Genomic DNA, 250,000 nt, shown 5'->3' with positions numbered 1-250,000 from the left:
ACAGTGAGTGAGGGCAGTTACCAGGCTGTACAAAAACACTTCCACCTTTACCACCACCCCTCACCCCCGCCCATAGGCTGGTATCCCCTTCAATGTTAGTGTTTTATATTAAAATCAATGCATGCTTAGCAGTAGCTATTGCTCACAATACTGCTATTAAAAACATGGTGTTTGAGTGATCAAGTCAGAAGATTAGGTCAATGTTTTCACATTATTTTGGACTCCAAAGTTCAGTGCGTTTTTGCCTGCTGAGGGCATTGATGTCTCAGAAATGAAAAAATATGCAAAGAAAAATTCACCTGTAATTTCCATTGTACGTAAAAACGTGTTACCAAAATCTACCATATACTTTTTTCTCCATTGTCATTTTACCCGTCCTCAACATCAGTGTCAGAGTTGTATTATTGTGGATATGCAGTGAATGAGAACATGCAGATCACTGTCTGCATCCACAATACTAATGAATGTCCACCACAGTCAGTAACATGTCAGTAGGCTATTAAGGCTCCCTCATATAAATTATAATACTGACATGTTAATATGGCTGTGAATGATATTCATAGAATTGTACATTGCTGTAACATGAAAAGATGGAAATATCAAGGAAAAGACTAAAACGATTTTACTAAGTGTCTGGTCCACAGGCTTTAGACCTTAAATCTGGGCTGTGTGAATGTTGATAGCTGATAGTTGAGGAGGGGCTAATGCAGGAGGGGCTGATGCAAAAGGCCTCATGTCTACAGTATATGTCCCCCTCATCACACACCTCAGTACTTCACTTCTCCCACAGCAACATGATGTTCACTACAGCACTCATAGTTACAGCTTTGTGCTGCTCTGGTAAGCCACTCAGAGCCTTGATGAGCAGATGAATCTTCAAAGATGACGGTGCTTACTTTTATGTGTCATCATTCTTCTGTATTTTCACAGGCGTTCTGGGTGAAAGTGTGACCCTGACTGAGTCTGGGTCAGTGGTCATCAGTCCTGGAGGATCTCACAAGCTGACCTGCACAGCTTCTGGATTCACATTCAGTGGCTACTGGATGGGCTGGATGAGACAGACTCCAGGGAAAGGGCTGGAATGGCTGGCATACATGCATAGCAGTAACATATACTACTCCCAAAATATCCAGGGCAGGTTCACCATCTCCAGAGACGACAGCAAGAGTCAGGTGTATCTGCAGATGAACAGTCTGAAGGCTGAAGACACGGCTGTCTATTACTGTGCCCGAGCGACACAGTGACACAAAATGCTGTAGAGTTGAACAAAAACACAACTTCCCTCACAAACAGGCATTCACAAGTCACTTCGTCCTTGGAGAGAAAAGCCGATAATGTGGTAATTCATATGCCACACAACAAGCCATTCTTTAACCAAGAAGGTGTTCACACTGCATACCACACAACAACACAGGCATTGGGATGGCATTGTTTTTTTCTTTCTTTGTTTGTTTGTTTGGGGGGGGGGGTTGAGGGGCATTTTCGCCTTTATTTCAGACAGGTCAGTGGAAGACTGGTCAGTAGATGGGGTAAAGTGCAATGTGAATGATGAATTGTAACACAAACACAATGATTCCTTCTGGTTTGTCTTGGAATGGAGTTGTTTTCCTCTTCCACCATATCTTGATACTGGGCCTTTTCGCAAATTCACCCCATGAAGGTCTCCGGATCTACCAAAAATGAACTCAACCCAAACCAGCCAAGCCTATTGGATTGGTAGTAAGGTTATTACGTCTGCCGGGCTATTACGTCTGAAATGCATACTTTTTATTACATTGGTTATTACATTGGTTTGAAGTTATTACGTTGGTGGGTGTTACAGATCTCATATCTCCATAACCACCTCTTTCAGTTATGTCAGTAAGGAGGAGGGGCTAATGCAAAAGACCTCATGTCCACAATATATGTCCCTCTACAAACCTACACATACACAGACACACCTTAGTACTTCACTTCTTACAGGGCAACATGATAGTAACTGTAGCACTTATACTGACAGCTCTGAGCTGTATTGGTAAGCCACATGTGATTTTTTTTTTTCAACAGAGGCAAGATTGAATTCATGTGAGTTTACCTTTCATGTCTCAGCACGGTTTGTGTGCGTTTCCACAGGTGTTCTGGGTGAAAGTGTGACCCTGACTGAGTCTGAGCCAGTGGTCATCAGACCTGGAGGATCTCACAAACTGACCTGCACAGCTTCTGGATTCACATTCAGTGATTATAACATGGGCTGGATCAGACAGGCTCATGGGAAAGGCCTTGAATGGGTGGCATACATTAGATATGACAATGCTTATATCTACTACTCTCAGTCAGTCCAGTCCAGGTTCACCATCTCCAGAGACAACAGCAAGAGTCAGGTGTATCTGCAAATGAACAGTCTGAAGACTGAAGACACGGCTGTGTACTACTGCACCCAACAGCCACAGTGACACAAGATATGGCAGAGCTGCACAACAACTCTGATGCAGTGAGGCATGACAGAACTACTCAATAATAGAAACACACAGACACAAGCTGTGTGTGAGAGAGAGAGAGAGAGAGAGAGAGAGAGAGAGAGAGAGAGAGAGAGAGAGAGAGAGAGAGAGAGAGAGAGAGAGAAGAGAGAGAGAGAGAGAGAGAGAGAGAGAGAGAGAGACATCGCTTTTGTGAGCCCTGCTAAAGAAAATTAAGGTGTCTAACAACCTAATCATAAAACCATAAAACACTAAACATTAACATGCTCAGTCTGCATTCAATTAAGAAAGAATGAAGAAATATGGATATCATCTAAAGAGAATGTAAATAAATAGGATTATAGTTCAACCATACAGGTTAGTCAAAGGCAGATGACAATAAAGTTGTTGGGGACATAGTAATTTAAATATATTTCTAGTATTTCCATCATTTGGAAGCATAATGACTAAATGCCACTTCACTCGCTTCCTTATTTTTTTTCCCTTCTACATAGGAAGTCAGTAGGCACTTTCAGATGGAGCACATGACTCCCCATCAGTTCTGTCTTCTATCAGCAGCATGACTCATCTACTGTGTTTCTCAGGAGCTAGACTCCTCTGTCTCTCCACCAGGAACACAACTCTTCTCCTGTTCACCTAACAGCAGCATCATCTACGTCTACTGTGTTTAGGCCTACTTTCCTATCAGCAGCATGACTCCAAACAGGAACATGACTCTTCTCTTCTCCTGTGTTCTCCTCAACTGCTGTCTCTTCATTAGAATCACTCCACACATGTATACTGAAAATAAGAAACATGGCCTATTTTCACATGTCAAAGACATTGCAAAATAGGGGACAGTTATTGTTCTATCTGCTGATCACCATCATCATCATCATCTCCATATTCTTCTTCTTCTCATAAAGAACATTAAACGTGTTAAGACATTGATCATTACATTACTGCTAAGGCCAAGCTGCTCATGCCCCATAAAGCTCAGAGGTAATACTTATAAAACACAACTCATAAAACATGCAGACCAAAGAGGCTCAATGGTGTGTGGAATGTAGGCTACTGTAGAGGAGGAGGTGCCTATGCAAATGATGGCCTTGTATAAATGATCCTTTCTGCTCTAGATTGCATAGCAGATAGAGTCAAACAGGACAACATGAAAGTCGTATCCACGTTTCTCTTGGCAGTCATCTACTGCTTTCAGGGTAACCAAACTAGTATAGCACTATGTTTTCTATTTCATTTGATTTAGGCCTATTTGAACATTTGATTAATGAAGTCCTCCACTGTATTGTATGCTATTCTAAATTTGTAATCTCTCTGTCTCTGTTTTGGTCGTCCTCAGGTGGACACAGTCAAACCTTGGCACAGTCTGAACCAGTGGTCATTACACCTGGCCAGGCCCATAAACTGACCTGCACTATCTCTGGCTTTACATTTAAAAACTTGTACCTGGCTTGGATCCGACAGGCTCCAGGGAAAGGACTGGAGTGGATTGCCTATATAAGCACAGCCAGTATCCCGATCTACTACTCCCAGTCAGTCCAGAGCAGGTTCACCATCTCCAGAGATGATTCCAGCAGCAAGCTGTATCTTCAGATGAACAGTCTGAGGACTGAGGACACGGCTGTCTATTACTGTCTCACCATGACTCAGTACAATGGCAAAGCTGTACAAAAAACACTTCCCCCTTTATTCCCCCTCGTCCACAGTCTAGTTTCCCCTTCAATAATAATGTTTTTATTAAAAACAAAGTGCATGTTTAACAGCAGCAACTGCTCACAATAGCTATGAAGCAACAAGGTGTTTGTGTGATCAAGTCAGGAGAAAGTCACTTCCGAGGAAATCCGTAATAGATTCAGTGTTGTTTTTTAGCCTGCAGAGGGCACTGATGTCTCAAAAAAAATATGCAAAGCAAAATTCACCAGTAATTTCCATTGTAGCTAAAAAAGTGTTACCAAAATCTACTGTATACATTTTTCTCTTTTGCCATTTTATCCATCTACACCATTAGTTGCAGAGTTTTATTATTATATATTTTCAGTAAATGACAACATGCAGGCCACTCTGTGCATCCACAATACTAATGAATGTCCACCACAGTCATATTACTGTAACATGCCAGTAATGGCTCCCCCGACTATAATACCGACATGATAGACTGTGGTGGACATTCATTATTGTGCTGTACTATAACATAAAAAAATGTGAATATCAAGGAAAAGACTAAAATATTTTTGTCTTTTTTACGTTTCAACCTTAAATCTGGGCTATGTGGATGTTGATAGTTGACACTAGCAGGGCCGTAACCAGACATTTTCAAATACCGGGGTCAAATACTGCGTGCTGTACTGCTTACTGTACATTTAGAATGCTTCAAACACTTCAGTCAAACTCTTAAGTTTGTTTTCATTAATCACTGCCTTGAGAATAAATGGGAGTGGCGTATACAGATTGAATTTATCATTGTTGATCATACATCGAATTTCATCATAGATGAATTTTGCACAAAAAAAATACAGAGGACATGACCTCTGTGTCCTCAATGGTAGTTACGGCCATGGATACTAGTGATGTTTGTTTTCCCTATCCTTTGAGAGAATATTGTTGTACGCATTGTAAGGAGGAGGGGCTAATGCAAAAGGCCTCATGTCCACAGTATACATATGTGCCCCTCATGCCAGTCACACACCTCAGTACTTCACTTCTTAGAGGGCAACATGATGTTCACTACAGCACTCATAGTCACAGCTCTGTGCTGCTCTGGTAAGCCACTCAGCGCCTTGATGAGCAGATGAATCTTCAAAGATGAGAGGGTTTACTATTATGTGTCATCTTTCTTCTGTGTTTCCACAGGCGTTCTGGGTGAAAGTGTGACTCTGACTGAGTCTGAGTCAGTGGTCATCAGTCCTGGAGGATCTCACAAACTGACCTGCACAGCTGCTGGATTCACATTCAGTAGCTACTGGATGGGCTGGGTCAGACAGGCTCCTGAGAAAGGACTGGAATGGCTTGCACTTAGGATTGGTAGTAGTACTACTATTTATTATTCACAAGCAGTTCAAGGAAGGTTCACCATCTCCAGAGATGAGAGCAAGAGTCAGGTGTATCTGCAGATGAACAGTCTGAAGGCTGAAGACACGGCTGTGTATTACTGTGCCCGAGAGACACAGTGACACAAGATGCTGCAGAGCTGAACAAAAACATAGTGCACTGAGGCATGAAGCATGAAACACACCTAGTATGCCAGTGTTGTACAAGAAACACTTTCACATTTACACTATGGCCCAGGTTTCATCTACTTGGTCAAAACACTAGATCCACAATATTTATTCACAAGCCTATCAATCAAGTCACAGCCCAGCAATAGATTTAAGGAAACACATTGCTCATTTGATCATATAAAAGACTTAAAGTAGGCCAATTTTAGAGGTTTGTATCTATATGATGTGTACATGCTACTGATATCCACGTGTAGCTATCTTAAATTATTTCCATTGCAGGTAGAACAGTGCTTGTTTTGCGAAATTGTCCAAAATGTTGCTGACTAATAGCATCTTGTTTCCCCTGATGTTCAGTTGAGATGCAGGGCACATGTACGGCGCAGCTATAGGCTCCCCAGCAGCTACAAGCTCCCTTTCCTGTATAATGCCAGTTTAAAGGTTTATAAGTCTAGAAGTATCACTGCTGCTAACAGCTGCATCCTGTGAGGGTCTCTACAGGGACTAGTCTTGTTACTGGAAATATGTACGACACATGGCATAGCTATTTCCCAAAGATAGGCTACATTAGTTACTACTCGTGTAATAAAGCATTAGAGTGCAGTGCTACATGTAACAAAATTAGGGCTGCACAATTAATCGAAAATAATCGAAAATCGTGATAAAATCGTGAAATCGAGGTCGTGATTTCGATCGTGATTTAATCGTGGCATTAGTGACCTGCCTTTGAGAGCGTCCTTGAAGCCAGAACATACTGACAGGCTGGTGTTTCTGTCCAGAAATCTGTCCACCAAAGTTTCATGCTATTGCCTTTACATAGTTATTACAATTCATTTTATTTCACTCATCCCGTACATAATTCATTCTTGGTTATATTTCATCTTGTTATAATTTTCAAAAAAAATCTGCAAAAAATCAATAATCGTGATTAATATTCGTGATTAGGCCTACGATTTTGACCAAAATAATCGATGATTTTTCCCATAATCGTGCAGCCCTAGGTTAAATTAGGAATTGCTATATGAGGAGGCTCTGGTCTGGGTTCAGGGGGAAAAAGTTTTTATTAAAAAGTGTGAAAAAAGGTTTGCTGTATGCTGTCAATGTTGGCTATCATCATTATGCAGCATGAGCTTTTGGGCCAGGTTTCAGCATCTTACAGCCTGGGTCCAATTTAACCCTGAGTGTTATGATCCCTGTGTTTTATAATGATCCCTTTTCTTTTAAAAATGAAAGCAAATCAATGACAGACAATAAGCAACCAAGCATATCATGTCCCAGTTCAATTTACAAGTTTTGTTTATATCAATTATGTGTTATATTGATTAGGCTATTATATTATAATTCATAGACTACAAACATTTATATTGTTTGGGGGAAATCAGTGCTAAAATAATAATTTACTAACTGAACATGAAATTGTTTTCTCCAAATGATCAATTGAAATGTTAATTCATCAATGAAAAGCAAAAGAAAAGAGAGTGGACCAGGTCTGCGTCCATAAGGTTAGGGCATTGTATTGCAAGGTCTCATTTTGTGGGTCAAGCAAATACAAACAACCCAACAACATTGGCCCATATGGGCTGTTGGATACCCTGTGATGCCATATTATCAATCCAAGGCTGGTGTGGTGGTCTGATTTAGCAAGGCCGTGCCTTCCTAGTGACGCAACACCTTCGGCGTTGCTACTAGTCAGGTCAAGAGCAATGCAAGTACTTTCTGAACTCCGGAAAAAATGGGAACTCCTCCCACTTTGTTGGGAAGCAAACAATCATTAGCAAACTAAGGGAGGCTTGTCAACCATGCAGTTTGGGAAATGTTAATTGTTATGCTCTTGGTCAGACCAAGTTTCGAAGAGATTTTAAACAGATGATAATCAGGCTAGGTCTGTCTGCTTCTGTTCCTTAAATGCCTCAGGAGGGCAGTACATGCAAACTCCACCTCCATCTGATTTCTTTAAAACGCCTTTTTTGTTCTCTTGTCATTTTACATTAAGGGGCATATTGGAAGAGCATCTCAACATCAGACAACATCAGACAAAATGGGCAGAAATCCATTTTATTGTTGCTTGCTCATGCTGCTGTTTGGACAAGGTAATGTGTAAGACAAAATGATCAAATTGTAGTATGACTTCTCATCATTTTTTCTGTTGGCTCTGACCAGATGTAGACATTACAAAACATATTGTTTTTTCAGGCGTTATCTGCAGCGAGAGACTGGATCAGTCACCATCTGAGGTGAAGAGACCAGGAGAGTCAGTCAAGATATCATGTCAAATATCAGGCTATGACATGACAAGCTACAACATGGCCTGGATCAGACAGAAACCAGGACAGGGACTGGAGTGGATTGGATGGATGAGCACTGGAAACAACAGAGCTATTTATGCCAGTTCTCTGGAAGACCACTTCACTCTGACTGAGGACGTTCCCAGCAGCACTCAGTTCTTGGAGGCCCAGAGTCTGAGAGCAGAGGACTCTGCTGTTTACTACTGTGCTCGCAGCCACAGTGACTGAGGCAGCTGAAGCAGCTGAACAAAAACTGTCAGCTTCAACTCCAGTCATTTGGAAATCATCCAGAATAAGAGCTACATCTCACAACTGTGTTATCTTGTTAAACGATAACTATATTGTATTGTCCCTTTTAATTGGTTGACATGTGGACATTACAGTAACTTAATCTTGTGAAACGATAGCTACCCATATATTGAATTCTCCTTTCTAATCAGTTGATATGGTGGACAGTAACTGAACTGACTCAACTAGTCCATATATCCACCAGTAAATCAATCAAGCAACCAATCAACTCCACTTGGCAGCCATCTCGGCGACTCCTCGGAGCCGCACGGTAGACCAGAGCATCTCAGAATGAGTTATAGACTGAGCTATAGAACTGAGCGGCATACAAATCTGGTATCGCAATATGGTTGGAATCGTCATATAATGGCCATCTAAGATTGACCGTTTGAAAATAACGCTGTAAAACAGCACTTCATAACAAGACGTTCTGGTTCATGCTGTGACCTGTAGGATCAAGTGGCACAGACTCCGACCGGACTGGCAATAAGATTGGATCAATGACAGCAGGCAATTCTCTCTTATTGCAAGGAAGGTGGGGAAGGTGCAGGCACACACCATGGTGTTAAAAATTGCCCCTGTTCATTTATATGGATGCTTTCTTAATTGTTTCCACTTTCCACCCATATGTACACCCATATGTACACCCACACTATTTTGCGAGTTTTTGCGCATGTGTGCATGTTTGTGTGCATGTTCAACTGCTACTGTAGATTCACCAAGTATCTATGTAATTCATTAGTGAGTGATACTCTCTGCTTTATCACTGACACCTTGAGTGCTTTCCGATCCTCGGCCTGTGCTTGCGGCCTCATGTTTTGCTGATGCCCCGCCTCCATGGAGAAAACAATAAAGTCCCCGCTGTCAGCCTAGCCACAACAACCTTTGGGGGACTGTTCTTCATTTACCATCCCAATTGCAAATGAGAAAATGACATTAAAATCGAGGTTTTGTGAGATTTTGAAATACAATTCTGTTGTCAGTGTCACCACACGGAGGCAAGTGAGCAAGGAAGGAAGGGAGTCCGCATATTAGAAACAACCCCTTGTAACATTCAGCCATGACATCTGGCATGACTACCCAGCCCCTTGCTCCTCCTTCTACCCGAGACTGAGAAAGCTCCATGCAAAATAGAGAAAACAGTCTTGTATACGTAGGCATACATACAGTAGCCTATATACACATGCCTGCTGCAAAAGGGAAGACAACAAACTGACACTTCTTTAAGTCAAGAACATGTGCATCCCAATACACATCCTGTTGCTCCTGCAGATGCTGCCTGGTAGGTAGCAGTAGTTCTTCTCAGACATATGAAGCATGTGATACGTAAGCAATAATCATAATTGTATTATTTTTATTTTCATTTATTTCACAGGATTGCAGGGTCAGGTCTTGACAGAGTCTGAACCAGCGTTGTTAAGACCGGGCCAGTCACATAAACTGACCTGCACTGCATCTGGAGGGCTGGACTTTGATGGCTACTGGATGGCCTGGGTCAGACAGGCCCCTGGGAAAGGCCTGGAATTTGTTTCAATTATTGAGTATGACAGTGATAATAAATTTTACTCCAGCGCTGTTCAGGGACGGTTCACCACCACCAGAGACAACCGTGTGGACCAGGTGTATCTGCAGATGAACAGTCTGAAGGCTGAAGACACGGCTGTGTATTACTGTGCTCGAAAGCCACAGTGAGGCAAGACTCTAGAGATCTGTACAAAAACACATGCTATACAGCTAAGAAAACAGTGACACAGACACAATGACACAAGATCCTCCATTACTCTACAACACGCCCTCCCAATTCAGAAAACACAGTGGCACACAAGTTGTTGCTGTACAATATGTACTCTCCAGGTGCTATTCACACACTCCCACCCTGAGTGGACATAAAATGCTGTTACTAAAGCATACCACCACTAGAGGGCAGAACTAAGCCTGTGTCTCCGTGCCTGCCCCCTTTGTCCCCTTACCACCATCACATTTTACATGTGACATTTTATATTGACATGTAAAAACAACAAAACTATCAGACCTTAAATCTCATGAACAATGAAGAATAAAATGACACACAGATTCTGCGCTTTTGTGTGTCGTAATTATACACTTCAGCTTCATGAAGCACTCAAGTAGGCTAATTGGTTTTATCTGAATCATTGCCAACATCAGCTCATCAATTGTGTTGCCTTCAAGACACATTGCTTTTGAATAATTAAAAAAAAAATCAGTATAAAGAAAACAACATTGAATTCACAGTGAAAATAAAACATTAGTCTTTCAGTAAAATATAACTATGTAGGCTAAATCATATCTTGAAGTGGGTATTATTACATTAGGAATATTACAAATATGAATTAAAAGAGCTGAATCATCATACATGCAACAGCTGGATAGACCAGTAAAGGGACATTTGAGCTCAAATATCTGGACAAGCCGCATTAAAGAGAGCAAAATATTCAAAAAGTAAAACAAAAATGTGACTGTCATTACATGGTTTTAAATATTATCTAGTATCAAAAACAAGTCAATGGAAGGGCCTTTGCTTAAGATTAAACCACTTCATGACGCCAGCTGCATCTGAGTGCAGACTGCTTCTCTCCACTGAACCCAGGCATCATGAGGGCAGAACAGTGTATGCAAACTCACCCTCCATTTCAGTACTTAAATGGTAGTTACGGCCATGGATAGTAGTGATGTTTGCTTTCACTATCCTTTGAGAGAATATTTTTATACACATTGTAAGGAGGAGGGGCTAATGCAAAAGGCCTCATGTCCACAGTATGTATATGTCCCCCTCATGCCAGTCACACACCTCAGTACTTCACTTCTCCCACAGCAACATGATGTTCACTACAGCACTCATAGTTACAGCTCTGTGCTGCTCTGGTAAGCCACTCAGAGCATTGAAAAGCAGGTGAATCTTCAAAGATGACAGGGTTTACTTTTATGTGTCATCATTCTTCTGTGTTTCCACAGGCGTTCTGGGTGACAGTGTGACCCTGATTGAGTCTGAGTCAGTGGTCATCAGTCCTGGAGGATCTCACAAACTGACCTGCACAGCATCTGGGTTCACATTCAGTAGCTACTGGATGGGTTGGGTCAGACAGGCTCATGGGAAAGGACTGGAATGGCTTGCACTTAGGTCTGGTGGTACTACTTATTATTCACAATCCGTTCAAGGAAGGTTCACCATCTCCAGAGACGACAGCAAGAGTCAGGTGTATCTGCAGATGAACAGTCTGAAGGCTGAGGACACGGCTGTGTACTACTGTGCCCGGAGACACAGTGACACAAGATGCTGTAGAGCGGCACAAAAACATAGTGCACTGAAGCATGAAGCATGAAACACACCTAGTATGCCAGTGTTGTACAAGAAACACTTTCACATTTACACTATGGCCCAGGTTTCATCTACTTGGTCAAAACACTAGATCCACAATATTTATTCACAAGCCTATCAATCAAGTCACAGCCCAGCAATAGATTTAAGGAAACACATTGCTCATTTGATCATACCATGTAACAAAGACTTTTTTTTCAAGTCTTTCTTGCCTCTGACAGTATAATAAGCATGCCATGACACAGTCATGAAATTGTCATAAACATTGTCTATGTCAGTGTTTCTCAACCTTTTTTTAGGCGAGGCACCCTTTCAATTCATGAAAATGTCAAGGCACCCCTAAAAAAACAAGCTTAGAAAAGTAACACATTTGACGTAGTTCAAAGTCGCAGCTTTATCTCACACAGGCTATGTGTAGGCCATACTGGGGTGACCTACACACTGGTCTATGTCATAAGTGTGTGTGTGTGTGTGTGTGTGTGTGTGTGTGTGTGTGTGTGTGTGTGTGTGTGTGTGTGTGTGTGTGTGTGTGTGTGTGTGTGTGTGTGTGTGTGTGTGTGTGTGCGTGTGTGTGTGCGTGCATGTGTGCGTGCGGAGCCTTCAAAGGAGCCTGTTCAGCCCAAACAATGGAAAAAAACAAGATCTCCTTTGTAAGAAGGAGGTCCTAATGCAAAAGACCTCATAGCAACACTCTTCACCCCCAACAGGGCTGCACACATACGCACACACACCTCTGGACTTCACCTCTCACAGAACAACATGGCACTCATACCAACACTCATAGTCACAGCTTTGTGCTGCAATGCTAAGATATACTGCTTTCTTTTTTAAAACATGGCAGGTTTTTGTCTCATTTTAAAATGTTTTTAAGAGGTGTTCTGAGTTTGACCCTGACTGAGTTTGAGCCAGTGGACATCAGTCCTGGAGGATCTCACAAAATTACCCGTACTCACTGAATTTAAACCCATCATCATTTTTCTGTGTTTCCACAGGTGTTCTGGGTGAAAGTGTGACCCTGACTGAGTCTGAGCCAGTGGTCATCAGTCCTGGAGGATCTCACAAACTGACCTGCACAACATCTGGATTCACATTTAGTGACTACGAGATGGCCTGGATCAGACAGGCTCCTGGAAAAGGCCTGGAATGGGTGGCACACCTCAGTCAACCCTCTGGGTCTAATCAGTTTTACTCTCAGTCAGTTCAAGGAAGGTTCACCATCTCCAGAGACAACAGCAAGAGTCAGGTGTATATGCAGATGAACAGTCTGAAGACTGAAGACACGGCTGTGTATTACTGTGCTCGCAGACACACATTAACACATTACACGGCAAAGCTGCACAAAAAGTCCCTGAGGCGCTGATGCATGACAGTTACCCACCCATGGAGACACATGTAGAGCACTTACACACAAACGCTCACACACATGCTCATGCATGCACGCACACACACACACACACACACTTTTTAAGGTTTAAGGTTTCACAAGAAATGAGAATGGGCCCTTCAGTGCCGCAATAATATTGCCTTAAAACATATGAGAAATAACAATATCTGTAATAATAATAATAATAATAATAATAATAATAATAATAATAATAATAAAAGTCTATTGACATACCTGGCATGAAATGAATGATGTTCAGTAAAGCCTGAGAGAAGACGTAAGATTTGTTGTCCAGTCGTTTCATTTATTATATTAGTGTTTAAGTTTTAATTCAGTTGAAACTAATAGCCACCCTCCACTCGGGTCGTAATTAGTAACTATAATTATCAGCAGGACAACATGACAGTGAAGTCATGCAAGTACATTCAACCTGGCCTTGGTCGTGCAGTCCTCTCCTTGTGGCAGAATGAATTAGGTTGTACACATTGTAAGAAGGGCCAACTGCAAAAAGTAGAGGTGTGTCGTTCATGAACGAGCCGGTTCTTTTGAACGGCTCCCTGAAGTGAACGATGGGAACCGGATCACAGCTGGGGGAGCCACTCGACCGTTATTTCGTTCATTTTTCATTCATTTTAAGCACGTGACCTCGACCAGAGTAATTAAATTTGGGAAAAAAACACAATTGTTTGCCTCAAAGAGAGGCAAAAACGGTCTTTAGAAGCAGGAGAATAATCAGTTGTTGTTTGGACAACATTACCTTGAGGAGGAGTCAAAATATTACATTCTTAACACTGAATAAATAATTTTTAAAAAGAGCCAAAAGAGCCAGTTTTTTGAACGGCTCTTTGAAAGGAACGAGCCACTAAGATCCGGATCCCGAAAAAGAGCCATAAATCCCATCTCTAGCAAAAAGGCCTCATGTCCACACACACACACTGACCTTGAGCAACCTCAACATGAGACTCACGGCAGTGCTCATACTGCTGACCTCAAACTCATCCACCACCAGATGATTCTCACTCCGCTGTGCAGGCGTAATCCATCTTTTTTATGTGTACATTTTTACCTACATGAATGTAGGATTCCTTATTGTTTACAAAAAATATAATATTTACTGAGTGATCAGACAATATTTTCTAACGTTAAAAAAAGCTTTAAAATATCCATTGTTATAAAGCCTTGCCTTGTCTTTTGAAGGGAAAGGGTCTGTTGGCTAGTGGAGCGCTCAGGTTCAACTGCTGTGTACATTTTCATATTCATTGTCGTCTTCAACCTGCAGAGGGAGCTGATGTCTCCCAAATGAAAAAAGGGGTGTTCTGTTACTGCATTTGTTCTCGGCGAATCAGACATTGCAGGTCATGGGGTCTTTCAATTTCTAGTAATGACATGAAGACATTTTTACAGTAGGCTACAGTCCATGAAAATAACACGGGCTGAGCATTCCACTCTCTCTGTTATCTGTTATTTATCTGTTGACAAGGAGAATAGAGTATATTATGTAGATATTTTTGTCTCTTTGGACGGGGACTATATGCTTTACAGTACATACATATATGTAGACTATGGGTGTCCTGCTGTACTAGTAGTCTGTTGCCCCATAATGCACGCCGTACCTCCAGTGGCACACTGCAATAATCATTGAAAACTACAACATAGCACAGAGCCTTTTGTGATGCACTAGAACTTGGTCATTGTCATTCTGGTAAGAGCAAATTTATAACGCTGTGTCTTAACGAGCTTTTAGAAAACGGTGGCCGATAAAAACAAAGATGTTAAAAATCTATGTTTTACTTTTGCAGATGATGATGTCATGTTTGTCATCACAGCTTGTACAAATGACAAGGAGGAGGGGCTGATGCAAAAGCCCTCATGTCCACAGTATAAGTCAGCCCACAGAGCCTCACACACTCTTTACACACCTGCTCTGTCACTGAGACACTTGTCAAGATGATGCTCATTACAGCACTCATTACAGCTCTCTGTTGCACAGGTAAGACACACACACACACACACACGCGCACACACACACACACACACACACACACACACACACACACACACACACACACACACACACACACACACACACACACACACACGCACGCACGCACGCACACGCACACGCGCACACACACACACACATTATGAGGAGCAGTAGTAATTATCCCTTATTTATTCATGAGAGAATGTTGGGTAATGCTTTACTTTACGGTACAGTATTTACTGTGTACTTTCTGCATAACAACAGGGTAACAGACGTTACATGGTATGTAACGGGTAAAAAGGGGGTAATTACAAAGTAAATACTATGTAATACCAATATCTCAACAATTACTATGAAAACTACAGCCTATTTTCTAACCATCTAATCATCAAACTTCTCTCTGTTACCCTTTTGTTACCCAATTAATGGTATTTACTTCGTAATTACCCCCTTTTCACCCATTAGATACCATGTAACTTCTCTCTGATACCCTGTTGTTACCCAGAAAGTACACAGTAGTTACATATGGTAACTGTACCGTAAAGTAAAGCATTACCGAATGTTGAATTGAAAAGTGCGTGTGTGCGTGTGTATGCGTGTGTGTTGTCCACAGGTGTTGTGGTTGAAAGTGTGACCCTGACTGAGTCTGAGCCAGTGGTCATCAGTCCTGGAGGATCTCACAAACTGACCTGCACAGCATCTGGAGTCACGTTCAGTGACTATAGCATGCACTGGATCAGACAGGCTCCTGGAAAAGGACTGGAATGGCTGGCATACATTAGATATGACAGTGGCAAAATCTACTACTCCCAGTCTGTTCAAGGGAGGTTCACCATCTCCAGAGACAACAGCAAGAGTCAGGTGTATCTGCAGATGAACAGTCTGAAGGCTGAGGACACAGCTGTGTATTACTGTGCCCGACACACACAGTCACACACGATGCTGCAGAGCAGAACAAAAACTGACACATGATGAAGCATGAAGAACACACTCAGTATGCCGGTGTTGTACAACAAACACTTTTCCATTTTTACTATGGCCCAGGTTTCACCTTCTAGGTCAGAACACTATACATTAAAATAGGCGGTAACACTTTATTTTAGGGATACATCTATTAGCACTAATACATACGATGTGCCTGTGTAAGTAACTTGAAAGGCATGTACAAAGCAAAATCAAACATTTGTTAGGCATGTATTCACAAATGTCTCGTTCACGGGCAGTCATGGGTGAGCGGTTAGGGCGTCAGACTTGCATCCCAGAGGTTGCCGGTTCGACTCCCGACCCGCCAGGTTGGTGGGGGGAGTAATCAACCAGTGCTCCCCCCCATCCTCCTCCATGACTGAGGTACCCTGAGCATGGTACCGTCCCACCGCACTGCTCCCCATGGGGCGCCACTGAGGGCTGCCCCCTTGCACGGGTGAGGCATAAATGCAATTTCGTTGTGTGCAGTGTGCAGTGTTCACTTGTGTGCTGTGGAGTGCTGTGTCACAATGACAATGGGAGTTGGAGTTTCCCAATGGGCTTTCACTTTTTCACTTTCACTTCACTTTCAATAAGGGATTTATTACCAATTTAACCTTAGTAAGGACCTAGTAGGCCTTTGTGTTTGCTTAGTACATGCCTTTCAAGTTACTTATTCAGGCATTAACATTGTATGTGTTAGTGCTTATAGTAGATGTGTCCCTAAAATAAAGCGTTACCAAATAGGCCCACAATTTGTGGGCCTATTTGGTAACACTTTATTTTAGGGACAACAATATTTAGTCTTAGAAGCCTATTCAATCAAGCCACAGTCCAGCAATAGGCGTAGCCCCATAATGCACACCGTACCACCAGTGGCACATTGTAATAATAGTCATTGTAAAGTTAACTACCATAGTACTACAATACTATGGCACAACACAGGCCCTTTAGTAATGCATAACAACTTGGTCATTGCCATTCTGGTAACAGCAAATTTATAATGCTGTGTCTTAATAAGTTAAGAAAGCAAGATGCTCATTTGAACAGATCAAGTGAGAAAAATGTGATCTAATTTATGGGTTCGTATGTACGTACATGCTTTATACCCTGACCTCATAGACCTCCCTTTGACTGCTGGCAGCTGCATCCTGTGAGGGTCTCTACACTGTGGACTACAGCCAGTGGCGGCGCCAGAAATAATTTGTTGCAGTTGCTTAACAGTTGCTGTATGAATGCAAGAGACTGCTGGTCAAAAAAAAAAACCTTGATCAAAACACCAGAATTTGCCGGGAAGACATTTTCGGCATGGGTTGGGGTGGTTGCGGTCCTGTACGAGGCAAGTTTACAGTACAGTAACAACAACAGACTAATCGCACCACTGTGATTCAGTGTGATCGTATGATTTAACAGTTCAACGTGCGCTGTCCTATCTCTCCCTCTCCCTCACACACGTACACACGGCATCGTGTGTTGTAACGACATAGAAAAAGACAATATAGAGGAAGATCTTTAAGAAGGCCAACATGAAAATTGCCCAGCATGTACACTTTCACTGCTAGTCCAGGTGGCACTGCGGCCACACGACATGGAACAAACGACATAGTAGTTCTCTCAATCAACAGACTGTCAGCAGTCCCCCAACTACTAGGTTAGCTGCCCTGTCAATAGTGGTGAATTGGACCTACCGCCGCCACAGTACATTCCAAAGAATTCACATTAGTTGCGAGTCACGTCTGAAATGTAGGCCTATGTGGAATATTAATACAAAAGTTGATATTATTGTTGAACTTACTGTTGTACTTCATAATACTTTATTAAGGGCGGGTCATATCAGGCTACGATAAACCCATCCTTTGACGTGAGCCAAACCTAGAATATAGTTCTACTTCAAAACAAAATAAAATGGGCCCCAAGTCAATATGCTGCGACGGGCAAACTTAATAACCATAAATAACGTCTTGATCACAGGACGTCTTACTTAACAGTGTAATAAGCATGATATGACACAGTCATGAAATTGTCATGAACATTGTCAATGTCGTGTGTGTCTGTGTGTGTGCGTGTGTGTGTGTGTGTGTGTGTGTGTGTGTGTGTGTTTGTGTGCACTGTACAGAGCCTTTAAAGGACCCTGTCCATCCCAAATAGTGAAAAAAACAAGATCTGGTCCAAAGCCTTTGTAAGGAGGAGGGGCTAATGCAAAAGACCTCATAGCCGCACTATATACCCCCAACAGGGCTGCACACAAACACACACACACACACCTCAGTACCTCACCTCTCACACCTCTCTCAATATGACATTCACACCAGCACTCATAGTCGCAGCTCTGTGCTGCACTGGTAAGCTATTCTGGTGTATTTTTTTTAAGGCGATTTGTGCCAGGTTTTTGTCTAATAATTTATTTCAATGTTTTAACAGGTTTCCTGAGTCTGACCCTGATTGAATCTGAGCCAGTGGTCATCAGCAGTGGAGGATCTCACAAACTGACCTGCACTCACTGAATTTAAACCCAGACATTATCATTATTCTGTGTTTCCACAGGTGTTCTGGGTGAAAGTGTGACCCTGACTGAGTCTGAGCCAGTGGTCATCAGACCTGGAGGATCTCACAAACTGACCTGCACAGCTTCTGGATTCACATTCAGTAGCTACTATATGGCCTGGGTCAGACAGGCTCCTGGAAAAGGACTGGAATGGGTGGCACACCCCAGTCAACCCTCTGGGTCTGACAAGCGTTACTCTCAATCAGTCCAGGGGAGGTTCACCATCTCCAGAGACAACAGCAAGAGTCAGGTGTATCTGCAGATGAACAGTCTGAAGGCTGAAGACACAGCAGTGTATTACTGTGCCCGCTAGGGTGCATCAAAAAAACGCTTTTTCAGCCTATTGATCTGTCTGGGTGATAAAAGTGTTCCACTGCATGTACAAATAACACATGCAAAATATTTTTGCAATCCATGGTGGTTTACAGGTCCAACGGAATATGAGCTGATATGAAGGAATTGTGGATTAACTGCGTCAGTCCTTGCCAATTCAATGAAACCCTCCCACCTAATAACTTGGACTGTTTTTGTGATTTTGTTGAAATATTTTAACCTAAATATTTAAATGAAATAAAACCACTTTGACATATGTAAAATAACAGATTCCTAATTAACTATAATCATCAGTACCCCCCAAAATAATAGATATAAGTACTTCCGAGAAACTGGGAAATTCACACACTGACACACAGGCTAAGCAAAAGGAAAAAAATCTTCAGTTTTGGATAGAATGATGTTGTAATAAATAAAGGCCTCATGAAAATCAGAGTGTTTGACTCTGAGTTTGTTAGGCATGGTGAATAACTGTTGAGCTGATCTTCAGCCATGGAGGGACTTTGAATTCTTACTTGCAACTCTCACAAGTAATTTCTGAAAGGACTTTACTCTGGTGTCTACAGGACACAAAGCAGGTCTGGCACCACAGTCTTGATTCCACCAGACATCCTCAGCCGGCCAAATCTTGCCACGCCGTAAAGTGCTGAAAACCATCAGTGAGGAATGCCATGAGCAGTGGATACCACCTGCCTTGTGCACCCTGCACTGGGACAGCAAGTTGACGCAGACACTTGACAATGTGCGCCAGAAGGAAGAGCGCCTGACAGTTGTTGTTGGAGATAATACACAGCTGAAGTTGCTTGGTGTGCCTGCATATACAAAGGGGGCTGATGAAGCTTGTGGAACTATCATTGGCAACCTAACATGCAAATTGCTCAAATTGTCATCATGTGGCAATAAGTGGCAATTATCCCTCAGACGAGAGAACAGAGCAACCTCTGGTGAGCTTGACACCTCCAGTCTGAGGTCATTAAATATTTGACTGAGTAGCACCTCGCCAATGTGATGGCGGCACCCAGACCACAGCAGTGGTCGTCCCAGTGAAAGCTGTATGGCTATGCAGGCTGCGCTCAGATGGCCAGTATTTGAAGCCGTGGTATCAAATGCCATATTGACTACTTGATTGGTGCATTGCCATTCTTGGAGCAATTTGCATGTTTTTTTTCCTTTTGCTTAGCCTGTGTGTCAGTGTGTGAATTTCCCAGTTTCTCGGAAATACCTATATCTATTATTTTGGGGGGTACTGATGATTATAGTTAATTAGGAATCTGTTATTTTACATATGTCAAAGTGGTTTTATTTCATTTAAATATTTAGGTTAAAATATTTCAACAAAATCACAAAAACAGTCCAAGTTATTAGGTGGGAGGGTTTCGTTGAATTGGCAAAGACTGACGCAGTTAATCCACAATTCCTTCATATCAGCTCATATTCCGTTGGACCTGTAAACCACCATGGATTGCAAAAATATTTTGCATGTGTTATTTGTACATGCAGTGGAACACTTTTATCACCCAGACAGATCAATAGGCTGAAAAAGCGTTTTTTTGATGCACCCTAGTGCCCGCAGACACACAGTGATACAAGACTCCAGAGAGCTGTACAAAAACATATGCTGCAGATAAAAAAAACAGTGACACAGACACAATGGGTCCTTATCTATATCTAACCTCCCGTCCTCTACTTGGGCTTTTGGTGTCGTGATGCAAGGCAAAGCGTCATTGACGATTGAAGTTTGATTTAATATCTTGCATAAGCACAATTGAAAGGCCTTTTTCACATTTACAATCAGGATGCTGAATGGGTAAAAGTCCCCCTAAAAGGTTGTGCTGGTGTCGGGGAAAATTCGTTGTTTTTCTCCACGAAGGCAGAACGTCAGAAAAGCATGAGGCCACAAACAACATGGAGAGGACAGGAGGTTAGATATTGAAAGGGATCCAGTTACACAAGAGCCTCCATTGCTCTACAACATGCCCTCCCCATGTGACATTACATTTCAGAAGAACATTTCACATTTCAACTGTATTTGTATTACAGCAAATACTATACGCAATTCAGAAGAAAACACCGTCATACCAGAACCTCTGTTGTTGCTCTACAGTAGTACTATGTACTCCTCAGGTGCTACTCCCAACCTGAGTGGACATAAAATGCTGCTACTAAAACATACCACTAGATGGCAGAATTGATCCTGTCCCCCCCCCTGCCAGCCTCCTTTGTCCTGCACTGTCAGTGTCCCTGGTTACCACCAGCCACCACCTCAGTTTCACATTGACAGGATGAAAAAACAGCAAAACAATGAAGAATAAAATGACGCCCAGATTCTGTGCTTTTGTGTGTCGTAATAATAAGCACAGCTTCATGAAGCTCTTATGTAATTGCTTTTACCGGAGCTGCCAACATTAGCACTCTTGAATTGTGTTGCCTTCAAAACACATTGCTTTTAATGAAGCAAACATCAGAAAAAAACATTGAATTGGCTGTGAAAACAATACAATAATTTAGCAAATATAAATCATATCACAAGTGATGCTTGTGTATTACAAACACTAATTCGAAGAGCTAAATCTTCATTCATGCAATAGCTGGATAGACCAATAAAGGGACATTTGACATCAAATATGTGTACAAGCCTCAACAAAGAGAAAAATACATATAAAACAAAAATGTACAGACCGTCATTAATTGGTTTTAAATGTTATCTAAGTTAGTATCTATTATGAGTCAATGGTGCCTTTGCTTGAGATTAAGCCACTTCATGACGCCAGCTGCATCTGAGTGCAGACTGCTTCTCTCCATCATAGCCAGACCTTGTGAGGGCAGAACAGTATATGCAAACTCACCCTCCACTTCAGTACTTAAAAACACCTCCCTGCCCTCTCCATTTGATAGTACATTTGAACAACGTGAAGGTACAACTCATACATCAGATGAGATGGACAGAAATCTGTTTTGTTGCTTCCTTTTCATGCTGCTGTTTAAAGGTAATGTCAATGTAAGATTATGTACAACATACATTCATTTACAATATTCTGGTATACTGTCTCTGCTAAAAAAGACCCCAGTAATGTATGAAATGTTATTATGCAGGTGTTGTCTGCAGCGAAATCAGACTGGATCAGTTTCCTTCTGAGGTGAAGAGACCAGGAGAGTCAGTCAAGATCTCTTGTCAAATATCAGGCTTTACCATGACAGATAGGTATATGCACTGGATCAGACAGAAACCAGGACAGGCTCTGGAGTGGATTGGAAGGATAGATAGTGGAAGCAGTAAAGTTCCTATTTATGCCAGTTCTATGGAAGGCCACTTCACTCTGACTGAGGACGTTCCCAGCAGCACTCAGTTCTTGGAGGCCCAGAGTCTGAGAGCAGAGGACTCTGCTGTTTACTACTGTGCTCGCAGCCACAGTGACTGAGGCAGCTGAAGCAGCTGAACAAAAACTGTCAGCTTCAATTCCAGTCATTTGGAACCAGAATGAGAGCTACATCTGATCTCACTACCGTGTTATCTTGTTAAATGATAGCTACCCATATGTTGGATTCTCCTTTGGAAGAGGACATTAATTTAACTGGCTTTTAGGTAAATGAATGATCAATCAACCAATCCACAAGTCAACCAGTCCATCAATTCATGAATTCACCAGTCAATCAATCAATCAATCAATCAATCAATCAATCAATCAATCAATCAATCAATCAATCAATCAATCAATCAATCAATCACAACCAGAGGAAATGACTTTTTTTTTTCATTTTAATAATTTTTCAGTTCATCGCCACTAAACCATTTCCCCTTACCCTTTCTTACAGGCACTTAAAGGCATGATGTTGTGCCATTTTGTGCCAAGTGTTAACTGACTATTAGAAACCCGTACCTTCTTCTGTCTGATACAGTGATCGAGCCAAAACTCAACAATGAGATGAGCCATTATTTGCAACATTATATAATAGACTGATGTTACCATATGTTACCATAATGTGTAGGGAAATGACTAGTGTGCAAACTTAAAGATGACTAAGAGCAAGCTAGGTCTGTCCTAACCCTGGGCACCACCCTCTTGGACTGATGTATTGATATTTTTCATAGATGTTATCGTTATCTACATAATGCACATATTGTACACCCATAACCTACGTATAGGCTGTTGTACCTTTGAGCTAGACTTCTTTCAATCATTCTGCACACACGATGAGACTATGGTGAAGATTTCTGTTTTAAAAACATAGAATATGAGCAGTGTGTGTGAGTGTGTGTGTGTGTGTGTGTGTGTGTGTGTGTGTGTGTGTGTGTGTGTGTGTGTGTGTGTGTGTGTGTGTGTGTGTGTGTGTGTGTGTGTGTGTGTGTGTGTGTGTGTGTGTGTGTGTGTGTGCGTGCGCGCGCTTCTGAGCATGTGTCCGTGTTTGTGTGCATGTTCAACTGCTACTCCAGATCCACCACAACCATTGAGAGTAAATTTACTGTCAATGACCACAACAGATAGCCCATCTACATGTGATTCATTAATTAACTCTGCACACCACAAATTTTATCACTGACACATTGTCACCTTCAGCCATGACATCTGGCATGACTACCCAACCCCTTGCTCCTCCCTCTCCCCGAGACTGAGAAAGCTCCATGCAAAGTACAGAACACACTCTTATATACAAACAGTGGTGTATACATACTCTAGTGCCTGAAGGAAGATAGCAATCCAACACTTCTACAAGTCAAGAACATGCACGTCCCAATACACATTCTCCTATTACTGCAGATGCTGCCTGGTAAGTAGCAGTAGTCCTCAGGCATATAGAGCATGTAGAGGTATGTTTAAAACAATAATCATCGTCGATTGTTATTTATTTTCGTTTATCTCACAGGATTGCAGGGTCAGGTCTTGACAGAGTCTGAACCAGCGTTGTTAAGACCGGGCCAGTCACATAAACTGACCTGCACTGCATCTGGAGGGTTGGACTTTGATGGCAACTGGATGGCCTGGGTCAGACAGGCCCCTGAGAGAGGCCTGGAATTTGTTGCAACTATTGAGTACGACAGTGCTAGAAAATTTTACTCCAGCACTGTTCAGGGACGATTCACCATCTCCAGAGACAACAGTGTGGACCAGGTGTATCTGCAGATGAACAGTCTGAAGGCTGAAGACACGGCTGTGTATTACTGTGCCCGCAGACGCACAGTGATGCAAGACTCTAGAGAGCTGTACAAAAACCCATGCAAAAGCTAACAACAAGGACACAGACACAATGGGTCCCTATCTATATCTAACCTCCCGTCCTTGCCTTGGGCTTGTGGTGTTATGATGCAAGGCAAGACGTCATTGACGATTGAAGTTTCATTCAATATCTCGCATAAGCACAATTCAAAGGGCATTTTCTCATTTACAATCAGGATGTTGAAAGGGGTGAAAGTCCCCCCAAAAAGTTGTGCCTTGGCTGATATCGGAGAAACTCAATTGCTTTCTCCACCAAGGCGGGCGTCAGTGAAGCATGAGGCTGCAAGCAAAAGGAGAAGATGGGAGGCCAGATATTGAAAGGGACACAACAATGCTCTACAACAGGGGTATTCAATTAATTGTCAACGAGGGCCAGTTTTTCAAATTCCTCATAGTAAAGGGGTCAACTATGCGTATGTATTATGGTTGTGGACTGTCAATGAGAAAAAATATGGGACACTTCATTGAGGTGGGAGCTCTGGGGGTCCTCCCCCATAAAGTTTTGCATTTCTTAGAGGTAATTTCCTGCATTTTAACGTCCTGTGTCAGCTCGATACGGAACCTGTACTCCTATCTCTAAATTCAGAAAAACAATTCCATATTTCAAATGGCTTGTGGGGGGCCAGAACCTTGCTGTCCAAGGGCCGCATCTGGCCCGAGGGCCGCCATTTGAATAGCCCTGCTCTACAACATCCCCTCCTCATGTGACACCCACACATTACATTTCAGAAGAACATTTTGCATTTTAACACTATTTGTATAAGAAGAAAATACTATAGGCTACTCAATTCAGAAGAAAGACAGTGACACAAGAGCCTCGGTGGCTGTACAATAGCATGTACTCCTTAGGTGCTATTCACACACTCCCACCCTGAGTGGACATAAAATGCTATTCCAGAATGAAGCCTGTGTCCCTCTGCCTGCCCCCTTTGTCCCCTCTGCCACCTTCCCTGGTTACCTTCACCTCAGTTTCACATTGACATGACGTAAAAACAACAAAGCTTAAATCTCATGAACAATGAAGAATAAAACACTCAGATTCTGCACTTGTGTGTGTCGTAATAATAAGCACAGCTTCATGAAGCTCTTATGTAATTGCTTTTGAAGCACTGCCAACATTAGCACTCATGAATTGTGTTGCCTTCAAAACACATTGCTATTAATGAAGCAAACATCAGAAGAACACATTGAATTGGCTGTGAAAACAATACAATAATTTAGTAAAAATATAAATCATATCATAAGTGATGCTTGTATTTTACAAACACTTATTAGAAGAGCTAAATCTTCATTCATGCTATAGCTGGATAGACCAATAAAAGGACTTCAAATATGTGGACAAGCCTCAAAAAAGAGAAAAATAAATATAAAACAAAAATGTACAGACTGTCATTAATTGTTTTTAAATGTTATCCAAGTTAGTATCTATACCGAGTCAATTGTGCCTTTGCCTGAGATTAAACCACTTCATGACGCCAGCTGCATCTGAGTGCAGACTGCTTCTGTCCATCATAGCCAGGCCTCATGAGGGCAGAACAGTGTATGCAAACTCACCCTCCACGTCAGTACTTAAAAACACCTCCCTGCCCTCTCCATTTGATAGTACACTGATGATTTTGAACAACTTGAAGGTACAACTCATACATCAGATGACATGGACAGAAATCTGTTTTGTTGCTTCCTTTTCATGCTGCTGTTTCAAGGTAATGTCAATGTAAGATTATGTACAACATACATTCATTTACAATATTCTGGTATACTGTCTCTGCTAAAAAGACCCCAGTAATGTATGAAATGTTATTATGCAGGTGATGTCTGCAGCGAAATCAGACTGGATCAGTCTCACTCTGAGGTGAAGAGACCAGGAGAGCCAGTCAAGATCTCCTGTCAAATATCAGGCTTTAGCATGACAGATAGTTATATGCACTGGATCAGACAGAAACCAGGACAGGCTCTGGAGTGGATTGGAAGGATAGATAGTGGAAGCAGTAAAGTTCCTATTTATGCCAGTTCTATGGAAGGCCACTTCACTCTGACTGAGGACGTTCCCAGCAGCACTCAGTTCTTGGAGGCCCAGAGTCTGAGAGCAGAGGACTCTGCTGTTTACTACTGTGCTCGACAGCCACAGTGACTGAGGCAGCTGAAGCAGCTGAACAAAAACCAACAGCCTAAACTCCAGTCATTTGGAAATCGTGCAGAATAAGAGCTACATCTGATCTCACTACTGTGTTATCTTGTTAAATGATAGCTACCCATATGTTGGATTCTCCTTTGGAAGATGACATTAATTTAACTGGCTTTGAGGTAAATGAATGATCAATCAACCAATCTATAAGTCAACCAGTCCATCAATTCATGAATTCACCAGTCAATCAATCAATCAATCAATCAATCAATCAATCAATCAATCAATCAATCAATCAATCAATCAATCAATCAATCAATCAATCACAACCAGAGGGAAAAAAAAATCAATTTTAATAATTTTTCAGTTCATCGCCACTAAACCATTTCCCCTCACCCTTTCTTACAGGCAGCTAAAGGCATGATGTTGTGCCATTTTGTGCCAAGTGTTAACTGACTATTAGCAACCTGTACGTACCTTCTTCTGTCTGATACAGTGATCGAGCCAAAACTCGACAAGCTGAGTCATTATTTATAACATTATATAATAGACTGATGTTACCATTATGTTACCATAATGTGTAGGGAAATGACTAGTGTGCAAACTTAAAGATGACTAAGAACAAGCTAGGTCTGGCCTAACCCTGGGCACCACCCTCTTGGACTGATGTATTGATATTTTCTATAGATGTTATTGTTGTCTACATAATGCACATATTTTACACCCATAACCTATGTATAGGCTATTGTACCTTTGAACTAGACTTCTTTCAATCATTCTGCACACAAGATGAGACTATGGTGAAGATTTCTGTTTTGTGTGTGTGTGTGTGTGTGTGTGTGTGTGTGTGTGTGTGTGTGTGTGTGTGTGTGTGTGTGTGTGTGTGTGTGTGTGTGTGTGTGTGTGTGTGTATGTGTGTGTGTGTGTGTGTGTGTGTGTGTGTGTGTGTGTGTGTGTGTGTGTGTGTGTGTGTGTGTGTGTGTGTGTGTGTGTGTGTGTGTGTGAGAGAGAGAGAGAGTGTGTGCGCTTCTGAGCATGTGTCCGTGTTTGTGTGCATGTTCAACTGCTACTCCAGATCCACCACAACAGATAGCCCATCTACATGTGATTCATTAATTAACTCTGCACACCACAACTTTTATCACTGACACATTGTCACCTTCAGCCATGACATCTGGCATGACTACCCAACCCCTTGCTCCTCCCTCTTCCCGAGACTGAGAAAGCTCCATGCAAAGTACAGAACACACTCTTATATACAAACAGTGGTGTATACATACTCTAGTGCCTGAGGGAAGATAGCAATCCAACACTTCTACAAGTCAAGAACATGCACATCCCAATACCCATCCTCCTATTACTGCAGATGCTGCCTGGTAAGTAGCTGTAGTCCTCAGGCATATAGAGCATATGGTATGTTTAAAACAATAACCATCATCGATTGTTATTTATTTTCATTTATTTCACAGGATTGCAGGGTCAGGTCTTGACAGAGTCTGAACCAGCGTTGTTAAGACCGGGCCAGTCACATAAACTGACCTGCACTGCATCTGGAGGGCTGGATTTTGATAGCTACTGGATGGCCTGGGTCAGACAGGCCCCTGGGAAAGGTCTGGAATTTGTTTCAATTATTGAGTACGACAGTGATAGAAAATATTACTCCAGCGCTGTTCAGGGACGGTTCACAACCACCAGAGACAACCGTGTGGACCAGGTGTATCTGCAGATGAACAATCTGAAGGCTGAAGACACGGCTGTGTATTACTGTGCCCGAGAGACACAGTGATGCAAGACTCTAGAGAGCTGTACAAAAACCCATGCTAAAGCTAACAACAAGGACACAGACATAATGGGTCCCGATCTATATCTAACCTCCCGTCCTCTCCTTGGGCTTGTGGCGTTGTGATGCGAGGCAAAACTCATTTCATTCAATATCTCGCATAAGCACAATTCAAAGGGCATTTTCTCATTTACAATCAGGATGTTGAATGGGTAAAAGTCCCCCCATAAAAGTTGTGCCTTGGCTGATATCGGGGAAACTTAATTGTTTTTCTCCACCAAGGCAGAACGGCAGTGAAGCATGAGGACACAAACAAAAGGAGAGGACAGGAGGTTAGATATTACAGTAAAAGGGACCCAATGACACAAGAGACATCATTGCTCTACAACATGCCCTACCCATATGACATCCACACAGAATATTTCAGAAGAACATTTCACATTTCTACACTATTTGTTTAAGAAGAAAATACTATAGGCTACTCAATTCAGAAGAAAGAGAGTGACACAAGAGCCTCTGTTGCTGTACAATTCATTACTTCTCAATATCCATCCCAATTCTTGTACTAGTGAATTACTCTGGCACACACCTGGAGCATTAGCTACATGCCTGCCACAACACTTGGGTAGCAGCACAGTCAAGTAGGCCTACATTGTACAATGGAATAAGCAAGATTCCATTTCAAGAATGTATAGGCAGGGGGTGATGTGGTGCAACACTCTAAGCCCCCCACATTTGGGCTTGCATGCCCATGGAAATCCCGGTTTGAGTCCGGCCAGGGTCATTTCCCAATCCTCCCCCATCTCTCTCTCCCACTCACTTCCTGTCAGCATCTCTACGGTCCTGTCAATAAATGCATAAGAAGCCCCTAAATATATATATATAAGAAAGAAAAATAATGAATAGGCCGCCACACCAGTAGGCCACAGCATCACAGCACCAGTTCAGTTATCAGGTGAGTGAAGGAATGGGTCTCATTCATTGTACATTCAACCTGTAGCATACAGAGGCATGTCATGAACGTGAGCCAGCCATGCCCCTTGCATCTCCACTGGGGAAATGACTTGACAACATGGGTAGACCAGACCAAATGAGCGTTGAAGTCACGATAGCCAGGTTGTCATTACCCACCCCTTTCCCAAGAGGCATCACACACTGTGTACACCCAATGAAAGAACACCAAATGTATCCTTGAGATGGACCCCGATCGGGATAAGAAAGAGGGGAGGACCAAAGAAAACCTGACAAAGGATCGTGATGACAAAGCTGAAGAGGATGGAGCTGTCCTGGGAAGAAGTGCAGGCCAAAGCACGAGACAGGGTTCAGTGGCAGTGTATGATTGTGGCCTTATGTCCCAGCCGGGACGAAGAGGATGAGTAAAATAAGCAATCACACACAACCCAGAATGTATCTTGCCCATTTACAAATGTCATGTTTTTCATGAATATTTACAGCCACCATCAATTTCTAAGTATAGTTTATAGTTTGGAAATGTACACACTTGAATGAATAGGTAGACATACATGGCTGCAAAACCCATTCTTGTCAGGCCAGTAAATTAAAGAATTTATTCAGGAAAAGATCACATTAGTGAATGGGCAGCATTAGAGATGAGCAACTAAATTTACACACTCAACGATTAATCTGCCGCTGTGTAGGAGCAGTGCATGAGCTTCAACATGCAGTCATCACTTCTCCACTGTGGGAACAGACTGCCCCCATGTGGTTACAAATAGTTATGAGCAGGAACTTCTGAAAAAGACAAACAGTGAAAAAAACATAATTTCCCTCACTAATGTGCTGCAGAGGATTACAAAAGGTTGGTCGACCATTTCGCAATATTTTTCTTTAAAGCGTGTACTCAGAATTATTTCAGAAGATTGCAAATATCACTGCCATCATCACGTCTTGCTCATTCTTCAGATTAAAATTTGAGCAATGGGTGCTGTACTTCAAAAGCACCAGTGAGGGGCAGTGATGAGCTAGAATGAGCCAGGTCTTGAGACGTGTCATGGAAATATAGCTTTTGGCAACGCACGACTTTCGCCAAGGCTAACAGAAATAGCCTATATGTATGTTGTTGAGAACCTGAAGTAAGTTCTAACAGCGAGGGGACGATGCTTCTAATGTAGTGGTTCTTAACTTTTTTTTTCTTAAAGCATCCCCTTACCTCTGGCCAAGGCAAGCCGCACACCCCGACCCTAACTTTTACATGTGTATATGCACTTAAATAATTTAAGCGATTAATTACAATGATACTACTTTCTTGACAGTATCAATACCTTAATGACATTATATGGGGACAAAGACATATTTTGATTTGGTTCTGATTTGGTCGCAACCAAAGAAAGAGAGAATTTTGTTGTCTTCCATATCTTAAATCTATAGGCCTACTGTTTGTCAGTCTGCCATTGTATCTTTAACTATCAGTATCCCTTTAATGACAACAATAACAACAACAACAACAGCAACAACAACAACAACAACATGTTACGTATGGAATAGCGGACGACGAGGTGTCCCGATATCAAGGGAAATAATGGACGAGGCGGAGCGTTCTAAACAGCCCGACGGCGCAGCCGAAGGGCTGTTCGCTTCGCCAAGTCCATTTTCCCTTGATATCGGGACACCTCGAAGGCCGCTATTCCGCTTATCACCCGGTTACCAGCATTTAAGTATTAATTTATTAATATGTTGATGTAAGGCTTCGTGAGAAAGTAGATTCACCACTGCGCTTTGTACGTTGCCATGGGCACCACTTCCTAATCTACTGAGACGCGCCTCTATCGGAGGCATGTAAGGACGCCCGCAGAATGTTGGTGACTTGACAACCAAATGCGATAGAATTGACGACTGGGTTTTTGACTTGACAACCAGATGCTATAGAATTAGTAAAGCGGTCTTGACTAGACAACCAGATGCGATAGAACTAACGACGCGGTCTTGACTAGACAACCAGATGCGATAGAACTAGTAACGGCACTTCGCCAGAAAGTTAGAGAAGAAGCAACTTGGACGCCCGCACGCCCGCATGACATCATAGGTGTCCTGCTACCGGGGAATAAAGGACACCTGCTCAGCCAATCAGAAGACGTTGCGTCTGCTCACTGGGTGATAATATGGTAATAATATTAACAATGAGACTAAATAAATACAGCCTCCAGAGTTGTTCTGTGAATATGGGAATGTATATGTACTATGTGTGTATTAGAAAGGATTTTGATATAGTTGTGATATCGTGCTATATACATTGTACTGTGTTGTATAATTGATTAATTAGAATTATAGTAAATTGTCCCTTCTACTATAATAGGCTACCTGCTGAACTTGCAATATATCTTCAGCGTGGAGCTCAGTGTGAAGGGGGGTGCTGAGGAAACTGAGAGTGAGTGAGTGTACCCTAATAAGCAGTCAGTAGGTGGCCCTGCTGGCTTTCGGTTTTTGGTTTTTGCAGCGGCTTGTATCACTGTGGAAACTACGACCACAGTGCTAAACACCACAACAAAAACCTGGCTATAATGAATCATGCATAACATTATAGCATATTGCCTAACTTACTCTATAGGCTTGTAATATTTACCCATATACATTACATACACATATGGACTGTAGCCTACGTATTGGCATACAACATTTATATACTTATTAATCATGCTTTAGAATATAGCCTACCTTCAACTGCTAAACTGCAGCGTAGCCTATATAAGCTATCTTTGTTAGCGCAGCACCTATGTTATAGCCTTAGTGTCACCAAAAGTGTATAATGTCTATGTCTTAATCTGTTACTTAAGGCTCTCGGCACTGTCATAGCAATGTTGTTATGATGTAGTTGAGTATTTTCAGCAAATAGTGAATAGGCCCGCCGGCGACCTCATCTGAAATTGTTTTCAAAAGGTATTGTCAGATTTTTTCAATCATCGCTCTTGTAAAATTGTGAAACAGAAAAAAAAATCTCCCACACACTGACCACTTCTTTATAAATCTTCCACACACTGACCAACTTCATTTACAATATTAATAATTAAGTATTTTAAATGATGAAGGCATAAGACTGAAACATAGTGAATGAAGCTACAGCAAAATGGTCAGTGTGTGGGAGTTGTACAGTTTTTTGCCCTTTCTGATAGCCCCATGGGCCATATCAAAACTCACCTGCCAGGTGAGATGTGCAAAGAAAATCACAAGTTTTATTTAAAACTGTGAGCCAAGCTTTGTTTTACTATGGTTCCCATTCCCATGTAAGAAGCCATCAGCAAAAAGTTTTGAATTGTGACATGAAGAGATTTGGCATGCAGATAAATTGATGCATCCTTACTCAACAATGTCACCAGAGGGGTGCCTTTGAGGGCTGAGAGGTTTTTGTAACGGCATGTGATAGTGTGTATACGGGGGGGCACAATGATTCACATCATGACAAAAACCTACAGTACTTACCTGTATGCATATCTTATCATACCCCTATCTTAACCATCCCTCTATCTTAACAATCTCCTCTCCCCATGAATCCCTACTCTCCATTGAAATGTATTATTATTATTATTATTATTATTATTATTATTATTATTATTATTATACTATTACACTATTTTCTGTATTAAGGTACTTTACTGTTCAATTACCACAGGGATATGTTGCAACAACTTTAATTGGATCTCTATCTAGTGATCACTCTTATATTGATCCAGAGCAATCTGCAACAATAATTTCCCCTTGGGGATAAATACAGTCTCTATCTATCTATCTATCTATCTATCTATCTATCTATCTATCTATCTATCTATCTATCTATCTATCTATCTATCTATCTATCTATCTATCTATCTATCTATCTATCATCTATCTGTCTGTCTGTCTGTCTGTCTGTCTGTCTGCCTGTCTGTCTGTCTGTCTGTCTGTCGGCAATGTCAAGAGATTGACAGAAGAGTTATGATGACAGGCCTGAGCGTCATCCCCTTCCACAAATGAAGGTCTGCAAGGAAGTTGTTTTTGTATGAGTGTATATCAGCGTGTATCATGGGGGCTACCACAGTCTTTCACACAATTACAAAAACCTAGCATGATGCATTGGCCACTGCAATTGCTTTGTATTTTTATGTAGACTAACTAAAGAATTATAAACACCATCTGAGCTCATACAGGAGTATATATGCTTGCCTGTGAAATCATGAATAATAATATAAAAAAAGTGATTATCTATTTACGCCTATATCTAACTCATAATAATTAGTTGTAGTATAGGCTTACTGTAATAGTGGTAGTAGTAGCAAAGATTCTCTATTCTGCATTAGTATTCTCTGGTAGTAGTAGGTCATTGCTGTCATACTACTACTACCACCACTACTACTACTACAACTAATAATAATAATAATACTGTAATAATAATAATGATAATAATAATAATAATAATAATAATAATAATAATAATAATAATAACAATAATAATAATAACTAGAAATGCACTCAGAGAGTGCAAACCTCCGCCAAGGAAGCTGTTTACCTAATAGAACATTTGACTACGTTACACCATATTTTTTTTCAAGTCTTTGTGAAAACATAACCTCCTTGGCGGAGGTATACAAATAATAATAATACTAAGAAGAAGAAGAAGAATTTTCATTATTTTATTTAATTATTATTATTATTATTATTATTATTATTATTATTATTATTATTATTATTAATATTATTATTATTATTATTATTATTATTATTATTATTATTATTATTATTATTGTAGTTGTTGTTGTTGTTGTGGTTGTTGTTATATTCTCAATCATTTTATTATTATTATTAATATTAATAATAATAATAACAGCAATAATTTTACAAACAAATAATGTTGTTGTTTTGTTGTTGTTGTTGTTGTTGTTTTTGCTGCTGTTTTTGTCCCAAAGGGAAATGTGGGAAACCAGGCCCTTGGGCTAGGGTTATAAGTGGAGTGGAGTTTTTGTACTGAGATGCACCAGTGTGTGGGGGCAGCCACATTGATATATGCCATAACAAAAACCACACATACATCCATCCAGGCTGCTTATGAAGACCATGCAACCTTACATGTAAACCATAAATAGCGCAGGTTTTGACAGCTCTCAGATTTGAATAGGCCCAAAATAGAATGCCTTTCATTGTCACTATAGCCTACATCAGTGCGATGATATTGAAGCATCTCACTCAGCAGCATAGATAAAGAGAAAGTCATGTTCAGCCTTACAGCATGGCTAGACTCGGGCACTGCCATTTTTGGAGCAGAGGTCCTATGTTTTTCACACTTTCTGGTAAGATATTGTTTGACCTTCACCAATGATTTACATACTGATTTGATGTCCACGCAAGCAGCGTTCCATGCTGCGTACAAAGATGGTGGCTATCAAATGAAGCCGTTGGTTCCAGGGATAGTCAACACCATAGACATAATATAGAATACTATATAATGTCTATGGTCAACACCATCTAGTGTTCTACACACAGTGAAAATAGGGTGTCAATATTTCAGAGTAAGTTATGTAAATCCAAATATATTTACAACACTGAAGCGAGATAAACTGTGGAATCAAAATTCAGTGTAACATTTCACAGGTCAGCAGTGTCATTTATTCACATTCCAGTGATCTTTAGCCTACACAATATTGAGTAGAATCAACAGTATGTTTGAGTGAGACAAAATACTGAAACAAAGTATTCAACTCTTGAAGAGTTATTTTATCACTGGTAGTTTTATTGTGTACTGCATATCTATGACTCAGCTGTGCAACATGTAGGTAATGCAATAACGGAGTGAGCAGTGTATCAAACACACTACACGCCAACACAAATTAATTGTAGTAGGATTAGTTAGAGCTGTATCTCCTTTCTCCACCTCTGTGAACATCATTCACAATATACAGGTACCTATGGGCAAACATTTCATTATATTTGTTAAATTATTAGTAGCCTAATCCAGGCCGATTGGTAAAATATTCAAATTAAATTGATTTCATATTTTTGTTCAGATATTGTTATGAGTAACCATTTCAATATGAGGACATATTATGTAGCAGAATGGAATCATTGAATGCAATTCCATTATACTGACTGGATCTCAACTGAATTTCAAGAGTGATTTTTTTAAAGCATAATAAACTAGAGTGAAAAAAAATACAATAAAAGCCTACAATTACAAATACAAAATACAAAACCATTAAAAAATTAATTAACAAAATATTGACTCGATGTTAACCAGCTTAATTTAAACAACAGCTTTTTTATGTTGGTCGACGTTGCTCAAGTGGCTTCTGTTTTTGTGCAGGCGTGAACCACTGTGTATTATAACGCCCACAGTGATACACACCATGACAAAAACATGTGGAGCACCCAGACCTTAGCAAACTTATGTTTTCTCAAAAGTAGGAGGTATCCCTCAGTGGTTCCCAAGCATTTTCTTAAAGGAACAGTCCACCCTTTTTGATTTTCATTAGTGGTGGGCCGTTATCGGCGTTAACGTGCTGCGATAATGTGAGAGTCTTGTCGCGCGATAAAGAAAATATCGCACGTTAATCTATTCTCAAAATATAGGTTTGGAGTTTGGGTATGCACGTCACCATAGCGTTTAATTGACAGACGCGTCCAGACTGCGCCCCAGTCGTTTCTCCTCTCCACCTGTTGCTTCAGCAGACCTACTAAATATGAAATGTTTGCATGCTGGAAACATTAATCACTCTGCCGTGGTAGGTGTTGTTTGAGTGCTTTTTCATAAGTGGTAGACTAAAGAGACATTGTTTGAGGTGAAGCACAACGAGACATTAGGCTATTGTGTGTGAGTAGGCTACCAGCCCGACATAGCCTTCATTTCCTCACGCATTGCATGGAACAACTTCCAGAAATCTTGCCTGTGCCATTGTAAAACATTCCGTGTGATATGCATTTTGAAGATTGTCAAACTGAAACTGTCAATATCTACTCTCGCTGAATGTTTGTGTTGTAATCGCGCACATTTGCGACTCAGTGAGATATTCTCATGTCAAACGGTAGGTAACAATCCTCGCGGTTGTCGCGCTTGATTTTTTTTTTTGCAAACTGAATTCTTTTCGAGCTGTAACTCCTCTGGCATTCTAACTCTGAGGACACCTGGCTGGTTTTGCCCAAATCGCCGTGTGCCAGTGCTGTAAGTTCTAGATAGCCAGTTGCCTGGCTCTGCTGAGGGCTGCTGCGCCTACTGCGCGCAGAGCTCCTCCTTCTCTTAAAGGAGCCGCTGCTCTTTTTTTTACAGTCAGTGGCAGATTCTCTCTCTCTCTCTCTCTCTCTCTCTCTCTCTCTCTCTCTCTCTCTCTCTCTCTCTCTCTCCATTAGAAATGCTGAATCGTTGAGGTAATTTTGTTTAAATAGTAATGATAAATATAAGTATTTTAAATAATAAATAATTTTGTATAAATGTAATGTTTGATAGATTTATCTGTATTTGCCTCTACAACTTACAGCGCTGTTCATTTTCAAATTTCAGTAGGCCTATCTTATGCTTCATGCTTGTGCTTGTGCTTGTGCATATGCTTTATAACCAAGTATCAACATGTCCATTTTTTGAAGATGAGATGCATTTTGGAAAAAAAAGATGAGCTTTGGTCTAATGCGCGATCTGTCTTAAGAAACCCCAAGGTTTTTTTCGGCATTATTTCGCTAGCGTGCCTATTCTGAATGAGCCATTTTGATATAGATTAATCTAGATTAATCTAGATTAATTTCCTAATTACAGTGAGATTAATCTAGATTTAAAAAATTAATCTATGCCCACCCCTAATTTTCGTACATTTGCATATTTCCAACATGAATGTATGTAGGCTATATTTGTCTTCTCAGTGTGTTCAGTACTTAGATTTATAAGTATTAGAATTATTAGCACAGTTTAGACTTAACACTGGAAGTGGATAGAACCATTAGCATCAAGCCACGAGTGAAGTGAACTACAGTACATGTAAATGGCTGTTTTGCACTCTGGTGAATTTTACAGTAAAGAGGTTTATAAGTACATTTGATGATGTTTCATTTGGTTCTATAGACTTCCATACACTTAGAGTAATACTGTTAAACTAAGCAATGCAAACACATAGAGAAAATCATATTCCTATATTTCACCAGGTCTTAACTATGAGCAATTTTCTGAAATGAGGAGGACTGTTCCTTTACACGTAAACTAAAGGACCCATGTGTTCACCATTGTAAACTTTGATGACCCCCTACGGTGTGCTGCATGAAAGGTGTCCATGCCACAAATGCTGTTCTGCATCACACATAATAATTAAATGCTTTCTCCTTCATTTAACATATTAATTACATTACAATTACTGAACCACTTAAAATGAAGTGGGCTGGGGGGCGCTGTGGCGCAGCACGCTAAGCCCCCCACATTTGGGCTTGCATGCCCACGGGGACCCCGGTTTGAGTCCGGCCGGGGTCATTTCCCGATCCCACCCCGTCTCTCTGTCCCACTCACACCATCTCAGACTGTCCTATCAAATAAAGGCATGAAAGCCCCTAAAAATATATATTGTTTAAATGAAGTGGGCTTTGCGAACCCACATTGATGTTTGGGAATTTATATTTTTGAATATTTTTACAGCAAATGACCAAAGTCATGTCACAGTTTTTTTATTATTATTATTTATTTCTGAAATTAAATTGAAATTATTTCACAGCTCTTTACAGTGAAATTGCAGGCAATAGCTGGCTATTGGATTCATTTAACAGTAAATTGCTGTGTCTTGGTACACTCAAAAAATAATTGACCCCAAATTCCAGCTATTTAGTCTTTCGAAAAAAGAAAAGTTCTCATGGATTTTTTTTCTCTTCTCTTCTTGGACAATTTGTGAAATAATTACTTTGAATTTGACCTATTTCCCATTGTCCATTAGGTGTCCCCTATGATGACATGAGTGAGAGGCTATTTCTCTGTCACACATTCACAGCCTGCTGTTATTGTAATGGCATCTCACACTGTGGATGGAGTGGCAACCACAGTGATATTCACTTTGACAAAAACATTCAGTGCTCCTCCTTACACCCGTGTGTGTGTGTGTGTGTGTGTGTGTGTGTGTGTGTGTGTGTGTGTGTGTGTGTGTGTGTGTGTGTGTGTGTGTGTGTGTGTGTGTGTGTGTGTGTGTGTGTGTGTGTGTGTGTGTGTGTGTGTAGTTCAGTTAGTTTATTACATTAATTTGACTTAAGTGCTTGAATTACCATTTCATTATTGACCAAGAAGCAGAAACCGATGGTTTACTTGTCATTTTGTCATTTCGAGAAATGTTTGTTTGTTTTGCTAATGTACTGTAATTTGCATTTTAATGTCAAATTTCACATTTCAATTTTGCAAATAATTTGTCTTACAGTTGTCACTGGACTTTCTGTGTCATGGCACTTGAGCCAGGTTGTGACACTGTGCATTTAGTTTTGTTAGCTAATTTCATTAGGTGGATTTTATATAGCCTAGCATTGTCTATGAAGTCTTGATCAAGACTATCTCAATTGCACCTTCCCAAAGATAATAATCAAATGAAAATAAACAATAAAGTTGATCAATTAATTGTAATTTACATTATGTTTTATAATGATATTAAATATCTTTCACTGAGAGGACATGATAAGTATTGCTATTATATATTGCTGAGTGAATTTATAAACACAGCAAGGTTAAATATGATTAAATAAAGCAGGATATTCCCACCCATTTGAGCCCTTTTCCAATACATTTCATTATCTTTACAGCTACAGCTATACCATATGTGTGAGCTCAAGACCTGCTGCTTGTTTTTGTCATAGCATCCACCACTGTGCAGTATAGCGGCCACAGTGTTACACCCCATGACAAAAACCAACCCATATCTGTCAGTAATGTAATGCCATTGAAATCAGTGTCCCCTTTCAGATATTGAACCTATTACAGTCCTAACTGGTCTAACAAAATGTAACAGAATTGTCAACGGTGTTAAAGATAAATATTCAAACATGTCGGTTTTAAAGGTTGTGTTGCAACAGTTGTGCTTTGGTCTTAATGGGCTAATAAAGCGATCACCCTACCCATGTCTTTTGAAAAATATGTATTCATTATTTACCTCTCCAACAAAAAGGAGACTTTTTATTCCAAAATTGAAAAATATTATGTTACACAATTCACAAATGACTTTCTTGTTCCAGAAACAAAATATAACGATATCCGCAGAAAAACATTAAGCATATCTCAACTCAACGCAAGAGAAAAAGCTAGGTTCACAAATTCATTTTGAAAGCTATAAATGGCCAAGTTGTTAGTGAAGAAAACTGTGCTCGCCCTGGCCATGGCTCAAATGGTTAGAGCACTGACTGTTACTCCAGGGACCCGGGTTGGATTCTGTCCCAAGGTCTTTTCCCCATCCTCTCCTAACTCTCTCCCTTTAGCTTCCTGTCACCATCTCACACTGTACTGTCAAATAAAGAATAAAAAGAATGTTTGTGCCACCAAAAATAATGTTTTATTTTTTTTTTCAATGAAGGGGGAAGTCAGGAAAGTGTACACCATTATAACATTTCTGTGTGTGTGTGTGCGTGCATGCGTGTGTGCATGTGTGTGTGAGGTGTCTAGACTGTGCATATCAGTGTGGTTTAAAGCAGTGGTTCCCAACCAGGGGTACGTGTACCACTAGGGGTACGCGAGCACACTGAAGGGGGTACTTGGAAAAATGTAATTTTAACAAATGCATGGAGCATAGTCACACTGGAATAGGAAAAAACGATGTAAAACACAAATTAGGGGGTACTCGTCGCACAACAAAAAGGCTTGGGGGGTACATGAGACAAAAAAGGTTGGGAAACACTGGTTTAAAGGACGGAGTGGGAGGACTGAGCAGAAATTGTTTTTGTCAAATGGTATATCACTGTGACAGCGGGGGCCACGATGATACATGCTGTTGCAAAAACCTCTTGACTGTACAGCTCAGCAGTGCTGCATGCTTCCCCCTCTGCTTCTCAGTCTCACATAATTAAACCCTTAACACAAAGCCTATGTTATAATCTCACTGTTACTTAAGGCTCTCGATACTGTCATAGCAATGTTGCAATGATGTAGTTGAGTATTTTCAGCAAATAGAGAATAGGCCCGCCGGCGACCCTATCTGCAGTAAGAGGCTACGGTAGACTGAGGATTTGTGCTGGTCCGGTCTTGGGTATTTCTTCAGAACAATTTTAGTTGCTTTTTTATCCATAATTAACTAGCTGGTCAGATGGTCATCTTTAAAAAATGTGAATATTTATATTTTAAAATAAAATAAAACATATCATGAACTGTGACAACATGAATAGTCTCCTATAACACCAGTTTCTTCATTTCATTACATTACACGTCACAGACACTTTTTCAAAAGAAAAGTGCCCTTGTTGGTACAGGGTATTAGTTAGAGTCCCTGGAGAAAGTGTGGAGTGAGGTGCCTTGCTCAAGGGCTTCTCAGCCATGAATGATGGTGTAGGGAGACCACATATTAATACTGTTACGGGAGTCGAAACATATGGTCTCTGTCTAAAGCGGTGTCCAGACTGATCTTCTGCTCTCTCCAACGACAGGTCCCATTGACGTGCCTGAGGAAAATGCATTGTGTGGACCGTTAGCCTAATTATCATCGACGTTCAAATCTCTTTGAGACTTGGTCTGACCAAGAGCATAACAATTAACATTTCCCAAACAGCATGGTTGACCCACCTCCCTTGGTTTGCTTTTGGTTGTTTGCTTCCTGACAAAGTGGGAGGAGTTCCCGTACTTTCAGGAACTCAGAAAGTACTTGCATTTGCTCTTGACCTGACTGGTAGCAACCCTGAAAGTGGTGCATCACTAGGAGGGCACGCCTGGCTAGTGGACCGTTGCCTCCACTGCCTCCGCCACAAGTTCTGAATTTTCAACTTTGACACTTGCAGCAGATTTGCCAGTAGGCCGGCTATTAGGCTAGTGACAATGGGCCCAAAAAGGCCTTCGTTTTCGAGATACCCCAACCGAAGGTAGACCAAAACCCAATGATGTTTTTCCTCATCTCTAATGTGTATAAATGTATCACACGAAACAACAGCCCCATTCTGTTAGACATGTATTCCCCCAAACGTCATCGCATAATGGTGATGTGAGCGCCAGGTTGCTGTTACCAGTCTCAAAACTGAATATCCAATATCTAGATATTAATATCTAATATCTTACCTAATCATTTGACCACGGCTGTCACAATCCTCAGCTATAGGGCAAAACCCCACAATGGTCATGATGTATGCGGAATCCAAGCAGTATGATTTCACAACACTATGCCGAGAACAATCACTGAAGAAGGTCCCTTAAGTGTCCAGCTATTACTGTAAAAAAAAAACTAGAGCCAAAGAAAAGCAATCTGACAAAAATCTCTTCTTGTTCACCTTAATTCCAAACACAACTAGAAGCACTCAGAGAGCGCATACCTCAGCCAAAGAAGCTGCTTGATACATTTGACTATGTTACACCCTAATTCTTTCTGCCTTGTTTTTGTGGAGTCTGAGCAATTCAATTTCTGGTCACTAGGGGGCGTCTAGATAGTGAAGACTCTTTTGGAAAGTCTTGGTTCCGGTTCGTGATCCGGATCACCACCAGAATTGAATCACTTGTTCCTTGGGTCATTATCAACAAACCCAAAAAGTTTCATCCAAATCCGATGATTGGTTTTTGAGTTATGCTGCTGACATGGATGTTTGAATGAGCGCAGATCAAGTGTCGTATTTAATCACTCTCACCTCGTCAGGAAATCAGCAGTGGCCATGTGTGTGTTTAGGGCCAATTTCATGTTGCAAACAAATTACATTATAATATTAGAACATTAGAACATTATAATCAAGGGCATGGCATGATGGTGACATCTATTCGTAGATCAATTACATAGAGCATGTTCAACTCAGCAATGTCAAACCAGGGATCCTGCGGTGGCAACCTATAACATTTGCAAAAGACGGTGAATATTTTAAACACAAGACCCTCCTATCAGGTGCTGGTGGGTTGCAGAAAAGAATTGCTCTCTGCACATCAATGCAAACGGTGTCTGGATGTGCTATAATTAGGTTACCATAAGCAGGGTCGCTGACAATTTTGGCTGAGCCCGGAACAGTCATCTCAAACACACCGAACCAAAAAAAAACAAAAAAAAACTATGCCGTATAATGAGGACCCGATTGTGGGATCCACCTTTCCCTGGGCCCAGGACAACTGGCTCCTTTGTCCACCACTGTCGCCCTCCCTTACCATCAGTTTTGTTTGAACATACAGTGGAGAGGAAAGCGGAAAGTGGCGACTCACACCATGCAACACAGTGCACGCAGGTGTTTCCTGACTAAGCTACGCAAGTGCACAGCTAGATGTCCTCTGAAGCAGAGTATCACCCATGGTGGATATGGCCAACAGTAACACCAGTGCTTGCATTTCTTAGACCTTACAATCAAATTGCATGTGTTACAAAAGGCTCATTCCATGGGTGTTTCATTCTATTGGTCACAAGAACCAAAACAAGTTTTATGAGATCATTTGCATATTTAATAGCCTGTGATTGGCGGTTCAAGTCAAGTGAAGTCGGTTTAATTGTCAATTTCTTTACATGCACGGGTCATAGTTGAAGTCCCTGTAGTTTTAGGGTCTTTCACACTTCGCACTTTCACACTTTTTTGCACCTATGTGAACGTGCACATACAGAGGGCTGAGTTTGGTTGTCAACAATGAAGTCTGATGGGGGCAAAAGCCAGTAAGGCCTACAAGAGTAAATACGTTTAATGAGGAGAATTTAAAGCTAACTTTTCTGTTTGGCATCTTCAGGCTCCAAAAGAAGGCCAGTTGCATTGCCCTTTCCTTGCTAAAGGCCTTACTACCTTAACCTGAAAATCATCTAATCAGATTATTTTGGCATGCAGTAAATAATGTATTATAGAATCAAGTGTGCACATATGAAGTAGCATTGCACATACACGTACATCTGTGATGATGGCAAAGAATGGAGGGCATTAGTCTGCCTCTAAATGGATGATCCACTCTGCTCATACAGTATATTGCCATAAAGGAACTGTTCTTCTTTGCAGCCATACAGGAAACGCTGATTCTGTGGTTAGCTTGTTTTGTAATGAGGATATGGCTAGAGAAGATGTGAGCACCAGACAAGCCTTCCCTGCTATAACGGTCTTCAGGTGTTTCCTGACTGAGAAAATGAGAGCTCAATGAGCATGAATGAGTTAGATGAGAGAATGTGCATTACGAATTTGCGGACTACAAATCAACTGTAATAAGAAATTGTGATGAGAATCAAACTAATTAGAATAGTTGTCCATGTCTCGTTGTTCACAACTATGAGTATTCTCAACCAGATGAATGGAGAAGTTCACATTTTAGAGGGAAAATTATGAAGTCAAGGGATGTTTACTTATTTATTCATATATATATATATATATTTCACATGGGGAATGCCTCAGTCTTGAGACATTACAAGACAAAACATTACATCACAACACTCATTCACACACTCATTTAATCGACAGCCTCTTTGCTCCACCACCTCTACATCCCCCTATTATATGATTATTATTATATTATTATTACTATTATTCACTTTAATTTATTATACGTCATGATATACTTCATGAATTTAGACTTTATTTGACTTCTTTTCGGTTACTTCTATAGGCCTACTTCAAAGTACGCAGTGTTGTTGCTCCACCCACAATTTCGTTGACTTCATTGACAATGACAATACACTCCTTGAAATCCTTGAAATCCTCTACATCCCCCATTGTTTATGTTGTTGTAGTTGCCAATGTGGGCCTGGGTTTTCATTATACAGCACAAGTGCGAAAGAAAGCCCATTGGGAAACTCCAACTCCTATTGTCATTGGGACACAGCACTCCACAGCACACAGGTGAACACTGCACACTGCACACAACAAAATTGCATTTATGCCTCACCCATGCAAGGGCGCCACAAGGGAATAGTGCGGTGGGACGGTACCATGCTCAGAGTACCTCAGTCATGGAGGAGGATGGGGGAGAGCACTGGTTAATTACTCCCCCCACCAACCTGGCAGGTCGGGAGTCAAACCGGCAACCTTTGGCCTACAAGTCTGACACCCTAACCGCTTACCCATGACTGCCCGTAAAGGCATTCAGTAGTAGTAGTTTTTTCCTGCCATCAGGAATGAAATACTGGATGCCCTCCACTACAGACACCCTTTGCACACATCCACAAACAAAATTAGACACAAAGTGTAAAATAGTCAGTAATTAGTGACAATTAGTGAAACATTTGAATGTTTCAGCACCACGGACAGCGTCCATGAAGCAGGCACTTGTAGCACTGGTATGACTGCTCTCTCTCTCTCTCTCTCTCTCTCTCTCTCTCTCTCTCTCTCTCTCTCTCTCTCTCTCTCTCTCTCTCTCTCTCTCTCTCTCTCTCCCCGTGTGTGCGTGTGTGTGTGCGTGCGTGCGTGTGTGTGTGTGTGCGAACCAAAGATTGCACGGAACAAGACAAATCAATATGCCATAAATGTGTAGAACGGCCATGGACTCTGTCTCATAGTCACCTTCTTCTACTGTCAGAACTGGCTGCATGGGAAAGTGTAATGAAGTGCAACCTCCATGAATATGAATGCTACCATGAATACTAATATGAACACTATGAATGTACTGTATGTAGCACATGACATGCGATGTGTAGGGGCAGGGGCGCTGCCAGAAATGATGGGCCCCATGAAAGATTCAAATTTTGGGCCCCCTTAAGGGCCCCTCTCAGTGCTTGGGTCCCCTTAAGAGCCCTTCTCAGATCTTGGGCCCTTAGAATCTGTACCACTTACCCACCCCCATGTGTAGGGGGCAGGTTGGTGGAGGAGGATGTGGGACGACGCATCTACACAGATGTCACAGATCATTTTTTGGCCATCCAGTTCAAAAGTGCATCACCATGGAGGCGGTATGCAGCCCCTTGCAACAAGCATCAACTGAGATAAGCAACTGCAGGGATTTTTTTTGTGTCATCTTATAGGGTTTTCACACCTGCTCCCTTTCAGCCATTTAAGTGAGCTCGGACCTGTGACTCAGCATTTTCTGTGCATAAGTGAATCCTCCAAAGTGTACCCAGACCCCATGGAAGTGAACCGTATTTAAACCTTTAGGGTATTTTCACACCTTTAAGGAAGCCAAACTCAGTCCTCTTTAACGTGATATTGTGTCGTTTTTGAAAATGAGTTCATTTTACACTTCCCCTTGAGTTAAATGATTCTCCTGTAATTTCATGTCATTCGCTGAGTATGGTAGTGCTGTAATTTCAGTCATTTGTTGAGCATGAGTTGCTCGGCATTTTCTGCGCATATGAACTCTCCAAAGTGTACCCAGACCTCTTGGAAGTGAACCGTACTGATACCTTTATTGATGTGGTCTCATTACGGTTCGCTTGTGAGTTCTGACAAGTTGTGACTAGGTGTAGGTAATCCCTTAAGGAAAGCTCTGTAGGCCCAGATCTGAGTTTGCTTCAATGGCTGAAAGAGACCAGGTGTGAAAAGGCTCTTAAGGAGAGCTCTAGAGGACCAGATGTAGCCTAATAAAAAGAGGACTGACACACCATAAAAGCCAAATGGAACCAGAGAACGCAGACGGTTCTTTTTTGTAATACATTCACAATACCAACAAAAAAACACAACGGAGTCCATTTGAGTCCTTTTGCTTAGATGTGGGAATAGGCCCACCCTCACTCAATGTGCATGATATTTTCTTTCCAAGCATAATGTTTAATGTTTACAAAATAGAGGTTGTCTTGCCCAAATTGTTACAAGGGAAGAAAGATTTGTTGACAAAAATAAAGCTTGCGCACAGTTCTTCACACGTATACATTCTTTCCCAACTCTTTCTACAGATTGAAGCAAGTTAAAAAAGGCATATGTAGGCACAAATGTGATCAAATGAGAATTGTTTTTGTGAGCTAACTCAACCGTTTGTCAGTAATGCCAGGTATTGTTTTGTTGTTTGGACAAATGAGGACTATGACTGTTCAATGTTGGCTTCCAGTAGGCTAGCTCTCTTCCATGCCGCCGCTGCGTGAATTCAATTGGCAAGTGACGACTGGCCAGGCAGACAAAAAAAGAAAGCGATATTATTGTCACAAGGGATAGTCAGATGTAACGCTGTGACGGCTATTTCGACTACTGGGGAAAAGGAACACAAGTGACCGTTTCTTCTGGTAAGTCTTTCCGATTCCAATCCAAACGCGTCCTGTGTGGTGGTTTATTTGTGGTAGACTGAATTTCCGACATGAAATGCAGTCAGATGTGTCACTGTGACAACTACTTCGATTACTGGGGGAAAGGAACCCAAGTGACCGTCTCATCAGGTAGGATAAGCATCCACAATGCCCGTTTCAAATGGTAAAATGTAGTCTATTAGGCTACCCTAATTGTCTCTGACAAAGTCTTAAAGAGGCCATGCCAATTTTTTTAAACTTTCTTGAATGATTATATGTTATAACAGTTCATAATATGTTTTCCTGGTCGTGTTAATGTGAAAGATTTTTTTTATTTCGTTTGATTGTTGTAGTTTATGAAAATAACAAAACGGCTAAGCCTGGCCAATTGAAAAAACAGGGCAGGCTTACGTCACCCTGACTACCCGCCGTTTGGCCACGCCCACTTTTGACGAGTCAAAATTCATAAACATTATGAATGGAGCATCTTGGCAACTCGTAACCAAACCTTACTCATATCACTGATAACTAAACAGCATAAACACCCATTGTGCTGAGGATTGCACATGTAGATATGGTAACAAACCATCCATGACTTTTCACTGGATGCCTAAAAATAAAAGAAGAAAGCTGAGGTGGATCCATCCGGAAAAAAACGTCCAACTACTCACCGAGTAGCTAGCACCTGGTAAGTGTCTTTCAACATTTGTTTTACACTGTAACCTCTTAATACGTAAAATATAGGCAATTAAAGTAAGGTGTCATGTAGATGACATTTCAATTCAAGATGCTTTCCATAAGAAAGCATCAATGATGCAGAGCTATGTTCTACCTAGCTAACCTTATGCCATAGCAGCAACTGGCGCTATGCTAAGATATTGTTATGCTGAGATATTGAGGGCTGTGTAATGCGTGTACATAAACACGGTATTTTTTTTAGTGCTCTTAGTAAAAAAGAAAGGCTATGAAGTTCAGTGTTATGGTTTAAATGTAAAAGTAAACCATGTGTACACATCTCTAGCGCCGAATTTGTCATGAAATGCCAGTCACATTATCCATAACCTGCACAGGCCTACCCAGCCTTCGAGTGCGTTTAAATATGCGTTTTAATAGCTATGCGACCTTGCCTCCTCCACTTGCTTCTCGTCATGATGACATCACTGACAACAGCATTATATTTCAATATCTTGCAAAAGCTCAATTGTAAAGTGTTTTCCTCATTTGCAAGTGGGATGGTGAATGAAAAACAGTCCCTCAAAAGTTGTTGTGGCGAGGCTGACAGCTGGGAAACTTTATCGTTTTCTCCACGGAGGAGGGACGAGGAGACAAGCACAAGTGGAGGAGGCAAGGACACATATTGGGATGCACACTTCATGTTGTCCTTGTAATTAATGTTAAGTGTAACACTTAATGTTTTCCCAAAATTGTCTGCCTTCCAAAATGAGACATCAGTGGCCTAATGGTTAGGGAGGTGGTCTTGATATTGGGGCAGGTGCGAAACCCATCCTTACCTCTCTCCTCATCTCCATCATGGCTGAAGTGCCCTTGAGCAAGGCACTTAGCCCCACAATGCTGCAGGGACAGTAACCAATTCACTGTGATAAACTTGATTGTTTGGGATAAAAATTGTCATTTAAGTATATCTTTCTATTTCTCCAGGTGAGAAGAGCAATGACCTGATGGCTGAGATTGGATGTATGGAAGAGACCGAGGTCCAGCACACCAAGCCAAGTTTAACCAATTAACTTCCCCATTTCAGCGTCTGCACCACACCATTTCAATGTATTAATCAGATCATTCAGTTGTTCATAGACTTTATTTTTAGACACAAAGTACACATGCATTTTAGGGTTACGAAGGTGATACGAGGGGGCGTCTATCCTGGGATGGACATATGGCAAATGTGCATTTTATATTAATGAATGGTTCTCTGAACTACTGTGGTATCCTGACCTGAGTTCATATTATTACTTACATGCAGTATAATATACTGGATAATAAAATACCAAAGGAAATGCCTGGACGGACATCATTTCAGTTATTTCATATACATGTATGTTATTATCACAACTACTGTGTGTCATCACTGACTACTACCACAACAGGTACAGGTCAGGAGATGAATGCATCAAGGGAGGAACGTGGGGGTAGGCACGGTGGATAAGGAGACCAGCATCACTGATAGTGAGGCGCTGGCAAAGCCCAAGTGAAGCCCCACAGGCAACTTCTTCATGATGGCGTCCTGTTCTGATAAAAAAGGAAAACATGTTATTTAAATTAATATGGTAATGCATTGTAATATACAGGTGTTAGACAATGAAAACACCTGACATTTTGGTGTGGGAAGTTTCATGGATAAATTGGACCACCTTGGTGGCCAGTCTACATTAATTGCACATTGCACTAAAGAGCAGTGTGTGAAGGCTCAATTAACAGGGAAAGAGCAAAGCACATAACAGCATGGGTGACATACCACCATTAAAAAAAAAAAGACATGCTTCCTCTTGTGTCCACAGTTAATCCTGTTGGATGTGGTTCATCTTGGTGGTATGCAGACATTACCTGGGATAGCCCACCAAAAATGTCTAATTTTTTAACCTGTTATGGTGTGTGAATTGCAATATTTTGAAGAGAACTGTGCTCTTATTACCCTGCTAATTGAACCTTCACACTCGGCGTCAGCTTCTGACACCAAGATGTTTCGTTGTCTAAACCCCTGTACTGTTACAGTACTGATTGGAATTGAAATAAATACCTGATGTAGCACTAGGTTGTCTGAATTTAAAAATGTGATGCCAGCCAGTAGGCTAAATAATATTAATCACAACTCACTATTCATTTCTTTACCTGTGCTGCTAGGATGTAATTCTTGGACACCATCCTGACGAATCCTGGGCACATAGAACAGTCTCTCATACTTCTTCACCATGACCCATGGTTTTAGTTTGGGTGCTGACCACCTGACTCTGATGAACCTGCAATGACAAAATTATATACATCCATGTATAAATATATACATCCTATTACATTATAGGCCGACACTGGAGGTATAGCATAAATGGAAAGATAAAAAAATATGCATGTACCCCTAGATATGCATAAAGTGTAAATGTGTGCAGTTCAGTAATAGATGCTTCAGAATGAGGATACAGCATAATGATGATGAGATACTCTGATAACAGGTATGCGGTGCTCAAGACTTCAAATGAACCTTTTTTCATCACCAGCCAAAATGGCTAATAGATGTTTCATCTCACTAGCCTAACCAGGCATACTCACCAATGGGTCAAAGTGGCTACTAAGTTTTATTTTGTACCAGCCAACCTGAGTTTTCACCAGCATTTGGCTGATTGCAATGTTTATTCAGAGTTCTGGCTGTGCTTTTCTTTCTTTTGAGGGGGGATATATTCTCAGGTTTTAAATGTATGCATAAACTTATCAAAGTGTAGGCCTATAACCGGTGTAACAGGTATCAACTGGCGACTCCAGGTGATAAACACAGTGATAGATCAAAACGAAAGTCTCAGTCCTGGTCTAAATGAATATACCCCAGATTAAGAGTGACAATTACGTCCTATCTCATCTGCTTTTCTAACATCTGCAGTCGCCAGTTGTTACGGCCCAAGATAGTCTTTCACTGCGGTAGTCTGTCCTAAATGTGTTTCTACACGTCTAACAATTCAACACCTTTTGAACACAATACAACAACATTGAAATAAGCTTACTTCTTGACGCATTGTGCAAACGTTGTGTCTGAAACAACAATAAAATCCACTTGGATCAAACGTAACGAGTGAAACCAAGTTAACCTACACAATAAGTCCGAGAAGAAAAATAAAAATATGAAGGCCTGTCTGAAGCAAAAAAAAATACAACATTGAGTGGTGTTGTAGGTTAGCATCTTACCTGTCCCATGACGAGGATGCCGCCGCGTTGATGAGCCATCAGTGACGAACTGGTGCATAAAGTTGCTTTGTAGTAGGCAATGAAGAGGCTCGGTGTAAAGTTAATACATTTACTGAAGTAGTTTTAAATTGACACGGAATAAAACAATCCACCGAAGGCAGAGTGAGTACGTGGCTAGCAGCAACAACATACACTTCTTCTTCTCCTCCTCCCAGGATCTGTATGCCCCAAATATGCCATCTAGTGGCGCAGAATGCAATAAGGTTTTGTACATTATTAAATCTGCGCCAGTGTGGAGTACTCAGCACAATCATTTTAACATTTAGCCTATTCGGCAACGCTTATTTTTCTTTTCTTTTATCTCAAAGGCTGAGAGCAGCCTGCGAGTCCTCAGTAGAACATGTTCTCTACAATGACGTGGTTCTCTAGCAACAGCTGAGCCAATCAGTGCAAAGCTCATAAACATTATGGACAAACCGCTTAGTTCTCCTGAGAGGTGTTTTTGGGCGCAATAAAATGCTTTGAAATACACCATCAAATAACTTTCCAGCTAAAATAATGTTGCATACCAGGTCAGAGAACACCAAGGATTATGAAAAAAAGGTGGACATGGCTATGTAATTAGAGTGGCATGGCCACTTTAAACAGCGAATAAAACAAATAACCACGAGGCAATTTTAAATCGAATTCTTAGGCTATGTATAGTCACTGAGAAGATCAAGTGCAGGGGGTAGCCTAAAAGTCGAGATCAGAGGTTGTTGCAAGGTAAAGAAAGAGGAGAACATGTGGGCTACTTTGAAAATCGTATAGGGAGACTGTCACAGTAGGGAGATTTAGAGTTTAAGTTTTTGTATAGATACCCGTAGGCTATATCATTAGTCAATGTGACGGTGCATTTGACTACTGGGGAAAGGGGACATCGGTCACCGTTTCGGCAGGTAAGACTGGCTGTAAATTATTAATAAATTTACATTTTGCGCAGAAACCTTTTCTGTCTAGCTATTGGGTTGATATTTATCGAAGAAAGATAGTTTTATTCTGGTATGAACCACCCTGTTAAATAAATCGAATGTGTTCCACTAGGAACTTAGATTTTTGTAGGCTAAATTTATGGCAGACACGTTAGTGCAAAAAGGGCTAACAGAAGGCATAGACTTGCCATTTTTGGTGCGCAAGTTTTTGTCAAGCGCATCTGTTAGAGATATTCAGTGTGACTACGCTTTTGACTACTGGGGAAAAGGCACCCAAGTCACCGTTTCAGCAGGTAAGGCTATCATTTTTTAAACATGGGACCAGCATGGACCTCGTAAATAAAATGTAGGCCTACTGTGACCTATGGATATTTTAGACTAGAAGGTATTTATTGGGGAAAAAGTGTATCCAAGCGCCATCATTCCACATTTTTGTACGGCAGCTGCGTAAGTAATGCAAACTGTGACAATGCTTTTGACTATTGGGGGAAAGGAACAATGGTCACGGTTTCATCCGGTAAGTTGATGTTGTATCTGAAAAGTACAGTCTTTTTTATATATAGCCTATGTATAAGAAACTTGATTTAGGAAGATATGTCTGGTGTAAACCTTTTTGGTGATTTTGGTGCTCCGAAAAAAGACCCTGTACTGTTAGGAAACGGATTGTTGTGAAGGAAGTGTAATTTACTAGGACCATATAGCCATAATGAGTGCGGTTGAATTGGTTTGATAACCCAAAAACATTTATTTATTACCTCCGCCCAGGAGGTTTTGTTTTTGGTCGCGTTGGTTTGTCTTTGTGTGTTTGTATGTCTGTTAGCAGCAGGATAACTCAAAAAGTTGTCAACGGAATTCGAGTTAGGGGAGTTGTTGCAAATGACAAAAGGTACAAGCGATTCGAATTTGGTGGTGATCCGGATTACGATCCGGATTTAGGATTTTTAAAAAAAGAAAGAACAAGAAATTAAAGATAGGCCAACTTCACCATTGCACGATAAGATACATTTTGACATTCCAGTTTCTAACTCCACAAAAACAAGGCATTGCATAGTTCGACTTGTGATGAAGGCTATATGGTAGACTCTTTTCAATCAACTTAAGTCTTAATGATCATCCAGGCTATAAAGTTCAAGTTCTTTATTTGTCACATAGGCTACATTTTACATATGGTGATATGAAAATTGTTTTAAAAAACATCATTGTGGAGATAGGCCTGTCTAACCTGGATGGTGATGAGCATGTCACAAATTTGAAAAGATTAGTTGATACACATCATATGAATATCTTTGAAAGCCTTCAACTGCACAAGTAATCCAAAATTGGATAAAATCTGCTGACAGTTTGATCTTTATATAAATATTGACTGTCTTGTGATATAGTCTGTATGATCTTACAGACATCACAAGCTATTTAAAAAGGTCATACACCACAAGTTATTATATGAGTGTCTTTGCCAAATATAAAATATTCAACCAATTTAACAACGGTGCCATATTATTACAGATGATGGGTCTTTCAATGCCAAAGATTGAATGTGATTTAAAATGTAACTAAGGCAGAGTGCTAGAGACAAAATTGGTCCAGGTATTTGACTCAATGCATAGTTCTAATAAGTGCTGTGCAACTGGGCATTTGATTACTGGGGCAAAGGCACTTCGGTCACCGTCACCAGTGGTAAGTTGAGCCTCAGTTACGAAGAAACTCTTATTCATGATGTTATGCATTTCATGTTAACTGGAATCTGCCTGTTTTTTGTTTTCCCAACATTAAAGCTCAAGCTTCGGTCCCGACGTCCCTATTCCCACTGTCACAGTGTGGTTCTGACTCTGGATATGTCACTCTCGGATGTGTCACCGCGGAATTCTTGCCAGCCAACTCTGTGACGTTCAAGTGGAAGGATGCCTCTGGGAGTGAGCTGAGTGACTTCATCCAGTATCCCGACTTCCAAGTCAATGGGAAATACTCCAAGGTTAGCCAGATCAAGATCAAGGACTCTGACTGGGAAGCCAAAAAATCTTACACCTGTGAAGTGGAGTATCCCAACGGCAACAAAAAGGCAACCTTAATTAAGCCAGGTAAGACACCTTCTTTGATTATTTTTTAATCACCACTTAGGTAACCTAATAAGATATGCTACAGCTTTGTGATGGTTTATATGACAAGCTTTTTTCATATTATATGGCCTACTGCAACCACCATTTAAGTACCGATTTTGTTTTTAAGGTGACATTGAGCCAAATTGATTTGATTTACTGTTACCTAATTACTGATACTGTTACTTAATCTTACAAGACACATGTATTTTGCTGACAGCGTTTTGGGAAAGAGCTCTTCAAAAATGTAGCTCAATTAATTTAAGCTTACAATTAAAAAGAAATTTGGTGCTATTTGGGACCCATAGAGAACATACATTGATGCTCATCTCTTACGTTTGTGTTTTGTCACAATACCTGAATCATATTCTGCTTAATGCTTTTAAATTAATATTTAAACATTTTGATTGGTATGTACCAGTTGTAGCCTAACATTCAATGCATGCATGATCCTGATGTGCTTCGGATATTAAACAACAAGAGCTGAATTATTATGCATTCATATTGTAGTAACCTATGCTGTGTCTTATACCGTAATGGTATAATCTGCACAAGTTTTTCTATTGACCGCATTTTTTTAATTTCACAAGACTAATGTGCCCTGAGAAGCTTAATACAGTAACAGTTGTCTTACACGTGTTAATTATTTCAGCGGTTTAATCAACCTGTTGGTTCCTTTAACTTTTGTTTTACCTTTTCATGGCATTACTTTCTTGCTTTGATGTAAATACACACTGCCATTGCATGAATCCAAATGTACACTTCTTTATGAGAGGGATATCTGTTGGTAAAATTAGTCTTCTTTTTTAAGTTTTAAAAAATGTTATCAAGTCATTACACAAGTCATTAGTTATTACTTTGTTTATAAAAATGAACTTCATCACAATCAGCCAATAAATATATTTTTTTAAATCCTTTAACTCACTATAGCTATTGTAAAACAGAAAGTCAGGATCTTAATAACTTTTCTACTAATCACACGTAATGGATTGCATACGTACGTCGGCTGTTGAGAAATTTTCAGATTCTTATTACTAAACGGACATTATCAAACGGATGTTCTTGAACGTACACAAAGTTTAAGGTACATCTTAAGATTTCTAAACCCTTGGTCTTTTTCACGTCTGCTTAGAAGAGGGCGATGGTCTTAGCCCTGCTTCATGAATCCTCTATGCCCTGGTTTTTGTTCTTTATTTTTGTCATGCATCTGGCTTGCTAGGGCCTTTGCCATCCTCATGGGCCCTGGACAGTGAGTTTCCATTGACCGTATATGGGACTCGTACACCAGTGCCCCCCATACCGGCACCTCTAACTTGACGTAGGGGTAGATTCAGATAAATTGGGCCACTTTTTTCCATTAACAGTATATGCAAAGAAGTGGCCCACTATACCTGAAGTCACCCCTACATAACTTCTATTGTCAACACCTACAACCAATGACTGCCTGCAAAAAAAAAGGTCTTTTTCCATGCAGTCATCTCTCTATATTTCCGTCTCTATCTCCCTCCATCTCTCACTGCCTCTTGATTTCTTTCATTACTTCTTCTCATTATATCAAGACAAATGAAACAGAGGCCTCTCAAAAGAGCTAACCCTGTCTGCCGTGACAAGACTCTTATAAGCTGAGTAGCTTCCAGTGCTCAAAACGTAATTTCAAATTCTTTTTTATGACCAGTGCATGTAAAGAAATTGACAATAAAGCCGACTTGACTTGACTCTTTTGGGAGTCCTCTGTTTGACTGCTGCTGTGGACGTGACCCATGGCGCTGATGAGCCTGTGAGTCTGTCTGTGACATGCTTGTGACAGTGGTACAGACAGGAGAGCACCACGGAAGTCACTTGTGTAGTTACAGTATTACACTTGTGCAAAGAAATCTGATGTTGACAAAAAAAAGAACCCACTCTAAATACCAATTTTGTAAAATTGGATATGCACACAAACTAAACCATCCCAAATCAGTGAATTCAAGCTCATTGTCATTGCTAACCACTTGGTGTGACAGAGCGAAATTGGCTTCCTTCCTTGTACCACCTGTGCTACTTTGAGCATTGACACAAACCTCTATCTTTGTGTCTGTGTTTGTTTTGCAGAGGAAATCCTGCATTCGCCATTAATGTATCTAATGAAACCCACAACCGAGGAAATGACAAATAATCTGACAGCTACCTTTGCCTGCTTAGCTGCTGAATTTTCTCCTCCTGATCACAAATTCATGTGGATGAAAGAAGTTGGCGAAATCGAAACTGAGCTTAATGGTTCGTACAGCTTTACCTCCTCAGGGGGTGATAATCACTCCGCTACCAGCTACCTACAAGTCCCAGAGTTCACGTGGAGGAATCCAGGCACAAAAATTACATGCATGTTCAAGCATAAGACTGGAAACCACACTTTAAGTGTGATGGAAAGCGGGGATTTGGGTAAGATTTCAATCTCTTTCTCATTTGACATTGAAATGTGTAAACTTGCATGTTAGTCTCAAGAATAGTCGATAGTTGTTTTTTTGAAACAAAGCAAAACTCACATAGTAAGTGCGTAATTGAAGAAGTGTGTAAGTAAAGAAATGGTAATAAAGTTACGTATTGCTCTATTCCTATGCTATTATCAAGTGTAATTATCTGAGTTTGCAATAGTAGTATAATTTAAATGACTTTGTCCAAAATATGCATTAGAATAAGCTGACTATACTTTGAACGTAAAAGGTTTTTTTATGGACAGCATGTTAAATCCCATGAACTTTCTCCACACAGATGATTGTGATGCTGGGAGTGAGTCAAAGCCGAAACCCATTGTTGAAATCCTGCCTCCCTCCACTGAGGACATGCTTGTTCGTAAGGAGGGATGGATAAAGTGTGTGATCACCAACGAGATCGCTCGTGTTAACACTGACGGCATTGAATGGAGGAGAAATGGCAAGAGAACTGTGTGGAAGAGGGACCAAAATGGAAATCTCAAGACGGAGAAAGGCAGCATCACCATCCAGCTTAGTGTCAAATATGAAGAATGGCAGAACGGAACCGAGTTCAGCTGTTTTGTCCCCCATCAAAATGTTCCTGCTGGAGTTTCAAAATCTTACAGGCGGGAAAATGGTGAGTTGTGTGTGTTTGTGTGTGCATGTGTGTGTGTGTGTGTGTGTGTGTTTGTGTGTTTATTTATGTGTATTTCAAATGTGGGTGTGTTAGTGTCGTTCCTGTTTTGTACATTTGTATTGTATTATTCTTTGGTTGTTGAAATAGGCTCGGTAGATATTAGTTTCAGTTAATACAACATCCCACTTGTTCAGCTAAAACAATTAACTGGTGGAGCCTGATTGCCTTCTTTGGGGGAACCTTTGCCTGTAGACAGGCTGACTACAGAATAGGTTTCTGTCGTGGTTTTTCTCACGAGCTCTTTGAGCAACAAAGCATGCTGTGTCCTTCACTGTGTGTTGGTTTGCTCTTCAAAATTCTAATGTGGTTCTCCCCTTTTCAGGAGGAGAATATATTAAGCCCTCCGTCTTCCTAATGCCTCCCCCTGAGCACGAGCAGAGCGGCACAGTCACTCTTACTTGCTTTGCCAAAGAATTCTTCCCCAAAGAGGTGTTTGTGTCTTGGCTTGCTAATGATGACCCAGTGGATGATGAGTACAGCCAAAAGATGACCAGTGTGATTGAGAGCTCTAATGGCGACAAAGGGACCTACTCGGTGTACAGCCAGCTCACCTTTGATAAAGATAAATGGGAGGATGATGGCACGGTGTTTAGCTGCGTAGTCTACCACGAGTCCGCCAAAGCCACTGTGCGCATGATTTCCAGGTCCATTGACCGAGTATCTCAGAAGCCCACCACAGTCAGTGTGAGCATGGGCGCCGTGGGCACCTGCAAATGATGTTGTCATTGTTTGTGTGCGTGTCTGTGTTTGTGAATGTGTGTATAGCACTGTGTTGATCTTGCACGCTTAGTCGTCATGTGAAAGGATATTTGTAATACCTTGATCCTTTGTGCTTCCCTGTCTTGTGCTTGTATGTGCCTTGCCTGAGGATCCCTTTGTTTGGCAAATCAAATTCAAAGCAATAAAAAAGCATGTCATCCACGTCTTTGCCTTCTGTAATCGTCTGTCCTTGCATGTCTCCAAACTTCAAGAAATTGTCCCCTTTGTGTTGAGCAAGCGAATGGGTATCAGGGTTGCATTTAAAGGTTAGCTGCAGGGGTTAACCAGTGATGGATTCAGAAATCTCACTCCAGTGCCATATATTTAATCCAGCCATTCAACAAATCACCTGGTTCTATACTGAGAACATCACTGAAGTACTCAGCTAGAACCAACTGATTTGAAATATGTGGGATTGAATTATTGCTTCTTAATCTAAGTCACTGTTCTTACTTCCCTGAAATATAGAATAATACAGTAAATCGGATGAAACCCTCCATTCATGACTCAAGTCATAGTGTAAAATTGACACATAGGCTATAGCAAAGACTTCAGAAAAAAATGTGGCGTTAAGGTTACATAATGTTTGCTTTTTGTTGGACATACTTAACTGTGCCAATGTTTGTCCAAGTTGTTTTCGCGTTGCTCTGTGTCCTGTGTGTGTCACCACCACCCCCCCTGTCTTGACGCTTGTGTGGCCGTACTCGGACGTTGATGGGGAGTACACCGTACAGGGTTGGCCCCAACTCTGGATCAACAGCAGCAAGCCAAGACACAAATCATGGGACTGTACTTTTGTGTGCAGCCTTGTACCTGAAAACACACTCAATTTCTTGCAACACTAGTCAGGTATGAACTCCAGGCCAAGTCTACACGAGATCAAACCTTTTCAATGCAGTGTCCTAGTCCTGCGTCTCTGATAGTATGGTGTGGTGGGTTTGGAATACAGCCGTGCTGCCTGGTTAAGTTGTTTAACTGCATCCTCTGCTCTCTGCAGACATCTGCCTTGTGTGGACAGACTATCAGAGCGATGGTATGGCAAATACTGCCTTCACCTTCATCTTCCTCTTCCTCATCATGCTCTTTTACAGTGTTGGAGTCACTATTGTGAAGGTAACGTCTATATCTGTTGAGTTAACAACTAACAGACCAAGGGTGCATTTCTCGAAAGTGTAGTTGTTAGCCAGTTTGCAACTTGGGCAGTTGGCAATGGGAAATTGTATTGCAAGCAACAAATTAGCTAACATAGTTAGCAACTATGCTTTCGAGAAATGCACCCCAATACTGCAAATGTTAAGTAGTAAGTGGTTTGTTAGCTTAGTTACAGGACCTATACTAGTTGATTAGATAACATTTCAAGAACCTCATCCACACAGTAAGAAGGCAGTAATAATTCAACACTCAGAGTGCTCTGGGACCAAATACAATCTGATCTATTGAATCGACTCTTGGAGTGTGACATTAACACTGCCTTTTTTTTAACTGTGCAGTGACCCTCGGATCAAATTCCACCCAAAAGGTTCTCAAAAATCGCCAAAATGTGCTGAATTCCGTCCAATTTCAACAAATTGCATTGATTTCTATGGGCACAAAACTACAGAAAAAAACGCCAAATGGCCAATTTTTCCCGTTTTTACCCGCAGACGGCCATCCCAAGTAGCCCAATTGGGAGGTTTGGCAACACTGCTTTTAGGCCATATGTCCATATACAGCACAGACTCCTCTGGGGCAGTCGGACTAAAAGGATCCATCTTTAGCCTATGTCAAGTACACACTTAGGCTGCATTCCCTAGACAGAAGCAACCGAGTGGCAATATTTCAGAGTGAATACACCCAGATAGAGTATTTACAACACAGTGGAGGGTAAAATGAATCTACTGTAGATCCAAAAGTCAGCGTACAGTTCCGCAGGTGGCCAGAGTAATTTATGTATTAATTTGAATTATGTATTCATTCTGAAAAAATTGCACTGACCAAAGAGTTAAGTTAACACTTTTTGAGTAGAACCAAATGTTTTCTGTGTGGAGTTTGAAATATATTATCCGTGGTATTTTTTACTGTGTACTAAAGTCACCTGACAGAGAGAGAGACAGAGAGAGAGACAGAGAGAGAGAGAGAGAGAGAGAGAGAGAGAGAGAGAGAGAGAGAGAGAGAGATGTTAGGAGGGGCAAAACAAAATTTGTGACTTGAGCTTGATTATAAAATTACACTTAAGTCGAATTTTTAATCAAAGATTAACACATTTAAATGTCTTATTTCAGGTGAAATGAAGAGAAGAGGATCCATCACCAAAACCCTTTCCATTTTGAGAATTTTTCATTAATTATCTGCTTTTTAACTGTGTGTGTGTGTGTGTGTGTGTGTGTGTGTGTGTGTGTGTGTGTGTGTGTGTGTGTGTGTGTGTGTGTGTGTGTTTAATTAGCAGTACTGTATTTAGTAGCGCTTACAAGCCTTTGTACATATTCAATGTGATGTAACATTTTGGATTTGATACTATTACCAATAAAACTTTGAAAAGGGACGCTATTGTTTTTAGCATGTATTTGAGATATTTTGTTTTCTGACTTGGAAATACAAAGCAGAGGAGGGATTCTGATGCTTAAATCACTGACAAGGTAAGCTGATGCAAAACAGACTGAAAACAGAAACCATCTACAAATGCTTGAACATACACTTACCAACAACCACAGCATCAGGGTAAAATACATACTGCAGGAACCAACTTGTTGATGAAGATTATGCCAAAATAAGATACTATTTCATTCAACATGCCTCAAACAACATCTATCTCCCTGAACTGGTTGCGAGAATCAATCATTCAAGTGTCTTTGTTTTGTTTATTTTTTCCACAGTTGAGCAACTGCGCCTTCCCAGCCTCTACCTGATGCTCCCGTCGGAGGAAGAGGGCCTGCAGAACCAGACGTCTACCTTTGTCTGCCTTGCGAGGGACTTTGCCCCTCAGTCACACAAGTTTCACTGGGTGTACAACGGCAACTACTTACCGGGGGAGAGCAGTGGCGAACAGAAAGGCTCAGATGGCAACTACACGGCCAGTAGCTACCTGGTGGTCAGCCATGCCTCCTGGGCCTCCGCAGGCGCGGTCAGGTGTGAGTTTGAGCACAAGTCTGGAAACTTGACCAAAGAGGCGTGGCAAGGTGAGGAAAACAACCGTTGCATCATGGACTATTCATTGTATGTAGTTCTATGCGGTTTTATTTTCAATCAGTTGGACAGTGCAGATCAGAACATTCGGGAGAGAGACTGACATGGAAAGTTAATGCACAAATTTTAGGTATATGGCTAAAACATGCCATTACTGTGGGCACCATATCCAAGTGGTTGTTTATATGTTTTTTTTCTGTGCGTTTTTATTGCTAACATCATTTTTCAGCCCATTGATTGCAATGACTTAGCATAGCACAGTATAACCATGCTCTCTTCCGTCCCAGTGTGTAGCAGTTATAGGGAAGGAAGAAACATGTAGAGTGTGTTGTTGCATAACGGCCTGGCCAGCGTGTCAGATGAAGACTGTGGTATGTAAAAAAAAAAGGGTGACCCAGGCTGTGGTCAGTGTTGCCAGATGTGTCTGACCAAATCCCGCCCAATCTGGCAACACTGGCTGAGGTTCAAGGGGAGGACGCACGAACCTTCTGAAGCCAGATGGTGATCTCGGAGAGGGTTTCACTTCTGCTTTTGCTGCCTCTCAGGAGTGAAACCGTTCTCGCAGCTTTGGTAGCCTATTTCGAAAGCTATTGGCCAGTAACGGCTTTTAAATGGGCATGATGTTTTCACATGCTCTCACACATGCTCTCAACTGCTGATATTTGTACAGTAAGAATACAAAAAAGGCCCATTTGGTTCATAGCATGTCATGTGAATTTTTAAAAATGATGAAGAATGCTGTTTGTGTGCATGACCCACCACCAGTTGACCAGTAGGAGAGCAAATGAAGGAAATGAAATCAGCGGAAGACAAGTGAGCTGATGATGCTAGACACTTTTGAATGGACTTGAATCAAACTGACACAGAGTTGGATAGATTAAAGGGGTTTAACCCCTTTGCGCCAAGCCTGTGCTATACACTTACTGTCTCCAAAATTGTAATGATCAAGTGTTAATCTGTTACTTAAGGCTCTCGGTAATTTCGTTGTTATGATGTAGTTGAGTCTTTTCAGCAATGAGTGTATGGGCCTCCCGGCTGGCCCATCTGCACAAAGAGGCTACGTTGTCATAAATTAACCACCCTCTGTCTGGCATATATCCACATCTCTCAATCTTTTTTCCCATTGTGTTTTTCTTTTTTTCATTCACCTGCCATGCAGCTCCACTGTCAGCAGAACTGACGCCCCCGTCCCAGAGAGAGCTGTTCCTCAACAACAAAATAGTGTTAAAGTGCATCATTACCGGGGCCGACTCAGCAGCTGTTAAGGGGGCTCAGGTAACATGGAAGGTGGCAGGGAAAGAGCCGAACAGCCAAACCACACTGAGCGCTGCCGAATCCTTGAAGAACGGGAAGTCCAGGAGGGTCAGCAGCCTTGAGGTGGAAATGGCCGACTGGTTCTCTGGAAGTGTCGTCGAGTGCCAGGTGTCTGACCCACGCTACGGCATGCTCAAGGCCAGCCCACTGACAACCAGCATCAAAAAAAGTGGTGAGACTTGTGTTCTTTTTAGCGAATTTCTTTCAAGATAATGGAGTTGGAAAGAAGCAATGATGAGGTTCCAACTTCCATGCGATGTTGAAATCCACATAGCTGTAAGATGAATTGCTACCTGCTCGTGACAGTGCTGTACAAAACGTATGGTGTTATAACAGTGAATACCACATTTGAATTGGCTTAGGTCTAATCTAATCAGACAAAAAAACACAGCTGTCATTACAGTACCACTATTTATTGCATTCATAATATACATTATTCTGTCTTCTCCATTTAGTGTCAGTAAATCTCTTTGACTTTTGAGCTCCACTCTCATATTTCTTTGTTTTGGCATCTCCATCCATTAGACGGAGGAGACCCCGAGGTGATCATCTACACCCTCCCGGACAGCAAAGTCGCCAGCCAGGAGGAGTCTGTGGTGTGTGAGGTCCGGGGGCCTTCTCTGGGTGACGTTTACATCATGTGGCGGGTGGATGGAGGAAACTACATGGAAGGGAACTCTGGCAACCTGAAACGTGACAATGGCAATGAGTCAGTGGTCAGCATCCTGACGGTCCCATCGGAGAGCGTGACTGAGGCCACCTTGTTCACCTGCGCCGTGAAATACAGCGGCATGGAAAACTACACAGCCCCACGCGTGGAGCAGCACTCCAAAAGTAAATACCAAGAGTGCCCTGTTTGCGACTGCGATGATGAGTAATCTCTCAGTTGTACTCAGGGATACGTCATTACACATACAGCAAAAAATTACACCGCATTGGCTTTTCAGTGTGTTTCTGTAGACAAATGTCCTGTGTTATATTGCGTTGTCTTGTGTTTCATGTTTTATATATATTTAAAAAACCTGAACCTGAAGGGTTTATTTGCAAAACGGTGTATCTCCATTTTTTGACTTTTGCATTTTGTTATTGAAAATGACTGTTCAGAGGTCATATCACCTATGTGTGAATTCTTACCATTCAAATATTTTGAGAACATACTTTTTTAACCTATATAAAAGCATTTTGCAATGGAGATGCACCATTTTGCAAATAAACCCTTCAAATGCTTTTTCAATAATCCGTGTTATATTAATCTATTTGTTGTTGCATGTACCCTGTGCTATGTGTTGTTGAGTTTTACAAAAAAAAGACCAGTTTTGGGTCTTCGATAAGTTGCTTGAGTAACACTTCATAATACCGACTCCTTGTTAAGCATTACTAATGAATTTGTTTAGCATTATTACTTCCCATTACTAAATCATTAACATACACTGTTAATGGTTTTTGATACTCACACATGTGTGTGAGAAAGTCGGGGAAGGATTGGTAAATGATGAATGGTTTCTGATTCATTTGCCAATCCTTCCCCAACTCTCTCATACACATGTATCAGTATCAAAAACCATTAACAGTGTATGTTAATGATTAAGTAATGGGAAGTAATAAAGAGATAATGGTTAACAAATGTTTTACAAAGGTTTAGAATAATGCTTAACAAAGGCATAACTAATGCTTAACAAGGAGTCGGTATTATAAAGTGTTACCGTTGATATGACATGTCCTGCCCTGCCTTTGATGTCCTATGTTGCGCTGATCCCATGTCTAATGCCTTGTCATCCTGGCGGCATCTGTCTAAGGCACTCCACCTGCACCATGCTTGTTTGTAACATGTTTGTATCGAGGTAAAGGAAAGATGAATCACCGCACACTGGTATTCCTGATGAAGCAACAGCGAAACGCGTTGTTCACCAAGTTAACTACCAGCAAAGAATACCAGTGTGCGGTGATTCATCCTTCCTTTACTTGGATTACTTTTACTGCACATCACCATCACCTGGACAGTGGTTGTGCACAGGGATGATACTTTGAGTACTACGTTTGTATCTTGAGTGTGCATCTGTACCCTGCTTTTTCTGCTTTCACTGTTGGTCTGAAACTACTTCTGCCTTTGTTTTCTGTGCTTTGCCTTGCAATGACAAAAAAGAATCCAATAAAATCTTACTCCAGCAATTTATCACCGCTGTAGTTATAAAATTGAATTGAATTGTGCTGTAGAAATGTGTGTGCATAGTGAAATATCCTTTGCAATGTAATTTACAGTGTCTCTAAAGTGCATACAGAAGTTTATCAACCCCAGTTGTAGTGATCTACAATAATGTGTGCATATACAACAATGACTGTGCCATTTTTGGCACTAACCACACGTTTGTAAAACCATTAGACATGGTCACTTGTGCTGCAAGTAGTGCACGTACAAATTATACATACAGTTGTCTAAATTCACATAACTGCACATATGGGTCCAAGAACACAGCATAGTTGAACAGACTAAACGAAACACTGGTTATTTCCTTCCATACACTTTAAAAATATTCAAAGGGTCTGTACTCCCTTTTGCCCTTAGTCATTGGTCATATATCATGCAAGACAGAGGAGTAAAAATGTGCATAGATTGACAAAATGATTGATTGATATATTGAACTCTGTAAGCAAAATAATTGTGTTGTATTTCACGCTATTAACCACACAGCATAGTATAAATTGTACATTTTCAAGCAAGGGCACATTTGGATGTACAGTGCATCCGGAAAGTATTCACAGCGCTTCACTTTTTCCAAATTTTATTACGTTACAGCCTTATTCCAAATTATATTATATTAATCTCTGTCAACAAAAAAACAAACTACTATTGAGAAAACAAAGCTAAAAGAAATGTTGGAAAAAATCCATCCACCCAGTCAGAGGTTATGGGCCAAACAATTGGCTGAATCCAAGATTAAAAAATCTTGGATTCAGCCATCTTGAAAGTGTTGTAGCTCCGCGTTTTGGGGATATACTAAATGACATACATGGTATTTTAAGTTGGCTAAGGAACACTGCATATGACATAATTTTGAAAATCAAAAAGGGGACCGTGTGGGATTCGAACTCACAATCTCCATATCTCTAATCCAGCACCTTTGCCATTGATACTAAATGACATACATGGTATTTTAAATTGGCTTAGGAAGACTGCATATGATATAATTTTGAAAATCAACATGGGTCCGAGTGGGTTTCGAACTCACAACCTCCACATCTCTAATCCAGCACCTTTGCCATTGATACTAAATGACATACATGGTATTTTAAGTTGGCTAAGGAACACTGCATGTGATATAATTTTGAAAAATCAACATGGGTCCCAGTGGGATTCGAACTCCCAACCTCCATATCTCTAATCCAGCACCTTTATCATTGAGCCAAGCAGCTGGCTGTCAAAAATATTTCAGCAAGACAATATCGGATTGAATTGAAGAGCTGAACAATAGACTTCTAGAATGGTAGTTGCAGGTGTTCGTTAAGAATAGAATGTTGAGAGAAAGTGACAGTTGAGATGGAACCTTTTATTGGCAGCACCTGTTCTGATTGACTGTATGGCAGCAGAAATCCTTACTTCTCCTTGTAAGACCGTCTCTGATGGCAGTTAGTATGGTGCTCTAAGGCAGAGGGCAGAATCAAAAACAGCTTCTAGGTCTTTAGCTTGCTGTTGTTAAAAAACTAAAAAGAATTAGCACATGTCCTGTTCACAGATTGGAGTCATACGTGTGATCTTTCGAACAGTCTTTGAATGAAGTTTATAGGTTAAACGGTTCAGTGACAAATGGACCTCTTGTGGAAGATGTGCTAACCTCTTCAGAAAGGCACTTCAAGAGTCAATGGGAAAAGCCATTGGGCCACCCCTGCTGTTTTTACACACATGATACTTTCACAGTTTGGAGACATCTCATAGAGCTCCAGTGGCGGTTTTGGGGGGTGTGATGTTGGTAAGCACAAATTCTGTAACCAAGCCAAACTAGTGGGGTCTCCCCCAGATGAGATTTTTTAAAATTAAAACGCTCTTAAATTGTGAATTTTGACCTCTTCAGACAGCGCCCTAGTCAAGTCATTCTACCACGTTGCATTTCGCATCCTCATTCCACGACTTGAAAATACAATCCAAATGCTCGCGTTGCATCTTACAGCAACAATTCATATCAATGCATTGAACAGAAAAACATATCACCACAGTCATCATTCCAGAAAGGGGGTGTTCTTATTCTGCTAGGTAGAACTAATAGAAATGAAGCCAAGAGTGGCCATAAGCATGCCGTTGCGACCAAGGTACACTGTACACGAGCACTGCCAAAAACTTGCGTAGGCCTGCCGTTAACTTGAAAACAGGCTACGGGAAAGACAGACACCAGCCCTTCTGAACAATTGTGAACCCATCCATGGGTGAGCGAGTCAACCCGTTCCTAAGCCGCAAGCTTCATCAACAACCAAACATGTTACAGCGGACATATAACCTTACCTTAAAATGCTGTCTTGACCGCAGAAATCCCAACCTTTCACTTAATCCACGCGTTTTCCATATCATTGTCCACGTTCCTGTTTGTAATCCATATGATATCTAATCAAGAAAGGCATATTGTGCTGCCGTTTAGCTATTCTGTTCAACTAACTGACGGTGTGTGGTTCGTGTTATCTGCATATTATTCATTCGTTTCTTCGTATGTCCCAAAGTTCTACTCCATGATTTGTCCACAACCAAAACACAGACGTTTCTTGAAAACTTTGATTGTAGTTCAAATGTGTTGTCTTCAAGATTATCATAAAAGCAACTGGCTTCAGTCAAAAATGTAAACATTGCGTCTGTCTGAGCTCTACTTCCTGAAACCAATGTTAACGTAAGGTGTCAGATCGAGTTATGATTCATAAACTCATCTGTGAATCATATTTCCCGGCGCGCTATTGGTATAAGCATTATCATAATGTGCTTCAAAAACTGGCAGGGCATCAGCGGAAAGCCAATTAAAAAACAGATTCTGTGCCATTGACTCATTCATGCCATTGAAGTCATTTAGAAATTGTGCTTCATTTTCTGCGGTACTGTGTTTCACCATCGCTGTTAAACAGTGTTTCTCCATAGCCACTGTGGTGTTGCTGTTTAACCAGTTTTATCAGAACCACAGGTAAGCAGACAACACAGACAGCTGAATCACGATAACAGGAAAAAGGGTTTAAATTCGGATGTCGCGTTTAACGCTTTTATATTGGTAAGCCGTGCTTCAAGTACTTACATTAAGAACCGCCTCGTTAGAGCTCGCTAACAACGCGTCAACTACACTTCTAGGTGAAAGTGTTGATGTTTTATGACCGAAAAAGCCTCCTTACAGTCTGATCTGTAGAGTGACGGAACACTGTCTCCTTAAGGTTCTACCATTGTTTTCTATGGGCACCCAAATTTGCACAAAATCGCCAACGGAAAAACGACAAGAGACACGGACATGCTTTATCAGTACAAATGATCTCCAAGCCGAGCCGGTCGTTTTAGTGTTTGAACAGTGTCTCTATCTCGAAAGGCCTAGGGGGAGATCCATTTTCTATTTTTACTGCCCTGCACAAGAAAGCAACAAAGCAAGCAAGCAAGCATAAACTGTACTTAGAGATTACTAGAATCGGGCCTTGCTCTGCAAGCCCGCTTAATTAAAAAACAAAGAAATCATATTTACATAAGTATTCACAGCCTTTGCTTAATACTTTGTAGAACCACCTTTGGCAGCAACTACATTCATTTTTTCATTTCGAAATGAAAAGGGATTAAAAGGGAGGTCATCGGTGTGTGTTTCAACCTTTCTTTACATTGAAATTTTACATTTTGAGTCTGCACCTGGCTAAAATAGATGGGTGTGAATTTTGAATGAAGTCCTATGGAGAGTACCATGATCTGCTTCTGTAGTCACAGTGCATGTTGACATGCATGCTTCTTTAGGTGTAATTCAGATTTCCAATGTTGACGGCATTCATACATCCCCAAACCATGTCAGTCCCACTACCATGCTTGACTAGCCAGATGATGCACTTTTTTTTTGTAAAACACATGCTTAACACCACCTAAAGCAAATTTGTTTTTCTTGGTCTCATCAGACCACACGACATGGTTCCAGTGATCCATATCCTTGGTCTGTTCATCTCTCTTCAGACCAAGATTAAAAAAAATCTTTAAATGGCGTCAAGGATGTGTGGTGGTAAGTGAGTTTCATCTACATTCCATCTACATCTCGTATCTTTTCTTATTGTGCTTTTCTCTTTTTCATTCACCTGCCATGCAGCTCAACTGTCAGTAGAACTGACGCCCCCATCCCAGAGAGAGCTCTTCCTCAACAACAAAATAGTGTTAAAGTGCATCATTACCGGGGCAGACTCAGCAGCTGTCAAGGGGGCTCAGGTAACATGGAAGGTGGCAGGGAAAGAGCCGAGCAGCCAAGCCACACTGGAGAACGGGGAGTCTAGGAAGGTCAGCAGTCTTGAGGTGGAAATGGCCAACTGGTTCTCTGGAAGTGTCGTCGAGTGCCAGGTGTCTGATCCGCGCAAAGGTGTGGTCAAGGACAGCTCACTGATGAAGAGCATCAAAAAAATTGGTGAGGGTGGTTGGCTTTTTATAGTGAATTTCTTTCAAGCTAACAGAGTTGGAAAGGAGCTATGATGAGGTGCCATGCCATGTTGAAGTCCACATAGCAATAGATGACCACCCATTAGTTGCTACCTGCTTGTGACGATGGGTTATACAGCATATGGTGTTATATATGTTTCATGTATAACGGACAATAAAGTTTTGTCTAATCTAATCTAGTCTAATCTAATAAATAACTGCCATGTGAATAGGACATTTGGGTTGTCTTAGACCTAATCTGATCTGAAAAACCTGTTTGTATCAACAGTTTCATTACACTACCACTATTCATTGCATTCATAATATACAGGTACATGATTCTGTCTTCTCCTTTTAGTGTCAGCAAATCTCTTTGACTTTGCAGCTCCACTCTCATGTTTCTTTGTTTTGTCATCTCCATCCATTAGACGGAGGAGACCCTGAGGTGATCATCTACACCCTCCCGGACAGCAAAGTCGCCAGCCAGGAGGAGTCTGTGGTGTGTGAGGTCCGGGGGCCTTCTCTGGGTGACGTTTACATCATGTGGCGGGTGGATGGAGGAAACTACATGGAAGGGAACTCTGGCCACCTGAAACGTGACAATGGCAATGAGTCAGTGGTCAGCATCCTGACGGTCCCATCGGAGAGCGTGAGAGAGGCCACCTTGTTCAACTGCGCTGTGAAATATGGCGGCATGAAAGACCACACCACCCCATACCTGAAGAAGTACTCCAAAAGTAAATACCAAGAGTGCCATATTTGCAATGATTATTCTTCTCTCAGTTGTACTCAGGGATACTTTATTATTATACAGTATTTTGACATTCAAAGAGACTAAACAATCTTTATTTACAGGTTAGGGTTAGGGTTTGTTCGGTCTGGGCACAGCATATTCTTTAGTAAAGGAATTTGGTATCGACCAACTGGAACTGGTTGGCTATTTCACCAAAGTTTATGTTTTTCCTAATGATATACTTAGCGTAGGGTCTGGGAACATAGCACATCCATGAGTCCATTAGGGAGAACACATGCATGACCCCAACATGGATTTTTTTGTGTGCAAAATCTCTTAAACTGCCACAGCTTTAGTGTCCCAAGGGTCCATATTCATTTCACAGAATTCTGTGAGATCAGGCTGTAGCAGAGGTTTTCACCTTCTGGTCGTATAGTTAAGTTATTCTGTATATTTGCAAATGTACATGTGTTCTGGTAGTATCTACAATAGTATCTCTCTCTCTCTGTCTCTCAGCCACGGAGACCCCCTCAGCGCCTACAGTCACGGTGCTGCAGAGGCCCGGACAGCTGGTGTGCCTGGTGTCCGACTTCAGCCCCTCAGCTATCAAAATCACATGGCTGAAGAACGGCATGAGGATAGATGAGGAGGGGCCTGATCATGGGCCTGGGCAGTCCATCAGCACGGCTCAGGTCTCCAAGGGGCACGACAGGAAGTTCAGCACCCACAGTCACCTCAACCTGACCTCTGGAGACTGGGACAGCGGCATGAGGTTCACCTGCCTGGTCACGCACGTCACAGGGGAGCTGTCCAGGAATATTTCTAAACCAGGTGCGTTGCCATCCATGCCCCATCAGGGCTACTGATATCTATTTTCGGTCCTGAAAGCACCCAAACATCAGCCACCTTCCCTCTGGCATACATCTACAATAGGTACAATAGATGCAATATAGCATTCCTCTGTATCTTTTCTCATTGTGCTTTTCCCTTTTAGCTAGGGGTTTAAGGAATAAATCAACCATCCTCTCTCTGACATATATCTACATCTCGTATCTTTTCTCATTGTGCTTTTCTCTTTTTCATTCACCTGCCATGCAGCTCCACTGTCAGTAGAACTGACGCCCCCATCCCAGAGAGATATCTTCCTCAACAACAAAATAGTGTTAAAGTGCATCATTACCGGGGCAGACTCAGCTGCTGTCAAGGGGGCTCAGGTAACATGGAAGGTGGCAGGGAAAGACCCGAGCAGCCAAGCCACACTGGAGAACGGGGAGTCCAGGAAGGTAAGCAGTCTTGAGGTGGAAATGGCCGACTGGTTCTCTGGAAGTGTCGTCGAGTGTCAGGTGTCTGATCCGCGTGAAGGTGTGGTCAAGGACGGCCCACTGACAACGAGCATCAAAAAAAGTGGTGAGTGGTGAATTTCTTTCAAGCTAATGGAGTAGGAAAGAATCTACATGTATGATGAGGTTCCAACTTCCATGCCACGTTGAAGTCCACATACTATAGCTGTTAGATGGCCACCCATGAATTGCTACCTGCTCGTGACAGTTGGTTATACACAAGTTATGGTGTTCTATAGTATGAAACAGCCAGGTGAAAACCACATTTGGATTGGCTTAGGTCTAATCTAATCTGACAAAAAACCTGTCTGTGTGAACACAGCTGTCATTACACTACCACTAAAAGAAGAAAAATCCGCACTCACAAGTGTCACTGACTTCATCAGTGCCTTGATAGCCGAAACGCGTTTGCTTTTGGACATGGTGGTAATCTATAAATAAATAATGAGACTTAGTTTGTGAGTGCGGATTTTTCTTCTTTCAGTTGATACCTTTTATCGTGCACCCAAAGACTTGAAAATTCATTTTTTTCAAGAAGTTGAGCGCGTCCTCTGACAAAACTTGATTACACCACCACTATTCATTGCATTCATAAGTACATAAAACGGTCTTCTTTTAGTGTCAGTAGATCTCGTTGGCTTTGCAGCTCCACTCTCATGTTTCTTTGTTTTGGCATCTTCATCCATTAGACGGAGGAGACCCTGAGGTGATCATCTACACCCTCCCGGACAGCAAAGTCGCCAGCCAGGAGGAGTCTGTGGTGTGTGAGGTCCGGGGGCCCTCTCTGGGTGACGTTTACATCATGTGGCAGGTAGATGGAGGAAACTACATGGAAGGGAACTCTGGCCACCTGAAACATGTCAATGGCAATGAGTCAGTGGTCAGCATCCTGAGCGTCAAATCGGAGAACGTGACTGAGGCCACCTTGTTCACCTGCGCCGTGAAATACGCCGGGATGGAAAACTACACAGCCCCACGCGTGGAGCAGCACTCCAAAAGTAAATACCAAGAGTGCCCTGTTTGCGATGATGATTATTAATCTCTCGCGTACAGTATTTACAGTATACAGTATACAGCATACTGTATTTTGAGGTTCAAACAGTCAAAAATTACACCGCATTGGCTTTTCACTGTGTTTCTGTGAACATATTGTGTGTTGTGCTGTGTTGTGTTGAGTTGTCTTGTGTCGCATAGGTTTTATATATATAAAACCTGACCAAAAAAAAAAAAACGCTTTTTCAACCATTTGCTTAATACGTGTATGTACTGTCTGTTGTTGCATGTATCATGTGCTATGTGTTGTATCCTGTCTTTTGTGTTGTTTATTTTTACCAAGAAAAAACATATTTAGAGTTTTGGCTCTGCGATAAGTTGCTTGATATGTCCTGTCTTGTCCTGCCCTGCCCTTGATATGTGGTATGTGTGCCCTGTTTTGTGTTGTGTTGTGTTGCAGTAGATGTCATATGTTGTGCTGATCCCATGTCTAATGCCTTGTCATCCTGGCAGCATCTGTCAAAACACTCCACCACTACATGTTTGTATCTTAAATTGTGCATCTGTACCCTGCTTTTTCTGTCAGTCACTGTCACTGTTGGTCTGAAAGTACTTCTGGCTTTGTTGTCTGTGCTTTGCCTTGCAATGACAAAAAACATCCAATAAAATATTACCCCAGCAATTTATCACTGCTGGAGTTATAAAATGGATCCTTAAAAATGGAATTTAATTGTGTTGTAGAAATGTGTGTCCATATCCTTTGCAATGTAATCTACAGTGTATCTAAAGTGCATAGAGAAGTTGATCAACCAAAGTTGTAGTAAATCTACAATAATTTGTGCATAATAACTGTGCCATTTTTGGGACTAACCTCACATTTGTAAAATCATTAGACAAGATCACTTGTGCTGTATAAGTAGTGCAAGTACAAATTATACAGATACAGTTGTCCAAATTCACATAACAGCACATATGGGTCCAGGAACACCGCATAGGCCTAGGTTGAACAGACTAAACGAAACACTGGTTATTTCCTTCCACACACTTTAAAATATTCAAGGGGTCTGTACTGCCTTTTGCCCTTAGTCATTGGTCATATATCATGCAAGACAGAGGAGTAAAAATGTGCATAGATTGACAAAATGATTGATTGATTTATTGATCGACACAACTCTGACAGCAAAATAATTGTCTTGTATATCATGTTATTAACCACACAGCATAGTATAAATTGTACGTTTTCAAGCAAGGACACATTTGGATGTAGATGAACGCGGAGAGTGAGCTCCACACATAGTTCACGTTCGTGACGGCGCATGCAGAAGCAGCCCGCACAGCGTGCATGCATACTTTGACATTTCAATGCGTTCTGGTCAGAGGTTTCATTAAAGATTCACATTGGGCATGCACGCTGCACAGCCTGCTTCTACATGTGCCGTCATGAACGTGGCCACACTGTATTGGCATGTGTCAGGGGTGGAGCTATAGGAGCTTTAGAAAGACATTTGCCACTGGGCCCAGGGCCCAGTGTTGCCAATTTAGCGACTTTGTCACCAAATTTAGCAACTTTTCATCTCTGGTGAATAAAAACCTCATCTAGCAACTAGTTTTTGGTGAATCTGGCGACTTTGAAAACCAGTGACAAATCGCAACTCTGCACCGCCATCAGAAGCGTTTCCCACTGTTAAGCAGGGCTGCAGATTAGCTCTGATCTCCAAAAAGTAGCTAGCACTGCCGTTTCGTATTGTGAAAAGTTGCCATGCAGGCATGTTTTCTAGAGATCAGTGTGTCGTGTGTGACGCTGTGACGTCATACGCAGCATCATGACGTCCCCTAGCGACTTTCGGTTTATTTTTGTGGCAACACTGCCAGGACCCTCCCATTTTGGTGGTGGGGGGGGTTATTATTAGCCAGGCTGTGCCCTCCTAGTGACGCAACACCTTCAGTGTTGCCTCTAGTCAGGCCAAGAACAACACAGACACGATTCTGAGCTCCCGAAAAACGGGAACTCCTCCCACTTTGTCAGGAAGCAAAAAAACATTAGCAAACTAAGGGAGGTGGGTCAACCATACCGTTTGGGAAATGTTAATTGTTATGCTCTTGGTTAGAGCAAGTCTTAAAGAGATTTGAATGTCGATGATAATCAGGCTAGCTTACTAGGACCTTGGATGGCTGTATGGGGGACCTTCTCAGTGTTTTTCCCTGGGGCCCTGTGAGCAATGTGTTCCGCCACTAGTATGTCTGAAACTCACTGGGCTGCATGTGAGAACTCTGCGGAAATACATGCATCTGGCCAGTCAGGTTAAGACATCTTACATGTATGGGAATGCATCAAAACCATCCATTAAAATGAACTTTTCATTGGCCCATAAAATAGTGTGCAGTTATGCTGCAACATGTTCTCACAGAATTCTGTGAAATGAACACGAACCATTGTGACACAAAATCTGTCAGCATCAGGGATTTTACCAAACTTCTGTGATGGGGTCACGGAAGGGCCTTCTCTATATTTCCCAGCCCTATGTTCCCAAAATCGTAGGTTTCAACATGTGTTCTCTCAGGATTTTTCTCATTGCAAAGTTTTTTTTCTCAAAAACATTTCTTACGGACAGGTTAATGTTAGGGATTGTTTTGGTCTGGGTACAACTAAAATTGATCCAGCATTTTATTTAGTAAAGTAATTTGTTATTGACTGATTGGCTATTTCACCCACTGGTTCATTAGATTTGTAATGATAGACGTAGGCTAAATCCCATTACACCTTAGCCCTATGCCTTTCCCCTTTCCCTCCGTTTTGCGCGTCCATGTGTAGGGGTAGTGGGGTCTCACTCTCAATTCACATTAAGACAGAGGGGTAGGGGTACGGCGAAGGGCTTTGCATTCCTCCAAACGGAGATTTTCCGACTCCACACTCCAGACGGAGGGCTACGACAGATTTCCCTGAATGCATTGCGAATGCATTTAAAAATTGGTGGCAAGCCGCGGCATCCACAGCAGCACACAAGTTTAAGTATTTTCACCGAAATTGACGGATTTAAAGTGGTAATAATTATTCTATTGTACTAACATTGTCCTCATGTGTAATGCCCATTTTCTCCATGAAACGCACGTGAAAAAAATCCTATTAACATCAACTTAATTCATGGAATTAGTGACAGCTGTGAGTGTCATTCCGTGATAGTTGAAGGGGTGTCTCAATTTGTAGGGGTTGCGTTTCAAGCCCTACACCTTGCGGCTCCATTTGAAAGCACGAGGGGCAAGGGGAAGGCGTAGGGGTAGGGGTAGAAATTAGAACTGGGAAAGGCCCTTAGCATAGTGCTGTGGGAACAGAGAAATTCTGTGAGTCCATCACGGAAAAAACTTCTGTGACCCTAACATGGAAATTTGGCAAAATCTATGACACTGCTTCTGATTTCCTGCTCCAAAGTTCCATATTCATCTCACAGAATTCTGTGAGATCAGGCTGTAGCAGAGGTTTTCACCTTCATATAGTTTACTGGTCATATAGTTAAGTTATTCTCTATATTTTCTAAGGAATGTGTTCTGTCTGTAGTATCTACAATCGTATCTCTCTCTCTCTCTCTCTATATATATATATATATATATATATATATATATATCTCTCTCTCTCTCTCTCTCTCTCTCTCTCTCTCTCTCTCTCTCTCTCTCTCAGCCACGGAGACCCCCTCAGCGCCTACAGTCACGGTGCTGCAGAGGCCCGGACAGCTGGTGTGCCTGGTGTCAGACTTCAGCCCCTCCGCTATCAAAATCACATGGCTGAAGAACGGCATGAGGATAGATGAGGAGGGGCCTGATCATGGGCCTGGGCAGTCCATCAGCACGGCTCAGGTCTCCAAGGGGCACGACAGGAAGTTCAGCACCCACAGTCACCTCAACCTGACCTCTGGAGACTGGGACAGCGGCATGAGGTTCACCTGCCTGGTCAAGCACGTCACAGGGGAGGTGTCCAGGAATATCTCTAAACCAGGTGCCACCCTCCCCATACAGAACACTAACAATGTAAAGTGAACCCAATTTTGTGCCCCCACCCCATCTCCCTAGGCCGGGACAAAGGACCCCTTTTATCCCCCGCCCCCGACTTCCCTATGGGCCATCCTGACCTTTCCATCACCTCAGTACTGCTCACAGACACGTGGCACTTTCTCTCTCTCTCTCTCTCTCTCTCTCTCTCTCTCTCTCTCTCTCTCTCTCTCGCTCTCTCTCACACACACACACACGCACACGCACACACACTTACATTTCCAATTACTTTTAACACAAAATGCGATGTCGTAGACTGCTATATTAGACAAAGCCAAGATTATAATTTGCTATCTTCACTTTTTTCCCCGATGACTTGTTTCCTGTCGTCACAAAAATCAATATCTAGAGCCCCAGAATGAGGTGCTGTTCCACGATGACAACATGGCCGACGCTGTGACCGAGGACACCATAGCCGAGACCCTGAACATGGCCTGGGCCTTCCTCTTCCTCTTCCTCTTCAGCCTCCTCTACGGCTGCACCGTCACCCTCATTAAGGTGACACACACACAGCACACACACACACACACACACACACACACCTGCTCACACACACCTGCTCACACATACTATGTGAATATATATTCATTATATATATCTAATATATATTCACGCAGGCTGCACCGTCACCCTCATTAAGGTGACACACACACAGCACACGCACACACACACACACACACACACACACACCTGCTCACACACACCTACTATCACACACATGCATCACACATGCTATCTAACATATATTCATTATATGTATATAATATACTGTATATTCACACAGGCTGCACCGTCACCCTCATTAAGGTCACACACACAGACACACAGACACACACACACACACACACACACACACACACACACACACACACACACACACACACACACACACACACACACACACATACAAGCAAACACATACAAGCAAACACACACACACATGCATTGCTCACACACGCTCATATACTGTACGTATTCATTCATGTATGCTCACACAGTCCAGTCTTGCCACACCTAAAGTACACAAAGGCCAAATGCAGTAGCCAGACATTTTCACAAAATGAGGTTTATGCTGAAAATGGTCTCATTACACTGCCTTTATCTCATGCCAAAGCCTAAGCCTTATGGTCCAAATGTCTTCCATTTTAGAGATTCAAATTGGCAGTAACTACAATATCCAGCCTAATACCAAGGCTTTGAAGACATTTTTTCTCAGTTTCATTTCTGCTGTAGTTACTGCACTTTGCCTTTGTAGGGCAGAGCAGTATACTGTACTCTCTATACAGATCAATGGATGAAATGTGCAGGCAGGTGGATGCAAAGCTTGTTATTAGGGCAAGTGGATTTTAACCACGCTGTCTATTCTCCCCACAGGTGAAATGAAGCGCCGGGTACAGAAAGTCTCCACTGTATTGATTACTGTAGTGATGAATCATGGAAGCCCTGTGTGTGTGTGTGTGTGTGTGTGTGTGTGTGTGTGTGTGTGTGTGTGTGTGTGTGTGTGTGTGTGTGTGTGTGTGTGTGTGTGTGTGTGTGTGTGTGTGTGTGTGTGTGTGTGCGTGCATGCGTGCGTGCGTGCCTGTGAGCACTATGTCACCATTGTTTTTTGTTTTTTTTACTTAACTAAGCAAAGTTATCAATATAGTGTGTGAAAGTCAAATTTCGATTTCTGATTGTCAATGAATGTGTGTATATATTTTTTGGGTTTCTTTTCCCACCAAAACATATGTCCATCTCCTTGACAGAAATATGGGCCTGGTCTCAGCTGACAAATGACAAAACTGTATAACACATTATTTTAGGGTTCAGAGGTTAACCACTAATACTTGACTAATTCTCTGTGGAAATGACTTATAAGACCTTGATACGCATTACTGATATAATCATAGTTAGGACCAAGAGTAGACTAGAGTAGAGTAGAGTGCTTTTATTAATCCGGAGGGAAATTAAGGTGTGTGACAGCTTACATAGATAGACCTACATAGATATAAGACATACACAAAGACCTTATACGCATTATTGCACATTGCAGTAAATATATAGCAAAAATCTGAGTATAGCTAAAAGTATGCCCTTAACAGGTCTTACAGTCTGTACAGCATATACAATACAGAAAGCCACGCATACAGACAGTGGATAGGCGTGCACAGTATACGTGGCTAACTTGTGAAACCTATTCTGAAGTCTTGTCCAAAACTGAAACAGCCTCTTCTAGAAATGCAAATCACAAAACTGAAACTTCTTCTTGTAGAAATGCAAACGTGGGATTATTTTTCCCTCTCAGAAATTTGACTAGCATGCGATCAGCCATGTCCTGCCTTCTTACTTCTGCCATATCGGGATATCAGCAATACAATCACAGACTGAGATAAATAATGCAAAGAAAGACATAAGAAACAAAATAAATAATGAATAATATGTATATGTACGTTATTGGGGGGTTTATTTTGGTATTTTATGTCTGTAAGTTTTCCATGGAGGCTTAGTGCCACTCAATGTTTCCTCATCAACTTTTTTTCAAATACAGTATTATGCTGTATGCTATTTTCTAATTTATTATGATTGTGTTATTTTTATGTGAAAGAGCTTCTATAAAATTTCTATTTAAATAAATATTGTATAATGATTATGATTGCTAGCGTGATTTTTTCCCCCTATATGTTACTGTGACGTGATTTGAAGTCAGTATTTATTGCAGTCCATCTTCTCACACGTTATCTCCCTTGAATATTTGAATATACTGTGAAAAATATTGTCATTTTAAGACAAAAACACTTTCTCAATAAACCTAATCATGCATGTAGCACACGACCTGTGTCAATTACTCCATGTTTCTCTACAATAAATATCCATGTTTCAACTTTGAAGACAACCATTATTAAAATTAACCAGTTTGACGGCATAACTAGTAGTCCACAATTATTTCTACTTTTCTTTATTTTCTTTATCTTCCAATAATTCCTTGTTAGTAGGACAAAAAAGTAGAAAACAAGAGAAACGAGAGGAGTGAAACAGAAACACCCCACTCCCCACACTTGCATAACGGCCCAGCCAGCTTGTCTGATGCAAACTGTGGTATACAAATGCACAAATATGTAAAGAAAGGGATGCATGCATGCACCCCATGGGTGGTTAAGGTGTCCAGGTGTCCAGGTGTGGGGCGCTTCAGGGGCGTCTCCTGGGTCCGCTGAGGGTTTCACTTCTGCTTCTCTCGGCTCTCAGGAGCTATTTTCTACACTGGTTACTGGCAGACATCTCCCATCTGTTCAGAGAGCAGTGAAGCCAGACAGGTTTCACTATTAGTGGCATCACTGATCCCTTGCTTATAGAAGGGTGAGAAAGGCTTCAGATACCATAAACTAACTGGCCATGCAGTCATTTCCATACGTGTGACACGAGTGAATAAGTTGGCTTATGGTTCACTGCTTTTTTTTTTTTTTTTTAAACTCCATTTTTTTTCAACCAGGAAAATAGTGTTGAGATTAAAAATCTCTTGTACAAGGGCGTCCTGGCCAAGTTGTTGCACAAGTTACAAAATTAGAATTTCAGTTGCATTAACCCATTGATGCCTGATGTTGCGTTGCGCAACATTGGCCCTGGCGCCTGGAGCTGCATTACGCAACATTCAGGCTCATGAGATTTGAGACAACTTTATTAAAAATCTCTGTTTGTTTGAGATGAATGAACACATTCTAATGAAAGATGAGGGTCTTAGCGTTTAAATGCAATTTGGTGCATGTTCTTATTGTACTTCAGAAGCTGAGATATTTAGGTTTTTATAGGCCAAGGGCAGCTTTTCTTGAAAATGGCTTAGGCATTCAGCACCTTTTTTTGCAGGTGCCTTAGGCGTCAATAGGTTAAAATAACAAATCAATCAACAAATCAATTAAAACAATTACAGACAAGGGACTCACTTTCAAGTGTTCTCATCCATAAAATCGCTCAATGGAATCATCTCAGTTCATTTCAAATCTGTAACCTGAAAAAAATTTACCTTGAGCTAGGAGCAGCAAAAGCAAAGGCCCTTTTCCCCAGTTCATACGAAAACAGGGGGCAGAGACAATTGTCATTGGAACCCAGACCATAAGAGTCAACGTTCCTTACTGTGATTAGGCTGCAGATGTAGGGTGGCAGTAGTTCAAATATTGCTTTGTATGTAAAAGTGTACCAGTGAGTGAGAATCCTGGTAGCCAGTGCAAGCCATTGTACTCTGGGATAGAGTTCACAGTGATGGGCCCTACAGTTAGTGATGAACCGCAGGGCAGCATGATAGACAGAAACAATCTTACTCCTTCATCCCCATGGCAATTACCGAATTGAACAAGATGTGGGAGATACATTCATGACATTATGGACTTTCATATTGGGTTAATGGATGCATTTGACCAGTGGTCTGTATTTATTACGGATTTATTTATTTACATAGTAACTATATGTTTAGCTATTTATTGAGTGTATTTGTTGTACTGTATGTGTTTTTTTATTGTAGGCCTATATATTTTTATGCCATTCATTCTGCTGTGCTGTAAATCAAATTGCCTTTTAAAGGACATTAAAGCTTTCAAGTCAAGTCAAGTACTCAGGCATTGAGCTGAACGCATTCATATACAGGAAGTCTGCATAGTATAAAATGGATACAAACGTTGCAGAGACAATGGGTTTCTTAACATCAAAGGAAAAAAATAATGTATTTCTAAATTTAAAAAAGAACTAGTTTTAGTTTAAGTTTCATTACAAGATCTTCAATGTGGGCATTGAATGTCAGTGTGTCCTCAAACAAGATATCAAGATAAATATACAAATGTATACCACCTCGATTACATTTCCCTCAAGGGTTATTAGTGTGTGGGAATGTTGAACAGTATTTTCCTTGGCTTTGAAACAGCCTTTGCTTAGTCTTATCAGCATTGAGTTGTCGGTTTAGCTGTAGAAATGTATGCTTGATGACATTGAAGGTCATATGCAGTGATTCAACCACATTGGCAGGACAAAGCAGTAAATGATTGTGTCATCGGCATAAAAATGCGTATTAGCATCAGACACATTTCGTCCCACTTCATGTACATATTGAATAAAAGGGGGCCTAAAACGGAGCCTTGTGCCACCCCCTTGTGGACTCGCACAAATTCTGAGTACAAGTCTTCATGTTTAATGCACTGACTGGGTCCTACCACTTATATAATTTGTCCAATTTGCTTCAATTTGTACAATAACATTTACGCACTTTTCACTTATCACTTAGTCTTTTTAAAATGATCTTCTAAATGCATGCCTTATGGTTTATGTTAGAAGTCGTGTGACATTGTCTTAAGTGCCCAAAGTATTATTGGGATCCAACAGTATATCCCCACTGGCCTGCAATCACACTAGAATAAGCTGACAACACTTGGCCATCACATTTCCATTTAAAGTAAATATGTCACTGCACATCCCCAGTCTCATTGCACCACATGGCTAAGGTAATCTGTCATGGGTCTGTTTGATGTGCTATATTTCAAGCACCATGAACCCAGATATGATCACATTATACACATTACCACTATTGTCCTGATGCTGTTGTGCAGGTTTTACTCCACTGCCGTACAGTTTTCAAATGTGATTCTGAAGTTTGGTGCTTGAAGGTTAGGAAGAAAGCAAGCAAGCAAGAAAGTAATAACAAGCCAGCAAGCAAGAAAGAAAGAAAGAAAGAAAGAAAGAAAGAAAGAAAGAAAGAAAGAAAGAAAGAAAGAAAGAAAGAAAGAAAGAAAGAAAAAGCAAGCCAGCAAGCAAGCAAGAAAGAAAGATGCATGCAAACAAGCAAACCAGCAAAAAAGGCAAAAAGAAATAATGTGATACATTTGATTATGCTTGCGTACATCGTGGTTTGTGTCAAATAGATAACAATTTAAAGCATGCAAACTATAAAAAACCTTGATAGATTGTTTCTGTAATGTCAGGGCTGCAGTAAAAATGAGCACTTGTTGGGGCCACTTTTAAAAAATCATCTCTTTCAATCATCTCTTTCAATAACAGGAACTACTTAGGCCTACCAATCAACCAACAACTTTAGGGCTACAGTGGCCTATTTGCAGTATCTCGAAGCAATATCTCAACACTATGGCCAATGCAAATTTCCAATGGTTGAGGGAACATGCATGCATAATATGTAAAAATAATGTAAAATGACTTTTGTTTTGGACATTACAACGCTTAGAAAGCCTCCTGCTGGCAGTGAGGGGGAAAAGGCAGATGAGTACTTTGGGAACAAGTCCAAGAATGAAGTTTAATAATATCTTGAAGTAAAATACAAATATAAATATTAACAGGCAGTGTTAGGCTACTCCTGATCTGCTGTAGAAATGCAGCACCTCCACCAGTGCCTTGTCTGCCTTAGCAGCAGGCAGTGGCGGAACAATTGCACATAGGGCCCCAGGGAAACCACCTATAGGGCCCCTCCATACAGCCTGCAATAGTCATTAAGGCACACATGCCCCGGGCCCCAGGGTAAATGCCCTGCTTGCCCCCCTATAGTTCCGTCCCTGGATGCAGGGTCATCAGCTGGGGACAACTGTTTCTAGATACTATGCCCCCAGAACATCTCATGGGCAGTGAACAGGGATGTCTGATACACGCTTTTACACAATAGCTTTCTCAGGTAGTGCCTACCTACACCTCCCACCACCTTGACAAGAGCTCTCTGTTTGCCAGCTCTCTGTTTGCTGTTTGCAATAGCACCGTATAGCCAGAGATCCCTCAGGCTGAACTCCAAAGAAAAAAAAAACCCTCCAACTCCCATTGTCATTGTGACACAGCACTCAACAGCACACAAGTGAACACACACAACGAAATTGCATTTATGCCTCACCCGTGCAAGGGGGCAGCCCTCAGTGGCGCCCCATGGGGAGCAGTGCGGTGGGACGGTACCATGCTCAGGGTACCTCAATCATGGAGGAGGATGGGGGAGAGCACTGGTTGATTACTCCCCTCACCAACCTGGTGGGTCGGGAGTCGAACCGGCAACCTCTGGGATGCAAGTCTGCCGCCCTAACCGCTCACCCATGACTGCCCACAGGTGCTACCCCACAGGTGGAGAAGGTTTGGTTGTGGGCCAAACTCAATATTTATTTGTAAAAAAAAAAAAAAAAAGGGGGCTAAAATGTGTGTGTGCATGCACCTAATAATAGTTAAATTCCACACTCTTTCCCAAATTATATAGTAGGCTATATGGTAGTTGAAATGTGCCTGGAAGTATTGTGTTGCACATGAGTGTTGGCTGTTTCATTTGCCTGGGCCCGCACATATTCCTGTGAGTGACACACTCTTGTTCAAGTGTTGTTACGGTATACATAAATGGTGTATGTGGGCCAACTGTAATACACATTTGAAGCGATTTCGAGGGCGGATAAAATGGGCTGTTTCATTTGCCTGGGCCCGCACATATTCCTGTGAGTGACACACTCTTGTTCAAGTGTTGTTACGGTATACATAAATGGTGTATGTGGGCCAACTGTAATACACATTTGAAGCGATTTCGAGGGCGGATAAAATGGCTCAGCGGACCAGATGTGCTCCCCGGGCCTGAGTTTGACATCCCTGGTTCAAGCAGTTCCACCAACTGCCCTCTGCTGGTGACATCTTGAAGTTCTCATAAGACACTGACTTTTTTCTCTCCCAAATTCTGTTTTCGTTTTCAAGTTGTATATACATTATCAGAGGTTAAAAATGAAAAAGTTCAACATGAAATACCCCCCACCCCCAACGGCAAAAAGCAGATTTCCATAAAATCCAAATTAGCCAAACAGCAGGGGCAGCAGCAAACATTCAGTGAGAACCACTTCATTTCACTGCAGATAGCCTAATTAGAAAAGGAAATAAAGGTCTTAAGAGTCAATAGTACTCTATTGTCAAAAATCTATGTAACAGGGTTAGCACAGAAGTTTGAAATTGCGTTTGACCAATTGGTAGACATTAAATGATAGACATATCCTTTAATCTATTGTCAAATTAGATGTATTTACTTATTTATTGACTTGTTTGTTTATGTAGGTTTACCAAAGAAATCAACAGACTGCGAATTGAGGGAGAGTGAAAGGTCTGAGGGAGAGTGAAACGCCTGCACCAGTGCAAAATGACTAATGAAGGGCAACAGTTCCCCCTTGTGGATGAAAAAGGCAAGTACATCATGCCTTATTCAGCAGGACCAGCGTATGACACTGAGCTGTTTCAATTGCCACTCATAATCCTGTGACACACTCATGTTCACGTGTTGTTACGGTTTACATAAATGGTGTATGTGGACCACCTGTAATACACATTTGAAGCGATCGCTGGGGCGTATAAATGACTCAGCAGACCAGATGTGGCCCCCTGGCCTGAGTTTGACATCCCTGGTTCAAACAGTTCCACCAACCGCCCCCTGCTGATGACATCTTGAAGTTCTCAAAAGACACCGGCTTTTTTTCATCAAATTCTGTTATTACCGGTATTTTAAAGTTGTATATACAATATCAGAGGATGAAAATGAAAAAGTTCAACATGAAATACCCCCCACACCCAACAGCAAAAAGCAGGTTGATGCAAAATCCAGAAGTCAAATAGCAGGGACAGCAGCAAACATTCAGTGAGAACCACTCCATTTCACTGCAGATAATTCAGAAAAGGAACTAAAAGTCCTAAATGGTGGACCTATCCTTTAATAACATGTCAATTTAGGTGTATTGACTTATTTATTGGTTTGTTTATTTGTATAGGTTTAACAATTTAATCAATAGCCTGCAATCTGGTCCTTGAATATGAGGGAGGGTGAAACACCTGCCCTAGTGCACAAGGACTAATAAAGGGCAACAGTTCTCCCTTGTGGATGTAAAAGGCAAGTACAACATACCTTACTCAGCATGTAGGACCAGCGTATGACACTGTTTATGACAAAGTGTGCAACTGCAGTTGGCTGTGGATAGTAATAATTTCAGTGTCACTAGCCAATTTGGCAGGTAGCTTATTCTAGGGTATGACATATCAGAATAACGTATATTCTTGTGTATTAATTGTTTGCATTTAAGTTCAAGAAAAAGCTCAGTTACACTGTTTCTATTCGTTTGATTTATTTCCATGTAGAAAGCTGTGCACTTATGTTCTTGCTTTAGCACCTCATCTTCTGAGGTTGGATGTACAGCATCATGATTAGGGAAAAAAGAAACAATATAAAATTTGTGGCTAGTAGAATAATTGAATGGCTAGTGGCTCAGGGAAATCACAAGCCACAATGGCCAGCAAGAGAAAAAGTTAATGTCAAGCCCTGCTCAGCATGTAGGACCAGCGTATGACACTGTTTATGACAAAGTGTGCAACTGCAGTTGGCTGCATGCTGTGTCTGATTGATCTCCTTTCTGGTCAATATATCATATGAAGAAGATAAGGCAACAACGCAGACACAGACTGGAGTTTACTGGCAAAGAGAGCCAGTGAGGTCATTGAGAATTCCCTGCGTGGAAGAGGGAAGCCCTCTCTCCTAAAGAGACAGCAGAGCATACAGGCCACAGAGCTTGCATCATCATGGCTTTCCAAACCTCCTTTCAAAGTCATAGGGCCTATACTACAAAGCTGGTTCAGGATAAGTTTAGGTTAAGTTAAGAGGTAAATCTAATAGAAGGGTCTGGAGTCCTCATTTTCTTAAGAAAAGCTCTTGTATCAGATGATTTACCTCTTAACTTAACCGTAACTTATCCAGAACCAGCTTTGTAGTATAGGCCTATAGTGCTGAAATCATGGCTTTGCTGTTACTATACTATATACGTAAATGGTGCTTTTACTTAGCCTAGTGAACTAGCGCCACCCGCTGGCGGCCATTTTTTTTTTTAATTACACATCCAATCTCACATTTAGGTGCTGTTTCCACGTAGCAGGATATTTTTTTAGCAGGGTATTTTTTTCTCCTGCTAGGTGTAAACGCAACATGTGGATAAAAAAAATTCTCCATTGTAACAAATGCGTTTCAGCCCCCTAAACAGGATATTTTTTCTCCTGCTTTTTATACCTGGATTTTAAATATCTGCTACGTGGAAACGGAAGGCCAAAACCAATGCAAAACCAATACAAGCAGGAGAAAAAAATATCCACATATAAAAATATCCAGCTACGTGGAAACGGCACCTTAGTCTGGTTTATCAGGCTAGCTTTTACTGATAAGTTTGTGGAGCAAGCCTGCTCTAGTGGGAGGAAATGGTAGGTCTGCTCTGCTCCTCATGTGGCCCGCCCCATCTGTCATCTGTCATTGGTCGAGGGTAAAATGGGCGTGTTTGAAGTTACTAACCAATTTTTGGAATTATCCTAACTGTCAATGTCCCAAGTTTATGAACCACATCCCGCGGCCCTTCTGCAAAGCCTTTGCGACCCACAAAGGGGTCCCGGCCCCTATTTTGGGAACCACTGGACTACAGTGTAGTATGTGTTCGTCTTGTCATTTTCCTTCATATTTTTATTTTTGGGTTGACATTTAGTACAGGAATGAATTCTTTACTAATGTGTGTAGCCGAATAACTTAAAGGTACACGGTGCAGGAAATGGTCAAAAAAGGTACTGCAACTATGCTGCTCATTGAAACTGGGCTGCCTATTGCCAAATTTGATCTTTACATGAAAGTTTACTAAGTAATAAACAAATATTTCCTAGAATGGTCCAAGTAGAGTGATTTTTGCAGCTAAAAACGGCTATTTTTGGAAATTCAAAATGGCGAACCATGGAGAAGATCCCCCATTTTCATTCATGTATGAAAAGTGCAATTTTTCCTGTCATAATGAATACTTAACATTTGATGGTGGTGGTAAGTATTCATGAAAAAGGTAACATTAGTGAATGGGCAGCAAGAATTCTGGAAATAAACAGCTAAAAATCTCACACAGTGTCCCTTTAAAAGTCAAACTATGTATATATCTTCGTATAATGTGTGATGTATGAATGGATGAGGGTTCTATCTCCTACAGTCTCTATTAGATCTACACGTTACAGACACCTGATGAAGTGTTTTCATCCAATAAAACAAGGAAGCTTTTTACGGTGTGCATATTTCTTTTTTCGTTCACAATACACACTCTGTGAAATTACTGTTGGACACATTGTTCTTCAACAACTCCACGAAATATAGGACAACATATGGTAACTTCACAGGACAGAAACACATGCACACACAGACACACATGCACAAGAAACCCCCTCCATACAATGCTGCAGTGGCTACAACTGCAACACCTGTTCTCTGTAGTCACAGTACTGTATGTAGACTACATAAGTAGGCCTATGTGATAGAGGTAATTTGTGACACTTACACAATACTGCCCTACAAAGCAAAAAGGCAGCAACTGCGTTGTTGTCGAAAATGAGTTACTTTTACTTTAATAACATATATATCATAGTTTAAATTCAAATAAAATGATTCACCTGCATAAAGGGTGGCAATATAAAGCAACAACACTACTGCATGTCAATAATCTCCCCAAAACTACATAGACTGGATTGAAGTATCATTTTAAAGTCATTTTACTCAGTTTGGAGCTCTGCACAGTTACTGCCTTTTTGCTTTGTAGGGCAGAATAGCAAGCACCATAAGTTACCAGGATGACTGAATACATACAATAGTATATAGTATATACTAGTATATAGTATAGTATGTCTGCTAATTCTCAATCATGTAGGTCAGTGTTTCCCAACCAGGGGTACGTGTACCACTAGGGCAGGGGTCGGGAACCTATGGCTCGCGAGCCACATGTGGCTCTTTTGGGAACTGCATGTGGCTCTCGGACAAACCTGTCATTTGTTTACTCAATAAGCCATGAATAATTTTGTTACGGCACTAAATTAAAAATGGACCTACTGAAATCGAAAAGTTAAGATAATATTCAAAATATAAAGTATGATCGCGCATTTAATCCATCCCAGGTCCGATCAGCTGAGCCAAGCACAGGCCTTCGACGAAGGCTACTGTACAGATATGAAAAACGCGTTTTTTTATTGGACAATGCCGTGCCAGCGCTGGGTCGTGTCGTGTGAGATAACATTCCATCCGTAATGCTTTACCTAAAGTTCAGCTGGCTAACGGTTGTATCCAAAACAAAGAAACTGTTCACGACCGTGCCATTATGATGGCAAATCAAGTGGAGGAAACGCAAGTGAGGGATATAAATGCAGCGCTGTACTTCTCCCTCGATTACAGGAAGAACTTTTGCTGAATCAACTGACGTAAGTCTTTCCCAGTTTAGTGTGATTGCGAGATAACTGGTGCCACAATGCGAAGGCAAACGTAGGGTTGCCATTCGTCCCTTGAAATACGGAATCGCCCTGTAGCCTATTTGGCGGTTAAATCATGCGTTCTGTATTGGGGACGCATGTCGGTAAGGGACGCGCTTGTAGCGCATTTTCGCGAATTACTAAAAATAGACATGTCAGCCACATATCAACTGTAAAATGTTAACTATTGTCAGCGTGACCAAGATGAGCATCCTGTCTTGAAGTTCTCTCTCCCTCCCTCCTCATGCACCTTCCCTGTGTCTGTCTGATGGCTAGAATAGAAGCACCTCCGTCATTCTCATTGCTCATTGGCAACTCCGATGCATAAAAGATAGAAACTTAAGGTAATGCATGCGCGTGGCTTCTTAAATGCACATCTACAAGTAGTTTTAGTTCTTCTTTCGTTAGCTCTCCCTTCTTGTCCCCAATGCAAGCGTTACTTTTATTCCCTTCTGTGCATGACAATTAGCATTAGAAATAATGGCGAAAATGGTATGGCTCTCACAAAAAAATATTTTAAAAAAAATGGGCGTTTATGGCTCTCTCCACCAAAAAGGTTCCCGACCCCTGCACTAGGGGTACGCGAGCACACTGCAGGGGGTACTCGGAAAAATGTTATTATTATAACAAATGTATGGAGCAGTGACATCAGGAGAGAGAAGCGATATAGAACATGAATTAGGGGGTACTCATGGCACAACTAAGAGGCTTAGGGGGTACGTGAGACAAAAAAGGTTGGGAAACACTGATGTAGGTGACAAGTCAACAGAGTTATGGGTAGCTTATAGAAAATGTATAACATATCATATAGTGACAGTTTATAACATATCATATAATAGTAATATGAACATAGAAAGTTTATAATATAATAATGATATGAGCACGTTGAGGTATGAATATGGAAAGTTAATGATATATCATATAGTAGTGATATTAAAGTTTTACAGAAACACTTTTTTTGAGGAGATGTGCAGTATGTGCATGCATAGCTAGGGGATGCTAGTGTCAGGAGATACGGTCAGTGTTCCCAGATTATGCGGATACCCTCCAATTGGGCTGCTTGGGATGGCCGTCTGCAGGTAAAATGGTCAAAAACTGGCATTGGGCAGGTTTTTCTGTATATGTATGGCCAAAGAAATCAATACAGTTTGGTTCAAAGTGGGCAGCATTTAGTGCCTCTTGGCGGTTTTTGAGCATCGTTTGGGTTGGAAATGGCCACACACATCTGGCAACACGGCATACAGTATGCAGTATACGTATGCATAGGCCTATGGAATTTTACCCTGACATGCAATCACTATTATTTTTTATTTTCATGAGGCTGGTGAGCCAACAGTCTTCATCCAAATTTCAAAATATTTTGCACTGCATGTTTTTTACTGGACATTGACTATACAGCTTAGGCAATGTTTTGTCATAGGGGGGTTTGATGCACCCTACTGGCCATAGCCCTCTGTGAGCTTCTAATCACCATTTATTTCCCAGGTCTGATGATGTCACAGGACTCGAATTTAAGGATACGCAAAATAATGAGAGCAGCATCTATCTAGGTAATAATTCAAGAAACGTCTGTCTGTATTTCCGCGATTGTATCTCTTTGACAAACATAACTCCCACAGCACAGCACCAAAAGATCTCAAAGTTGGAAGGTGACTTGGCGGTGGTACGGCGGGTTGCAGCGCAAAGTTTCACGCCGTTTGGACATAAAAAAGTGAATATATTACTTAAACTAATTTTCACTCACTCACATTCTATAGGCCTATTTAATTGTAATAATATTTAATTGGACATCGCAACCAGCTGATTTTGCGACCAACATTCAATTTCCAAGCACTAAGCGCAACAGATACCTAAGCATTCACAGAAGATGTAACATTTGTGAATGGGCAGCATGAACTCTGGAAGTAAACTACAACTTACACACTGCACCTTTAATCTCCCCTGCCTGTTTAAGCCATCCAGGTGAGGAAGAGGGTGGGGAGGAAGATGGAGATGGAGAGCAGGTAGAGTATGAAGAAAGTGGTGTTGATGTAGCGCACCACAGAGTTCCGGTTCTGGATGGGGGGTTGGTTCTGCTGTGCATCCCTCTGGAGCTCCTGGAGGATGAGGCGCAGGAGGAGAGGTACAGGGTCGCCCCCCTCATCCCGCTGGAGAGGTACATAGTCGCCCCCCTCATCCCTCTGGAGGGGTACAGGGTCGCCCCTCTCATACTTCTCGGTGTTCTCTGTCATGGGTGTGGCCTCCTGCTGACATTCTCCATTGGCCACACAAATGACCTCGTCCACAGACTTCCTGTTTCCTGCCCCGACAAACATATCACAAACCATAGAGGTAGAACATTAGATTAGAGGTGAGCAAGGCAATTCCCTACAGCACTGGAAAACGGCAAGTGCAGCATCCATCTTGTGTAGGTAGTGTAGGTGCCTTCAGTCAATGGAGAACTCGCCCAGCTCTGCCAAAAATGGACTAAAACTGTGAGAATATGAAGTGACACATCAATCAAGGACCAGATTTGAAATGTCAGGATGAAATCATATTTCACACAAATTATACAAATCATACTACTAAAATCAGTTGATAAAATTGACAAAAAAAGAGGGGAGCCCCCTTCTCCATTCATTCACATTTCGCAGGTAAGTCTTATTTATAAAGCCCATATAAAAACAGTTCAAAACTCACCAAAGTGCATAAAGTAGGCTATAATACAGTACTTCAACATGTAGTACCCATTCCTACCCAATGTTGATGTGTTGTCACAGAGTTATGCCATTATCAATGTATAATTGTGCTGTCATATTGTGATATTGTCATCACGTGCTATCAAAGATATCATGGCGTTGCATGACGTTGTTAAGGTGTTATGCCATTGCCAGAGAGATGTTTTGTTTGTCATGTTGTGGTGATCTTGAGTTGAAAAGATAGCATGTCATTGTCAGGGTCAGGTCATTGCAGTATTGTGTTGTCAGGTTGTGATGCTTTTGTCTGGATTGTGTTGTGTTGTGTTGTGTTGTGTTGTGTTGTGTTGTGCTGTGCTGTGCTGTGCTGTGCTGTGCTGTGTTGTGTTGTGTTGTGTTGTGTTGTGTTGTGTTGTGTTGTGTTGTGTTGTGAAGGTGTAAGGCTGTTGTCAGGGTGATGTGTCATGTTATAATGCTGCAGAGTGATGTTGTGTTGTGTTGTCAAGATGTTATGCAGAGGCATAAGCAGAGTTGTCAGAGATATGTTGTTTTCATGTTGTGAAAGCCCATTGGGAAACTCCAACTCCCATTGTCATTGTGACACAGCACTCCACAGCACACAAGTGAACACTGCACACAACAAAATTGCATTTATGCCTCACCCGTGCAAGGGGGCAGCCCTCAGTGGCGCCCCATGGGGAGCAGTGCGGTGGGACGGTACCATGCTCAGGGTACCTCAGTCATGGAGGAGGATGGGGGAGAGCACTGGTTGATTACTCCCCCCACCAACCTGGCGGGTCGGGAGTCGAACCGGCAACCTCTGGGATGCAAGTCTGACACCCTAACCGCTCACCCATGACTGCCCTAATGTTGTGATGCCACTGCCATTGTGATAATGTCTTGTCAAGGTCTTATGTTGTTGTCAGAGTGATAATGTGCTATGTTGTCATGACATGTTGTGACGGCATTCTCTTGGGGACATTGCGTTGTGCCCACGTCATGCCGTTCTTAGGGTGATATTGGCTAAGTTTACCTGACATTTTTAATTCAGAATGAATAATTCAGAATTAAATAGTTTCGTCGAGTTTACTTTGATCTTTCATTTAATTCCAAATTGTGATGTGTTCACTCGACTTTTTCAAAGCTGAATTAAGCTTTATTCAGAATAAAAGTGAGTTAATTCTGAATTAAATGGCTCATCTAAACGTAGCCAATGTATTTGCTTTGTCATGTTGCAAAGCTAGTGTCAGTGTGTGTGGCGGTGTGTGTATGAAGTGTGGTCTTGCACTGTGCTGCATACCATCTCCTGTGTCACCCTGCTGTGGGTCGACACCCTTCTCCATATTGCACCACCGGGAGGTATCACAGCCTTGGGTCTCTCCGCTGTCTATCAGGTAGCCCACCAGGATACTCTCCAGCAGACTCAGCAGCATGAAGCCAAACGATATGATGACATACACAGCTGGACAGAGCAGAGCACAGGTCAGGACACATGTTAAGGTATTATATATAGAGTAGAGTAGTATCTAGTAGCCTTTTACTTCAGATGGGGTTGCTGACGGGCCTATTCACTATTTTCTACTCAACTACATCATAATAACATTGCTATGACATTGCTGAGAGCCTTAAAGGGGTATGCCACTATTTTGGGGTAGCAATGCTACACGGATCCATTGACATAGCGACATACTACCTCTTTTAACTTGTCTTAAAACAAGACAACGCTTAACATGAAAAATAAGACACTTTACCACCTTTATAAACCCCAGCCAACGATTTTAACTGTATTAAGCCCCAAAATAGTGGCATCACCCTTTAAGTAACAGATTTAGACATAGCCATTATAATTTTGGTGACAGTAAGGTTATAACAAAGGCTGTGCGCTAAGGGGTTTAGATACGTATATATTACATAGTTTATCTCCTGCATATACGTACACATACTGATTGCCTACTGCATATTAATGACCCTGTAGGGGTGTGTGGGGTGGGGTGTTTTATGCCACTTTCTTATTGGTTGCTAGGCAGGCATGCTAGGCTGGTCACTCATTTCTTTTGCTAAAATGTTTAGTGTGTGTGTGTGTGTGTGTGTGTGTGTGTGTGTGTGTGTGTGTGTGTGTGTGTGTGTGTGTGTGTGTGTGTGTGTGTGTGTGTGTGTGTGTGTGTGTGTGTGGGTGTGTGTGTGTGTGTGTGTGTGTGTGTGTGTGTGTGTGTGTGTGTGTGTGTGTGTGTGTGTGTGTGTGTGTGTGTGTGTGTGACCTATGAGGGGTGTCCTCCTGGGTTTGCTGGGTAGTGTGTCGTTGAGGATGAGCAGCAGGACTGACATGGCCAGCAGCACCGTGACCTTGAAAAGAAAAAGTAATTCAAAATGCAGCCACAAGGTTACCAACAATTTTATATTCTTCTAGCATTAGCTAACAACTATAGTGGTATCTGCCTGACCTGAAAAAAATCCCTTTTTGAAAGTAAAGGAGGGAGACAATGGGCTACCCCTGGACAGCACCTAGGGACAGGAACCACACTAGGCCACTGTCTTGGAACGCCCAGCTGCTAATTAGTGTTAATGCTAAGCTAATGCTGGCTAATACTTAGTTTATGTTCATTCATTCATTCATTTGTTTATTTGGATAGGACAATGCAAATTAATCAATACATCAGCTTGAGAGCTTCAATATTAAAATGCCAGACTTAGATGCTAAATTTCATCTGTTGTCCTAGGTAGCCTACTCACACTAAAACACATAACAAGAAAATAAACTAGCCTAGCCTACTGCATGACAGAGGACATTTAGGCCTACACACGAAACTAACATTGGGTACATGACAAATTTAAAAAGTAAAAGTAAAGTAAATATACAAGTAAAAAAATCAAAAATAAATGTGAAAGCAAAACAAATGTTAACTCTAATAATTAATGGGTGCATATCTGATTTTCAGCCACTGTTTAAGATTGGCTTTGAAGGTGTTAAAGTTGACAATGAACTCTTGTAATGGTGGAGGAGCTAGCCCATTCAAAACCTTAAAAATGAGACAGACATCAAGAAACAGCTGGTAGCTATCAAAGTGCAGTAGTTGATATTTCTTGACAATGTTGCAGTAGTGGTGACATATGGGCTTTTTATCAAGAACTCTTGAAGAGAGTGATCTCTTAAAGAGAGACTTAATTGGTTTTAGAGTGCTCTCTGATGTGTGTGACCATGTTGAGTAGCAGTAAGAAATATGACTAAATATCATTGCATGCATAAAAAGCTTTGCAGCCTCCATTGGTAGAAAAGGTCTGATGTGTTTAAAATGAGACAAACTCACTTTCACTTTGTGTGTTACTTTTTTAACATGTTGTTTAAAATTGAGACAAGAGTCAAAGGTTACCCCAAGATATTTAAAATGATCAACCACATCAAGTTTTTCTCCATCTACCACAACTGATGGTTGCTGCTGATAGACTGCTGATCATCGTGAGAAATACATACAGTACATACAGTCTTTTTTTGTATTCAGATGTAGGCACTGTCCCCATATTTTTGGAACTGTGCTCTTTGCTGTTTATAAGAGAGATTGCATTTTTTTGGCAAATGGCCGCGGGCCACCATAACTAGTCGGGTCTCTTCAATGACATAATTAATGGTGTTCATGTTGGTTGGCGACAGTACTGGCATGAACTATACCAGTAGCTTTACAGGACACCAGCAACATTACAATATAATTATCACTCCCACAGCTAATGTCCATACATTTGTTTGCTGTTATTTGTATGGAATATAGAATACAAATATGAGACCTTGAATCCCATCTTCTCCCCGCGTGTGTCCGACATGAAGAAGGAGGCGACGTCCAGAATTAGGAGGAAGAGGATGGGCAAGATGAAGGTCAGCACATGCAGCAGGGACACCCTGCGGATGCTGATCTATAACACACAGAGACATGCGTGCACACACACACACACACACACACACACACACACACACACACACACACACACACACACACACACACACACACACACACACACACACACACACACACACACTCATGAACGCATTTACAGGCAACAACTTTACATGTATGCCACACTGGCAGTGGCAGGGCTGTACTTTCTTATTTACCGAATAAGCTTACACTATTCACTCCACATGCTGAGTTATATCTAGGCATGTTATTAAGCGGGCTTGCAGAGCAAGTCCCACTTATAATCCCTAAGTACAGTTTCTTGCTTGCTTGCTTCTCTTCTGCAGGGCTGTAAGAAAATGGATCTCCTCCTAGGCCTTTCGAGATAGAGACACCGTTCAAACACTAAAACGACCGGCTCGGCTTGAAGATCATTTGTTCTGATATAGCGTGTCCGTGTCCGTGTCTCTTGTCGTTTTTCCGTTTTTGGCGATTTTGTGTTTGGGTCCCCATAGAAAACAATGGTAGAACCTTCAGGGAGAGAGCTCCGTCCACTCTACAGATCAGAGTGTAGGAGCAGGGGCGCGCGCAACTACAGTATATGCGACATATGCGTTGCAGGGGGGCGCCAGAGAGAGGGGGCGCCAAAGAGAGGGCGTTGGAGGGCGCCAAATAATTATTTAGCGTTTTTTTTGGGGAGGGGGCACACCAAAATTGTTCTTGCATACCCCCCCAGAAAAGAGTAGTTGCGCCTCTGTGTAGGAGGCCTTTTCGTTAATAAAACATCAACACTTTCACCTAGAAGTTTAGTTGAAGCATTTTTAGCGAGCTCTAGAAGATGACTCCAAACGGTGAAAAGATCACGTCCCAATTTCCATTACTTTTTAAATGGCAGTTGTATAAAAATTGCTGGGCTGGCCCAATGGCTTTTCCTATTCGTTTTTGAAGTGCCTTTCTTAAGAGGTCAGCGCATCTTCCACAAGAGGTCAATTTGTTACTGAACCGTTTAACCTATAGTATAAGCTTCATTCAACGACTGTTAGAAAGATCACGGATATGACTCCAATCTATGAGCAGGACATGTGCCAATTCTTTTTAAAAAAAATTAACAACAGCAAGGTAAAAACTAGAAACTGTTGTGATTCTGCCCTCTGCCTTAGAGTACAATACTAACTGCCATACAGTCCATCAGAACAGGTGCTGCCAATAAAAGGTTCCATCTCAACTGTCACTTTCTCTCAACATTCTATTCTTAACGAGCACGTACCATTCTAGAAGTCTATTGTTCAGCTCTTCAATGCAATGTGATATTGTCTTGCTGGAATGTTTATGACAGCCAGCTGCTTGGCTCAATGATAAAGGTGCTGGATTAGAGATATGGAGGTTGTGAGTTTGAATCCCACTCAGACCCAAAACGCGGAGCTACAACACTTTCAAGATGGCTGTATTGTTTGGCCCATAACTTCTGACTGGGTGGATGGCTTTGTTTTTACAATAGTAGTTTGTTTTTGATTTAGGTATAGAGATATCAAAAATAAAACTGCTCAGCTCTGCCCCAAAAGGCAAGCCCGCTTCCAGCATTTTCTGCGAGAATGCAATCTAGTTTTTAGTATGCTTGTCTAATGCCTATCATGCTTGGCTATTGTTATCCGACCGTTTTTTTATCGTTATTATTCTTCTATGATGCATTCGTTCAGCAGACCCACTCAAAACAGTCCATTCAAATGCCTGAACGTGCAGCTCGGTCTGCCGAGTGCAGCTTGTACTTTTCACAGGGGTAGCCTACCTCAAACGATGTAGGGGCCATCAAGAGGTCAAAGTTGGAAGTGCAACACATGCGTGAAGGGCAACGCATGCATGATGGGCAAGCATACTAACTTTTCTGCGAGAAAATGCAGTCTAGTTATTATTATTATTATTATTATTATTATTATTATTATTATTATTATTATTATTATTATTATTTACCGTATACACAATTGCACTCCACATCCCTTCCTGGTAGCTGAGGGTCTTGGCTTCCACAGTAGCATTGATGAACTCCCATTCGTCTGTGCTGGACATGTTGCGGCTCTTCAAGGTCACCATAGACGAGTTGGACGAGGGAACCAGGCACAGCTCCTTGTCTTCACAGATATGATTCACGTTGAAATTGTAACACTTTAAAGATGGAGGAGGTAAGTTCAATATGACCTCTGATGACCTTGAGATTTGAAAGGTCACCAGTGCCTAGAAACATGGAAATGTTCAGCACGCAGGAATCACATATAAATTCTCAAATACACTCATTTTGGCTGACAATAATAGTCATATTGATGACCGTAGCCTCTCATTGCAGATGGGGTTGCTGGCGGGACTATTCACTATTTGCTGAAAATACTCAACTACATCATAACGACATTGCTATGACAGTATCGACAGCCTTAAAGGGACACTGTGCAGGAAATGGTCAAAAAAGGTACTGCAACTATGCTGCTCATTGAAACTGGGCTGCCTATCGCCAAATTTGATATTTACATGAAAGATTACCAAGTAATAAACAAATATTTTCTAGTATGGTCCAAGTCAAGTCATTTTTGCAGCTTAAAATGGCTATTTTTGGAAATTTAAAATGGCGGACCATGGAGAAGATCCCCCTTTTCATGTATGAAAAGTGCAATTTTTCCAGTCATAATGAATACTTAGAATTTGATCGTGGAGGTAAGTATTCACGAAAAAAGGTAACATTAGTGAATGGGCAGCATGAATTCTGGAAATAAACAACAAAAATCTCACACAGTGTCCCTTTAAATAACAGATTAAGACATCATCATTACAATTTTAGTGACAGTAAGGTTATTACATACATGTAGGCTCTGCGCTAAGGGGTTAACATTCTCCAAGGTCAAATTGAGGATATCACCGCATTTTAAATGATTGCTGTAAGGAGCAAACAAAGGGGGCTTCATGCATTCATATGAGGGGGCTCAACTGCTGTACTATCTGGATGTCAGGAAGGAGAGAGGGAATGAGGGATAGAGAGAGGGAGAGAGAGACCGAGTGATAGAGAGAGAGAGGAGAGAAAGACCAGTGTAGTGCTCAGGGACTGATGTTATGTTCTACCTGAGTTATTTATTAAGTGGGCCCCAGCAAGTCCCACTTACTGGAATCCTTAAGTCCTATTTATTGCTTGCTTGCTTATCTTCCGTAATTTCAAAACAAAACAAAGTCTTCAAGGGCTTTCGAGATAGAGACACTGTTAAAACTCTAGAATGACTGGAACGGTTTTGAAATGTTAAAACATGAATTGCATGACCGTTCCTTTTATCATTTATCAGTTACTGACGATTTTGTTTTGGTTGGACTGTAGTGGACACTAATGTGAGTGATTTGTTTATTGTATATGTGTATGAGTGATTTATTTATTGTATTCATGTGTATATTCATGTTTTTGATGTTTAATGTCCTGAAAGGGACTGCAGATGTAAGCTTAAGTCTAACTTTGGTACAATGCATGAAATGGCAACCTATATGTTTGAATTACATGGGCCCTAATGAATTGAAATCGAATTGAATTGAATTCTTGTGGTCTACCTGAGTGAATGGCCGAGATGAATGTGAAGGTGCAGTTCTGGCTGTCGAAGGGGAACTTATATGCGTCCATAGCACAGGTGGAGACGACCTTCCGAGTGCCGTCAAGGACAACCGTGCCGTCGTGCTTCAGCATGATGTAGGGACTTCCTGTGATGTCCTGGGAACGCTCCGTCCTGTGGACAAACATTACATCACTTCCTGTCAAAAGGGTAGGAATGTATGCTGCTTAGGTAATAAATGCACCAGCATAGAATATGGAATAGGAATGGAATGGAATATGGCACAGAATGGCAACGTTATTGCCAAACACTTAGCCATGGGAAATTTCAACCAGCTAAGTTACTGCCGAGAACTACGTACATAACACAGTAGATCACAGACACACCAGAGAAAAAGTAAACCTCCAAACTGGAGTCCAAAACACAATCACACATTCCAAATCTTAAAATATCGTAAGTACAATATCAAAGTACAATATCAGCTTAATATCAGTATAGGTTAAAAAATAAGATCGCAAGACAGAATTTAGCAGAATTAATTAAATAAACACACACCACGATGGTTTTGAGAAACAGTTGTTCCTTCTCAGCAAATTAGATATAGGCTGTAGCTATGGAGCAGAGTATGGAGAACATTGGAAATGTACCAGTACGTTAAGTGCCCTATAATGGTTAAGTGCCATTTGAGCATTTTCCTCTATAATGTTGTTTGCGCCTAATGTGGCTGTTGTGTGTTTGACAAGACACACCCAGGCCTTTAGTGGCAGTGCCTCTTTTCAACATCCTGTTTCAACATTGCTCACACTATCCCTTGACTCCATGTCTGATGTGACATGCTTTTTTCCAGCAATTTCTGAGATCATGATCCTTTTTTACACATTGGCTTATATAGCCGCTTCAATGTATTGTTCACTCAAATTAAAATTAATGTCTGAAAGTGCACATCACAAAAGTGAGTAGACACTAAGTTCAAATCCATGGCTGGATTGCCATATGGTACACAGTGAATTCTGTTCATGACAGTCTCCAAGACAGTGGCTGTGTCTCAAATGCTGCACTTGTGCACTTCAGGCACTGTTTTTCAGTGCCTAGGGCGCTCACGATGAAAATTTCAGTTGAGCCAGTGCACTGAAAGTGCCAGGATGATCCCCTAACAATGGCGGAAAAATGCAGTGCTTGAATGATGGACACTGCACGCACTAAACAGCGGCCATGTTGACAATTACACGGAGGAAATGTGGCATTCATTTCAGTAGAAGAGTTTGGTCAACAGTCTCCTAATTCTGTTAGTTATGTTGATGGGACACCAACCTTTTCATGCCAACCAAAGTATTGCATTTGTGATTGTTGTCCTTTGGGGTGAAGGACATGCAAATACAAGCACCAGACGCTGTGCATTGTAAACAGTAACCATCTCATATTTTGGCGAGCTAATGCCATGCTCAGCCGTCACTTCCAGCGAGGGCACAGTGCATAGTGCTCAAATTTTTCCACAACACTATATGTACTAAAGACCTCAGTGCACTGTGTGCACTTTGCACTGAATGTCAGTGTACTGACAAAAGTGCGTCATTTGAGACACAGCCAATGAGATATAAATGTAGCGTTTTGGCTGTCAACATAGCTCATATTAGATTACTTAAATGTCATCATATGCTTCATTGTCTCTCTGATGCCTGGTGGACTAGTCTCCACTGAAAATGCCTGACCCTGTCTTATATCCCTGTCCAGCCCTAAACTCCCATAGAGTGGATCATGATCTCTTTCAGTAGTCAAAGTGCATGTTGACATGCATGTTTCTTTTGGTGAAATTCAACTTCCAAATGCTGACGGCATTCATGCTGCACCAAACCATGTCAGTCCCATTACCATGCTTGATTTGACAGAACAGAGACCGGCTCTGGCAACCTGCTGCGGCCCTCTAGGCCCCCCTAGGGTCCACGGGCCCTACTTTGAAAACCACTGCTCTACGAACACAGTTTTTTCCAAGAAATATTTTGTCTCATATAGGTTCCTCTGAGAACTTTTAAGGGTTCTCCAGCAGGGGCAGGCCGACAGGGTAGACAGACAGACTGGCAGACAGACAGACAGGCTGACAGGTAGACAGGCAGCCACATGGCACTTACGTCTCGTAAAGAAACAGATCCGGTTTCCATAGCAACTCCCGAGGAACAGACACCTCCTCGATCCCACAGAACTGGTCTGGCTGCCAGGAGAGCAGCTTATTGGCCCATGTCTGCAGTCAAGTGACAGGAAACATCAGGAACTATAAATGCCCTCAGAGAGTGCAGACCTCTGCCAAAGAGGTCACTTTGTTGTAATGTGTCATGATGTGGTGTAATCCATTCAGATGTATACATACCATAGGTGAGAATTGAACCGGCAATGTGTCTGTTTTATAAGTAGGCTATGTCACCTAATTAACCTACACCTGCCATTGTGGGATTGGACAATGTGATTCATGCCGCAGGCCCTACTGTAATGTGCAAATTCACTTATTGGCGCCCACTGGTTGCTATACATACTGGTCACATTGTTAATTGTATTGTTATACACATTTTGTTGATTGGCAGCATGTCTTTCATCACATAATTGTTTTAAAGGGACACTGTGCAGGAAATGGTTAAAAAAGGTACTGCAACTATGCTGCTCATTGAAACTGGGCTGCCTATTGCCAAATTTGATCTTTGCATGAAAGTTTACGAAGTAATAAACAAATATTTTCTAGTATGGTCCAATTACAGTAATTTTTGCAGCTAAAAATGGCTATTTTTGGAAATTCAAATTCAAAATGGCGGACCATGGAGAAGATCTCCCTTTTCATGTATGAAAAGTGCATTTTTTACAGTCATAATGAATACTTAGAATTTGATGGTGTTGGTAAGTATTCATGAAAAAGGTAACATTAGTGAATGGGCAGCATGGATTCTGGAAATAAACAACAAAAAATCTCACACAGTGTCCCTTTAACCACTGGACAATTTTAAGTGGCACTGCTATCCAATCTAGCACTTTTAAAATACAGTTAAATGGAATTAGAGCATTGCATTGCCGTTGGTAGACTACAAGTGTCCAAGTTGTGTACTGTACATACAATTGTCCAAAAATGTCCAGACAGCATTTTTTAAATCAATATATGGGAAACACAGCGAAGAAGAGAAGAAGAGAGCATTAAGAAATACAGGAAGCAGGAAAAGAGAGAAAAGAGAGAGGGAGAGGAAATAGAGGAAAAGAGATACTCACAGCCTCAATCCATATGTACGGTGTGAAGGTTTGGGTGTCATCTTCCTGCAGATGTGCACATTACACGCGCACGCAAACATACACACGCGCGCACGCAAACATACACACGCGCGCACGCACGTGCACACACGCACGCACGCACGCACACACAGACACACGAATACACACACGCACATGCACACACACACACACACCTCAGAGCTGATCTAGTCTTGATGTGTGGAGCTAAGCCCTCCTGGTGGAGGTTTGCAGAACCATGTATGCAACTCTAATGTAGTGTAATGCTATGTATGAATGGGTAAAAACATCTGCTTTGTTTAATATGATTTAGTACCACAGCCTGGAAAGTTTAGAAGTAGACGTGCTGTAACCGATACCCTGCATATGTGTGACTGAAAGCGTTAGCAAATGTACTGCAATGTAATTTATGGACCACAATAGCGTGAATAGCGTAGAAATAAACATGCACCTAAATACCTACCGTAAATAACTTTAAGTGTTAGTTACGTAATGTAATATGATGTCATACAAGTATATGGAGTGGACCATAGCTTGAATATCAGAGATGGGACCAAGTCACTAATTTGCACGTCACAATACCGTACCAGTCAAGTCAAGTCACAAATCATTCCTAATATGGCCAAGTAAATTCTCAAGTCAAGTCATTTGTGACTCAAGTCTGACTCAAGGCCAAGTCACTAGTCACAAGTCCACATCTCTGCTGAATAGTGTAGAAATAGGCATGGGCAGTAGCCAATAGCCTGTACCTAAATACGCTAACTGCAATGCAATTTAATGTAATATGCAGCCTACAGCCGTAATAGCGAAGAAATAGACGTCCAGATAGACGGTGATGGGAATCCTCCAGTCTTCGCCGGGTCGCGTCAAGATCAGCTTATCCTTATTGGACGTCAAGTTCAAATGGTCAAGCACGTCCTGCCAACTACACTTGTCCTTAGCCCATGCACCAGCTGCACACGCACGTACGCCCGCCCGCCCACACACACACACACACACACACACACACACACACACACACACACACACACACACACACACACACACAAACACAAATAGTCTACACCAGTGGTTCCCAACATTTTTTGAACTATGAACCCTGAACCTCATCATAAGCCTCCCAACACCCCTTTGACCTCAGCATAAGGCTGCTAACCACCCCCCACGGAATTAAAAAATAAAATGGACTAATGCCCCTCAATGGCAACTTACTATCGCCCCCTCTCAACTGTATCGTTCTCAACAGGGCTCCCCAACGACCCCTGGGGGCTTTAGAGCCCCTGTTGAGAAACACTAGTCTACACATGTGAAAGAAAAAGTGAAAGCCCATTGGGAAACTCCAACTCCCATTGTCATTGTGACACAGCACTCCACAGCACACAAGTGAACACAAGTGAACACTGCACACTGCACACAATGAAATTGCATTTATGTCTCACCCGTGCAAGGGGGAAGCCCTCAGTGGCGCCCCATTGGGAGCAGTGCGGTGGGACGGTACCATGCTCAGGGTACCTCAGTCATGGAGGAGGATGGGGGAGAGCACTGGTTGATTGCTCCCCCACCAACCTAGCGGGTCGGGAGTCGAACCGGCAACCTCTGGGATGCAAGTCTGACGCCCTAACCGCTCACCCATGACTGCCCTGAGTGTCACATCCACAGTGTGGGTTTGATTCATGAGAGGCAACTGAACACTCACATATAATCAATAAAACATGGTAGTATAATCAACTTTTCATCTAAAAATCCATAATTTGTCCCCCATTCTAAAAAATGCACATGTTTCGGCGCTGCTAAGGTTTTGGAGGCCACATAACTGGTCAGGAGGTCCCTGTCATAATTAAATAATAATAATAATAATAATAATAATAATAATAATAATAATAATAGTATAGTGTCATTCAATATTTTTTCAGGTTTTTAGTCAATCTCAATTTTATTTAGTTATTTTGTTATAATAATTAGTAATATATATCAGTATTCTTTTGTTCACACCAGGCGACCCCATTTGAATTTCCAGACAACCCCCGAAGAAGGAGTTCCAACCAGGGCTCTCAAGTTTTGACCAGGGCTGAGAATGACAGTTTTTGGAGGCGGGGGCTAACCAGTGTACTGACACACAGCGGCTGCCTCCCAAAAGCTTCTCATCAATGATCCACTGGCTCTTTTTCTCATGAATGTGTCAATTTACAAAAAGCTTGGCTAATACTCTTTCCACTGCCATTACAATGATTTCACACTAATGTACGGCGTAAAAGTATCGTTGCACAAAAGCGTGGGTGTGATTTTGGATGCACATAACTTAGCCCTTCCCAAAAGATCCGATTAGGCTATTGTATAGCTATGCAATAGTGGTGTTATTGATTTGGAATATTCGCCTCATGGATGTTCCATGGAGGGAAGAAACACAAAGTGTGGAGTGAGATAGAGTGAGAACGGCCCAAAATTAGTGAGTCTCACTCCCAAAGAGTTAGACTTGAGAACACTGGTTCCGACTCCAATGTTAAAAAACACTGTTCAACCGGCTTTACTGAAAAAAAATCTCCCACTGCGAAACTCTTCTACTGTAAATCTCTTCTCAGTAGCTCTGTGAAAACAGTGAAAAACACAATAACCATACATTTACACATGCACACTCACATGCATACATACACCCAATACACACATGCCACTTACCATGCAGACAAAGCAGGGTCAGGATGAGCTGCAGACACAAATTCATGCCTTGGGGTCGAGTGTGACAGTGTATTTCAGAGATGGAGCGGAACTGAGGGTGTGTGTGTGTGTGTGTGTGTGTACAGGTATGTGTGCTAAAATTTGCTACGGTTATACTGGATTTACCACTCTGCCTGTGCCATGTGTCTGTGAGAGTCTCAGTGTGTGTGTGTGTGTGTGTGTGCGTGCGTCTGTGTGTATCTGTATATATAGTGTATGGAAGGGGTAGGTGGAGTGTCTCTGAGGGTGGTCACACAAGATGTGTGCGTGTGTATGTTTGTGCATGGCCAGCCACACTAATAGTATGGGACGGGGATGTGTGTGTGTGTGTGTGTGTGTGTGTGTGTGTGAGTGTTTATGCATGGGCACACTAATAGTATGGGACGGTGATGTGTGCGTGTGTGTGTGTGTGTGTGTGAGTGTGTGAGCACTAATGGTTTGGGTTTGATAATGACAGTCTAAGGAAATGAACACTCTTTGTCTAGCGACCAAAGGAAACCTATTAAGGCCCCTGAGTGCTGATTGGAAAAAATAATTACACTCTGATGGCATTACGATGCCTCGCATTTAACACACACACAGTGTACACGCACACGCACACGAATGCTTGGATAGCACATATTGCATGCATAGCATTAAAGGGAAGCTTTTATCCCAAAAAGACGTATACTTGGTAATTTAAAGGAGAATTCCGGCCATTTTCAACATGCAGTTGTATAGCTCATGCCACCCTCAGTACCCGAAGACTTATCATATTTTGACACATCTTAACCTTTTCCAAATATCAGCCCAACAGTTATTGGTGTCTGATGATATACAGTAGCATACATTGGGGGACATTTGGGCTATATTTGGAGTAGGTTAAGACGTTTCAAACAAGCCCATGCCCCCAGTTGCTGGCCAGGACCTCTGAAAGTGTTGAGCAAAAGAAGTCAAGGGCAAGTCATCCAAGTCAACGGCAGACTTAGCAAGACAAGTATTGGTAGGCATGGGGGTGTGCAGATATGGACGAGGTGGTGCTTAGTGGCCCTTTGCCCTACTGGACAAACAAATGCCCTTTTTGAAATGTCTTTTTTTTCTATCATCAAAATGTACTGTGGTCCATTTTGACATGATCATGTACAAATGCTTGACAACCAAATGAATGTGTCAATATTGCTCCGTTTGTGTCAATGATGCTCCCAAGCAGTGATGTATTAAGGACTGGACTGGAGGAGTGGAGGAGAAGAAAAAGCAATACATCAAGAAACAGCAACTTTGACTTTTATCACAGCACTCAATCTTTTTTTGGGTAAGAGTGTGACACATGTTGATGTGGCAATATTTGTTCACTCCTCCTTGCAAAAGCACTCCAAATCCGACAGATTGCGAGTGCACAGATGTTCGATGAGATGGGAGCTTGAGCTTCAGTTCCCTCCATAGGATTATTATAGGGTTATTGTTCAGATACTCTCTAGGCCACTTCCGGACCTTAATGTGTTATTAGTAGTAAAACTAACAAAATCAGCAAGGGATGAAATACTTATCTCACTGTACATAAAAGATTTGCTCGACCAATTTATCTCACAGATCATCCCCATTCGCCAACGTCAGCAAAAACAAAACTGTAAAAACCACCAAGTGCAAAGCAGAAAAGCAATTTATTGAAACCAAACTAACCCTGCAATGCGATACAAGAGGAGATCTGAGACATTCACTGGCATGTTATGCAAGAACTGAAAGAGGAAACTGCCGCAGGTAGACAAGGGAAATTAAAGCAAATGTCAACATTTTGCAGGGATGATATTTCAGAGTAAGCATGGATTCACAAAGGAGAAAAGGGAAAAAAAACAATCACTGCTGCAGCAGTTCACAAACCACAATTTGTATCATCATTAAGAGTAGGAACAAAGGTATGATCCATTTTGGCCAAAGTAAGTGTGGTCTTTGTGGATACTTGCCTATCCTTTTAAGCAGAGTGCAGTGTATGCCCATCAGGCCTCTTGTCAGAACACAAGTGCAGTATACCTGTAGTAAGATGAACAGTGCTTGGAATGCCAATGTCATTTTGAAGGTTTCTAAAATGGGACCATTCTACAGTGATCCCTATACACTGATTTTCAATCAATAAATACAAATATTAAAAGAAATGCAGGTCAGAAACAATAAATATAAAAATCTAAAAATTCTAAAACATTTCTTTTTTTTGTAAACTACAAAAAAATAAATTACAAATAAAGAAAGGTTGGACATCAGGCACAAAATCTGTCGAAAATGGCCCTTAGTAAACTTTCAAGCCTTTTCAGGTGAAATAGCCACGAGGCTGGAGTACCACCAACTCATTAATGCCCCCAGTGGACAATCTTTAAGCAACTGAACTACCCAGAAATCAATAGAGGTAAAAATAGACCCTTACCCCCCTCTCCCCAAAAAACATAGCTCCCCATCTTTTAAATACAATACAATAAAAAAGAGCATTTTTAAATAATAAAAGACAACATGGAACATGTAATGTAAACAGTGAGGCAGGTTGCATGCCCTGCAGGAGGTGGACAGCAGTGTAGTAGGCACAGCGTGAGGGTCCTCATCACATCACATCATTACACCCGATTACATCCAGGCCAGCAGCAGCAGCAGCAGCAACGGTGGCCAACCTGGGGAACAGGTACAGTACTGTGAGTGCAGGGACACCATTGGGATACTCAAAGGCTCACTTTGAATGACACATACCATTTTAAGGTCGACCAGAACTGTGCCAATGCCAGTTCCCACACCAGTTACCTTTGGAACATTTGATTGTTCCAATTTATCATCAATGGTTCAGAAGCAAAGTGCTCAACAGTGAATGGCTCTCGTTTATACCAAGCTGTTTACTTTACTGCAGCGATTCTCAAACTATGGGTCCTGAGGGTATTCCAAGTGGGCTTTGAAATAATTGTTGTGTTCCTCTTGACTATGTATTTGACTTTTATTGTTTATTTCAAACAGGCCACAAGTTGGAAATGGATGGGAACCCCTGCTATATCGCATGTAAGCTCAATAGGACATGCAGTCACTATTCGCAGAGGAGAGAAACAATGTTAAGGTTTCTAAACACTCTGACTTTCGATAACAACTCGTCAATCCGTTCGAGATAAGGCGTGGGATAGGGCTTTGACACGGTCCTCCGAGTTTGAAAATGCTAACAGTGATGCAAGATAACGTGGGTAAACTGAAAAGGTAATGTTATTTCACTCCCAATGGATACATTCCTGTAGTAATACTAAAACTTGCTAGTTTCTCATTTCAACACATTCAACAAGTACCCATTTTATTTTTTGTCAGGCATGACAGACCTCGCCCACTCCAAGAGGTTACATTAGTAAAACACTGCTCACACATGTTAATACTGACACAGAAGAGGCCGAGTAGCATTCATCTTTTTCAATCAGGTTTTGAACCTCATTCAAGTACTAACTGCTCTCTTCTTGAAGATGTATGAGGTCCTCCAGAAACTGTAGCAGCTACAAAACATGCATGTTGGTAATATGTCAAACTCATTTTTGTAAGAAATATTGAGTGTTGTGGAGTCAGAAACTGCAATGGAATGGAATGTCAAAACTCAACCCGCAATGGTGGAGAATCTTTTAAAAAATTTCTGGATCCGGACCGTGATCCGGATCACCACAAAAATGTAAATCACTTGTTCCTTTTGCCAATTCCAACAACTCCACAAAATCCGTTCATAACTTTTTGAGTCATCCTGCTGACAGACAAATAAACAAACAAACAGACAAACCAACGCGTCCAAAGACATGGTGGAGGTAATAAAAGGAATTAGCTAAAAGGGGAAAGAACACCAGCGTAAAATCCAGCGGCGTATGGTAAATACAAACCACACTCCCACACACACCTTCACTGGCAGCCAGCTCCTCTTGCGTGTCATCTGGTGACAAGTCGGGATGACTTGTTCTAGGAAGGCAAAAAAAAAGATTAACATGGGCTCACATTATAACTGATTGTCAAAGATATCCCTAGGGGGGATAAGGAGGTACTCCAGGGGGTGGTAAAGGGGAATGCTTGCATAAAAACCCTGCATTCACATATCTATGAAAACACAGTGAAAAATGGACTTGTATGTTTAATAACTGCATTATACTTTATACTTTCAAATAAAAATTCAGCAAATGTTCAGACAATCCCAGTCTGATCTCACGCACATCTAGTTTCTTTTTTTCAGGGTGCAGGGTCATGTTAATGTTAAGTTGTAAATGTAAAGCCCTATTCCGACGGGATTAGTTCAATGTATGGACGTGGGGGAATGTGTTTTTTATCTCAGGACGTCGGTAATAGAAATGGCCGATTGGGACTGGATTGAAATATCTCAGTAAACGAACGGAAAGTAGGAGGGGTTACTCATCACGCACCTGCGAGTGCACTTGTCGTCAGGCGCATGCCAACTCCACAATATTATTATTGATTTTTGAGCACAATATTGCGCATCCATGGAGGCATTTGGTACCATGGAACAATTCTAAATATTGCCTGTTGGTTTACTAACCCATCAAAATCCATTCTAATGCGTCTGCTTGCATGTCTTTACATTTGGAGAGTGCGCTTGACCATAGCTTACTGTCTGATTTTGACAGCGAGTACAGCTTGGAACAACTCCCTAAAACAAAACTAAAAGTTTACTGCAAGGCTGTAATGTTTGCAAGCCGGGAGAGAATGGATATATTGTGCGTTTCGTGCACTTAACCAGACATCTTTACATAGGGTCGCATTCGGACGGGATTAGTATTACCCCAGGGTAATATCTCCGGACCCTTTTACAGAAGGTATAAGTCTCGGTGAATTTTACCCGACATACTCCGCTATCTTCACTGACTTGGCGCGTTCGGAAGGGACTACATTTCCCGGTTATTATTACTTTACCCCAGGTACTCCCATTAAACTAGTCCCGTCGGAATAGGGCTTTAGGCAAAGAAGACCTGTACACTCATGAACTCGCTTTTCCCCTCAGACTAAGGAAGGGCCATGGTGGCCCGAAACGTCACAAAATTAAAACAAACAAAAAAGATTAAAAAAGGGAGCTCATTGGTTTGTGGGCCTTCCTTGCCATAAAAATATTAAGACAAAATATTTGTTTTGGCATCTGGAATAGGACGGGGAGGGGGTACACAAAACGGTCTTAGGTCCGAATTGGGGTCCCAACAGAAAAAGTTTAGGACCCACCTCCATAGTGTAGACATTAGACATTCTGGCACATCCAGAAACCCACAGGAGCCGCTTTCCCAACAACCACATGTCATCAATATGAGTGTTTCAATTTAGGGACCACCCTCACTAATTATTCTGAACAGTAGTAAAGCAACTTCTAGGAGGCAGACCTGTTACTTAAAAAAAAACGGAAAGAAAAAACTGTGTCTGTATGTGTCTATGCGCGTGAAAGTTGTTTCCCACTCCCTCGTGTGTCTTCTACAGTTCTGTAAGTGTGTTTTGGGATAGTTTTTGATTGGGGGAAGGAGTCCGGCCGGGTCTAATTAAGCAATTAGATAGGACAGGTATTGACAAGGGGCGGGCTAGTTGATTGGGGTTCTAAGAAGCTGTTTGCACGTAGCCTGCTATTTTTGAAAACCTGCATATCAAAAATCCTGCTTTAAAAATATCCCATTTAAGGGGCTAAAACACACTCGTTACAATAGGGTTTTTATTGCTATCCACAAACACAAATGTTGCGTTTACACCTAAACAGGACAAAAAATATCCACATTTAAAAATAGCAGGCCACGTGGAAACGGCACCTAAGACGTGCAGCAACTTTTAATCAGAGCTTAAGAGGGCTGGCTTTTATCAGAACTTAGAGGGCAGGCTTGACTTTTACTACCCTACTACAGTCTTACTGGATAAAACCTAGGAGACCGGAAGGCTGAGCATTTGGTCAGTTAATCCATTCAAGAGTTATTGATTGGCACTAGGCCGATGCCGGATATCGATAAGACCTCAACTATGAAACTAGCTTTGGCAACCACTAAAAACTGATCAGAAAGTGATGGCAAATTAAAAGTGAAATGAAGTGATGCAAAAACGAATCGTAATGCAATGCCTAATGTGGCATTACCTTGTGCTTAGGACATCTCATGGAAAAGTTCTCCTCGCTCAGTAGACAATCTGTAGAAAAAAAACATATGCATTATGCATCAAAGCACATTTTCGTATTGTCACTTACGCATCTCACTTGCTCTCTTACACACTCGCACACACAACAGAAAGGTCAAAAGAAGTTTCTCCCACACACAGGAGGAGAGAGAGTGAAAGCTGGCTGACATGTCCTCATACAATATTTGGTGAGTGAGACCCATGACATGGCCACCCTGCCTGCCTTTGATTAGAACCTGCCGTGGCAGAGTCTAGCCTAGAGGCCATATAACAGGGCTATTCAAATGGCGGCCCTGCGGCCAGATGCAGCCCTTGGAAGGCAAGGTTATGGCCCCCCACGAGGTCAGAACAAAATGAAACAAATATGTGCGCTACCAGTGTCCATGTGTAATTTGTGATCAGTAACAGTTCAGGTTAGGGATGTTTCTCCTATGCATTCACATGAGAGTGTAATCTTATTTGAAATAGTGTCATTATAGACCATGACAAGGCTACCAGAGGTGGAACGTGGTGGGCCGTTATCGGCGTTAACGTGCTGCGATAATGTGAGACTCTTAACGCGCGATAAAGAAAATATCGCACGTTAATCTATTCTCAAAATATGGGTTTGGAGTTTGGGTATGCACGTCACTTGCGTTTGATTGGCAGAGGCTTTCAGACTGCGCTCCAGCCGCTTCTCCTCACAACCTGTTGCTTCAGCAGACCTAATAAATATGAACAGTGTTTGCATGCTGAAAACATTCATCTCTCTGCCGTGGTAGGTGTTGTTTGAGTGCTTTTAGGTGGTAGACTAGAGAGACGTTATTGTTTGAGGTGAAGCATAGAGAGACGTTATTGTGTGAGGCTACTAGCCTGACATAGCCTACATTACCTCAAGCACTGCATGGAACACATAAACAACTTCCAGAAATCTTGCCTGTGCTATAATTGCAAAACATTCCGTGTGATATGCATTTTGAAGATTGTCAAACTGAAACTGTCAATATCTACTCTCGCTGAATGTGTTTGTGTTGCTATTGCGCATTTGCGAATTGCCAAAGCGCATTTTTTGCCAAAGTGAATTCATTTCGAGTTTTAACTCCTCTGGCATTCCAACTCTGAGAACAACGGTCAGGTTTAGGCCAAATCACCGTGGGCCAGTGCTGTAAGGTTCTAGATACAGTATCTAGTAGCTGCTGTGAGCACTTTGCTGTATGTGTAGATCCTCCCTCTTTTAAACCGACGCACTTTTTAACAGTCAGTGACAGACTCTCTCTCTCTCTCAGTCAGTGACAGACTCTCTCTCTCTCTCTCAGTCAGTGACAGACTCTCTCTCTCTGTCAGTGACAGACTCACTCTCTCTCAGTCAGTGACAGACTCACTCTCTCTCAGTCAGTCAGTGACAGTCTCTCTCTCTCTCTCTCTCTCTCTCTCAGTCAGTCAGTGGCAGTCTCTCTCTCTCTCTCTCTCTCTCTCTCTCTCTCTCTCTCTCTCTCTCTCAGTCAGTCAGTGGCAGTCTCTCTCTCTCTCTCTCTCTCTCTCTCTCTCTCTCAGTCAGTCAGTGGCAGTCTCTCTCTCTCTCTCTCTCTCTCTCAGTCAGTCAGTGGCAGTCTCTCTCTCTCTCTCTCTCTCTCTCTCTCTCTCTCTCTCTCAGTCAGTGGCAGGCAGTCTCTCTCTCTCTCAGTCAGTCAGTGACAGACTCTCTCTCTCAGTCAGTCAGTGACAGTCTCTCTCTCTCCCTCAGTCAGTCAGTGGCAGTCTCTCTCTCTCTCTCTCTCTCTCTCTCAGTCAGTCAGTGGCAGTCTCTCTCTCTCTCTCTCAGTCAGTGGCAGGCAGTCTCTCTCTCTCAGTCAGTGGCAGTCTCTCTCTCTCTCTCTCTCTCTCTCTCTCTCTCTCTCTCTCTCTCTCTCTCTCTCTCTCTCTCTCTCTCTCTCTCTCTCTCTCTCTCTCTCTCTCTCTCTCTCCATTTTTTTGAAGATAAGATGCATTTTGGAAAAAAGAGATGTGCTCTGGTCTAATGCACCATCTGTCTTAAGAAACCCCTAAGGTTTTTTTTCGTCATTATTTCGCTAGCGTGCCTATTCTGAATGAGCTATTTTGATATAGATTAATCTAGATTCATTTCAAAATTACAGTGAGATTAATCTAGATTTAAAAAATGAATCTATGCCCACCCCTAATTTTTACTTCGTTACTGTACTTAAGTAGTTTTTTCTGGAATTTGTACTTACTTCAGTAAAAATAAAAATGCAGACTTTTACTTTTACTCAGTTACATTTTTTTGACAATTACTTGTCATTTCTACTCCTTACATTTCTAGAAGAAGACTTAGTTACTAGTTACATTTATCCTAGGTTTTCCTATTGTGTTTTGTGGTTATTTGAGTAGCCTCAACTGCGGGCAGGGAGGCGGGACCAAGCCCCTCTTCCAAACTGACACCCAGTCAGAATAGATACTTTAAAAAACATTAACAGGACTCCATAGTCATGATCGAATAGATCCGAAAACCGTTGCAGAAACTTTTTCCTATTGGATCAAGTTGGCAGTCATGGAGAAAGACAGCCACTGCGGGGGGAGGCCTACTTATACTTTTGTACTCAAAAAGTACATTTAAAAGTCAGTACTTAGGACTTTTACTGAAGTACATTTTTGATCTTTCACTTGAGTATTTTTTTCGCAGGGTACTTCTACTTTTACTTAAGTACACAACTTCAGTACTTCTTCCACCTCTGAAGGCTACTAAGAAATAGAGAAGCGAATATCTGTTCTGTCTGAAAAGTTAAGTTATCCGCTTGTTTCGCACCCTCACCTTGGACATCGGGCTGCATGATACGTTTACACAATACAAATGCCCTCTGTGACATTTAATTGAATACCCCTGCCATATAATAACCAGCCACTCTGTCGGACACTCAATCAGAACAGTCAGTCAGTCAGTCATTTTGATCTGTCCCTTTTCCAGGAAATTATCAGAATGCCTAATCATGCTTGTTATTGAGGCAGAGTTACCTTCAAGATTTTTCCAAACCATTAAATAGGCTTAAAATGCTCTCATACTGTGGTAGTAGTAGTAGCATAAATGGGTCCTGACATTTCAAAGAGACATTGACATGCCTGCACGACTTTGGCAGTAAACCGGGGACTTAAATTCAGCATGGCGTCCTGAATAACTCTATATTGTTGTTGTTTTTTTTACCAACAATCTGTGAAGTAAACCTGCAAAGTGTTCAGCTGGTCATAGTGAGAAATCAGCCTCACCTGTCTGCAGGGCGCAGGTGTAGTGGTACTTATTGCAGCAGCCTTTGAACACACAGCCCAGTGTGGCTCCCACCTTGTAGCAGCAAGAGCACTCCTGCAAACACACATCAACAGTCACCTTCCGTCATTCACAGCCACTAAAGGAACTAAGACTAAGCTACTGAAACACACACACACACACACACACACACACACACACACACACACACACACACACACACACACACACACACACACGCACGCACGCACGCACGCACGCACACACAATCAAACTATGAATGATTCTGTTAGCAATAGCATGAACTACTTTAAAAAAAGAATTTCAAGAATGTCAAGAACGACCATGCAGGTGAGCTGCATTGGCTTTCAGTTTGTTTCGTTTCCACTCACCGTTTCCTCAGCTATCCTGATGGCCTCCTCCAGCCCGTACAGCCTGCCTTTGACCAAGAAGATGCCTGCCGACCAGATGCTGCAGTCCTCGTGTATCCAGCGCTCGCTTGGATCCTTGTTGGCCGACTCCAGGGTCCAGTCTATGCACGCCCTCTTGCCGGGGTTCCCTGGCGAACTGTGGAAGGAGGAGGAACCTGCAGGAGCAGCCGCAGTTCTGTTCACGTTTGCTGCCAGCTCCCAGGGATGCCCCCTCAGGTTCTGCTCCAGCGGGCCACCCGTAGTGTACTTGGAGGTTGTCGCCGTGTGTTCAGCGGGGACGTAGGGACCATGCAGGTCCCCCATGCCCATGCTGTTGCCGGGCCAGCCACATAGGGAGCAGGTCTGTGTGGGCCTCCCCCGGCTCTCCGCACTCAGGCGGCCCAAGCGGAGGCAGGAGGTGCTGGGCATGGCCCCCGAGGCCTGAGCCAGTTGACAGGAGGAAGAGGAGGTGGTGTCCTGGCCCTTCTTCTTCTTCTTCTTCCCCCTCTGCTGCACGGCCTCGTCCTCCTCCTGGCAGTTGACCACGGTGCAAAGTGGAAACTCCTGACGCGGGTCCTCCATGCGCACGTACGGGCAGAAGCTGTCCCTGTCTCTCCTCTCCTCCTTCTGGCCCTGGCTGGCGAACTTCAGCTTGATTTCTGGCTCCTGCGGGGGGAACAGACACGGTGGGCCAGAGGAGGCTCCTGGGCGCTGGCGGCGTGGTTTTTTCCGCCTCCGCTTGGCGGGAGGGATGGCATCGGATGCGACTTTGCCAGGAGGCGAGCCCTCGGGTCGACTACCACCAAACGAGGGGCTGGTGATCAGCTGCTGTGTTGGCTCCTGCTTTGGTCTCAATTGTCTGTACGCTTCTGTAGCCCTACGCATATCCCCAGAGGCCTCTCCGAGGAGGGAGGCATGGCTTCTGGACACTGCTTTCACGTAGTGGGAAGCCACGGCACTTGAGGTAGAGTAGTCGCTTGTTGGAATGCAGATGGCCTCCTCCTCGCTTTCCCCTGAGGAGCCAGTGCTACGTGCATTCGGGGGGTGGGTGTGATGGGTCTGTCCCCTGTTGCGGTACACATCACAGACTGAAACCTGTTGGCTGTTGTTATGATGATGAGGACTTTGGGTGGTATTCTTTACGCAGTTGGTCAAAGGCACCTCGATGACGTCACTACTGTCACTGCCAACAGCTTCTGGGGAGGAAACAGGTCTGATTTCGGTGATGACCTTTCCAGAACTACGAGCTGCGGCCTGACTACACAGTGAGGCGATGGCTCCACCGACGCTGCTCTCAACAGACGCCTTGTAGCCCTGATGTGATGCAAATTTGGTCACATTGAATGCAGTTGCCTGGCATTTTTTACTGTCCGTGGAGGATACCACTGTTTTCCTATCAAACTGCTGCATAGGTGAATAACCTCTATGCCCGTTTCGAAGGTCAATCCTCTGAGATATAGGTGACGGTACTTGCATTACGTGAGCCGTGTTGACTGGACTGTAGTCACTACCATCTCTTTTCTTCACTACACCTTGGCTGCAACTGTAGTGTGGGGAAGAAGCCGGTGGATGGCCATTGAACCTGCTTTGGTGGGAGATGAAATGAGGACTTGCACAATATGGCGATCTGCGTGTGGGCTCTTCTGAGTAAACATTCTGCACAGGTATTTCTGGATGACACTGGGAAATACGCTGCTCGGCTGATACACCTGAAAAACTCATTGGACTTTGGTCAAGTGAGCCAACATCACGCCATGCAGGCGTCTTTGCCAAAGCCTTTTTGGATTTTGAACGGATGTGGCTCTTTTTGAAATTCGAGTTGAGGTCCAACCCCAGATTATAGGGGTCCTGCAAATGCATCGCTTTCGAGTGGTCCAAAGGTTCCATTCCTGAAACAGCATAGAAATAATCAATGTTACTTTGGCTGAAAGCAAAACTTGAACAGATGAACAGACCAATAAAACCTACTTGACTTGACCATTTCGTCAGTCAATCTACGATGGTTCAGTGATGCTCTGTATGGTGTTGACATTTGGAATAGTAGCCTAATGCTAGCATCACAGAGAAAATTCATACACAAAGCGAACCATGAAACCATGAAAAAAAAATGTGCTAATACATACAAGCACAACGTACACTGTGTGTCGCTAGCGAGACCAGACCACCAGAACACTCATAGTGTGGACTTTCACATCCCCTGCAGTACATCAGTGGGAGTGAGACCCATCAATGACAATAAACGGGTTCAGAGGAGCCACACGAGCGTGAGAAAGTAAATAAAGAGTTAAGAAACTGAATAAAGATATCTTCCGGGAACCAAAGGCAACATCTGAAGTGAAGTTAACGCTCATCGGCGAAGTTTGAAGTTCAGTTTGCATTTTCCCTCAAACCCCAATCTGAAAGCACACCTTCCCGAAACGTATCAAATTTTATTACATTCGTTAGAATAATAATAAGGAATCAGAGCCAAATACTAGTTGTCAGTCAGGTTGACCAGAAACGCAATAGAAAATACACAGTTGACCTAGCATCTAACGTAGCATGCTAGCTGGTCTCTGATAACAAAAGAAGCAACAATTTTAGCTGGTGATGTAGCAAGTTAGCCGGCGAGCTAGCTTGCGTTACATGACATGACGCTATCTACCACACTTACCAATAAAATGTGCCTCACTTCATATAAAACACGCCATGACTGCAGACCTTTATTTCACCAAGGGTACCACCAGAAAGTTAACAATTTACGGTTAAAAATGTAAATGAATTTAGACTACAGGTCCACGAACGACACTTCCACCCCGGTTCTCGTCAGCTGGCTGCCACGCTGCGAGGCATCATGGGAGAGTCGGTCATGATGAAAGTAGCAACTGCCTGCTTTGTCTGTTGTGGAAAGACCACTGACCACTGTATCATTGGGAAAACACTCTGGATTATGGCATGAACAAGAACTAGGGTACTGCTAGTAGGCTACTATCACTACTACTAGGGTACTACTACGGTAGAGTCACTACTCAACCTAGACTGTATGAAGCAGTTACTCTGCCTTACTACATGAACTTCAAGGTGCACTGTGTAGGATGGTGGCCAGAGTAGGTATTGCAATGCTACTCATTGAAACAGTAGCACCATTGCCAAATTTGATATTTCATGATTTACTATGATAAACTAATATTTAATAGTGCACCAATATTGGAGTTCCCCTGGGTTGCACAATTAAGTTCCCCCAGGTTGTTTACAATGTAGCCTAAAGGGCGGTCATGGATAAGCCTAGGCTTTAGATTTGTAGCCCAAAGGTTGCTGGTTTGACGCCCAATCTGCCAGGTTGGTGAGGGGAGTAATTAACCAGTGCTCTCCCTCATCTTCCTTAATGACTGGTACCCTGAGCATGGTAGCCTACTGTACCGCCTCACTGTGCTGTGGAGTGCTGTGTCACAATGACAATGGAAGTTGGAGTTTTCCAGTTGGGCTTTCACTTTCACGTAGGGCCTATACCTCTGACTGCACCACCAATGTGCCCAATCAATACTCAGACAACTCCACGCTAGTGACTCTTTTCTCAAAATTTAGTGATCACCCTCTTTACCAAGCAATGTGGACTGATTAATTGAACGGTGTGATAATAATTACCTCATCAATAACACAGTGAAGACAGAGGAGGAAACCACCCAGTTACTCCATTAAACTCCAGACTTCACTCACTCAGGTTTCAACCTACAAATACCCAACCCAAAACCTGAGTGTCATGATTGACCAAAATCTGTCATGGACTGACCACAGACTGTGAAAAAATAGAGCAGCGGATTTATTTCCTCCAAAGGTTAAGATCTTTGGGTGATAGTGCCCATATAGCCTACCAGTATATATTCTCTTTTTAGATCTGCAATCCAGAGTGTTATGCTTTACTGCAGAAGGTACAACAGGCTCTCTGTCAAAGGTAAAGCTCTCCTGGGCCCCGTCATGACTCTAACAGTTGGACACTGGGCTGCTACACAGGCACCCCAGGTTCAATTCCAGTCCGGGTCATTTGCCGACTGCTCCCCATCACTCTCCCCATTCATTTTTTGTCAGCGTCTTATACTGTCCTGTCATCAATCAAGTTGAAAAAGACAAAAAAAAACTTTTAAAAAGGAGAGAGCTAAACTCCAACACAAAATCAAACCCTGCTCTAAGATCATCAGGCTGCCCATAGCACACTTGTTCCAGGAAGCTCACACTGGCCACATGCATCTGCATTGACATCACACACATCCTACACCAAGAATATCAATTATTACCCTCAAATAGGCGTTTCAGAGTTCCCTTCTACAACCGCAACAAACTTAAACATATCCACATTGGTCTACATCAATCCAATATTTTGTTGAATCTGCAGTCTTAGAGCAGTAGGCCTAGTAGTATTATTACTCTATGGAGAAAATTGTCCTCACATTATGTATGCCCTGTATGTATGTGATGTATGTAATGCAATATTGTGCAATTCACTGAGCTCCTGAGAGCTGTCCATTTTGTTTTTAAAAAACAGTCTGCATGCCTAGGTGCTTGGTTTTACACACCTGAGGCCAGTCCAAGTCTTTAGGACACCTGATTCTGATAATTTGGTTGGGTTGGCTTGGCGAATACATTTGGTAATATTGTGTATATAGGCTATGTGTAAGGCGGTTTTATTTTCTAAGTAAAGCCATTTTGTTTTCACGAACACACATTAATAAACCAACACTTTTTTTGTTTTAAAAAATATTTTATTACAAAGCTCTATACACCTCCATCAAAGGCTAAGCATAGTAAAGCATATAAAATGGGCATGTGGAACCTATTTACACACTGAATTAACAAAAAAGGTAGAACTTGCAGCAACAAATATTTTAGAACACTGATACTGATTGAAATGATCTATCTCTACACATTCTATACATTTTCAAACTATACAAAGAATAAACATTTTACTAACTGTACATAGTGGTATAATACATTGCATAGGGTTGTCTTGGCAATTCGGACATGAAAAACGTCACCAAATTAGTCTCTCATGGTTTGTTCAGTTTCATTGCCATGCTTCCTACGGTACTGCCAGCAGGTCATCCAAAAATAAGTGTTTTTTGTACAAAAGCCACCCTCTAGTGCAATTCTTGCATTGTATTTTAGTGGGTTAGGAAGACAGACAGACGTTTCGCCCTAAGCTTTAGAAGCCTACTACAATGAAAATACAAGAATTACACTCGCACAGCTTTTCTACAAAAAATTACAAATCTGTTCGATCACACCCAAAGACCTTGTAAAAAACAGTTTGAAGTTGAGTGCACTTTCTAAAAATGGACCATCTAAAATGAATGTACAAAGGAAAAGAAACTTAATAAACTACCAACAAAGAAGACCAGTGTACGGTGATTTATCCCTCTTGGATTACTTTGATTGCACATCACCAGCACCTGGGAAGTGGTTGTGCACAGGGACTCTGCTTTGAGTACTTCATGTACAGTACACATCTATTTCAAGAAAGTGCACCATGTTAAGAGCTAAGCATTTGGGTGTGGAGACTTGGTAGCATCTACCCTCCCTCCAACTTTGTCCACTCTTTGGGGTTCAAAAAGCCTTCAGTGGTTATCTAGCGTGTCCAGGTCCTCCTGGGCTGAGCAGGCCTCCAGGGCTCGGTGGGCCAGCCTCAGGTGCTCCCTCAGCTCCTCAATGTCGCGCTGGGCCCGAGCCCTCATCACGCTCAGCTCTGTGTGCATGTCAGAGCACCTCTCAGTGGCATACCGCTTGTCCTTTAGATGGCCGGTGGGGGCGGTGGACAGAGAGAGAGAGAGAGAGAGAGAGAGAGAGAGAGAGAGAGAGAGAGAGATTAATTTGTCATATGATCAGTATTATGTTTGTTTAATACTACAGTAGGCGAGTACATCTATGCAAAAAAAAGACCTAACCCCAAAAAAATTGATACAAAAGGTTTTTCAACTGATTTTGTTACCTCTAAGTGTCCTTAATAACATACTAAAAATCTAGGAAAATCTGACTTCAGGAAAGGTGTCATTTTCAAGATCAAAGTTTTTAAAAATAAAGGTTACTACATGATAATTACATTGGCATGAACTAACATGTTTTCAGGATCTGTTTGTTTGGAGTGCTGTTTGGGTGGATAAAGACACTACTGCTATGATAATATCCATGTGCTGTTTGTCAGGGCACATAATCAGTGATGAATCATGGTGTCACTAGGTATTTTGGGTCTTTCAGCAGCTGAACTGAATAGACAGGAGCCACTACATGTCTAAGTAGAGGGCAAGGTGAAACGGTTGGTACTGGAGACAGACAATGTCCTGAAAGGACATAGGGCTTTAGCATAGCTTTCGGGTAAGCCAGAGTAGGGCCTGTTGTAGCTTCATAGGCAAGGGTCAGGGCCTTGTATTCAATTAGGGCATGAAAAAGAGGACATGACTGGGAAACTGAGGCTATGTGGTCAGAGAATGATAGATGGTCATCAACAATGACACCTAGATTTCTTGTGGCCTTATTTGAGGCAACAGTAGCAGAATCCATATTGAGCTCGATATCATGGCAACCTAAATCTTTGGCTGGGATCACCAGCAGTGCATTTGGGCGAGGCTCAACTGAAGGTTGCATTCCTTCATACTTGTGGATAGTTCAGAGAGGCAAGCGGAAATGTGTGTGACCGTGGAGTCATCTGGCACAAAGTAACTGTGCTTCATCGGTGTAACAGTAGTATGAGAAGCTGTGAGAACAGATAACATGGCCCAGTGATGTGGTGTACATGGCAAATAGGAGTCCCAGCACCAGCCCTTAGGACACCTCTGTGGAGAGGCTATGATTTGAGGACAGCTGACCTTGCCGTTGATACTTGCTAAGAATGATAACACCAGACTCAAAGAATGTCTGGAAGAAATTGAGACACATAAAACTCAATTATTTATCTAAGAGAGATGTTAAATAATCATGTTTTGAAAAAAAAAATGCTAGCTGGTGTGTCTGCACAAAGATTTTTAGATTTACTACAAAACAAAAAGAGATGTCCATAATCTCTTCTGAAGATATCTTCTGGCTTGCTAGAAACAAAATAAAAGAGTAATTTTGAGCTTGGCTTTTTCAGATTTTGAGGTTTTGCATTTTGAAATGTAATGCATATTTAATTAGATATAGTCCAATTACCATATTAAAACATAACATTTCAGAAAACTTGCAATACATTTTTTTCTCACAAATATGTGAGTAATCACCGGATTAAGTTTCATGGTGATATCGGCAAGCTACATTTTTTGGCCTATTCACCTGGAGTGTCTCTTGACCCTTATAATAAGCCTATGGCAGCCATGTTGAAAAAACTCATTTCCCAAAGTCAGATTTTACTAGATTTTTAGTATGTCATTTAGCAGGTCCAATAGTAATAGAATCCATAAAAAAACCTTTTGTATCAATTTTTTTGGGGTTAAACCCTAAATGTACTCGCCTACAGTGCAGTAGTAAAGTTTGGAAATAAAGTTTTGAATTACTTGTATCGAACTGAGGGTGTGTGTGTGTCTGTGTGTGCACGCGCGCTAGACACAGAGAGAAAGGTGTTAAGTGAGAGAACGGTTATTATTCCCCTAGTCTCTCTGTGTGATCAGCATTCAGGAGGCTGCCTCAGTGTCTCAGCAGACTGTGCCATAGCTCGCCTACTACTTGTGGTTCTGTGGTAACCAGCACAACTCCAGAGCGGACTGAGGATAGCACTAATGATTCAATTGGATCTTAAATACAATTCTTAAAGTTTCATTTGTTTCAGAAACATTTTTTTATTTTTTTTTACCTGACATTCGACGGTGAAACTTCCGTATTCATCAGAGGGTCACATGGATATTAAATAGTTCCAACTAGCGTTTCCAACCAGAAGGAAATGGGACCAGTTCAAACCACTCCACGCCACTTCAGACCAATTTGGTACGGTATGTTATAGTTAGAGACCGGTAAAGTATTCCATTTTCCTAATAAAAAAGATCAGTTGGACCTATTTGTTTTCAACTGGTAAATGGATTTCTACTGTTTTTTTTCTGCCTGGGAAGAGGCTAGGGTGAAGAGGACATTTGAAAGTTAGGGTATGCACACATCCACAAAATCAGTGACCCAGGTGCCAGAGAATTACAATTAGATAGTGGTCTACCCATTGGGTATGAGCTCCAAAAACGAAATCAACAATTACGTATATATGAAAGTACATATTGAAGTATTTTTTTAAGCTTATACCCAGTGTGCAGAGCACTTTTCACAGTAGGGTATAGAGGACTCACTCTCTGGGCCGCCTGCAGTTCCTCCTTGAGGGAGCCAATCTCCTGTGTCAGGAAGTCCACTTCAGCTCGCTTCACATGCAGACCAATCTGTTGGAAGCAAGCAAGCAGGTAAGCAAGTGAGCAAGTGTGAAAGTACCGGTTAAGTAAATTGTATATTATTTAAGCATTTCTCACAGACAGGACAGTCACAGGTGATTTACAATTCTGATTAGGCAATGGTAGGTTTATGAGGAAAAAAAACTAAACATATATAATAAAATGAAATAAAATGGAAGTACAGTAAAGGAACTAGATTACACATAGTGGCCATAATAATAATAAAAAAAAATAATTCCACAATCTAGGGGCAACATTCTCAAATGGACGGTCACCACTGATAGGCATTCAGACAGACAGACAGACAGAGAGACGCCAAACACATTACTTCACTTCCCCTGCCTTACGTTACCCTACCTGTCTGCTCCTCCCAGAAGCCTGACTCACATGTCAGTAAAGCATAATGCTAATGCTAATCTGCTCACAAACCATCTGGTGCAAAAAACAAGTAAACAGGGGTGGGCATGTGACAGCAGATGAGTCATATTGTTTGTAGTAGAGTAATGATTCTCAACGAGGGCTCTAGAGCCCCATATGGGGCGTTAGAAAAACCCTTAGGGGGGGTTAAGAGTAAGACAGCTGAGAGGGAGTCAGACATGGTGGGATGCTTGGAAGACCCATTTAAAGTGAATGGAAGCTCTAACATCTAGAAAGCTGTATAATGGCCCTGCTATGGCCTAATGGTAGGGCACTGGGTTACTACGCCGGCTACCCGGGTATGATTCTGCCCCTAGTCATGTGCCGACCCCCGCCCCCTCTCCCCAGTCATTTCCTGTCCCATTCCTCGCTGTAGGGTCCAAATAAAGTTGACCCCCCCCCCCCCCCCCCAAAAAAAGCTGTATAGTAATCATACAGCCTAATCAATCATTTCATGGCATACTTATATGAAGTCAGGGGGGCATTTTTTTATTTTTTAAAGTTGAGAACCACTGTACTAGAGTGACATCTAGTGGCTCATTTGGTCGCTCATAAAGAGTACAGTAATTACGGCTGAGAATGAGTCAGTGGCAAGGACAGCAGACAATACCAATGATATGATTTATTGGCAGAATACAAACCTGCAACTCGTACAAAATCTTCTCTCTCTGAATGGGATCAGCAGCATCTATGCAGAGGGAAGACGGCAAGATGTCCACACCTGCAAGACCACCACTCAACTCCTGAAAACAACAAAATGTGTAGAACAGTATTAAATGGAAGGCTAGTTTCTGGACATTATTTCATCTCACCTACACCCTACCTGGGCCAGTCTAGCAGAACATGCATGCACACACACACAGAAACAAACATTACAACAGGGCTGGCGCTAGGCATATAGGCAGACAAGGCAGTCCCCTAGGGCACTACATTTGTTGGGGGCACCCGAAAGCCCCACAGAATTAGAACGTCAAGCGAAATAAACCACAAAACTTTACATCGACAATAATTATTCAAGGGCATTCAGTATATATGTGCTGTATGTAGGTACTACATCAGCTGTGCTTGATAAGATGTACAGTACACCACCGTGTTTACAGATACCAATTTGCACAAAGTGCACTAAATTCAGAAAAAGGAAAGGGTGTTTTCGCCCAAGGCAGTGGTTCCTGACCAGGGGTAAGTCTTGGGAGGGGCTAGGAAAAATGTAAGGATAACAAATGAATGGAATATAGCCATGCTGTGTCTGAAAAGGAGATATAGAGCATGACTTAGGGGGTACTTATTGGTCCCAACCTACGTGGACCTTATGACTCTACAATCTCTATCTATCTCTTCTTCCTCTGCCTTCCTGCTGTTTCTGCCTCTCCTCTTTACCTCTCCTTTTAAATCCATCTCTAACAATGATGTTTTTTCCCATTTGTTAAGCACTTTGAGTTACATGCCTTGTATGATACAGTGCTATACAAATACAATAATTATTATTATTACAAATTATTATTATGACAAAAAGGCTTAGAGGGTAGGGTACACAAGACAAAAAGGGCACCAGATTGAATAGAACCAGCCCTGCATTACAAATGGGCACAAACACACAGGTTACAAAAACAAACACACATGCTCTCTCTCTCACTCACACACACACACGCACGCACATAACACACACACACACACAGCGTTGCATACCTGGTGTCGGGCGCTGATGTCCTGGTACTGGCGTTGGCACTGCTGCAGGGCGCGTCTCTCAGCCTCCAGGGCCTGAGCCAGGTGGGCACTCTCTAGACACTTGAGAGAGTACTGCTGAGACAACACCTCCAGCTCCTCACGACTACAGCACAGCTCCTCTCTAAAACACACATGTTGAATCACAGACAGACAGACAGACAGACAGACACACACACATCAAAGCATCCAGACAGATCCAGATCCACACACACACACACACACACACACACACACACGCACGCACGCACGCACGCACACACACACACACACACACACACACACACACACACACACACACACACACACACACACACACACACACACACACACACACACACACACACACACACACACACACACGCACAATAAATACATAAAAAAACGAATAATAACAGTGAGACTGAGTAGTAAGAAAACATACGGCGGCCCTACTACTCTATTGTGAAACTATTAAACCAATAATTCAACATTCATTGTGGTTGCTGTACACTGTAGTTCTACATGTATTTGTGTAGTTCTCACCTGTGTCTCTTGAGGATCTCCTCCACATCTGCATTTCCCATGGTGCTCTGTTCTACCTGCGTATCCTGCAGAACCTTCTCTAGCTCCTTCTGATACGCTCTCTTCATGGCCTCAATTGCTGACAGAGAAACATGCAAAGAATGCAGAAAAAAACAGTGAGTAATGCTTTGTGTAAATACCTCAATACAACTACAATCTCTCCCCCTCTTTTTCTCTCTCTCTCACACTCACACTCACACTCACACTCACACTCACACTCACACTCACACTCACACTCACACTCACACTCACACACACACACACACACACACACACACACACACACACACACACACACTTCATCCTACTGTGGGCACCGCTCTATGCGAGGGAGCCCCACCTGTGAGAGAGCAAACGCAGTACCACTCCACTCCCCACCCCTCCCACCCCTGTGGTGCCCGGGGGGGCTTCTCTCTCTCTCACCTGCCTGGGTGGCAGCTGCCTCCTCAGCCAGCAGCTTCTCCTTGTCCTGCTGGAGCAGAGCCAGCTCTCTCTGGTGCTGCAGTCGTAGCTCTGCCTGGGCCCTCTGGTGAGCCCCCTCCATGGCCAACAAGCCCTGCTCACATGTCGCCTGCGGAAGAGAACAGTAGTTGGCATTCACACATACACACAGATCAGAGCTATTGACAGATCTCATACTACACCATATGTAGGTGCACTTTTGTCAGCCCATCATTTCCAAAGTATTTCACCAATGAAGGGTTGCAACATAGTGTTGAAGGAAAAGGCTCAAAGAAACAAAACATGCATTCCGCACCGCAGTACACAACTTTAATACCACAAACACAGGTGCTATTAACATGCAACAGCAGAAGTACCAAACATTGGTTTAGAAAGTCAAAGTTGAACTGCACACAGCCATTCACTTCACCAGCTGCTTCTAATTAGCAGTTTATAATTACCAGCTGTGCCTAATTATACTTGAGCCAAGGATATACATGTAAGCCAAATATTGAAACCGCCTGGTTGTTTGTACAAGCATAACCAACATTTGTTAGGACTTTTTACTTTCTCAGGCTAGGATTTACTGCTCCTGGTCGTGGGTTTTCCATGGTAGAGTGAGGGTGAAAAAAGAAAGAAAATAGAACAAAGGTACAGGTGAGTGTGGGAGATTTTCAAAATAATGTTAAAAAAGGGTCTGGGCGTACTCCAAACCCCAATCTCTCACACTCTCTCCCATTTGCCACCATGTTATCACAATGAAGGCAAAAAGCAAATAGAAAGGCAAATAAAAATAAAAACAAAAAACAATGATGTGAAAAGAAAAACATGCACTCACCCTCAGACTTTCCAAATCTCTCCTCTGTTGCTCTTGAAGAGCTGAACTTCCATCACACTCATCCCTACTTCCATCAGTCAGCTTCTCCTCTCTCCTGGGATTCCCATAACCCGGCTCTAGTTCTCCATGTATGGAGGCCACGATGGGAGTCACAGCATTGCCCTCTGCATCCTGCACTGGTGAGTCTTGAGCAGCACTTAGGGAGTTCTCATTGTCCTCAGTGTCTGCCACAAGTTCCCCAAGTGTCTCTGTTTGCATCGGTCCAGAGTTGCAGCTTTGAAGAGGGTTCCCCTGCATCTCCTGTTCCACACCGGTTGTCATCTGAGCACATTCCGACGCACATCCTGAAACCAACTGCAACTTTTCACTTCTAATTTGACCTTGTGACCTCTGAGACAACAAGTCCGACAGCCTGGCACGGAGCTCCTCATTGGCCCGCTTCAGCAGCTGACAGTTCTCGCAGGTCTCTTCACCCCCGCACAGACCAGTCTCGGTCTGCACAGCTTCCTCTTGTACAGTCTCAATCTGACTCACCAGGTAGACGCAGAGAAGCTCCGAGCCCATGTCCCGATGGTACAGAGGCCCCGGCTCCGCTTGCCTACTCCACAGTGAACACAGGCCTTCTGCTGTGGCTCTCAGCTCAGTGTCTGCAGAAGACTCGAGCCTGGAGGCCATGCAGTTCAGCAGGTAGGTTTTGGTCAGCACACTTTCCCTCAGGCTCGTCCCAAGGCTGCCATTGCAAAGCCGGCTGTATAGACCCAATATCCTCTCCCTCTCTGTCCGGCGCAACACCTCCTCGTCTGAAAACTCAGGGCTTTCCGTCCTGCTGATGATGTTTGACGTTTCTGGGGGAACTGAGCACTCATTTGTCAGGTGAGAAGAGCAGGAGGCAGGAGTTGCCGTGCAAACGATCTGTGAATCGATCGGCGAGGAGGAAGAGAAATGCCCATGTGCGACAAGAAGCAGTTTCATTTCCTCCAGCTTGGCCCCGGCCTGCTCGGCCGTCAGCCTGCCAAAAACGTCCTCATCAGCATGGTGGCGCGTCCGGTGGGATTTGAGGTGGTCAAATAGAGTTGCCCAGACCTCCTCCTCCAAACGGAGCCGCCGCGTGGTAATGCTCCGACTCACGCCAGCTTCCTGTCCCTCTGATTTGCCTGTGCTGCCGCTGTCCTTTGTATCAGTCTCCCCAGTCAACTGCAGCAGCCTGCCAAGTGTTTCAGACCTTGTTTGGAGCGCGTCCACCAAACTGTGAACACTGGCCTCCTTCTCTGGACGGAGTCCATTGCCGCTAGCCTGCTCCACAGTTTCACACTCATCGGTTCTCTTCGCATCTAGGACCATCTGTGACTGGGTGACCTCATCTCCGAGGCAACAGAGTGGCATCTCTGGGTCAAGGGTTTCCCGGTCCTGGGACTCCAGGATGCACAACTCTCCTCCACCACAGTCAAGACAGTCTTCTTCCTGCTGGATGTCTGAGACCTGCTGATGATGCTGCTTTCTGTGCGAGTGATCTGCTTTTGAGCACTCTTGACAGCGCTTATCCTCCAGTGCCTCCTCCTTCATCTGCAGCTGTCTTAAGGTGTCCATCAGCCTGTCAGTCTGATTAGCCAGCTGGGCTTGCATTTCCTGTAGCTCCGCACATTTCTCCCTCAGCGTATTTTCCAGGCCCTCCACCACCCTGGCCCTGCTCAGCTCTTCCAGGTCAGAAGAACAACTAGGTCGGCCATCTTGCCTCTCGCAGAGCTCCAGCCGGAGTCGTTCTATCTCTCGGTCGGCTTCGGTGAGCTGGTGCACCATCTCCTGGTTGCGCTGGTTGAGCGCTTCATTTTGACGGGTCAGTGACAACACTTCCTGAGCAAGCCCCTTTTCTGCCTCCGATCGAAGGCGGCTTTCTGCCTCGTCGTTCTCCCCAGGAGCCTGCTTCGCCTGTGTCACAGAGGAAGAGCAAAGCTCCTCAAAGCTTGTGAAGCTGAGATGTTCGAGCAGTTCTGGACAGCCAGACTCAAGGCTGTTTCTTCCTGGTCTGTCATCAGTGCCACTGTCGCACTGTTTAGCAGATGGAGCAAGGCCAAGCTGCTCCTGCATGCGTTGTCTTCGTATCTCCTCCAACCTGAGCAGCTCCTTGGTCTCTCTGTACTTGTCTGTTAGACTTGAGACGTGGCTACTGAAAAGCAGCGAGTCCATCTTCACAGGGATTGCTCCACTCTTCGGGACATTATGGCTTTCTAGCTGTAGTAGAGGAGAAGCCCGTTAGATATCTAGATGTAGGATCACACACTTAATCTATTCAATAGACCACATGCACTTTCCAAACCTCAGTACTAAAAGTACATACCATTTACATATATTTAACTACAATTAAAGCAGCAATGTTCAGCAATGATCGTTGCATTTAGCATTCTCAGAGTCAACTCATAATTTTCGTATTTAAAGCCTACTTGCATTGACGCAAACTCACCTGAAAGTTCCAAGAAGAACTCATTGGTTCCTCCAGTGCAGTGCTCAGCCCTGAAGATTCCGTCAATTCAATAGTCAGCTCCTCTACCTGGGAGAGACACACAAAACTCACAGTAACACACTGACCTCCCCTTAACACTATGCATCTTGTCTGAGAACCGTTCCTGAGAGTTCAGTCACGGACAAATCTGCTCCGCAAAGTGATACAGTGCTGTGCTCTCTCCAGATACAATGCCCGCATTGTTCATGGGGAAAATTAACATTGTTCAAGTCAGACTCAAGGTCGTAGGAGAAGGGTTGAGAGAGAGAGAAAGTGTGTGTGAGAGAGAGAGAGAGAGAGAGAGAGAGAGAGAGAGAGAGAGAGAGAGAGAGAGAGAGAGAGAGAGAGAGAGAGAGAGCGAGAGAGCGAGAGAGAGAGAGAGAAGAGAAACCAAGAAAGGAGATACCGGTAACTTAAGTAGGAAAAACAGAAATAAAAATGAATGGAGACAGAAGGAGGTGGGCACATGGTGTGATGTGGGAAATAGGGGTAGGCAAAAGATCAGACAGAAGACAAAAGCAGTAGTAGATAATAGTACAGTAGTAGTAGATCATAATCACGACAAGGCAGACTCACTCTTCTCTTGTAGTTATGCAACAGCCTCTCCAGCTGGCCCATGTCCTTGGCGGGGGTTTCTGGGTAGAGCGGCACCCTCCTCTCCTGCCGTATGGCTGCCTTCTCCACCTGCTGCCAGCGCTCCTCGATCTCCTGCACCCTCTGCTCCCGCTGCTGCTCCTCCAGGAGCCCCAGAAGGGGGATACCCACACCTACATCTACATCTACGCCTCTCCGGGTCTTCAGCACCTCCACCACAGGAGGAGAACCAGGCTTCAGAACCAGGCCCATGACGCTCTCGTATCGCTTCCTGCGCTCCTCACGTCTCCTGCGCCTCCTCTCCACCGACCACACCTCCACAGGCACCTCCCTCTGGTCCGGCTCGTCGACGGCGGCGGCCAGCGTGTGTCTGGGCGGTGCGGCGGGGCCTCCACTTCTGCCGCCACCGTACGTTTTGGCCGCCGGGCCTCCCTCACGTCTCCTGTGGTGACTGTAGCGTCGTTTGGCTGCCTGCCGCATCTTGGCCGACACCTCAGGGGAGAGTGAGTCACGAGTCAGGTCCGGCTCGCACAGGGTGACCGACGAGGAGCCGAAAGGGCCAAGGTCATCGGAGAGGCTGTTCAAAACACAAGACAGACAGGGAGTTGACAAATGAAATCACAAGACCAAAAGGACCATCTTACAATTGCCTCTGCATATGTTATGGCTGCTGGCCTCCCTCCATATTGCTGGATTACCTCATGATGGCATCAGGTGTGGTGGAGGGCCGCACATTTTTGGCCAGGGCTTGGATCCAGTTCCGGCGGATGCCTGCAGTCATTGCTGCCAAGGTGTGCACCATCGTCTGGGTCTAAACAACGAAGACAGAGACAGAGAGAGACAGAGAGAGACAGAGAGAGAGAGAGAGAGAGAGAGAGAGAGAGAGAGAGAGAGAAAATGCATGATGGGGACAGATTTAGCAAATGTAGGTTATATTTCTCCAAGCTACTGCTTCGACTGAGCCAATTACACAGTCGACATTCTGCATTCTGACATTTTGCATTCATGCCCTGATGAAGGCCAATTTGGCCGCAACGCGCAGACCCATGTGTTTTTAAACAGAATTGCCATGTTAAATTAAAGGCTTTTTATATTTTTCTCAAATCTCAGAGTGCCTCTGCTTTTTCCTTCCAATTTTGCATTCTTATTTAAACTCAAACAAAGAAATAAAAAAATATGATATACAAAGAGGAAATGCTTTTATTCTACTATTCTTCTGCAAAGGGTCTCAATATAGTGAGAGAAGAAGCACTGTGTGTCAATGGACAGCGGATAACACAAGTGACAAGTGCTGTGTGGCATTGAATGGACAACTCACGTGAATCTGGAAGCCGTAGTTCCTTTGGACTTGGTGGTCAGTGACCTGATGGCACGTGGTAAGCTCTATCTCCCCCATCAGCTCAGACGCCTGGGGCAGGTTAGGAGAAGAAAAGACGTCTTCATGAAAAGAGTCGAGGAAAGTAGGCCATGACAGAAACACATGCTTTGCAACAGTCAAGTGCTCTGGAAGAATAACGGGTCATTGGTCATCACAATCATCACCACTGTGGTTAGCAGCAGTAGTAGTAGTGTTAAAATTAAATACAACAATCAAAACTGATGCCGGTCTTTTCCCCCAATGAATGAATGAATGAATGAATGAATTTCTGCATGTATGCAATAACTGATCATACCTCCTCTGCCACGGCATCCTTGTAGTAGCGCAGGTTGTGAGTGGACAGGACAAACCAGTTCTTTTTCCACTATGGAAACAAAAATGTAGTGCGTAACCCACACAGAAGAATAGTTTTCACCAAATCTAATGGATCTGTTGAAACACCATGACGTTATCCTTGAGTAAGCTCTGAGCAAAAAAAAAAAAAAATCTCACCAAAATGGCTTATTTTCTCTTCATTAACAATGCCGCAGGCTAAATAATCACAGACACGCACAGCGCACTGTGTGTTAATTGCTTTCCTTGGGTTGTGCACAGGAAATCTGGCTTGACGTATCGCAACCCGCCACATGGGTCTTCATGTGACTAAGACCACAAGCCGCCCCTGCTGAAGATTACCCGCAAACCTCATCTGCAGAACCACCCATGAGACATCAGAAATAAATAAGCGCCCACTCCCCCCCCTCCCACTGTTTCAAGAGATCAAAGAATTTGTAATGACTGAACAAATTAAAGTTAGGCAACGTAATCCAACAAGCATTGACTTCATACAGCATGACTTGATCCAGATGCTGATTACAACACAGTCCATTTGGACAGGAAGGAAAATGCTCAAAAACCCAAGAGTAAACCAACTTAACTTAAATCTTTTCCCTTTATTTGTTTTCTTGATTAGTAGGTATTCCTCACTCTAAGTGATGCTGTGGTATGCCTGCCCGTCACTGACTGCATAGCCATAGCCATGTGATCAGGTCCACTGACAGGGGGGACAAAGGGGTATGTTGTTCCTGAACCAGGGAGATAGGGGGCCCAGCATTGGGTCCCCATTACATTGTATGTATTGGGTAGGGGGGCCTTTCAGATGACTTTGTCCTGGGCCCAGCAAAAGCTGTCAGTGGCCCTGCATATGATTACAATGTTAGTGCCTGTGTGCTGCATAGGCTGACGCAAGAGAGAGGATGCATGCCTTTGAAATGAAAGAAACATTTACGCTTCGAGTTCAAACTTGCAGTGTGAGAGGCGCATGTACGTAGCGAGCGTAATCGGTCATGGATGGAGAAACATGCCATTCTCATGCCAAAACATCATCCTTCTTCACACTCCCATCGGCCCAAAGTAACAACTACAACGAAAGACTACTGAGTAGAACAATCCCACATGCTTGTATTAATGCACAGTCATAGGCATGCTGCAGATGAAGAGAGGAAAAAAAAGAAAATAAAAGAAAAGACAAGGAAAGAAAAGAAAAGAAAAGAAAAGAAAAAGAAAAGGGCCACTACCTCATTCTGTTTGTCCAAAACCATCAGCCAACCTTTCTTGAAGTTCAGCAGATCAGGCTGCACATACACAGGGGAGAAGAGAGTGCATGATTATGCAGAACTGAAACAAAAAAACCTACTGTACATAACCAAAAATCTGAAAAAACCCACAACACGCATGGGTTAGCTCACCACACATTGGAGGTGAGGTTACCCAATTTCAATGATAAACAATGATTAACAGGGTGATATGAATGTGTGTATAAGCTGAATACTGTTTTTTTACGTGATCCTGTGGCAGGATGACCTTAAAGGAACAGTTTGGTCACTTTCAACATGCAGTTGTAATGCTCACACTACCCTGGACTTGTCAGTGCCTGAGATTTTTTCTTCTTCAGCCGTTTCCGAGATCCTGGTCATTGTAATGGGGGCAGCTCTTTGTTTACATTTCAAAAAACATTTTTATTTATTCCCAAAAACATTCAAAAGGTTATAAAACATCAGCAGACAACTAGCAAACAGCAGTACCTTTTGGGAAAATATTTGGAGTTGGCCTATGTTTCATTTTTAAAAAATGTAAACAAACGCTGCCCCCATTAGAATTGCTCATATCTCGGAAAGGGCTGAGCCGAAAAATGTGGCATCACCAGGTACTGACAAGTCAAGGGTAGCGTGAGCAATACAACTGCATGTTGAAATTGACCAAACTGTCCCTTTAACGTCCCCTCATCATAAAGGCTAAAGGCCCCCAAAACAAATATTTTTTAAAAATAAAATAAAAAAACATCCCCTCACCGTCATGAAAGACTCCGAGATGCGGTGGTCAGGTGACTGTGCTCTTTTCTCAGCTAACAAGGGTACGTGGAGTGCATCAGAACTTTTCTGTCCACAAAAAGAAAAAGAAAACACACATTTCAAATTAGCAGTTAGCACACACATTCAGCTGAATTTTAGGCTTCAAGGTGGGAGTGCGTCATAGTGCCTGAAAAGGCCCTGCACTTGAATGGGGGTATAAAAAGTGTAGAAAGATACAATTTATTTTTGTTGGAGGGCCCAAAGTTATTAATGTTTTTTCTTTTTCAAAAATGATTTAGCAGCAGGCAACATTGTTTGAAGGTGATAATTTACAGCATCTGTTGAACATTCCTCAAAGTAAGCCTTTTCACAAAATTTTTTTGTCCTGTCTTGTCCAGATGTGTCTGGCTTGTTTCTGGGGCTGCAGAGAGATGATGTCTATCAACCTTAACCTTAAGCTAGTGAAGACTCTTTATAGAATAAGAAAAAAACACATCTTCTCTGACCTGGCTTTGCCTCTGTACATATTTTCCCCACACATTAGATTGCTGATTATGTCCTTGTTTGTAAGTCAGTTTAGATATAAGATATATTGTAATGTAATGTAATGTAATGAAGTACTGCAATGTGATGATGTCTCTGGGCTTGTGGAGAGATGAGACACAAAATCACCATGCTACTTCCATGGGTGTCTAGTGTCCCTGTTTATTTCAAGCAGAGAGAGGGTTATTTTTTGTCCAACTAGTCCTACTTTTGTCTCGATGAGAAAGTCCCTTCTCCCACCCAGGGCTCCATGTATTAATAAAGCAGCCGAAGGCAGAAGCAGTGGCGGGCCGGCCGCAGCAAGCTAGCTGCAGGTCCCAACTCGGCACTCTCCTGACGTCATGGAGCAGCAAGCTGAGAGAGGAGAGGAGTTAGCGGGCTATAACCTTTGCCTCCTATAACAAGAGCAGGTCATTTCCGAGGCTGGAGTGGGAGCCTCTGAGCCCTGGAACAGTGGTGCATTTCTCAAAACCACAGTTGCTAACTTCATTAGCTACTTCATTGTTTTCAATGCAATTTCCCATTGGCAACTACCCAAGTTGCTCATTGGCTAACAACTACACTTTCGAGAAATGCACCCCAGGGGAGCAGGGGAGCAGGGGAGCATGATTGCAGGGGAGCAGTGCAAGAGGGCTGAGTGAGGAGCTGCAGGCCTGGGCTGCATGGGAAAGAGGAAATGGGATTCTCAGTGGAATCTGGCCCAGCAGGACAGGGCAGCGGGAGAGGGCACCCCAGCACTTCAACCTCTGACCCCACCACCCTCCTCAAGAGACGGTAACCAATTAAATGGAACACAACATTAAAAGTAAATAAACACAAAATAGTTATAAAAGGAAACCTAAAAGATGAAAAAAAAGATAGTTGTAGTCTGTAGAGAACTTAAGACCAACCAAAAACACCACAGAGTAAAAAAAAAACATCTGTCCCAGCATACCATCTTTCTCTAAGCTCACAGACAAAAATGGAGAAATTAATATAATAATTTGAGCAAAAGGAAAGTTGAAATACAGTCATTCTATCAAGGAATTTGTTACTTAAGCTGGTGGACTTTCAAAGAGGGGCTGTATAACTACTCCACACACATTCATTTCAGACCGTAGCACTAAAAGTTTATTTGCGGTTTTCCATCTGGAATGACTGGAGGGCAATTGATGAAGGGCTTGTTGACACAAATATTTCTATAATTTCATCACGTTATTTTAAGCCCACATCTAATTTCAGCGCTGTATTAGGACAATGTGTTAACAGTGAAGGGCGTGTTGTTAAGCTCACGCTCTTGGCAGTAAAACAGTGGAGTAAACATGATTATGATGAAGAGAAAAGAACAGTGTCCAATTAAACAAGGAGGTCAGAAAGACTACACTGTCAACGATCTCATAGTTTTGGAACTTGAGGTGTTGACAAAATAGATCATGATTTACATTGAGTGGCCTTAGGAATACAATAGCGCAAGCAATCAGATGGCTGCACAACCTTTGGCTTGTCAATGTCAAGACAAACAATAACTCTTGTGTACAATAATTATAGTATTCATGGACAGGATATGAACTGGTTGCCTTCAGGCAGATGGAGAACCAGTTTTTCTCAAGAGCATAGCAGCGCTACGCATATACACTACCTCGTAAAAAGCAGGCACTCAAACACTGGCAGCATGCGAGTAGACGCGCACAGGCACACACACACCCACACACACACACACACACACACACACACACACACAAGCCTGGACAGCTCCCGTCAAGTGCTAAATGACAAATTCACACTGTCCCTGCCAAGGAAGACGCTCATCTCTTAGCCTGTGTGTATATCAGACCGACTCGAGCGTTGTGGGTTAGCTGTGGTGTGGACCAGCCGGCCGACCCTATTGCAACAGTCCTCGTGGCCCTCGCTTCTCTTCAATTAGGCCAGAGGTGACGCCACGCCGCTGACTACAACACCTGGTCCTATGACTCACCCCTCAAACGTACGGTGTGCGTCGGGGGGTGGGCTATCGAAACCAGCTGTGCTGAGGGCATACGTACGTGTGTGCGTGTGCGTGTGCGTGTGCGTGCAAGCATGCTGTTCTCTCACCATCATGGCTGACTCACTCAGAACGAGCCCAAAAGATCATGACATCAGGCATCAATAACTAATCCAGAGCCTGTTGTTTTGTGTTGAGTTGTTTCGGGTTGCGCCGTTATCTGAGACAGCTGGTATGACACGCTTTTTCCAGTTTTACCTGATCCCTCTTAAACACCCCTCTTAAACTCAAGTCAAATACAATGTCTTTCAGAGTGTATGCAGTTGGTAAACTTCAACATGTCCACAGAGGATGATGGTAATTCGATGGCCATCCAATGGCGATTCTTCTTGTACATTTTATGGGAGCATTGATATCATACACAGGGAGCTGTTCTGGTTGACTTGTTCACTACAGTATGTGTGCGTGGGTGCATGCTTGGACAAAAAAGGTGAGCCTACCGGTCTGTGTGTAGAGTCGGGCTGTAGCCGAGTTCTGGCCTGCTGGTTGCTGCTGACGGCACTGGCTTCCGCTGGTGCCCCGGCTTGACCTCTCCCAAACATCCCCTCAACTGGATTATCGCTGAGGGCCAGAGAGAGAGAGAAAGCAAAGGGAAAAAAGAGAAGGCAGTAGAGATAAAGATAAGGAGACAGAGAGACACGAATATGGATGGATGAATGAGAGAGAGAGAGAGAGAGAGAGAGAGAGAGAGAGAGAGAGAGAGAGAGAGAGAGAGAGAGAGAGAGAGAGAGAGAGAGAGAGAGAGAGAGAGAGAGAGAGAGAGAGAGAGAGAGAGAGAGAGAGAGAGAGAGAGAGAGAGAGAGAGAGAGTCAAAGTGTCAATCATCTCCAGACCATGTTTGTTTTAAGCGCCATTTCCTCCTCTGGCAGGACAGACTGTTTCTGTCAACAGATTTTTTTTCAGCTAAAAGAACTTTAAAAGTGCACATTTCCACCTGATCTCTGACACACACGCACATGCACGCATGCACACCGTTCTGCTGAGCTACTATCAGATGGAAAACACGAGAAAAGACAAATACCTTTTCAGGAGGAAAAGACTACACCCTGGCAATATGAGCCAAGCATTCAGAAGCTAGAAGAGGATGCGAGCTGCATCGTTATGAACAATGTGCGTAGAGCAGATGCATTAAGGTCATTCACTTCATACACAAGCAATCCCCTCTAGTTTTTAATAACCACAAAAAGCAGTTCCTGTTGGACTTGCTGAAAATCTCACTGCAAAGAGTATTAACCATCTGGCTCTTTTAAAGGGATATTTGTCTCAAAAAAAAAGAAAATACGCAGAGCGGGATGAGCGGTGACGTTTATTTCGCAGCTCTGGGGAGGGCTGAGGGCTTGAACTCGCGAGCTCTTGTATAAAGCTAAATTTAAAATGAGCCGTGAGGGTAATGGAGGGGTTGTTCCCTTTGATGTGCACTCTGGTGTGTACAGCGTGTTGGTGTGTAAAAAGCCTCTTTTTTCACTGGGGGGGAGGCATCTGCTGTCCCAAAGGCACTAAATTGTTTGCACATTGAGCTTGTCCTTTGCCAAATAGCTCAGAGTTTGCCGGGAAGATTGCACACAGAGACAGACAAGACACATGGAAATAAAAAGGCACAAAACCACACGTTCACACTGAGACACACTCGCTCATGTGCATACGCAACACACACACACACGTCATTCACTTGCCAATAAAGACAGCCAGGCCACCATCATAAGCCTTTGGGTGCGTGTGCGCGCACACACACACACACACACACACGCACACACACTGACCCACTTCCACTTGCACATACAGCCTAAACATGCCCTGCAGAAGCAAGCGTGCAAACAAATGGCTTTTTTGACTGGGCACTCTCCGCTTTTGGACACTCTGAACAGCCTGATCTCCAAAAATTCCGTGCTCCTGGACACGGATGTTAAGGACACGAAATCCGTGTCCAGGAGCACGGATTTTGCCAAAATTCTGTGCTCCTGGACACGGAATTGTTTTCCGTGCTCCTGGACACGGAATTGTTTTCCGTGCTGGGCACACGGAAGTGCTTTCTATAGGCTATTACCACAGCACTGTGTTAACTCTATCATTAGAAAATACATACCAAATGCTAATCCTAAACAAAATAATGATATAGCAATTTCAGTTGTGCCCTGACCAAAACATTCCCTAACCTTAACCTGTCATTAAAGACATATTTTTGAGAAATACCTTTTCCAGTTGGTTGCTAGGCTATCAAACTCATATAATGAATGAAAGAAAACTAGCTGTGCCCAGACCAAAACAATCCCTAACCCTAACCTGTCAGTAAGAAATGTCTTTTTTTTAGACAAAATATTTGAAATCAGAAAAATCCTGAGAAAACACAGGACTGTGGAAATAGCCCATAGAAAGCACTTCAAACAATTCCGTGTCCAGGAGCACGGAAAATAATTCTGTGTCCAGGAGCACGGAATTTTGGCAAAATCCGTGCTCCTGGACACGGATTTTGTGTTATTAACATCCGTGTCCAGGAGCACAGAATTTTTGGAGATCATGTTGCTCTGAAGTACCATTTCCCATTTCACTTCCTGGCGATGCAGCCGTGTGCTTCAGTAACAGGGCAGCCATGGCTCACATGTTGGCCAAACAATTGAAGGGTCACAGGTTTGAATCTCGCACCAGAAGGAAGAGAGTAGGTGTTCTCCAGCACCATCATCCATGGTTGTAGGATACACTGCTCCAGGGGATGGAGAGCACCTACGCTCTTCCTTCTGATAGAAGATTCAAACCTGTGACCTGTCCCCAGTCCCCACAAGAGCTCGCCTGGCCTTACTAGAACCCTCATAGGTATTGAAACGAGGCAACAAGGAAGCACTGGTTAGCGTCAGCCAGTTTCAGTATCTGCCATTTCAAATATGGCTCCGCAAGAAGCAGAATTGGGCAGAGCTGAAGCAACATTCATGCACAAAGATGTGTTGGGTATAAGCACTCATGCTCATTTTGGTGGGCAACCGATGATTTAACACTTCACATTGTTATGCTGCAAGCAAGCTAGGTACATCGTATCCTCTATCTGGATCGAGGGAATACCTCTCTATTTAAATAAGACCCAATAAAATCAATGTTGGTGCATGTGTAATTTCCACCGGTGCATGGTGAGAGCCGACTGGCACCAGTTCAGAGCCCCAGTGTTCAACATGGTGTTTACTATGAATTGGCAGAATTGAATAGCCTAGCCCTGGCCATTGACTTGTAAGGAAAATCTCCATAAATTGGACGTCGGTATCTGGTGTGAGGGGAACTTGGAAGATTGAAACGACTGCATGGGATTTTTACCCAATCGCTAACATTTGGTGGTGAAGTGTGCCCGCCCATTTGTACTGCGTATGCAAGGAGTCATCGCTCACCACCTCCCTTCAGTGATTGGCTAGGTTGACAGACACGCCACCCACCGATGAGGCCTAGCTCAAGAACATCAGATATAGACGTAATGTGTAGGAAGATGGCAACTCGAATAAAGCAGAAGATTAAGGATGGCTAGGGCCAGGCTACCCTGTACATGAACAACTGTTAGTCACTCCATGTAATGTAAGGTAAAGATGGCTGAAGGCCCTCACCTTTTCTGCAGGCCAGAAGAGAGCTCCGTCTGACCAGCCCTCCTCTCTGCTCGCCGAGCCCGGGGACTGCTTGCACAAATGGGGCTTGGAGCAGCTGACGAGAGTGTGTGGAAATCCAAAGAGTGGCCATTTGGATTCTCGGTCTCTGATGGATCTGGCCGCCTTTGAGGAGCTGTGAGCAGGGAGGAGGCAGGGGCAGAGAGAGATGATGTGAGGTCCTCCTCTCCTGGGCGTCCAGCACCCAGACCACCGACGAGAGTGGACAGAACATCGCTCTTCTGTGGAGGTACGATGGCTTCACGGTGGGACGCTTCATCCAGTGCTGGGCCTGGGTGAGCGATTGTCTGGCTGGTGGAGTCAACTTGGGTTACCTTGTTGTCATCTGTTGAATGGCAAGAAGATGGATGAAGATCTACATAATTTAGAGACGAAAACAATGACTGGCTGTATTCTAAGTCTCTGTGACCTTTATGACGATAAGTCCTACTTGAAAACAATGACTGCTATAGTCCATCTGACCGGATGACCTTTCTTACACGGAACAAGAATCTGGTGAATAATAAATAATTCAAGATTAAGGGACTTCTCAGTGTCTTGGCCAACATGTTAAATTGTTTACCAACATGCCTAATTCCAATATTGATAATAAGCCTGTTTCAATCATAAAATTGTTCTATTTGGTATTGTATTCTTAAATGTGGCCAAATGCAATATGTACCCAGGTCATGCAGACACATGGGTTTCATATATAAACACACTGAGTGTTGGGTAAATGTGTTTGTGCCGCAGCACATGCGCTTCCTTGTAATCACATCCTTGTGAGAGGGTGATGTTGCCATTGCCAGCCAGCATCCACCAGCTGGGCTACAAGAGCTGCACATGCATCTGACAGGAGCCTTCCTTCTTTCCCAACAATAACCACAGTCACACACACACATAGTCACACATAGTCACACACACACACACACACACACACACACACACACACACACACACACACACACACACACACACACACACACACACTTCTGCAGTGGGGTGGCTCAGAGCCCGTCTTCCCCCAGCCTGGCCCCCGTTCTCGCTTTGCTTTGCTCTGCTCTGCTCTGGTAATTACAAGGTGGCAGGCAAAGTCGGCAGCTGAGGCATTTTCTGCTGTTTTTCTCACCCTCTACCCTCTGTGTGTGTGTGTCTGTGTGTCTGTGTGTCTGTGTGTGTGTGTGTGGAGTCAGACAGGCTGGGTGACAGATCCAGGCACGGAGCTGAACCCCACTAATGACCAGCATGGCCACATTGCTTAGCTGCCTGCCTGCCAGAGGGGCCGTCAACTCAACGCCACCCGCCCCCGTCACCATGTTTTCAGGAGAGGGACATTATTTGCGCGTCTGTGTGTCTCTTACATAAAAAAACAGACGGATACATTTGCATGCATGGAAACACACACACACACACACACACACACACACACACACACACACACACACACACACACACACACACACACACACACACACACACACACACACACACACACACACACACACACTTCCCATCTAATGATGCATCCTTGAGAATGAGGCTGCTAGGCAACAACTGGCCTCCGCTGTCAATCACCACACAAACTCACAAAAAGAAAGAAGACGGTGTACACGGAAAATTATGTGACAAGTAAAACATGTCTTGTGCTCTCTAACAAAGACACGCGCACGCACGCACACACACACACACGCTTCAGAACACTGTAACACACACGCGCGCACGCACACGCACACGCACACACAAAATCCCACCTGAGCCATGGATCCTGTTCTCCTTTGACGCGTCCGCCAAGATGCCATTTTTGACCCCCGGCTGCCTCCCGCCCCCGGGCACCTGCGCAACACAACACCACTACTGTATTAATCTCCAGACACATACACTCTACCAAGGGTCGGGAACCTGTGGCTCTTTTGGGAACTGCATGTGGCTCTCGGACAAACCAGTCATTTGTTTACTCAATAAGCCATGAATAACTTTGGTACGGCACTAAATTAAAAATGGACCTACTGAAATCAAAAAGTTAAGACAATATTCAAAATATAAAGTATGATCGCGCATTTAATCCATCCCAGGTCCGATCAGCTGAGCCAAGCACAGCCTTCGATGAAGGCTACTGTACTTATGTGAAAAGCGCGTTTTTTTATTGGACAATGCCGTGCCAGCGCTTTGTCAATAGGGTCGTCTCGTGTGAGATAACATTCCATTACCTAAAGTTCAGCTGGCTAACGGTTGTATCCAAATCAAAGAAACTGTTCACGACCGTGCCATTATGATGGCAAATCAAGTGGAGGAAACGCAAGTGAGGGATATAAATGCAGCGCTGTAGGCCTACTTCTCCCTCGCTTACAGGAAGAACTTTTGCTGAATCAACTGACGTAAGTCTTTCCCAGTTTAGTGTGATTGCGAGATGACTGGTGCCACACTGCGAAGGCAAACGTGGGGTTGCCATTCGTCCCTTGAAATACGGAATCGCCCTGTAGCCTATTTGGCGGTTAAATAATGCGTTCTGTATTGGGGACGCATGTCGATAAGGGACGCGCTTTGTAGCGCATTTTGGCGAATTACTAAAAATAGACATGTTAGCCACATATCAACTGTAAAATGTTAACTATGCCAGCGCGACCAAGATGAGCATCCTCTCTTGAAGTTCTCTCTCCTCATGCACTTTCCCTGTGTCTGTCTGATGGCTAGAATAGAAGCACCCCCGCCATTCTCATAGGCAACTCCGATGCATAAAAGATAGAAACTTAAGGTAATGCATGCGCGTGGCTTCTTAAATGCACATCAGCACATCCACAAGTAGTTTTAGTTCTTCTTTCGTTAGCTCTCTCCCTTCTTATCCCCAATGCAAGCGTTACTTTTATTCCCTTCTGTGCATGACAATTAGCATTAGAAATAATGGCGAAAATGGTATGGCTCTCACAAAAATATATATTTTTAAAAATGGGCGTTTATGGCTCTCTCCACCAAAAAGGTTCCCGACCCCTGCTCTACACTATATTCAACTAATATAGAACTGTAACTTGTTACGGAGTTGTTCATACATATTTTAGTCAAAACATAGCTGAAAGCCACACCAAGCGCATTTGAAAATCTCTCAGCCACAATGAAATACAAACTTCCTCTCGCATCTTTCCGAAAAAAAAAAAAATCCACTGTGTCGTTCAAACACATATGTGCTGTAGCCTTGTGATGTTCGGGACAATAATGATGTGATGTGGATCAACGCAGAGCTGTGGTCTTCAGTTCACAGACAGCAGGAGAAAGGTTGACAGTTGAGACAGTCCTCATCTGCCTACTAATGAGTATTGGTCATCTTGTGAAGATGATTCCTTAACTTGAGAGCACCTTCAATGTGCCTTTAATAGTGTCATAATGACAGTACTGTCTTCTGTTTAAAGTAGAAAAGACCACACTTGCCATCTTATTCTCTTTACTAAAACGTTTTTTTTTGTTGTTGTTTTTTTTGCACCATGTCCCTGGATATATTGGCACATTTTGGCGTCAAGCCATCTTCATTGGTACATGGCACAATACATTCTGTGGTGAAGAGAATAAATTAGAGTGCCGTCTTTTCTACTTCCGGATGATTTTCTGATCATATGCCATTACTGACACATACTCAATGACGGCAACTAGCTCTCTTGAGTTGCAACCAGAGCCACTCGCTTCAATATCGATTGAAACAGTGCCCAGAAACAGGTGTCTTTCACTAGACTAACACAGAACCACTACAGAAGAAGCAAAAATTAAGGAGAAACCAACTACATTTCTGCGTAATTACCAACAAATATATGCACTAGAAATTGCCTTATTCATGACCAATTCATTAAAATCTGTTGATATCACGTAGATCTGTGAAATGAGACCTTTTTAGGATATGGGCTATACTACAACCTGCTGTCGAAGACACCTCCGGGCACTTACAGAGCAGGAAGTGAGCCCCATGAGGAGCTCTGAGCCACAATTTACGTGTCGTGTAGAGAAAGTGGAACACAGCGGTCAATGGGATAAACGTCACTCTCGTATTAGCTGGCTGTGGTTGCAGCTAGAACTGACCTGTGTGCCAATAAGGGCCATGTGTTTGCTCCTGGTGTTCTTGCGGTTCTGCTTGTTGGTGTCTGGGTAGGCCACCAGCTGCTCACACCACCTGTAGTGAAGAATAGAATAGGCGTGCAGAAGAATGACTTTCTATTACAAATTAAATTATACATTATATTCTATTATTTTCTATACAAGCAGCTTCATTTAATTTATGCATAGAAACACTTAAGGTATAGCATACAGTAGAATTAAAGTTAGAAAGAAAGTGAAAGTGAAAGCCCATTGGGAAACTCCAACTCCCATTGTCATTGTGACACAGCACTCCACAGCACACAAGTGAACACTGCACACTGCACACAACGAAATTGCATTTATGCCTCACCCGTGCAAGGGGGCAGCCCTCAGTGGCGCCCCATGGGGAGCAGTGCGGTGGGACGGTACCATGCTCAGGGTACCTAAGTCATGGAGGAGGATGGGGGAGAGCACTGGTTGATTACTCCCCCCACCAACCTGGCGGGTCGGGAGGCCTGTACAGTGCAAAAGGTCTGTGTGTGTGTGTGTGTGTGTGTGTGTGTGTGTGTGTGTGTGTGTGTGTGTGTGTGTGTGTGTGTGTGTGTGTGTGTGTGTGTGTGTGTGCACGTGTGTGTGTGTGGGGAGTGTGTGGGGAGTGCCGACAGCGTGTGATAGAACATGGACTACGTGTGCAGGGCAGTGTGTGTGTGTGTGTGTGTGTGTGTGTGTGTGTGTGTGTGTGTGTGTGTGTGTGTGTGTGTGTCTAGGAGGAGTGGGCCATGAGTGGCGGCTGTATAACTTAGTTCACCAGCGACAATGGAACAAATTACATTTGTTGCTGCTAGTGTAACCCAACGTATTACTGTGCAGTCCGTCCCCCTCGGGGTCGCAAATTCGCCACCACGTCAATGGGTTTCGCAGCACAGACCAGTCCGATAGCCCAGCGCTACCGATACTGTATGAGGCTTCCTTCGGGAGGGAGGTTTACTAATGTTCCACGCCACACTCTGCCAGTTGGCCTCCGTTACACTAGGGACTTCCAGGTTTCTGAGCCAGCGGTTGTGGGAAAGAGTATACTGTAGTTGTGATTGCAGGTTGCCTTCTCACCCATTGATGATGTCCTTGTTGTCTCCCCGGATGAAGACCTCTTGGTCGGGGGTGATGATGCACAGAGCGTTCCTCTGGCCCGTCTTTGGCTCGGCGTCCACCACATCTGTGCACAGGTTCATGTTCACCGTCCCTTGTGGAAGAGTGCTTGGCTGAGGAGACGACATTAGATGAGCTTGAAAATCAGACAGAATAGTTTGATTTGGAAAACGTTTTTTTTTTTTTTTTTTAAATATTCTACTATTAGCTGGGGACAAAAGCACAGGTTTGAAGACCTGAGAGCTAGGCTCGGAATATTACCAAAACTCCAAGTTCATAACGACAATCAAATTGCACTGTTGAAAGTCTAAACTCACAGTATGCACCATAGTACGAGTTCCATCACAGTTGCCAGTTAATGTAAGAGGTATTAGGTAGAGGTATCAACAATGATCGATTCGGCGATCCAATCCAATGCGGGGCATGGACGATCCAATTCAATGCGGCAAGTTCCAGAATCGATGCGGCATTTTTTTTAAGTTTCAATTACTTCCGTGGATATTTCGGGAGCAAATGAATGTTAAATTAAATACAAGTACTTCAAAGCATTGCAAGACTGATACAGACTGATCCAGACCGATACAGAAAACAGCCAATTGTTGCTCAGTATCTGACTACTTGTATTGCCTCATCATGACTGATGAAACATTTGCTTTGCTTTCAGTAGAAATGTAATGCATTGCAATGCATTGTAGAATTGAATCGGATCGGATCGGATCGAATCGAAACCTCCCGAATCGTGATTGAATCGGATCGTGAGGCCAGTGCCAATCCACACCACTGGCATTAGGGCAGACACACATACTGGTAAATAATACAGTAACTACAGTTAGGGCCAGAAATATTTGGACAGCAACACAATTCTCATCCTTTTCCACCCTATACCCCACCACAATGAATTTGAAATAAAACAAACAAGATGTGCATTAACTGTAGACTCTTAGCGTTAATGTGAGGGTGTTAAAATCCAAATCGCATTAACAGGAAAGAAATAGCAACGTTTTTTGTGTGTGGTGCGCACTTTTCAAGGGATCAAAAGTAATTGGACAGTAGGCTGCTCAGATATTCTCCAGTCAGATGTGTGTTATTCCCTTACTACACCATCACCAAGATGTCAACAAAAGGTCCAAGAGTTAATTTAAAGTGTTTCATTTGCATTTCCATATATTTTTACGGAATTTCCATGAGATCCTATAGTCCACCTGTCACTATCAGTGATGCAAGCCATCATAAGGTTGAAAAAAATCAAAAGACACCCATTTGAGAGATGGGGAAACATTGAATGTGATCAATTCAAGAGTTCAGAATATTGGAAAAAAGAAATTTCAGAGCAACACCAAATTACCTGGCAGACATGGAAAGCAAATGCTGTGAATGACAGACATTATTCTGTATGTGGTGAACAAAAACCCATCTCCCAGCAGTTGGCCAGATGAAGAACAGTGTCCAAGAGGACGGTGGATACATGTCCAAGGCAACAATCAAGAAAAAGATCAAGAACATTCAGGAACACTTCACCATAGGAAATACAGAGGGTTCACTAAAAGATGTAAATAATTGATTGCATCAGAAATAGCAATACCAGATTCGGCTTTGCCAAACAACGTCTAAAAAAGACTTTATAGGTCTTGAGCTATATCCTTTGGACAGAGGAGACAAAAATAATTGTGTACAAGAGTAATGGGAAGAAAAGAGTATAGAGAAGGAAAGGAACTGCTCATGATTCAAAGCATACCACCCAATCAGTGAATCATGGTGGTGGCAGTGTCATGGTATGGGCATGCATATCTGTCAATACGATTTTCCCCTTGTATTTATTGATGATGATAACTACCGACAAAAGCCACAGGATGAATTCTGAAGATTTTCAGGCTATATTATCATGTCATATTAAACCTAATGGTTCTGACCTCATTGGACAATGCTTCACAGTGCAGATGGACAATGACCCAAAGCTTCATGGGAAAGCCACTAAGCCATTTCTACCCCCAAAAAGTGGAATATTATGCAATGGCCCAGTCAATCACCTCACCTGAGTACCATTGAGCAAGCATTTCACTTGCTGGAGGCCAAACTGAAGGGAAAATACCCTAAGAATAAGCAGGAACTGAAGACTGTTGCAATAGAGAGCTCACCATAGCATCACCAGGGATAAAACCCAGTGTCTATTGATGTCTATGGATTGCAAATTACAGGCTGTAACTGACTGGAAAGTATTTGCAACCAAATAATTAAAAATTGAACGTTTGATGTATAAATACTAGACTGTCCAATTACTTTTGGTCCCTTAACATTGGGAGGCACTGATAGAAAATGTCATAATTCCCTCACAGTTCACCCGATTTGGACGCAAACACCCTCATATTAAAGCTGAAAGTCTGCTGTTAATGTACATCTCATTTGTTTAATCTCAAATCCATTGAGATGGTGTACAGCGCCAAAAAGATGAAAATTGTGCAGATGTCCAAATATTTATGGCCCTAACTGTATAGCTCAATGAGGATTCAAGATCAAATGGGACATGACCTGTCGTCTAAATGTGCACATCTGCTTTCAAGATGCACAACAAGCTGTACTTCCCTCAGGAAACAGAATTGTTCTAAATTGCCAAGAAATTAATCTGTGCTGGTGCACGGCTTCAGTGCAGCCATAGGGGTCTTCAGGAGGAGAACTATGCAGAAGTCATAAGTCATAGGCCTACCGACTCATCCAAAGCGAAATGCAGGCTGCCATGTTCATACAGAATGAAGAATCTGCGCTGCCATTTCTAGACAAAAACAGAGAGTTGATTAGTCAGTGATGTGTTTGGTGCAGCCTCCCAAAAAAGGCATCAGTGTAAATACAACCAACCAGTTTGCGTCATAACTACACAGTTTGGTCGAGTACAGCTGGGGAACCAAAACAAAACTGTCTATTTGTTGAGTGTAAATTGTTTTTGTTGGTCTCTCAAAAGGTCATACCCTTGATCGCTGTGCTGGGTTTCCAAAGTCAGTCCCTTCTGGTGCAAGACACAACCAACCCCCATAAATAGGCTTGGCCTGAGAAGAGAGATGATCTGATGAGTCACAACAAAAAAAGACGAACTGATACCCTCCATCTATCAGGTCCCTCCAAGGGGTCAGCTCTATGTTCCCACAGCCCATTGGTGCCACAGTTTATGTTTGCTGCTCCATGTCCCCACATTTGAACGAAATTATTCATAAGTAGGCCCAATGTTCCACAACTCCATGTTCCCACATTTCCGAGTAAACTAAGAGAACATGTCTTCCTCCGCGCCATAGGAGATAGGGCCTAAATTTGAATAAATTCTTAAAAATGTGGGAACATGGGCCAGCAGGTATAAGCCGTGGGACCAATTGGCTGTGGGATCAATCGGCCTAAACATTTATGTTAAAAGTCTTAGTGACGTGGGACCAATAGGGGAACATAGACACGCTCCCCCTTCCAATGCTCCTGTTGGATATGTTACAGTGTACTTCTGTGCCATGGCACGTCTCCCTGATCCAACACCTCAGGATAAATGAGTGTCAACGTTCCCATTGCGCTCGAGCTTCAAATTATAGGCAGCACTGGACAGAGATGAGTCTGTGACCACAGTTGAACTCTAGCCCGCATGGTTTTGTGAGTTGCTATGTCAGGAATGAACTTGGATGTGCCAAATACCAAATTACTGTGTGAGCAAAAAAAAGGGGAGATAAGATGGTGTTGTTGTTTTGTAAGCACCGAATGAGGGACTTCTGAGAATTTCGGTCAGTTTACCTAGGCGCACAATATTACACAAGAAACCTGGCGTTTGTACATAGTTGGAATTCTTTACAAGTTGTTGGCGTGCGCCTACTGCACGAGGCACAACACTCCCATGGATAACGTCGTCGCCGTTTCCCCGCATGAAACGCTGCAGGTGCTGCCGCTGTCAAGTTGCCTTTGAGTTTCACTGAAGAGTTTAATTCTCCTTCGTGTAGTGTGGCTTTTTGGTTGCCGAATCGAGCTCTTACAAAAATACGCCAAAAGTGACCAGTGAAATAACCTGACCATTCGTTAACATTATCAACACAGAAGTAGACCAAATGTTTAGAATTACACCCATCACCAGAAATAGGCGAGACAGATGACCAAAACTTAACATACCTGACTGAAGTCCTCGTTTGTCCTGAGGTGTAGTTCACGGGATTTGAAGCAATTTTGACATTTACTTTTATTGAAAATATTCGCTTGAAATTTGTTACAAAAACTGTCCATTTTCATCGTCGACATGGTCACAGAACTCTTCACCCAATCGACAAGACCGATGTTGACGCTTCTCCTGAGAGCGTCTTGTCTTTGTGGCGAGTCTCCTCTGCGCAGACCTCTACAAAGGCATCTGTGCACTTACTTGAACTGCCCCATCTCGCCCTTTTGGAAACATTCAATATCTGTCGCCCCCCATTGATCGCAGACTGTCTCTACACCCGCAATGGACAGAAGCACCCTTGCCTTCACATGCAGGATTTCACAATAGGCATGTAGGCCTACAGCCGACTATTTTAGGCAAACGTTAGCCTACATTAAAATAATTTACCAAGTAAATTGAGTCGTTGTTTTATTTTATTTTATTTTGAAGACTATAGGGGTAGATATGAAATGGTTTAAAAATACTAAAGCACTCATTATATTCACCCGCATTCATAAATGAATAGAGCAGAGTAGCATTGTCGTCAAATTTCATCATAGCATTTCATAACTGCCTTTATGCCAGTAACATTAGCTGTAATGCATTTCCAAAAAGTTCCAACAACTTCAACAGACTGACATTTCCACGATCAAAAAAGGTTGATTTCCATGCTTCAGCAAATATCTCAGATAGTTAGGAGATGTTACATAGCCTACTAAAGATAATAAATAAATATTTATAAATAACATAAATAATACTTCAGAACACTGTAACACACACACACACACACACACACACACACACACACACACACACACACACACACACACACACACACACACACACACACACACACGTATACACAATTGTGTATCTTAAATAATAATTTAAAAAATCATTCTGCATTATTTCACAGCTGAACACATTAACCAATAAGCACAGTCTAGTTTAACCTTTCCTCCAGAAAACTAGTCCAGCTATGCTTCACTGTGTGTAGCAATACAATTGTGCATTATTTGGGGACTTTGTGTTACATAAAAGCCTACACCTTAAATCTAAATGACAGGCTACTGAAAGCAAATAGCATTAAAATGGTAAATATAGAATTTAAATACCCAGTGCTCAGAGTTTTACATAACTACGGACATTTAAAACTACTCATTCCCCCCAAAAATGTAACCTCTCCTGTAAACGCAAACCATAGTTTTCTTTTTTATAACGAATTGACTGTGTGGATGTCTACGGCCGTTGCTAAACAAAGTATATGAATCACTGTTGTAGTACTGTGTACTATATACAGTGGTCTATTTCTATTACAAAACCTCTTTGGAAAATCTTTTACGTTTGGACTTCAGTCTTCAATGTGGTGAGCTCCAGAAGGCAGAGTGAGTGAGTGCAGAATACAGTTTCACCGATGCCACAAAGGCAAATGTTCAACGAGGTAACCCTCTCCTCTTTTCATCAGAACTCATGTCTATGATACATGTCCGGGTCGTAGTATTTAGTGACCACCATCCTGTTGGCAAACTTGCGCCCAGTTAATGCCTGCATAGCCTTCTGGCATTCCGCTGAAGACGCATACTCCACGAAGATCTGGAATGAATTGAGAAAACATAAAGGGCATGTCAGCCAGAGGTGTTGGTGAGGGTTGTTCCTCACATTCAAGTAACTGAATGAAAGAAAGCATTGTTTGACAACACATCCTGAGAGGCCACAATTCAACACTACAACATTGTTCCAATCATACACTATTGCACTAGGATTACAGTAAATCGAGGAACTAAACTGAGGATCAATTACGTAGGATCAAAAGAAATAATAATGGCAAAGCTAAAACTAGTGCTGTGGTGCAGCTTGTCAATCCAGGCTGACCAATATCGCCTCTAAGAGCAATGATATTTTAACATGCCTACATGTAAGAGAGAGCCAACAAAACTAGATATGTAAACTAAAGCAATCAAATACATCATCAGAAACAACAAAACTCTGCTGTGCCCCAGAAGGAGGAAGGGACAAGTTGCCGGCCGGCCAAGTGGGTTGCTGTCTGACCTTTCCGCATCCCGGCACCTCCACTCCGTCGACCGGACGTGGGATCTCGATGGAGCGCACGGCGCCGTACTTGCTGCACTCCTCCCGGATGTCCTCCAGGATCTCCTCGTAGTCCTCGTCCTCCACTAGCTCCTCCGGCATCACCATGTTGAGGAGGCACAGCACCTTACCAGGATAAAATGTTCTTTGATGAATACTATTTATGTCTTAGTTCTCTAACTTCTACGTACATCACAATCCTATACTACAGACTTACTGCGTGTATCTGTCAACACTCATTTTTGGTCATGTTAATCTCCTGTCTTAGCCTGGTTATCACCGACGGTGCGTGTGTGTACTGTACTAGGCTACACAAACTACCGTCTGGTAGCACTGCCGCTAACATGCTCTTCTCGAGTCAGGAAATAAATGGTGCATTTATTGCACCGCAACACCAACAAATTCCTCCAAAAATGTTTTGTGTTCATCTCTAAAGAGTCAGTATGGTGTAGAATCTGTCCTGTGACACATCAATGTGAGCTGGCAGCTGCCGTTGATATTTAAGTAATAAATGCTCCATTTATTTTCTACTCGACAAGAGCACTTTAATGGCAGCACTACCAGACGGAAGTGTGTGTAGCTCCACTCCACCAGGGGGCTCCGGAGCGGAGCTACATACACGCGCCGTCGGTGAGAACCAGGCTACTCCTGTCTACCTCAATTCACAGAATATGTTTTTACACAATTGTCTTTTTATTTTATTTTTCGGTTGTTTTTATTTTCCCTCCCGGACTATTACCTGTGTTATATGCGTCTTGAAATGTCCAAGTGGGCATTATGTGTATTTATGTAAGTTACTTGACACTTAATTTCCACCTGGGGATCAGTAAATTTACTCTATTCTCCTCTACTCACCTCCGTGGGCAGCCCCGAGCACTGCTGCACCCTCTGCAGCCCGGGAACCTGCAGCATTACCGGAGTCTCAATCACCGCCGTCTGGAGGAGAGGTACGCAGGAACGTGAGAAGAAAGAAAGAAAGAAAGAAAGAAAGTAAGAAAGAAAGAAAATAAGAAAGAAAGAAAGAAAGAAAAGGAAACAAAGAAGCAAACAATGAAAAAATAATGAGTGAGTGAGTGAGTGAGTGAGTGAGTGAGTGAGTGAGTGAGTGAGTGAGTGAGTGGATGGATGACAGAGAAAGGAAGAGAGAAAGAGGCAGACACAAAGTGTCATTTTGTGGGAAGGTGGTTGGAACAGACCAACAGTTAAAACTGAGACATTGTAACCGCTTTAAAATCCACACGAAAGCCACATCAGCAGTACAGCAGCAAGCATGCCACATACAGTAATTAAAAAAAATCAGTGAACAATGGATGATGATTCAGTAAAGTCAAGGGGCCACACACCGGAGTAGCGTTCTTGGCCCCCACGCTGGCCCGCTGGACAATCAGCTTCTTGTCGCCCAGCTGCATACCGTTCAGACCAGACACCGCCTGCAGGAAGAACAACCCACATCATGATCACTGAGCTGCATCCTGACATTAAACCCAGAAGGTCAGTCCATAGCAGCAATGTGTCCAGAGAAAGGCATGAGAGGACATCAGGGCGGTGCGATGAGGACCTCAAAATGGAACCACCAGATTGTTTACCTTCATCAGGCATTTCCAAACAAGAATGCCAGGGCCCACATTTTTCCCAAAAGGGGAATCCTGTCATTGAACTTTCAGTGACATATTGGTTTTGTTTCATTATATTTCCCTATTTTTTCAGCCATGTCCCATACGTGTTTCACACTTCACTGTAACACTTCATGGCCTACACTTTGGCATCACTGACCTACATGTGTTCCATGGCTTACCATTGATGGTTATGTCGATTTTTTGTTTCATTGTTGTTGCTACCCATCATTCTCCTACATCCCTGACAGGTGTGCTAAGCCACCTGTGAAATTGTGCATTTAATTTAAGGGGATCGCAAAAGCAACTGACTGAAGCTTATCAATCAAATACTGCACATAACAGAAACAAGGCAGCTATATTTAGCATATGCAAGTTTACAACGATTAATTATTGCAAAGATTTAATTTTTCAACTGCCAAGGCCTAGTGTCTTGTCATGATGTGGATTTGTTGTCTCTGTGGTCGATGGGTGGAGCGTACCCACCTGATCAGTGGCAGCAATGTCCAGGTATTCACAGAAAGCGTAACCTTTGGACAGTGATGTGGCACTGTCTTTGACAAGGTTGAAAGCTTTGAGGGGACCAAACGATGTCAAGAGCTCCTTGACCTGTGACAAAAGAGAGTATTCAGAAGAGAGATGTTAGAGCAGACGGTGCCACAATAAACTGTCTGACACTCTACATTTTAGCTAGGACTAAATCTACCAGAAGGTTGAACAATGAAGTGAGATGGCTTCTGGAGCTGTGCAGAAGGTGGCAAAAAAACCCTCAGACTATGGCTGCAGGTCAAACTGCTTTCTGACGTCCTTTCCCGGTCCCTCCTGTCCTCTTGCCTCAGTGTTGCGCCGCCTCCGTGGAGAAAACAATTACGTGTTCCCGCTGTCAACCCTTTGACTATTGAGGGCCTTTGCCACGTCACATATCTCAATAGCGAAATGAGAGAATGGGGGCTCCGTCACGAGGCCGGAGCCCACAGGAAAGGACGGGAGGAAGCAGTTTGATTTGCACCCACTGTGTGTGCTGTCCTACCTTCACCATGGGTCTACTAGTAAACTACAAGCCCCTAAGGAAGACGAATGCGCATGAATGTACATACGTATGTGGATATTCATTATATCCCTACCAAATGTCACACATGTCCACGTAATCAGATGAAACTAAAATGGTGGAACTATTCTGTCCACATTGAGTGACACTCTTACATGAAAAAGCAACACAAATATCGATAGTGACTGCTACTGCTACTGATATTTACTGCTATTGATAGAAGTAGTGGTAACAAGTGTATTCAGAGAACAAAATACAAAATGGAAAGCATAAACATGAGCTCTAACAAAAAGCCTTCACCAAATCACATTATTCCACTGTCGAACATACAGTAAAAGTATTACATCACTTTTGTGTAGCTCTGATATACTGGAATATTATACATGTGTCAAATGCTGTTGAACAATACCAATCCCAAGACCCTGACACAGACAGAGCAGAAGCTTCAGGTTAGCATGTCAGGGTCATAAAGGATGGACAAGCATGCCTTACCTGTCTCTGCCAGTAAAGCAGTACAGCTCCCACTGGCCATACACTCACTCACTGTTACCATACACGTATCTGTTGTAGCTAGGATCTACAACTCATGTACTAACCAAACCACATTGCCTAAACCCAAACCTGGCTAGTACTGCAGCTCATACTCCAGCAATCAGCCCAGTCAACCCCACCACCCCACCACCACCAGGAAAAATCAGCCCATCCTAGGTCACTATGGCGCTCCAAGACAGAGAGAGGTATGGGAGAAAAGGAAAGCAGCCAGGGGAGAGGGGAACCTGCTGGCTTTTGAGAAGGTGTATCCGTGGGAGAAACGGAATGTCTTACTTGCCTTGAGTTACATGTTGGCATGGCAGCAGTAGGTCAGTACTACTGAACAAATTAAGAGCGGAGACTTTAGAACGATCTTACAGGCCCCTAGCTGGGGACAGAGTAGGGGAACAAAAATGAAAGAGCTGTGAGTATCAAAGCAGTAGCAAGTGACTGACTGCAAGAGACAAACAAAGGAGGAAGGAAAAAAATGATCAAACACCAGGGTTACATTGACGTTGATGTTTAAGTTTTTGTAGTTCTAGTTCTTTTCTTGTCAATAAAATCTAGCTTTTTTTTAAAAGTCACGTCTCCAATCACAGGATAACATGTGCACTGCAAACAACAGGACCCCCATCTACTTCAAAAGTGAACCTGGATTACACTCTGTTCAATGTCGTAGTTAAGGTTTGAGCATGATTAGCATACAGTATGTGTTTCTCAAAAGTACAAGAGGAACATTTGGAGAACGGGATTTACATGTTTGGACTGAAATCATTCATTAGAGATGTTGAGCAAAGAAATTATTCAGGAACTACAATGATACTTTTTTTACCTCCCAAAAACACATGACCTTGCTGCAACCTTGGGAAGAAGTCCATCTTGCTCAGTAGGCCTATTAGCTATTCTAAAACTGGCAACATACAGTATACTGTATGTTTCAACATGGGGATGTAGTTAACTGAAACTGCAAATTAGTATGTTAATATATGTATACCGGTTAAAGTAAGAGTATTATGGTTCTCCATACTGTGAAATATTTATTCCCTAGAGATGAACAAAACCACAAAAGCAACCAATGAAATATCATGTGATAGTGAATGCTATTGATCTTTCCATTTTGGGAGTTCAAACAAAGCCTCTTTCACGGCTCACTCCAATCCTTTGACCACAAGCACCAGGACAAGCTGTTTTATGTTATAACAGAGCAAGATATAACGTTTAAAAGTCTCCCTACATAAGACACTGCTGGCTGGTATTAGTTGGTTATTGGGATCCATTACTGAGTTACCTATATAATGATTCCAGTAACATAAATACGTCTTATGTATACACAATCATGGTAATGTAAAGGGAATGCAATACTTAGTGTAATAACTAAGTAATTATTCCCTCTGTAATTCTGAGTGACTCAGCCTCTCTGTGATGGTGGACATTCATGTTGGAAGTCAATGTCCTACAATTTGACATTTTCTTAATTGTGTTGTTTTAGCTTATTCTGATGTTAATTGCATTTCACTGGTCCTGTCCCAACTTATTTAAGACATGTTGTCGTTATCAAATTCAAAATGGACATACAGTATATGTCCCCAAAAACAATATTTGTTTTGGCTTTAACAGTTAATGTTTTGTCTTTTCACTATTCTCTATCTAATGAGTGGATTGAATGTTTTGAATATGACAGTATTTTTATTTTATTTCAAGTGAAACATGAGCTAAAGTAATATTTAAACTAGTTGCCTGGTGACATTGGGTGGCAAGAGGTTTGGCATACCTGATCGTCATTGAGATAATTGGGTAGTCCTCCAATAAAGAGTTTATGAGGGGAGTCTGGGACCACTGTGGATACCACACCTGTACAGTTGCAGAGTTGGAAATGATAGACAGTAATGAAAAACATTTATGAAGCGCATACAGTATGAAGACATCCCATTGCAATACTTAGAATCGATGAATATTATAAATTACGACATTCAATGGAATTACAAGCATCATTGCAATGTGAGTCAATTTACTGGTTGTCCATTTAATTGGCACGCTTATGAGAATGCAAAACTAATTACCAAACAGAAGTGTTATCTCAGAACTAAAAAGCCACCAGAGCTTGTCAGAGCAGGTGTTCCTTACTAATATGGTGTAATGTATATTGTATAACTTATTATATTGTGTACACTCTAAAAAGTAACCTGTCCAGGGTATCTTTAAACTGTATCTAACATAAAATGCAACATTTACATTCAGTGAATACACTGCTCTATGGAACTCTATGATTTGCAATGCCAGGCTATTGCTGCATGAAGGATTACTGTCTACAATTCTGAACACAATTTGGCCACATAATTCACTAAGAGCCCCAATTTACGGGCATCCCTCTACACACTGATACTGGAGGGCCAAGAGCCAGCTCAATACTGTAGGTTTTCTGACCTGGAACATGAAAAGCTGGCTGCTCCGCAATCCCTGGGAGGGGGCGGTAATCGTGCGGCCGTCTGATCTTCAGACACTGGCCCTGGAAGGGGATGCCATCGAACGCCATGGCTTGGGTGGTTTCATCAACAGAACGGAACTACAGTGGGAAAAATCACACACATTATTAGTGTGGTACAATATGGCCAATATCTAATTTCTAATTGGAGGGTACTGCGATTTGATTTGTATATATGTATATATAATATATATAATTATGAAAACAATTACTTAAGGTGTACTGTGTAATTTTTAGTAGTTTATTTCCAGAATTCATGCTGCTCATTTTACAAATGTTACATTTTCTTATCGACACCATTAAATTCTAATTATCATTATGAAAATTATTTTCATACATGAAAAGGGGGATTTTCTCCATGATCCGCCATTTTGAATTTCCTGCATTTTTTCAGCTGCAAAACTTACCATACTTTGGTCATACTAGTAAATATTAGTTTATTATTTAGTAAATATTCATGAAAAGATCATAGTATTTGGCAATAGGCAGCACCGTTTCAATGAGTAGCATAGTTTCAACACCTTCTCTGGCCATCATCCTACACAGTGCACCTTTAAGCTAAGATTTTGGAGGTCATATCATGTCTATACAATCGAACAATTCAATCCCACATACAGTACAGTACCACAGTGATGCTTACTTCTAAAAAAGCAAAGTTCTTATCCTGATTGATCTGCACGGCGAGCACGGGGTTACTGGGGGCTTGGGAGAGGCCGGCTAGTCGCATCTGAGCATTAAAAAACTCCGCCATAGACTCCTGCAAAGCACAAGATGAAGACCCACGGGCACCATTGTCTGGAGTTAGCTCATGGATACACACAACAGAGAACATTTTGTTTACTACGTGGGCTCCCCCCCACCCCTCCTCCCCCACCCTGCCTGAGCAAAGATGTGTAATCTCCTCTGCTCTTACCTCAGTCACACCAAAAGGAATATTGCCAACATAGAGGCGTCGGGCCTGTCTGGTCATCTGACTGCCCACAACAGGCACTTGTGTGGGCGCGACAGCCACTCCGCTGGAGCTGGAGGCGGAGGCGGCTGCCAGCAGCGCTATAGTGGGGATCTGGCCAGCAGCTGGAGACAAAAAAAAACACACAACACAAGTATGACATCACTTTGCCTGAAAGGATGCAAACATGTATGGCGCCCTACCATTTCTTAATGTTTCTTCTTTATTTTTAGAGGACACCTTGCATATGTAGCCTAGACCATGTACATTTATCTTCTACAAAAGGCAACCTTGTTTGAAAAGATGTTTAAACATCAAATGTCTATGTTTACATAGGCATAGTCACTACATAACAAATGGATAGTTGCGATGGAAAGTAGCTTTTCCAATGCAACTGATGTCCGAAGCAGTACCCCATTTCCATAAGCAGTGAGCAGAAACACCAACCTTGCATAGCCTTGTACTGTGTGGGAGTGATGTGTTCGAAGCCTGGAGGTGGCACATCCCAGTACTTGTATGTCTTTTTCTTCCTGGTCCTCCGTGGAGAATAACTTCGGAACACACAAACAAAATAACTTTGCAAAACTTTGCCCCTCTGTGACAGAAAGTGACAAAGAAACGTACTGACTAGCTATCATATAATTGACAAATTATTAGAGATGCACCGGGTCCTGATTTTTAGGATCCTGCCGGATATCGGATCCACTGCTTAAGATCCTGCCGGATCCGGAACCGTATACCGGATCCTACGAAAGCGTTGAAAGACATAGCCTACTCACACACGTGGGCCCTTTTTATCACGTTGGCTCTAACTATTTTGTCTGAAAAGCCTCGGCTACCGGATCCTGGATCCTGGAACCGGATCCGGATCCTGTGAAAAACCCTATTATCCTGCTGGATCCGGAACCGGATCTTGGATCCTGTGCATCTCTACAAATTACGGAAAGCAGCTTCTACCTGCGCTTCTTATGATCCCGGGAACCACTCCTTCTGTCGCGGCTCTTGTGGTCCCTGCTGCGACTGCGTTTGTCCCGACTGCGGCTGCCTCGGTCCTTGCTCCAGCTGCGGTGCTTGTCGCTTCGGCTTGTTGTACTGCTGCGACTCCTTCTTTTGTGTCGTTCTTTTTCTCTCTCTGACAGATCACAGTGAAAAAGACTTCAGTAGAGGCCACTTCGATTCATAATACCCTCAAACTACTACTCTTATGCCATTATTATGCCAGGAAGGGGGGGCTGTTCAATCACTGCACTATGGAAAATGTCTTAACCACTGGACATAATTCTTTTTCTGCTTATCACAAGGAAGACTATGTGTGTGTGCGTGCGAGTGTGTGTGTAGATTATTCAATACAATTTGCTTGTACTAGACTGGGACGTTGTGAGGAATCTTCACCCCTATCACACTCTGTAGCCTACCCTGCCTGCTTTATGCCAATTTAACATATTGACTTCATGCACCCTACCAGAATCTATGTTCTACCTTGATTACCATGTAATACGTCCTTTTTTCTTACTTCTACATCACAATACTAGATCATAGATGTATCTGTCAACACTCATTTCAGAGCAATTTTATCTTGTCTAGGCCAACCTCAACTCTCCGAAAATGTTTTTTTTGCACATTTGTCTACACAGAATATGTTTTTGCACATTGCCTTTTCATTTTTTCTTTAGTTTTTATTTTTTCCCCTCCCTGACTTACCTGTGTTGTGTGTTTTTAAATGGCCATGTCGGCTTTATGTGTATAATGTAAGCTACTTGACACCTGAGTTTAACTTGGAGGTCATAGGTTACTCTACTTTAGTAACAAACTGACATTGATTTCCACTGTTGAGTATGGTGCGCGTTTTGGCAGGCGCACGCGCCAGCACTAAGTAACTATGTTTCAAATTTATGGATACATTTTTAGGCGATGACAAGGTGCCCCAATAGTGGACCACCCACGGGGCTAGAAGGTTTCTTTTACTGTCTACTATCACAATTGCATTCCATAACAATACATGACAGCGTTATGTTGACAATTTCCCGCGCGCCAGCTACACTTCATAACATAACCATGTTCGCATTGCATGTTCACATCACAGAACAGTGACTTGGGGGGAATTGACGCGAATGACTGCAACGTGTCGCTGATTAATTACTGCGTTACAGTGCATGTAGAACAACTACACCTCTGCCATGCCATGCTGTCATCCGAAGTCCACTGGTAGATCTACCTGGTGAGCCGCTTATTCGTCTTGGCTATTTAAAAAATAATGTCAGCCAGCAAAAATACTAGGGCCAACACGGACAGGTGCACCGCAAACAGTAGCACATGAAATGTTCAGCTGGCTAATGAAAACCATGTAGCCTATGATGACAGGTAACCTGCTCGTGCAAATAACAACTGAGGCAGACTGTCTAACGAAATGGAAAAAACTAACTGAAATGCGGTTCGAGAGTTCATGTTAGCTTCACTTAGCGGATACCTTACGTCATTTGCAACCCCAACAAGCTAGCTTTGGAGTAAGCAGGAATGGATCAATTCATAAAACACCCATACAACACAGACAAATACAATCCCATGACACAAACGAACGTCGATGTGGTGGTGGTGTAAGATATGAAGGAGTCACCTTGCCGATTTTCGCTTAGTTGCTTCTCAAACTCCTCAAAATCCGACATGTTCCCCAAGCCAAGTCTGTATCGAGGTTTGGACTGGAGTGCGAGTCAAAGCAGGCAGAGGTTCAGCATTGGTCCAGCAAGGCTACGCTCTGGTGATAACCTATTTTTTGCAAGCGAAATAGCAGAATTTTGCTAGGCAGGGATGCGCTTGAGAAAACAATGTAAGGGTGGCAACGAGAATGAGGTTATGTGTAGATGACATGGTTGCATGATAAGAAATCGAGTCAACAGATTCCTTCACCTTGCCAAGATTTTACGCGCATGCCCAAAGAGCGCAATGTGGCAGACCTGGGTGTACCAGCTTTCACAGTTCAGACATCATGTCTTTCTCCATTCATGAAAATTCTGAAGCTGTAGCCACAGTCGTGTGCCAAGACCATGGTGTGCATTTAAGTTGCTCAAATGTCTGCACCCTCACTGTTGTGAATCATGAACAATATTTGATGCGTAATTGTAGCCTAGGCTACATATCTGAACACCACAGAGTTAAAAATGCACGAAATAGGTTCCCCTTTCATTGTAGGCCTAATGAAGAAAGGGAAGAGAGGGAATCTTTTCATACCCTAAATTTTCTTGTTATAGCCGAGTCTACATTTTCTTTCATTTCAATTAAAAACTACAAGACACTCACTATTCGTATTAATATACCATAATATCACAAACATGTTTCTCATCATTCATTCATTCATTCATTCATTCATTCATTCATTCATAAATCACCCCAACCACACCAAGCATACCACAGAGAACTTCTCTGTCAGCTGCGCGCAAAACACTGCGTATAGGGGGATGCAGTGGTGCATTGGCATCCCCACCATTGGGCTTCCTAAATGAAGCTTTCTCAACTTTTACTGCAGAAAAATGAGTGGAGTTCAGCAGAAGTAACATTGTTAAGAAATAAAGAAAATTTTGAAAAAAACAATGCACCACCACTTTAAAACTCATTCCGGCGCCCTTGACACTGGTCCCTACACAGTATGCCAAAAGAAATGTGACACTCAGTGTATCTTCTTCCCAACCCCCTTCTCGCGTTTAGTCAGATATTTGTGCTCACCATGTGCAGTGCACAACATACATTGGGGGCACGACTGAGTCAGCTGCGGGCTATTAAAAGATCACCTCAGCCCCCACAGCACTGACCGGTGCAACTGCCTTTTGCTCTTTGGAAAATGGGCAGTCAGAGGAGCGCTTGAGGCACTGGGGGCACTGAGAGAAGCCGGCTACAGAACATCAAGCAGGTATGTGAACTTCAGCTCTTGTATGTTTTTTTACACTGTCATAAAATGTGTTGCTGTAACTACTCCTAGTACTCAGCTGTGTTATTGAACATTGCTGTGCTAGAAGGACAGACTTATGTTGTGGTGTGTGGGGAGTTGGGGTGTGTGGGGGGAGTCTTCAGGCTTTGCTTGCATGAGTTCCTGCTATTTGTCCACTGGCTGTCATCATGGAGTCTGCTGAGAAAGACCGTTTTCATTTGCTCTCCAACTGTTTGTAGTTACACCATTGGGGTTCTGCTTGGAAATGCATCCACTGTAGCGTATAGTAGGCTCCCTGGCACTCACTAGACTCTATAGATAGTAATAGGTCAGTGTAAATTTAGAGTGGTAATATCGGGGTGATTATAGCTGTGAATGCTGCAGTCAACCTGCGAGAAAATACATTGTATAAAATGCTTACAAACTTAATACAAACATAATATGCTTTACAAACTTTTTTGCATATCATTCTGCTATTTGTTATGTGGCAGTTTTGGGTTGTTCAGTGTTTTAAGATTTGTTTTACCGTATATCTGCTTCAAAGGATGTCAATGAAGAGTGTGGCATATAACAACAATACAAGGACTGACAACAATGTAATTTTGTTGTTTAACATGACTTGGACGACATTTTTTAAAGACTGAGCTGTGTGCTTCTCTGAATCTATGATGAATGTATTCTCTTCCTAGAAACTGAATCACCGGAGTCAGAGCAGGTCAACCTAATACCAGGGCGCAGGGCCAACAAAGTCATCTCCCCTCCCACCATGGCGGAAGAAGAGGCTTCAGTTAGCAATGTAAGAAGCAGCATTAAAGGTGCACTCACTCTGTAATATTTCTAGAAGTTTTTTTTACAGAATTCATGCTGGCCATTCACAAATCTTACCTTTTTCATGAATACAACCCCCATCAAATGAATAAGTATTCACTATGACAGGGAAGATTGCATTTTTCATGCATGACAAGGTGGTTCTTCTCCATGTCAGACATTTTGAATGTCCAGAAATAGACATGTTTAGCTGCAAAACTAGTACTTTGGTCATATTTTGGTCATGTTTTATCAACAGCGAAATGAGTATCATATCAACATGGCATAACATGTATCATCAACATGAATTACACTCCATTCATATTCATGACAGTTGCCATTAAGTGTCATTCAGTCTTGAACTATTTTACTATGCTATGACATTTTGGAATGCAGGCATTGCAAAAAATGAATGGCATTTACTGACCACGGTCATAAAACATACAGGATGGATGAAGTGTTGCTGACATATTGTGTCATATTCAGCAATGTCCCCCTGGTGTAGACAGACATCTACAGATGGTGTGTTACCAGTTTGTTATGGGGGCAGGCCATTTTATGTCCTTAAGGAAATGATGGCATGAAGGAAACAAAGGTGTCGTCTTTTGTTTGAAGGGGACATTGTGGACGACAGTGCTGATTGTGCCAGCGGTGATTGTGTTGACAGCTGGCTTCTTCTACGTGTACAACGCAGTGCTCAGTCTCATGACCAAAACCTCGCTACGGAACAAAGTGGTGGTGATCACAGACGCCTTGTCTGGGCTGGGCACCGGTAAGGAATGGGCTCCCCACAGATCCAGACTTGTCATTGACATTCTTTTGTGCATACATTTAGATGCATATAAGGTTGGCACGCCTTTCCAGCTCTCGTGTCTCTGTTTTTGCAGAGTGTGCCAAGATATTCCACAAGGATGGTGCCAGGCTGATCCTATGTGGACAGAGTTGGGAGAAGCTGGAGTCTCTTTCTCAGAAGCTCTCTGAGGACTGTGATCCTACTTTGGTAAGTGGAGCTTGCATCCCCACAGGCACCTGTGGACATGGAACATAATTGGATTTGGGTATTGTAACACACACACACACGATTAAATATTAGCTCTATTGAGTTTGAATACAGCTCTTGTGGTGTATTCAATACAGCACTTGAACACAGCACACTGCTTTTCCTCCAGGTAAAGTAATTCACTGCTTAAAAAAGCTGTATAAAGAGCACACGCATAACCTAAAACATGAAAGCTTATTTCCAGTTATTGCAGTATTGCAGACACACCCGTGCAAATCTCGATGGTTTTTTTTTTTAAGAATGTCTCAATGTACAGAGAAATGTGTTTTTTATCCATTGTTCCCAAGTGGGGCCATAATAAGAATGATCAAATCTCTGAACTGACTAAACAGCAAACTTTGATTACGTATGTAATTGCGTCACAATATTGGTATCACTTATTTCGTAGACAAATGTGTTTCATTACATTGCTCTAGAGTTGCAGTATACTCTGACCAGCTTATTAACTCTGTATTTAGCTACAGTCCCCCCTCCAGCGATGGGGGGGTTAGATGCCTTTGTTGAAGGGCAATGGATGAGGATGCAAGAGGGTATTAGGGAGTATACAGTATATCCCATTCCCCAGCCCACATTCTTTCTATGTGTATGAGATCTACACCTCACTCACTCTTCCCACTGGTACAAGAATCAGGTCATTCACTTGTGCCAAGGCCAACTCCTTAGCTATTAGGCCACAGCTGCTGCAATGTACTGTATATATAAACATTGTATGACAACTGCATGTGTGATGATGAATGACTGGATTAGCAGATGGAGTAAGTTACTGTTGGTCTTTTGGTACAGAAGGGATTGCCGTCCCATCTGAACTACATCATAACATTGCTATGACATCGTGTTCATGGCAATATTTGGATTGTGTAGGCCAGGCAGGCAAATGTAGCCTACTATGGCATTATAATTTAAAGTGCATGTGTGGATGAATGCCGGGATGGATGAAAATAAATTGATTATGTAAATACAGTATACATGACAATTTTAAAAATGTAATGAGCTTGCCTCATTAGTCACAAGTGGAACACTGTAGTAGTCATTGAAAAGATTTTACCACCACAGTACCACTAGGACGTCACACAGAACATTTAAAGGGACACTGTGTGAGATTTTTAGTTGTTTATTTCCAAAATTCATGCTGCCCATTCACTAATGTTACCTTTTTCATGAATACTTACCACCACCATCAAATTCTAAGTATTCATTATGACCGGAAAAATTGCACTTTTCATACATGAAAAGGGGGATCTTCTCCATGCTGCAAAAATGACTCTACTTGGACCATACTAGAAAATATGTGTTTATTACGTAGTAAACTTTCATGTAAATATCAAATTGGGCAATAGCCAACCCAGTTTCAATGAGCAGCATAGTTGCAGTACCTTTTTTGACCATTTCCTGCACAGTGTCCCTTTAACAATACTGTATATTCTGACTTGGTTACTGCCATTCTGATAACAGAAAATGTAGAACTGGGGTTGTGTCTGAAGACATTAATTTAACACAATAGAATGCTCTTTCAATTCATGTCATACCTACACACAGAGGCGCATCTTGTCACCAGGCTAGGCAGACAGCCACTCGCGACCCCCATGCCTATAGATGGTGAATAACAGCTAACACTTTTATCTACAGTAGTGGCGATTTGTTGCAAATGTTCCATTTTTTTAATGTTTCGCTTGGGGCCCCAATTTACCCTAGAATCGCCTTTGCCAGTACACTATTATATATCATATATATCAATATATAGACGTTCCCAACCAAGCTGGTGATGGTGGACTTCGGCGACATGGACAGCCTGCCTGAGGTGATTGTGGAGGTGATGGAGTGCTATGGCTGCCTGGACATCCTCATCATCAACAGCAGCATGAAGATCAAGGCTCCCGTGCAGGACACGTCTCTGGAGCTGGACCACGCAGTCATGGACATGAACTACTTTGGCCCAACCACTCTGGCTAAAGGTACGGAAGACTGCTGATTACCGCAGTTACCAGAGGTGTCAAAAGTAAAAGTTAAAATAAATTCATGGTGTAAGCACAACACTAGCACATACAGTATATACCTGTTACACCACTTACTCTATTGTATCTAATGTGTTGTTACTGAAAAACACTAAAAGCGTACCAATAACTGACCACAAATTTGATCCAACCAGTGCATACTGTAGTCAGCTAATCGTAAGACAAGTTCACAGGTCTACTGATTACTCAGATAAGTTACCTGTGTTGGAAGGAAACTATGTTTCTTTTTGACTTTTACTCTTACTTTTGACACCTCTGGCATATACCCATTTTCCAGTATTTACAGTATTGTACACCCTTATCCCCAGATGATCAGCGGCAGGTCTGTGAAGGGAGTTAGGTGTAGATGTAAGTTCTCATAAAACATCTTCATTTTAGGAGGCAAATGTGTAAAAGTTTGGATATAGAGCATGAGACAAACACAATGACAAGTTTACTACAAAGCAACAGTAATGGTGGGTTGTTTATCAGCACATCCTCATTGTAGAAGAAGTAACATCTCTGATGATGGACATACCAATAACTGTTAATGATTGTAAAGGTTGCATGAAATATAATGTTATACATATTGTTATAATAGACAAAGACAATGACTACATTTACAGGAAACAGCACTGGTGAGTTTTGTTTGTCTGTTTCTCGCCTATAGGTGTCTTACCATCTATGATATCAAGGAGAGGTGGACACATTCTTTTGATCAACAGTATCCAGGGGAAGCTGGCACTGCCATTCCGTACCACATGTAAGATTATGGACAAGTTGTTTTTCCATCCATAAACTTGGTGGAGATTTGCACATCTGTGTTGTCTGAGCAGGAAATATAATTAATCACCTTGTGATCACTTTAACCCATTGATGCTGGATGTTGCGTTGCGCAACATTGGCCCTGGAGCCTGGATCTGCATGACGCAACATTCTGGCTCATGAGATTTGAGACAATTTAATAAAGAAATATTGGTATGTTAGAGCTGAATTAACATATTCTAATGCCCGATAAGGGTATTGGTGTTTAAATGCAACTTATTGCATGTTTTTATGTGCTTCAGAGGCTGAGATATTTAGATTTTGAGGGCAACTTTTCTAAAAAAAGGACTTTGGCATTCAGCAGCCTTTTTTGCAGATGCTTTAGGCATCAATGGGTTAATAGCAGTGAAAAGCAGTGGGTCATTATTCTTAAAACTAGCCATAAAGATGTTAAGTGCTTTAGTTATCCTGACTACTAAAAATATGACCAGAAAAGAAATTGATGAGGTGAAGTGAACTGACGGGGGCGCGGCGGCTCAGTGAGCAAAGATACCATACTGTTACGCCATTCCGGCCCGAGGTCCTTTGCCAATCTTTCCCCTTTCTCCCACTCATTTCCTGTGAAACCCTCCCACTGCCCGTTTCTGATAAAGCCATAAAAGCCCAAAAATATATCTTCAAACAAAAAAGAAGTGAAGCGACAGTGGTTGGGTGTATTCTTCTAACACTCTTCTTTCATTCTTCTACAACTTCTCTCTGTGTGTCGTACTGTAGATGCAGCCTCCAAACACGCTGTGCAGGCCTTCTTTGACTGCCTCCGTGCTGAGGTGCAGGAGTACGGCATCTCTGTCAGCACCATCAGCCACACCTTCATCAGCGGCCCACCCGGAACAAAAGAAGACGCTACCGCAAAATCAGGTGTGCACAAAGAGTTGACTCAGACTCAGACTTAAAGGCACAGTTATCATTTTAGTAGTTTACTTCCAGAATTGATGCTGCCCATTAACAAATGTTATCTCTTTTTATGAATATTTCGTGAGCTTAGAATTATAAGGTTCTATCTCCGTTTAGGGTAGTTCTGAGATATTGAGCATCAAAGTTTTTACATCCCAGCTGTTTTGTGAGATAGAACGTTTTTATTTCATTAATAACAATGTAAAATAATACTTTTTTCACAAAAATAACACCACACAGGCATTAATAAGCATATAATGGGTCAGATTATGTAAAAAACTCAATTTTACCAAAAATGGAGATAGAACCCTATAATTCTCAGCTCACGATTTACCATCACCATCAATTTCTAGTATTCATTACGACTTTAAAATGTATACGTTTCATATGTGCTGTTGCTGGAAACCTTACTGTACTTTGGTCAGACCAGTGAATATTAGTTTACTTTACTTTAAAGCTTACATTTGTCAATGGATAGCATGCATTTTGAAAAATAAAAAGTATATTCATAAAAACACATCAAAGAAACACAGTTAAAATGCTCCATCTGTCTGCTTGTCTTCCTGTCTGGTCTAGCGTCTTCTCCATCCCAATACCTGGGCATTACAATAAACGAGATGGTTGGTGAGATTGTGAAGATCCTGAGCAGCAAGAAGAAGGAGGTGGTCCTGGCCCGCACCCTCTCTAAAGCGGCCATCTATGCTCGCGCCCTCTTGCCAAACCTGGTCTTCTCTGTGACGGCCGCAGGAGTGCAGGGGAAAGCTCCATAGGATAATAGGAGCTGTGACTTAATCGCCACTTGGGCCTACTGTAGCCTACTTGAGTCACCTTGTTGAGTTGCCTGATTGAATATCTTTTTTATATGATAAGGCGATAGATTCAAGATGATAGATTGCACATTGTCTGGAGCTTCTTCAACTTCAAGGGAACATGTTAAAGCCACATGGAGATGTAGCTTTAATGAAATGGAGAGGAGAAGGACTGAAAGATGGACTTTGAGGGTCTTTTGTGTGGAAATATGTAGGGTGAGAGAGAGAGAGTTTTGGCCATGAATGAAGAGTAGAGAGTAGAATATCATTTATTAATCCCAAGGGAAATTAAGGTGTCCAGTAGCGCACATAAATACAGGATACACAAGCCATTACACGTATAATTCCACATACGCCTATATTAACCATATAGCACACACATAGGCCTACATTTAGCCGAAGGCAGATCACACACACACACACACACACACACACACACACACACACACACACACACACACACACACACACACACACACACACACACACACACACACACACAGCTCTCAGAACACAGAGCAGCCAAAAAAGTGAAAAAAGTGTCCAAAGCCTCCAAAAGTCACTGCGCTTGGTTCACAGAAAAAACAGGGTCAAGTAGGCCATTGAAAAGGACGGGGATCACACGTTGCTCACTATGTGTGGCTAGACTTTTATCATAGTTGTGTTCTTGATATTACTGTAATAAGGACAAATAAATAAAGTTGTATGTTTCAATTCAAACGTGTGTGCAAAACCCCCTTCTCTTTCTTGATGAGGCATTGTTTGCAAATTTCTGCCATCTAGCGATGAAAACGTTGAACTGCACTTTACCCTTTGAACCTCGCCTGGTTGTCGTGTGCGTCCTGCGCTGCGCCGCGACCACCAAAATGTCTTTATTATTTCATCGCAGTCTCAGACACTGTCTGGCTACCACAAATATCTTAAAAGCTGGAAGAATTAGGCATTGTGCGACTGACGCCGACCAAAAGCCGAAGACGATACACGACAGAGCTGCACAACTCTTCACCGTATGCTTGGACGGGACTGGTAAGAACAGAAAAAATAGAGATGTATATCCTCCCTCCGGTATTCTGGGTGATCGAAATGCATTTAAAATATTCAAAACATCAACAGGCAATGTAGTTGTTACCATTGTACAGTCTATCAAATATATAATCAAAATATGCTTTGTGTCCAAGCAGGAAGTGACAACACCGCCACCCTGCGTTATTCTTTAAAAGGCGCCGGAGAGGTTGACCTGCTCTCAACACAAGTGCCTGAGTCTTTCCGAGGCAAAGGTGTAGCTGCACAGCTCGCAAAGGTATGCCCCCCCTTTTTTCCTTCCCCCCCCCCCCCCTTTTTTTTTTAAAAAAAAAAAAAGCTATTTGAGGTTTTAATATTGGACTTTAAATCCCATAAATAATTTAATGTTGTTTTGCAGGCTGCCTTGGACTTTGTTGTTGAAGAAAAGCTAAAAGCTCGCATCTATTGCTGGTACATCAAAAAGTATGTGGATGAGAACCCTGCTCTTGGATACAAGGACCACATTGTAGAGTAGGCCTAAAGTGATGCTACTAGGACTAGGCCTATAGGCCATTTGTCTAGCACAGCCTCAATTGGCAGATATGTCCTGCTAAATTCATCATAGTTTTTTTTTTTAATCAGTATTCACAAGGTGTTCAATGCAGTAGCTGGACTATTGTAATTATAAAAATAATTGCCAAACATTTGATTTTTACAAAAAATGTATTTGATAATAACTTGCAATAACTTCTGCAATTAAAATTGCAATTTATTTTTCTGACTTGTAGCCTATGCATTTTCTGTTCATAGGCCTTGTAACATGCTTTTATAGTGGATATAGTGATTCACTTACACTAGGCTGCTGTACCTCACTGCAGCCAGTTTTACAGGTAGATGCGAGGCCTACCTGAGGGCCTAGAAGACATCCGGCACACCGTCTATTACTATTAGGGCTGGAAATCAGAGCCTTCATGGCCATTCAATTCAGTAATCACTCAAAATAATGGAAAAAAGGAGGCGCACACAAGACTTGTGTGAAAAAGTGTATTGAAGCCGAAAATATACAACAGAAGTCTAAGGATTAACTGGAGAGACAGAGGTTTCGGAGCTAGTCCATTTTCAATGTCTCCATTGGAGCTCCAGTGGAGACATTGAAAATGGACTAGCTCCGAAACCTCTGTCTCTCCAGTTAATCCTTAGACTTCTGTTGTATATTTTCGGCTTCAATACACTTTTTCACACAAGTCTTGTGTGCGCCTCCTTTTTTCCATTATTTTGAGTGATTACGACTTTTTTGGGAGTGCTCGCACCAAGCAATACACGAGCATTAAGTTCAAGGCGCAGACGCCGACCTTTGTTGGTCTTTTTGTCATTCAATTCAGTATCAATTTCTTAGGCCAACGATTTGATCATTTGTAATACTCAAGAATGCTCCACGATTCAATTCAATTCTATTCACATGAATGTTTTTTTTTTTACCTTACACGTTAGCTTTATGTGTGAAATGTTAAATGAAAGGCCTCACAAAATGAGTGCAACAATAAGAAAGTTGATTAATAATGATTAATCAATTCTCTTGTGGACAAATTCATCAATTGAATCGCCAGCTGTAGGATCAATGCATTGATACAAATCGGTTATTTACACCCCTAATTATTATTGCATGTTTTGTTTATTGCGCACAGCGTTTCGGTTGTTCAGGAACACCTTGGCATGGGTTTCAAGCAAGAAGGTCTGAATGACACAAATGTTAGCAAGTAAAAATGCAAGTGTAATGGACGGTGTGCGGCAGGATATCTGTCTACTACTTTGAGCCATGCTTTACATCCAAGGCAGGCATTTTGAATTGACATGTGGAAAAAGCGCCCTATGCTACCTGAAAGACTGAATAGAAGACGGCCTTGACCAGTTATCAAGTTTATCCACCAAGGAAACCTTGTGTTTTTTTATTTCTAGTGAGATATTAAAATAAGTGACATCACATATCTAGAGATTCCTCTTGACCTCTAAGTCAACAACTGGTTTTATTACCTGTACAGTCTTTACAATGCAATTTCGTGAGCATCAAAATACAAAGCAGACAGAGATATGAGACAGACTGATCTGATCTTGTGTCCAGGATTGAGCATCTAATTCAGAAAGGAATAGCTGAACACAAAATTGGCTATATTTCACCTGACCCTGTGCCATTACTGAATCAAGGACAAAAATAGTCCCTTTCCCTTATTCTCATCAAATGTCTAGCCGTGTGTAGCTGGTATGAAGCTCCAAGCCATTGCACATATTAGATATTGATTTCACATTCCTCTGTGTGACTATAGTCTACCAGAAAGAGAGGTGAGCATCCAGTAATCCCAACATTGATATCTGGGGTCTTTGCTCTCTGTGTTTGTTGGAAAACACACACACGCACACACACACACACACGCACACTTTTCCCGATTGTTTCGTCTTTCAATGACAGTCACACATGTGTGTGTGCGTGCACACACACACACAGTTGATCCTTTGTCCCTTCAATGACACCCAGTCCTGATGAATACGGTGGTATGGAGGCGATAGAGAGGGTGGGAGGAAGACAAGGGAGGTTAGAGTGACATGTTCACTGTCATGGGCATTAACATTCAAACAAGATCGCAAGATCTGTGTCCTTTCATCCCCTATAGCCCTGAGGGAATGAACAAGGGTGTGTGTGTGTGATTTTGTGTGTGTGTGTGTGTGTGTGTGTGTGTGTGTGTGTGTGTGTGTGTGTGTGTGTGTGTGTGTGTGTGTGTGTGTGTGTGTGTGTGTGTGTGTGTGTGTGTGTGTGTGTGTGTGTGTGTGTTACTCTCCACAACAAGGAGGAAGGTATAACTCGGGGATGGCGTTGAGGCTTTCTAGACGGATGGATGTGACTACAGGGAGGTTATGCATGTATCATCTCATCTCTCTCCACAAATCCACACTGTGATTTGTCCAGGAAAGAGAAAACCAGCTAAGTCAGATTTATAGGAGGGATGATGACGGAGGGGCCGACGGGCCTGATATGATGGCTCTGTGGCATGCGCAGCGGGAGAGTGGTAATCCTGTGGTGTTTACCCAGCTCCAGGTCTCATTAGAGTCAGGAAGGTCTGGAGATGGTGATGGGATGAGCATGGGGATGGAGATGGGATGGGATGAGAGGGGGCGGGGGAGGGGGCCTAGAGCTGTGTTTCTCTATGGGGGTGGCGAAGCCCTCCAGGGAGGCATTGGGGAGCTCTAGGGGGGCGTTGAGAAGGAGCGGAGAGGGGGCGGTGCTTAGTTGCCATTGGGGGGGCATTAGTCCATTCATTTTTTTTTAACTAAGGGGGCGTTGTCTTGAGGTCAAGGGGGCGTTGGGTCGCTTGTGATAAGGCCAGAGGGGCGTTTGTTCATAAAAGGTTGAGAACCACTGGTAGAGCAACAACAACTGGTCCACAATGGCACTGTGACTGTTCCTGATGGTTGACACTATTTTAAAAAGATATGCAGTGACAACATGTGATGTTTTTTTCTTAGTAATAGCAGCCTTCAACCTAACTAGCCTTCAACATGGGAATAATTTTAAGTGTACACCGAAACCATCCTCCCAAAATGTTTTCCCCCAATAAAGTCTTGATTTAAAAATTAGCCTATAATTCAGTCCAATACTACAATTTATGAATCTATAGTTCATATGATTAACTATCAGATTACAGATTACATTACACTTATCTGACACTTTTATTCAAAGAGACTTAGTTATTTGAACTAGAGGGTTACAGTCCCTGGAGCAGTGAGGAGTTAGCTCCTTGCTCAAAGCCCACATCCTTAAGCACTTGACCAAGGCAGCCCCCCTATCGCTATGAATAACTCTACATGCCATTTTTTCAGCGAGGGATTAACAGAAAATGCTGGAAATATGTGTTTGTTTGTTCAGGTTAATTATATGCATGATGCATCAATATTAGATTTTGGCAGTTATACTGTACTGTAACAGAGATACTGGACAGATAGAGTTTCTACCCAGTTGAAGTTCACGCCGTTGAAAGGGGAAAAAAAGACTATAGGCTACGTGGCAAGCAAAAGTAGCACACATAATGCTCATTTCAAAACAATCCCGCCCGCTCTTTGACGTCTCCCTCCATTTAAAGATGTGCTCAAACAAGCGCGCTCTTTCCAGTGGAGCAGATGCGCGCGTGGGGCTGGATGCAGGGTAGGGTAGTGCCACCGATAGCCTTCAAAATATTAGACATTATTTGTTGTAGTCTGTTTTAATGTCCGCATCGTTCTTATCGTTCGTGTCAAATGGATACCCTGAAATTAAGCTATCAATTGACCTCGCGTTAGTTATTGATAGAATGGATTTGACGGAATGGCAAAGGAACGTTGTTTTCAGTCACGGAAACTTTTCTTTACACTCTCGCTGGCTGTGGTTTGCCTCTCGCTCTTCATGCTCCTCTCTGACCCCGGTCAGGTGTTGGATTACTGGAGCGCACAGCCCTCGGTTCATCCTGTGGCGCAGCTGTACCGCAACAAGAATGCATCCGTTAACATGCCCACGAACGGAAGCTTTGCTGAAAGCACAGGTGCGCCCGCGCCAGCAGGTGCAACATCCACCGACCCAACAGACATGGACTTGGCAGCGACAAAGCGCCTTCCCCAAGCACTCATCATCGGCGTGAAGAAGGGTGGCACTCGCGCCTTATTGGAGTTTCTACGACTTCACCCAGATGTGCGCGCTGCAGGTTCCGAACCCCATTTCTTCGACAGACACTACGACCGTGGTCTAGATTGGTACAGGTAGGCTTAGGCTACATTTTAAAAGGCATGCCCCACCATTATGGTCCACCAAAGTTTCATTGGATGGTGAAGGCAGCACTTGCCATTTGGGGAGTTATTTGGACGAGTGTTTGATTTCTGTTGCGGATCAGTTTCAGCATCAGTGGAGGAAAATGCATTAAGTTTCTCATCTCACAGTAAGATTCTCCCGCCGGGAATTGGCTAGGAGGCGATGAAAGCAAAACAGTTAGGCTACAGAGCAGAATAGGTAATGCAAACACTCAATTTCAAGTTTTATTCATAGATAAACAACTATTTTGTGACAGATGAGAACAAGTCTAGAAAACCAACAGTTGATATTAACGCTTGCACAAAACAGGGTGAAAAAATATGATACTGAATATATCACCATATCTCTTGTGTAAAATGTATTTTCAAATTGCTGTGACCACTTGCCAGTAGTATATCAAAGCCCTTTATTATCCTTAACAGTAGCACCTCATCCCAAAAGAGGAAACATCAACCACCCCATACATTCAGAAACAGCCAGTGACATGCTGCCAAGGGGGGAACACATTGCATGACATGGACCACTGAAAGAGGTGAAACAGAAAAGAAAACGCTCCGGGCCCTGCACTGCATGATTTCAAAGCAAAAAAAAGATGGTCGTTTTGAAAATGGGTTGAAAATGCCCTCAGTAGCTGGAAGGCAGTGGTGGGAGCTAGCCATGCGGTGGGTACCACACAAAGCCAGAGCTGATGAGTGCCAGTGACCCCTTTTGACTCCAGAGGATATCTGAGCATGCCCACTAATGGACTTCCCATGTACATTTGTTCTCCTCTCCTGCCTTCCTCTCGGGCAGTGAGACATTACTAGCCTCTCTCCCAGTCCCAGACAGGATTGGAAGTGTATAGTCCTGCCTGCCTCTGGTCCTGGTGTATGGAAGACCTGTGTGTCTCTGTGTGTGTGTGTGTGTCTGTGTGTTTTTGCAAATGAGCTGTGAACGTGTTTTTTATCCCTATGATGTGTGTGTGTGTGTGTGTGTGTGTGTGTGTGTGTGTGTGTGTGTGTGTGTGTGGACTGGTACTATATGTAAAGGTGTGTAGCCCTTAAGATCGATCAACATGTCAAATACCTTTTCCAAAATATTTGGATCTTGTACCCTGTTGCTTGTCTCTTGGATCCAAATAAAAGTAATCAAATGTGTGTGTGTGTGTGTGTGTGTGTGTGTGTGTGTGTGTGTGTGTGTGTGTGTGTGTGTGTGTGTGTGTGTGTGTGTGTGTGTGTGTGTGTGTGTGTGTGTGTGTGGTCCTCCTAACAGAGCAAAGAGGACAGCTATTTGAGTGTGTATGTGTTTGTATGTGCGGACATGAGTGTGGGTTTTTATCTGGAAAGGAGAGGAGTGGCTGCTGCAGTGCTTTTTTATCCCATTACTGAATAAAACATTTCAGGCAGCAGGGGAAAGCAGCAGGCTCAATGGGCCAAGTGCCAGGGGTGAAGCTGTTGTAATGCATAATGTTCAAAAACATACTCTTATTTGCACCATGTTTATGCAACAGAGCGGAACGGGAAAGGGAAAAGAGGCAAATTTTAAGAAAAGATGATAAGAGCACTTTCACAATGCATTAGTCATTTGGAGCGCCCCGCCGAGTTTGAGCTCTCTCTGTGTTGAAATATGAATGTGGAAGACATTTTTGCCTGCCAGTGTTGAAAGGGGAGGAGCATCATACCAGATGGGTGATTTTGGTGAGGTCTCTTGAAAAACAGCTCAGACCCAAAAATCTGGCATGCAATTTGAGGAATGCTGATGTTTTAATTATAACGTGCTAAATTATACATTAAAAATCTTTCTGAGGAATGTTGCTTCACTACTCCTTTTGAGTGGAAGAATTGCAGTGCTGATGAAAGTTGTAAAAGGAAAAACCCTTCCGTCTCCTCTCTGTGTTGTAGGAGCCTGATGCCCAAGGCTTTGGATGACCAAATCGTCATGGAGAAGACGCCCAGGTACTTTGTGTCCGCAGACAGCCCCGCCCGCGTCCACAACATGTCCGGTGATGTCAAGCTCATCGTGGTGGTGAGGGACCCCATCACCCGAGCCATTTCAGACTACGCCCAGATCGCCTCCAAGGCGCCCAGCGTGGCCAGCTTCGAGAGCCTGTCCTTCAGGAACAGGAGCGCTGGGGGGGCTGTGGAGGTCAACCCCCAGTGGAGCCCCCTATGGATCGGCCTGTATGCCCAGCACCTGCAGCGCTGGCTGGCCTACTTCCCCTCCTCACAGATACACTTTGTCCACGGCGAGAGGCTGGTGACCGACCCCGCCGGAGAGATGGCCCGCGTTCAGGACTTCCTGGGCCTGGAGAGGATTGTGACCGACAAGCACTTTTACTTCAACCAGACTAAAGGATTCCCCTGTCTGAAGAAGCTGGAGGGGAGCAGTCAGCCCCACTGCCTGGGCAGCACCAAAGGCAGAGCTCACCCCCAGATCAAGCGCAGGGTGATCAGGAGACTGAGGGAGTTCTATCGACCTCATAATCTGAGATTCTACAAAATGGTGGGCCAAGACTTTGGATGGCAGTGAGATGCACCTTTGTGTGTAAGTGAGCGTCACAGGCTGTGTGCAGATCAGAAGCCGTGGGGAAGACTATTGATGATGTGAGCTCTCTCATCAGGCTACTGCGTGTCATACAGACGACACTGTTCTTCGCCAATCATAGTTTTGACTCAATGTTGGATTGCTTTGAATAGCCAGACTACAGAATAGTCCTAATTTGGGGGATTACTTGAGAAATGGAGGACAAATCAAATTTTCTGGTCATCCCAGCCTTCACACAGACTCGAAATGCATCACAACCCAAAGACATCTGTCAAAATATTGGATGAAGAGTCATCCAAACCTGCTATAATGACAACAGCACCATCATGTTGGGTGAAGATCTGGAAATATTTCAATAAAATGATTCTCATTTTGCTTCGCAGTCCCACTGAGCTCATTTCAGGCATTTTGTAGCGTCATGAAATATTTCACACTGTATTTTTCACTTGATAGACGTTTCCAGAATGCATATGATGTATTCAGTAAAGTCCCTGGCCAGAAGGTGGGTAATTCAGAGTTTTGCTGAAACCATGTTAATGCATTCATTTTTATAGATATTTTTTGTCTTGCACCTAATCTGAGAAACAGGCGATGTTGTAACTGTAACTCTCTGTAACTCTCAATTGTGGTTTTCACTCAAGCTCACAGTCAGCACTAACTGTGGGAATTCAGAGTCTCATGTGAGTGCCTTACCAAACCTGCACAGCACTTCATATTTGCACAACAACCAAACTATAAATAGTCAACACTGATAACAGTCTCTAGTCATGGTCGCTCCACAGGGATATGATTCAGGAGACATGGGGCACCTAAGTCACGCCCTCTACTTTCTGACCATGGGGCAAGAAGTTGCAAACAATTGATTGGAAGTGAACGAGGTGAGTTGTGGTGGATTTGTGGTGGGAAATATGCATGTTCCAACTCCTTTAACAGTTGAGTTTTACAACTTCTACATTCATTTATTCATCAGACGTCAGGTGGAGCCATGGCATCTTCTGCCCATAAACTAATTAATAATTAGTGGTTGATATGCTGCAATTAATATGCTTGTTAGATGGTGCTATAAAACAAACAAACAAACAAAAAATCCATACAATAGTGACAGGTGCTGTCCTTACTCTGCCTAACATGTGCTGCTGCTGAAACGTCTATAATGGGTCTAATGTCAAATTCTTTTTTCAGGAACATTTTGTTTACCACCCCCAAATCCACTGGGTTGGTTACAACTCCATTTCTAATTGCACTACGCTTATCTGATATTCTTGTTTTCCGTGCCCTAGTGGGCTTGCCCAAGTAGGACAGTCCAGGGCATGTCAACATATAAAAATATAACATTAGTGGTGGAGCACAAGATAAAATCTTTTGTAAATATGTTAAAATGTAAATACCGTGGTGATACTGTGGCTGCACAATCATTCTGTTGGTTTGAGGAAGGGCTGTGGTGGCCTGAAACGTTACAAAATTTAAAAAAGGATTAAAAGTGTACGGCTCTTCCTTGCCTTACATGAACTTTGCACCCGGCTAAAAGAAATTGGATGTGTGTGAGATCAGACTGGGATTCATAGTCACCAATAACTATATCCAATCCCCCTTCACATACTCCAATTGGATTGCAAACTCACTGGCCCCAACAGAGACCTTCCTCAGCAGGGCCGTATTAATCGCACAGGCTAGATATGGTTGCAGCCTAGGGGCCCTCACCTGTAAAATAAAACAAACAAAATGAACTGTATCGAATACATTAGTCTGTCATCTTAAATGGATTTTCAAATCCATTTAATACCCTACTCCACTAATTGGCAAATATCCTTTATTCTTGGGTTAGAATTACGATGCTGTCTATCTAGTTTTGTTAGCAGAATTTCTGTTCCGTAGGGGGCCTACTGCAACCTGTAGCCCAGTGGCTCCGCTCCTGGCCACCTTAATCCAGCCCTGTTCCTCAGCAGTACGCCACCTCCTCTCCCAGGAGCACCAGCTCTCCTCCGAGGTGGAGCAGGTTGGCCCGGCCGTTGGGTGCCTTGAAGAAGCTCCCATCCTCAACAGCCTCAGCTAGGTGCAGCAGTGTGGGGTCTGCTGCTCCGTGGTGGAGCTCCAGGTCAGGATCGTGATCATCATCGCCATAGTCATCGTCATCATCATCGTAGGCCAAGTAGGAGGAGTCCCACACCTGCATCTGCTCAGGGACATCCAGGTCCAGCAGCTTCTGCTTGAGCCGCAGGTTCTTCTCGATGTTCTTCCGCTTGAACTTGAACTCTGTGATGGTCTTGGTGTAACGGTTCAGGGCCGTCACTGCCGAGCCCATGCAGGTGGCGAAGGAGGTCCACGCCAGTCTGTTAGAGTAGAGTAGAATAGAGTAACTTTATTGATCCCGGGGGGGAAATGAAGGTGTCAAGTAGCTTACATAAATACACATAATGCCCACATGGACATTTCAAGACACACGTAATACAGGTAATTTAGGGAGGGAGAAAATAAAGACTATAGAAAAATACAACATTAAAAAGTGTGACAAGGGATTAAAATATGTCACCAGGGATAAGCAACTGCAGAAATTGCAATGTCCATCTGCAATCACAACTGAGATCTTCCACAATAGTCCTCCACTAGAGGCTCAAATAGCTCAGCATGTTCAATGTTAAATGTTCATTGTATTTATTGTTAATCACTTTTTGTTACCAGTCCATCACTGTTGTTACCTGTCCTGTTTTGCACTTTGTCAGTCTGCAATATGTCAGGCCTGTGTATGTCTATGTCTTAGCATGGTATAGAGAGAGAAACGTAATTTCATTTCCCTTGTATGACTTGTGCATATGAAGAAAGTGACAATAAAAGCTGACTTGTCTTGACTTGAGCATCTGTATGATGCTTTTGGAGGGAGGTTTGCTAATGCTCTGCTAGTTGGCATCTGTTACACCTATTTTTATTGAGTTACGGTCTGCCAATCACTTCCCTTTAACTCAACAAGTGAAACTATATGTGGCTGTCAGAGGGGTTCCCGTACAGTCCGACCCTTGATTCTCGAACTCGCCATGTCCACGTCCACGTCAATGCTCCAGTGCATGGGAGACACAGCGCGATACCGCTGAGCTAAAGGACCAGTCTGATAGCTCAGTGCTACGATACCTTGTGTGCATTCCAATATGTGACCTTGCATCCTCCACTTGTGCTTGTGGCCTCACGTTTTGCTGATGCCCCGCCTCTGTGGAGAAAACAATTAAGTTTCCCCGCTGTCAGCCTAGCCACAACAATTTTTGGGGGACTGTTCTTCATTCACCATCCAGTTTGCAAATGAGAAAATGACATTAGAATTGAGCTTTTGCAAGATATTGAAATATAATGCTGTTGTCAGTGATGTCATCATGACATATTACTTCCTGGTACGAGGCCACAAGCACAAGTGGAGGGCACAAGGTCGCATATTGGAACGCACCCTGTATGAGGCTTCGGGAGGGAAGTGTACTACGTTCCACATCACACTCTGCTAGTTGGCCTCTGTTACATATGCAAGGTCGTTTTTTTCCAGAGTGGTTTGTACATTCAACATAGATATTCTTAAGGAGGGTTCATGGTTATTATTACATTACTTTAGTATTATTATTACATTGCACTAGCTGATGCTTTCATTTATTCAAAGCGACGTAGTCATTATTTTTCAGGGTATTGGTTACAGTCCCTGGAGCAATGTGGGGTTAGGTGCCTTGCTCAGGGGCACTTCAGCCATGGATGGAGATGTAGGGAGAGGTCAGGGGGGATTTGAACCTGCAACCCCTAGATTGAAAGACCAACTCTCTAACCACTAGGCCACGGCTGCCCCAAAGGCATAAGTTAAAAAAGGATGAGACGCAGCTTTATGTAAAGCTGTGTGAGCAATACAGAGCTCAGCTCATGTTGACACGGTGTTGTGTTTGTATTGCATGACAGTGTTGCTGATCCCATAACTCACAGGTAAGACCAGCTGTAGTCCCAAGTCTTGGGCCTCCAGTCCTCTGGTCCAATCAGGATGGCCAGCTGGAATGAGGTCATGAACATCATGTGGGCCAGCATCCCAAAGAGACCTGCAGTGCATATGTAAGAGTGAACATATGGAGGGAAATATAATTGTAGCTACAGTACATGTTTCAACTTTCATTCAGTACAAAACATTTTTCATTCATCCAGGTCATTTATTCTAGAGTTTAGTTGTAGGACAGTTTTTTGAAGCTTGAAGACCTTTGGTCTCTTCCACTTTTGGTCTCTTCCACGATTCCCACACGAGGATGAGAATGAAGAAGATTCTTAATGGAAGAGAGGAATGCCTTTATCCTTGAAAAAGGTTTTTATAATGAGCTTCTGTGTCTTTACAGTTGAAAGTTGCAGTGAATTGAAGATCAGTGGGAGAAAGAGATGGGGTAGGATTGGGAAATGACCCAGAACGGGTTCAAACGTGGGTCCCCATGGATATGCAAGCCCGTTAGCAAGACGTGGAACTGCACCTGCCACCTTTGTTCTTTAAGCTCCCAGATGTACAGTTGTCTACAAATGACCTAGGACAACCTGTACGTGTGTCTACAGTTCATGTAAGTAACCACAAGGTGGCAGCCTTATGCAGAGCCGTGCAGTAGATCAGTGGGGGCCAACAGGGAACATAGGGCCGGGGACCGGACCGTGCTGGGGGCCGTGGCTGGTTGGTAGGAAAGGTAGACTATAGCAAAAACAAAATAATTGTTTAAATAAATTGAATAACTTATGTGCAAAAAAGTAAAGCAAATAATATATCCATTAGTTAAGAAATACATTATAATCTACTACATGTAAATCTTTAAACATTACTATAATACTATTATCGCTGTTTTTTAATATACCTGTGGCTGTGGGGTACTGACTCACAAACCTAGACTATGCTTTTGACAGGGGGTGCACAGAAAAAAATATTGTCACAATCCATGTAAGTGGGGCCTTAGCTGGAATTTACCAGTAGCCTATATGGGGGGCCTTGTTACTGTAAAGTTTCGGAACCCCTGAAGGAGATTGTCCTGGCGCCTCCTATTTGATCCCAGCCAAGTAGGGGGGTTTGGCTGAAAGTGAACTAATTAACCAGCCTGCTTCCCACAGGACTAAATCCCCCTCTAATCGTTTAAAACCAATCAGGCTGTCTTCTATCAGCCTGTCTCTCCCTGTTAGCCATCGCCATAGATTTACAGTGTAGTCTGTTTTGGTATACACACAGATTTATATAGACTATGTATGCCCCCAGGAGAATTTATAGGGGTTTCCCGAGGTGAGGTGAGATGAGGTAAGATTATGGTGGATTTCACACTAACTTGACATCTGACAAACTGTGGCAGCGTGCCGAATTGTGGGATTGTGGGAAGAGGGACTGTGGATCCGAGACCACCCGCCCACAAAGCTAAGTCTCTGATGCTCTCCTCTGGGTCTCTTCCTCTGGCCAATCCGATTAGGACACAAACCCGCAAAAGCCTGGCTAGTGGCTGCTCTGTACCGCAACAATGGTGGCCAGATGTGTGATAGACGGATGGATGGATGGATGGATGGATGGATGGATGGATGGATGGATGGATGGATGGACGGACGGGCAGGGAGGGAGGGAGGGAGCGAGCAGCTGCCTCTGTGGCCCGGATATGCTGTGACCCCCCTGCTGAAGGAGAGGCCCCTGGGTAATAGGCCCTTTGATTGTTACTCCTCTAAGAGGGGTTATGAATTAATGTTACAAAAAAATTGGGATATTTAGCAGGGGTATTCTGGGTTAGTACATTGAAGCATCATGTTCTCTGTATTTTTGAAAGAGGCTAATACCATCCCGTTTGGGTAGAGCCATATGCAGTGCTACAGATGACGTATGTGCATTCCCTGCTGATGTAGACGAGGTAAGCTGTCCAGAAAATGAGTCCTAATATTTAACTTGTCTACGTAGGCAGTTAAATCGGCCAATGTCATAATGTGACCAAGTGACTAGAACTGAGAATTTCACTTTACTTTCATGGCCGTAGCCAGCCATTTGAAATAGGTGAGGTCCATGATGAAAATGTTTAAATATAGGCCTATATGTAAAAAATTACAGCTTTGTCTGGGCCCAGGGCAAAGACATCTGAGAGGGCCCCAAACCCAATACATAAAATGTAAAGAGGATTCAATTCTGGGCCCCTTCTCTCCTTGGGCCCGGGACAAGTGACCCCTTTGTCCCCTCTGTTAGCTTCCCTGTATGCCTGTAACAACGTATAGCGTAATAACACAGCATTATGTACTAATGTAAAAAATGTATTACATAATGTGGTGACAATCTAAGCATTTTGTAATAATTTACGCATTTCGTAATTTTGCATTTCTTGAACGCATTTGGTAAAACCAAACAAATTGTTACAGAATGCGGAATTTATTACAAAATGCGGCAGCTTTTTTTCAAATGTAGGAAAATTGTATCAAATAATCTATAAATTTATGTTTTTTGTGTTTGAATTTTTTTTTTTTTTATTTAAAAAAAAAACAAAAAAAAACAATACTTTCCCCTGAACTATGCAATTACATAATAGGAACGCTAGATGGTGCTACAGATCAAATAGTGTGTAAGTGGAGCTAGCTATATTTGAATGTACAAGTCTTTGTCTGAGATCATGGCTGTCTGGGAAATTGGTGAAAGCCCTGGGCTGGTAATCCAAAGGTTGATGGTTCAATTTCCAAGTGACATTGGCAGATCGGCGTTAAAGGTCTACCTGACAACAAGTTATTACCTAATAAACAGCCTCAATGTCTGTATTATTGAATGTAGGATGGAAAAAACACCACTCTTGATAAAACATCACCAACAATTGAAATAACCATGCTGAGCACCAAAGGTGCAACCAAGATCATTACTACCAGCTGCACCACACACAAGATGGCACTCTAAGACCCTAATGGTGCATGAGTGAAGCTTTGCAAGATACATGGACAAGATTTACGAGATAGGCCTACACTTCTTTATTGATCTCACATGCAGACCTTGACATACCTGTGTGATTATTTTCTTTCAAGTTAGTTGTGCCAAGTAGCCCATTGTTTATACAACCTTCTTCATAATTACAAGAACTGAACATTATTGTCTGTTCAGAATTGGACGGAAATCATGGTTATACAGGAGTTTGTGTGGTTTAGAGTAGGCATACATTTTATTGCTGTCTAACTGTTATTGTAGGTCATGTCTTACAAGCCGTTTTTGTCTAGCAAATGTAAGTAGCATTTTCCTGCTGGGACACGAACCTGGATCCTCTGGTATTTAAAACTGGACCTCTAACCACCACACCAAAGCTGTTACAATGACAATGGGAGCTTCCCATGTGTGGAGAGCTGTGTTACAATGTCAGTGGGAGTTGTCCACATGTCCACATGTTTCCCATGCTTCAAGGCCAACTTACTTAACTGCTAGTCCATAATTGCCCAAATGAAGGAGCTTTTCTATTTTTATACAAAACCCTATTAAATATTTTAAGGAGACATAGTAGGTTTAGGAAACAATGTCTCTGTATTTACCATGATATGTGGAGACAACAAGAAGTGGCAGGATTGGGGAAATGGGAGGTCTGGGTGATGCGAAGGGGTGAGGAAAAACCCACTGGCTGAGGTGAGACTCCAATCAGTGGCCTGACTGGCCAGACGCCAGGCCCCAAGCCGGAATGCAAAAAGTTACTTTTGAAGGTGAAACACGGGATGCAGAACAGTCATTGGCTGCAGACCATCGGTGAGAGAGGGCAAGATTTCCTTGGTGGGATAACCGGCCGGTTTGTGGGGTTTGTGTTTGCAAGTAGCACTTCAGCCAATGGACCTCACTGTTACCGGCTTGTATTTTCGCTGTATCTTTTGACAAGTGCATATAAACAGTAACTTTTCTGCATAGAATTTGCGCATTCGTTTCAGGTGTTTAGAACTTTCCACGTCACAAGCTCAAGCTGCTGACGTCCATAGTGTCATACAGCCTATATAGTTCCCATTTAATACGGCCTATACATTTCCCATTTATCCAGCCTATACAGTTCCAATTTATCCGGCCTTTATAGTTCCAATTCACACGATTCAAAGAATTTGTGTTACTTTCCCAGCATTGCTATAAAAAACTATATACATTTTCATACCATGTTCGAGGAAGCATGAAAGAAAGTAATGGCTATTTCCATATCGGGGATTGAACCTGCAGCCTTCATGTTCCAAGGTCAACCATTTAACCACTACTCCATAGTGACCCCTACTGAAAGTTTGACATATAAACCATATTTAGCAAGTTACCACTGTTCAGTTTGAGTCAACATCCCATTTACGTACATTGACACTGTGTGTGATTTTTAGTTGTTTATTTCCAGAATTCATGCTGCCCATTCACTAATGTTACCTTGTTCATGAATACTTACCACCACCATCAAATTCTAAGTATTCATTATGACTGGGAAAATTGCACTTTTCATACATGAAAAGGGGGATCTTCTCCATGGTCCGCCATTTTGAATTTCCAAAAATAGCCATTTTTAGCGGCAAAAATGACTCTACTTGGACCATACTAGAAAATATTTGTTTATTACTTAGAAAACTTTCATGTAAATATCACATTTGGCAATTGGCAGCCCAGTTTCAATGACCAGCATACTGTAGTTGCAGTAACCTTTTTGATCATTTCCTGCACAGTGTCCCTTTAATGAATCCTTTGTTGTTAGCCAGTGATTAAGTCATAGAGTGCGTCTTAATATGCGACCTTGCCTCCTCCACTTGCGCTAGTCTCCTCGTCCCGCCTCCTGGCCCCTCCTCCGTGGAGAAAACGATAAAGTTTCCCAGCTGTCAGCCTAGCCACAACAACTTTTGAGGGACTGTTTTTCATTCACCATCCCAATTGCAAAAGAGAAAAAGACTCTACAATTGAGCTTTTGCAAGATATTGAAATATAATGCTGTTGTCAGTGATGTCATCATGACGAGAAGCAAGTGGAGGAGGCAAGTGGAGGAGGCAAGGTCTCATATTAAGACGCACTCATAGTCAGGCCTCTTTTAATCATTAGTTAAAACTCTGGTGCCCTACCTCTTGTCACATTCATCGTCAGGATGACTGGAAGTCCTGTGGTGTAATGGTATACACAATTGACTGCAATGGTGTGAGTCATGGGTTCATATCCCGGGTGGGCAGAACTGGTGTATCTCTGGTGGGCAACACGGGGCACATTGACAGAGAATTGACTGCTATGGTGAAAGTCAGACATATCTCTAGAGGGCAGAACTGGGCACACTGCAAGAGAGACTTGCACCGGCATATCTCCATTGAGCAGAACTGCACACAGAGAAAGGCATATCTCCAGTGGGCAGTACTGAGGGAGACTTGGATTGGTGGGCAGAACTGGGCATGCAGAGACACTTGAAGTGGCAAGCAAATCTGAGCATACAGAGAGAGACTTAGACTGGTAAGCAGAAATGGCAACACTGAAAGAAGGTCTTGAACTGGGTGTACTGAAAGAGAACTTTGCACTGAAAGCAGAACTAGCAAACAGAACTGGGCACACTGAAAGAGAGATTTGCACTGACAAGCAGAACTGGGTGTACTTGAAAGACAGACTTGAACTGGCAAGCAGCATAGAAGAGACTTGAACTGGCAACCAACAGTGGTGCACTGAAAGAGAGTATTGAACTGGGTGCACTGAACAGGAGACTTGAACTAACAAGCAGAACTGGGCACACTATAAAAGAGAGAATGGATGTGGCAAACAGAATTGGGCACAATAAAAGAGAGACTTGAACTGGGTACACTGAAAGAAACACTTAACCCTCCTCTTGTCTTCGGGTCGTCACCGACCCGTTTTCAACCTTGAACCTGGATCCTCTGGTATTTAAAACTGGATCTCTAACCGCCACACCAAAGCTGTTACAATGACAATGGGAGCTTCCCATCTGTGCAGAGCTGTGTTACAATGTCAGTGGGAGTTGTCCACATGTCCACATGTTTCCCATACTTCAAGGCCAACTTACTTAACTGCTAGTCCATAATTGCCCAAATGAGGGAGGTTTTCTGTGTATTTACCATGATATGTGGAGACAACAAGAAGTGGCAGGATTGGGGAAATGGGAGGTCTGGGTGATGCGAAGGGGTGAGGAAAAACCCACTGGCTGAGGTGAGACTCCAATCAGTGGCCTGGCTGGCCAGAAGCCAGCCCCCAAGCCGGAATGCAAAAAGTTACTTAAGGTGAAACACGGGATGCAGATCAGTCATTGTCTGCAGACCATCAGTGAGGGAGGGCAAGATTTCCTTGGTGGGATAACCGGCCGGTTTGTGCGGTTTGTGTTTGCAAGTAGCACTTCAGCCAATGGACCTCGGACTGTTACCGGCTTGTATTTCGCTGTATCTTGTGACAAGGGCATATAAACAGTAACTTTTCTGCATAGAATTGGCGCGTTAGTTTGATAATTTCAGGTGTTAAGAACATTCCACGTCACAAGCTCAAGCTGCTGACATCCATTGTGTCATAGGGCCTGTAGAGTTCCCATTTATCCGGCCTATACATTTCCAATTTATACAGCCTATATAGTTCCCATTTATCCGGCCTATACATTTCCAATTTATTCGGCCTATATAGTTCCAATTTATTCCGCCTATACAGTTTCAATTTACACGGTTCAAAGAATTTGTGTTACTTTCCCAGCATTGCTGAAAAAAACTATATACATTTTCATACCACGTTCCAGGAAGCATGAAAGAAAGTAATGGCTATTTCCACTACAGCCTTCTCTTTCCAAGGTCAGCCATTTAACCACTACTCCATGGTGACCCCTACTGCAAATTTGACATATAAACCATATTTAGCAAGTTACCACAGTTTGAGTCAACATCCCATTTAAAGGGACACTGTGTGAGATTTTTAGTTGTTTATTTCCAGAATTCATGCTGCCCATTCACTAATGTTACCTTTTTCATCAATACTTACCACCACCATCAAATTCTAAGTATTCATTATGACTGGGAAAATTGCACTTTTCATACATGAAAAGGGGGATCTTCTCCATGGTCCTCCATTTTGAATTTCCAAAAATAGCCATTTTATAGCGGCAAAAATGACTCTACTTGGACCATACTAGAAAATATTTCTTTATTACTTAGAAAACTTTCATGTTAAGATCAATTTGGCAATTGGCAGCCCAGTTTGAATGAGCAGCATAGTTGCAGTACCCGTTTTGACCATTTCCTGCACAGTGTCCCTTTAATGAATCCTTGTTAAGCATTTGTTAGCCAGTCAGGCCTCTTTTAATCATTACTTAAAACTCTTGTGCCCTACCTCTTGTGCCCGAGAGTGACAACATTCATCGTCAGGATGACTAGAACTCCTGTGGTGTAATGGTATACACAATTGACTGCAATGGTGTGAGTCATGGGTTCATATCCCGGGTGGGCAGAACTGGTGTATCTCTGGTGGGAAACACAGGGCACATAGAGAGAGAATTGACTGCTATGGTGAAAGTCAGACATATCTTCGGAGGGCAGAACTGGGCACACTGCGAGAGAGACTTGCACCGGCATATCTCCATTGAGCAGAACTGCACACAGAGAAAGGCATATCTCCAGTGGGCAGTACTGAGGGAGACTTGGATTGGTGGGCAGAACTGGCCATGCAGAGACACTTGAAGTGGCAAGTAAATCTGAGCGTACAGAGAGAGACTTGAACTGGTAAGCAGAACTGACAACACTGAAAGAGAGTCTTGAACTGGGTGTACTGAAAGAGAACTTTGCACTGAAAGCAGAACTAGCAAACAGAACTGGGCACGCTGACTTGAACTGACAAGCAGAACTGGGTGCACTGAAAGAGAGACTTGAACTGGCAACCAGCATAGAAGGAGACTTGAACTGGCAACCAGCAATGGGTGCGCTGACAGAGAGTATTGAACTGGGTGCACTTAACAGGACACTTGAACTGGCAACAGAACCGGGCATGCTGAAAGAGAGACTTGAACTGGCTAGCAGAACTGGGCACAGGGAAAGAGGGATTTGAACTGGGCACAATGAAAGCAGAACTACCAAGCTGAACAGGGCACACTGAAAGAGACTTGAACTGGGTACACTGAAAGACAAACTGTGACAAGCAGAAGACTTGATCTGGCAAGCACAACTAGGCACAATGAAAGAAAGACTTGAACTGGGCACACTGAAAGACTTCAACTGGCAAGCAGAACTGGGCACACTAAAAGAGACTTGAACTTGGTACACTGAAAAAGAGATTTGAACTGGCAAGCAAAACAGGGAACACTGATGTAGAGACTTAAACTGGGTGTGATGAAGGAGAGATTTGAACTGGCAAGCAGCAATGGGTGCGCTGACAGAGATAATTGAATTGGGCACGTGGAAAGAGACACCTGAACTTGGCACACTGAAAAAGATAGTTGAACTGGGTGTACTGAAAGAAAGACTTGAACTGGCAAGCAGCACAAGGCACACTGAAAGAGAGAACTACCAAGCTGAACTGGGCACACTGAAAGCAAAACTACCAAGCTGAACTGGGCACACTGAAAGAGAGACTTGAACTGGTAAGTAGTGCTGGGCACGCTGAAAGAGAGACTTCAACTTGGCACATGGGAGGAGAGAAATAAACTGGGCACACTGAAAGAGAGACTTGAACTGGGTGCACTAAAAGAGAGACTTGAATTAGCAAGCAGAACTGGGTACACAGAAAGAGAAACTTAAACTTGGCACATGGAAAGATAGACTTGAATTGAGCACACTGAAAGAGACACTTGAACTGGGCACACTGAAAGACCCTTGAACTGACAAGCAAAACTTGGCACACTATAAAAGAGAGAATTGATGTGGCAAGCAGAATTGGGCACAGTAAAAGGGAGACTTGAAATGGGTATACCCATTATTGTAGGTCATGTCTTACAAGCCGTTTTTGTCTAGCAAATGTAAATAGCATTTTACTGCTGGGACACAAACCCGGATCCTCTGGTATTTAAAATTGGACCTCTAACCACCACACCAAAGCTGTTACAATGACAATGGGAGCTTCCCATGTGTGCAGAGCTGTGTACAATGTCAGTGGGAGTTATCCATATGTCCACATGTTTCCCATGCTTCAAGGCCAACTTACTTAACTGCTAGTCCATAATTGCCCAAATGAAGGAGCTTTTCTATTTTTATACAAAACACTATTAAATATTTTAAGGAGACATATTAGGTTTAGGAAACAATGTCTCTGTATTTACTAAGATATGTGGAGACAACAAGAAGTGGCAGGATTGGGGAAATGGGAGGTCTGGGTGATGCGAAGGGGTGAGGAAAAACCTACTGGCTGAGGTGAGACTCCAATCAGTGGCCTGGCTGGCCAGAAGCCAACCCCCAAGCCGGAATGCAAAAAGTTACTTTTGAAGGTGAAACACGGGATGCAGAACAGTCATTGTCTGTAGACCATCGGTGAGGGAGGGCAAGATTTCCTTGGTGGGATAACCGGTTAACCGGTTTATGGGGTTTGTGTTTGCAAGTAGCACTTCAGCCAATGGACCTCACTGTTACTGGCTTGTATTTTGCTATATCTTGTGACAAGGGCATATAAACAGTAACTTTTCTGCATAGAATTTGCGCGTTAGTTTGATCATTTCAGGTGTTAAGAACTTTTCACGTCACAAGCTCAAGCTGCTGACATCCATAGTGTCATACAGCCTATACAGTTCCCATTTATCCGGCCTATACAGTTCCAATTTACACGGTTCAAAGAATTTGTGTTACTTTCCCAGCATTGCTGAAAAAACTACATACATTTTCATACCACATTCTAGGAAGCATGAAAGAAAGTAATGGCTATTTCCACATCAGGGATCGAACCTACAGCCTTCACATTACAAGGTCAGCCATTTAACCACTACTCCATGGTGACCCCTTCTGCAGATTTGACATATAAACGATAATTACCAAGTAACCACTGTTTAGTTTGAGTCAACATCCCATTTAAAATGACACTGTGTGAGATTTTTAGTTGTTTATTTCCAGAATTCATGCTGCCCATTCACTAATGTTACCTTTTTCATGAATATTTACCACCACCATCAAATTCTAAGTATTCATTATGACTGGGAAAATTGCACTTTTCATACATGAAAAGGGGGATCTTCTCCATGGTCCGCCATTTTGAATTTCCAAAAATAGCCATTTTTAGCGGCAAAAATGACTCTACTTGGACCATACTAGAAAATACTTGTTTATTACTTTGAAACTGGGCTGCCAATTGCCAAATGTGATCTTTACATGAAAGTTTTCTATGATCAGCATAGTTGCAGTACCCTTTTTGACCATTTCCTGCACAGTGTCCCTTTAATGAATCCTTTGTTGTTAGCCAGTGATTAAGTCATTGTCAGGCGTCTTTTAACCCCTTAGCGCAGCACTATGGCTCTCTGTAATGTCATAGCAATGTTGTTATGATGTGGTGAAGCATTTTCAGCAAGTGAATAGGGTCGCCGGCGACCCCTGCTGCAGCAAGAGGCTACTCATTAGTTAAAACTCTTGTGCCCTACGTCTTGTGCCGGAGAGTGAAAACTTCATCGTCAGGATGACTGGAAGTCCTGTGGTGTAATGGTATACACAATTGACTGCTATGGTGTGAGTCATGGGTTCATATCCCGGGTGGGCAGAACTGGTGAATCTCTGGTGGGCAACACAGGGCACAAAGAGAGAGAATTGACTGCTATGGTGAAAGTCAGACATATCTTCGGAGGGCAGAACTGGGCACACTGCGAGAGAGACTTGCACCGGCATATCTCCAGTGGGCAGTACTGAGGGAGACTTGGATTGGTGGGCAGAACTGGGCATGCAGAGACACTTGAAGTGGCAAGTAAATCTGAGCATACAGAGAGAAACTTGAATTGGTAAGCAGAACTGGGCACACTGAAAGAGAGATTTGCACTGACAAGCAGAACTGGGTGTACTTGAAAGACAGACTTGAACTGGGTGCACTGAAAGCAGACCTAGCAAGCAGAACTGGGCACGCTGACTTGAGCTGGGCGCACTGAAAGAGAGACTTGAACTGACAAGTAGCATAGAAGGAGAGACTTGAACTGGCAACCAACAGTGGTGCACTGAAAGAGAGTATTGAACTGGGTGCACTGAACAGGAGACTTGAACTAACAAGCAGAACTGGGCATGCTGAAAGAGAGACTTGAACTGACCAGCAGAACTGGGCATGCTGAAAGAGAGACTTGAACTGGGTGCAATGAAAGAGACTTGAACTTGGCTCACTGGAAGAAAGACTTGAAAGGGCAAGCAGAACAGGGGGCACTGAAAGAGAGATTTAAACTGGGTGCACTGAAAGAGAGACTTGAACTTGGGCACACTGTGGAAAAAAAGACTTGATCTGGCAAGCACAACTAGGCACAATGAATGAAAGACTTGAACTGCTCACACTGAAAGACTTCAACTGGCAAGCAGAACTGGGCACACTAAAAGAGACTTGAACTGGGCACACTGAAAGAGAGACTTGCACTGGAAGAGACTTGAACTAGCCAGCAGAATTGGGCATGCTGAAAGAAAGACTTGAATTGGGTCCATTGAAAAAGATATTTGAACTGGCAAGCAAAACAGGGCACACTGAAGGATAGACTTGACCTGGCAACCAGCAATGGGTGTGCTGACAGAGAGTATTGAACTGGGTGCACTGAAAGATAAACCTGAACTTGGCACACTGAAAAAGAGACTTGAACTGGGTGTACTGAAAGAAAGACTTGAAAGGGCAAGCAGAACAGGGGGCACTGAAAGAGAGATTTAAACTGGGTGCACTGAAAGCAAAACTACCAAGCTGAACTGGGCATACTGAAAGAGAAACTTGGTCTGACAAGCAGAACAGGGCACACTAAAAGAGAAACTTGAACTGCGTGCACTGAAATAGAGATTTGAACTGGTAAACAGAACTGGGCACACTGAAAGCAAAACTAGCCAGCAGAATTGGGCACGCTGAAAGAGAGACTTGAACTGGGTGCACTGAAAGAGAGATTTGAAGTAGCAAGCAGAACTGGGCACACAGAAAGAGATACTTAAACTTGGCACACGGAAAGATTAAACTGGCTTAAACTGGCAAGAACTGGGCACACTGAAAGACCCTTGAACTGACAAGCAAAACTTAACACACTATAAAAGAGAGATTTGATGTGGCAAGCAGAATTGGGCACAGTAAAAGAGAGACTTGAACTGGGTACACTGAAAGGAACACTTAAACTGGCAACCAGAACTGGGCATGATTAAATAGAGACTTAGACTAGCAGGCAGAACCACCCCTTTCTTTTGCCACGGTTTTGCTGTGTCCCTACTGTATTCGTTCTGTGCACTTCTCTTACAAAATGAACAGCTACTATTGGGGTGTTTTCTGCTAGGATCATGCACACACATGTTATATTAACTTCATGTCAGCTGAATATTTTCATGCTCAAATCATATGCATTTCTCTGTTTTTCTCTTGTTGCTGTTGTTACTACTGCACACATGAGGACAGAACAACATGTATGAATGTATGAATGATTACAAAAGAAATGTATCCTCTTCCACTCTCCTGTACAATCTGGTGCATGAGAGGAAAGGAGTAGTAAGGTATATTTTAACATAGAATAAGGAAGTCACTGGAGCTGCTTCATATGTCAATATTTTACAGTGGTTGACTGCAATGTTTTGACATTATCACACCTTCTTCAATCTATGGAGCTGGCTGACGGGCAGGGAGGGAGCGAGCAGAATTTTCACTGCCCTCTGTGGCCCGGATATGCTGTGACCCCCCTGCTGAAGGAGAGGCCCCTGGGTAATAGGCCCTTTGATTGTTACTCCTCTAAGAGGGGTTATGAATTAATGTTACAAAAAAATTGGGATATTTAGCAGGGGTATTCTGGGTTAGTACATTGAAGCATCATGTTCTCTGTATTTTTGAAAGAGGCTAATACCATCCCGTTTGGGTAGAGCCATATGCAGTGCTACAGATGACGTATGTGCATTCCCTGCTGATGTAGACGAGGTAAGCTGTCCAGAAAATGAGTCCTAATATTTAACTTGTCTACGTAGGCAGTTAAATCGGCCAATGTCATAATGTGACCAAGTGACTAGAACTGAGAATTTCACTTTACTTCCATGGCCGTAGCCAGCCATTTGAAATAGGTGAGGTCCATGATGAAAATGTTTAAATATATATTTAAAAAATGACAGCTTTGGCTGGGCCCAGGACAAAGACATCTGAGAGGGCCCCAAACCCAATACATAAAATGTAAAGAGGATTCAATTCTGGGCCCCTTCTCTCCTTGGGCCCGGGACAAGTGACCACTTTGTCCCCCCTGTTGGCTTCCCTGTATGCCTGTAACAATGTATAGCGTAATAACACAGCATTATGTACTAATGTAAAAAAAAATGTATTACATAATGTGGTGACAATCTAAGCATTTTGTAATAATTTACACATTTCGTAATTTCGCATTTCTTGAACGCATTTGGTAAAACCATTTTCCCATCTTGTAATAAATTGTTACAGAATGCAGAATTTATTACAAAATGCGGCAGCTTTTTTTCAAATGTAGGAAAATGGTGCAGTATCAAATAATCTATAAAAATTGATGTTTTTTTGTATTTGAATTTTTTTATTTTTTTTTATTTTCAAAAAAACAAAAAAACAATACTTTCTCCTGAACTATGCAATTACATAATAGGAACACTAGATGGTGCTAGAGATCAAATAGTGTGTAAGTGGAGCTAGCTATATTGGAATGTAGCCTACAAGTCTTTGTCTGGGATCATGGCTGTCTGGGAAAGTGATGAAAGCCTCAGGCTGGTAATCCAAAGGTTGACGGTTCAATTTCCAAGTAACATTGGCAGGGCGGGGGTAAAGGTCTACCTGACAACAAGTTATTACCTAATAAACAGTCTCAAAGTCTGTATTATTGAATGTACGATGGAAAAAACACCACTCTTGATAAAATAACACCAACAATTGAAATAACCATGCTGAGCACCAAAGGTGCAACCAAGATCATTACTACCAGCTGCACCACACACAAGATGGCACTCTAAGACCCTAATGGTGCATGAGTGAAGCTTTGCAAGATACATGGACAAGATTTACGAGATACGCTTTGTTTATTGATCTCATATGCAGACCTTGACATACCTGTGCCATTATTTTCTTTCAAGTTAGTTGTGCCAAGTAGCCCATTGTTTATACAACCTTCTTCATAATTACAAGACAACATTATTGTCTGTTCAAAATTGGGCGGAAATCATGGTTATACAGGAGTTTGTGTGGTTTAGAGTAGGCATACATTTTATTGCTGTCTAACTGCTATTGTAGGTCATGTCTTACAAGCCGTTTTTGTCTAGCAAATGTAAGTAGCATTTTCCTGCTGGGACACGAACCTGGATCCTCTGGTATTTAAAACTGGACCTCTAACCGCCACACCAAAGCTGTTACAATGACAATGGGAGCTTCCCATGTGTGGAGAGCTGTGTTACAATGTCAGTGGGAGTTGTCCACATGTCCACATGTTTCCCATGCTTCAAGGCCAACTTACTTAACTGCTAGTCCATAATTGCCCAAATGAAGGAGCTTTTCTATTTTTATACAAAACCCTATTAAATATTTTAAGGAGAAATAGTAGGTTTAGGAAACAATGTCTCTGTATTTACCATGATATGTGGAGACAACAAGAAGTGGCAGGATTGGGGAAATGGGAGGTCTGGGTGATGCGAAGGGGTGAGGAAAAACCCACTGGCTGAGGTGAGACTCCAATCAGTGGCCTGGTTGGCCAGAAGCCAGGCCCTAAGCCGGAATGCAAAAAGTTAAAACACGGGATGCAGATCAGTCATTGTCTGCAGACCATCGGTGAGGGAGGGCAAGATTTCCTTGATGGGATAACCGGCCAGTTTGTGGGGTTTGTGTTTGCAAGTAGCACTTCAGCCAATGGACCTCACTGTTACCGGCTTGTATTTCGCTGTTGTGACAAGGGCATATAAACAGTAACTTTTCTGCATTGAATTTGCACGTCAGTTTGATCATTTCAGGTGTTAAAAACTTTCCACGTCACAAGCTCAAGCTGTTGACATCCATAGTGTCATACGGCCTATACAGTTCCAATTTATACGGCCTATACAGTTCCCATTTATCCGGCCTATGCAGTTCCCATTTATCCGGCCTATACAGTTCCAATTTACACAGTTCAAAGAATTTGTGTTACTTTCCCAGCATTGCTAAAAAAACTATGTACATTTTCATACCATGTTCCAGGAAGCATGAAAGAAAGTAATGGCTATTTCCACATCAGGGATTAAACCTACAGCCTTCACTTTCCAAGGTCAGCCATTTAACCACTACTCCATGGTGACCTCTACTGCAAATTTGACATAAACCATATTTAGCAAGTTACCACTGTTCAGTTTGAGTCAACATCCCATTTTGACACTGTGTGAGATTTTTAGTTGTTTATTTCCAGAATTCATGCTGCCCATTCACTAATGTTACCTTTCTCATGAAGGGTACCACCACCACCATCAAATTCTAAGTATTCATTATGACTGGGAAAATTGCACTTTTCATACATGAAAAGGGGGATCTTCTCCATGGTCCGCCATTTTGAATTTCCAAAAATAGCCGTTTTAGCGGCAAAAATGACTTTACTTGGACCATACTAGAAAATATTTGTTTATTACTTAGAAAACTTTCATGTAAAGATCACATTTCATTTGGCAATTGGCAGCCCAGTTTCAATGAGCAGCATAGTTGCAGTACCCTTTTTGACCATTTCCTACACAGTGTCCCTTTAATGAATCCTTGTTAAGCATTTGTAAGCCAGTGATTAAGTCATAGTTAGGCCTCTTTTAATCATTAGTTAAAACTCTTGTGCCCGAGAGCGAAAACATTAATCGTCAGGATGACTGGAAGTCCTGTGGTGTAATGGTATACACAATTGACTGCAATGGTGTGAGTCATGGGTTCATATCCCGGGTGGGCAGAACTGGGCATGCAGAGACACTTGAAGTGTGCACTGAACAGGAAACTTGAACTGGCAAGCAGAACTGGGCATGCTGAAAGAGGGACTTGAACTGGGCACAGGGAAAGAGATATTTGAACTGGGACCCTGAAAGCAGAACTACCAAGCTGAATTGGGCACACTGAAAGAGAGACTTAAAATTGACAAGCAGAACTGTGCACACTGGGAAAAAAAAGACTTGATCTGGTAGGCACAATGCAAGAAAGACTTGAACTGGGCACACTGAAAGACTTCAACTGGCAAGCAGAACAGGGCACACTAAAAGAGACTTGAACTGAGTGCACTGAAAGAGAGACTTGAACTAGCAAGCACAATTGGGCACACTGATGTAGAGACTTAAACTGGGCACGCTGAAAGAGAGACTTCATCAACTGACAAGCAAAGCTGGGCACACTGAAAGAGAGACTTGGACTGGCAAGCAGCACTGAAAGAGAGACTTGACCTGGCAAGCAGCACTGAAAGAGAGACTTGGACTGGCAACCAGCAACATGTGCGCTGACAGAGATAATTGAACTGGGTGCACTGAAAGATAAACTTGAATTGGGCACGTGGAAAGAGAAACCTGAACTTGGCACACTGAAAAAGAGACTTGAACTGGCAAGCAGCACAAGGCACACTGAAAGAGAGATTCGAACTGGGTGCACTGAATGCAGAACTACCAAGCTGAACTGGGCACACTGAAAGAGAGACTTGAGCTGGACACGCTGAAAGAGAGACTTGATCTGACAAGCAGAACAGGGCACATGGGAAGAGAGAAATGAACTGGTAAGCAAAACTGGGCACACTGAAAGAGACACTTGAACTGGGTGCACTGAAAGCAGAACTAACAAGCAGAACTGGGCACGCTGAAAGAGAGACTTGAACTGGGTGCAGTGAAAGAAACTTGAATTAGCAAGCAGAACTTGGCACACAGAAAGAGAGACTTGAACTGGGCACACTAAAAGAGAGACTTGAACTGGGCACACTGAAAGAGAGACTTGAACTGGGCACACTGAAAAACCCTTGAACTGACCAGCAAAACTTGGCACACTATAAAAGAGAGAATTGATGTGGCAAGCAGAATTGGGCACACTAAAAGAAAGACTTCAACTGGGTACACTGAAAGAAACACTTGAAATGGGCATGATAAAATAGAGACTTAGACTGGCAGGCAGAACCACCCCTTTCTTTTCCCACATGAACAGCTGCTATTGGGGTGTTTTCTGCTAGGATCATGCACACACATGTTATATTAACTTCATGTCAGCTGAACATTTTCATGCTCAAATCATATGAATTTGTATGTTTTTGTTTTGTTGTTGTTCTTACCTCTACACACATAAGGATAGAACAACAAAAATGTATTAATAAATATAGCTGCAAGCAGCAATGCGGGGCCAAGCAGTAAACTTGCCCAAGTTGCCACTGCAACAAAATTAACTGCAGCGCCCCCTTTAGGCCAAATCTCACCAATGTTGGTGTGCAATCTTTGGAGGGGAAGGTGATAATGTGAACCAAGTTTAGTTTGAACAGAGACATTAGAATAGAGGAGAATCTTCAGTCTGATTGGTTCCCATTGTAGCCAGTTAGCTTTGCAGTTCCTGGGTGTCCACTAGGTGGCGAACGCTGGCAAGTGGAAACAGAGTCGAAAATGTATGGAATGAAAAAGGGAGCCCATAGGGTTAGGCTAAATGCAAAATAATTGCTACTGCAATTTCCAGTCACAAATGTCATCAACAAAATATTCTTGGTAAGAATTATGGGTGGTGTTATATATAGGTATGTATTGACAAATTTTTTAGGTGTTTGGTTTTCCAGCAGGGCTGAAGATTTCGACTTGTACTCGCTAGCATTCCGCTAATGTTTATGGGTTTGGGCTCATGAATTGAGCTCTGTGACCCAGTACATAATAATCTAGTTGCCAAAAAAACGAGACGATACTTAAATGAGGCATTATTATTCCTAGCTTCGAACTGAATATTAATATTTCAGGGCAAAGCATTATACAACGAGACAAACATTGTAATAGTAGAAAACTCCATTGACACCAATTCATTTTTCACTTGGTTTTGGGTTAGAGTTAGACAGTTGTGGCTACTAGTGGCTAGTTCCGTGAGTGAACCCCCTCTGGTTTGAATCCGAGATATAAGCTGACGAGATATAAGCTGACTTCCTGTTATGCAGCTTTTCAGACACGTTTGATTGGCTGTCATGGCCAAGGAGTACGAAATGTAAATTCCTTTAAGGAGTCTTTGCACAGTAGTCCAGAGATCATCTGTACCAAGTCTTGTGAAAATCTGACAAAATTGGCAGGAAAACTAGTTTCATATAACTGCATTCAATCTGTAAATACTGCTTTAATTTTTACAACGTGTATGTAATCTGTTTTATTACACATATAATATTGAATTTCTTCCTAATGCAAGAAAATACAATTGTGCTGCCCTTGATTGTTTTGTGTGTGTGTGTGTGTGTGTGGGGGGGGGGTTGTCTTTATTTGACAGGACAGTGTGACAGGTTGACAGGAAAAATGGGGATAGAGACGGGGAGGGTTGGCAAAGGACCTGGGCTGGGAATCAAACCCGGGTCAGCCGCATGATAGACGAGTGCCCTACCAGTTGGCCACGGCAGGGCCTGTGAACAACAATGGTCTCTCTCTCTCTCTCTCTCTCTCTCTCTCTCTCTCTCTCTCTCTCTCTCTCTCTCTCCCTCTCTCTCCCTCTCTTCCTGTCTGTCCCTCTCCCTGTCCCCCCTCCCTCTCCCTCTCCCTCTCCCCCTGTCTGTGTGTGTGTGAGGGGGGGGGGTGCAGGGGCTGGGGCAGTGGGGTTTGTGTGTCCAGAGACCCCCTGCCGAGAATGGTGTCAGTGAACGTGCGCAGGTGCCGTTGGCAAAGGGGACAGAGAGATGAGAAAAATCCCTCCATTCTTTCCACAATTTTGAATGGCTGCTGAGAGCTGATAGTTTTTTCAATCGTTACGAAAATCCATACCTGGGTGCAGCATAGTGTGAAGATGACCTGTGTACCAATATTTTGAAAATTGGGAGTACGGTTCAAAAGCTACAGGCAAAAATGTAGCTAAAATTTTGACTTGCTGGTGGTGCTACAGAGTTTGAGCTGGGGATTTGATTTTTTTTGTGGTAGGTCATGGGATGGACTACTATGTGTGTACAAAATCCCTGCCCAATTCGACAAACGGTTGCTGAGATATGACCTCACTTCCTGTTCCGCCACGTTTACGACAATTTTGATTGGCTCTCACGGCTAAACGATAAAAGATATCCAATATTCCTGAAGACCCCATGTGTAGCTCAGTACAGAGATACTATATACCGAATTTCGGGTGAATTGGTCAAAAATTGCCGAAAAAATAGCATTTTTATTGAATTTTACAAAATCCAAAATGGCGGGAAAACTATCCTGGCGGAAAATGACGTCATAGGGTGCGTTGGATTCGTCTTGACTCAAGGATTCCAGGGATACCAAGTTTATGAAAATCGGCCCAGCGGTTCAAAAGTTACAAGCAGAAATGTACCTGCAACTTTGACCTGTTGGTGGCGCTAGAGCGTTGGGGCTGGGGACCTATAAATTGCTGTGGGTAATGCTGAGCCGGGCCCGAATGTGTGTGCCGATTTACAGCATTTTCCTACGTACGGTTCTATGGGCTGCCATAGACTTGCAGAGGGAGAGGAATGGTGACTAGAGAATAATAATAATTAAAGCTGCGAGCAGCCTTGGCGGGCCCTCGCACCTACGGCCCAGGGGGCATGGCACATCGCCCTGCCCTAATACACCCCTACCTGTGAAAAACGGATGAAGTGTAACCATTTTCTGACAAGTATGATGAGTGAGGGCGTCATTTACGTAGCACTGCTGTCTTGTCCACTTCCCCTCTTGGTATCCCTTTGCATTACCATTTCAATCATATAGACGCATGGAAGATGTTTTAATTTCCACATTTATAGCAATTAATTTGCCTAAAACATGGTGGCACGGCACCTGGTAGCCACTGCAATCATATATATGCCAGCTTCGGACAGGTCTCTGCAGGGGGTTCTATTGAGTCTGACATTTTTGGATTTGTAAATGCACCATACTGAACAACCATGCCATGTAAGTTTTACAAGCAGAAATTGGGACCTGGAAGTTCTTGTGGGAAGTCATGGGACAATGAGAATGTGTGTGACAATTCACAAAAGATTCTTACTATGGGTTGCTGAGATATGCCTTCACTTCCTGTTTGGGGGTGTTAGGAGGATTTTGATTGGCTGTCTTGGCCAAACCGTACAAGATGTAATAAAACCCTTTCACAAATCTCTTCAGAGTGGTCCTGAAATCATATGTATGAAGTTTTGAGAAAATCAGACCGAATTTGAAGGATTAGGACCACGTTATCGATTTTCACCAAATCCAAAATGGCGGACATTCTGAAAATGCGGGTATGATGTCATGGGGTTCGTTGGATTCGTCTTGGCCCAAGGATTTCAACGCTACCACCAGAATAAAAATTGACCATGCGGTTCAAAAGTTACTGGCAGAAATGTAGCTAAAACTTTGGCCTGCTGTTGGGTGGTGACTTTGAACTTTGAACTGCTGGTGGCGCTAGAGTGTTTGAGCTAGCGACCTGATATTTCTTGTGGGGGGTCATGGGATGGTCAAGGATGTCTGTTACAATTTACAGATGGTTCTGACCATGGGTTCCCAAGATATGACGTCACTTCCTGTATGGCGACTTAATCCAAAATGGCGGACATTCTATAATGGCGGATATGATGTCATAGGGTTCGTTGGATTCGTATTGACCCAAGGATTTCAACGCTACCCCTGGATTTAAAATTGAGCGTGCGGTTCAAAAGTTATAGCTAGAAATGTAGTTAAAACTTTGACCTGCTGGTGGCGCTAGAGAGTTTGAGTTAACGACCTGAATATTTTTGTGGTGGGTCATGGTATTGACGGACATATCTGGGACAATTTTCAGAAGATTGTGACAATGGGTTCTCAAGATATGACTTCACTTCCTGTTTGGCAAGTTTTAGGCGACTTTTAGGCCGTTTTTGATTGGCTGTCACGGCTAAACGATAAAAGATATCCAATATTCCTTGAGACCCTATATGTAGCTCAGTCAAGAGATACTATATACCAAGTTTCGGGCGAATTGGTCAAAAATTGCGGGAAAAATAGCGTTTTTATTGATTTTCACAAAATTCAAAATGGCGGGAAAACTATCCTGGCGGAAAATGACGTCATTGGGTGCGTTGGATTCATCTCGGCCCAAGGATTCCAGGGATACCAAGTTTTCGAAAATTGGCCCAGCGGTTCAAAAGTTACAAGCAGAAATGTTCCTGAAATTTTGGCCTGCTGGTGGCGCTAGAGGGTTGGGGGTGAGGACCCTTAAATCTGGGTCTGAGTAGCGGCCGCCTTTTCCGACCACCTTGCCAAATTGCGTCCCACCAAATTCTTCTCAGACAAAATGGCGGACCCGAACAACGAGCAAAAAGAAGATAAAATATAGCTGCAAGCAGCAATTCGGGGCCAAGCAGTAAACTTGCCAAAGTCGCCACGGCAACAGAAGCAACTGCAGCGCCCCCTTTGGCCCAAATCTCGCCATTGTTGGTGTGCATTCCTTGGAGGGTAGTGTGATCACGTGAACAAAGTTTAGTTTGAATCTGTTAAAGGGGTGCCGAGATATGAGCTCACTTCCTGTTACCTGTTGGTGGCGCTAGAATGTTTGAGCTGGGGATCTGGATTTTTGGGGGGAAGTTAAGGGATGGACTAGTGTGTGAACAAAAAAATCCCAGCAGAATCTGACAAATGGTTGCTGAGATAAGACTTAACTTCCTGTTGTCCACTTTTACGACAGTTTTGATTGGCTGTCACCTCCAAACGATAAGAGGTATCAAAAATTCTTTGGATACCCTAATGCCTATCAGTCTGAAGATGATGTGTACCTTTTTGCTGGTCATTCTGACAAAAATTGTGAGACAAGTAGCAATTTATTGAATTTTACAAAATTCAAAATGGCGGAATTTCCCTTCTGCGTTTACATAACGTTATATAGTGCGTTGGATTCGGCTTGGCCCAAGGATTCTAGTGATAATAATATATTTTACATTGTGCACATGGTTTAAACGCTACAGGCAAAAATGTAGCTAAAATGTTGACCTGTTGGTGGCGCTACAGAGTTTGAGCTGGGGGTCTGAATTTTTTTTCAGTAGGTCATAGGATGGACATCTATGTGTGTAATAAATCCTAGCCGAAACCGACAAAGGGTTGCTGAGATATGACCTCACTTCCTGTTTTGCCACTTTTACAACAATTTTGATTGGCTGTCACGGCTAAACGATAAAAGATATCTAATATTCCTTGAGACCCCATACGAACCTCAGTACAGAGATACAATATACCGAATTTCGGGCGAAATGGTCAAAAATTGCGGGAAAAATAGCATTTTTATTGAATTTTAGAAAATTCAAATTGGCGGGAAAACTATCCAGGCAGAAAATGACGTCATAGTGTGCGTTGGATTCGTCTTGGCCCAAAGATTCCAGGGATACCAGGTTGATGAAAATTGGCCCAGCGGTTCAAAAGTTACAAGCAGAAATGTACCTGCAACTTTGACCTGCTGGTGGCGCTAGAGTATTGGGGCTGGGGACCTATAACTCGCTGTGGGTAATGTTGATGCTGCCTCAAATATGTGTGCCAATTTACAGTATTTTTCTATGTATGGTTCTATGGGCTACCATAGACTTACAGTGAATTTTACAAAATTCAAAATGGCGGAATTTCCCTTCTGCGTTGACATAACTTCATATAGTGCGTTGAATTCGGCTTGGCCCAAGGATTCTAGTGATAATAATATATTTTACATCGTGCATATGGTTTAAAAGCTACAGGCAAAAATGTAGCTAAAATTTTGACCTGCTGGTGGCGCTACAGAGTTTGAGCTGGGGTTCCGATTTTTTTTGTGGTAGGTCATGGGATGGACCACTATGTGTATACAAAATCCCAGCCTAATTTGACAAACGGTTGCTGAGATATGACCTCACTTCCTGTTTTGCCACTTTTACGACATTTTTGATTGGCTGTCACGGCTAAACGATAAAAGATATCCAATATTCCTTGAGACCCCATGTGTAACTCAGTCCAGAGATACTATATACCGAGTTTCGGGCAAATTGGTCAAAAATTGACGGAAAATTAACATTTTTATTGAATTTCACAAAATTCAAAATGGCGGGAAAACTATCCTGGCGGAAAATGACGTCACATGGTGCGTTGGATTCGTCTTGACTCAAGGATTCCAAGGATACCAAGTTTATGAAAATTGGCCAAGCGGTTCAAAAGTTACAAGCAGAAATGTACCTGCAACTTTGACCTGCTGGTGGCGCTAGCGGGTTGGGGGTGGGGCCCTATAAATTGCTGTGGGTAATGCTGAGCTGGGCCCGAATGTGTGTGCCGATTTACAGCATTTTCCTACCTACGGTTCTATGGGCTGCCATAGACTTGCTAAGGAGAGGAAAGAGGTGACATAATAATAATAAGAATACCAGCTAAAACAGTAGGGGCCTTCGCCAGCTTCGCTGCTTGGCCCCTAAATATAGCTGCAAGCAGCAATGCGGGGCCAAGCAGGAAGGCCGCCTAAGTCGCCATGGCAACCGAAAGAGCCGAGCAGGCAGACTGTCAGAGACACGCATAGTTATTTTTTACAAGCAGAAATATACCTCGAAATTTGATTTGTGACCTGCCGGTGGCGCTAGCGAGTAAGCTGGAGACCTGAAAGTTCTTGTGGGGAGTCATGGGATAGCCAAGAATGTGTGTGACGATTCCCAAAAGATTCTGACAATGGGTTGCTGAGATATGAGCTCACTTCCTGTTTGGTGTCTGTGTGGAGGATTTTGATTGGCTGTTACGGCCAAACGGTAAAAGATGTAATAAAACCCTTTAAGGGATCTCTTCACAGTGCTCCAGAGATCATGTGTATCACGTTTTGTGAAAATCAGACTAAATTTGAAGGATGAGGAGCCTTTTATTGATTTTCATTAAATCCAAAATGGCGGACATTTTATTATGGCGGATATGATGTCATACGGTGCGTTGGATTCGTCTTGGCCCAAGAATTTTTACAGTACTACCAGATTAAACATTGAGCATGCGGTTCAAAAGTTACAGGCAGAAATGTAGCTAAAACTTTGACCAGCTGATGGCGCTAGAGAGTTTGAGCTAGTGACCTGAAATTTGTTTTGGTGGGTCATGGCATGGCCAAGAATGTCTTTGACAATTTGCAGAAGATTGTGATCATGGGTTGCCAAGATATGACTTCACTTCCTGTTTGGCGACTTTTAGGCCGTTTTTGATTGGCTGTCACGGCCAAACGATAAAAGATATAAAACATTGAGGGCATAAGTTTTGTGAGGCTCAGTCCAGAGATGCTATATACCAATTTTCAGAAAAAAAATAAAAAATTGAGGGAGGAGATGGGTTTTTATTGATTTTCACAAAAATCAAAATGGCGGGAAAACTATCCGGGCGGAAAATGACGTCATAGGGTGCGTTGGATTCGTCTTGGCCCAAGGATTTTAACAGTACTACTAGAATAAAAATTGAGCATGCGGTTCAAAAGTTACAGGCAGAAATGTAGTTAAAACTTTGACCAGCTGGTGGCGCTAGAGAGTTTGAGCTAGCGACGTGATTTTTTTTTTGGTGGGTCATGGGACTGACAAGAAAGACTGTGACAATTTGCAGAAGATTGTGACAATGGGTTCCCAAGATATGACTTCACTTCCTGTTTGGTGACGTTTAGGCTGCTTTTGATTGGCTGACGATGATGTCATAGGATGCGTTGGATTTGTCTTGGCCCAAGGATTTCAACGGTACCACCAGATTTAAAATGGAGCGTACGGTTCAAAAGTTACGGGCAGAAACATAGCTAAAAATTTGACCAGCTGGTGGCGCTAGAGAGTTTGAGCTAGCGACCTGAAATTTGTTTTGGTGGGTCATGGCATGAACAAGAATGTCTGTGACAATTTGCAGAAGATTGTGACCATGGGTTGCCAAGATATGACTTCACTTCCTGTTTGGCGACTTTTAGGCCGTTTTTGATTGGCTGTCACGGCCAAACGATAAAAGATAGAAAAAATTGAAGGCACAAGTTTTGTTAGGCTCAGTCCAGAGATGTTATATACCGAGTTTCAGAAAAAAATGTCAAAAATTGAGGGAGGAGACCCATTTTTAGTGATTTTCACAAAATTCAAAATGGCGGGAAAACTATCCAGGCGGAAAATGACGTCATAGGGTGCGTTGGATTCGTCTCAGCCCAAGGATTCCAGGGATACCGAGTTTTTGAAAATTGGCCCAGCGGTTCAAAAGTTACAAGCAGAAATGTACCTGCAACTTTGGCCTGCTGGTGGCGCTAGAGAGTTGGGGCTGGGGACCTAAAAATTGCTGTGGGTATTTCTGGGCCGGTCCTTAACACGTGTGCCGATTTTCAGCATTTTCGACCGTACGGTTCTATGGGCTGCCATAGACTTACAGTCGGAGAAGAAAGGTGAATAATAATAATAACCGTAAGAAACAGTAGAAACACTCTAAGGTGCCAGGCAGCTTCGCTGCTTGGCCCCTAATAAGAAACGGTAGAAACACTCTAAGGTGCCAGGCAGCTTCGCTGCTTGGCCCCTAATAAGAAACGGTAGAAACACTCTAAGGTGCCAGGCAGCTTCGCTGCTTGGCCCCTAATAAGAAACGGTAGAAACACTCTAAGGTGCCAGGCAGCTTCGCTGCTTGGCCCCTAAATATAGCTGCAAGCAGCAATGCGGGGCCAAGCAGTTAATCAGCCTAACTTGCCATGCCAAGAGAACTGACCAATTACATTACACTAGTTGACACTTTTATCCAAAACAAATTGCCTATATTGCAGGGCATTGCAGTCCCTGCATAAGTGTGATGAGATGCCTTGCTCAAGGGCACTGCAGCCATTGAGGGAAGAGGCAGGAATTGGTACTGGTTGAATGGAATCTGCAACTCTGTGATATTCATTTCCTCACCATTACTCCACGACTGCCTACAAATTACAAATTACATTGATAATTTGCCCCCACTCTACTTACCATTGCCCTACCTGTGCATTCATAACTATTGTACCTAAGCCAATTGCGTACTCTACTTATCTGTACATATTCTACTTACCTATAACCACTTTCCTTTATTCTGTACTATGTTACACTTAACTATTTGCTTTTCTAATTACATGACAAATAGCAGATTGCTGCCCTCAGTTTATATTGAGTAAGCCTAACAAATCTCAACACCTTCAAAAACACATCACATCAACAGATAAGAGGTCTGATACTCAGACGAAATTGAATTCAATTGAACAATTGAAGCGCTCATAAGCACTGACGCCATGGAGGGGTAAAAGGATTGATAAGGGTGGGATTGAAACCTTGTGATCTACAATCTAACTTCTATACTATTACTGTGTTTCTCAACGGAGGCTCTACATCCTCCCAGGGGGTGTTAGGAAGCCCTGAGAGATAGAGATAGAGAGAGAGAGAGAGAGAGAGAGAGAGAGAGAGAGAGAGAGAGAGAGAGAGAGAGACAGAGACAGTAGTGCTACTTGTACCTACTGCTACACTGCTATGTTCTCTCTCACAGTAGTGCTTCTTCCTCCCTGTGTGTGTGTGTGTGTGTGTGTGTGTGTGTGTGTGTGTGTGTGTGTGTGTGTGTGTGTGTGTGTGTGTGTGTGTGTGTGTGTGTGTGTGTGTGTCTGTGTGTGTCTGTGTCTATGTCTGTGTGTTTGCTGCTCTGTCTGTGGGTTAGCACACACACATGTAACATTACACCCCGCGCGTGTGTCCCCTCTGTGTATGTGTGCTAAGCACACACACATGCTTAAGTGTGTGTCACTAACTGACCCTTCTGTGACCCCGCGCCAAGCCAGAGGATGGGGTATGAGACATTCCAAAATGTTCCTCCATGAACAACACAAATTTGAATGGCTGCTGTGACCTGATAGTTTTTTCAATCGTTATGAAAATCCATACCTGGGTGCAACATAGTATGAAGATGACCTGTGTATCAATATTTTGAAAATTGGGAGTACGGTTCAAAAGCTACAGGCAAAAATGTAGCTAAAATTTTGACCTGCTGGTGGCGCTACAGAGTTTGAGCTGGGGATCTGATTTTTTTTGTGGTAGGTCATGGGATGGACTACTATGTGTGTACAAAATCCCTGCCCAATTCGACAAACGGTTGCTGAGATATGACCTCACTTCCTGTTTTGCCACGTTTACGACAATTTTGATTGGCTCTCACGGCTAAACGATAAAAGATATCCAATATTCCTGAAGACCCCATGTGTATCTCAGTACAGAGATACTATATACCAAATTTCGGGTGAATTGGTCAAAAATTGCCGAAAAAATAGCATTTTTATTGAATTTTACAAAATCCAAAATGGCGGGAAAACTATCCTGGCGGAAAATGACGTCATAGGGTGCGTTGGATTCGTCTTGGCCCAAGGATTCCAGGGATACCAAGTTTATGAAAATCGGCCCAGCGGTTCAAAAGTTACAAGCAGAAATGTACCTGCAACTTTGACCTGTTGGTGGCGCTAGAGCGTTGGGGCTGGGGACCTATAAATTGCTGTGGGTAATGCTGAGCCAGGCCTGAATGTGTGTGCCGATTTACAGCATTTTCCTACGTACGGTTCTATGGGCTGCCATAGACTTGCAGAGGGAGAGGAATGGTGACTAGAGAATAATAATAATGAAGAAAACCTACTAACTCTATAGGGGCCTTCGCCAGCTTCGCTGCTTGGCCCCTAATAATAATAATAAATATAGCTGCAAGCAGCAATGCGGGGCCAAGCAGTAAACTTGCCAAAGTTGCCATGGCAACAGAAGGAACTGCAGCGCCCCCTTTGGCCCAAATCTCGCCAATGTTGGGGTGCATTCCTTGGAGGGGAAAATGGGGAGAGAGACGGGGAGGGTAGGCAAAGGACCTGGGCTGGGAATCAAACCCGGGTCAGCCGCATGATAGACGAGTGCCCTACCGGTTGGCCATGGCAGGGCCTGTGCTGCCCTTGATTTATATTGAGTAACACATTTCCATTCCCTCTCAAATTAGTCTATAAAATATCAGCAAGTCATTTCTATACTTGAGAGGCTTGCTTTTTGGACAGCAATTATAATCCTCTGTGATCATTCTATATAGTAAATTTGTTTATATGACATACAATATTATGGAAAAGAATCGGGAGCCTACTGAAAATAGATATGTCCTTGAAATACTAAACATAAGAATCCTATAGGCTGCAATGTAATATTGGCCAGCCTTTTGAGAGACTGGTCTGAGGAATTGGTGTATATAGAAGCAACGTGTGTGTGTGTGTGTGTGTATGTGTGTGTGTGTGTGTGTGTGTGTGTGTGTGTGAGAGAGAGGAACCGAGAGAACAACAATGGTCTCTCTCTCTCCCTCCCTCCTTCCCTCTCTCTCCCTCTCCCCCTCCCTCTCCCTCTCCCTCTCCCTCTGTCTGTGAGTGGGGTGGAGGTGGGGGGGTATGTGCAGGGGCTGGGGCAGTGGGGCTTTGGTTGACACTAGAGCAATAGCAGACTACGCACACACCTAAGCTCTCGTCTCTTGTGTGTCCAGAGAGCCCCTGCCGAGAATGGTGTCAGTGAACGTGCGCAGGTGCCGTTGGCAAAGGGGACAGAGAGATGAGAAAAATCCCTCCATTCTTTCCACAATTTTGAATGGCTGCTGAGAGCTGATAGTTTTTTCAATCGTTACGAAAATCCATACCTGGGTGCAGCATAGTGTGAAGATGACCTGTGTACCAATATTTTGAAAATTGGGAGTACGGTTCAAAAGCTACAGGCAAAAATGTAGCTAAAATTTTGACCTGCTGGTGGCGCTACAGAGTTTGAGCTGGGGATCTGATTTTTTTTGTGGTAGGTCATGGGATGGACTACTATGTGTGTACAAAATCCCTGCCCAATTCGACAAAGGGTTGCTGAGATATGACCTCACTTCCTGTTTCGCCACATTTACGACAATTTTGATTGGCTCTCACGGCTAAACGATGAAAGATATCACATATTCCTGAAGACCCCATGTGTAGCTCAGTACAGAGATACTATATACCAAATTTCGAGTGAATTGGTCAAAAATAGCCGAAAAAATAGCATTTTTATTGAATTTTACAAAATCCAAAATGGCGGGAAAACTATCCTGGCGGAAAATGACGTCATAGAGTGCGTTGGATTCGTCTTGGCCCAAGGATTCCAGGGATACCAAGTTTATGAAAATCGGCCCAGCGGTTCAAAAGTTACAAGCAGAAATGTACCTGCAACTTTGACCTGTTGGTGGCGCTAGAGCGTTGGGGCTGGGGACCTAGAAATTGCTGTGGGTAATGCTGAGCCGTTCCCGAATGTGTGTGCCGATTTACAGCATTTTCCTACGTACGGTTCTATGGGCTGCCATAGACTTGCAGAGGGAGAGGAATGGTGACTAGAGAATAATAATAATGAAGAAAACCTACTAACTCTATAGGGGCCTTCGCCAGCTTCGCTGCTTGGCCCCTAATAATTTATCGGAGAACAATAGGGCCTCGCGCCCTACGGTGCTCGGGCCCTAAATATAGCTGCAAGCAGCAATGCGGGGCCAAGCAGTAAACTTGCCAAAGTTGCCATGGCAACAGAAGGAACTGCAGCGCCCCCTTTGGCCCAAATCTCGACAATGTTGAGGTGCATTCCTTGGAGGGGAAAATGGGGATAGAGACGGGGACCTGGGCTGGGAATCAAACCCGGGTCAGCCGCATGATAGACGGGTGCCCTACCGGTTGGCCATGGCAGGGCCTGTGCTGCCCTTGATTTATATTGAGTAACACATTTCCATTCCCTCTCAAATTAGTCTATAAAATATCAGCAAGTCATTTCTATACTTGAGAGGCTTGCTTTTTGGACAGCAATTATAATCCTCTGTGATCATTCTATTTAGTAAAATTGTTTATATGACATACAATATTATAGAAAAGAATCGGGAGCCTACTGAAAATAGATATGTCCTTGAAATCCTAAACATAAGAATCCTATAGGCTGCAATGTCATATTGGCCAGCCTTTTGAGAGGACTTGTCTGAGGAATTGGTGTATATAGAAGCAATGTGTGTGTGTGTGTGTGTGTATGTGTGTGTGTGTGTGTGTGTGTGTGTGTGGTGTGTGAGACGACAGGAACCGAGGAGAGAACAACAATGGTCTCTCTCTCTCTCTCTCCCTCCCTCCTTCCCTCTCTCTCCCTTTCCCCTCCCTCTCCCTCTCCCTCTGTCTGTGTGTGTGGGGTGGAGGTGGGGGGGTATGTGCAGACTACGCACACACCTAAGCTCTCGTCTCTTGTGTGTCCAGAGACCCCCTGCCGAGAATGGTGTCAGTGAACGTGCGCAGGTGCCGTTGGCAAAGGGGACAGAGAGATAAGAAAAATCCCTCCATTTTTTCCACAATTTTGAATGGCTGCTGAGAGCTGATAGTTTTGTCAATCGTTACGAAAATTCATACCTGGGTGCAGTATAGTGTGAAGATGACCTGTGTACCAATATTTTGAAAATTGGGAGTACGGTTCAAAAGCTACAGGCAAAAATGTAGCTAAAATTTTGACCTGCTGGTGGCGCTACAGAGTTTGAGCTGGGGATCTGATTTTTTTTGTGGTAGGTCATGGGATGGACTACTATGTGTGTACAAAATCCCTGCCCAATTCAACAAACGGTTGCTGAGATATGACCTCACTTCCTGTTTCGCCACGTTTACGACAATTTTGATTGGCTCTCACGGCTAAACGATAAAAGATATCCAATATTCCTGAAGACCCCATGTGTAGCTCAGTACAGAGATACTATATACCAAATTTCGGGTGAATTGGTCAAAAATTGCTGAAAAAATAGCATTTTTATTGAATTTTACAAAATCCAAAATGGCGGGAAAACTTTCCTGGCGGAAAATGACGTCATATGATGCGTTGGATTCGTCTTGGCCCAAGGATTCCAGGGATACCAAGTTTATGAAAATCCAGCCCAGCGATTCAAAAGTTACAAGCAGAAATGTACCTGCAACTTTGACCTGTTGGTGGCGCTAGAGCGTTGGGGCTGGGGACCTATAAATTGCTGTGGGTAATGCTGAGCCGGGCCCGAATGTGTGTGCCGATTTACAGCATTTTCCTACGTACGGTTCTATGGGCTGCCATAGACTTGCAGAGGGAGAGGAATGGTGACTAGAGAATAATAATGAAGAAAACCTACTAACTCTATAGGGGCCTTCGCCAGCTTCGCTGCTTGGCCCCTAATGAAGAAAACCTACTAACTCTATAGGGGCCTTCGCCAGCTTCGCTGCTTGGCCCCTAATTACAAAAGAAATGTATCCTCTTCCACTCTCCTGTACAATCTGTTGCAGGAGAGGAAAATAGTAGTAAGGTATATTTAAACATACAATAAGGAAGCCACTGGAGCTGCTTCAGATATCGATATTTTACAATGGTTGACTGTAATATTTTGACATTATCACATCTTCTTTAGTCTTGGCACTTGTCCTAAATAAACAGTAAAATATCCACACCTGAACATGTTCCAGTGACTTCCTTCTCTGTCTATCAACCTTTATCACAGGGTCAGGCTTTCCAATTTACAATCAAATTACGTTTCTTCACGGATTTCCTATTCTGTTACCCAAGCCTATGTTTTTAATAGTCATATTTTAAGCAGCTGATGCAGTCTGTCTTTTTCCACTACAATCCAATGACGGCTTCCTACAAATGGCTTTATAAAGTTGTCAAAGACATCGTAACCTACTTATTATGCATTGGCTATGTCTACATGTTGTAAAACGGTTGGCTTTATGTTGATAGCGGACCTACATCTCAAGCGCCCAGCACTGTGCAGCGCACATGCACACTTTGCCATTTCAATGCATTTTTCTAAGAAGAATGCGTCGTAATTTCGCATTGCGCAATGAGCAGTCACGAATGCTGCCAATCACTTGTGATGTCAGCTGAGTTGCATTCTCTCCCACAAGTCACACCACTTGAGCTATTAACGGCTCTTGTTCACTCGCAAAAACAGAACACCAAGACAAAAATAGAAGCCATAGCACATGAATGTAAACCACAGTTTGCAAAGGACGTTTGATTGTCAGTGGATTTGAGTTTTGTTTGTTTGTTTCAGTTGGGCATATTTGGCGTTACAATAATAATAATAATAATAATAATAATAATAATAATAATAATAATAATAAAACTGACAAAGTTAGCGAGGTCCAGACCTCGCTGGCCTCAAACGTGGCTACGGCCATGTTTACTACCCAACCATGTATGTAACTGAACTTAAATGGTTCCCAGATATTCTGCACACTGTATTTCTCTAAGGCAGCTGTGGACTTGTGATCTATGTGGCAAATAGGCCAAGGCATATGAGGTTCAAAATCTAACTAGCATAAACCACAGGATCCGAAAGGCAAGGAGGCCACTGTATATAGTACTTTTTACTTGTGTACCGGGGGGGTTGCACACTCTAGTCACTAAGTCATTAGCACTAAGTCATTAGCAGTAAGACTGAGGAAACAGGCTACCGAATGTGGCATCCTTGAAAAAAAATGTTTGTGCACTCAAGCATCCACTGACTCACAGCATTGATCAAATAAAAAATTCTGACATATACTCTGCCTTCCACGCGCCTTTTTGTTGAAAGGAAGACCAGTGACTGAACATGTAAAACATGGTAGTGTTGAAAGACCAGTGACTGAACATGTAAAACATGGTAGTGTTGAAAGACCAGTGACTGAGCATGTAAAACATGGTAGTTTTGTGCTTATGCAGCAAACATTGCATGCAACTTGGATAATCTGCCCTCTACAGTAGCATATGTTTGCAATCCCCAAGTGTCTGCCCTGCGCTACGGACTGAGGGGCACGGGTGGGTGGCCAGCGTGGCGACTTATGTAATATCGTCCTGTGCCATGTCCCATGTCAGGGGGAAATGGGATTTAAAGGCTGACATGACCAATCTCATCCGATCAAGCTGCTTCTACATGTATAGAGTCATTGCCTGCCAGAAAATGTAGACCATCCCCTCACACTTAGTTTCTCAAGTCCGATTTTCTTATGGCTGATGAGGCAGTCCTGCTTGTCATGACTCACAAGGCTGGATGTAGGAACGTCTACCAAGGTTTTAGAAGGGTAGTTTTCAGGGCACAAGCAGCCGCTTTGACTGAGAAAGTGTTAATTTGCCTACTGCTGATACGGCCTTTAGCATGAGATAAAAGATTAAAGACTAAAGGTGCAGTATGTTGGATGGTGGGTAGGTATTGCAACTATGCTGCTCATTGCAAGTGTTCTGCCTTTTCCCAAATGTTATATTTGCATGAATATTTACTAATCAATAAACTAATATTTACTAGTATGAACAAAGTACAGTAAGTTTTGCAGCTAAAAATGTCTATGTCTGGAAACTGAAATGGCGGACATGGAGAAAAGTGCAATTTTTCCAGTCATAATCACTACTGATGGTGGCTGTAAATATTCATGAACAAATGTAACATTTGTGAATGGAAATTCTGGAAATAAATTACCAAAGTATTACATAGTGCACCTTTAAGGTGATTAACTAACTCAAAGTTTCTGCCTCAGAGGAATACACATGCTTCAAACTGCACGAAATCTACCAACCTGTAGTTGCCAAAGATTATCAGACACATAAAGGTCTGTGTGAAGAACAATCATAGTCGTCTGAAAGACAGCACTAAAGGAAGTCAGACAGTGAGTGAATCAGTAAGTTCAGCTTTCACATGCTCATTGATTGGACAGGGTTACCTGCCAGGGCTGTGCAGAGAGCGGCGAAGGCGTTTATTTTGAGCCTGTTCATCATGTTGCAGCAGTGGCACGCCTCTGTCCACATTAGAGCGCCCCCTATGGCCATCAACGAGGTGTAAAGACACTCTGCCACCATACAGAGCCACAACACAGCTGCAGAGATGGGAAGAAGAGGGGAAAGAAAATATGAAAGACGGGAAAAGAAGACGTGTAATGTTGATACAGGTATATGTAAATAACCACCTCTCTTTCTGTGTGTGTGTGTGTGTGTGTGTGTGTGTGTGTGTGTGTGTGTGTGTGTGTGTGTGTGTGTGTGTGTGTGTGTGTGTGTGTGTGTGTGTGTGTCTGTGTGTGTGTGTGTGTGTGTGTGTACAAACAAATAGGCCTTGGCCATGCCTCAAATTGGTGAGGCGCCATACTGTTGTGCCGACATCATTTCCCGATCCATTCCCGTGTCTCTCTCCCACTCACCTCCTGTCACCATCTCACACGCTCCTGTTCATTAAAGGCATAGAAGCCCCTAAGATAGGAATGTCAAACTGTGCAGCTATTTCATTTGACCGGTGAGATCATTTAGAATGTGCATTACAGTTGGCCCACATACGCCATTAATATTGATAATAAAATATGACTTGAAGTCAAAACTTTCGGGCTTCTCAAGAATTATGAGTGGGTCCAGGTTAGTGTAACAGCACTTATCTAGCACATAGAAGTATATGATAGCATAAATGATGGGAGTATGCTATTTGCCTATCTCTAAGTATGAAGTGTGTTTAATTCATGGACACATTCAGCGCATTTTTGAATTAATATTGAATTCAGCCCGCAACTTCATCAGAGATTTTGATTTTGGCCCTCTGTGAATTTCAGCTTGACACCCCTGCCCTAAGATATCTAAAAGGATGAGTATATGGCAGTGTATTTTTGAGAGCCAGACAGAGAGAGAGAGGGGTTTTTTTCTCCAGAATATAAGACAACGGAGAAATCTGTTAAAGTCAAAAGCTTTCGCCGATCATATGATTTGGTAATGAATACAAGGTCATAGTTGACAAGATTATGATCACAGACGAGATTATGACAGAGATTCTCATTGATATCCTCAGATGATGTGATTACAGGTGCACACTGAATGAAAGAAAAAGAATCACATTCTGACCTACATCTTATGGGGGCAAGGCAGATGACTTTTACTAACATGTCATATTGCTCCCAGTCGAGTTTCTGTCATTGTGTAATAATAATAATTTCAATGTAATGCCCAATGTTCAAGAAAACCCCAAATTTAGGTGTGCCAGTCAGAGCATGTGAAATTTGCAAACAAGGATTGAAGTCTGTGTGTGTGTGTGTGTGTGTGTGTGTGTGTGTGTGTGTGTGTGTGTGTGTGTGTGTGTGTGTGTGTGTGTGTGTGTGTGTGTGCGCGTGTGTGCGTGTGCGTGTGCGTGTGTGCGTGTGTGTGTGTGCGTGCATGTGCGTGTGTGTATGTGTGTGTGTCACTGTGCTTAACTGCAATTCCATGTAAACTCACCCACCTCGCTCTTGTACTGGAGTGACCCCCATGAATTCCCTGCATTCGAAAGCTGTAGAATAAGAGAGACACAAAGAAAGACTCTACTGCTGCCACTATTCAACACATGATAGGCCCTACTACATAGATAGTGTATATCACATCATGTAACACATTAGAACAGATGTAGAGGGAGTACATGTAGCCAAGTAATGTCAGATTATGTGCTTGAACAGTACAGTATACTGTATAATAACCTTACACCTACAGTATGGAGCAATATAACTCTCCTTTAATACTCTATACAGCTCAAACTGACTGAGTTGCCAAAATCAAAATCTGGAACGAAGTCGTGGGCCTAACTCAAAATGTATTTAAAACATGGACTAAAATTGTGCGTGCGTTTACTTAATATAATACTCACAGTTAAATTTCACACACACACTTTAACATAATTTATAGTTCATATGTGCCTGCACATATTGTGCTGCATATTATGAGTGTGAGGTGAGCTGTTTCATTGGCTTGGGTCCACTCATATTCAAAATTTTATAGTCAAGTCTTGTTCCGCTGTACATTAATGCTTTACATGGGCCAACTGTAATACTACTACACATTTAAAAAATGATCTCGCTGGCTGCATGCAATGACTACGCGGGACAGATTTGGCTCCCGAGCCTGAGTTTGACATCCCTGTTCTAAGGCCTACTTAGTGCACTAAACTGAATCTGCATACCGATCATGTCGTCCGCCTGCTCGCAGGAGAAGAAGATGCCGGTGTGGAAGCGCCTCATGACGAACTTGTCCTCTCCCGTCTCGTAGATGTACTGCACCTGCCGGCTGTCGTTGAAGTTGGAGCTGTTGAAGGCGATGCAGTAGTGCTGCTGCTTCAGCATGCTGGCACCCTCAGCACAGAAGGGCTTCATCACCTGAGATTTAAAAAATAAACAATACATATGCAAGGTAAATAAATGGGATGTTCCTTCACTCGTATAACTCCAGATAGAGTATTTACCAGTGTTGGGCAAGTTACTCAAAAACTGTAATGCTTTACGGATTACATGTTACTGTCTTTTCAAAATAATCCCTTACTATATAATATCACTATATTTAAAATGTAAGGTACTTTTGCATTACTTTAGTTACTTTCGCCAAAATAACTGTAGGTCTAAATATGGATCTGGCAATTTATAAGTGTAAATCAAGCTCTTGAGTCATGACTTTTTCACCTCCCACCCAGGAGGTGTTTTGGCAGCATGCAGACTAAAAACTACCAGGTTCAGGAATAGCTTCTTTCTGACCCACCGCACTGAATACCACTAAAATCCAGGTCATTGTAATGTATTGTAATTTAAGTTACTTAGCATTGTAATTAAGTAAATATTACAGATTTTTACCCTGTAATGCCTTACATTACTGCATTGCAGCAAAAAGTAATGCATTACAGTAATTCATTGCTGTCCAACAGTGGTATTTACAACACTTTGGAGAGTCAAATTACAATGGAGTCAAAAGTCAGTGTAATATTCCACTGTGTATGTTTACAAAATATTGAGTAGAATTAACTGAAAATGTTACAATGGCCAAAGAGTAACATTGACACTATTTTGAGTGGGAGCAAATGATATCTGAAATGGAGATAATTTCAAATCTTTAAGAGTTCAAATAACACTGGTAACTTTACTGTGTAGCCTCATAATGTGTGCTGTTCCATCAATATTGCCATTCTGGTAATAGAAGATGTGCTGTATAACAGGGACGTTAACAGTTTATAGCATCCCAAAATACCCCAAAAGTCAGACACACAGAGAGGACATCAAAGTTGTAATGAGAGACAAGTGACAAGGGATTCTTATCGACACAAGATATAGTAAAACAAAAAAACAAAACAAGAAAAACATACTAAATCAATTAAAATAATATTTTAATTAGAAAATCTACAGTTAGGCTAGGTGAAAAAAAAAAGTGAAAAGGACCTTGCGCGTTCCCTCACACCAAAAGTTGGTGGTGATGGCTGAGATGGCCATGGCGAGTGCTGCGAAGTTGAGGATGAGGGGGAGGGAGGCTTTCCGACCGCGCTCCAGCCCCATACTGCCGTACACGGTGCCAGTGGCATGAGGAGTGGAGGGAGAGAGGGAAATGGACAGACGATGAGCGGAGGAAAGCTACTATTCCATGTCCATCATCTTCATTCTTTACTCCTCACGACAGGTATGTTTGATGCTGTTGTTGTTCGTTTGTTGTTGTTGTTGTTGTTGTTGTGACCCCCTCCTTTGAAGCTTTAGGGAGGAGATATGGAAGTCAGAATTCCTTGTCATCCATCTTCACGTCTCCTCCTTAGTTGTTCTTGGTCACCAGGTCAGCCAATGTGGCATTTTGTCCTCCTGACTTCAGGACATGAGAGAACGTTATGGTGACAGGGGAGAGGATGGTATCAGCAGCGGCAGACAACATGCATGTCCACACCAGAGGTCTGTGAGAATCAGTATCGGTGGGATGCTCTCTTTGCTGTTTCCGCTGTGTGCATCGGACCACAGTCACAGAGTGTCTTTTTTATTCTTGCCGTCATGTGACCGGTGCCATTCGGCCCGTTATCCAAACCCTTGCTCTGCTACGCCCACTCGCCGCATCTCATGTCCCTGTCCTTCCTTCCTTCCCCCTCTGGGCCAACAAATTGACGTCTCTAACATGATTTTTATGTGCAAACCTCTTGTTTTATCATTCCCACTAAACCCGTAGCTTATTTCTTTGAGCAGAGCAATAAAACAGATTATCGATCAGATTTAATCTTCAATCTGGTGCAGTAGGGCTCTTGCCAGAAAGTGCCGAACAGTGTAGGTAGACGTATTTATTCACGCTTGACTGGTTTCAGAGGTGTGATTTTTTGTTATAGCTGACATGTAATAATCTGAGACAGAAGAATGTACATACAGATGGTGTAACTTCAATCTGCTCATTACCGTGCCGGGCCGCGGCAGCGTACCGTGATCATTACACCCTGTGGCCATTCGGAATGCGGGGGGCAGTATAGCACCGCTTTTGCAGAGCAGCGTCTGCCTGTGTCTGTGGTCTGTTTGTGCTTCCGTCCTTGCCCGTCCCCCAGTTTTAGTAGTAGTAGAAATACAGTCAGCAAATTGCATGTTTTATTTAGCATTGGGCATTTGATAGGGCATTTGATAATAACACAAGTGTGAGCCCTAAACAAGACCACAATGTGAATTTAAACTCGACTTTTTTCTGTCTTGCATTCACCGTCTCCCAATCCGTCCCTAACTTATTTCAGCACTATTCAAGCCAGGAACGGCTATCCTCAGGATACAGAGTTTGCATACCTACTACAATTTGAACCGGTAAAGACAATTAAAACCGAGTCAATCAGACAGGAACACCATTGTAATTAAGTGTGTCCCGTAACGCCAGCATGAGAGAGATCGAATTTTAAATTAGGCGAGGACATTGTGTTGCATGTAACATTGGGCATTTGATAATAACAGAAGTGTGCGCCCTAAACAAGACCACCATGTGAATTTAAACTCGACTTATTTCTGTCTTTCATTCACCGTCTTCCAATCCGTCCCTAACTTATTTCGGCATTATTCAAGTCAGGAACGGGTAGGCTATCCTCAGGAGTTTGCATACCTACTTGAACCGGTAAAGACAATTAAAACCGACTCAATCAGACAGGAACACCATTGTAATTAAGTGTGTCCCCGTAACACCAGCATGAGAGAGATCGAATTTTAAATTTGGCGACGACATTGTGTTGCACGTAACGTTGGGCATTTGATAATAACACACGCGTGAGCCCTAAACAAGACCGCCAGTCGACGGTGTTTTGTTTTTATTATTCTGCATTCATGCCAGGAACGGATTGTGAACACTTTATGACTGCTTCTTTGGAGGCTGGATAACCTGTCACACCACGACGTGTCCACAAAAGGCTGTGCACTACCTTTTCTTTTTTAAAAACACAGCAGTCGTATTGTCACGGGGGTGACAAACTTGGACTAACTGTTATTCTCACTGATTGCAAATGTTTGCAGGTGCCAATGGGAAGAGGGAGAAAGGTGATTGGGTGTACGGGTGGGTATGGGCTTTTTGAATGCAGGTGGCAAGAAGGCGAGGAGGATCCGGAGGAGGATGAGACGCACAGCTACCGCACGAGAGAAGGGTCGGAGAGACTACCGCGGCCGGGGGGCAGCCTTGGGAGGGGGTGAGCTGCACGCCGGTATCCGGATGGGAGAAGATGGGGCACGCGTTCGGTCCTTTGGACGACACAAGCAACAGACGACTACGAATGGCGCGGACGGAATATTGCCTGAACGAGGTTTGCGGCCAGAGTCACGAAGAGGTTGCGTTGGAAAGCTGCTGGTGGAGGACGCTCACGCCTGGTCACCATAGCCTTCACCTTGAAGCCTCCTCCCCGCTGTGTGTGCTGCCCCTGGCCCGCTCTGTCTGTCACTCACTCACTCTCTCACTCCCGGACCCAGCGAATGCACGATCGGAAAAGACTTTTTGCGCAGCGAGGATGGCCACCCCTACACCATCATTTTATGTGTGCTGTGTTGGTTGCTGTGCTGCTCACGTGTGCTCCTTTAAATAAGTAGCTTAGTTACTCGTGCTGTGTAGGCCTATTTTATTCACAATTGGTGATGGGAGTTAGCATCCCCCTGTGCGTTATTCATACGAATTCAGAGACTGGAAGCCTGTTTACCCTTCTCCTATCTCCACCAGCTGATCCGCCTCCGCGTGCCCAGGCGAGCCAGGTGGCCCCGCCCAACCTGTCGGAGGCTACGATGCGCACGGACCGAGTGAGAGGTTTGAGGTGCTGATCAGAGACATTGGACCATTAAGGACCCCGCGGACAGAGAACTGGTTACACATCCACACACAAGCACACACACACAGGCATACAGAACTATGTCTCCAAATAGAAAATAAATACTTGATTTAAATGACTTTGTTGTCTTGGTGTTTCCTGATGTGTACAATGCTCCTCGGGGTAGTTGGTATTAAGTGGTGGTGCCGCTGTCAAACGCGCACCCCCCACCTGTGACAGTATGATAAATGTTAAGATAAGTGTGAAATTCTTTTTCTTTTTTTTTGCTTAGGCCTATTTTTTTTGGCAAACGAATGCATTAATAGGCCTAATTACCTCTATTGTTAAGGCGGCTACAGAGTATAATTTGTTTTCATTATTTCATAATTTTTGTTGGTGGTAAGCCTATATAGGCTACTATATAGCTATTTTCAATTTGGCTATTTGAATGATTCAACCAACCGCCCGAATTTATTTAAGATATTTGGCTATAGGCTACTTTCGATTCGATTGTGTGTGCTCTTCTTAAAACCTGATTTTAATATGGCAACCAAGCATAGGCCCTACACATTGTGAGGGACTAAACAAGTGCGTCCAATGCGAATACCTCTTGTGTTGTTGGAGAGAGAGAGAGCTCTTTTGTGTGCGTGTGGGGGTTTAATCACCCCCTCCCCCACAGACAAACATTCACTCCGTCACACAGTTGAAGACTGTAGTTAGTTGACATCTATGTAAGCGCCCCTCCAAGCGTCTGCCTGTGTTTGTGCTTCCGTGCTCGTCCATCCCCCAGTTTTAGTAGTAGTAGAAATACAGTCAGCAAATTACATGTGTTATTTAGCATTGGGCATTTGATAGGGCATTTGATAATAACACAAGTGTGAGCCCTAAACAAGACCACCATGTGAATTTAAACTCGACTTTTTCTGTCTTTCATTCACCATCTCCCAATCCAGTTTGCATAGGCCTACCTAGTACCTACAATTGAATAAAATAAAAAAGACGGTTTTTTTTAGTTATTATTATTATTATTAGTGCTTGTGGACACTTGTGAACTATGACTCCTTCTTCGGAGGCTGGATAACCTGTCACACCACGAGCTCTTTTGTGTGCGTGTAGGGGTTTAATCACCCCTCCCCCACAGACAAACATTCATAGCGTCACACAGTTGAAGACTGTAGTCAGTTGAAATTTATGTAAGCGCCCCTCCAAGCCGTTTGAGTTTAACAGTTTGCGGCCAAGAGGTTTTTTTTTCACGAGCGCGCGCGCGCACCAACGACACACACACACACACACACACATACACACACACACACACACACACACACACACACACACACACACACGAGAGATGCAAGGCAGAGTATGGATATTGTTTCAAAAGTTTGAATGTTTATTTGTTGTGATGTTACAAATAGCAATAAAAACATAGCCTAGATCAATAAAAAGGCGTTCAAAAAAATCAAACTATGCCTAAAAATAAATCCTTACAAAGTCTTTTAAGTGTCCAGGTGTAGGCCTAGCCTAGCCTACTTCAATGTCCTTACTCCCGTGTCCATACTGTAAATCCCATGGTGCAAAAAGTGCAGTTGGCTAGTGACTCAACAAGGGTGGCAGCAACGCAGTCTGGTCTTGATTCAGAATTCACTCAGGACAAAGGCGGCATTCAAAAAAATCTAAGTAGGCTATGCCTAAAAATAAATCCTTACAAAGTCTTTTAAGTGTCCAGTCACCTGGATAGGCCTACAGTCATCGACCAAATCATCGATCTAGGTGGTGAGCCCACTGGTAGGTGAAGGGAAACAGCGCACTACTGCACAAACAACAGACCGAGTCGCAGGAGACACAGCGAAAGGGACGGAACGCAATTCTGGTTAAGCCGGGCAGAAAGGATGTTTTCTGCTGTCTTTATCTGCAGTGTAGCCTACATTAGGCAACTTGTAAAGGCTGCTGTGTAGGCATTGTCTACTAAAACTCTGTATAGGCTACTTGTAAAATAGCCTAAATGTATACACTCTAACTGAAATGTCAAGTTTAGCCTACGTTTATTTGTCTATACACAGAATTAAAAATCAATACAATAAAAACAATATGAGGTAATAAACGAGTATGACGTGTGTGCATCCGTTTTTTTGTTCAACATTGTTCAACATTGTCATAAGATGGTGCGGAGAACCAGGTAAAGACCACAAATGCCCAGACGCTAACCAGACATGGATACCAAATTATTTCTATTTATTTATTATATTTTTAGGCTTAGACATATGTTAGCCTACTAAATATTGAAAAAAGGAAAAGAAAAGACAGACACGTCGAGGCTACTGGTCGTAGCCTATTACAGCAAATCGAACATGCGCTTTATGCACACATAGCAATAAAGTAGTAAAAGGAATTCAACTTCGGAGCGCAGTGGGTTTCGTGGTCCGGGGGATGGTGATGGCACGTTTGGTGTCTTTCCACCACCCCTGCACGGAGAGTGCATGGATGGAAAGCATATCCATAAAGCATCTGCATTCCCTCTGGAAGAATTAGGCTACAAAGAGCTGGTTACAATTTCAGTAGGCTATATATTTTCCATAAAGGAATCGAATAGTCTAATTGTCATAACAAATGTTGCGGTTTCAGTCAAATAGCTCATATTAAGTGGAGGACGAGTAGGCCTAATATTTCATAAGCATATTTTTAGTTCATATATTATGTAATTCATTCTGTCTGCAAAAATGAGTATATTTTTCTCTCAAAAAATGACATTGGTTTCAATGAGGCACTCTTGTTCTGGCAGGGACTCGCTTTTCGGCACGACAGTCACATTCAGCCTACTGCTTGTCCCATACATTTAAGAATCATAACTATAGATCTACTAGGCTACATTTCCATCCCTACTATCTGACTAAATGTAGGCTACGTGAAGTTGCCCCTCTCTCGTTGTTTGTTCATATGCGCGGATGAGATGGAAAGCCTGGCTGTGCCAAACATTGTTTAAAAGTTTTTTATAAAATTTTGGTCGGCACTCAAGGTTTTGGACATACTCATTTCTAGTGGCACCTGGGCTGCGTTTGGTGCATTGATCAGTCATGTAGCCTAGCGAAAAAGACAGCCTGGGTGAGAGGAAGAGATCTTCCTCGGCTGGCGAGCACTCAGCATGTGTGCCCGCGCGTTTCCTTCTCTCCCAAGACCCGACAGTGGCTTACAAGTCAATTTGAGCACGAAAACAGCAAAGACAATGTGATATTTCATTCAAATAGGGCCTACACACTCCAAATAAAACATTGGTCGGAGGGATTTTCAACCGGACCGCAGCGCGAGCAGACAGTCAGTGTGAAAAGCCAAGTCTACCGGGAAAATCGCCGCTCGCTTACCATCGGCGAGCGAGCCCTAAAAAATCGCAGCTCGCTTACCATCAGTGCGCGAGCCCTTGAAACAGTGAAGTGGCATATCGCAACAGCACATGCGGATTAGCCAAATCATATGCAACAAAGTCGCCAACAAAGCGAGGATTTAACGTTTAATAGGCCTATGCCAACGTTGTGTGAATACGGGAATTGGACAGTCATGCACTGTCCTTTCAATAGGTATAGTAGAAGACCGCTTCGGTTTCTTTTCACCTCATGGGGAAAGCATAATTTCCATGCACTGCACGAAACTACTAAGCATAAAGTTAGCGATCAAACAAAAAATATTGGTTGTTGTCATTACAGCATTTAATAGTCTAGCCTATGCTATGGCTGTTGTTTAAAATAGCCATTGGATTGCCAACCGTCCCTTGTATTAAGAAACAAACGTATGGATATGAGCTGACATGGGACTCAATGTCGTTCAAATGCAGGGAATTGCATCTGTTTTTTTCCCGTTTTTATTCGTTTGCGTAATTTTAGTTTTTCTGTGCGTTCCGGGACCTCTGTCCAACTCACCGTCGCTGTGATGTCATATGTTTTTTGCGTTCCGGTACCTTGTGATTTACAAATTAAGCACTGATTATGGAAGTATAGGTTAGGTTATCGCCCCAGCTGTTGGCGATGTAAGATAAATAGCCAAGGCTTAAACGCTCAAACGCGGCGCTGTAGGTTACTGCAGTGAGGTTTAGGCCCCCTATTGCACCCTCCGTAATTTTTACCAAACGAAAAAAGTATTCACATACAGATATCAAGTTTGAAGTTGTAATATTAGACGTTTCAAATCTTGCGATGCGAGAATCGGTAGGGGCTTGTGGCTACACTCAATTTCTACACATAGAGCTTGCACATTAATGGCAATTCATCCGATCATCATTAAAAAAGAAAAGAAAATTCATTAGGCTATTTATTCTTTTTATGACTCTTCCTACTTCCTGGAGGTGTTCTCACACAATTTAATTAGGCATGTCGTTATCCGCTGAATCGGTGCGTGCTGGTGAATATGAGCATATTAATATGCCGTCAACATCGTCTAAAATATCCCATATGGTAATAAATGTTGCCAACACATTTGCGCTTCCTCACCACTCTGTGCTATGGTTATCTGATATGAACAAGAGAGAGAGAGAGAGAGAGAGAGAGAGAGAGAGAAAGAGAGAGAGAGTGTGTGTGTATGTGTATGTGTGCGCGCCCGTGTGTGCGTGTGAGTGAATGTGTATTGAGCGAGCGCTCCCAAGTGCCACCCGGCGGTTGTTTGGGTACACTGCAGCTAGGCCCGGTACGTACCGAGGTGGATGACGTGGCATTACCTCGGTAAAGGGTGTGCATTGTAGGGGGACCGACTGTATATAGGCCTGCCATATACTGGGGGCTTGTACAAACGGTACACGACAAAAGTATATGCACAGCAAATAAATCCTATCTGGTCTGGTAGGATGGCTCGGTCCTGATTGACTTATGTAGGATATTCCTGCCCAATGTAAAAATAAATAAATAAATACATAAATAAATAAATAAGTAAGTAACTACCCAGGGAATAAGACTGAGAGATGGCAGCTGTCAAATCCTGCCGGTTTCTGAAATGGATTTAGGATTTTACATAATTAATCTAAACATCAAGCTCTGGACTGGACCTACCCAAAATGAAAATATAATTATGAACGGTCATCCATGGGAGCAGTTAAAATTACAGTATGTTGCATATCATACAAATACTGTGAGATTTGCCCTATGCCAACTTTGCAATTCATCAAAATATCTTGCACTTTTTGTACAAAATCTGCTTTGCACAAATGCTCCGTTTTAGACTTTAATATGTATCTGTCTTAAACATTTACCTTGATCATAAATCTGTTATTCCTTTTTAAAGCAACAACAACTACTACAACAACAAAAAGATGTAATTTTTGTGGTTTTAACTTTTTTGGAAATGGATACGGCTTACTCATTCCATTCGTCACTCCAATAAAAAATCCATTAAATGTGACGGCCACCCTGAAATTGCACTGGGTTTGATGTCAGCCATTTCTTGAACATGCTTTGTAGCGTAAAACCTTCACATGGCACATGCCGTCCAAATTGACCTTCCACAGCAGTACCCCCCAAGGCCTCATGCTTCATCAACATGTAAAGATGACAGGGATGGCATTTGGGTTATGCTTCCTTGATTGCTGCCGGACATACACATACAGCATGATGCCTAAACTTCATTCATACCTACTAAATGATTAACTATACCTTACTTTGCAGCAGAGGATGTAATAATAAAGTAGCATTCATGATCATACAAGCAGTAGGCAGTACTAGCTTTTGAAAACAACATCTGGTCTTGTCTATGTTAAAAACAACTGTGTTTACAACAGGAGTCTGCCACATCAAATATGTTTTCTGTTATCTGCACCCTTGGGATGCATAATGTGCCACCCGCTTACTAGCCTTGTTTGACACGCGCGCACGCACACGCAGGCACGCACACGCAGACGCGCGTGCACACACACACACACACACACACACACACACACACACACACACACACACACACACACACACACACACACACACACACACACACACACACACACACACACACACACACACACACACACGCACACACACACACTATATAGCATGCCTCCTCTCAGACAACACAGGTCTAGATGTGATATTTCCCCAAAGATAAGCAGCAGGCACATACTGTACATAAGTACATAAGTACATAAGTACATAAACAAATGAGTGGTGGCTTGGCTGGTACAGTAACAGGCCTCAGTCATCCTCAGATTGCATGCGAATGCCATGTCGTGTGAATGTGCGTGTTCTCTCACGTGAACCCTGTACAAATGGCACCGTACGGCAGCCTCCAGAGATGGTGTGTGATTGTGGGAATGTGTATTTGTATTTGAAAGCACTTCATAGTTGTGATACTGTGCTATATAGTAAATACATATTGTATTGTATTGTATTGTATTGTATTGTATTGTATTGTATTGTATTGTATTGTATTGTATTGTATTGTATTGTATGTTATCACTGGTTTTAAAACAGAGTTCCATTCATTTTAAAGATATATTTTTGGTAACACTTTATTTTAGGGATACATCTATTAGCACTAATACATACAATATTAATGCCTGTGTAAATAACTTGTAAGGCATGTACTAAGCAAAATAAGACAGTTGTTAAGCATGTAGTCAAAAATGTCTTGTTCATGCCCAATTAGGGATTTATTACTAATATAACCTTAGTAAGGACCAGTAAGCCTATATTTCTATTTATTAGTAAGTAGTAAGTGGCAGAATTCAATGTGTATAAGCTCCCGACACACTGTGTGAACAAACCCTGAACAGTGTGAAAACAGATGCGGAATAAGGGTCCCTATTCTAAAGTGATGCATTGGTCAGCCCAGATGGCTCAGGGACTCCGCACTACCAAAGTCCCCCTTTTTACCCAGGGGCCCCACACCATCCAGGCCCGCGCTACCTAGCCCCCTCAATCGACAAAGTGTAAGGGTATATTAAATAATTATTCATTATTTAGCTGAGTCATCTAGTTTCCTCTTTTTCACAACTATGTGTTAAAGGTAACAGGAGCCTATATATAGCAAGGATTGAACGTACACTTCTCGATGGTGGTGGGTTGGTGAGATGTAATTTTTTTCATGTACCACTGAGTTTAAATTGTAAAAACCCCAAAAATAAATGCAGAACATTAGAAAAATAGTTTTGAAGCAAAACTAATCTATTCTTTTGTGATAATTAAGTTAATGTTTGAGAACATTAGCTTCAAGAAGTGCAGTGCATGATGGGTACGCAATCTAGGCCAACAGACAACCTACCCAGCTCTGAGCCTACGTCCTTAGCTCCTCCCCTCACTCGTGAAATTTAGATGCTATCCAAACAATTTGCCATTTACGTAACAACAGAAATATTATCATTGCTGCATTGGCCATGCATTGCATTTCTGACTAAGGGCATACCCATCATGCACTGCACTACTTGGAGCTAAGTTTCTCAAACATTAACTTATTTATCACAAAGGAATAGCTTAGTTTCGCTTCCAAACTATTACTCATCGTTATATTCTGCATTTATTGTAGGGTTTTTACAATTAAAACTAATTGGTGTATGAAAAAAATGACATCTCACCACCCACCGTCATTGAGAAGTTTACGTCCAATCCTTGCTATATAATGCTTCCAATTACTCTCTGACATGATGAGTAGAATAAGTGTGATCAATGTACCTGATGAGACTAAAACAAATTCAGCTATGTTCTTACACTTTGCCTCCCAGGGGCGGAGTGTGGGTAGTGTGGGGGCCCTAGGTAGTGCGGGGGCCCTAAGCCATCTGGGCTGAGCAATGCATCACTTTAGAATAGGGACCCTTATTCCACATCTGTTTTCACACTGTTCAGGGTTTGTTCACACAATGTACCAGGAGCTTATACACAGTGTATTCTGGCCCTTACTGCTTACTCATAAATAGAAATCTAGGTCTACTAGGTCCTTACTAAGGCTATATTGGTAATAAATCCCTAATTGGGCATAAACAAGACATGTGTGAGTACATGCTTAACAACCGTCTTATTTTGCTTAGCACATGCCTTACTAGTTACTTACACAGGCATTAATATTGTATGTATTAGTGCTAATAGATGTATCCCTAAAATAAAGTGTTACCATATTTTTTTGTCTTTTTGACTTAATTTATGATAGTATAGAGAAGGTGGTGACAGGAAGCGAGTGGGAAGAGACAGACGTCGGGCCAGGAATCGAACCCGGGTCAGCCGCATGGTAGATGAGTGCCTTACCGCTTGGCCACGGCAGGGCCGAGTTCCATTCATTTTTATAGCTGCTGACACCAATCAGAATAATAGTGGCATTTCACATGCAGCTCCTCAATGTAATCTCCCAGTGCTCCACAGATGAATGGAGTGGTTGTGTGTCAGTATTGTATTGTGCATGATTACTGTGACCAGGTGATTGAGATTTACATGGTATTTGAGCGCTGAATTGACTGTGATGGGGTGGTGTGTTTTCAAGCATTTGCGACAAAAGAGCATTAAAACAAAGATGTCTTACCCTTCAAAGGTCAACCCCGGCCATCATGATGCTTGTTTAGGAACCGTTGATTGGATTTAGATTTTTTTTCTGTCATCCGTCATGTTGTAAAGAAAAAAAAAGAAAACCGTGATGGAGGGTCAGCGTAATCAGGGTCTTGTCTATTGTACAACTGGTCAAATATACACACACACACACACACACACACACACACACACACACACACACACACACACACACACACACACACACACACACACACACACACACACACACACACACACACACACACACACTTAAGCAATGACCTTAAGACCACAACTATGCCAGTAAAGCAGTGTTTGAATTATTGTACACCAGAAATGACCAAGGCTACTGATGACGTTTGGCCATGCATTCGCTGTATTTGCTCTGGACGTGAAATTGATCTGTTTGATTTAGCTATGCATGTTTTTCTTATACTTTCTTCTACTGACTTCTACTGACTTTTATCAACTGTTATTAATTACCTTGGGCATTCCTGGTATTCAGGCTGTTATTGCAGGGCTAAATTCTTCTACTCCTCAAGTTCTAAACGTAAAAGAAAATCTCTAACACACACAAGCACACTCAGGCACAACACCATTGAGGCAAGTTATAGGCAGATTATAATTAATAACACTTGTAGAGAGTTACTTGTGCACAATCCCTGGTGCTGAACAAAAGGATTACGTATTTTCTGAAAAAAGGTTCGCACACTCCTTTGGATTTTTTTTCTTTAAGTTATTTTTTCTTCTTTTTATTCATTCATTCAATGGCAATGACGTTTCGACCTCTCGGTCTTCCTCAGATTCAATTAATAACACATCACTCTTCTGTAGGTAAACATAATCCATGCAAGTAGGTGTGCGTGCAAAGTTTTGTTTGCCTACAGTATCTGCTGTGACCTCTTGTTGACCTGTGGGATGAAGAGCGATGTGTCATGATTATAATCTGCCTAAAATTTGCCTCACTGGTCTGTGACGCTGAGGAGGATCCAAACGTGCGTAGATGATATCCATTATGGAGGCAGATATAATGATCAGGTCTAATCTGGGATTCCCAACACCTGCTGTGAATGAGGATGAGGCGTCAACTGTGAAACCCATTCAAGTGTTACAATACAATGCAATAGCATAGCGCATTATCACAACTATGGAGTTGAATTCAAAGCGCCTTCAAAATACACACATAGAACTACACATTCCCACATCCACACACCAGCTCTGGAGGCAGCCGCACAGCGCCGATTGTCCGGGGTTCACGTGAGACAGTGCACACGCATGCACACACACAAACAAAGACACTAACAAGAGTCCTTAAAATCTACAAAGAAGAGAAAGAACAACGTCAACAGACCAAGAGCCATGGAATTACGTATTGCACTATGGGCAGCCAAGAGGGACATTTGAAGAGTTCAGATGCAAAACCCCCTAAGTGCCTTTTGAGAAAATAATGTTAATTCATTTTTTTTAATACAAAGCTATCAAAATTGCATATTTTTTTATTTCATTTATGTACTATAACTATTTATATGTATTATCAAGTACATGAATGTAAACCAAACCAACAACGGGGTTCTCTAAAAATATAGAAGTGCAGGTCTTCAGAAATGGAGTTAGGGGGTTTTGCATCTGAACTCTTCATTTGTAGATCATGGCAAGCAGTCATTATGTCAGTGTATGATAAAATAAGACATTACCCCCACATTGAGCTATACTACTTGAAGACCTTCAGAGTAGAAACGTTGTTGTTAAAGGGACACTGTGTGAGATTTTTAGTTGTTTATTTCCAGAATTCATGCTGCCCATTCACTAATGTTACCTTTTTCATGAATACTTACCACCACCATCAAATTCTAAGTATTCATTATGACTGGGTAAATTGCATTTTTCATACATGAAAAGGGGGATCTTCTCCATGGTCCGCCATTTTGAATTTCCAAAAATAGCCATTTTTAGCTGCAAAAATGACTACTTGGACCATACTAGAAAATATTTGTTTATTACTTAGAAAACTTTCATGTAAAGATCAAATTTGGCAATAGGCAGTCCAGTTTCAATGAGCAGCATAGTTGCAGTACCTTTTTTGACCATTTCCCATACAGTGTCCCTTTAATATTAACTGAATAAAATCACTGAGTACAGCAGCAGCAGAAAGAAAATAATCTAATTTTATTATCCGTGGAACATTTTTACCCTACACCTGCATAGCGTCGGGAGGATGTGTGTACGCATACTCTGGACCACAGGGTATGATACTCTGACACGGAAAACGGACACTGGGAGATGAGAAGAGAAAGGCAGGCCCTACCACAGCCTAGCAGTAGGGCACTCGTCTACTAAGTGGCCGACCTGGGTTCTATTCCTTCCCGGCCGGGGTCCTTTGCCGGCCCTTCCCCATCTCTCTCTCCCAACTTGCTGCCTGTCACCATCTTCACTATATCATAAATAAAGGCAAAAAGATAAAAAAACATCTTCAAAAAAGAGAATGGAAAGGCAGAGAAAGGACTGGACACAAACCTGGTTGCACAGATTTATGATATTGTTTCTTGGCCCACTGAGCCACGCCACACCTAGGGTCATCTGATTTTTTTAATTGTTTAAGAGCTGAGAATGAGATGATGAAACTGCCAGAGATGTGGCCTGGTTCCAATATGACACAGTTGAGCAGTTTGGAAATTAAAACAGTTGGTACAAAACAGATGGATTTGGTTTACAGCCACTCAATAGACTGGTCATGTAGTCAGATGAGGACAAGACATTAATTACGAGTTCACATTTACACTGCCGTACAAAAGCTTGCGGTCACCACACTACCCCCCACTTGCTTGTAAATTGACACATTCCCAAGACATCGTGAATTCATAATAACAGGTTCCATTAGGTTCATTCTGATGGCTAGAAATACACATACATGCAGCTACTTCGACTTGAATTTGTATCCAAGATGGCAGCGCAACAACTGAGCTACCCCATGGTCCCATGCATTCTGTCAAAAAACAAAGAAAAGTCTGAAAAATAACATGTCTTCCTACAGTATGTAATGAAACAGGTTAGATTTCACTCTTCTGTCCATTTTAACCAATTTAATGGGTAATGATTTTTTTCCCACCTTTGGCTGTTCAGTGCTTGCCTTTGTACAATTTAAAGATACAATAGATGTCTATAACTTGAACTGCAAAAAAGAACTGGAAAAATTAGGGTGGCCTTGTTCAGATGTTTTGGTTTCGTCATACAGAGCATATGCACATAGGTACATACACCAAGTGTGTGTGTGTGTTTGTGTGTGCACACGCATGCGTGTCTGTGTGTGCGTTTTCCCTTTTGTTGTATTTGAACTTATTTAGCAAAGAATATCTGGACATTAAAGAAGGGGTAATAATAGAAAATGGATCAGTAAGAGGAAGAGGAGAAGAGAGGATGAGACATAACCTGTCACTGCTGCTTTATCGACTGCTAAGCACATCCAAGTCTCTCCCTCTCCAGTCCACACACACACTCGTCTCCTGTCTGATTTGCCGTCAGTCATCTGTAATCTGTTTTACGCTGTGGCTGTCGACGTGAGCGACATGGAGGCCAGCTAAGGGGATAATGTGGCGAAGTGTGAGTTGGGTGATATCAGGGCTGGACTGACCATCTGGCATACCAGGCATTTCCCGGTGGGCCCCGCACCCTTGTGGTGAAACAGTTCTGCGGTGAAACAGTTCTGCGCCGCTAATTATGAGGGGGGCCCCTTTAAGCCAAGAGTGCCCGGGCCCTATTTCTCCCCCTGTCCAGCCCTGGATGAGATGAGCAGCGGTCTCTAGGCCAGGGCACCGGCCTCCTGTCCTGTGGAGTGCAGAGTAGACACAGCCTAGTCTGCTGTCCATCCCATATGAAGGACAAACAGCGCTCAAGGAATCAGAATAAATCTTTTTGACAACAATCTTTTCTTTTTTTTGTTTTTGTAAAGCTTACTTGAGATGAAAGACAAAGTATCCAATGTAAAAAAAAAAACAAATTCTTGAGATCCAAATTCAGGGTAAATTCAATAGAGTTGATTTCATCACCCACAACTGCAGACTGATTCACTTGTCTGATATATATGAATCTTTGGAGCTGTCCGCTATTGTGGGTGCTGAAAACCACTCCATGGCATAATTTAACCTGTTAACTAGAAGTAGATTTTGTTCAATGGGCCTTTAGGTAAAGACACAGCTTATTTTTTGCTCGTTTTAATCACTTTTTTCCTTTTTTCACTAGTTTTTCGCTTTCTTTTTCAAAAATCATTTGGTGGACCCCATTTGCAGATTCCCCCTGTTGAAGATTCAAGTTCATTGCACTTTGTATGGATAGCAATTCTGCCCTACAAAGCAAAAAGGCAGTAGCTGCGCAGAGCTCAAAACTGAGTCAGTTGACTTTAAAATTATACTGCCATCCAGTACAAGTGTTTTTTGGGAGATCATAGACATATGACAGTTTTGTTACTTTATATTACCACCTTTTTTGCACATTAAAGTCATAGTAGCTCATTTTAAACAGCAATGCAGTTACTGCCTTTTTGCTTTATAGGGCAGAATTGTACATTTGTACAACTGTATGTTATCCTGTTGATTTGGCTATAATAAACTTGAACTTCATTTTGGTTATAGCATACTGATGTCCTTGTGAAGTGGTAAAAAGAGGATTTGAGAATCACTTCCTCTCAAGAGCATCAGAGTAAGTGGGGCTAAGTCCACCGGTACTTTAGGCATTCAGGACCCTACAGGGAGTTAGATTTGTTTTTAAATATATAATTTTCATATAAATATGGCGGTCCATTGTTTTGGCTCAGAATTTGGTGTCACGCCCCACATGAGTGCATTTAACAGTGAGTATGAAACACAATGATAAAAACCACAGACGTGGACATTAACATCCTCTTTAACGACCAGCCCAGTAACCCACTTACTCTGTTACTGTAAGCATCCGCTGACCCCCACTACTTCACAGAATCAGTGACATACCAGTAGTTGTAACACAGAGACAAAGTTAGATTGTGATTTTTGACAAACCATGCATAATTATTTTCTTTGTCTCTTGTCATTAACATGCATATGACTTAACAGGATTACTCGAACTCTGCCCTGTTAATACAAGCACTTCTAACAGACCATGCCTGAAAGCCAAAAAGGCTGTCCGTTACACAAGTGAAATGCATTCATGTATCAGTTGTGTTTGCAAGTACACTTACAGGTACAGTAGGTTAAGACCAGTGTCTTTTACACAAGTGACAATGCAATCATGTATCAGTTGTGTTTGCAAGCACACTTAGGTTAAGGCCAGTGTCTGTTACACAAGTGACAATGCATTCATATATCAGTTGTGTCAAAGGAGGCCAATTGAAAAATGTAAGGCAGCCTGCTGTGAAAGATAGGGTTCAACCTCAGGCCATGTTGTTTACAGAGGACATTCATGTTGTCATCTTACTATAAAATCAGAAGTGTGTGTGAACTCTATATCGTAAGTCAGAAAACAACACTACATGGCCTACAAACGAAATATGCCTAAGTCTCTCACAGGTTCTTTACTGTAGGTTGGCTGTTTTTATTTTATTTTAATTTAAGCATTTTTTGAGGGGGCTTTACAAGCCTTTATTGTTTTTTTTCTCAGACAGGACAGTGAAATAGAGACAGGAAGCGAGTGAGTTGGGAGAGAGACGGGGAAGGGCCGGCAAAGGACCCAGGCCAGGAATCGAACCCGGGTCGGCCACGTAGTAGACGAGTGCCCTACCATATCAGTCACGGTGGGGCCAGGTTGGCTGTTTTTTTTTTACAGTGCAAATAAATACCTGTAAAACAGGTAAAGCTGTTGTGTGTTTGTGTGGGATTAGTTACTTTGTTGGCAGCATGTACCTGTTCCCAGGCATATCTTAATTGGCTGCTCTTGCTACAGTTTAAATCAGCCCAACAGCAGATGGCCAACTGATCTACCTAGCACTCAGGACTCAGCTTAACATGCAGGAAACACACCTTTTCACACAACACTAGTATGTGCACGCACGTGTGTGTGTGTGTGTGTGTGTGTGTGTGTGTGTGTGTGTGTGTGTGTGTGTGTGTGTGTGTGTGTGTGTGTCTGCATGTGCGTGTGTGCGTGTGTGACTTACATTAACGTTCCTAAATATCTATTTTGATGTAAATGTGGGCAGAATCTGTCCACCAAACCTTGTCTGTGTGATATGGCAAGTTAATATCTCTGAAAAGATATTTAAATATGGCATGTGGAAAACAAAGATCTACCTTTTGACTGATTTACATTTGACTGATATACCACCCTTGCACACACATCCTTCTCAGCGTAACCCTACTGTGTAGCATTTGTAAGCGAGTCATTAAAAAGGGAAAAGAAACAACATCTAATGTAATATCTGTATGCCAAGTCAAGATTAGATTAGATAACTTTAGTAGTACCCAAAGGTAGATTTGGTAGTCTAGTAGTATCCGAGTGTGCTAACTCGTTTATCTGGAGCCAAGACAACCCATTCATCACCACCACCAGAGTCGTGGCCAAAAACAGCTGCGACATACTTAATTAATCTGCCAGAAAGCTTGTCTGGATTTCAAATGAGATAGCTGTAATCCTATTCAGGGCTAAAAGGGGATTGGGCAGGTACCTGTAGAAGTGTGCAAGATAGACAGACACAGGGCTGGTCTGAGGTAGAAATAGGGCCCGGGCAGTGTTGGCTAATAGGGGCCTACTTAACGGCGCAGAACTGACTCACCGGTGGACCCTGCACCCTCGTGGGCCCCTATTCTCAGAAATGTAAACAATTTAAAAAATATATTATTATTATTTTTTACATATTTGAAAAAAGGGGCCCCACAAGGATGAAGGGCCCACTGGGAAATACCCGCTATGCCAGCTGGCCAGTCCAGCCCTGGACAGACAGACAGACAGACAGACAGACAGACAGACAGACACACACACACACACACACACACACACACACACCAGGAGGGAGCCAGCACGTGAGAGAGGGCTGAGGAATAGAAGGAATAAGCGAGCTAGAAGAGGAGGAGAGAGACGTGAGAGAGGAGACGGAGGAAGCACAGCTACAAGGACGACAAAAAAAAAAAGATCCCGGCAAGCACACAGCACCTTCTTTCCACATCCACCAGAAGAAAACAAAACAAAAAGAAGGGATACACAAAAGAAGTGAAAAGAAAAGGGATATAACCCCAAAAAAGAACGTGGATAGCCAGTAACTATGGGAAACAGCAAGAGCAGTGCCCTGTCCAAGGAGATCCTGGACGAGCTGAAGCTGAACACCAAGTACACGGAGACAGAGCTGTGCAACTGGTACCAGAGCTTCCTGAAGGAGTGCCCCTCCGGCCGCATCAGCAAGGAGCAGTTTGAGAGCATCTACGCTGGCTTCTTCCCCGACGCCGACTCCACCGCCTACGCCCGCCACGTCTTCCGCAGCTTCGACACAAACGCCGATGGCACACTGGACTTTAAGGAGTACATTGTGGCGCTGCACCTAACTTCCTCCGGCAAGGTGCAGCGGAAACTGGAGTGGGCCTTCTCCCTCTACGACGTGGATGGCAACGGGACCATCAGCAAGAATGAAGTTCAGGACATCGTCAAGGTAAGCTCAAATGGGACTGGAAAAACCAACTGGAAAAAAAGCTGGTTGAAAATGTGATTTATGCTTTTATCACTATTTTTTTTACATTAACAATGAATTGCGTTTTTTTTTAGTTTTCATATTTTGTATTACTTATGTGCATGGTCATTGATATTTATGTATGGCCTAAACTTTCTTTGCCTTGAGATGAATCATAAGTGATGCAGGCATTTTGAGCTACATTGCTGTCCAAATATATGACACAATAATACCACAATAATAACAAGCTTCTAATTGGTTTAAGATGCTACTACATCATGGATAAAACACATGCACCTAAAAACATGAAAATAAAATGCCTAAAATGAGCCTTCCTCTGTAAGAAGGAAGACAAGACTTGAATGACCACGGTTCTGTGTTTCTTTGCAATGGGAGTGAATCTACTAAGGGCCCAGTTGTCTACATATTGATCACTCCATTTCCTTAACTAACATTACTTCAGCTGTTTTACATTGAATTTTATATTTAAAAACAAGATGTTGAATGGGAAATCATCAGGAAAATTTGCTAGGATCAGAAAGTGCCTTATTGGTACAGTTACTATATCAAGAACCTATTGTTACAAATTCTCAAATAGCATGAGACAGGCTTCAATCCATGTCCTGGACAGTGATAAGCGACGAGGGTGGGTCTACCAGCTGTCCTGTTTCTTTTTGTGGACACAGTGAGTAGGATCTGTTGCCCACCCCCATAGATTTAGGTCAGCTGCTGGGAAGACGCTCAAGCAACTGCTTAAGCAACTAATTAACTCACTGTCAGAGCAAGAGAAGACCCGGCTCAAACAGGATTATATCTTGCTGTGTTCTTCATGTGAGATGGCAAAATCAGCTGACTTCTGACAGAAATCTGTATGTGTGCGTGTGTGTGCGTGTGTGTGCGTGTGTGTGCGTGCGTGCGTGTGCGCGTTTGTGCGTTCTTTTTTTCAATGCAGTCAATATTCAACATGATCCCTGCCGAGGACCAAAAAACTCTTCCAGATGATGAGAACACGCCTGAAAAAAGAGCTGATAAAATCTGGAACTATTTTGGGAAGGGAGAAAATGGTAATTTTGAGTATTTCATTGTTTTTTGACACCATAAGAAACTCATAAACTGTGCCTTTACAATATACAGACTGTACATACTGTATATGGGCATTTTTCCTGTGACGTCAAGCACCTCTGATTCAATGCATTTGAAGCAGGTGTAAGTTTCATCCGTTTGGCATAGATACAGTAAAGATACACAGCACTGTTTTCAATGATCTTCTGCCTGAAACAGGTTTATACCGTTTGTACATAACTTGTTGGAAGTCACTGAGTGTGTTTTTATGCAGTCCAGTATCCTGAATATGAGTTATGATCATATTCCGGATAAGGTGTTTATGAGCACAGAACGCTATATCCCTGTCTGCATTCTTGGCCGTTATACCTGTAGAATTGTCTTCAAGTGCGTGTAGCCTGGATACCAGCAACAGCGTTCTATGGGAAGCCCCACTATTTGGGATAAGGTGTTTACATGCGTCAGTATCCCCAACTTCTGTCGGAATACTCCACCTATCATATCCCGATTTCTCAAAGTCCCGAATAAGGGCTTATCGGGGATACTGAAGTCGGGAAAAGGTGTTTATATGTTCAAACGCAAATTTGGGATACTTAGATCATATTCGGGATATTGAACTGCATGTAAACGCACTCATTGCGAAAAGGCGAATTCCACTCAACCTAGGCTCTTTTGGGTTCATAATCAATTTATTTGTATGCTTTGTTGCAGATAAAATTAAAGAGGGCGAATTCATCCAGGGGGTCATTGACAATAAGGACATCCTGCGGCTGATGCAGTACGACGAACCACAGAGGATTAAAGACAAACTGAAAGAAAAGAAACAGTGAAACAGTTCAGCGTTCAGTTGGTTGAATCCCTTGTCCCATCTGTACTGTGAAGACTGTCCAAAGCCTCATTGTTTACACATCACAAATGCATTTTCACACAGACCTGGTCTGTCTCCACAGATCATAGGCCTTCATGCGTGCAATGCTGAGCCTACAGCACAATAATGGACATGCTTGTTTTGTTCCACACACAAAGACTGGTTGCAACAGACTAAGTTCTGGTTTGGTTCGATCAGTGTTACATTCCACGATTGATGGGTTGCTCCTATGACAGGAGAGCAGATCTATGACCTCAGGGCCTGAAGCTTCAGACTTGCCCTACTGTATACTGTACATATCATTTCACACAGTGCTTATCAAGACCACTGCCCACCATATTCAATGTATTCCTGAAACAACCAGGACCACAGCAGACAAATCCTGTACTGTAAAACCTGTGTTGTGTTCTGTTAATCCACCTCTCAGACCTTTTTTTTACCATTGTCTTTTTTTAGATTGTTATGGGCAATAGTTTCTGCAATTATGTGTAATAGATATTTAAAAAGATTTTGTATTTGTGTATAAGTGTGGACCAACTCTTTGCTTTCCATCATAGATATTTTGCAGATGCCGGGATGATGCAAATCCTCTTTAAACCAAGGAAACATTGTACATATTGTGCTGGGCTGAAATATGTTGGTTAGTCCTTACTATTGGGGCTATTGGTGACTGCTATACTTACTTACATGTTTATTACTAATACTGCACAGTAACACAGAACTCTACAACACTGGTACACATGCATGCCACAGTTCTTGTTTTTCTTTTGGGCCCTGGGACACTTTGCCTGAGGACATAACCAATAAGCACTCTTACATTCAGGGAACTACACTCACTCATTTCAGATGAGAAGATTCGCCATTTTGTTTTTGTAATTTAATGGACAGTGAACAATGAAACAATACGTTTTAGACGGAGTGCAACCAGTTATATATTGTGTGATTGTGATTGTTTTGGGTCCACATGTTCCTTTCCAATAAATCAAATCAAAATGTCATTGTGTTGAAATTCATTGATGTTTTAAGTGGAGAAACTGTTCATACTGCAAGCTGAACAAGTGGCTAGACAACTCTAAACACCTAGTTGTCCATCTCTTAGACCTGGTTGGATTGCCCCCGACTGGGGCAGGGAATTGGTGTCATCTTCATCTGCTCAGCATGGGCCGAGGTTCAGCTCCAGTGCAGAGCCCTATGGGCTGAACAGGAGCTTTTGGGGTTATGCCAAAAATACTGGGCTTAAGCCCGTTCATCTGGAGGGTGAGTTGTCCTCCCTAATGCTCATCCTGGTTCCACGGCTCCACTCGGCCAATGGCGAGCGACCAAGAGGGCCAAGCCAAGGGGTTGACTTTCATCTACTTAGGAGAGTAAATCCTATTAACCGAGTTCCAAGTAACCGCGGGGGTTAGCCATTTGTCGGGATGGACCACAAAACATGGGGATTGCCAAACAGATGAGGGTGGCACTTAATGAGAACGCTTTACTAATAAGCTATTTACATGGACTTTGCATTCATTGACTTTTACTTTACATTTAGTTCATCATTTGGCATTGCTGTTAGGCTTTTTACGATCAGTTGACCATTTTGAACATGATGAGTAAACAAATAGCCAACGGACTGTTGATGCTTATAATGATACTATAATGATACACAGGAATTGTGTAAGAGGCATTGCTACCAAACAATTCATTAATGCAAATAAGAAATCATTAATTCAATGTTAATATGTGTAAAGACATCGTTATAAGCAGGAAGTTAGCATAAAGTATTTCGTAAATGAGGCACATCAGTTAGGTGTCTCCTTGAGCACAAAACAAGGTTAACCTGGTGCAGGATAATTGACTCCAAATACTATACACGGAATCAAAAGTCTTTTCTTCCAATTTTATTGTGGACATATCGAAAACAAACTTGACAACTCCGTAAACATTTGAGTTAATGAACACCGGGTTTATGAGTAGAGACTGTTCACCAAATTTGAAATCAACCGTTTTCAGAAATGTGTAAAAAAAAAAATGCATTTACACAAACACACACATTAAATTGAACGACTGAGCCCAAAAACACACGGACCGTACATCATTGACCACACTTATCAACACAACAATGCAACATGGAGGATAGGATACTATACCAAGATGATGTCCTCTTTGGCAGAGGCCAGAGTTGGGAGTGGACAACAAGAGATCTAACTCAAACATGCCCTAAATTCCACAAAGTAATTCAAAATTAGTTAAATATTTGTTGTTACGCTGCCTGCTAGCCTCTGTATAAAAATCTACAATGCACCGTGTAAAGGACAGAGGCGATAACTGATTACAGAACCACTACAGCACTGAAGGTTTTCGCATAATGGGATACATGTTTATTATTTGATTGTTGAGGTATCAGTTGGATGGAGGTGCTCTCTGCTGTGCCATGCTGTTTGGAGTAGGTAGAGGAGAACACTGAGCCCAGACATACACTCAGGTCTTAACACATGCAACTCTGCTTCATGATTAGTTGAACTGATTATGTTCTGTATGTTATAGTGTTATAGTGGATAGTCTGTTGTCCAGGCTATGTACAATGACTTGACCGTGTCTTCTTACTATTCATGGCGATTGTTAGGATAAGGTTTCTCATTTCAAAAGCCATAGGTTATGCCATACAACGTTATGTAGCATGCTGTATAATGGCTGATAATAGTGAAGGTCATAAGCCCTAATGCTAGCCTGCAGTGGCATGTGCTACGGCATGTTTGTGTCATGGTTATTCACTTTTATGTAAAATGACATTTTTTTAAAGGAAAATGTTGCAGTTCTTCTTTATGATAATAAGTGGCATACACACGAGGGGGATCAACAGGGAGAAGTTTTGCATTGTTTCTTGCTTTCATCTTTTTAACACTAAATTAAAGGCTTCACACTAGGCCATAGTGTTTGTTGGCTGTCAAACACTGCCCGAATTTAAAATTCTAAAAACACAATAGGTTTGGGACTCTGTCGTGTGTTCAATGAATGGTGTTGGAGCACACGTCTGTGTGAAAGGCAGACATAGCCTACCATTGGTGAAGTAAAATGGTCTGGTAGATGTTTCAATTTTCACTTTGGTGTTTTCACCAAATGAACCACAGATCTTGGCAAAAAGATACAGGTTAGATTGCTTTTTTATGAGGATTCTGCAGTGGGATAACATTTGTGCCACTATCACTCTTAAGTGAACTTTCTAGTAGTGGTAATGTTATCTGTGCTATGACATAACCGAAAAATCAGTTTGTAGTATGTAATTCATAGAGTTTACATTTTACAATTTGTAGAATATGAATGTTTGGAGCTCACTCTTCTAAAAAGAATTTAAACAAACAGATAACAATACAAAATAATGACTTAAAATAAAATAGTGCACTAACGGTATTTACAAATACATACAAACATCCACTATATATATAGAGTTATGACATGGATTATATCATGAACATTCCAAGGCGATTGACCTTTAGGCACTAAAAGGTGTACATTGTAACAAAAGCCGCCATTCTGAATCTACCATAACTTTCACTTTTTGACAGTGAACTTTAACCTGGCACCAGGCGACTCAGGGGGGCTAACACAGCTGAAGTGAGCCCAAAGATGTTGTAACCTCTTATGACCGTGTCTTTTGTACAAAGAGGTTCTGACCTCTTACAACCTTGTCTATTTTTGCAATGAGCTTATAACCTCTTTGAGCGAGCCCCAATGTTGCTGGGTAATATGGTGGTACGGTACCGTATGGTTTGTGGTCTGGGAAAGAAGGTGAATACTCCACCAAAAGTTGTTACATTCTGACAGAGATTGCACAGGTTTACACCAGACAGAGATTACACAGGTTAAATGCTGGGACTGAGGAAGCTCAGTATGCACTTGATAACCAAGACATTGGCCCAGTTTCACAAAAGGTTGTAGTTACATATCCTTAGAGTTGTTTTGTTCAAGCTTCATCATCGAGAGATAGAGAGAGAGAGCGACAGCCAGTTAAATTGTCACACATATAGGGCACATACACAAACAGATGTAAGGTTCCTATTTGTTTTGCCATGGCCCAAAAGGGCATTCATTTTTGTAGAACAAAAGAAGTCAATCAATATTAGATCACTAAACTACACGACTGCCATAAACCATTCACGAATGTCAAAATAATCATCTTATGCCACAACATCTTGTGTACTGTACATTCCTCTATGAAAAAAAATCGTATACATCTTTCTGTAAATTAAATCTATAGAAATATATAATCATGCAGAATGTTCTTTTCATTTTCATAGTTAACTTTCTATTGTCTGGACTTCTTTTGGTAGTTTAATTTAAACACTGTTTTTAACCATCGCTCTCTTCGTAAGGGGCTGTAGTCAAGATCACATAACGTTACCTTTGCTGGTGTCCATTTCACTGTGTGGTAGAGGGGGGATTCCAAATGACAGGGGAGTATCAATCATGTGGAAGTATGATAAACGTATCACCATTTCACACCAAGAGTCAAGGGACATTACCGAAACCTCAGCACTCTTCCTGTGTTAAGCTAAGGAAATTTAATTTACATTTCCAATAGTAAATTCTTTTTGCAGTGATATGAAATATGACGACCATTGACCAACATTAATATCTAGGTTTAGAGGGAGCAATATGATATTCTTTATAATGACTCTGAGGTGCGGTGCCATGATTGACAAAAGAGGAAACTAACACACAGATAAGAGTAAGCATTTAAAGTGTTATGTTTGCATGAGTTCTCACTCACAGCCAATGCAATGAAGTAAATGTGAGTGCAATCGGCTGTATGGTCCTTTCAGCAGAGGGCACTGTTTGACTCCGCATGTCCATGTATGCCTTGTTGCTGCAGCTCACTTAGATGCATTATGGGAAGTGTAGTCCATGCTGATGCTGGTGGATTCCATGGTTGAATAGAGAGGAGAGACTATTGTATTGTGTGCCTCAATATACATGGGAGTCGGAGGGATTTACTGAGACGTGATAGGAGGAGAAACAGGAAGGGGAAGTTGAGGAGGAAGAGGAGGAGGAGGAAGTAGAGAGGGGTACCTACACGGATGGGATCACTGTCACTCATGCACACCTGACCCGATTTGACCCGACTGGCAGGCTGGTGGGTGGGTGGGTGGTGCTGCCTGGCGGTGGGGACGTCCACTAAATGTTCATGTCCACGGGCCGCACCTCGCCCGTCTTGTGCTCCTTCACCCACAGCTCCCTGTCTTTGGCTGGGTCCACGCTCTGCAGGAGCTGGTCAACTGGCTCCAGTGTCTGTCAAACACAGAGGCACAGGGCATGTATTTATTTATTTATTTATTTATTTGAGTACTGTATACAATGCAGTGTGTTAAACCCAAGACAAATTCCCCCCTGGGGACAAGAAAGTTCACTCTATTTATTTTTGGGGGGATTTTGTTATTTTTCATATAGGATAGTGGACGAGAGACAGGAAGCAAAGGTGGGAGAGAGGAAGGATGCTGATAACATAATTTGTGATTTTGGGGGCCCAATCTTTCATGGGGCCCAACATTTTTAGCGGTGACCCTGCAGACAGCCACCAAGCCGTGCAAACAGTTTGTGTTAAAATAACGTGAAGTGTTCGGTCAAAGCATCCAGTCATGAATTGAAGACAGAGGCAATCCAGAAACGCATCATTACTGGTGATTGTCGCAACCCTGCAGGAGAGCTAGGCAGCAACTTATACCTGCTTCAAATGCGCTGAAAGAAAGCTGCCTATGTGAAGATACAGAACAGCACTGCCCAACGAAGGCAAACGACAGCATTTTTTGACAGTATTTTGTCAAAATTAAGTTTAGACTGAAAATGGTCTTCATTTCACCTCCTGTATCTTGTGACAAAGCCTTATGGTTCAGATGTGTCCCGTTTAAGAGATATTGCCATGTCAAATTTGCAGTAACTGCAATATCTGACCTAATGCCAAGGTTTTGAATTCTCGGTTTCAATGTTGGTTTAGTTCCTGCGCTTTGCCTTTGTAGGGCAGAGCAAGAGCCTGACAAAAGGCCTTCAACAATCACAGTCACATCCAATGATGCCAGCACACTGGACTGGTGAGGCTCAAGGGTGTTCTGAATGGCATCTCGTACACTAGAGTACGTACAGATGCTCTCTTTCAACTTTGTTTGACACGTTCCCGGTGCAGAGAGATGACAGGGGCCGATCAGCCGCAGAGCAAAGTCAGTTTATGCTGTGGGAGTAGCAGACGCTCGTTGTGTAAACTCCCCCATCAGTGAGTCAGCAGCCTTAGTGCTCACATCAGCCCCCCTTCTACAATCTCCCCCCAGACTCCCATCCCTGAAAGCTTTGTCTAAACACACAATGAGACATCCAGTCCAAAATAATAAAAGACTTGAACCACCCAAATGCAAAGACGAACTGATGTGCTGCATTTTCTTTATTCCTGATACACATTTGCATTCCACTGTTGAATCAACACTTAGAGATTACCGATAACACCATCAGTGTTAAATGTGCCTCTCTGAGTGTTGAACTTGACACTGCCTACTTTGCTGTGGGCTGTAGTGCTGCCGCTTGTGATGATGGCTGCCAGCCTCCACAACAGCCCTTGAGAGAGATCTGATAGGCGGTGAGTGATGCTTCTGCTGAATGGCTTCCTCTTCTCTGGGCTCTGGCTGTGACAGCAGCTTCTGTCTGTCTCGCTAACGGATGTGTCACAGCAGTTTTCCACACACAATGTACTTTGCAAAGTTTACCTTTTGTTTTATGGCATATAGTATCTAATATGCGTTGCACATGCACATTGCACTTGATATGCAATATACAACACAAGAGATAACACATGTCCCCCCCACCCCCGCACAAAAACACACACACACACACACACACACACACACACACACACACACACACACACACACACACACACACACACACACACACACACACACACACACACACACACACACACACACACACACACACACACACACACACACACACAGCACAAGGACACAATAACTACTCAAAATGCAGTGCTGACGTGCCTAATAAGTGTATTCATACATAGCATTACCTGGCCTGTCTAAGCACATACTATATTGCTAGTACAACGGGGTGCAGCTTTGCCCCCAACTAAAGCCTTCATACATTTTAATCATTCTTGCAGGATACAGCATCTTAAAACTTATGGGGCCAAGTGGTGAGGGTTGACTGACTGATTGGTGAAAAGCACATCTGTGTGAGTTTAAGTGAAGGGAGTGGTATTGATCAGGGTTGAGAGTGACTCACGCTTTGGTTGAACATGTCGGTCTCGTGCCTGAGGGTGGTGTACTGCCGCAGGTGAGTCTGGATCATCTCCACGCGCTCCACCTCCAGTCGCTCCAGCTCCTACAGCAGCCAGGGAGAGGAGACACAACACCACATGGTCAAATCAAGCACAGGGAGAGGAGACACAACACCACATGGTCAAATCAAGCATGGAGGAAAGGCAGGGAAACACCAACCAGGCACAATGGAGACACACAAGGTCAAAAATGTGGGGGTTCCATTTAGAAAAACACTCTTTTAGCCATAATGCATTATCTGTTAAAGGGACACTGTGTGAGATTTTTAGTTGTTTATTTCCAGAATTCATGTTACCCATTCATTAATTTAACCTTTTTCATGAATACTTACCACCAGCATCAAATTCTAAGTATTCATTATGACTGGAAAAATTGCACTTTTCATACATGGAAAGGGGGATCTTCTCCATGGTCCGCCATTTTGAAATTCCAAAAATAGCCATTTTTAGCTGCAAAAATGACTGTAATTGGACCATACTAGAAAATATTTGTTTATTACTTATCAAATTTGGCAATAGGCAGCCCAGTTTCAACGAGCAGCATAGTTGCAGTACCGTTTTTGACCATTTCCTGCACAGTGTCCCTTTAAAGGCAGTGCATTATGGAACTCAATACCATTGCACATAAGGGAATGTCCCTCTTAAGCCATCTTCAAGAGCCAGATTAAAATGTGGCTTCGAGCCCAACAAACATGTATACACCACTAGTTTGAACTTGTACACACGCACACACAATCTACTAACACATAGCCCTATTTTTGAGCCTCTTTCCTTTTATTAGTATGCATTTTGTCCCTGTATTTGTATCATTCAAATATGAAGGCAACAATAATATACAGTAAATGCTTTAGTGTTGTGCACTTACCAAACCTGAGGTGACCATCTCCTCAAACCACTTGGACTGGGCCTGGTTGTAGAGGTCCACACAGCGCATAAGGTCATCTCCTGCAGGAGGAGAAGAGCCAGGGATTCAAGATTCACCACGATTGCCATGTCAACAAACATGTCATGCCATGTCTCAGTTGATAGGGATTTGTTCTCGCACATCCCTTACATCAAATACATAAAAGGAACAGAGAAACACAACAGCAGAGCACGTACATAAGGACAGAGAGCTATGGGCACACAGACATGTTACAGTGAACAGTAAAGGTTACGAAGTACAAATTGCATATGAAATTGCATAATTAAGTCCTTATTGAAGGGCAATGGTAAAGTTCATACAGTTCATACGTTGCATACGTTGCGTGCATGGCAAAAATCACAGCACGCTCAAATGATGACCAGTGGATATGTGCTTTCTTTGGACCTGGATGTAGCAGACTCCAAACATTCCTGTGTATTAGTTTACATTACATTACCGTACATACATCACTGGTGTGACAACAACTACCTCATCATTGACACCGTAAAAACAGAGGAGACTATTTTTGGTAAACCGCCAAACCTCCAACTACTTCCTGTTAAAATCCATGACTCTGACATAAGCCAAGTCCCATCCTATAAATATCTGGGTGTTATGATTGACCAGAATCTGACTTGGACTGACCACATTGACTTCACGTGTAAATACAAACCCCAACTCCGGTGAAGTTGGGACGTTTGGTAAACAGTGAATAAAATCAAAATGCTGTCATTTTCAAAACATTCAATCTATTCATTAGATGGAGAATAGTGAAAAGACAACATATTAAGTGTTAAAACCGAGAAAAAATATTGTTTTGGGGGACATATGTACTCATTTCTAATTTGATAAATCCAACACGTCTCAAAAGAGTTGGGACGGGGACAATAAATGGCAGCAAATGTTGAGGAAGACTAAAAACAAAACTAAAGACAACACTTAACAGTTAAATACATTAACCGATGAGATGATTTTATATAAAAACAGTGTTAATTCCTATCTTGGACATGATTTCACCAGCTTAAATGGTGGGTGTATTCATTGTCATGTTTTGCAATGTTTTCCTTTCTGTAGTGCTTACAGTGTGACAGGTCTTGACCAAAAGCCCACCATTTTATCACCTGCTGGTCCTTATGATGGAGCCAAACTGTTAAAACATAGTAGAGAATGCAATTTGACCTTACTATGTGGCAGTAATCGAATATCTCCCTTCAAAATATAATGCATGAGTGGCTTTTCATGCTGTTTAAAACCCATTTATACCATTCAGCACTGTATTTAACTCTACAGATGAGTGAGAACATCTTAACCAATGCACTACTGCACCCGCATGCCATCATGGAGGCTGACTTTTGAAGTTAGCACTAACACAAGTTGGATGGTCCATTTTCACTGTAGCACAGGATGTGCAATGCTCTATTATTGTCAAAAAGAATGGACTTCTACAACTTCTGCTGACTTCTGTAAGCAAAGGACAGTTTCCCATGTCTTCTGGGTTTATGTGAGCTCAGGTGCTTAGGAGAATGTTACACCCCTGTATCATTTGCACGCATTAAGCATTCTTAATATGGTCAATTTTCAATAGCTCTAGCACTCCAGGAATTAGAGTGAGACTACAGCCAATATATATTTCATGATGTCATGAACCTATACAATGATTTTAGTAACAAAAATATGTCTTATATACACTCAATCGTGGTAAATCAAAGGGAATTCAAAAATGTATGTAATAACTATGGTAATTATTCCCTTTGCATCTTTAATTCTGAGTGACTCAGCCTCTCTGTGATGATCTTATACCTGGACACCTATATTGTCCGTCAGTACAATTCATTTTGAAATGTTCTTCTTTGTTGTTTTATCTTATTTGGATGTTTACTAAATTTCACTGATCCCCGTCCCAACTTATTTGAGACGTGTTGGATTTATCAAATTAGAAATGAGTACATACAGTATGTCCCCCAAAACAATATTTTTTCTCGGTTTTAACACTTAATATGTTGTCTTTTCACTATTCTCCATCTAATGAATAAATTGAATGTTTTGAAAATGATAGCATTTTGATTTTATTCACTGTTTACCAAACGTCCCAACTTCACCGGAGTTGGGGTTTGTAAATACAGCAACGCATATACTTCCTGCGAAGATTAAGATCCTTTGGTGCTAGTGCCCAAATCATCTTCTTATTTTTTACATCTGTGATCCAGAGCGTTATGCTTTACTGCAGTGCAGCTTGGTACAATAGCCTCTCTGTAAAAGATAAAGCCAAACTCCAACGGCAAATTAAAATCTGCTCTAAGATCATTGGGCTGCCCATAGCAAACCTATTCCAGGAAGCTCATAACAAAAGCATGCTCCGACTGGCCACTTGCATCTCTACTGACATCACACACACTCTTTACCAAGAATACCAGCCATTACCCTCAAGTAGGCGTTTCAGAGTTCCCCGCTTTAACCGCAACAGACTTAAACATGCTTTCATACATCAATCGATTCTTTTGTTAAATCAATCATAAGACTGCATAGAGCTATCACTCCATGTTGGTAGGATCTTCAAGTTATGTGGGTTGTATGTAATGTATGTATGCATGTATGTCTGTATATAGGCCTCTGTCCTCTGTTTTTTGTTTGTTTTGTCTTGTTTTTGTTTTTTGTCAGTTGTGCAATAGTCTTGTGATGTGATGTTATGTGTACGTCCTGTCTTAAGCGAGTGTTGCTCAGGGACGCAAAAAGAATTTCAGTGAAAACTGACAATAAAGTCTAATCGCATCATAATCGTATCCTAATCGTATCGTATTACATATCTTCATATGCACAGAACATCTTGTCAATCTCTGAGTGTCATCTGTCGTCCTCTATTTACAACGCTACTGTTTGCCCTATATGGCTTTAAATATTATTTTGATTTACATTGAATCATTTATGAATTATTTTAATGTCAATGTTGCATTTCATATTTCATATTGCATTTCTTGCATACATTTATTGCATTTTACGCTCGCTCACTAGCGCCCATAATCTTGCAACCAAATGTGGCACTGCAGTGGTTACATCGATGTATTCAATGAAGTATAGTGTATTTTCATTGAAGTATGCTCGCTGCAGCAGAGTTGCAGCACTTCTTGATATTGCCAGCAGAGGGCAGCATCTAAAAGCAAAACGCAGCTCGCTTATCATCCCCACACATGGCTTCACACCAAGACACTGGGACTGCAGTGTCCATATTGTGTATGCTGGTGCACACATAAAACACATTACAGTACTACAGTAGGGGAAGGAGAGCACGGCCCGGGGGGGGGGGGGGGGGGGGGGGGTGGTAGAGAGAGGGAATAAGAGAGAGAGGGGGGAGAGACATGGTCCACGTGCAGATATCTGTGTCTCTCTGCTCTCTCTCTCTCTCTGTGTGTGTGTGTGTGTGTGTGTGTGTGTGTGTGTGTGTGTGTGTGTGTGTGTGTGTGTGTGTGTGTGTGGTGTGTGTGTGTGTGTGTGTGTGTGTGTGTGTGTGTGTGTGTGTGTGTGTGTGTTTGTGTGTGTGTGTGTGTGAGTGTGTGTGATGTGTGTGAGCGTGTGTGATGTGTGTGTGTGTGTGTGACGCGTGTGTGTGTGTGTGTGTGTGTGTGTGTGTGTGTGTGTGTGTGTGTGTGTGTGTGTGTGTGTGTGTGTGTGTGTGTGTGTGTGTGTGTGTGTGTGTGTGTGCACATGCATGACTGTGTGGCTGTTTCTTTTCCCTGAAAACGCCCAAAGACAGTCACAAACTGATGCAGGGAGAGGAACAGAGTGAAATCAAGCTGTCTGAAATAACAACACGTTTTAATCTGTATGGAAATGAGAAACCCGCCACCCCACTCCCACACCCGCCCCGAACCCACCAATCCACCCCCGACCGCTGACATGCACGTCTGCTCTCTGTCCTTACTCCACAGCAGAGGAATGGGGAGCGGGCAGAAACACACATACACACACACACGCACGCACGCACAAATACACGCACGCACGCACGCACGCACGCACGCACGCACGCACGCACGCACGCACGCACGCACGCACACGCACACGCACACGCACACACACACACACACACACACACACACACACCCTGCCGGTCATTAGCCAACCTGCCTCCTCAACACTGATTAGTCCACTGCTCTAATGCCTGAGCCTTGATTAGGCCGCCACCGCTGCCTGATAACTGTGTCCGACTCCAGGAGAGATGGACGGCGTGATCAGGGGTGGCACGGGGTGGTGAGAGGAGGAGGGAGAGAGAAAGGTCTCAG

At 42.6% G+C, this 250,000-nt stretch overlaps 11 protein-coding genes, 1 long non-coding RNA gene and 3 gene segments (V, D, J or C); 8 read left to right on the top strand and 7 right to left on the bottom strand.

Moving 5' to 3' along the window:
- Positions 1 to 14,902: 14,902 nt before the first annotated feature.
- LOC134459415 (immunoglobulin heavy variable 3-43D-like) lies at positions 14,903 to 24,012 on the top strand. The segment is given in 5 exon segments: positions 14,903 to 14,952; positions 15,560 to 15,851; positions 17,881 to 17,898; positions 22,019 to 22,048; positions 23,850 to 24,012. Coding segments are annotated over 5 exon segments (546 nt in total).
- A 1,616-nt stretch (positions 24,013 to 25,628) lies between these two features.
- Positions 25,629 to 26,131, top strand: LOC134459409 (immunoglobulin heavy variable 1-69-2-like). The segment is given in 2 exon segments: positions 25,629 to 25,703; positions 25,809 to 26,131. Coding segments are annotated over 2 exon segments (372 nt in total).
- A 1,299-nt stretch (positions 26,132 to 27,430) lies between these two features.
- On the top strand, positions 27,431 to 27,911 carry LOC134459400 (immunoglobulin heavy variable 3-7-like). The segment is given in 2 exon segments: positions 27,431 to 27,501; positions 27,595 to 27,911. Coding segments are annotated over 2 exon segments (363 nt in total).
- Positions 27,912 to 46,166: 18,255 nt separating this feature from the next.
- ighd (immunoglobulin heavy constant delta) lies at positions 46,167 to 76,670 on the top strand. Of its 3 annotated transcripts, none has more exons than XM_063222724.1 (13): positions 46,167 to 46,258; positions 52,758 to 53,060; positions 59,837 to 60,139; positions 61,306 to 61,632; positions 61,986 to 62,294; positions 67,754 to 68,062; positions 68,502 to 68,810; positions 69,323 to 69,637; positions 69,905 to 70,213; positions 70,836 to 71,144; positions 74,813 to 75,127; positions 75,530 to 75,678; positions 76,555 to 76,670. In XM_063222724.1, exons 1-13 carry the CDS (start codon positions 46,180 to 46,182, stop codon positions 76,561 to 76,563), a joined length of 3,345 nt encoding a protein of 1,114 aa, XP_063078794.1. In that variant the 5' UTR covers positions 46,167 to 46,179; the 3' UTR covers positions 76,564 to 76,670. The 3 variants fall into 3 exon arrangements, with proteins under 3 accessions (XP_063078794.1, XP_063078786.1, XP_063078804.1); XM_063222716.1 differs by lacking the exon at positions 46,167 to 46,258 and adding an exon at positions 51,078 to 51,278; XM_063222734.1 differs by lacking the exon at positions 46,167 to 46,258 and adding an exon at positions 51,287 to 51,502.
- Positions 48,103 to 50,661, bottom strand: LOC134468857 (uncharacterized). The gene is made up of 3 exons (XR_010038908.1): positions 50,015 to 50,661; positions 48,956 to 49,083; positions 48,103 to 48,355 (listed from the first exon to the last, which is right to left on the bottom strand). It is a non-coding gene; the product is annotated as an uncharacterized LOC134468857 (long non-coding RNA).
- A 12,517-nt stretch (positions 76,671 to 89,187) lies between the features above and the next one.
- On the bottom strand, positions 89,188 to 100,866 carry LOC134459392 (5-hydroxytryptamine receptor 3A-like; the record flags this gene model as incomplete). Its single annotated transcript, XM_063211739.1, has 8 exons — positions 89,188 to 89,737; positions 91,414 to 91,575; positions 92,372 to 92,456; positions 93,891 to 94,016; positions 95,966 to 96,123; positions 97,571 to 97,743; positions 99,696 to 99,805; positions 100,813 to 100,866. Coding segments are annotated over 8 exons (1,218 nt in total), but the record flags the coding sequence as incomplete, so codon positions are not given.
- A 4,297-nt stretch (positions 100,867 to 105,163) lies between these two features.
- On the bottom strand, positions 105,164 to 116,211 carry si:ch211-165g14.1 (uncharacterized). 3 transcript variants are annotated; one of them, XM_063222674.1, is made up of 7 exons: positions 115,958 to 116,211; positions 114,784 to 115,193; positions 113,287 to 114,753; positions 112,897 to 112,990; positions 109,622 to 109,671; positions 107,414 to 107,472; positions 105,164 to 106,175 (listed from the first exon to the last, which is right to left on the bottom strand). In XM_063222674.1, the coding sequence occupies exons 2-6, from the start codon at positions 115,189 to 115,191 to the stop codon at positions 107,443 to 107,445; spliced, it is 2,049 nt and encodes a 682-aa protein (XP_063078744.1). In that variant the 5' UTR covers positions 115,192 to 115,193; positions 115,958 to 116,211; the 3' UTR covers positions 105,164 to 106,175; positions 107,414 to 107,442. The 3 variants fall into 3 exon arrangements, with proteins under 3 accessions (XP_063078744.1, XP_063078728.1, XP_063078736.1); XM_063222658.1 differs by having other exon boundaries at positions 113,287 to 115,193; positions 115,958 to 116,208; XM_063222666.1 differs by lacking the exon at positions 105,164 to 106,175 and adding an exon at positions 106,729 to 107,024 and having other exon boundaries at positions 113,287 to 115,193; positions 115,958 to 116,209.
- Positions 116,212 to 118,024: 1,813 nt separating this feature from the next.
- On the bottom strand, positions 118,025 to 148,180 carry LOC134459382 (myosin phosphatase Rho-interacting protein-like). Its single transcript, XM_063211728.1, has 22 exons — positions 147,959 to 148,180; positions 146,791 to 146,868; positions 146,532 to 146,597; positions 143,792 to 143,943; positions 142,688 to 142,778; positions 140,380 to 140,461; positions 138,593 to 138,974; positions 135,455 to 135,575; positions 132,452 to 132,538; positions 131,678 to 131,734; positions 130,417 to 130,485; positions 130,062 to 130,151; positions 129,442 to 129,554; positions 128,688 to 129,320; positions 128,111 to 128,273; positions 125,653 to 127,881; positions 124,797 to 124,944; positions 124,335 to 124,452; positions 123,774 to 123,933; positions 122,729 to 122,830; positions 121,575 to 121,661; positions 118,025 to 119,063 (listed from the first exon to the last, which is right to left on the bottom strand). The coding sequence occupies exons 1-22, from the start codon at positions 148,082 to 148,084 to the stop codon at positions 118,893 to 118,895; spliced, it is 5,325 nt and encodes a 1,774-aa protein (XP_063067798.1). The 5' UTR covers positions 148,085 to 148,180; the 3' UTR covers positions 118,025 to 118,892.
- A 344-nt stretch (positions 148,181 to 148,524) lies between these two features.
- Positions 148,525 to 159,535, bottom strand: LOC134468773 (splicing factor U2AF 65 kDa subunit-like). Its single transcript, XM_063222647.1, has 12 exons — positions 159,306 to 159,535; positions 157,649 to 157,823; positions 157,139 to 157,242; positions 156,656 to 156,816; positions 156,383 to 156,499; positions 155,685 to 155,823; positions 155,032 to 155,111; positions 152,168 to 152,290; positions 151,412 to 151,498; positions 150,924 to 151,004; positions 150,030 to 150,194; positions 148,525 to 149,573 (listed from the first exon to the last, which is right to left on the bottom strand). The coding sequence occupies exons 1-12, from the start codon at positions 159,352 to 159,354 to the stop codon at positions 149,442 to 149,444; spliced, it is 1,413 nt and encodes a 470-aa protein (XP_063078717.1). The 5' UTR covers positions 159,355 to 159,535; the 3' UTR covers positions 148,525 to 149,441.
- A 955-nt stretch (positions 159,536 to 160,490) lies between these two features.
- Positions 160,491 to 167,553, top strand: dhrs7ca (dehydrogenase/reductase (SDR family) member 7Ca). Its single transcript, XM_063213407.1, has 8 exons — positions 160,491 to 160,592; positions 161,300 to 161,406; positions 162,033 to 162,189; positions 162,305 to 162,417; positions 164,219 to 164,429; positions 165,139 to 165,231; positions 166,008 to 166,151; positions 166,764 to 167,553. The coding sequence occupies exons 2-8, from the start codon at positions 161,377 to 161,379 to the stop codon at positions 166,955 to 166,957; spliced, it is 942 nt and encodes a 313-aa protein (XP_063069477.1). The 5' UTR covers positions 160,491 to 160,592; positions 161,300 to 161,376; the 3' UTR covers positions 166,958 to 167,553.
- A 213-nt stretch (positions 167,554 to 167,766) lies between these two features.
- Positions 167,767 to 168,779, top strand: im:6904045 (protein NATD1). Of its 2 annotated transcripts, none has more exons than XM_063213428.1 (3): positions 167,767 to 168,022; positions 168,178 to 168,296; positions 168,417 to 168,779. In XM_063213428.1, exons 1-3 carry the CDS (start codon positions 167,782 to 167,784, stop codon positions 168,531 to 168,533), a joined length of 477 nt encoding a protein of 158 aa, XP_063069498.1. In that variant the 5' UTR covers positions 167,767 to 167,781; the 3' UTR covers positions 168,534 to 168,779. The 2 variants fall into 2 exon arrangements, with proteins under 2 accessions (XP_063069498.1, XP_063069489.1); XM_063213419.1 differs by having other exon boundaries at positions 168,175 to 168,296.
- Positions 168,780 to 172,474: 3,695 nt separating this feature from the next.
- Positions 172,475 to 175,688, top strand: hs3st3l (heparan sulfate (glucosamine) 3-O-sulfotransferase 3-like). The gene is made up of 2 exons (XM_063213394.1): positions 172,475 to 172,777; positions 174,707 to 175,688. The coding sequence occupies exons 1-2, from the start codon at positions 172,530 to 172,532 to the stop codon at positions 175,332 to 175,334; spliced, it is 876 nt and encodes a 291-aa protein (XP_063069464.1). The 5' UTR covers positions 172,475 to 172,529; the 3' UTR covers positions 175,335 to 175,688.
- Positions 175,689 to 176,158: 470 nt separating this feature from the next.
- On the bottom strand, positions 176,159 to 216,750 carry LOC134459373 (germ cell-specific gene 1-like protein). The gene is made up of 7 exons (XM_063211718.1): positions 216,637 to 216,750; positions 215,397 to 215,589; positions 214,686 to 214,733; positions 213,157 to 213,309; positions 179,293 to 179,404; positions 177,521 to 177,679; positions 176,159 to 176,270 (listed from the first exon to the last, which is right to left on the bottom strand). The coding sequence occupies exons 1-7, from the start codon at positions 216,748 to 216,750 to the stop codon at positions 176,159 to 176,161; spliced, it is 891 nt and encodes a 296-aa protein (XP_063067788.1).
- Positions 216,751 to 235,172: 18,422 nt separating this feature from the next.
- On the top strand, positions 235,173 to 237,463 carry rcvrna (recoverin a). Its single transcript, XM_063213381.1, has 3 exons — positions 235,173 to 235,553; positions 236,524 to 236,635; positions 237,345 to 237,463. The coding sequence occupies exons 1-3, from the start codon at positions 235,173 to 235,175 to the stop codon at positions 237,461 to 237,463; spliced, it is 612 nt and encodes a 203-aa protein (XP_063069451.1).
- Positions 237,464 to 239,374: 1,911 nt separating this feature from the next.
- gas7a (growth arrest-specific 7a) overlaps positions 239,375 to 250,000 on the bottom strand; it is an 84,566-nt gene continuing 73,940 nt past the window's right edge. For all 3 annotated transcript variants that reach the window (XM_063222626.1, XM_063222632.1, XM_063222639.1), the window contains 3 exons: positions 245,688 to 245,767; positions 244,768 to 244,866; positions 239,375 to 242,772 (listed from right to left, as the gene is read on the bottom strand). In XM_063222626.1, coding sequence (XP_063078696.1) covers positions 242,659 to 242,772; positions 244,768 to 244,866; positions 245,688 to 245,767 — 293 coding nt within the window. In that variant the 3' untranslated portion in view covers positions 239,375 to 242,658. The remainder of the gene's footprint in view (positions 242,773 to 244,767; positions 244,867 to 245,687; positions 245,768 to 250,000) is intronic.

This window comes from Engraulis encrasicolus, chromosome 2 (assembly GCF_034702125.1).
Source record: "Engraulis encrasicolus isolate BLACKSEA-1 chromosome 2, IST_EnEncr_1.0, whole genome shotgun sequence".
In the NCBI taxonomy this organism is placed as follows: Eukaryota; Metazoa; Chordata; class Actinopteri; order Clupeiformes; family Engraulidae; genus Engraulis; species Engraulis encrasicolus.
Note: the sequence above shows the minus strand (reverse complement) of the source record. Positions and strands in the feature narration are given on the sequence as shown.

Bases quoted from the DNA above. Each gene is read 5' to 3' on its own strand.
- ighd (XM_063222716.1), top strand. From the start codon at position 51,125: ATGGCAGACACGTTAGTGCAAAAAGGGCTAACAGAAGGCATAGACTTG. The intron at 60,140-61,305 runs GTGAGGAAAACA...CCTGCCATGCAG, and splicing joins GACCAAAGAGGCGTGGCAAG to CTCCACTGTCAGCAGAACTG. The intron at 75,128-75,529 runs GTGCCACCCTCC...ATCAATATCTAG, and splicing joins CAGGAATATCTCTAAACCAG to AGCCCCAGAATGAGGTGCTG.
- si:ch211-165g14.1 (XM_063222666.1), bottom strand. From the start codon at position 115,191: ATGGAACCTTTGGACCACTCGAAAGCGATGCATTTGCAGGACCCCTAT. The intron at 109,672-112,896 runs GTGAGGCTGATT...TTTTTTCTACAG, and splicing joins CACCTGCGCCCTGCAGACAG to ATTGTCTACTGAGCGAGGAG. The intron at 107,473-109,621 runs GTAATGCCACAT...TTGCCTTCCTAG, and splicing joins TGAGATGTCCTAAGCACAAG to AACAAGTCATCCCGACTTGT.
- LOC134459382 (XM_063211728.1), bottom strand. From the start codon at position 148,084: ATGTCGACGATGAAAATGGACAGTTTTTGTAACAAATTTCAAGCGAAT. The intron at 146,598-146,790 runs GTATGACCTTTT...GTTTTTGTCTAG, and splicing joins ACCCAGCACAGCGATCAAGG to AAATGGCAGCGCAGATTCTT. The intron at 129,555-130,061 runs GTGAGTTGTCCA...TTCGTTGTTTAG, and splicing joins ACTACGGCTTCCAGATTCAC to ACCCAGACGATGGTGCACAC.
- LOC134468773 (XM_063222647.1), bottom strand. From the start codon at position 159,354: ATGTCGGATTTTGAGGAGTTTGAGAAGCAACTAAGCGAAAATCGGCAA. The intron at 157,824-159,305 runs GTGACTCCTTCA...GTGATCTGTCAG, and splicing joins ACTAAGCGAAAATCGGCAAG to AGAGAGAAAAAGAACGACAC. The intron at 151,499-152,167 runs GTGGGTACGCTC...TTCTTCCTGCAG, and splicing joins ACATTGCTGCCACTGATCAG to GCGGTGTCTGGTCTGAACGG.
- dhrs7ca (XM_063213407.1), top strand. From the start codon at position 161,377: ATGGCGGAAGAAGAGGCTTCAGTTAGCAAT. The intron at 165,232-166,007 runs GTAAGATTATGG...GTCGTACTGTAG, and splicing joins ACTGCCATTCCGTACCACAT to ATGCAGCCTCCAAACACGCT. The intron at 166,152-166,763 runs GTGTGCACAAAG...TGTCTGGTCTAG, and splicing joins AGACGCTACCGCAAAATCAG to CGTCTTCTCCATCCCAATAC.
- im:6904045 (XM_063213419.1), top strand. From the start codon at position 167,782: ATGAAAACGTTGAACTGCACTTTACCCTTTGAACCTCGCCTGGTTGTC. The intron at 168,023-168,174 runs GTAAGAACAGAA...TTTGTGTCCAAG, and splicing joins CGTATGCTTGGACGGGACTG to CAGGAAGTGACAACACCGCC. The intron at 168,297-168,416 runs GTATGCCCCCCC...GTTGTTTTGCAG, and splicing joins TAGCTGCACAGCTCGCAAAG to GCTGCCTTGGACTTTGTTGT.
- hs3st3l (XM_063213394.1), top strand. From the start codon at position 172,530: ATGCCCACGAACGGAAGCTTTGCTGAAAGCACAGGTGCGCCCGCGCCA. The intron at 172,778-174,706 runs GTAGGCTTAGGC...TCTGTGTTGTAG, and splicing joins CGTGGTCTAGATTGGTACAG to GAGCCTGATGCCCAAGGCTT.
- LOC134459373 (XM_063211718.1), bottom strand. From the start codon at position 216,750: ATGGGGCTGGAGCGCGGTCGGAAAGCCTCCCTCCCCCTCATCCTCAAC. The intron at 215,590-216,636 runs GTCCTTTTCACT...TTTAAATCTCAG, and splicing joins GGTGTGAGGGAACGCGCAAG to GTGATGAAGCCCTTCTGTGC. The intron at 213,310-214,685 runs GTGGGTGAGTTT...CCATCTCTGCAG, and splicing joins CACTCCAGTACAAGAGCGAG to CTGTGTTGTGGCTCTGTATG.
- rcvrna (XM_063213381.1), top strand. From the start codon at position 235,173: ATGGGAAACAGCAAGAGCAGTGCCCTGTCCAAGGAGATCCTGGACGAG. The intron at 235,554-236,523 runs GTAAGCTCAAAT...TTTTCAATGCAG, and splicing joins AAGTTCAGGACATCGTCAAG to TCAATATTCAACATGATCCC. The intron at 236,636-237,344 runs GTAATTTTGAGT...GCTTTGTTGCAG, and splicing joins TTTTGGGAAGGGAGAAAATG to ATAAAATTAAAGAGGGCGAA.